Below are 288,358 nucleotides of genomic sequence, written 5' to 3' on the forward strand. Positions count from 1 at the left end.
GTTCAAACACAGCAAGCTGTTAGAACCACTCCATGCCATTCAAGCTGAAACACAGAATGCAGGATATCTGTTCGGTGCAACCATACAGATAAAGTTATGCTGATCTGTCCATTCCCATGCAATGTTCTTGGACTTTACACAATAGAAAATGTCAAACTCTGGGGCCAGTGCAGTGGCGCAGCAACCTGATCCTCTGCCCCGTCATACCTGAGTGTTATTTGGGTGCCGATCTGTGTCCTGGCTGCTCCACTTCCAACCAGCTCTCTGTTTATGGCCTGGAAATGTAACAAGGGACAGCCCAGGTCCCGGGGCTCCTACACTCACATGGGAAACCAGGAAGAAGCTCCTGGCTCCTGGCTTCAGATCAGCTCATCTCTGGCCATTGTGGCCATTCAGGGAATGGACCAGCAGATGGAAGAGCTCTCTGTATCTCTCCTCTTTCTATAAAATCTGCCTTTGAAATAAAGATAAATAAATCTTAAAAAATCATCAAAATATAATGAATTCATAGTAAAAGAGAGCAGAAGAGAAGTTTCTGGGGCTGGACACTGAAGAAATGGGAAGATGCTGATCAAAGGGTGTTGATTATAAAATAAACACTTCTTTTAAGGTTTATTTATTGACTTACTTGAAAGGCAGAGTTACAGAGACAGAGAGGAAGAGAGAGAGAGAGATCTGCTTCAATCCCCCGATGGCCACAAACAGCTTGTACTAGGCTAAGCTGAAGCCAGGAGCCTAGAACAGGTTCCCCAAGGAGGTGCCAGAGGTCCATGCACTTGGGATATTATATGCTGTTTCCGCAGCTGCATTAGCAGGAAGCTGGATCAGAAACAGAATAGCCAGAACTCAAACTGGTGTTTACATTGGATGTCAACATCTCAACAAGTGGCTTAGCCCACTGTACCGTAAGGCTGATTTTCAGAAATCTTGATTTTCAGACTACAAGAGATTAACCTTTCAGAGAGGTCACAGAAATGCCCTGACCCCTTATTTGTTCCTTTGTCTAAATCTCCACCACACTGTTTTCCTTCTTTAGTCGACTATATCAATGAACACGAAAGACCTTTATGCCCATTTAGATTGTCTATAACAGTGTCTTTTTGGCCATCTGGAACCTTTTCTTCTATCAGCACACCTCCAGGTCACTGATAATAACTAACATTGGCCAGGCTGTGTCCTTGACTGTTTGTCTGCTACTTACCTGTCCTAGCACACTTGCTGATGGCTTTAAACTCAGCCAGTTCAGGGAGCACTTCACAATCTCTTCCTCTGAAACCACAGTTTCCATGGAGAATATCTGTCAGGATTTAGTCGGAAAAAGAAAACAATTGTGTGCATTACACACCTAAAATCTCTAGGGGGATTTAGACATTTGTTGGGCATACGCTTTATTCTAAGAATGGACCCAAAACCATAAGGCGCTAATGAAGTTAGTACAAGTGTGGAAAATCAGTTGGGAGATCCAACACAAAACATCACTCAGCATATCTTCCCAAAGTTTTGCAACAGGTGCACAAATCAAGACCTGAGGGGATTGCAAGCAACAACCGTGTCCAGCCGCGACCAGGAGACACTTGGAGAGTGGTATATGGGAAGCTGCCAGCTTTACGTTAGCCACTGCCTTGGCATGTCACAGCAGCACCTAGGCCTGCTGCGTGGTCAGGGCCAGTAGCTTGGAAACTAAGCTTGGATACGGAGCAGAGCAAGCAGCAGCTGGGACCCATAAGGCACTCACGTCTCTGACATATCTGACTGATGAACTTCTGAGAGCTGATCACTGCTTCAATTTGACCTCTCAAATCCCATGCAAGTTCTTTTGGCCAACTCTAAACAGGAGAGGCCATTTGGGGAGTGAACTAACAGAGAGATAAACTCTGTGTGTATGCCTCTCCTCGCTCTGTAAATTTGCCTGCCTCTCAAATGAAACATACATAAATATTTTTAAAAAGAAAAGGTGAGAAAGCAAACACACATGCACGTGGGCCTGGGTGAGGAACGGAATGGGTTAGGAGAAAGGGAATAGGCGAGTAGAAGTAGAGAAAAGGTCCCTTCCTGGTGCCTGTCTCTTTTATGCGGTCAGAAGGGAAGTTGCAATTCATTGGGCTCCTCTTCCCAGGCCTCAAGTGAAGGAAAACATATCTGGAGTAAGGGGAAGTTTGATTGACAAGCAGGTGAATAGGATTCCATGAAGCAAGGCCTGTGGCTTGTGACCTTCAGCTATTGCATATCACTCTCTGTGAAAGCCTTGGCTGGGTGAGAACAAAGGATTTCATGGGCTGTCAGGATATTAGGGAAATGAACTAAACGACTAATGAACTAAATAACTTGCCAGGATCCCTTCCACCCCTCATTCTATAACTTTCTTCAAGACATAATGTTTCTTCTTGGCTGTTTCTTATATTTGCATGCAGGGTGATTCTGGATGATATCCACAGAGAAAGAACAAGCAGAACAATTTTGTAAAGAATTTTGAAACTTACAAAGCTACTTTCAGATGGATTTTCATATTGGCCTCTCAAGCAATGCAGTGAAGTGAGCAAGGCAAATGTCATAATTAACACGCTCCCAGATGTGGAGAGGCGGTCTCTGGGCTTTCAGATAGCTTGCTGTTCCCAGAGCTCTTTCGGTTCAGCACACAATGACGGAACTGAAGTTATGTAACTGATTACCGCTGCTGGGTCAGATGCCTTTTTTTTCCCCCCAGGAGTGATGATGCTTTGCTCTACTTCATTCATACTTCATTACTTGCCAGTTTTAATGATCAACACACATGCATTTGGAGGAACTGCTTAATGTGCATTGGTAAAAGGAAGACCTGGGCTTGAAAAAAGGCTCCATTGCTTGCTAACTTTGTGGTTATGAGCAGCTTGCTAAATCTCTCTGAGCTTGCAGTGCTTGCAGTGAAAAACTGAAATAATTTTTTGCAAGGTTGCTATGTTCTAGAGACAACATTCTATGGTGCACAGTGGTAGCATAAGGCCAAGTACAAAACAATTGCTTTACAAATGCCATTTTCATGTATAAATTCTATTTATCCCATAGGCGTGAAGTCAGTCCCTTCTCACACTTTTTTCCAGTTTAACTCTCTTGGTTTTCACATATTCAATACACATTTAAGAAGAGCAAACCACTTTCAGACATTGTATTCCACTCTGGATTCAAAGTAGTAAAGAAAGCAGATGTGCTCCTGCTATCAAGGAGCTTAAGACCATGTGGGAAGCAAACTACAAATCTCTAAACACAATATTTTTATTACAATGAAGGAACTGCGAAAGAACTGTGAAAGCAGTGGATTCTGCTATAATTCAGATTGCTAGTCATGTCTGCCTAGGTGCATCACAGTATTCTTGAGAGTGAAGAACATACTTGGTGCTTTTTCAGCACTAACCACAGCAAGGACACCAGGCTGTTTACACACGGGTACATAGTACCAATAAATAGTTGAAGGCAGGGTCTTTATTATCCAAGCTTGGCAACAGCAGCTCCCACTGCTCTCCAGGAGCCACTGTGCCACACCCCCGAAGCCAGGAGCTTTCAAACTCTCCTCCTCCAATCAGCTTGAGAGCTGTGCAGTACAAAGTTTCCATACATGCAATTAACTAAGTGTCAGGAAGTAGGAAGGGAGCTGCCAGAGCCCAAAGTTTTCCTGTAGTTGACCTAACATTGCACAATAGGAAGCAGGAGGGGCCAGGTGTGCAGAGCCTCTGGAGCCATTTCTGTAGTGTCATTTATCTTGAATGGCATGGAAATCAGGAGAGGTGGGGTGCACGTGAGGCTCCTCCGGAGCCATTTTCATGACTTTATCTAACTTGAATGGAGTGGGAGTAGGTGGGGCACGGAACCTCCATTTCCACACACTGTCCAATAACCCAGCAAGCAGGTACCAGCTAATCTACTGGCTGTACCCCATCACAAACCTAGAAGGTGCCCCAAGTTAAGTAGACAACAAAAGATCAAACTTTTTCCTGCAAAGATGTCTAGCATAACTTTCCATGAACTCAAGTGTGGCAAGGGTTATGTTAGTATCCAGGAATTAACTATAATCCAGGATATTTGTAAGAAATATTGTAGAAATAATTCAAATATCACATTAAATCAAGCTCCTTCGTATGTTAAGAGAAGCAAAAGTAATGTCAAATGCTAAGGAAACATCGATCTTGGATTCCCATCTAGACCAGACAGGGCCTAGGATTCAATCTATAGGTCTTTGAGCAAATCACTCAACCTCAGTAACCTCTAGTTTCCTAATCTGTAAAATTATCACTATAATATCTTTCTCAGAAGGCTAGTGTAAAGATTAAATATTTTCTTCTTGGTATATAACTAGCATTCAGTAAATGTTTTAATTATTATTAACATTTTTACTTTTATTCAGTTATTCCAATAGATTTTTCTGGATACAAATAAAGATTTTCTCTTAAGTTTAGGCCAGGGGTGGTTACTGTGGTGCAGTGGGTTAAGCTGTCACTTGGGACACACACCATCTCCTATCAGAATGCCTGGGGTCAGTTTCCTGCCTCCACCTCTTCTTCCAGCTCAATTTTGTCCTAATACATCCAGGACGCAGCAGGTGATGATGGCCATGTGCCGAATCCCTGCCACCCACATGGAAATCCAAATGAAGCTTCCGTATGCCTCAATTCATCCTTGCGCAGCCCCAGCTGTTGAAGGCATTTGGGATACGAATGGATGATCTCAGATCTCTCTTTTTTCTTTCTCACCTGTCACTTTGCCTTACAGACAAATGAAAATGAACAAATAAGTATTTCCAAAGAAAAAGTTCAGGGCCCCAATGTTGTAGCAAAGTAGGTAAAGACCCTGTCCTCAATGCTGGCATCCTATGTGGATGCTGATTAGTGTCCTGGTTGCTCTATTTCTGATCCAGTTGCTAGCTAGTGGCCTAGGAAAGCATCGGGTGATATCTCAAATACCTGGACCTCTGCCACCCACATGGGAGATCTGGAAGAAGCTACTGGCTGTTGGATTTGGGCTGGCCTAGTGTTGGCCATTGTGGCTCTCTGGGAAGTGAGCCAGTGAAAGATTTGTCTCTCACAAATATCTGTAATGCTTTAAAAATAAGTAAATGAATTTTAGAAATAAGAAAAACCTCAGGACAGATACACAGTCACACTTGTGTGCAAACACTTGTTTCCTCAAACCGAAACTGTTGTGAAGTGCAAGAAAAATCAAATCACACCAGACACAAGTGTAACATGTTTGGAGCAATCACTATTGGCCAAGATTTGCACCTGCTACACTCCAGCAGCCACTGCACAGGGCAGCCAAAGCTTTCATCCTCCAGTCATCTTTTGTGGTACAAAGTTTGCATGCATTTAAGTAACAAAGTGGCAGGAGGCAGAAACTGAGCTGCTGGAGCCCAAAGTCACCATGTAGTTAATTAATCTAGAGTAGCACTATAGGAAGCAGGAGGGGCAGGGTGTGCTGCAGGAGCCTAGGGAGCCAGGGTCACATATTCAATTACCTTGAATGGCATCAGAGGAGGTGGGAAGTGCGGGGTGCAGAACCTCAATTTCTGCACTGTCAGTGCCACCAATTAATCTGGCAAGCAGGTGCTAGCTAATCAACCAGCTGCACCCCATCACAAAACAAGGGAAAGAAGCATCACTTCCAATGGGCAGTGTTTCCAAGATATGGAGTGGGCATCATTTCTCACTAGGCAGACATGGACACTTCCAAAAGTGCATTCTAATGAAACTAAAACATAAGTTTAATATTGGATGTTAAAACATTTTGAAGTCCATGAATGGCCTTTTATAACGTTTTCCATGAGTTTTGGGAACACTCCTCATACACATGAAATTTGAAATTTTTGTACCATAATGAACTTAGCTTCTCACTTCAGTTTCCCACACACTCTGTGAAGCCCCGTCACAATTATAAACAGAAGCATTCAGAATGCACACTTTTTCTGCTCTAGAGAGAAGTCCTGCTCTTGTCACCACCCTCAGATCCTCTTGCTTCCTGGGAAATTCAGCTCTGTGAGGATGCAGTATCTTTATAAACAACTTTCAAGGCTGCAAAAGGGCTGACCATCTAGATGGGATTGAACCAGACAGCATCTTAGCACTCCTCTGTTCTCATTTGCATTCTCCCCTGGTTTTATTGAGATATGTTCTCTTATGGAAATTCTGGAAAATTTATAAAAGAAAAAATGGGAAAATTAAGCTCCTTAAAACCACCAAAGATGTTGGTTTTATTTATCCATGGCACTTTTAGCTGATGCTTTTAATAACCTTAGAATCAAATGCTGTCTTAATTTATCCAACCTAAAATTTTTTTAGCATCCACCTTTTCTTTTCTAAATTTTTACTTGTTTGTTTGCTTTTATTTGAAAGGCAGGAAGACAGAAACAAAAAGATCTCCCATCCTCTGGTTTACTTCCCATATGCTTTCAACAGCCAGGGCAGGGTTAGCTAAAACCAATAACCTGGAACTCCACCCAGTTGTTCTACGCAGGTGTGAGGCACCCAGTCACACGAGCCATCACCTGCTTCCCAGGGTGCACACCAGCAGGAAGCTGGAGTAAGAAGTAGAGCTAGAGGGTCGGTGTGATAGCTCAATGACTAAGTCCTCACATTGCAAGCAGGATCCCATATGGGTGCCAGTTCCTGTCCCAGCGGCTCTACCTCCCATCCAACTCCCTGCTTACTGGCCTAGGGAAGCAGTCAAGGGCAACCCAAAGCCTTTGGAACCTGCACCCACATGAGAGACCCAAAGGAACCTCCTGGTTCCTGGCTTTGTGTTGGCTCAGCTCCAGTCATTGTGGCTACTTTGAGGAGTGAACCAGCGCATGGAAGATCTTTCTCTCTGTTTCTCCTTTACTCTGTAAATCTAATCTGTACTTCCAATAAAAATAAATAAATCTTTTAAAGAAAAAGCCATTAAATTAAAAACAAAAGTGGTTCTAAGACTCAAATCTACACACTGTGACACGGGATAGGTGTGTCCCAAGCAGTATCTAAACCACCATGTCAAATGTCCCCCTTTTTCTTTCTTACTTTGACCTGTGTGAAACCAAAATTGTTGACAGGAGGAGTCACTGTTCTCTTCCTGCCAAGTGTAAGAGTTTGTCCACCTTTGTTTGCTGGTCTCTGGAAAGATTTGTCACCCCCTGTTGGTCGAAAAGAAAAGCAATACCCAGATCAAGGTCAAAGCCACACTGCCACTGAGTGCAGAGTATAGACCCCCAATTGTTCACAGACCAGCATCCAGCAGGAGCCTGTCACATGGGGAATTGCCATTTCACATAGGCTACCATCTTCCCATTGCAATTACAGCTGGGAAGGCAACCCCAATTAGCAGCTCTTATCCAAGAATCTTCTAGCCCAGCCTCTTCGGGTTGGGACCAGACATTCCTGGGAACTGTGAACAGAGAATCTAAATAAAGCTCTCAAACTCAGCAGCTGCCGGTCATGCTCATCTTACCTCATTAGTTAGAATGAATTTCAGGCGGCTTGGACAGGAACTTCTAGGAAAGCTATGGACACTTGGGGGCTTCAAATAGGCTGGGGCTGGGAGTTCATAAGTGCAGGTCGGAGTTTCTCAACTCAACATGAGACAAGATGAATAGATTACATTGGCTGGAAAAGACTTCTAGATGTCATTTGCATTTTTCCTGCTGGCAAAAAGAAAAAAAAAAAAAGGTGAGGGTAGAGAGAGGAAGCTCAAAATCATGAAGAAAAAATCTAAAACCACTCCAAGGTCCTTTAAGCACTTGGGAAATTCTTTTTTATCTCTAAGTGCAGTTTCTCCTACTGCCATTTAACCTCATCTCATGTTGACTTCTGAGAGATGAATTTTCTGAGACTAAAGAAAGGTGGTGCAAGATAGTACAATAAGCACTCAGCTACTACAATCACTTAGAGTCAGAATCTTAGATTCTTCACTCAGCTTTATGACTTTACAACTCTGCTGTGCCATTTTTTGCTTTGGATTCTCCATAAATAAAATAGGCATAATAATACATTCCTTCAGTCGGGGCGGCATCATAGTACCTTAGGTTAATGCCTCTACCTGTAACGCCATCATCCCAGATGGGCACCTGCTTGAGACCTAGCGGCTCCACTTCACATTCAGCTCCCTGCTAATGTGCCTGGGAAAGCAGCAGAAGATGCCCAAAGTGTTTAGGCCCCTCACACCGAGCTGGAAGACCTGGAAGAAAGCTCCGGGTCCTGGCTTTGGCCTAGCCTATCCCCAGCCATTGCAGTGCCTGGGAGAACGAATCAGCAGATGGAACTTTCTGTCTTTCTCCTCCTCTAACTCTACCTTTCAAATAAATAAAAATAAATAAATATTTTTTAAATAAATGATGCATATTTGGTAGTGTTGGTATGAAGATTAAATGAAATAATATATGTCATGATCCTTAATTCAGAGCTCATGTATCAATTACATATGATATGTTATAATGGCACTCTATATATTACATGTAAAATCAGTTACATTTTCATCATATATCCATCATAATGTGAATAGTAAAGTTTATTTTGACATTGCAATGTATCTGGTACTGTAATATAATTTAAACACATAGTGTAAACTAGAGCTTAGCCCTCTTTTTCAAGTTTCCCTTGTTATATATATATGGCTTTATTTTCAGACTTTTGCGGAGTTTTCTTAATTTTTTTATTATTGGACATAGAATATAAGGAAATTTAAATTCTCTTGTCAATTTGCTAAAACAAATAAACAAACAAAAACAATGTAATCTTCTACTAGAGCAGACTCAGAGGAGTGCTGGAATCATCTTAACTCTTCACTCTGGTCTTAAAGAAGACAAATGCCATGGACCATTGGTAATGAAATTTAAAGAAGCTGCAGCATCCTTACTCTTGGCTTCCACTTCAAAAATACACAAAAAGATGGCTGGTGGTTTTCCTCTTCCCTCCTATACAAAAACAAGAAGCGTTTTCTCTTCCCTCTGAGATTTGGTTCCACGCTCAAGGCCATCCTGGTCCTTTGGGACTGACAACGAGGCACGGCTGCTTATTCATCTGAGTTATGTTTACACCTCCCAAATGCCGGTCGCAGAGAACCTAGGACGTTATTGGAACTCAGCTGTGTCCTTTTACGAACAAACTTCCCCTCAGTATTGATGTTTATGTCCCTTGACTGCATTAACTAGAGTGCTGCTGCCTGCTTTCTCAAAAGCATCAAATCACTCTACTTCTTCCCCACCACCATATTCAGGCCACACTGGTATCCACCTGGCTTAGCCAGAGCTCACTTTCGGGAGTCCATAGAAAATTCTTTGAAACCCTTTGTGCATTCCCCTCAGAGTTCTACCAACTTCCTTATGACCATCCATACTGCCCAGTGACTTCACTGGAAGAATGTTTCTTTCCACTTCTCAGGCAGAGCAGAGCACCGTGAGAGGGATTGCCAATCACCTGTGCTTCTCGTGTCAATGCTTCTTAATCTAGCCTCACAGGGTCCTTCTCTTTCCTTTTGATTTCAGAGACCCACCAGGCATCCATCACCTGGCCCAGTGCAACAGAACACATACTGCGTTCATTAGAGAACGGCTACTCCCTTAGCGGCCTGAATGTAGACATTTTTCCCTTTGTCCTGCTCCTTGGAAGACTATAACTTTATTGATTTTGATTTTGCTGGTTTCACAAAAATCTGATAGTGGTATTTGCATTTTGAAAAAAATAAATTGATATAGAAGTGCCAAAATATAAAAATATACATTTAAAAATAGAAGGCACTTAACTCCAGTCACTTAGCGAGAACTCTACAAATCGTATATACTTATCCTTCAACTTGGATCCACATCAAAGAAGACTAAACACCCTCTGTGCCCTCATCTCCTGACCACGTGCAAGCCCTACACACTGTCTTCTCATTGTTATTTTTCGTCGCCACTCTGCAGTTTCCTAGTCAGCTCCATCACCTCTAATATGCTTGACACATGCTTTCCCCACCATGGAAGCCCCACACCTTAAACATCTGCTGTGCCACTCTAACAGTGTCTAGGCTTCACCAATGGTTTCCAAATGTTACTAGAGAAACCTGGGAGCCACCGAAACCGGATCCACCCAAATCCATCCCTTGATGAATCTGCTGGTACTCACACCTTCTTTCACACTCATCTTTCTCTGATCATCAAAATCCCGTTTCCCCAGGACATTCCTAACTCTCCTTTTCTATCCTTAAGGCTATGGTTTGTATAGCGCCCCACTCAAAAAAAAAATTGCTGTCTGTTCTACTGGGATATTTTCTGTCATTTGGACAAGTTTCAATTCTTTTACTCCTTCCTTAATATCTGTGTGCATCTGTCCTCCTGTCTCTTTCTCCTCATTCCACCCCTCCTCTTTTTAGAGCTTTCTCCTGCCTCCCTCCCTCTGAGACTAAGCCCTCAGCCTGTGCTCTTGGTCAAGACCCTACTTTCTCCTTGGTTCTGTGCTCTTCCACCTGCTGTCCCCTTTCTCAAACTGTCAATCTTTCCTTGGGAGGTGACATTCCAGATTTTATCTACATGAGCTTCCCTTAAAAACATTGTTGATCTCAGAGCCCCAACCATGAAGAGACTGTCAATGTCAGCCAGTGGATTCTGAATAGGCTTCATTGCAATTGGAACGGCAAGATCGGCGGCTTCTGGCTCTGCTTCTTCCTCTAGCCACCTGAATTTAGCTATTTTTGGATCTTCTATCTCTTTATAATCTTTCTTTCAACTATCAACCATGTTTATTGCTTCAGGTTATCACTATAGATGGGTGATTCTCTAATCTTGACTATCACCTCTCTGCTCTGAGGAACAGATTCAAATTTCCAGGAACTCTCAATACCTGAAATACAAAACATACAGAAAGAGGCCCAAGATGAAATATTTTTGACCCCAAAGTAACACTTTTTAAAAAAGATTTATTTGTATTTGATAGGCAGATTTACAGAGATTAAAAAAGGGGGGTGTGAAAGAAGTGGAGGATGACCCAAGTCCTTGGGCTCATCATGAGAAACCCAGAAGCTCCTGTCTCCTGGCTTCAGCCCAGTGCAGCTCTGGCTGTTGCAGTCATTAGGGGAATGAAGCTGCAGATGGAAGATATCTCTGTGTCTCTCCTCTCTCTGTAACTCTGACTACCACTCCCCCCCCCCAAAAAAAAAACAGTCTTTCTTTAGAAAAAGAGTAATGGAGAAACAGTGTGGGAAGAATTATTCTATATAGGTGATATGAAAGGAGTGATAGTTTTGATGTTGGAGGGAAGCAGAGAGTACGTTAAGTGTTGAAAGAGGTAATATTTGAAAGTGGCCCACAAGGAATGAGTAGAACTTTCCAAAGGGAATGAATGTAGACTGGGGTTTTCCTGAGAGCCCCCGCCCTGGTAGCTACAGTTGCCGTTGTTAGGATTCTGCTGTTCTCCAAAACCATGACAGAAGAGGCTCAGTGGGATGCTAGTAAGGAGTCAGTCCGGATAAACTTGTTGTCTCTAACTTTGGGGCGCCTTATTTAATTCCACTGAGTCACATTTCTACAGCCATAAGATAGGAGAGCAATGCTAACAGTGAGCGGTTCCTTACTGCCGTTGATGCAGATGCTGGTTTCTCTACATCCTCCCTACCTTAAAGTTTCCTTGCCCTGCTTTTACGCTTGCACACCAGCTTCTTTTTTAAAAGCTTTCCTTAAAAATGCATGCATATATTTATTTATTTTATTTGAAATGCAGATTTTACAAAGATAAAAAGAGACAGTGAACCTTGCATCTACTGGTTCACTCCTGAGATGGCTGCAACGGCCTGAGCTGAGCTGATCCAAAGCCATAAGCCAGGAGGCTTCTCTGGGGTCTTCCACCTGGGTGCAGGGGCCCAATGGACCTGAATCATCCTATGCTGCTTTCCCAATTCATAAGCAGGAAGCTTATAGGAGCAGCCGGGACATGAACTGGTGCCCATATGGGATGCTAGCCCTGCAATTAGAGGATTAGCCTACTATACCAGCATGCCAGCCCTACACATCAACCTCTTGCTAAAAATAACTCACTGGACTCAGGCAGCGATGCAGCCAGCACCATTCATGACATCCTTGATTTCCCTTATAGCTAGGATCTTGATGTTTAGTCTCATCTTCACAGTTTTTGTTCCCCCCAGACACTGCAGGCCCTGATAATCACCCTTTGACTGATGGAAGCCCACTTTGCCACCATCAATGTTCCCAGAACTTTATGCACCAACCAACCAAAAGAAGGTCCTAGCACTGTAGACCAACCAAGGACATGTGCATGAACTAAACATGCACATCTCAACCTCAACTGCAATATATAAGGTCTTTTATCCCAACCTCTCAATGTATCTGATAACAAAATAACTGTCCAGCTCCTGGCTCTGCACTCCACATTTGTTACACACTCTCCACTCTCTTCCCATTGTTAGCAATTGGCTTGTGTTGTGTTGGGTGAGCAGATTTGGGTTTGGGGGATTGTATGTTACTGCCCACCTCATAGCTGCTTATGAAGATTGAATCAATGACCTGGCACAGAGCCTTGGCATAAATTTAATAAATACTTTTTCCTGCTTGTTTTTTTCATAAATAAGAACTTAGCATTATTGCTATTTTCTTTATTTAGAAAATTAAATTCAGTGGGAATTAAATGACCAGACCATCCAATTTCCATGTAGCAGAATCACTGATGCTATGTTTGCATTCTGTTCTCATGGATTTTTCCAGCAGCTGAGTCAGTAGAAGAACCCCTAGCACTTATAGGAGGAAAGGGAATGGCTTTGAAACCCTTACTATCTGAAAATGATTTTTAAAAATAATTACATTTCTGTAAGTACTTGAAGCAGTGCATGACTATTCTGATGAGGTCCCATCAGCTCAGGCTCTGACACGTGCTTCCCTTCCCCCACTCCATGATCACCAAGCTCCCCATTTTCCCATATCATACACTTTCTTCTTCTTGAGCCTCAGTGTCTTAGATTCTTGGCCGTTATCTGTCTGTGGCCACTCTGGGGCAAAAATTTGCATTCAGAATTCCAACATGATGATGGGAGAACACAGTCTTGTAGAGCAGCCAGCATGTCCTCACTGTTTTTCTTCACCCTTCTGTGCTGTAGAATACTGATTAGAAACAAATACAGTGTTCATCTGGCTAAGGAAGCCTCAAGTTCTCTAGGGAAATTAGGAATAGTGTTCTACACATTTTTTAATCTTTAAAACCTAGCAAAACAATACAGATATTTCAAAATGGAGCAAAACATTTTTGAGGTCCTTGCATATAAGGAGTCTTTAAAAAGCTGGTGGAAATGCTTATCATGAGCATAGTCAGCATGGATTTCAATTTTTTGTGCACAAATACATTGATCCCTCAAATTCCATCCATGTTTCATAGACATTTGAGATACCCTCTATGAAGACACTCATATTCAACAATCAGGACAAAATCTCCATGCTGAGAAGCCTGCACATTCATAAGTGGTTATGATACAAGGCAGATCAAAAGCAAGACATATGGGGGTCAGAGGACAGGAAGGTTCCATTCCAGGCAGTGAGGCATGCTGCAATTCCTGAGTGGTCGTTAGCAGAGGCTGAACTGGAATTCAGTTACTCTTAAGGGCAAAGTTAGAGACTAGGAAGGTGCCTGGCAGAGAGTGGGTACTCAGTAAAAGTTTTGTTTTGTTTTGTTTTTGTATTTCAGTAAAAGTTTTAAGGGAAAAAAAAAAATGAAACCTGACGGTATACACGTCATTTAATTTCTCCAAATTTCAGTGTTTGTCAACTTTAAAATAGATGACTAGCATCCTATGTCACATGTATATAATGAGAACTCTATGCAAATTAACTATTACAGGGTCCAGAGTTGTGGTGTAACAACTTAAACTGCTACCTGCCATGCCAGTTCAGGTCTAACTATTGTTTCCCATCCAGCTCCCTGCTGATGCAACTGGGAAAGCAGCAGAAGGTTGTCCAAGTACTTGAGCCCCTGCTGCCCACATGGAATCCTGGTGGAGGGAGTTCTTGGCTCCTGACTTCTGCCTGGCCCACTCTCAGCATTAAGTTATTTGGAGAGTGAACCAGTAGATGGAAGGCTTATCTCTTTCTCTCACTCTCTCTCTCATCTGTCTTTCATATAAATCAAATAAGGATTTTTTTTTTAAGTTAACCGATAAAACAACAAGGCCAAGCATTTGTTTCTTTCATGAAAAACAGGTCAAGAAGGGCATTTTCATTCATGCTAATCCATGTGAACTCTGTAAATGCCATAGTAAGGTGAGAAAGGAAGGAAAGAAGGAAGGGAGGAAGAGAAAAAAGAAAGAAAACAAGACAATAAGAGGAATGAAGAACAACATTGTGGGATGTTCTCAAATTTGCTTTCTTGGATTCCAAGTTTTTCCACTGTTCTGAAAGTTCTGTCAATAAAGGCACTAACCCTACTTTTTCTCACACAAAAATATACATGTGAATACACAGAGACATCATGTGAGAATGTCACACTACACAGGAGTCATTCACTTTATGACTGACTTGCACATGGAAGTGGCTTTAGATGGTGACCATCTAGAAGGAGTTAAGTAAGCTCTTAAGGCTTTAAAGACAAGGAGTTCTGCATTTGGGTCACAGTACTGCCACAGGCAAATAGGGACTTCTTGTATTAATTTCTTCAGCAAAAATAGAGCATATCAGTCTATATATATACTAGTGTCCAGTCCTTAAGATTGAATGAGAATTAAATGAATTGATCTATATGAAGTGTGTGTCATTGTCCTAAGGTCAACCGATATGATGCTCACATATCACTAGGATGATGAAGACAATGATGCAGCTGATGGAAATGACAGTGAAAGCAATGATGGCCAGGGAACGCACGTTTGTTTTCGTCACGCTGGAGTTAACAGAGGAGTATGTTTGTGTGAGACTTGAAGAGATTAGCTAAGAAGGAGTCCAACAACTCTTGTTTCATGGGATTTAGCAAAGTCCAAGACACATCCACTTCTATGCTCTCCTTTGCATTCTCAGCAATTCTGACAGGCAAGGGATTGGAGAAAAGGAATTGTTTTGGAGAAGTGGAGAAGGCAATACCATCCCACAGTAGCTCTAGGTGAGGGACTCCGACCTCTTGTCTACCCTATGAATCTGAGTTGCGGTTTCGTTTTTTTTCCTCATCAGTGATGTTTCTGATGAGCATCAAGTTAATGCATGCTCAACTGTTGCCCCTTCCTCAACACCAGAACAACAGGATCAACAGCAAACGAAAGGATGACACCACATTTTCCCAAGATTCCTTTCTCTTCTGCCTATATCAACAGCTCCAGCCATGGGCTTTTCAGAATACATGAACAATTTTGCCCTATAGATAATATTTGAAATTTAGAGTTTTATTTTCTTCTGGAGATGGTATTTATAGCAGATTATATTTTCTTTATTCCCATTCATGTATTTGAAGTCTCAAAATACTATGAATAGTGCCCTCCCTAGGGCATAGCCATGAACTTCCGAAGAGGTTGTTCAAGCTCAGGATGACACTGGCTTCTTTTGTGCACAGGATGTTGCTTTGAGTTGGGGAGTGGATGCCTCTGAGTATCAGGAAAGCTCTGACTTCCCTAATCATTTAGGAAAAAATTCAATTCATTTTTTGGCCTCATCTCACCCACCAGGCTCTGCCATATACAAGCCCAGGAAGGGACTGCATAGCCTAATCATGCCATTGCTTCCTACTCTAATCCCAAACATCCCTTGGCTGGTCACAATACCACACAACTGGGCAACAGGATGAGGGAATAATGTGGGGGAAGCCTGATATTTCTCAGCACCATATGTGCTCTTTAGCCACAGTTAAAATAAACATGTTAATTCTCCTGGTCCCAAGGGGTATGCACCATTTTTTCAAATCCACTTAGAATAGTAAAAGCAGGTCACATCTGACTTGCCTAGTTTAGACTCTGATTTTTACATCTTGTCCCTTAGTTCAGAAACATGTTGAAGTTGAGATGCTGCCTTTGGCATCCCTCTACACTTCAACAGGGGCTCCATGGTGACTCAGCAGGTGTTTTCTGTCCCAGGTTCCTCTTGTCTCCCTATCACTTACACTGAATGGATAATACAGTTTCTTGCTTTACCCAGATCAAATCAGTAGCTGTGCTTACTGTCGCATAGTTTGTCTTTACTCACAATGTTGCTGCCATCTCAAATTCCTCCCCAATAATCCTAATGAGATGAACGTCTTTTCTTTGTTAAGCTAATGTTTCCTATCTCTCACATGCCATTCTTTCGCCAGAGTCCTCAGTCCCCTTCACCTCAACATCTCTACCTCAGGCTCAGTGCTCCGTCCTCTCTCAGTTTCTGAGCACGGTTAGCTTGGAGTACCTCAGGGTCAGAGTGTCCCTCAGTCTAGATTCTCTTTTCTTTTTCTTACTGTGGCACTGCAACTGAAAATCCTCTCCTACACTCCATTTTTCCATCCCCTGTATGGATTCTGGACTCTGCTCTTCACTCTTTCCACACTAGTATCTCCTTTCACTCAATTATTCACTTATTCATTGCTTTGGATATCTTTCTAGCACCAACTTAGGCTCAGGAGTATACCGGTGAACAAAACAAGCAAGACTTCTTTCATGTCTCCTAATGTGAGGGGACAGGAAATCAGCCAGTACATCAATCGAAAATAAAATAACATTGGGCAATGACAGAAGATACGAAAAACAAGAAGCTGAGAGACTAAGCAGAGCTAGGGAGAGGGTAATGAGAAAGAGACAGAAGGAAGGAAATGACATAAGGATAGAAGACAATGGTAAAAGACAGAATAGCTGGGCCCGGCGCGGTGGCGCAAGTGGTTAAAGGTCCTCGCCTTGCACGCCCGGGATCCCATATGGGCGCCGGTTCTAATCCCGGCAGCCCCGCTTCCCTTCCAGCTCCCTGCCTGTGGCCTGGGAAAGCAGCAGAGGACGGCCCAAAGCTTTGGGAACCTGCACCGGCGTGGGAGACCCGGAAGAGGCTCCTGGCTTCGGATCGGCATAGTATCGGCCCGTTGCGCTCACTTGGGGAGTGAATCATCGGATGGAAGATCTTCCTCTCTGTCTCTCCTCTCTGTATATCCGCCTTTCCAATTAAAAAATAATAATAAAAAATAAATCTTAAAAAAAAAAAAGACAGAATAGCTTCTGGTGAGGGAGGTGGGCAGGAAAATTTAGAAATTGTCCATAGAGTATTATTCTTAGGCAAAGTTTGTGAAAGCAAGAATATGACAAGATGGGCCCAGCATGGTCGCCTAGCAGTTAAAGTCTTTGCCTTGCATGCACCAGAATCCCATACGGACACTGGTTCTAATCCTGACAGCCCCACTTCCCATCCAGCTCCCTGCTTGTACCCTGGGGAAGTAATCAAGGCTGCCCAAGGCCTTGGAACCTTGCACCCACATGGGAGACCCAGAGGAGCTTCCTGGCTCCTGTCTTCAGATGGGTGCAGCTCTGGCCATTGCGCTCACTTGGGGAGTGAATCAGTGGACGAAGTTCTTCCTCTCTGATTCTCCTCCTCTCTGTATAACTGACTTTGCAATAAAAAATAAAATGATTCTTTTTGAAAATTAAAAAAAAAAAGACAAGAACTATAGGATAAGGAGAATGCTGGGAAGAGACACCATCAGATGCAAAAGCTACAATAATAGTAACGGGGGAAAGCAATGGTGAGGAAAATACTGAGTTTGAAAAAGTAAAGTGTGACTATGAAATTGTGGACAAGATAGGATGATAGACATGAGTGTGACGAGAGAGCCCAGCCTCAGGGACAACGTTGCTAGGGCAGGATGAACATTTTACGAGCAGTGAGATGCTACGGAAGGCTTTCAAGCAAGATAAGTACAATTAGCCCCCTGGATTCAAAAGTTCTGCATCCATAATTCCATCAGTGAGGGATAATATATACATGTTATTATATATATAATACGTATAATATATATATGAATTATACATATATGCACATATATATGGTATGTATGCTGACCAAGTACACACTTTTCTTCTTTTTTTAAAGCACATTTACTTCTTTTTATTTGAAACACAGATTTGCAGAGAGGAGAAATAGAAAAAGAAAGATCTTTCATCTGCTGGTTCACTCCCCAAATGGCTACAATGGCCAGAGGTGAGCCAATCTAAAGCCAGGATCCAGAAGCTTTTTCCAAGTCTCCCACATGGATGCAGTTTCCCAAGAACTTGGGTCATCCTCCGTTGCTTTCCCAGGCCATAAGCAAGGAGCAGGATCTGAAGTGGAACAGCCAGAACATGAATCAATACCCATATGGGATGCCAGTGCTTAAAGGTGGAGGATCAGCCTGTTGAGCCACGGTGCTGGGCTCAGACTTTTCTTCCTGTCTTTACACTCAATGCAATATAGTATAACAATTATTTAGATAGAATTAACTTTGTATTACACAACAACAGTAGCTAGAGGTGATCTGAAGATACAGGAAAATGTGCAAGGGTGATACACAATTATGCAATTTTATATAAAGATTGAGTATCTCAGGATTCTGATATCCTTGGGTGTGGGGTGAGAGAGCCTGCAACCAACTCCCCAGTTGCCTGAGGACACTGAAGGCCAGCTGGGCATGCCCTTACAGAATACAAGGATTGCTCTGTCAGCCACCTAGAGCCCAGAACTTATGGTCTCACCAATCAACTCAAAGTGAGATTGGTCATCAAACTCGAAGATGCAAAATAAATAAATAAATAGGCAGCAAGAAAGGATCAAAATCAATCAAAATGACAGATAAGGAAAGGGTGCCTTAAGCATTTTTTTAAAGCTGCTGCCTGTGATGCTGGCGTCCCATGTAGGTGCCAGTTCCAGGCTGGGCCCCTGTATCCAACTGGGAGACCTGGGCGGAGTTCCCAGCTCCTTCCTTCAGTCTGGCCCAGCTCCGGCCACAGAGGTCACTTGCAGAGTGTGTGTTTTCTCTCACTGTAACTCTGCCTTTAAATAAATAGAGAAGGAGGAGGAGGAGGAAGAGGAGGGAAGAAGGAAGAAGAAGAAGAAAACAAAAGAAAAGAGAAGGAAGGAGGCGAAGGAGGCAAGGAATGAGGGAGGGGGGAAAGGAGGAAAACAAAAAGCAAAGACAAAAGAGAAAGCAAGTGAGTAAACAGTGACTCCAATCCCTGCCAGGGTGGTTGGGGCAGTAGTTGACAGAATTATCAGACTGAAAAACAGTTCATTCCTCCTAAATGTCTCAGGCCTGCTGAGACTCTCCCTAGAACCAGAGTCTCAAACTAACACAAACTATTCCAAGTTTCTGACTTACAGAAGGATTTTTCCCCTTGAACATTCCAGTCCTTCTTTGGATAATATCCATTTAAACAGAACAAGAATAATTCATTCTACTTTGGAATAGTGTAAAATATAATACTGAAAATTTGCTTTCACGTATCTATAAATTATATACCTATATATAAATATCTTATTTCTTTTCTGTGTATTATTGTGAATCTAATTCCTCTTGCATATGTTTTATATTTTCAAATTTCAGAATGTGCCAAGTTATATGTGGATCTATGGAAATGAGACGTGTTTTAGTGCTCATGACTTAGCATTTGTAATGATAAAGTTAACTCGTTCATGTGTTTAAGTCAATGCAAGCTAAGAAGCTGCTTGCAACTCTGCCATTCCCCATCAGCTTCAGTCTCAGCTGCTTCACTTCTGATAACTCCCTGCTAATGTGTCTGGGAGAGCAGCAGCAACGGTGCAGGTCCTTGGGCCCTGCCGCCATGTGGGAGGCCTGGGTGGATTTCCTGGATCCTGGCTTTGGCCGAACCCAACACTTGCTGCTTTTGTACAGTTAGGGAACGAACCAGCTGAGAAAAGAGTGCCTTCTCTCTGTCTCATTCTCTTTCTGTTGCTCTTTGAAATAAATAAATCTTTTAACACTAGTCCAAAAACTGAAAATTCACTTCCTAGCAACATGAGAAGTTGATCAAAGACTTGAAAACAATAGCTCATGTCAAGCTACAGTGAGGGCTCTAGCAGCCTGCCACAGCATCCCTCTGTTGTTATTTTCTTCCTCTACTCTATATTGAAGCTTCCTGCTAATGCGTACCTTGGAAGGCAGCAAACCAGGGCTCCACAGCAAACTGTGTCCCTGCCCGCGTGTGGGAGACCTACATAGAGTTTATAGTGCTTGGCTTTGGCCTGGAGCAGCCTTGAATGTTGCAGGTATTTGGGAAACAGTTGGGCTGCGAATGCTTTTCTCTTTCCTCCAATAAACGGATTGATTTTAAAAAATCTATGTTTGGGCCTGGCAAGGTGGTGTGACAAGCTAATTCTTTGTGGTGCTGACATCCCATATGGGCCCTGGTTGGTTTTCCGGCTGTTTCACTTCTGGTCCAGCTTGCTGCTAAAGGCCTGGGAAAACTGCAGAGGGTGCCTGAGGTTTTGGGTCCCTGAATCATATGGGAGAACAGGTGGAAGCTACTGCCCAGCTTCAGCCCAGCCCAGCTCTGGCCATAGCAGCCATTTAGGGAGTGAACCAGAGGATGGAGGATTTCTCTCTCTCTCTCTTTTAAATAACAAAAATTTAAAAGGAAAAAAAAACTGTATTTGGATCAAGTGATTGCTAAGAGATGATGTAAGATTAAATCGATGAATGTTCGATGAATCAACTAACACATTTTAAGAGCAATCCCAAAGTTTCATAATAAAATTTCCAAAATTCCCAGCTCATTTAAACAAAGTGGTTCTTCAACAGATTGAGTGAGAAACACTTATGGTTTTTAATGATTTACGTGTGGCTGTAAATCGTTTTGAAGATGCACCCACTTAAAGCAAGCATCATAATTCTGCTGGACTCGTGCTGGTCAGACCACACATAGGACATCTGTCCCTTTGTCTGTCACTTGGAGAATCATATTAGCAAACTACAAGTCCTGAGAAAGTGACCAGACTGTCTAAAGGTTGGAAATTTCTAGGCTTCGCTAAGGAACTTGGTAAGCTGAGCCTCAGCCAAAACACCCTCCAGATGGGGCCTGGCAGAAGGATATCAGGGCCGCTCAGCAGAGTCTAGGGAGAAGGAAGGAGGGGTACAGAAATCAAGTGAGAAGAGAGAAGCTCTGCCAACTCGAAAGGAGTTCTCATTCAACAGTACGTTCTTGGGGAAGCTCCTGTGTTGGGCCAGAAGTCGATTTCAACTTTCCATCCAAGCACCGAGCAATGCATGGACTGGTCCTCACACAGCATCCAGGGCAGGGATCCTATAGGGACACCCAGTTGCTCTGTGACTTGTGAGGAGGCAGTGTTTCCTGTGCACGGTTCACTTACCGTCAGCTGTTCCTCTGCCGGTCGTTTTAGCAGCGCTTGGAAAGAGAACAGAGAGACTGGGAAACGAGGCTCTTGTATTAATCTTTCACGCCAGTCCCCGGCATTCCTGATCTGCTATGTCAATCTGAGTTTATAACTGAATTGAAAGGTTCAGGTTTCCCTTCCAGAGCTGGGGCAGGGCCTCGCCAACAGCTGCTAGCACTGAGGAATGGCTAATAATTGGAGGAGGCCAAGCCACAAACCTATCAGATTAAAATAATAAACAAATAACAAACAGATTAGAGCAAAAAAGAGGACTGCAAAGAACCAGGGAGGGGGACATGAGTCCTCTGAATCCAGCCCACAGCACCAAGCTTGGCACTAACCGTCGGATCATTCTCTCTCTGAGTGAGAGTGCGGGCGGAAACAGGTGCGCCTCAGCACTACCCCACTCGCCCTAAGCAAGGATTTTTTTTTTTTTTTTTTTCTGCGTTCGGCCGCGTCTGCCACCAATTAATCAAGGCTAGAGAGGGAAACTGGAAGAGACAGGTTCAGGGGAGTGACGCCGCGAGCCATGTCTGGGGTACATGGCAGATGACATCACTGCCTCCAACAGCCTCGGCCCTCCTCTTCCCGGAGACCAACACAGGCATGTCAGCGCGGGAGCGCCTGTGGGGTCGCCCGCAGGGTGCGCCTGGTGGCAGGAGGCGCTCGGGAGCTCCAGACCGCGGTGCAGGCGCGAGAGGGAGGCCGGGGGACCACCAGCCGGCTGGCCAGCCCAGGGCGCACGGCGGCTGGAGGTGTTTGCGCGGCCCCGGCTCCGGCTCCGCCCCCGGCCCGCGTGGCGCGCCGCCCTGGGAGGGGCACGCCGGGCTGGGGGTGGGGAGTGTGTGTGCACCAGGGGGAGGGTCCGTGGTGGCGGTGGGGCGGAGACCCGCCTGCGCAAGTCAAGGCCGACCGAGCACGCCCGGCCCCCGGCTGCAGAGAGGCTGAAGCCCTGGGCCACCCAGGGTCGGGGTCTCGTGCGCTCCGGGGGCGAGCTCGGGGAAGGGGCTACCTCCTGCACCCACCACCGCCTCCGAGATCGCCAGCCGCTCCGGCGCTTCCGCCTTCTTCTCGGAGGGGTGGAGGGGACCCTCGGCTACTCCTCGGGGAGCCGAGGGGCGGGTGTGGACCAGCCCGGAGCGGGTCTGAGTCTGTAGCCTAGACGGGCATCCCCCCCCCCCCCTTGGCTTCGAGAGTTGGGGACACGCCCAGCCAGAGACGCGGGGCAGGGCGGATGAAGCCGGAGAGCAGCAGTGTCTAGGGGCAGCGAGAGGTGAATCGCCACGGACCCCCTCCACAGCGCCGCCTCCCAGGGCCCGGCGCGCCACTCCCTGCCCTGCTGAGCTTGCCCCCGGGTGCAGACTGGAAAGGCCAGAGACTGACCGGAATCCCGAGTTCCGGGGTGGGCGGGGAGGCCCCTGTCCGTGGTGCTGAGCGCGATCCCAGCCACCGGCCCCAGGGCAGGCGCGCCGAGCTGCTGGGCCGCTGCCCGGAACGGGGGTGGTCGGCGAGGGTCGCATCCAAGCCGAGACCTAGCAGCCAGAAAGTCACCCTCTTGGGAGCATTTCGTCCCCGAGGGTTTCCTCGAAAGAAGCACAGGGCTCAGTGCCTGACCGAGGAAATCTCTCCGTTTAGCCCCGAAGCTACCTGCAGAAAAAGATGCCTGCCTTCGACAGATCGTGTGTCCTGGCTTCCCTCTTGCTCATCTACGGGGGTAAGTACCAGCACCCCGCCATGCGAGACGTGGATGGCAGTGAGAATGCTAACAAACAGGACACTTGCTGATGTTGGTGGCAAGAAGGAGCTCTGGCTGGCCTCGCTCTGTGTGCCAGTTATGGAGGTTCTGGGGCTTCCATGAGAATGGGGATTCGCAGCTTGGAAAGGCGCCTCCCCACTGCCCGTAGGCTTCATTCTCTAATCCCCCTTTCGTGTTCCTTCCCTCTCTCCCAGTATCCTGCTCATTCCAAAGACTGCCCCCACCCTTTCCCCTTGCTGAACCGGAATGTAGTCACGTTCGTTTCTATCTAAAAACAGACAAAACAGAATTTAAAAAACAACTAACAGTTTACATTTCATTTCTCAATGAGCTGTCAGGACTCCTGGGCAAGCTCCCTGAATTCTTCAAAGCCTGCCACCATATTAAAAATAAAATAAAAGCTGGATGCATGCATTCTGAGGGTGGAGATAATTTAGCTATTGACCCATTCGTTCGATTTTCCTAGGGAATAGGAGGCAGTGGACTCCAGCCATTTGCCATTTATGTATTACATTAATTGGCAACCAGGAAATGCATCTGTTTTTTTTTTCTGACATAAACACGTGCAATGAAGATGCTGTGGGTATTTGGGAAGCTGGGATTTTTTGCCTCCAGGGGTGAATGGACTTTGGTTTGTCAGCTGTGCGCCAGAGGTGACCTTCTTCCTGCAGGGACGGGGGTTTATACTTTGCCCATGCAGAGTGGTGTCGGGGTGGGCACAAGCTGGGTGCCTGAATGCATAGAAGGAACTTAAGAGCCCGAATGTATCACGGAAACAGGGTTTTCCTCTGTGTCGTGTGTGTCTCAGCATCTAATGTATGCGCTGACATATGTCTAAGCATGTTCTAATGCACATCTGAATGAGCTGGTGAGCGGCTTGTGAGGAGTGTGGTGGTGGGAGAGGGGTTCTGGGCTTCTCTGCATTGGCTGTCTGATTATTAGATCGTCTGAGCAAGTGTAGGCGCCCATGAACGGATAGGTTGCTTGACTTGATTTTAGCTGCCTTCCTCCATGCTAAAATCGGTAAACACGACTGGAGGATGTGGTCATGTCCACCTGCTTTCCTGGAGGTGTGCATGTGGGATTATGCTTCTGCGGCTGGTAGAATGGATGCTCATCCTGCCTGTGCAGGGAGACATGCTGGTGGGAATGGCCTCTCTGCTGTAGTATTACTTTGTCAGGCCTCCAGGACTAACTGTAGCTGCCAGCATTATCTGGAGTTCATGTGTTACCAGGGCCAAGCTTCCTGCTGGGGGGAAAAAATGCCTGCTGCGGTAGGCTAGGAAGGATGAGGAAGAAAGCAACAGCATCCCCAGGGTCAGAAGCACAGCCATCCTTCCCCAGGAGGGTACCCCAGGCCTGGAGACAGAGCACATAATAGGTTGCCAGTGATCTCACCTGCCTTAAGGATCAGGACTGAAGTGTTCCCAGAGGAACAGCTGGGGACATGGCTTTCTCAGGGGAAAGGCTGAGGGTGGGAGGCTCAGGAACGGTTAATCTGACTGGATAGGAGAGAGTGTGGACAAAGCTGAAGTAAAGACAGCTTGGGGTGAAACTCTAAGGAGGCCCTCTTCCCACTCCCCCTACTCTGATTTTTAGGGTTCCAGTGGAGGATCAGGGCGTGTTATCATCCAAGAATCTTTTGGCCAGGACTTGTGAGTCTCAACTCTGCCATAGTGGTGCCTTGTATGAATCCTATCTAATATCTCTTTGGCTGCACAAGTAAAGCGTAAGGCTATGTTTGCAGAAAACTGCTAGAAGTGACAGCATTTCCAGCCTTATGCCCACCCCCCCCAAAAAAAAAAAAACAAATGTGGAATAAGTGCACTGCTCTGTGCTCACTCCCAGCTCTGTTTAAGTTGAATGTTAGCTCATCAAACTGACGACCTGCAGAAGGGGAAATGGGATGGTGCAGGATGCTTGGTTGTCGAGTGAAAGAAAAAGGGCCTCATCTCACAGATGTGATTTTATTTTGTTTACGTGTGGTTCCAGTTTCAGAGCATGCTTCACTTAGATGTTCTGTCTGCCCCACACTGATTTTTCACATGAGGTCTGAATGGATGGAAGCTCCCTCCACTTATTTCCTGTGTGGATTTGAGAAAATGCCTTATTTCCTTTATGAAAGCATGTAATAATAATTTTAGAACCTATGCTTGCCTGACGCTTCACAGCTTACAAAGCAATTGTCAATCCTTTACTTCGTTGGGCCGTCCTGCCAAGTCTTTGCCATGTCAATCATTCCAATTTAAGAAAATGAGCTTAGAGAAGGAATTTGCCTGAGAACTCCTATGTTCTTATTTCAGTCTTCCAGGCTTTCTTCCAGCACCTCTGTGGTTTGCAGGGCGCACCAGCTGTCCCATTGGCTTCCTGAGCTCCTCTTTTCAGCCCTCACTCTCTCACCTTTACAAGGATCGCATACTCTCTTCAGGTCTAGTTCCTCCTCTGCTTGTCCTCTCCAGGCATGGCCTCCCAGCTGTCCCTTATGTAGGGGAATGTTCCCCTCCACTCTCCAGATCGCCTTGTGCTGATTCTGTTCCTTCAAGGCCCGACTGAGTGACCACCTAATTGGATTGCCCAAGCCATTTCAAAATGTTCACATCTAAAAATAACTTCATTATGGTGCCCTTTTGGAAATTATTTACATTCTGAACACAGCCTTCCTTATATTAGGACAAAGGAAAGTATTCCAGAGCAAGCTCAGCGGGAGTAATTTGGAAGCATGGAAAGAAAAGACTATTCAGGGTCTGTAGAGGAGTTGGTACAGTCTGAAGTTCTAAGAAGTTCTGTGGAAAATGCAATTGGAAGGTAAGTTTATTTGGGTGCAAAATTTTTGAAATTCATATATATGAGGGCTTTTCACAAAGTTCATGGAAAATGTATATTATGAGAAAACTATATATGGATTTCAAAAAAAAATTGCCCCCAAATACAATATATAAAATACAATTGTCTTGTATTATTCTCACATGTTCCTTCATAATTACTATACAGATTGAAATATATTGACAAATGTTAGTGCCAGGAACTTCTCATTTACAGTCAGCATTGTAGCTTTCTGCCATGCGCACAACCTTCTCTTGGATACCTTGAGGGTCTCAGAGGAGGGAAGGCAGTGTTGGGTTGGAGACTGCAGAGTAGAGAAGCAGACTTCACCTTCATATTGCAGAGACCAAGGAAGCAGAGGGCCCTGTGGTCATTTTGCAGGAATGGGGAAGCAGCGAGCTTGCTCCTGGGTGACCCGCTAGATGATGGTGCCGTGGAAGACAGATTTTCATCATGACCACACACATCCCATCTCCCCCGTACGTCCCATCTGCGTGCACCAAGAGCACATCACCTCTTGCCTAGGGAGGTTAGTCTAACAAACGATTCCCTTGTTCACCCCCGCAGTCCCACATCATCTTCACTGCCTGACCGATTCACTGCACCAGCCTGGTCTCTCAGCACCCACTCTTTTTTTTTTTTAAGATTTATTTATTCTTACTGAAACATCAGATATATATAGAGAAAAGAAAGAAAGATCTTCCACCTGATGATTCACTCCCCAAGCGGCCACAACAGCCAGAGATGAGGCGATCTGAATCCAGGAGCCAGGAGGTTCCTCCGGGTCTCCCACATGGGTACAGGGTCCCAAGGCTTTGGGCTGTCCTCAACGGCTTTCCCAGGCCACAAGCAGGGAGCTGGATGGGAAGCGGGGCCACTGGGATTACAACCAGCATGTGGGATCCTGGCGCATTCAAGGCGAGGACTTTAAGCCTTAGCCTATCACGCCGGGCCCTCAGCACCCACTCTTGTCCCCCTTCACCTCTCCAGTTGATTTTCAACACCGTGGACACATCATGGAATTCTGTTAAAATCACATCATGTGATGCTTCCTCATATCATACTAAGCAGAAGTGAAAGTTCCATCCAAACTGTAGCCTGCAAGATCTGCCATGCCTGTGCCTGCCTGCACACCTTCTCCGCTTGTTCCTTTCTGTCCTCACGGGTTTACTCTGTTTCACACAGAGGGTCTTTCTTTCTTTCTTTCTTTCATTCTTTCTTTCTTTCTTTTTCTTTTCTTTCTCTTTCTTTCTCTCTCTCCCTCCCTTTCTTCCTTCTTTTCTCTCTCTCTCTTTTTTTTAAAGATTGATTCATTCATTTTCAGAAAGGCAGATTTATAGAGAAGGAGAGGCAAAGAGAAAGATCTTCCATCTGCTGATTCACTCCCCAAATGACCACAAATCCTGGAGTTGAGGCGATCTGGAGCCAACCATCTTTTCTGGATCTCCCATGTGGATACAGGGTCCCAAGGCTTTGGGCCATCCTCCACTTCTTTCCCAGACCACAAGTAGGGAGCTGGATGGAAAGTGGAGCAGCAGGGACACAAACGTGTCCACATGGGATGCTGACACTTGCAGGCAGAGGATTAGCCAGTTGAACCAATGGGTTCTTTCTTGACCTTTGAGTATAATAGGAACACTCTTGGGAGCCTCGCCATTTGCTGCTCCGTGTTATTGTCTCACTGGGACCACCCCCGTGGCTTCAGGTGCCTTCCCTCTCCTCCATTTTACTCTTCCTAATTTTTCTCATTTTGCTCCCCTCCCAGACACACCCCTGCACACACCCCGAATGTGAGCTCCCTGAGAACAGGGATGGTTTGGTTCTTGTTGTGTCCCTAGCGCCTAGAACAATGCCTGCTACTTGACATTCTTGTCAAATACATGAAGTATAAAATGGCATTCCTAAGCAACATTTACATAAGTTAATATGTAGAGTTCTAATGACACATTTTCAGCATTTTGTTCATGAAAACTTGACTCTTGGAGAAGTGATGTCATAGAGTGAACCCATTTCTTCAAGCAGTGAACCACCTCCACACAGCCTCTGTTCTTGGAAGTTTCTCAGCACTTCTATTCTGCTTCTGAGGTCACCAACCAAGTGTCTCATCTTTACCATCTCTCATCCCCGACGAATGTCACGGCTGCATACCCTTGCCCCTCTGTCTACTCGCAAACCTTTGCACAAACTATACCTCCTTTCAAAAAATGTAGGTCTATGAACAAGACTTCAAACTCAGTACCTGCTGGAGATGTGTCTGATCGCTTGTCCCAATGTGGACCCTCTGTCCATGCAATGATGTCTATATGCAAAAGCAGGAGAGCCTCCTGCAGATGGCCAGATAAGACTGCTTTGAATTTCTTGAGGATTTAAAAAACAACAATATTTTGCTTTTTTAAAAAAACACTTCTTTATTTTTATTGGAAAGGCAGATACACAGAGAGGAGGCGAGACAGAGCAAAAGATCCTCTGTCTGCTGGTTCACTCCCCAAGTGGCCACAATGGCGAGAGCTGAGCCAATCTGAAGCCAGGAGCTTCTTTGGGATGTCCCAGATGAGCATAGGGTCCCAAGGCTTTGGGCTGTCCTTGACTGCTTTTCCAAGCCACAGGCAGGGAACTGGAAGGGAAATGGTGCAGCTAGTTCACGAATCAGCACTAATATGGGATTCCGGCAGTCGCAAGGCAAGGATTTAGCCACTGGGCTGTTGCGCCAGGCCTTTACTTTTGTTTTTTCAACTTTAAGTTAATTATAGGATTCTGGTTTTAACTCTGTGTTTAAAAATGAAATGTGTCTCCTTCTAGTCAAACACATTATTTAATTCTTTGATTCAAAATTAATTTACACCAATCTGGTCTAAATAAAGCATTTCTCTGTTAAAAAAAAAATGTTTATTTATTTGAAAGACAGACTGAGAAATTGTCCGTCTGCTGGTTCTCTCCCTAAATGGCTACAACAGCCAGGTTTGGGCCAGGCTGACACCAGGAGGCAGAAATTCCAACCTGGCCTCCCCCAGGAGTGCAAGAGACCCAGATAGCTGGGTCATCTTCTGCTGTCTTCCCAGAAAGACCAGCAACAAGATGGATTGAAAGTGGAGTGGCCAGGACTCAAACTGGCACTCTGAGATGTCAGCAATGCAGGTGGTTTAAGCCGCTACACCCTAAACACCAGCTCCTCCTCAGTTTTTAGAAAAAGATCCTTTGCCTTTTTCTCTTTTAAAAAAAAATTTTATTTTTATTGTAAAGGCAGATGTACAGAGAGGAGGAGAGATGGAGAGGAAGATCTTTCGTCTAATGGTTCACTCCCCAAGCTGGAGCTGAGCCAATCCAAAGCTAGGAGCCAGAAGCTTCTTCTGGGTGTTCCATGTGGGTGCAGGGTCCAAAGCATTGGGCTGTCCTCGACTGCTTTCCCAGGCCACAGGCAGGGAGCTGGATGGGAAGCAGGGCCATTGGAATTAGAACCTGTGCCCATTTGGGATCCCGGTGTGTTCAAGGCTAGGACTTTAGCCACTAGGCCACGCCACCGGGCCCGGGACTTCCATTCTTAACTCATGTGAAAGTAGCATCAGAAGCAATTTCACAGCCCCAGTAGAAAAGGGCTTGGTGGCCATCTCACCTTTGCATCTTCCAGACAAATGAGATGTGCACGCTTATCAAATAGCGTGAATAGTTGCATTGTGCATAGTTACGGCATCAGACATTTCCATCAGAAATTACTCCAAACTTGCACTTTTTCTTAGCACTGTTGAAGTTGCATTAAAAAATCAGATTAGACACAGATACATTCCATGTCAGAGCTGAGCACTCCACATCGTCACATTTGCCCGGGGACCCTCGTTGTCTTGCTCAACTCTGGGTTCCACGCATCCAACAAGTTCCTTTTGTAAAATATGGCACCCTGCACGGGGCCTAACAGCCCAGATTTGTTCTGAACAGTACAGAAGAGCACCCTTTCCCATGTGTCTCTGATAATGCAGCCCACACTGGCACTTGTTTGCTTGGCAGCTGTGTCCCACTTTGGATTCATTTTGAGTTTGCCACCTGACAGACTGCGAGTCTCCGTCTCCAAGCGCCAGGCAAGGTGTCCCACGTTCTGCCATCCCTCTGGATTTTTACCTTTGTCAATCTCCACTCCTCCCACAGCACACTGCTTCAGTCTGGGGGTCAGTGCACCAGCTTCCGCCTTGCTGCTCCGTCCTCCACCAGGCCAGAATTGCCCAGGGCTTCCAAAAGACATAGAAATTATTCCATCAACTCCTAACTTTAAAGCATTCAATAGCTCACACTACAAAGGAAACAGCCATGTTCAAAACCTGGATGCTAACCATCTGTCCATCTGGGAGGTCACATCATGCTTCTCTTCCTTTCTCTGAGCTCAACCAAGAGTGACTACCTGTCCTCCCTCTGGGAACTAGAGCATGGCATCCTAGTGCCATACCTGGTGGTCTAGCTTAATGGCAAGATCATGTGTTCCCAGCTAGATCACAAGTGTCTGGGGGGCAGGATAGTGTTTTGTTCCTCTTTGTATCTCTCAGTGAATGGCTGTTGAGTGATGCGGCAGATGGGTGGTGGCTGGAAGCCTGCCTGCTCTGGTGCCTGGTGCCTGGTGTCCTGCCTGCTTCTAAGACTTTGAGGGTAGGGGTCGAGTCTACACCTGCTGCCTCTCCACTGCTTCCAGGCTGCGTCTGGATCATCCGCATCTCCTGCGTCTCCCTCCGTACCTGTTCCCGTCATGGACACTTGGGAAGTGCAGGTGAAGGCGTAGACACATCGATATGCTGTTTTCAGATTTGTCTTACAATTCTTCTTTCTCTCTTTCCTCCTTCTCTCCTTGTTCTCCCATCCCTCTCCCCGATACCCCCTCCCCTGGTCATGCATCCACTCTGCAGTCAGCGTCTGCTTCCCTGTGTGTGTGGAAGTGCCCTCGGAGACGGAGGCTGTCCAAGGCAACCCCATGAAGCTGCGCTGCATCTCCTGCATGAAGAGGGAGGAGGTGGAGGCCAGCACCGTGGTGGAATGGTTCTATAGGCCCGAGGGCGGTAAAGATTTCCTTGTATGTCCTATGGCTTCCTCTGGCCTTTCTTTTGCTGGTCTCTGCTGTGATGTGGCTGACTCCTGTCCGTCTGGGGGATGGCAATTTGCACACTCTGGCTCTGTTTCTTCCAAGCACTGACTGTTCCTCAGTGGACACTGACTCAGCTGAAGGGGAAAGAAGGCACGTGGCCAGCTAGTAACCAGCAGTAAGAAGGATGAGGAAGAGATGAACCGTGTTTCCAGTGTAGGCACACAACTAGGCACTTTGCAGGTGTTTCTTTGTAATTTCCCACTCCATCCTGGAGAAGCCACAATCAAACCTAGCATTGTCTATGAATAGCACAGGTTAGCTCCTTCGTTTCTCACAATGCCATTGAAATAAGTCTGAAGAGAATGACCAAGGCTGACAGTCTAGTGTCTAGCCATCTCCATGGGTTGATGGGTGGTTACACAGATGTCCAGTGGATACATGCTGTGCCACGTCTACTGCGTGGCCCCACCACCAGTCCTCCCCATGTTCAAGAGACCACAGCACTCACTTCTGGCAAAGGCTCGGCTCCTGTGCCACAGCCAACGTCAGATCTGATCGGTCTACGTCAGGGATGATGTGGTTGTCATCTGTTTTTAATTCCACTTTGGAGAAGGCCATTATTTACACTTCCACTGACCCCGGGGATAAATTTCCAGGGTTGGATTCCTGCCTCCACACTTCGTGCTGTGCCCTTGAACACTTGCTTCAACCACTGTCTGCCTCAGTTTCTCATTTGCAGAATAGGAATGTACACTGTAGCTGCCTTACAGCATTGTTACCAGGACTCATGAGCCATGCATCTCTGGGTTAACAAAAAGTAGTTTCTGGAGTATGAGTAAGCATTGTTCCAAGTGTTTGCTGGAGAAATGAGATATTCCACAGAAAGGAAGAAACAGGCTGGGAGAGGTTAGGGTAGTGGACAGTGTGTATTCCACAGCAGTTACAAGGTGCGTTTCATTATGCCACACCAGCATTCTGGGGCCAGTAGCTCCTTTTAATGGAGACAGTGCAGGGTAGAAATGACTTTTGCTAACTCATTCCCTTTACTTTTCTTTTTTTCTCCAAGATTTATTTTATTTATTTGAAAGAGTGACAGAGATTTTCCATCCACTGGTTCACTCTCCAAAAAGCCACAAGGGCTGGGGTCAGGCAGAAGCCTGGAGCGCAGAACTCCATCTGGGCTTCCCATGTGGGCAACAGGGCCCCAAACACCTGACCCATCTTGTACTGCCTTCCTAGGCACGTTAGCAGGGAACTGCGACCTCAAGGGGGTGGCCTAACTTGCTGCACCATGATGCCAGTTCCACTGCCCATCTTTATTCATCTTCGTTCTTTGCTGCTCTCTTCATTTTCTCCCCGAAATTCTAGGTTTCCCAGTGTGTCCTCTGTCCTCCCTCCTACCCCCGTCTACCTGCAATTCTACCCTAGCCTGGTCCCATTTTGCTGCCCCTCTCTGTCTCTTCTTGGGCTCTATCCTCCTCCTGCTTCTCCACCTGCAGATCTACGAATACCGAAACGGCCACCAAGAGGTGGAGAGCCCCTTCCAGGGGCGCCTGCAGTGGAACGGGAGTAAGGACCTGCAGGATGTGTCCATCACTGTGCTCAACGTCACGCTCAATGACTCCGGCCTCTACACCTGTAACGTGTCCCGGGAGTTTGAGTTTGAGGCGCACCGGCCCTTTGTGAAGACCACGCGGCTGATCCCTCTCCGCGTCACGGAGGAGGGTGAGACTACGACTCAGGGTCTCTAGGGTGCCCTGCTGTCTGGGGCTGGGTTGGGGAAGTGGCAGTAGGACCATAGGTTTCCACACAGGAGAGACCCCTGAAGAATGCAAAAACTTGGGTTTCTAGTCAGCTTTCCACAAACAGCCTGATGGGTTTGTCTGGTCAAAGTCTGCCTTTCCTCAAAACTGGCAGGCTTGGAGATGGTAGTGGATTGAGCTCTTCCTGGTGCCTGGGGAGAAGGGAGTCCCGACGAAGCCTACAGGTACTGATTTAGCTCCACCTTCCTCTCAGGTCTGTGCTGAACCCCGACTCAGTGGGCTCAGAGAAATCCCATGAAGTTAGCTAAAAGTCATGGTGCTGCTGTCTAAATCACTGGCTTTCACACTTGAGCCAACCCCAACTCTCCTTACTAGGTGCCAAATTTTGCAATCGGAGCCCAAGAATGTCACACTGTCTAGCAAACACCAAGCGATGCCATCCGATGAGAGCCACTGTCCAAGACCAAAGTTCTGCAGGCTCTTTGTCACCAACCCCGCAATGCCTTCCTTCCTGATCTTTCCTTAGGTTCACACTTGCCTGGGAGACAGGAACAAGTGTTAGCTCTCTAGTTTTTAACTGAAAATTCTCACAAACTCCCACAGCAGCTGCTTGGTTGGTGAGTGGGAAGCCCTTTGCAGTCTGAGCCCAGAATCTTGAGGGCAGGCGTGGAGGATGCTCTGACGCTTGGCTGAGGTTGCTCTTGGCTCCGCTGTCAATGGGCTCAGAGCACAGAGCCCTCGGCCCCTCCCAGTGCATCCTGCTTTGGGTTTTCTTGCCTAAGCTCTCAGCTAGTTCCATTTTTATTTGAGCCCCTCTTGCTCTATTTTGAGCTTGTTCTCAGCATCATTGCTGCTTGAGATGCAGGCCGATGAGCAGGCCAGTGAATATGAAGTTAATGAAAGGAATACTAACGTCCCCCAGGCCACTAGTTTAGTTATTTATTTATGTTTTAGCATGTCCTTGGGAGACAGAAAATTACTTAAGTCTTGAGAGTGAATGATGAGAAAGATGCAACCAGTTAGAATGACTAAAATGGGGAGTAGGTCAGTTCTCAGAGGCACAAAGGTCTTTGAGCTCCTTGCATGGAGTGTCTGATGAGTCACCGCCCCCTCTGAGCCAGGCTCCTCTGGTCCAAGGCAAAGGGTGGGACTGGAAGCTCCCAGTTCGGAAGGGCTGACAGCTACTTGTTTACCCAGAGCTCCTTCCTACTTGGCGCCCTCTCCTGATCATTGTTAGGAACTGTTGACTGGTACCTGCCAGGCCTTGGAAGGAGCCCATTTTCTCCACTTGCTGTTCCCTCAGGTTTTTGCCCCCAGCTGGTTGAAAGTGTGGCAGAGCTCAGGTGGTCACCTGCCAGGCATCAGGGCGAGATGGGTAAGGAGGGAAAGGAAAGCAGCTTTTTAACAGGAGCCACAGTGCCTCGTGGATGATCTGGCTGGAATGAAGTTTGGATGTCACTTAATCCAGGGGGACCTCAGACTTGCAGGTCTGAGTTTGAGGCGAGGTCCCCTCAGGTGATGAGAAGGTGCAGCCATGATGCCTTTCAGTTCATGGCTGGGAAGACAGAGTTCTGCAGGGGAGGGAGATTGGCTTGGGATATGAAGCAGCTAGCACCAGAAGCAGGAAATCTGGAATGCAGATTTTTCTGCTAATCAGGGCGGTTCTATTCCCAATGCATCGATTCCTTCTCTGCCACTCTCCTTTCCCTTTTGGCCTCTGTGATCCTGGGATAGCCCTGCCCACCTGATGCTTACTGCCTCCCATTGTTCCTGATGAGCCCTGCCAACCTCTCCATTCCTCCGGTCCTAGTCCATTCCTGGGCCAGGCTCAAGTCAGCAGCCAGGAACTCAATCCAGGCCTTTCACATAGATGGAAGGCACCCAAGTACTTGAGCCATCACCACTACCTCCTAGGGGTGCCCTGGCGGAAAGCTAAATCAGGAGCACATACAACCCGGGCATTCGGGTGTAGAACGTAGGTCTTAACCACCACCAGGCCAAACACACACCCCAGATGTGCTGTGGGCTTTACAAGCAAGGCTGGCCTGTGCCCTAGGGATAATGCTGGACTAAGAGTCTAATTTACTGGTGGGAGCTGGCAGGAGTGGAGGTGACTGCTTGACCCTGGGGCAGCATGGAGCACCAAGTTGCAGAACCCATTCTGCACTTTAGAAACAGAGCTGCAGGGAGCAGGTGAGGTGGTGCAGCATGTCCAGCTGCTGTTTGTGACCCCGCATCCCACATGAGCTCCTATGCTTCGAATTGAGCTTCCTACTGATGTATCCTTGGAGGCAGCAGAAGATAGGAGCTGTCTACAAGGGAGACATTGATTGAGTTCTGGCCCAGCCCTGGCTGCAGTTTTCCCTTTAAGCTATGACTGGTTGAACATGTGGATGTGGAAGCCATGGAAGTGAGGGCTGTCAGCTACTTATCTTACTTAGAGTCCAGGATTCCTTCTGCTGCCAAGCTGTACCTTCCCCCCAGCACATTCCCGCACCTTTATTGCCAGAGTGGGCAGTGAAGTGAGACAGCCTACAGCAGGACAGCCAGAGGACATGAAAATCCTTTAGTATGCTCCTGATTTCCTTTTAACACTGTTCTTCCTTAGTCCATCCTTAACAATGGGCCTCACAGCTGTGTCCCCAGTGGCAGCCCTGTTTCTGGGGATCCATGCCCTGCCTGTTCTGATCCTCATTCTCGTTACAGCCGGTGAGGACTTCACCTCTGTGGTCTCAGAGATCATGATGTACATCCTACTGGTCTTCCTCACCCTGTGGTTGCTCATAGAGATGGTTTATTGCTACAGAAAGGTCTCAAAGGCCGAAGAAGCAGCGCAAGAAAACGCGTAAGTCCAACGATGCCAAGGGAATGGTGTCCCATTCGGGATGCTTGCTGTTCCAGGTGAGCTGCTTAAGCACTCACATACATCCTCATCCTCCACCTTGTCCTAACAACAACGCCCATTTTTTATAGAAGAACCCCGAGTCTGACAGTTTTCCTGAGGCCATTGGAAAAGGTAAAACGAGCTCTTCATTCAGATTTGCTGACTGTTGACCTCTGTTCAACAGGGGCAAAGACCCTCATTTGCCAGAATTCCATGAAGCTAGCATTGTTACAGCCTTTTATAAATGCTGAAGCAAGGTCACAGAGGGAAGTGGGCTGCTGAGGCCACGTGGTGAGTGGAGAGCCTGGAATCTGAATCCTTTTGATGTTACATGCAGCTGTGCATGGTGCACCAGAGCCCATCAGACCACTTGAGCCCAGCCCTTTCACAGCTGAAGAGCTCCAGGCAACGTGTTGCTCCTTGTAGAATCTGGTGGGGATTTAATACCCAGGGTATAGGCCCTGTGAATCAAGGGCCAGACAGTATTACCGCCACTGTCTCCAAGACCGGAATGAGCACATGTTAGAACTGACGGAGGCTGAGATATCACATTGAGGAAGGAAAGGCAGACACAACTCCCCCACAGATTCCTAGTCACATTCATGGGGTAAGGCTGTTACCACCTAGAAATCTTTGCTAAAGTGGACAAAGCATATGTTGCTTTAAAGATGAGGAGTATTATTCTGAGGGAGACTGAAATTGCTGGTGGTGACCTGGTGCTGCGACTTTAGGATTTGAACTGGAAGTGCCCATAGTCAGGGTCACAACAAGAAGTACAGTTGGAACTGAGGCTCTCAGCAAAGCGAGGAGCTCAGAAGGCTCCAGCTCACACCCAGGAGGACCGGGAATCATCAGTCCACTAGCCCAGGGAAACACCAAGAAATCTAACTTCGTCTGACTCCAGCCGTAAGAATGGAAGATTCTGTCAATTAGTCTCCATACCTGCTCTCACAATGTTTGGCATTTACCTTTATACCAGCTAGCCACGTAATTCAGGGACCACATAAGCCGTGGAACTCGCTAAGAACCAATTCCCAGCCAGTGATCAGCATCAGTGTTTTACAGAAGCAGATGCAGAGCCATCCTGAGGGGACCCTGCTCTCAGTTGAAGCTTAACCGGTTCTGTGGGTGCAGCACTGTTGCATCAGATTCACAATCCAGTCGCAAGCCTGTTGCATCACAGCCAACAGCCTGCAGACAGCAGGGCCCAGTCCCAGGAAGCTCAACCCCAGAAGGGCTTGATACATCCATAAAGTAAGTTTGCTTAAAACACAGCAGTAACTGGAAGAATCAAAAGCACAAGAAGAAAGTAAATTGCTACAGCAGGAGAAAAAAAAAGCACAAATTAGGAACAACAACAAAAATTCCACAAAAGTCAAAAAGATGGTCAGTATGACTTAAAACTCAGTTACTGGCTCAATAGATGATTGGCAACCAGAAGAAAAATGTGAGGAAGTTACACAGTATTAAAGTACAGATAGAAAAGGATGAGCTGTAACAAAGGACATCCATTACAATGGAATACAAAGGCACAACATCGTAAATCCAACCACATTATGTACAAAAAATCAATTGCTTTCTATAGGAACCACTAAGCAAATTTAAAGACAGATAACCAACTTGGAGAGACATGAAACCATCAAAGAAAAATCAATGAGGAAAAAAAATCTCAGAAGAAAAATTGGCATAAAAAAAAAAAAAGAGTATAGAAATAGGAGGCCAGAGAACTGCTAAACGTGAAAAGATGCTCAATGTCAGCAGAGATCAGGGAAATGAACATGAACGTTAGTGTGGAAGAGTATGTCTTACCCATCAGTTTGGCCAACCTCTTAACCTAACATATACTAAGTCCTGAAGACAATGCAAGGAGGAAGCCAGGCACTGCTGGTTGGAGTGCTCAGGCACAAAGGCAGGAGGAGGTGGTGTTGGGATATGCCGACAGGGCCTTGGACAACACAGGGGCAAGTGGCTTTTGTACACATCCTTGTTCCTGTACCCTGCTCCCCCTTTCCCAGGATCCCCTCTTTTCTCCCAACTGGATATTGAAGTACTGACACACTTCCCCCACTGTGTCCTCCTTTAGGTCTGACTATCTTGCCATCCCTTCAGAGAACAAGGAGAATGCTGCGGTCCCAGTGGAGGAGTAGAAAAGAAGCAGTTACAACATGAGGTGATGTAGAGGAGCTTGGGAAGGGAAGGTGAAGAACATGGGTAGCAGACAGCTCAAGTGGCTTGAACCTTGGTACCTTAAATTTATTCCTGCTTGGCCCATGTTCCCACACTCAAGGGTACTCCTTACACTGATGCCCAAGTCATCAAAAGGCTCTGTACAACATGAAGCCCTTCCGAGGATGAACTGCCTTGGCCTCAGTCTTGGAAAAACCTCAACTCCTTACCCCTAGTAACAGAAGCCTCATCATTCCCTCATTCGGTCAGTGAATTTTGGGGCTGGAATGGACTAGACCGGATTGGAAATTTTCAGTGTGTTGTTTTGTTGTAGGTAGGTGGCGTGAAAACTGAGAGACTGGATCTCCCAAGTTCAGTGATGTCAACAGCATCAGGAGGGTGCGGGCCCCATCACTTCCCTTCCTGTATCCATCCTCCACTTCATCCACACATCTACCTACCCCAAGCTTTCACCTCTGACCTCCCAACTCTGTCAGATCTCTACGCACCCTAAGATTTGGCCAGAACTGAGGAACCAACATTTCTACACAGACTCAACTTCTCCCTGTTCTAGCTTTCAAGCAAGAAGCTCTTCTGCCAGCTGGATTTCTGCCTTGAGCTCCAAATGACTAGAGGTATCACCTGTCTCTGGCCCTCACTGGCTGGAATGCTCATTCTCCATTGCTGCGAGAAGATGGATGTCTAAATAGAAGGAAATGGGAATGATGAGTTTGGATTAAAGCAAAACCATGTCATACACTTGGATTTCTTGACATCAGTGTTTCCAAGTTCCTGGCCCACTGGGCCAGAGTACCAGAACAAAGCATCTCTGTTCAGGTTCCCTAAATCCTTATGCACGGACTAACATGTTCTCTGCAGCTTAGTTTCCTAAGGCTGCGCCCTGCTGCATCTCTGAGACCTGGGTTAGACTCAGTCCTTCCAAGAAGACAAAGACAGGAGCCTGAGAAGGATCGAAGGCATTCAAAGTGGCTCCTAAAAGCCACACAACACGTTCCTGGTCCTATTGAGATCACGTGTCTGTGCCCTCCTGCAGGAGACACCTGGGCACTAGGGCTGAAATTCCTAAGGTCTTCCTTTACACATTTCTGTGAATCAGTATTATTCCTCATTTTATAGGAAGCAACTGAGACTTACACAGGGCTCACGTGAGTAACAGATCAACTGGAACAGAGAGAAGGGTTAGGCACTGCCCAGAGGACTCCCCAGCATGGACCATTTTGTTTTAATAAGGACTTTGATTTTGAGCATGGCTATCTATGGCTAGCTCTCTTTTACAAACCCAGAGGAGGGCAGACTGCCTGGCTGAGGTCAGCTCTGATTATATGTAGGTTATAAGAAACTGGCCAAAAAAAAAAAAAAATCACACCATGGAGAAGGACATAAGGTGGACACAAAAAATTTCCTCAGTGCAAACATTTGTGAATGGGATATACATCTGAGATGGGTGGGGGAGCAGGGGAGCCAGAGGGAGGGAGGTGGAGGAGGCTTCCAAGCACTTTGTCTCTGAAGTCATATTGTGACTTTTTCTTCCAGACTATGAGGGAGTAGACAAACAGTGGGAACCATTAGTCAACATCTCCTGTTTCATTCTAGTTGGCCCAAGTGTGATATCTTTCAGCATGTGGTCACCAGAGGAGAAGGGACTTTATGAATTACAAGAAGATAAAACGTGACTGGAGTTCAACGAAAGAGCCATTGGCCCTTTAGGTCTAGGAAGTTACAGGGAAAAGACCACTCTGCACTGACTTTGGGTCCTGGAAAGCTCATTTTTTTTTCATCTCTTCATCCCTAGGGATATATTGGACATCATATCTTTAACACATATTAGACTCTGTTCAAGAAAATATTTGTAGTAAATTCAAGACCCTTGTTGTGGGTAATTTCCTACAGAATCCCTCCTAAGTAGGGAATGAGAATATAGGACATTTTCCTTCGAGTTCATTTCCCCGTACAACCTGTGGATGCTGGGGCTCACTGCAGCAGTGGGCTACTTCTCATCCCTTCACTTCCGTCTTAGTCTCAGCGGAGCCTGCATCTAACTTACACCCATGTAGTATGCATGTCTGCCTTTTACTCTTTTCTACTAAAAAAAAAAAAAAAGTGTTTCTTGAGTGATGTTTTAATGAAGTTGAATGGTATCTATCAGGCATACATCCCTATTTTTTGGGTTTTTTTTAAAACTCTTCTTTATCCTTGATAGTTTCATTAGAGCTATATGATTTGTGAAAAATTTTTTCACTACAATTATTTAATTGTCCACAGCCAGTCCTGCAAGGTGGCATTTGTTATCCTCATGATATATGTCCAAAGTTAAATAGCTTTACTAAATCCAAGGTCACATTGATTGCCAAATCAAGCTAGAATGCAGGTCTTCAGACTCCCTGCCCAGTTCATAGCCACTCTATCCACTTAGATTATGCCCTGTTCCTTTACCTTTGACATTTCTATTCAGTCTTTGCCTTTCATACTGCTCTGATGTTATCTTCTCTCACTCTAATCCCACTCTTGCTTCCCTAATGCTGCTTCTTGGCAGATGCTAGACATGTATTTTGAAAATTAACCTTGTTTTGGTTGTCTCTCTGGTTGGTTTGTACATCCTCATTTCTCTTGAACTGCAATGCACCTCCTTCCTGGGAGACTTGATGATGGTGACTGCAGATAGAAGGTACTGTGGTCACCAGCCCACTTCAGTTTGTCCCACATCTCTGGTTCTCCGTATATTCCTTTGAAAGACCCAGACTAAATGTATGTAGCTTTTGAAACTATTTGGCATATGGTTGCTTATTAAAGGGCTTATAATAAGAAGAGTCCTCAAAGGGCTATTATCACTTTAGAAACCCCATCTGTTGTTTTGGTGCTGGATATTTCCCTTGACTGGTCTCCAATGACACAATTTACTAAAGGTTAAGTTAGATTGGGTCTGACCTTCCCTTAGTTACTGCTTCATAGCCATGAACTTGATTGATTGCTCAACTTTGTGGGTCCTGGGAGCAACTTGTGCTATTGACCTGTCCTGTCAGCTCCATCTTTTAGTTAGTTTTTAGTTAGTCTTCCAATCTTGTGTGGAAATACTTTTTCAGTTAGTGATGGTCCCTATTCCAGCCTTTAGCTTCATTCTCTTTTAACACAACTATCCCTTAGTTTGGAGTCACAAACATTGACATACCCAAACAGTCCTTCTAAGGGTCTGATCTTTAACAAAAAATGTTAGTAGGAAAGGAATTTTTCTAAGCAGAAATGTGCTGGGAAATGTGATGAGCAGTCAATGGTTAAGATAAGAAACACATCTCTCCTTTGAACCAAAAGGAGAACACCCAACTCGGAATCAGCAGGAAGAGGGAAAAGTGAGAGTTAAAAAATCAGGTGGATCTTGCTTCCCTCTTCTAGTTCATACGGACATTTATAAAAACTCAAATTCCTCCTCATCTCATGTTATGAATCAGAAAAGCCCTAACCAAATAATTGCACATATGTCCAAACAGTTCTCAGTGTGCCCGTGAGTCACTCATCCATTCATGCTGCAAATGAGCACCCATGAGTCAAGCATGAGCCTAGACCCTCCGTGTGACCTAAGGTCTTTAGGTTTGAAAAGCGGCTTTATCCAAACCTCACTTAATCTCCAGATGATCACATGGTAGATATTCGTATTTAGTTCAGCCAACTTCCTTCACTAGGAACCAGTAGATAAGCACGGCTAAGCAAGTCCAAGTCACAGATCTCCACATCAGCCAAAGCTCCGAACTGGTCATGTTCTGTCCTTGTTCCTCGTGTCACTGCTGGGCATGAGCCGCACCTAGTGGGCAGTGTGTGTGTGATGTGGAGGGAGGCTACTAAGGGATATATGCTCTCAACTTTGTAAAAATGCCTTTGAACATTAGAAAATTCCTAGTCTTGCAACAGAACCACCCCATACATTGTCACCTTCATATTTGCTTTTTTCTTGATTTTCCACAGCCAATCTTTTTCTGAACTCTAGAAATGTTCTTCCAGACCACCTGAGCCCTTGACAACCTAATGTTTGTGTGTAGCATTTTTCCAGTAAACTCCTAATTCATGTCAATAAAAATGTCTCTGAAAACCACTTGGCTGGTTTTGCTGTTCATACTCCATGTATCTGCTACACACCCCACCCTGACTCAGTCTCCATGCTCAATGAGATGATACATGCCCAGAGAATAGAGAACATATTTCACAGTCTAGAGGTATGTAGACATAGGCCGCTTATGTGATCTAGCTTCTACCCTCTGCCTTTCTCCTCTACCCAGACACAACTAAATCCAAGAGTCACTTGTGTTCCTACAAGTTTCTTAACCCAATGAAGGGAGACATTACACTGGCTCTCAGTTCCACCAGTTTAGGCAACATATATGGCAGTTAGGCAAAGCCATCTCCCAGTGTCCAACTTCCTGGATCTTACAAGGAAAAAGAAAAATCGAACAAGAAACTGTCATCAGATCATTACATCCAATAGTAATAACAGTACTAATTAAAAAGACATTGAAAAAATCATCTTAGTGTAATCCTAACCACTGTCATACTAAGCTATACGAGGGATCTCAACAAAGTTCATGGATGGGCAGCTAACTGCATGTCAACTTGAAGCATCTGGGTTTAAGCCAGATCCACTGCCAGCTTCAGCTTCTTGCTAGTGCACACCATGGGAGACAGTGGGCAAGGGCTCAAGTAGCTGGGCCTCTGCCATCAGGCTGACTCAGCTGTGGCTGTTGTGAGCACTGAGGTGTGAACCAGTGCGTGGCACATCTCCCCCTGCAACCTCTTTGCCTTGTCAGATAAATGAGTATTCTCTAAAGTTCATGCAAAATGAAACTAAAAGGTAAGTTCCTTTTTAGGGTGAAAAAAAAAAAGTGTTAAAATCCATGCACAGCTTTTTCATGATATGCATTCCCAAGAACTTTCTGAAGATCTAGAGTATGTGTGCTTTAAAAAAACAAAAACAACATCTCTAACACACTAAGTCCTGAGGTGACCGATGAGCCCAGGGTCACAGAGCTAGTGAACAGCAGGACAGCAGTCTGTGTGCAGGTCTGTCCGATTCCACGCCTCCTATCTGCCCTAGTGGCTCAGGCTGCTTCTCGAACCTCTGCAGGGAGTAGCAGGTAGACTTGTACAAACACACCTGCACACAGCACAGAGAACTCTCTGTGAACATGGCTGGGAAGACCAGAAACATCGGAGACAATGAGCACTGATGAACCAAGCAATAAATACACACAACACTTATTGTTTGTAATTCAATACTTTTTCTTTTAATTCATACTGTACTTTCATGGCTCTAGCTACTTTACATAAAGATTTGGCTGGGTCGCCTTGTATGTTTCTAGGTACTAGCAATAAGTTTTCAGACCTTGCGCACAGCGCCAGGCAAAGTACAGTTATAGATCCAAATACCGAAGGCCAGACAACTCGACTGCAATCAACCTGCATTTTTTTTCCCTAAGTGGCCCAGTGCAAGTGTCAGGGGCTCTTCCCTCTGCCTCGCTCCACTCCACTCCACCCGCTATGTCAGGTTCATCCAGTAGCCATTATGCCTTCTGACCCTTCTCTCCCCGCCTTGGAGTCTAGGTTGAGTAGGGGGGAAAAAGCACCATGGGTTTGGGAAGATGGTCTGGTCCATGCAGAGAGTGGTCTGGCCCTAGAATGCAAGGTAAGGGGATGTGGGGAGCCACACACTCCTGTTGGCAAAAGAAAAAAAAAAAAAAAAGTGGTTGTTTTTCCAATGCAATCTGAGCACACAGCACCCAAGCCCAGGGCCAGCTTCCCAGACAGAACCAATTGTCCTGCTTGAAGCAGAGGCCACTCTTTTGCTTCTGCAATGTCTTGCGTTCAGAGAAGGAAGGAGGGCCAAGGGGCAGAGATGTCAATGTCCTTCAGGCCTTCGTATGTTGGGGAGACCATCTGGCATCCACTCCTCTTGGCAGGTAAGGTGCATCTCACGAGCAGCACAGTCCAGGCTCCCAGGCCTGCTGAGGACCTCGAGTCACAAGACACCTGAGCTGTCACACAGAGAATCCAAGCAGGAAGCTGGCTGGGCCCTTCGCAGCCAAGGCTGGAGCAGGAGTGAGGTAACGATGCTGGGCAGAGAGGTGGGACTGGGAGCTCCCTATGCCGTGGGCAAGTTCCTGCTCCACACCAGAACTGTAGGCGTGGTAAGAGATGGCCTTCCAGAAACACATTCCTCTGGGACCAAAAACACATCTGGAAGAAACCACAGAGGTGGAAGGGCGTGGGGCCAGCCTGCTGGAGGTTGGGCATAATGGTCAAAGGTGTCAAGGGGGAAATGGGATGATTGTCCCACCGCCTAGAGACAAGGGGTGAGGTGGGAGAGAATTAGGAAGAGGGGCTTTTCAGAGTCCTATGAGAATGGGTGGGCAAGATCGGGGGCTGTAGGAAGGCAAATCACAGTCCTGCCACCTGAGGAACATGAGGAGGAGTGGCTGCTTTGGCTACCCTGCAGTGCCAATGAAGTGGAATGGTATGGCATTCAAAGGACCCTTCTACTAGTCCAGACAGATTCTTCCCCTAGTTCTTTCTCCCAAGATCTTATCTTAGAGATAAGAGGTGCCTACAAATGTAACAGGTGCAGTCCAAGCTTGGGTAAGGGACACGGACATGGAGAGAACCCACTTCCCCAGCAGAATGTTCCTCTTGGTGTCTCTTGGTTCTCTTTGCAATACCAGGTTTTTTGTATTGGGGATCAAAGACAACCCAAGGACTTCAGTCAAACTTTTATCTGCCCTGCAAATCCCCGGAGGGTTTTGGTGGAGACTGAGGAAAAGTGTCAGGAGCCGGAAATGGCTTCTCTACTGTGTCTGCTGCCACTGAAGGGGGACGGGTATGTGAAAGGCTCTACAATGTGCAGAGATGAAAGATGGGCTCAATCCAAGATGATGCTCTTTCACCACTGCCCTCAAAGAAAGGTCCCTTCCCTAACTTAAAACTAAAGAAACGCCCTTCCTTAATACTGAGCAATGCAGCAAGCTTGATTTCTTCTGCTACTGAGCTGCCTTAGTCCTCTCAGCCTTCTTAATTTTTAGCTCCCTTGGGTTTCCTAGGAACCCACACAGTGCTCTATTGCCCGCTGGCTACTTAGGGAAACTCTGGCCCTGCAAGCTTGCGCCTACCGTGGCAGAACACCACATAAGACTTCTGAGAACACCCAGTCTCTGGCCTAACCTCCAGCACAATGCCAAAGCTAGACCTACTCAAGAGTCATCTAACCCAGCCCCTTCCTGTTTGAGTAGGAGCCCGAATGTCCGGAGAGTGATTTGTCCAAGGCCACAGAAGTACTTAGTGGCAGAGGCAGGACCTGCGCCCAGCTCTCCCATCTCTCAGTCCAGTCCTCTGTGGACTCTACCACCAGATGACCGATCCTCTGGCCTTACATGTGGTCCCCTACACCCAGGGAGGTGCATGGGGAAAGAGGAAAATGACAGACATGGTTGGCTTCTGCAAAGCCAATCTGATCTAGTCCTCCACGCTATGTTGGAGTGAACCCTGTCACTGTTCATCTGCCTAGAAAACCTAAAATAAAATCAATGAGAGTCCAGCATTTTTATATAAAAACCCACTTTCACCCACCCTCACTCCCCACCCTACCCCCAAGGGGGGAAAAAAAAAAGATTGGCTGGAAGAAGTGAACACAGGAAGTGGTGGTTTTCACATTATCTGGCAGATACCTACCAGCCAGGCTACTCGCCAGGAGTTAAGAACTAGCACAGAAATGATTCTGTCCGGAGATGAATAGAGTTGTTGGTCTTCTTCCGGCATGACAGTCAAAATTCCATTAGAACAGAGAGAGCCCATCAGAGAGCCTCAGTTCTTAGTGGGCATTCTCAATGTGCGGGAACTGTCTCCTGGCCCCAGCATAAAAACACAGGCTCGTTGGACATGTAAGGAACGGCCTTCCCTGGGCCTATCCCTCCCTCAAAGGGGCCCGAGCAGGGAGGCACAAACAGCGCAGCTCTCTGCGGCCAGGTCGACATCCTCCACTCCATACCAGCACAGAACACCTCTCAAGGCATCCCAGAGGTACCATGGCCGCCTTAATACTGGATCACTTAAGTAAATAACCATGTAGGAAACACATTTGAAAATTCACCGGGTTCTGCTTTCAAAAAGTTTCTAGAAACAAAGGGGACATTCCTAGCAATTCCTCCTTCTCGGTGTCAAGGTCCTTTAGCCTCAATCCTTCCCCAGAATCTCCGACTCCAAGTCTTGGATGGCCAGCTGGGCTCTGGGAGCATGCGCCTTCCCAAGAATGACGTCTCTCCTTGTTTAGGTGAGGGACAGACACCAATCCCAGCTGACCTTTTCATCTTCCTCCCATGGAGGATGACCTGAGCATAATGAATTTTGCCCTAGCGAGATACCAAGGCATTTTTCTTCACAAGTCGAAAAATTTCTTTCCCTTTCTTTATTTTTGCCAAAGTGGGATGTCCTAGCCATTCTAAGAGCCATTCTTTCACTTTGGGGTAAATCAACGAGAAAACAAAACAAAAAACTACTTTCCCTCCTTTGTGCTTATTTGCTTCGGACGTCTGGGGTTCTGGGGTCCCTTCTGTCCCTTGCATCAAGATACTCAGAAGAAGCAGACATGGGAAAAGATTCTCCAAATCAAATCCACTGAGTCTTTCCTCATTGCAGAGTCTCCATGAGCTCTGCCGGGCGCCCGACAGGAGTGGTCATAATGTGAAGAAACAGTAATGAGTGTATGAAAGGGTGTGAATGTGCCTAGGCAGGCCCACTCGGTCACATAAATGCGCGGATCTCTGCAGGCCCATCCTGCAAAGGCCCTGCGTGGCTCATTCTTCTACGCAGCATCTTCTCTGGACTCTTCAGCGACCTTATGCTAGCCTGGGGCCACGAAAGGATCTCACCCAGCAACCCCTCTCCTTCCTCTGAGTCTCAGAATTCAGAACAACCCACATGGGGTCAGAAAGCCTGAACCTATCTGGTCTTTTCCTGCCTAAACCATGCACTTCTAACCAAAACCCATCTGTTCAGGATCTTCCGTGCCAAGTGCAATGCTTCTAAGATGGTTATCTCCACTGTCTGAGGTGGGCTCTTCACCAAGAAGGAGTGACACCAGCAACTAATTGCACAGCCTGACTGTGGTGCTCACTGCTCAGCGTCTAAACAAATTCAGCAATCCACATACTGGGGCACTCTCTCCTTCTCTCTCCCGCTTGCTCGCTCAGTCAGACCCTGCAGGGACTCAGACACCCAATTCATCCTGAAAATCAAATTCACAGCTCAAAGTGAAGGAATTGCAGCCACAGACCCGACTTGTTCATAACCACTACAAAGAGGTTTAACAAGCCCTGGCTCATAAACAATGTGCTCTTAGGGCACAGAGAAATAACAGGACTTTAGGCACTAAAAAAGTGACACTTCTCCCAGAACCAGCCTGGGAGAAGACCAGAGAGAAAGGGAGAGGGAAAGTCAGGAATTCCCAGCCCTTAATGGGTCCACACCCTACACAGGTCCGAGAAAGGTGCAGGGGTGATGGAGGAAAAATGCCCTTTGGAACAAGACCACAGGAGCCTGCAGCTCTTAAACCCAAAACCCACAAAGGCAGCCTCACTAGTTTATCCAACAGCCCTCTCCACCTGGCTCCCAGCGCACGGGTCTGGATCTGGGGGCGGCCTCCCGCAGAAGAGTTTAGACTAGGCACCAGCCTTTGATACTTCCGTGTTCCCAAGAGAACATCTGGGGAAGTGTGGGTTAGGGGAGGAAAAGATTCTCTTTTTATTTGGGGGAACAAATCAAAAGCGGATTAAGGAATGAAGCACCTTAAGCAATGCCCCCTTGAGATTCCAAGACCCTCGGGTTTTCACAGGCGTGACTTTGGCTCAACAACATTTCCCTTCTAAGAGCCAAGAATGGCCAGCAAGGGAAAGGGGAAGGGAACGGAGGGGAGGTCGGTGCTGAGAGGTGCTCCCTGCCCTCCTCGGCTCCTCCATCAGGGACAGCACTGCTCCAGCCGGCACAGGGGCGGGAGGGCCCGCTCCTTCTCCCTGGTACATAGGCGTCATCTCTTTTTAAAATCTGTATATAATATATATATATTTATATTCTGTATATATATATATTTATATATATATTTATATGGTCTATGTACATGTATTGCACAGGCTGCTTGCAGCCACCCCTGTTCCTGCCTTGTCAATGATAGCGGTTCCTCTTCTCTTCGCTTTCCGATGTGTAGTCACGTGACCTGATGCCATTCTGAAGATTGATGAGGGAGTCCTTCATCTGCAAGACAGGGAACCCCCACGCTAGGGTCAGGGCTGTACCCTCAGTGAATTTCCCCTCCCAGCAGCACTCGCCACACTCAGCATCCCATCCTCCACCCCCGACCCTGACCATGTCTCAGAGCAGTGATTTGCAGAGAAAGGGGACAGCCAATCCCACACTGGGACTCCCTACTCCCAACCCCCAGGAAAGGTTCACTCTATCCCTGTGACACACAACCCTGGTTACCATTGGATTCAGAGTTCTCTCAGCATGAATGCTGTAAAAAGCCCTGCTGGACTGGAATCTACTTTATTTTCTATTTATTCTTTGTGCTTTCCTCATGGACATTCAGCATACGGTATGTGTTGCCACGCTGTTAATATTTCCACTCTGCCTTACTTCAGTCTCACCTGTCTGTTAAGGCCCAGAACAAAGGTAAACATTCTCGGCTGCCGATTGTCTTTCCCTCTCTTTGCCACTCATACGCCACACAGTAGGGGTTCTGGACAGCAGTCACCCCTAACTGCTTTGTTTCTTATGCTTGGGACCAGAATGGTGTTATTCCTCCTTTGGTAGCTAACAGTACCAAGCAGAGACAGAGTAAACTTTTCACTTGTACCCAAGTCAGTGAATTAACATGTTTCAGTGGAAGGGTGGCATCTAAATAGAGGTTGTTCCAGTAGAAGGACTGCAAGATGGCCCATCACAGCATAATGCATTTCAATATTGTCTCTGGGGAAAGCTGCCCTGTGATGACACATGACCACATATCCTGGGTAAATCATTGTGAATTATGAGAACCTCTGTTCTCTCTGCGTGCTCTTCCACACTCTGCTCTGGTTATTCTACATGCTCTGCCCAAGAGGACTAAGTGGTCCATTACAGTTGCTTTGAACTCTACTTGCAAAGGGAATGGAATATAAAAATTGACATCCACTGGACTCAGCCTTAAGGAAAATTCCAGAGTTGAACAATTCCTCGATGTCACTCACCCTAAGTGCCCCTCCATTTAAACCTTAAGTTTCTCTTCCACCATCATTCCTATCACCTAGTCATTCCTTGATCAGTTTCAATCTTGGACATTGATTCTCCAAATAACTTATTACAGTGATGGACAATTCTAAACACAAGAACTGTTGTTATGTGAAGACCATCCAGTTCTCTTCAGCTCATGGTTCCCCTTTCCTAGGCACATTTAATTCCACCAACCCTGCTGCACTATGTCTCCAAGCTTCTTATTTCATTGTTTATCCTTGTACAACTTAGCGGGGGAAATGTCTTCCTTAATCATGGCTCCAAAGTCCAAACTCCAATTCCTGTTTTGTAAGTGAAGAAACTTACAAGTGAAGTTCACTATATTAGGTCCCTTGCACAAGGCCACAGAACTAGTTAATGGCAAGACTGGGACTCCACCTCAAGTCCAACTGACGACAAAGCATCACAAGGACATCACCTTAGGAACAGAAATTCAAACCCTGGGCCTGTCTGTCATCTTCTTTCAACACCACAGGGGAGGGCGCACCCACTAAAGACTAAATTTTTCTGGAGTCGGGTGGGGGAAGGGGACTCTTTCATTCAAGGAACCTAAGCTCATCATTGATTTTGCTCCAAGATGATTTTCTTAAATAGTTAGATCCATTCTTTGGGAGATTATGGGCAGATGTACCACAACACTTACATGAAATGAAGCCAGCACAATCACCCCAGCTGTCAGTGCCACACCACTGAGGAAGACCTCCAGCTCAGGGGTGGGTGTCTTTGAGGGCACTGGGGAGGAGTGGTTTGTAACAAAAAGAATTTTAAAGATTGTCCTGCCAAGAAGGTAGAGGGAGGTTCTCCATTTAATGGCCTACATTTATGAATATGACTACCTGTGTCTTCCTTTGTCTCTCTCTCTCTCCCCCGCCATCCCTCTCCCCACACACACACACGAGTTCTCTCTCCTAATCCATAGCTTCCCTGCTGTAGATCTGGTGTGTTATTTTATTGTTATTATTTCTAACAACCCATTTAGAAATGGCTGGGAGAAGATTAGATGAGAGGAGATCTGGAGGGTTGTCCAGAGAGGGTGGTTGCCTTTCTGGAAGCCCAAAGCACACCATCCTTTTCACAAAGGCTGCGGATGCAAAAGAGGCAGGCATCTCACCTGGTCAAGGAGCATCACTGAGGATTTGATGATCTCTCTCCATTTTTGGAGTTCAGTATCATGATACTTTTGTTGAGACTCTAAGAGCTGGGCCCACTCTGTCTGAGACTGGGGTAACCTGTGGGGTAGAAGAAGGGGCACCCCAGCAGCTGGAGTTATGCTCAGTGGACTGTCCTGTGCTCCCAGACCCCTAGAGGACAGAGAGTCACATCAGAGTGCTGTGTCCTCCACTCACTGCCCCTTGGGTCTCCAAGAGCCCCCCCATGGGGCTAACCCCCAAAGTGTTCCCCTGGGGCAAGGGCAATGGGGCAGCCTCGAGGAGACTGGGAGGCAGGAGCCAGGACACAGCACTGGGAGTGGGCAGAGGTGGGAACAACGGGATGAGCCCAGGATTACCTTTCTTGGAGCCTCAGACCCTGCCAGGCAGTGAGGGTCTGGGTGGTATATTCCAGCATCCAGAGCTTGTAGAAGAGCATCATGTTAAGGATGACCAGCAGCACCAGACTAGGAGGGAGATACGAGGGGGGGAAAGCAATGGCAATGAGACGGATCCTAAGCCAGGCATCTTCCCTGCCTCCAAAGCCACTGTCCCTGATCACTGGGCCATCTGAAGCATCACGGTGGGTGACTGGGTGAGCCAAAGGGATGCAGTGAGAGCACAGAGAGAAGCAAGACCAGGGAGAGCAGGTGGTGGGCAAGGCAGTAAAGACATTGGGAAAGGGAGACACACACTCACCCAGGATTTGGGTGCCTGGGGGAAGGGAAGGAAGATGGAGGGGACATAAAGAGTAATTGTAGAGCCAGTACCTGAAACAGATCCTAATGGAGCAGGGGAGAAAAATGAGGAGGAGGCAGAGATTAGAAACAGACGCGTGTGGGGAAGGGAGCATCTGCACTTGAAGTGAGCCACAAAGCAAGCAGGTGTGTGGAAGAGAAGGCAATACTAGAAGCAAAAACCAATCGGAAATCCAGAGAAAGCCACTGCAGTTGGCCTTCCCTGTCCCCGCTTCAGCCAACTACGGAACAAGTGTCTGGGAGAACAATATGCATTTACTGAATAAATGTATGCAGATTTTTACGTCCCTGCATTTCTTTTTGGTGAATATTCCTTAAACAATACAACCTAACTATCTGCAGAGCATTTACATTAGGTTCTGTGTTATCAGTAACCCAGAGAAGATTTAAAGTATATGAGAGGATGTATATGGGTTATATGCAAATACCATGCCATTTTTATCAGGGGTTGAACATCTGGCCCTACATGACATGGGGACTAAAGGGAAGGTCCAGAGGGGACTTCAAAAAGTGCATGAAAAATTGAATTATAAAAAAGTAATCTGTGCATGTGTTGCAAAATTTTCTCATCAAATTACTTCTCTTTTCATTGCATTTTCCACCAACTGCTTGAGGTGCATGTGTGTGCCTAGAATACCCTAGCCCTCCCCAAGGGGTGGTTCTGAGCGTGAGAGGAAGAGAAGCAGACAGCCAGAGTAGGGAGAAAAAAAAGGGCTGAAAACAATGGGAAAATTAAACAGACAGATGGACAGAAGGCAAGAGAACAAAGGCTTTACACTAGGCCTTTAACTTTGCAATGTATGAGAGAAACTGGTTTTGTACCCGTGTTCTGGGCTCCATGGAAGATAGTCTTCCCTAAGCTTGCAGCCCCAGATTCCCAGGGATATTCAGCTTCAGTGACTACACCTGACACTACGTCAGCACACACAGAATCAAGTGCACTCCCACCTCTACCGGTGTGCTGCATCCCATCCCAGTGCCAGCACCAGGTTTGCGCTGAGATCTTCGCTCTGCCAACTCAAGGTCAAGGGACACCCACAGAGACTCTGAGTGAAGACTCCACTGTGGTCCCAACAAAGGAGTAGGGAGGTAGGAGGCTGAGTCACTGCACAGCAGGGCCTCCCAGGCAACAATGCAGGCTGCATACACCAGCCACCGTGTCTTCCTCACACAGGCTACTGACAGGCCCTTGGCCTGGATGCTACTGCCCCGAGTCTGGGGGTCGCAACTCAACCGATGTAACAATTTTCTACTCACAAATCAGTACCAGGGCCCAGTGTGGGGGCCTAGGTGCTAAAGCCCTATCCTTGAACACACCGGGATCCCATATGGGCTCAGGTTCTAATCCTGATAGCCCCACTTCCCATCCAGCTCCCTGCTTGTGGCCTGGGAAATCAGTTAAGGACGGCCCAAAGCTTTGGGACCCTGCACCTATGTGGAAGACCTAGGAGAGGCTCTGGGCTCCTGGCTTTAGATTGGCCCAGCTCTGGCTGTGGCAGTCACTTGGGGAGTGAAACGTTGGACAGAAGTTCTTCCTCTCTGTCTCTCCTCTTTCTCTCTTTCTCTCTCTCTCTCTCTCTCTATATATATGTATGTATATGTATATATCTGACTTTTCAATAAAAATAAAATAAATCTTTTTTTTTAAATAATCCAGTACCAGAGATGGAGCTTCAGCAGAACAAGGCATGAACCGCATTTGAGGTGATGTTGCCTAATGAGAACTTTGCTAGTTTTACGTTTATCTTAGTATTAATTGGTGTCATGATGACTTGGTTTCGTCAGGACTTTGCAGCCTTTTTATGGGACACACTGAAGTAAGGTTATTGAGAGTTCTCGTTATGTTCTTCACAGACCCCACTCCAGAAGGGCTGTCCAGGGTTGTACTTGTCCCTGACCTATCACGCATGCTAACTGCCAACGGGTTGATGCTCCATTACACCTGTGACTGTGATGCTACAGATAATTAAATGTGCCTGGAGTCCACACTTGTCTCCTAAAAGCCAGGTCCACATCGACAAATAGGTGTAACCTGCACCAAGATTATGCATGACAGTACAGACACATCTAGACTCACAGACTTCTCTGATAACTTTCCACTAAATTCGACATTCCTTATCATGTCAAATCATCAACAGTCCCTCAAATCAGAAGTCCATTTTTTCTGACTACTTAACTAGATGTTAACTGTCTCCTACCTTTCTGGGGTCTCAGCTGCTGTGCCCTCTCTCAGTCTCACAGCCACCAGCACTTCATGGCCAGAGACCTCCCTGCTCCAGGATTTTCTTCAATCCGTTCCCTATATTGCCAGGACAGTGACTTGTACTGTAAAGCAAACCTGCCACTCCTGGGCTTCCCTTGGGTTTCTGAGGGCCAGGATGGGCCAACCGCACTTGGGCAGCTGCCCTGCCTTCCCTCCACCCACACTCCTACAATCTCACAGTAAAATAGGGCTGGGGTCACCAAGGAGAAGAGCTGTTCTTGGCTTTTCTAGCTGCTCACTGCTCAAAATGATTTAACAAAGTCCCTGGGAGCCAATGGTGTGGGCTTCCATTCCAAAGAACAAGCTATGTTTCCCCATCTTATGTCTTTGCTCCTGCTGATTTCCTCTCTTCCCAGCTCAATACCTGTCTATGGAAGTGGACTCCTCCTGTAGCTTAAATGTATAGCAATGATCCAGTGTCTACATTAGAACCATCCCCTTGATGTACTTACTGATTCTGTCCCCCTTCCAAAATCTGCATGGTCCTTGCACTTGGCACAGAAAGGACACCAAGATCTCCCAGAAAACAACTAAGCAGACTCCTAACATGCTCTGTAACTTTTTTCCCCAATGGTTGATTTTATTTGCTGAAAGCCAGAGTTATAAAGAAAAAAAGAAAAGGGAGAGAGCCATTGGTTCATTCCCCAAATGGCCATAAAAGCTATGGTTAGGACAGGCCAAAACCAGGAGCCAGGAGCTTCATCCAGGTCTCCAACATGAATTTAAGGGCCCAGGGACTTGGGCCATCCTTTGCGGCTTTCCCAGGAGCACTGCCAGGGAGCTGGATCAGAAATGGAGCAGCTGGGATCTCAACCAGTGACCATATGGGATGCTGGTATTGCAAGTGGTGGTCTAATCCACCATGCCACAACATCAGCCCCTTTAACTTTTCTGTGTTACCGTTCCACACAATTGCGTGGGAACTGTGCATGTCCTGTCTCTCACTCATCTGTGGGGTATCCTGTAGCATTTTCTTCTGAAACCCTAGCATACACTAAATGTTGTATATAGCAGAGAAAAGTAAGCAAACAGGCAAAAAGAAAAAAAAAAAAAAAAAAGCCAGAGCAATCAATCTAGACATCGAAAACCAGAGGACAGTGAACAAACAGAAGACTAAGCATGTTCCTGTTTCAGAGATGGGGGATGAAGCACCACGCAGAAAGGGGAAGGTGCAGGGGCCCAGGCAGGAGAAGAACCGAGAGTCCCTTACACACAGCTGATAACCAGCAGCAACTTGGACACGCTCTGTAGGTGGAAGCCATTGGGAGTATCTTCAGGGATATGTCGAGTCTGCGTGGAACCTGTGCGAGAACAAAGAGACTGTCACCAGCATAGCCCACGATAGGAATTTCAGGAAACGACAGAGAACTGTCCATGCTGCTGCCATGGCAACGACATGCTAACTATCCCCAGCCCTCTAACCAGAAGATAAGCTTCTCAAGGGCAAGGTCATGAATTGGGTTGGACATTCAGTGAACAAATGAGAAAAACAACACATCCCTGCAGCCTGCACATACAAATATGGGACAAAGTGATTTTTAGCCCCGGAAGGGGAAGCAGCACTGGAGAAGGACTGCAGGCAGCCCAGCTTCCAGCTCTTAGCTGCATTCACAGTCAGCTACCCAAGAGCTCTGGTGAAATGGTGGGCAAGGGGCACACAAGACTGGCACGCTCCTCCTCCTCCCCTCTCCCAGTCCGCTCTGAGGAACCCATGAGGATATGTAGATTTTAAAGAGCACTGCAGTCGTGGGTATAAAGCCCCATGTTTCTAGGTTCTTGAACCTGGTGTATGAATGGGCTGGCTGGGAAGAGGAAGATATATGAAACATGAGGGCAGATGTTATACCCATGGGGGAAGAAGAGGGGGTGTCCTGGACTCCCTGACCTTGTTCTTATGTTATCCTCAAGTCTAGACTTCTCCTTAGTGTATTTCTCAAGAATACAGAAAACTGCATACTTGGGTCTGCACAGGTAGTCATGGAGCTTGGACGATAGGGAGACAGAAGCTCAAAGGCAGCACTGACAGAGCAAGGGAAGAGGCAAAGAAAGGAGAGAGGGTAACAGGAGCCTTAGATTTCAACAGTTTCCTTTGAAATTACATCTAAGGTGCAAAAGGAACATGAGTGTGTGTGCGCATGGGCTGGCAGCTCCAGCAAATCCTCTTCAAATTCCACCATCCATCCCCACCTGGTACACACCTGCCACGTGCTTGATTCTATGACCCACATCTTCATCAGTGGGTGTGGTGACGGGGCTCATCACCTCTTCCAGGTGAGGCACCCGCAGGTGGGCGTGGGGACGCTTCCTCCTCCGCACCGTTGGGGGTTTGCTGGCTTTCTCTTTGGGAGACTGTCTGTGCATCTCAGCCAGGTAGGTGCTCTCTGTTTTGGTCAGTTCGCTCTCTACCAAGGACAAAAAGGCTGCATCAGAGGCCATCCTCCCATTTCTTCAACTCAACGCACTATCTTCTAAAAGAAGTTCTCCGGGGCGGGCTTGCTCCCATACTGTGTAGCCTTGGAAGTTGGCCAGGTGGGCAGGGGACACTCATGGATGCTCAGGGGACACTTCTGGGACCAAGCCCCCACTCAAACTCCTCATCTGGGTTGTTTAACATGGGATAGAGCCCCACGATCTCACCATCAGCACAGTGGTGCATACAATTTGGGACCTACACGCACTTCCTAAATGGATGCATTAACAGACTATTTGCCAAGCCTTCTCAGAACAGAACTGGCACTGGTACTGATTTATCTCTGGCTCATTTTGTTTGGAAGGAGGGTTTCATAGCTCCCTTAATGATGTCATGAAAATTACAGCTAAGAGTTTTTGGAAAAGTGCACAAGTTCACATACATGGCCAAATGTGATCTCCATTTCCAGGGCAGAGTAGGAATCTCATAAAACCCCATCATAACGTCATTGTCTCCCACCCTCCTGAAGGGTGGCAGCTGTGCAGCCCCTCAGCAGCACAGCCACAGTGCCCACCTAGATGGCGGAAGTAGTCCTCCAGTCCACTCCAGAAGTTCTTCTCGATGAAGGTTTTCACCAACCCCCAGGGCTGTTTTCGGTAGCGCAGCTCTGTGGAGACCCTGAGGAGCAAGGCAGAAACAAGGACTGTCATTGCCAAGGTGGACTGTCCACTGGTAGGAAAAGGGAAATTCAGGTCCAAGGCCAACGCAGCTTCATCTGGTGTCCCTAGTCATATCCCTGAGCCTACTGGAGCTAGTGGATTTAGCTCCATTTTACAGAGGACCAAAAGCTGCCAACTACAAGTACAGAATTCTTTCATGATCTCACACTGCCTACCTCCCAAGGGATCTATGGGTGGTGTTGGACAACCCCTTCCGGTCAGCCAAGAGAAGGTGAGTAACATCCGCTACCTGCCCTGTATCCTGTCACTCCCATGTCCCCAAGGCCTGGTCCACTCTTGCTCTGCTCCAGAATCTGGGTCCCAATCTGCTTAGCCCACTGCTCTGCCTCTCCTACTGCATCTGCTCCTGCCCACCCTTCACCTTCCCCTAGTGGTTCCCTTCCTTTTCTTTGTCTTCTCATCCTTTCCTTTCCTTTCCTCCCCTTCCCTTTCACTGTCTTGTTTCCTCCTTGGGTGCACTTGACCTGTTGATATTCTCTCTGCTTCTGCTCTCCATGTTAAGGCTGCCTGCACCCATGGCCTGTTAGCAGAATGCCCTCACTTGGAGCCACCCCTTCCCCACCCACCCCACGATTGTTTCCTGGATTGAAGAAGAGGCACTGCCTGCTAAAGGTCTGTGTGAGGTCAACCTCTGTGGGACCAAAATTAAATAGTCTGCAGAACCTGAGATTACAAAACCTAGACATTGGCTGGGCGGGGCGGGGCCAGAAGTGGGCGTCTTTGCAGAGGACAGTATAAACAGGAGGGAGATCAGAGAAGGAAGAGAAATAAAAGAAAGAGGAAGAGTACACACAAAGCCCCACAAAACTCCCCACCCACTCCCCAAGAAAAACTAACAGGGAGATGGGGCAGATCAGGCGACGCTTGGGAAGCTGGCATTCAGCGCCCCCTGATCCCAAGAGATCTCTGTGCAACCTCTGGCTAAGCATCCTCTGAACTGCCAGAACGCCTTCCTGCTCCTCCAACCAGAAGCGCTCACTCTAAGATGCAGGTATTTTGCAATGCAAGCGTAGCATGACTTTTCAATGAGACAGTAAGCCCTTAAAATACCAGGGTTTAGATTTCTTCCATCTTTCTTTTTCTACATCATTATAAAAGCTAAAAAGTAAATAAATAACCACAATAAGAACAAAAGGAGGAGGAATGATGGGAGCGTGGATGGGGTGGGAAGTCTCACTATGCTCCTAAATCCACGTACAGGAAATACATTAAATGTCTTCATCTTACATCAAAAATTGAAATTTGAGAGTGTCTAGGGGTCTGTATATATTCCTTCTCTTAAAAACTTATCTTTTAAAAAAATGATGGACTTACGACTGCTTTTGAAGGACTTTACTGTTGTAATAATATGAGGAAATAAGTTGGGAGAAGGCAATTTGCTGAGGAGGTAAGGGAAATCCCAGAGCCTATGGAATTGTATCAAAAATTAAAACAGCTAAAATAAATAAATAAATAATTTTGAAAGCGTTACAGAGATGGAGAGACACAGAGAGATCTTCCATCCACTAGTTCATTCCCCAAACAGCTGCAACAGCCAAGGCTGGGTCAGGCCAAAGCCAGAAATCTGGAACTCCTTTTGGGTCTCCCCAAACACTCGGACTATCTTTTACTGCTTTCCCAGGTACAATAGTATTCGGTATTATAAGTAATCTAGATACGATTTAAGAGTATGCAAGAGGATGCACACAGGTGCATGTAAACAATGCAAATAACAGAGCTTTGGGCATAGGTGGATTTTGGTATTCACAGTGGTTCTGGACCAACCTCATGTATACAGACAGGTGACTACTTACAAGGGGTGTGTTCTTGACAAAGTTAGTTCACTTAATGAGCCTCGGTTTTCTCATCCGACATGAGGATATGTTATATCCTATCCTTAGGGTATCCTTCCTTAGGTTATAAACATACCACAGATTGCAGGTAAGGCATGCACACAGCACTCTATAAGCCAGGTAGTCCATAAATGGCCAATAGTCATGCAAGCCTCACTAAGAAGGTGGACAGAGGGGTAACAGGTGCACATGGAGAAGTCAGAGGTCAACTCTACTAGGACAGTGAAGTGGCAGAACACAGAAAGTGTCAGCAAGCAAAGGCACCCAATCTCCCTCCTCCCAACAGCAGAGGGGTGCTCCCCTCCGTGAGGACCCCGATCCCAGCATTCTGCACCTGAGCCGGCTCTTGTTGCGAGCCACACGGGTGAGTGTGTAGCGGTTGATGGTGTAGAAGTAGTCGTGATATGGTACATCATGGGTGAGGACTTCGGCGTCAATCACATAACATTCACTCTCCTGGCTCGCCTTGTACATGGTCTGTGGTGAGGAAAGGATGGCGCTCAAGACATGTCCAGTGGAAGTCTCTGGGCTCCACCCCATCCCATAACTTCTGGATGGAAGACCCAGGGCCCCTTCAGGTGGCAGCAAGCCAAAATGTCACAGCCAGCACCCAGGACTCCTTCCTGAACCCTGTTCATAAATCCTCCAGAACAGACAAGCTTCATCCAGCCCACCTTACAATCCACCTGTGGCCTCAGTCTCTCACCTGAGTCTCTCTGACCGTGGCAGTTTTAGGAGCCAGAGGGTTGGTAAGGGTGATGGTGTAGAGAATGACGCGGCTCTGGTTTCCATTCTCTTCCTTCTTCCACGGGTGGAAGATGATATCTGCGGGCAGAGATGAACCCCAGAATGAGGGCAGGAAAGCAGTGCCCCCTTGCCCACATCCTAATTGTCCCTCCAAGTCAACTTCTCTTCATTCGGCTGGCCAAAGACGGGCCCCCAACAGGAAGCCAATAGGAGCCCAAGGACCAGGAGGAGGAGGCGGCCTCGGAGGGGGGGGAGTGGAAACAGAAAAGAAGCTCATTGTAGAACGGCCAGAATCCTACAGTAGGCTCCAGAACGCTGATTGTTCCTGAGTTGGGGCAGGAGGTCTTAGGGCCACCTACAGGGGTGCAGGCAACACTGGAGTTACTGTGGCAAGGACCTAGGATCCCTTGGGAACAAGTCGTCTCCTCCAAGACCTGACTGCCCCATGCCCTCAGCGTGCCTCTCTCGGCCTAGGGGCTTTCTGACGCCCTAATGCTTTCCTCAAGGCCTTTTCCCATATCAGTGCCGCAGCCCCTGCCGTGGGAACAGCAGGATGGAGGGGATGGACAGCAGTGTGGAAGGTCAAAGTGCAGAACTGCGAGTGCCCCAGATCTAAATTCTGGTGCGGTTCTACGATGTTCACCACGTACTGAGAACTTAAAGCTTCTTCCTCAGTCCTGGGGGATTACACGGCCTGCACACAGGGCAGCTGTACACCCTGAGTGATTAAGGAGTGCACCTGCCATACGCTCTGTGCTTCACCGGGAGTGGGTGCTGCCGCCTTGCAAAAGACACTGAGAGCCGAGAGAATGGAAGCCAGGCCATGGCGAGTACACAGCGGGGCAAGGTGTGACACTGCACAGCACAGGGCATGAAGAGGACAAGCAGGCACTGAGGTAGCTCTGGCCCTTGTATGGCAAGACAGCAGGAGCCTCAAGCATCAGGTGGCCTGAGGAAAAGGGAACCATGGGAGGGGGGCGGGAAGGGAAGGGCTCAGCCCCACAGAACACACCGGAAAAGCGCCGCTGCTCCATGAAGTCCCGCAGGAAGGGCGAGGTGGTGAAGAGAAGGTCATAGAGCTTATCCACACTGAAGTTGAAGACTTCATTCACGTACTGCCGGCCACTCAGGTCCTCATAGAAGGCCTGGACCTCCCCTGCACGGAAGAGAGGACAAAGACAGTGAGAGCAGAGAGTACAAGGAGCCCTGGGGACAGCCCTGAAACACTGATGCTAGACTCACGTGTGTGTGGGCAGGGCTGCCAGGAGTGGGGAGACCTTCGGGTCAGGGAGCTGGATGCCCTGGCTCCACTGTTCAGGACTACGCTTCAGTCTCTTCCCTTCACTGGGGTGCAAGCTGTCCACAGCAGTCAGCACTGTGTTCACTCACCCTTTACAGAGGACTTGGGACCGTGGGCTTTCTTTGCTTTCCACTTCCAAGCACAGCTATGCTGAAGGGCCAAAGCTTACCAAAAAAGCTTCTGAGGCTGCAGCTGCCCCAGTGATCTGGGATCCCTAACTGTATCATGTCTGCTCTGATGCCACAAGGCAGCTTATTTCACCCATGACTTTAGTCCCCACTCATTCTTCTAAAAACTTGCAATGATAGTGTTACAGTAGCAAAAGAAGAGAAATCAAGATGAGCCAACAAGGTTCTACACAGCAAAGGTGGGGATAGGGAGAGGGAGATAACACATCCAGAAGTATTAGCCTGCATTCTCAAGGTTGCTGTGCCCACTCAGAACACAACTCTGTGATCACATGCAGACTCCCGCCAACCTGGGGACTGCACCTGCAATGTTTTGCATGTGCTCCCTGCTACAGACGAATGTGTCTGAAGAGAGATGGTTTCTAATGACTGTGCCTGCATGAGCTGGCTTCCCACAGCCCCTACTACCTGTTCCTGCATGGGCTGGTATGTGATTGAAGCACCAGAACCCTAGCATTTCAGGCACCACTAGAACCTGAGAAGGCCAAGGAAGGAATCAGGAGCAGCCTACACAGTCAGCGTCTAGGACTGGGCATTGCATAGTCATGGTGTGAAGGATATGCACATCTTAGAATATGTAAACGGCATCAGTGGAATCAGGCAATGCCCAACCTGCCCAGCCATTTGTCCTGAATCCTGGGCAGGGGCAATCAAGACAATTGAAGACTAGAGAGCCACCAGAGGCAACCCCTGGGACAAGCTGTCCACAGATAAAGCCACTGAGCACCGTCTGTACTCACCACCAATTCAGTGAAAGAAACCAACAGCCTGATTTCAGGAACATGGAGTCTGTAGTTTTCTCTTTGCAACGTAGCAGCAGCACATATCTGAAGTGGTTCCTAGGAGCTAGCCCCGCCTAGCAGTGCAGTAAAAAGCACTACGGAGATTCACTTTAGAAGGGGAATCTCCAAATCTGTCCAACCCTACATGGCCTAAACCGTGATGTTCAGCTCACTAATGAGTTCTCCAGTGCTCTTGAGGAAGTTTCTATCATTTCCATGGCACCCTCCCTGTGGCTAAACACTGACATCACGCGGCACGTCCATGAGGGACAGAGGTGCAAAGCAAGCCAATGCCAATGGTGAGGTACATTTAGAGGCAAGACTGTGGAAGGAACAAAGCATCCATTGAGCGTAGGAGGACAAAATATAAAATAGCGAGGGTCCTGCAGTGATCATCTGAAAAGAGGGATATATAAGGATGTCTGAAAAAGTTTGCAGAAGACAGGTAAAATAATAAAAAAATAAATCAAATAAATCAAATAAATTAAATAAATAAAATAAATTTTTTTGATTCCAAAAAAAATGCTGAAATTAATTTAGTTTTTTTCCCCAACATTTTCTTTTTTTTTTTTTTAAAGATTTATTTTTATTATTTTTTTTTTATTGGAAAGGCGGATATACAGAGAGGAGAGACAGAGAGGAAGATCTTCCATCCGATGATTCACTCCCCAAGTGAGCGCAACGGCCGATACTACGCCGATCCGAAGCCAGGAGCCTCTTCCAGGTCTCCCATGCGGGTGCAGGGTCCCAAAGCTTTGGGCCGTCCTCGACTGCTTTCCCGGGCCACAGGCAGGGAGCTGGAAGGGAAGCAGGGCTGCCGGGATTAGAACCGGCGCCCATGTGGGATCCCGGGCGTGCAAGGCGAGGACCTTAACCACTGCGCCACCGCGCCGGGCCCTTCCCCAACATTTTCCATGACCTCTTAAAAGTCCCCTACAAATACACTATTAAAAAATTATTACTTGAAAGAGCTGCAGGGAAAGAGGGAGAGATAGAAAGAGAGAGGTCTTCCATCCTCTGGTTTATCTACCAAGCAGCTAGCATGACTAGGGCTGAGCCAGGTCAAAGCCAGGAGCCAGGAACGCCACCCAGGTCTCCCACACGGATGGCAAGGGCCCAAGCTCTCAGGCCATGTGCTGTTGCTTTTCCCAGGATATTAGTAGGGAGCTGGATTGGAAGTGGAGCAGTAGGAACACAAACTGGTGCCCATATGGGATTGCTGGCATCACAGGTAGCAGCCTGAGCAGCTAAAACACATTGTGGGCCCTGAAATGTACCATTTTTTTCCACACAGCTCTGTAAACAACCCTTCCATGAGGAACCTAGAGACAACCAACCGCAGTCTCTACAGAGTCACTTTAGCTGTTCTCAAACGCCCACCTTCATCGTGTGTGTCAGAAGAGTCGCTGAGCTCCGTGGGGATGTCTTCATTGTCATTGAAGTCCAACGATGGAGAGTTTACAGGTGCGATGATGTCCATCTTCTCCCCTATGATGTTGTCAATGGCGAGCTCCTTCTCCAGGGACCCATCGCCCTCTAGCACCTCTTCCTCCAAGGGCAAGCCATCGAACTGCGGTGGAGACAGCAGTCACACACCACAGGTAATGTGCTCGGGACATCTGTCTTCCAAAGAGGTTAGCGTCCTGGCCTTGGGGTTCTTCCCATGCACAGCTCAGCTACGAGCGAGTTAGTAGTCCTTTCCTGAGCCACATCCTCAGCATGCTATGACCAAGCCAGCCTGCCTCCAAAGCATTTTTGCTTTCCCTTCTCTCATCAGCCCTGGAGGCTCAATGCAATGCTTTATATCTTCACAACACCCTTAGAAGTAGGAGATTAATGCTCAAATGCATGTTTTCATACTAATGCGAGTTGGCCTGGCTCTTAACCCACTGCAATGCAAGACTCCCATTTCTGAGAACTGCTCCCACCTTCCAGCAAGCACACAAACTCCTTCCTTCATCACCATCCTTTCTCCTCGATATCTGAACTCTCGAGAACAGAGAATACTTATCTTTACGCTGTCCACAGACGCTACCATAGTAAGAAACTAAATTACGGTGTATATAGAAATATTAACCAAATGTACAGTTCTGGATTAATTCTCCACCAGATGCAGCTTGTCCAGAGCAGTCCAGCAACGAGCCAAGCTCACACAATAGGTTTGGAATGGTTTCCATCTGCTCAGAAGGCAGTCCCACATAACTAGAACCGAAACTACATCACTGGAATATAGACAGCCCCCTTGCCAGGATGTGTTGTTGAATAACCCAACCACGGTATAACCACCCTGTCCCCCGTTACTCCCCAGAACAGGGTCCCTGTGGCGTTAACTACCCTACAAGAGCCTAGCCCCTGGGTGGAAGGACTATGGGTCCATGCCCATACCGAGACAGGGGCTTCACTGCTCCCTGTGGATGTCAGAGTGCTGTTGGTGATGGATTTCTTGGGCAGCTGAGGACTTGCATCTGGCTTGGTCTCTATGCTGCTTTTGGAGGAGCTGTCATTAACTTCATTCTCTTCTACGGGGATCTCCTCGCAGTAGCTGAAGGAAGACAGCAGTGAGCCCAGGTTAACCTCAGGGATTATGATCACTGAAAGTTTTAAGAACCTCAAACATGTCCATCTCCACCCAGAGCCATGGGCCTTCCTGCCTCTTTGAGGGCAGAGATATGCATTTCTTCCCTAACCAAAAGTCTACCTCCATTACTCTCCTTAAAATACCTTCCTACCACACCCTACCCTTTGCTGCTTCCCTACAATTTCTGGCCTCAAACTCACTTTTTTCTAGACATCATCCTTAGATTTGTTCTCACCTAAACATGGTAACTACTGGTTTTAAGCTATGCTTTTTTCCACTGGTATTCATTCTGACTGCTTAAATCAAGTGTTCGGGTTCTGAGCATAATTTCATTTCCCCGTGACTAAGACAGGACTCCAGCTAAAGTGTTCCTTCACTGGTACCGCCCAAACCCTAGCTCTTAACTAGTAAACCTCTCTTCCTAAACCTAAATAGAGACCTCTTTGAGAACGTGATGTCCTTCCAAGGACATTTCAGGGACTGTAGTCTCCTCGAGCTGCGGTTATCACTGTTGTAATCGTCACAAACATCAACATCTCGCTTACTCTTTGCATATCAGGACTGACAACTCCGAGTCAATTACCTGCACTATAGCACTCGCCGACTGGGTTCTCGCAGGGATTAAATAATACCACTATTCAATATTGATACTTACACCTGAGCCCAGGTCTAGGTCCTCCTGGTTCAAAGCTCTTCCCCTGCCTTCTACTCTTCAAGCCTCTTACACTGTCACCTATTCTCCCCCTACCATCTGTGTCTCATGCAAGCTTGCTCTCAGTATTATGAGTGTGCAGCCTCTGTTTTTCCTATCAACAGTACGTGACACAGTGGGACTCCCTTCTCCTTAACTCCTTTTCCTTACCTTCCAGGATACAAAATGCCCCTGTTGTTCTTCCTACATCTGTGGGTGTTCTTCCAAGGTATGTTTTGCTGCCGCTTCCTCTTGTCGAGTGCTCTCAGGCCTAGTCCTTGAACTACATCTTACATCCATTTGGTTGGTGGAGGGCTCAGCCAGTTTCAGGGAGCTCCAGTTACCACTCTAGAGCATGTGGCCCCAGACTTCCTGTGACCTCCGCCCTCACACCTCAAGGCCTGCTGGATTGTTCCACATGGCCATCTGTCTAAAGCCACTCTTGTGCTCTTCCCTTAAAATGTGCTCTGCCTACAATGCTGTCCATCTCAGGCCGGAGCAACTTCATCTATGCAGATGGCAAGATCAACAACAACAACAAAATCTTACATACGGTTCCCTTTTGGATCCATCAATAAACATGAAAATATATCCAGGAGCTGATCACTTATCACCATTCTACAGCCACTTTCCTGGTCCGAGCCGCTGTTCTCATTCATCTGAATCATCTATTGATTCTCATTCATCTTAGTCTCCCCCGTTTCTCCCTATGCTCTTCCAAAACCCCTCCAGTATGTTTTCTGTCTAGAAGCCAGAGTGATCCTGTTCAGTCAAGACCTTATCAACGATCTACTCACAATGTTTCCATTCCGTTCTTGGTAAAACCCAGCCATTGGGGCCAACAGGCCCTTGGGTGCTTTCACAGCCCTGGCTTTGCTGTTTTCTCCACCCGGAAGACTGTTCATCCAGGTATGTCTCCCCTGACCCCTCAGATTCATTCCTTCACTTTCACTAGGGCTAAATTTCAATGCCACTCGCCCAGTGGAGGCTTTGCTGCCAATCCACCCGCAGTTTCCCAGAGCAGCCCAGCCCCAGCTCCTCACCCCATCGTGTTGAAGTCATCATCAGGGGGCACATAGTCCTCATCGTCACTGGTCAGGCCCAGCTCGTTCCCGTAGCACTGGTGAACAAAGTGCCAGAGTTCCTTGGGGCACAGAGGCTGCAGGAGAGAAAGGCAAGAAGCCTGAACACTGGTTCTTCCGAACCTCCAAATCCGCCCAGAGGAACTCTCTTCAACAGGGCTGTGCAGAATGTAACCAACTGGCGACTTGGGTATGGTAATTGCCCCACCCACGTGCCTCCTGATGAGATCCAGTATTAACAGCCATAAACTCGTGGTGCTCTAAGGTTAGGGAGCCCTTCGGATGCTGAACATTCATAAGATCCCAGACCCTGTCTCCCACACACAGCAAACATCTCCTAGTGGGCCACTTCCAAGAATGAAACTCAATGTCGAACGTGGTCCATTCCACAGACGGAGAATTCCTGTGGTCAGAAATAGTCTCACATTCTTGGAGTTTAACAGGCCATCTCATTCAACCTTCTCTTGACTATCTTAATATAGTAGAGCAGCCAGGACACAAACTGGCGCCCGTATGGGATGCTGGCACTTGCAGGTGGAAGATTAGCTTGCTGAGCCACCATGCCAGTGAACACTCTTTCTTCTTAAATAGAAGCAGCTTGCAACACCCATCAGGTCCAGCTTTGTTTGCTTAATTTCAATGTGTGCCTGTGCCGTGCACAGTCCTAGACAAGAGTATTCCAGTGTGGGTACTGTGGCATGCTGAGGTGGGCCACTCCTACAACACCTGAATCACATATGGGTGTGTGTTAGAGTTCCCACTACTCCATTTCCAATCTAGGTTCCTGCTAATAAGCCTGGAGAAGCAGCGGAAGATGCCCTGAGTGCTTGGGCCCCTGCACTCCATGGGAGACCTGAATGAAGCCAAGTCCCAGTCATTACAGGACACTAAAGCTGTCCTTAGACCATCTTTTCAGGGTATGGCTTAAGAAACCAGCAGAATACCGCAATTCAGCCTTAGTGTTCTAGTAAGGAGAACTGCCTAGATTGGTGGAGTCAGGACCTCGCTATGGGGTAGCAAGGTCTGCGGGCTCCCTGTGCCACACTGCCCAAAGAAGGAGTCTCTTTCTTCTGGATTTGAACCTCTCTGTTCTTTCTCTGGCCTTTATGGACACCATTCACCCTGCCTGGGACACAGCTGTCTCTCTCTAAGCCATGTCCCAGCCTGCCTCACCACTCAACCTTTGCCATCTGACCACAGGTTAAAAAAAAAGCACAACAAGCAAATCCTCCTCACTGGACAGAACTCCTGGAAGTCATTTTACTAGAGCACTGGGGAAGACAATGGATAACCCTGTGTACAGCTTAGAATCAAAAACAACTATGACCCGAAAACTCAGAACTGCCCATGAAGACTCAACTACTGCCACCTGGTTATTACAGGTGGCCAATTAAAGGGACAGGATCTGCAAATAAGTGACCAGGATTCATGCCACGGATACAGACTCTCAGACTAGCAGAAACTCTATTTGAGTCAGGGCAGGAATTGTGGCCCCTCTCGGTGCAACTCAGCAGTCGGCTAGTGGAGATGCGAGTGAGCATTTACACGTTTTTCTATTAGTGGTGCTCTGGCATCTAGCATCCTGTTCAGAAGCAACCTACCAAGGTTCATTAATTCCTAGCAACAAGAACAACTCACTCACATGCAACCAACCAGCGAACAGTCCCTCCACCCAGGGACGGAGCACACTCCCTTGCCCTAGCTGCTCCAAGGTCAGACGCCGGGCAAACATAGATGACCCCTATACCTTTAAGCATGCTGACTTATCAAAATCAGCCAGACCTAAAATCGCACCCAAGGCTTCCTGCAAACACCACACTAGAGGTGCTGGCTGTGCTCTCCCAAACCTGAAGCCTCCCCTATGGCCCTGAGTCTGGGCCCCCTATGACTAAGGATCTTGGAATAAAAAAGCTTCTGCTTTCCAGGACAGTTATTTCTGTGTCAACACACCAAACAAAACAACTTCTGGGACAATTTACAGTAGTGGAACTGATGATGGGCCTGTGACGGGTCCAAAATCCTCAATGCTTTACTCTGGGCAGCGTGGAAGCCATTCCCAAAGAGGACAGGCTGCTTCTAAGGACTCAGGTTAATAGTGCTGGTGCTAGCATGTGCCATTCTCCCAACCCTAGAGGAATTCTGGGACCACAAGAGACTGGGACGTCTTGGAGCTGGCTAAGGAGCAAGCTCCCATCGGGACGTCAGGGGGAGAGGACATACAGGTGGACATTCACCTGGCGGCAGAACGTACCTTATCCAGGAGAGCATTCTGCCACAGCCGGAACATCATCATGTACGTCCTATCCCGGGCTCCAAAAGACGTGAAAAAGTGCTGGATGGCAGGAGAAAATAGACAGGCATGTGCGTTAGGACTTAGAAAAGTATGACTGGAGATAGGATCCTTACTTCTTTATAATACTGACTTCATCCTCTAATACCAACGACTCTGACACTTGTGGTCATAGCCTAGGTACTTGAGCTGCGGAGGTCAGACACAAGGGGTCCAGGCTCTGGGGACTCCTGAGTGCCTTTAGGTTTACACCCACACTTGTCTCAGGGCTTTTTTCTTTGGTTTCAAGTTTTCACTTACAGTGGCAATGTGCTGTGGTACAGCACATTAAATTTCAGCCTACATTGCCGACATCCCACATTGCAACAACACTGGCTGTTCTTCCAGTCCAGGTTCCTGTTAACGTGCCCGAGAAGGCAGTGGAAGACGACCCAAGTGCTTGGGCCCCTGCCACCCATGTGGAAGTTTCAGGTGGAGTTTCAGGTGGAGTTTCAGATTCCTGGCTCCAGCCTGAACCAGACCAGGCTATTAGGGCCATATGGGAAATGATCCAGAAGATAAAAGATTTCTCTTTCTCTTTCACTAATGCCTTTTAGACAAACAATGGTAAGTGTTTAAAAAGATAAAAGTTTCACCTCCATAAAAATGTCCTGCACCCAACACACCAGAACTAGGTCAGAGGTAAGCTACGAACTGACCCAAAAGGAAGGACAAGACAAATGCCCCAATGCCCTGGCTTTTTTCATTCATTCAACAAGTATTTTAAGATCAGCCTGCACTGGCCATCAGTCTACATGCTAAGGCTCCACAAGGACAACATGGAAAGGAATCCTCTCTTCCGGGGCTTAGTTACCACTGGCATCCTTTCTAATATTCAGAAAACCACCACGCACCTACTAACTACTTCAAAGCTTTTTTAAAAACTTAAAAATTTTTTTTTTAATTGGAAAGGTGGATACACAGAAAGGAGGAGAGACAAAGAAGAAGGATCTTCCTTCCGATGGTTCACTCCCTAAGCGGCTGCAACAGCTGGACTTGAGCCAATTCAAAGCCAGGAGCCAGGAGCTCTTCTGGGTCTCCCATGCGGGTGCAGGGTTCCAAAGATTTGGGCCGTCTTCAACTACTTTCCCAGGCCACAAGCAGGGAGCCAGATAGGAAGCAGGGCTGCCGGGATTAGAACCGGTGCCCATATGGGATCCCAGGAGTGCAAGGCAAGGACTTTAACCACTATGCTATCGTGCCACGCCCTTTTTAAATTGTGGACCACCCCAAATGCCTTAGGTACTCCACAAAATTGTTAACAAGTAATAGCATGACCTTGATTTGGGCAACTTTCATCATCTCAAAACTCGCTGGGACCAGAAACAGAATCCAAGGCCAAGAGTATCAACCCCAATGTTCATGGATACAACCACTGAACTGCCCAAGTCCAAGGAAACTTTTGCACTGACATCTTCAGTAGACACCCACCCTGACCTTGACCAGGTTAGCCTTCAGGCTCTGGCTACTTGCCTTAAATCCTATCAACGTTTCCTCTATGGAAGAGGATGCTCCATTTCCTATCTGACTCTTTCTCCTCTTGATAGATCATCAGCTATGTTCTGATATACAATGATGAGTACTTCTATTTGCCTAGTGAGTGTTTCACAATAATGTTTTCAAATAGGTGATGTTATTTTAAAACTCATTTCATTTCCACATTTGAGAAAAACTAGGGCTCAGAAAGGATGCCTGCAGTCACAGGACTCCATCTCGGAGTTCTGGCTCCCAAGTCCAATGTCTGCCACTCCAATCTCCTGCCAGCTTGCCATCCCTAAAGGTTGCCACCCTCGTCACCTCTCACCAAGGTACTATTGGCCTCCACATTCATGCTATTTAAAGGCAGAAACACACCATTCATGGTTCTGGTCAGAATCAGGGGACGTCACTGTGTGTAAAGTGCCGCCTGCAGTGCTGACAACCCATATTGGCACTTCATTCTCTGCCCGCTCTATTTCTTAGCCTGGCAAAAGCAGTGAAAGACGACACAAGTGCTTGGAACCCTGCAACCCACGTGGGAGAGACAAATTGAAGTTCCTGGCTCCTGGCTTCAGCCTGACTCTGCCCTGGCTGTTCAGCCACTTGAGGAATGAACCAGTGAATAGAAGATCTCTCTATTATTCTGTCTCTCCTTCTCTAACATTTTCCAGATAAATAGATCTTTAAAAGAAAGGAAGGCAGAAAGCCAGTTCTGAATTAGACTCCACTTACCTTTTCTGAATCAGTGCAAACTTGGATGGCGTTGGGAATGAGGCGAGCTGTTTTTTCTTTAGTCATGGAGCAAATGTCTTTCAAACGAACTGTCAGCTGACAATCCACAGGCACAGGAAAAGACAAGTAAAAGGAGGTATTAGTGGACCCAGACAGAGTGTTTCAGATGGCACAAGTGCAGGTAGGGAATCCAGACCAGAGATGACACATGAACAGCCTTGGAAGGGCGGCCTTGGGAACTCTGAGTCTCACTGCCCTTCACAGGGAGGGACAGAGCCTTTGGGTAGGTTGGCTCTAGGTCCAAGAACCTTTCACACTGTTACGTGTGCCCAAGTCCTGCCGTTATTTGTCACAAATACAGAATAATGGCATCAGACAGGACCTGACATGTCAACTGGTTAATCACTGTTCACTTCTCAGGATGAGGAATCAGACTCTAAGACAGAAAGTAGCCTAAAATCACACAGCTATTCTGCTGCAAAACCCAGAGAGGGAACAATCCGCTCATGAGTTCCAAGACTAACAGTCTTTTAATTGTATTATGCTAAATGTCCAAAGGTTCACCTGCCTTTGCTTAGTCCTGTCTTCCACATCCCGAGGGGAGGAGGAGAGAAAGAGATGTGGTGCAAGAGATCTTCATACCGGGATTCAAAGTGACCTAGCCTTGCCAACTCATGCACCTGTTTCTGTTAATTCTGCCAAGGTCCAGGAAGACAACAATGCCAGCAAGAGGAAGAAAGAGCAGCTTCTCAGTCATAACCAAGGGTCCTTACCAGGGTTTCCCAGCGGAAGATGTTGCTGTAGAAGCAAATCCAATTTTCAGAGAGGTAGAGTCGGCCCTGAAGAAGAATGTCTCTTTGGAGTGCACATGAGTAATCTGCAGCAGGATGAAGAAGAGGAGCAGAGACAGGAAGCATGTTTTAGCAAACCACATGTCATCCCTCCCACCAGCACCAGTGAAGCCCACTGCCTCCCAACGACCAGGTGCACGAGCCACATGAAATAGCAGCAGGAAACACCCTGATCAGGAAACATGAAGGTGAAACAGGCTACTGCCTAGAGGCAGAGGAATGAATGGTGCAGCACCAGGGAGCCAAGAGCGACAAGTGCCAAAAGCCAGCAACAGTCAACTAACTCCCTCCCTCCGTCATCCATGACCCCTTGGCCACCTGCAGAGAGGTTAAGGACGCAGGTGACCTCCTGCAGGTGTGATGCTGGGGCGAGGGCTCAGAACATCCCCTCTTCCTGTTCCAGAAGATGTGATTATGTGGACTGCCCACAGCCTCTAGATGGGAGCAGCCAGGGTTTCTGCCAGCTCCCTCCCAGGTCACCCAGCTCACCAACGATGAGGCGCTCCGTGTCTGGAAGTTGCTTAAAGAGCTTTCTGAAGTCTTCATTTCTCTGCTTATATGTGGGACTTAACACCTGCATGACAATGGCCAAGGTTAGCAGGATGGAGCCAGGTTCACCCGGGCTAGCAAATAAGGCACAGGAGCAGCATTTGCTGCTATGGTAAGAGGGCAAGGACCAGTCTCTACCAATCACTGATCCTAGGAGACCAGGTTAGAAAAGGAGGCTTAATGCAGCCTTCAGCAAGCCAGCAGCTCCATCCCAACAGTGAAGCATGGGGGCCCCGCGGCGTGGCCTAGCAGCTAAAGTCCTCGCCTTGAGATCCCATATGGTGCTGGTTCTAATCCTGGCAGCTCCACTTCCCATCCAGCTCCCTGCTTGTGGCCTGGGAAAGCAGTCGAGGATGGCCCAAAGCTTTGGGACCCTGCACCCGTGTGGGATACCCGGAAGAAGTTCCTGGATCCTGGCTTTGGATTGGCATAGCATCGGCTGTTGAGCTCATTTGGGGAGTGAATCATTAGATGGAAGATCTTCCTCTCTGTCTCTGCTCCTCTCTGTATATCTGACTTTCCAATAAATAAATAAATCTTAAAAAAAAAAAAAAAACAGTGAAGCATGGGATCCAGCCAGGCACATGATGGGCTGGGGCCCAGTGCACCCCGCAGAAGAAGCTGTCACCATGACACAGTGAGCATTTAGCCGACCATGAAAGACGTGATTTTTTTAAATCATAAAATACTTCTAGAAGACCCATAAAACATAAGACATAAGCGAAGAATAAACACACCAAATTTCCCTCCCCAGCCTCACAAAAGGCTCCAATTGCAATCCTAACTGTACTGATGGGAAAACCAAAGCTGGCCAAAGACAGGTCCCTGGCGTGATGCTGTCCCACAGGCCATCGGGGATCAGGTCAGGTAAGGGGTGAGCATGCAGAGTGCTCTCCTTCTCTTGATGCCCAGCCCTGGCCTCTCACCCTACCGCCACCTGTGCCACCAGATGGCCCCTCTGCACACATAGCGTACAGGGTTCTCCATACACTTCCTCGGTAATTCCTCCTTGCAAACTTTGTCAGCTGTAAAACAGAATTCCTGTAGTTTCTAGGCTAACAAACTTGAGATTTAAAAAATACAAAAGGGCCCAGCACAATGGCTCAATTGGCTAATCCTCCCCTTGCAAGTGCCGGGATCCTATAAGGGTGCCAGTTTGTGTCCCGGCTGCTTCATTTCCCATGCAGCTCTCTGCTTACAGCCAGGAAAAGCAGAAGAGTAAGAGCCAAAGCCTTGGGATCTTGCACCCCTAGAGACCCAGTAAAAGCTCCTGGCTGCAGGCTTCAGATTGGTTCTGTTCCAGCCAATTGTGCCCATTTGGGGAATGAACCAATGGATGGAAGCTCTCTCTGCCTATCTCTCCTTCTCTCTGTAAATTTGTCTTTCCAAGAAAAATAAGTAAATCTTAAATAAGAATAAGTAAGTAATTTAAAACAAAAGAATGGGTGCTTGATACAGTGGTGAAGATGTGCGTGCATCCTGCTTCCTGCTCATGCACACCCTCTGAGGGAACAGGTGATGGCTCAAGGAGTTGGTTCTCTACCACCCACAGGGGAGATTCAGGCTGAGCTTCTGCTTCCTGTTGTCTGCCTGGCTGGCTCCAGCTGTTGTGGATGTTTGGGGAAGAGAACCAGTGGATGAGCATGTCTGTACATCTCTGATTCTCTGCATTTCAAATAAAACAGAAAGAAATGTGATGCTAACTCCCCTAATTGTATCATTGCACATAGCATACATGGATATAACTATTGCACCATACTGCACAAACATATGCAATTGCTACATGTCACCAAAAATACCTTGACAAAATAAATAACATGAAGATATGCACCACAGATGAAGGAAGACACCAAATGAAGATGCAAAGAACAACTACACAACCCATGAAGAGCCTCATACAGCGACAAAAGGCATATGTACCGTGTGCTGACCTATTTCTGCAGTGTACAAAGCTGCTGACCCTTGGCCAGAGGCAGGCCTGAGGACAGACTGCCCAGTTGCAGGTGACACATACTTTCTCACCCACTCCCTGGAAATCAATTGGCATGCAGTTATGGGGATGACAGAGCCGGACTTGAGCCTCTCATTGTTTTGGTGTCCATGGTGCCCAGCTGCCCACAAGGAAGCTGAAGCCATGGTCAGTATGCGTGTCCACCTGAGCTATGGCCTGGGGGGTCTCTGTGTTGGAGGGAAGAAGAGTGTTTCATAGAGAAGGCAACAGGAAGGCAAAGGAAAGGACAAAAGGTGCTTCCAAGCGCTGGGTCTGCGGCTAAGAACTGGGGTTTCAGCCTTTGATAGGTACTTATTACAGGAGTTCCACCTGCAATTGTAGCTGCCCCTCCGCATTCTGCAAAGCAAGACTGTCACAGAATCCCCCAAAATGAAGCAAAGATCATGAAATAAGACCTTGGGAGACACCCACACTACTAGTTTCAGACTAGTCCTGAGATTATCAATGTGGATGGCCCCCTGGCACCTTGGAACACAGTCCATCCTAAAACCCTTGTTTATCAGTGAATTCATAACCATGTCTAACTGGCCAATGAAAGCTGCCAGTAATCAACCGTGGAATGAGTTATTGCCAAGTACCAGCCACCGGTTCAAAACCCATCATGTCCACTCATCTCTATACCTGGCAGAAGGGTTGTTTTTAGTGTCCCAAGTTCGAGTAAACTGAGGCACACAGCAGCTACCCGATTTACTCACAGTGCCTGGCTACCGAGCAGGAGAGCAGAAGGGAAACCCAGGGCATGTGGTTCTAAGCTGGAGCATGTTCACCTGCTTTGGGCTCTCTCCCTACACACACCCCCAAACCTCCCCCACCACACACACACACCCAAACCTCCCCCACTATATATTCCTGGCCCTCTGTCAACCTGAGACGCTGTTGACCAGGTGGCCCCAAGTCCTTGCAGGTGAACTTGGACATTAGCCTTCCAATCACCTGGAACTCCAAAAGCTTCCTATTTCTAATATCCTGTCTACATGGTCATTTCTCTCCAGCTTCTCTTTTACCCCATGAGACCTCAGACACCTGCAGAGACAGAGGTGGTGGGGACGTCGAGGAGAGTCTGGCTATTGCATCCACATGGAGGAGAGGAGGCAGTCACTTCTCTGCTTGGGACAAGGTTGTAGCACTGAAGACAGGGGAGGACAAACCTCATGTCCACAGTCTCTCTAGGCCAGGGGCACACACAGACGCCTCCAGGCTGCAGAGCACTCAGTGGCAAGAAGCAGGCAAGAAGCAGAGACAAGTCAGCACACTCCACTTGCCACCCAGCACCTCCCCACACCAGAAACCCTGGCCCTCTTCCTTCTCACCCCTGCAATCCTGCTCTCCCCAGGTGAGGCACCATTCCCCTATTTGAGTTCAAAACTATCCAAGGACTCAGGTTCAAGGATTGTCACTCATCAGTTCCCAGGCCCTTGGCGAGCACAGATGCCCAGGGCATGGAAAGGCATAGAGAACCATCGCAGACAGAGAAACTGGGTCACACACTCACAGCCGGGATTTCCTCAGATCCGTGCCAGCAACAGTATTCAGCCCCGGCAGGGGTGTCAGTAAGCCTCTTCAGGTACCCCCGTAGCGCCCAGCTTTCCTGCTGCAACAGGAGGCTCCACAGGACCCCAGATTCCGTGAGAGATTCCATGGCCCCCCCAACCAGGGGAACCCAGCTCCTGCGCTCCAACTCCTGACTGTCCCAAGGGAGGAATGAAAACAATTGGCTTCACTTGGCCTGACTTCTTGGAGACCCTGCCTGAGGTTCTTTCCTCTCCTACAGATATGTTCCCAGCACGAAGGCTCACAAATTGGAGAGTGTGGTCACAGCATGGCTCTCGAGCGGGGCTGGCTGGCCAGTCTCCCACAGCCGGACTCTGCTTCGTCCTTCTCGGCTGATCTTCGGCCTGACAGCGGCCTGGGGACAGGAGGGTGGCATGTGCCTGAGGTACCCCCTCCTGGTCAGTGCAGTCACTCCCAGAGTCGGGCCAGAGCCAGAGGACTCAGAGGCCACAGCAGGTATACAAGGCCGGCTGGGGGCTCCAGGGGCAGGTCCCTGGGCGGACAGGCAAACTTCACAAGAAGAGGTGGCCCACAGCAGGAGGCGAAGGCTGAGCCCCACTGGTTACTCACACACGGTGGAGTGATTCAGAGTAGTCAGTCTAAAGCTCCGGAGAGGGACCTGCATGCTCGGCTCTGCAGTCGCAGTCTGTCCCCTCACTGGCACATTTAATCAATGTTCAATGGGCGGGCACAGGGTCACGATGACTCACAGCCCTCCCAAAGCGGAGGGGCCAGCCCTGGCCATGGCCAACAGGGCCTGATCTCATCCCCACCCCTACACACACCCCTTTATCCCTGCAGAACGTGCTCCATTGGGCTGTCCAGCAAACAAGCTCTTTGTTAGAGTCACCCGTGAAAGGAGGGAGGCAAGCAGGGCGGGTGGGCGGGCAGGGCCGAGAGCCTTGCACATGCTTCAAGTTACAGGATCTGGGTGACAGTCCTGGCCAATGTCCTCCAGTAACCCCCAGCCTAGCCAGGCCTCCCCAGCCAGATGTTTCCTGCAATGGAAAGTTGCTGGCCAGGGCTTTGGGTGGGGGAAGGGACAGGGAGGTGCCAAGGGCACTGTGTGATGATGATGAAATCTGAACGACTCCAACAGCCCGGGGACTTCTCGGAGACACTGTCTCCAGACCCTGGCCCCCAGTGGCCAACAGCAGCCAACCTGGGAGGTTCACTGATTCGGCCTCATGCGTGCCAGGTGGGGAAAGGCTGAGTGGTCACCCGGAGAAGCTAAGCTTGACAGCTGCAGGGTCTGTATGAGACACTCCATCCTGGTCCAAGGACCCTCCCCCACCCTCATCCCAGCAGCAACACAAGGGACCCAAGGCCAGCTAGATTCCCAGACAGCTAATCACATGTCGAGGGTGAAGTAGCAAGGTTAGGAGCTGAACATGCACCACACCCCCGTCCATCGGAAGGCAGCCGCCAAATCCAGAGAAGGCCTTGGGAGCCAGGCCAAGGGCAGGCATAAGGGCTGCAGACAGAGCAGCGCCCACAGGGCATGGGAAGATGTGGACTGCTGACCTTAGAAAAATGGGCCAGCTCCCCTTGCCCACCTGGGCCACCTGGCTGGGAGGGTCTCGGGGGGCCTGTGAGTCTTAGGGATCTGATTCAACAACACTCGAGATTTCCTTCAACATGAGCAGATGACTACATTAAGAAATGTCAGTTCCCAGGGTCCCTACCCAGGGATGCTAATTTAGGGCAGCCCACTGTAGCCAAAGTGGACAAAGAAGAGTCGGACTCCTGGCTCAAGCCTCTCCTAACAAGCCCTTTGTCCCCTCTTTCGAATGACCTCTGCCCTCCCAGATGCAACTCCCACCTCCATCTATCACACAGGTAGCTAATGCTACTGGACTACCACCTGCTCCAGAAATGATCTATGCCTGCCTCAGTTATCCCATCTCCTACAGTAGCGAGTCATGAGGTATTTCCAATGTCTTTATCTGCCTTGCCACCCTGTCATGGACACCTTGAAGGCACACACATCTGCGCACGGTTTTCAGAGCCCAGTCCCAGCCCATACGGCCTCAGCACAACCCCGTCCTTAGCAGCACAGAGGCCAACACAGTGGCCCCGTTCTCCAGGGTGACCAGCGCGTCATGCATAGGCAGTAGACAGGTACAGGAGGCTCTGGGACCTCTCAGGGATTCCAGGAAAGCTCTGGGCAGTCATGCAGGAGGACAGTTAGGGTGAAACAGAAGCAGGACACACCTGCCAAGATAAGGCCAGAGTGATGCCTCTCGGTGTGTGCCAACCCCAGCCTCTCCCACCCCCTCACCAAGGGCTGGGTAGGGCGGGGCAAGAGTCTGAGCCACGGGAATTGGCCCTGGGCTAAACATTAACTCTACCGCAAACACAGGGAGCTGGGACCAAGTGGTACCCCTTTCCCGGACATAGCAGGAAGGAGAGGGTGTGGAGGAGCCCGGGAGAAAAACAGATGGATTTTGTTGGAGCATTAACCCCACCTAGGAAGAAACCAATTATGATCTGCAAACCCACCAGCCCAGCCTGGGTAGGCACAAGACCGATGTGGGGCAGGGGGCAGTGGGGAGATGAGGGAAGTGAGAAAGACAGCGAGACAGGTAGGGCACAGCCAGGTGCAGATGGAGAGGGAACAGTCAGCACCGGGCTGGCTGTGAGCTAACATCTGCAGGGGAAGGGATGGCTGCCGGGGTAGGCGGGTGGAAAGACTCCCAGAGAAACAGGTAGAGAAGAGATAGAGGGAGGCAGAGAGGCAGAGCCCAGCCCTGGGGAAGTTGGCAGGAGATGGCCACCGTGGGGGCGGGGGAAGAATGTGCCCCTCTCGCTCCCCAGGCTCTGGCTCCAGGTGCACCAGAGCTGCAGCTTCAGGACTGCAGACCCAGGAGAATGAAATGGAGGGGTCGATGGAAATAGCCATGGCCAGGCCTGGTGGAGTCTCGGGGCAGCAGGAGATGCCACGACCAGCAAATCCTGAAAGCTCCTTTCTGTAACTTCCCCCCACGACACTGGAGTCCCCTCCATGTGATCCACTCTTTAGACCGAGTGGCTTGTCATCACACCGTAACAACTCCTCTTTGGCGACCCAAGTGAAAATAAGATCTCTTGTCTTGAGCAGACGAAGGGTGGGGGCACATAAATGGAGGAGGAGACTGGGGCATGGGGAGATGATGGGTGGGTTTCTACTCCCATCAGAGTCAGGGGAAACAGCAGGCCCTCACACTCTTAGGTGGGCGGGGAGTTTCTCACTGTTCCCAGACTGGGATTAAAAAGTCTTCACCTGTCCCTATCCAGAGGACTTCTGGTGCCATGGTGATGTCTCATAAGAGCTGGAGAGCTGAGCTAGCACAAGGGAGACCAAGAGTGAGGACTATCCCAATGTCTCCTGAGCTGAGAGGAGGAGGGGCGGAAGGGATCCTCCAGAAAGGGACCCAGGACAACTCAGGCCCAAGGTGGGGGACTGCGCAGGCTTGGTCACAGCAGCAGGGGCAAGACAAGGGGATTCCTGTGGGAGCCCAGGGGTGTAGTTAGTTCAACACCTGGGAGGCCTCCTGGAGAGAACCCAGCCACCCCAGGGGCTGGGCGCTAAACCAGCAGTCGTGGCCCACTGCTGCATGCACTGACTCAGGTGGGTGTCTCGTCTCGAATAAACACCCAGGTGGCAGCTTCCTGCTAAAGCCAGGAACACAGTCCACCACCCCCGCCCAGCTTCCAATGCAAGCCAGTCCCCATGAGGAGGTGCACTGGCACCGTCTCACTCTGTGCACACGTGCCAGCATTGGCATCATCTGAACCAACCTCAGCAAGGAGGCAGGGGCTCCCCTCCCAAGCTGCCCAGTCCCCTGTGCTACAACCCCACTGAGCTCTGTGCATTGGCTGACCCTGTGCACCTGCTGCCCAGAGTGTGCAAAATACATGAAGGAAACACAGAAAGGAATAAAATGATAGACAGTCGACAACACCACTCCAGGGCCAGGCTGTTGACTTCCGCTGCTCAGCAGCTAGAAGCCCCTGGCCACCTGCCTCTCTCTCCTCTCTCTCTCCTTCACCATGCCCACCTGCCACTTCTACCTCCTCTTTCTGTCCTTGTTGTGTTGGCTCTCCTGAGCCATGAGGCCCATGGTGGAGGGCAGACACACCAGGAGCAACAGAGCAAGCAGGGCTGCCAGGAAACCCCAACCTGTGCAGGTGGCTCACGGTGTGTAGCACCGGGGGGTTTCAAGAACAACATGAACCCCAGAGCATGGAAAGCCACTGGAGGCTTCCCAGCCAGCGGCCCTGTGCAATGGGCCTTTGAGAACCAGCGCTGTATGTCACGGGCTATTGGTGGCACATGTGCATGATGTACTTGTGGAAAGAGAAGAGAGAGGGGTAGGATTCCTGAAGAGGGAGTCAGGAACCCAGGTCCTAAGCCATACCCAGCTCCACCGTCATTCTCATTTGCCTGTCATTTCACGCCCTGACCTCCGGGCCACCAGAGGGCAGAGCGCCTCCCCTCCTCCTCCACCCAAGAGGCAGCACCTCTTTCTACAGCCGTCAGTGGGCCGTGGGCTCAGACACCAGCTCTCATGTGTGGGAAAAGGAACAGGAAGTGAAAACGGTGGTGGTCAGGGGGTGGCTGTGAGAATCAGAGTGGGGTCAGAAGTGACAGGATTTAGCGGGACCAGCCCAGCCCATACCGGTGATCCGGACCCACTGCCCAGCCCTGCTCTGCCCTCCTCAGCTCTGTCATGCGCTGCCACCTTCCCTGGCACTTGTACCACAACCCTGGCACCTGCCCAAGCAGGATCTGGGGTCAGAGGAGGAGGGAGCTGATTATGATCCAATCCCAAACAGGGCAGGCCCTCTTCTGTGCTCCGGCCCCGCGGCCTGGAGTCCACTGAGAGCCTCCATCCAGCTGCTCTCCAAGGAGGACGCTCCAAGGCCCACCACCCAGTCTACATGAGCGCAAGTGGCCTGTGAAGGGTCTGCTGTCCCCAGTGGACATGCTGTGGGTGTGAGGTGCCCGCGGGGTGTCCTGTGCATCGGTCCTCTGGGGCTTCACACGGGGCAGCGGCTATTTTCTGGAAGGAATTTGCTGGGTGAGAGAAGGTACCCAGGGACAGATGCCAAATCCCTTAAACGGGCCAGCTGCCCTATTGACACCAGGTCATCTGGTTTTTTTTTTTTGCCAATGGCCTTGGTGAACTGGAGGGCCCACCCCCAGACACACTCACACACACCAGGCTGCCCCAGTGGCAGGGTTGCAACCGACTTTGGACTTCACTCTCTCTCACGCCCCCTAGCCTGAGAGCCTGCTCCTTTACCAAGGGAACAGCCATGTCATCCCAGCACAGTCACCCCCAGGCTGCTGCAGAGGACAAACCACTGCAGGAACAAACCTCCCTTCCACTTCACCCTCCCTGCACTTCTCACGCCACCCCAAAGAAGAGAAAGCAATACTTACATTATACCAACTCTGGCTTTTCTGAAAAGGACAAAATAAAAGAGAAAGCAAAGTTAGTTGAGGAATGGATGTTGGAAATGGCCAGAGGACGCCTGGCTCCAGGGGGAGGGGACACAGACAGCGGAGGGTGGGGGGCAGGGAGAAGGAGCCCAAGTGCAGCCCAACACTTCCCATGTGGCTGCTCGGGAGGGGCCTCCTTTCTCAAGACAGCCCAGAAAGGAGGCCCGGGGAGAGCAGCCCATGCTGGAAGCCCCCTGTGCTCAGGGCGGTCAGGGAGGCAGGCAGCGGCAGCACCAGCCAGAGCTCAACCAGGAGGCAGTCGGAACCCCATCACAGGGGTCATCCGCTGGGGGTGAGGGACGTGCTGTGGACACCTGAAAGCCAGTTGTCCCCGAACAGACCCTGATCAGAAGCAAGGTGTGAGTGGAGGGCAGCACAGCCTCCTTTCCAAGTCAGCCCCTCTGGATTAAGCAGTGTGGGACACTGTGGTGATGCCTGAAACCTTGGACAAGGTTAACTGCTGGTTAACAGGCGAGATGGCTTCTGCTTCTGTCCCAATGCCTGGTGGGACAGCTGAGTTTAACAGCTGGAGCGTGGCTTGGGGTCTGCTGTGGGGTAGCGGTTGGGCCTCTCCAGCCAGCCCATGAGGTCTGTTTAATCTCAGCAACCCCAGACCCCAACCCAGCCTGAGAATTCAGACACTCCCCAATACCCCAGTCCCTGGAAGAATGGGATCTGGATGGGAAAGAGTGGGTAGGGGAAGGCTCAGGTGGCTGGCCTGTGTGCAGTCCTTACTGCCTTCCCCTGTGGACGGCAATGGGGTTGGGGCATTTTCAGTGAGAAGTTTGCTAAGGGGTAGATAGACATGGAGGAGAATCACTGGGTAGAGGGGAACATCACTTGCCTGTCAGCACCTCAACTGTATATCCAGGAGTGTAAGTCCCACACATACCAGGCACCCTGCATCCTCTCCCCGTACCTAGTGGAAAGGGGCCTGAGGCTCAGGACAGGTCAACATGTCTGCTGGGGTCACGTATCTCTGTCCACAGGGGGGAATGACTGTACGGCTGAGCAGGTGGTTGGAGATCTGCCCCCTCCCCTGGCTCTTCCACTCTACTCGGGATGGAGTGGAGTGAGGCTTGCGTGGGAGCTGCCTCTGAGTGACTCTATCCTCAGGCCAAGAGGAGGATGGCCAGAAGGTAGGCCAAGACTCCCAGCCCCCCTGTGGCCGCAGCTCTCCAGGGTCAATTCTCAGCCAAGACTCCAGCCGAGGACCCCCAATACAGTTTTAATCCCTCTTCCGATCCCGTGGGTCACAGCAACTGAAGAGCACAAATCCAGAGACCCCTGGATACCCGAGCAATGTGGCTAAGGCGCCCATGTGTGGAGCAGGCTGGATGGGACAACCAGCTGCCTCGGGCTCCCTCTGCACCCTCTGGCCCTAAGGGTACCCGACTTGGCTGATGAGCATCAAAACACACTCCTGCTCTGGGCCCTGTAAGCCTCATCTGGCCAGCTTCCTGGAGCTTCATGCAACCCAAACCAGGTGGCGTCCCGGTCCTGTGACACTGGCTCCTCATCTCAGTGCCCTGTCCTTCATGGCAGACTCTCACAAAAAGGGCGACAGTGGGATCTGCAGCTGACAGCCTGGGCACACCTGTCTCGGGCAGGCCTGGGCCTCGGTCTTCCTTGTTAGAGGCCTGCTACACGGACCCCGGTGTTCTCTGAATCTGGTTGCAACACAGAGCTTCGGGGCCACCAAGAGCTGCAGGCAGGGAAGCTGTACCCTACCTGGCACCAGCTCTGCGAGGACGTGGCTATCGTGTCTCCAGGATGCTCTTTTGTAAGGGGTGGGTATTCTCACTCCAGGCAAAGCAAGGCCCTTGGAGGTTTGGCTCCTCCCCAGCTAGCCCTGGAAGCTTCTCAGCCAACAGTGAGGGTGCTTCTGGGGTCTCCCAACTCCCTCGCAGCCCCCACGGAGCCCAGCAGCCTTGCAGGGGTGATGTTGGTCCTTGTGACTAGGTGTTCCTAAGCCAGAGTTCAGGTTCGGTGCGGGTCCCAGTCTCACAGGGAAAGAGAACATTCCAGAGGGCTCCCCTGACATGAGAGAGAGGATATCTGTCCTTTTCACAGTGACGCCACCCCTGGCCAGAGGATGGAGCCGGGGAAGCAAGCGCAGAACTAGGGAGCACAGCAGGGCAGTCCTTTGACAGCCTACAGATGCATCTAGCTAAAGAACGTGGACACAGGACAAAGACGAAGGTGTGGGGAACAAGGACCAAGCAGAGTCTGTTCCTAGCTGCCACTGCCTCTCCTACAAGGGGCTTTGAGAGCAAGCATATGAAGGAACACAAGACCCCCTGGAAACAGACTAAAGCCCCCATGCCCAGGACATCTCCCCAAGCGAAAGCTCAGGTAGACTGGGAGACGAGACTACGGGCAGGCCGAGTCACACCAGAACAGCACTACACTCAATAGGAAGGGAGAAAAACTCAACGTCTTACTTTGATCAGGTTAAGTCTGTTGTACTGGAAAGAAAATCATGAATTAGAATTGGCATGATGGGAAAAACGTCGACCGTGTGCCAGGGCCACCGCACGAGGGGAATGCCGCGCACGCGGGAAGGAGGCAGGGCGCAAGCGCAGGCTGACCTGCCACTTCTAGGAGGCACTACCCGCTGGCAGCAGCTGGTGAAGGCAGGAACACGGCCCCACGCTCCCTCTCGTGGCCATCATAGGCCATTACCACCAAAGAGGACACAGGCGGCACAGACCAGGTCTCAGAGGGGAAGTCGACATTTGCGCCTTGTAGCTCTGCTCTGGGCAAGGCTGCACTTAGCATGGGTCATCCTCAGCAGCCCACAGACCCAGGGGAGGGGTGCCCGAGAGATCACCTAACTCAACACTTCGAGGAGGCCCTGAGCAAGGAACAGACACAATGCACGCATCAAACCTGATTTCACCGAAGGGCCAAAGCACCCTTCAACTCACCTGGAAAACTTTGGAAGCTCACCTCTTCTAAGAGGTAGACAGGAAACTGGGGGTGAGGTGGCCCGGCTATGCTGACTGCGCTAGGGATACAGTGGTCAGGCTGAGAGGCATGCAATGAGCGAGGGCATCTTTGTACCTGGCTTGCCCTTCTCCCTGCAGCATGCCCTGAGACCCTGGCCTCTGTGGAACCTTCATCCTACACTGGTTCTCAGCTTCCTCCTTCTCAAATCTTCGCCCCAAACCAGCGTACTCCAGTTGCGACCAACTGGGGACCCGTCCTCGTGCAAGTCGGCCCGATTTTCACTGCATTCCAAGGCTGGTGGTTGGGTCAGTGGTGATGCAAATGACAGACATCAGACGGGGGCGAGGCACCTGAGGCCAGGGAACCCGGAGGGTGTGACTAACGCAAACAGGTACCACCTGATTCTGGGGGGCCTCCAAGGCAAAGGAAACCTAGGCCTGCTCCGTCACCCCTCTTGACCGCTTATGGAGGGAGCTGCGAGGAGCTGTCGGTTCCCACTCAGCTCCCTGTGCGTGCTAGGACCTCTCCCTCTTCTGAATGGGAAATCAGAAGTCCACCTGCTGCTTGCAGTGCGCCTGGCTACTCTCACGGACCAACGTGCCTGTGGTCTCTGAATTCACACAACTACTCGGGATTGGTTCACAGATCATGTATGGGACAGACTATACTGCCTGGGGGGGCGTGGCTGGAGGATGGGCAGGTGCTTGGCTTCCCCAAACAGACCCCATCACTCAGGATTCTACAAGCAGTCCTCCTTGCGGCAGAGCCAAACCTGCCTCATCCCCGAGCTAACCAGAGCACACACACCCCAAGCTGCGGCTGATAGTTAGTGGGAACCACTCCAGCCACGGGAGGAAGAAGGCAATGAAGACTGCGTGCCTCTCCCAGCACCCACACCAACCAGGCCAAAGGTACGAGGGCTCAGAAGGAAGGCAGACAACAGACATGCCAGCACCTGAACCTCAAAGACCTTCCTGCTGCCTCCGCACCCCAGGCCACTTCCTCTGCCCCTGTCCAGCGCTGGCTCCAGCTATTTTAAAAGCCTCGGCAGCAGGATGTGCTGGGAGGCTGAAGGTCACAGCCTGCGGGATTAGCCGTGTAGCTCCTTGTTCATCCCTCAGGAGAGAGAACAGTTCCTCCTCCTCCCGCTCGCTCCCCAGGCACTGTCAGAGACTCGGACTGTCATTAAGTCACCCTCGGCTTTTCTTCATGTTGTATTCCCCTCCCTCCCCTTTGGGTTTCATTCCCTGAGCCCCCAGCCCTAAAATCCCTATCGTGGACCCTTCCCATCAGGCCTGGATGTGGGGGTCAGGATGGGTGGTCCTGTGCGGAAGGTGACACCGCTCCCTGACCTGGTCTCTTTGCCCCCAGGATCTGGCAGCGGTGAGGAGTTGCCACCAGCATTGACCAACCTCTAGGGGCCGCCATGGAGCCTCCCAGCTGTGAGAAGCAGGGTCTGCACAGCTCTGGGTGGGGAGTCATACACAGAGGGAAGGGGCCTGTAGGGAGAGCTGCTGATGTTGCTGGTGTTGTACCTGCTACCTCACATCTTGCCCCTCCATCAATGCAGCTGTCCTCACTACTCCAATCACTACTGCCAGAAAATAATCACCGAGCAAAGGGGCGAGAGGCCTCCCGTCGGCCGGGGTGGGGGGCCTCCCACCTCCCAGGCGGTGACACCAACACCGCTTCCACGTGGCGCCACATAAGGAGGGAATCAGGCAGTGTGAGGGGGAGCAGCCAGACACGGGAGTGGGCCAAGGGGCTAGCGTCTGTTCCCCAACACGGGGTGCCATGGCGATGGTCCCTGAGTGGACTTCCAAGCCAGCCTGCCAGGGGGGCGGGGACAGTGGGACCGGCCCTTCTGGGAGAGGGACCAAGCAGGACATCTGGGTAGAATAGGCAGGGGCAGAGGGCGGGGATGCGGAGCACTGCAGACAGTTCCACACTAGAGGGGAGATACAAAGAGACAAAAGATGGCTTACTTTTGAGAGGCGCTTGTGACACTAAGACCATGCATGCAAAGGAGGTGTTTGGGACGTGGTGGGGAAGAAGAGGAAGAACAAGAAGTCAGGAGACAAGTTCAGGTGGGCCTCCCCAGGGGCCCCAGCCCTTTCCCACACCCTTTGAGCACAGTCTGGGCAAGGAAATACCCTGCTTTCCCAAGGACTGAGGGGCCAAGACACATCACTTGGCGTGGGGTGGGGTGTGGGCTTCTTTCACGCCCGTCCCTGGGCTGCTCAGGTGGAAATGCCAACAAGCTTGGGAGGGAGGGAACGGCCCTGCCACTGTCCCCTCTGCCTGGGGAGTGCCAGGTGGGTTAGTGCAATGGTAAGGCAGCAGGGAGATTAAAAGTAGCATTCTGGTTGTCCCTTCAACCCGAGTTCTAGGGACCAAATCTGAGCATGGCAGCAGATAGAAAAGACCACCTCCCATACCACGAAGCATCATCTCCCAGCTCAGAAGGAATCTGGAGCCTCCAGACCCCCAAGAGGAGACAGCAAGGTGGCTGCAGAATCGTTGGGGTCTCTACCACCTGCCCCACCCTGGCCTCGTGGGACAATGACCATCTCAGGCACACTGGGGTCACTGCACGGTGCAAGCTACTCTTGATCCCTCCCCCTCCCACCCCCTCTGCAAGCCAGCTTTCCTGGACGGGCCCAGCTCACCTTGGAATTCTTTCCCCCACTGCGGCCGGACTGGGAGGAGCAGCTACGCTGCACACCCTGCTCCGGGGTGGACGGGGACTTATCCGATGAGTGGTCCGAGCCCTTCTCCACCATGGCGTCTCCGTCCTGGTTCTGTGGGGTTGGCGAGCGGGACCGCTTCCGGAGGATCGGGGAGCAGGCTGGCGTGCTGCGGTTTGAGTTACTGGCAGTGCTGCAGGGGCAGATGGAGAGAGGGAGTGGGGTGGGAAGGGGAGGAGGAAAGGCAGGCAGTCAGCGATTGGAGGCTAAAGACCAGTGCAAAGGAGCCAGCTCAGGGAGCTAGGATGAGGGCCTGGGGACACACGGGAAAAAGGGGCCCTGCTATGGGTGTACCGCACCGTAATACTGCAGCTGGCCAGGAGAGGGCAGCAGTGGTGCCAATGTCAAAAGGAACAGGACCAGGGACTGGACAAGTAGGGCAGTTAGACATTTAAATTTCCATCCATTCGTCAATCCATCCAACTAGCATCTGCTACACATCAGAAACGGTCTATAGCAAACAATTTATGACCTAAAGGTCTCAGTGGAGTTTACCCATTACTACTGGCTCATTTTACGCAAGCTGTAAAATCAAAACCTCCACATTCAGTCTGAATATTTTTGTTCTCAAAAATAACAATAATCTTTTGAAAGCATTCACAAACATGGTTCCACTATGTTTTTAAAACACTTTCCTCCTAGGCATGAATGGACTAATGTGGTCTAAGATGTATTATTTATCTTTTTTTTTTTTTTTTTGGAAAGGCAGATATACAGAGTGGAAGAGAGACAGAGAGGAAGATCTTCAGTCTGATGATTCACTCCCCAAGTGACCGCAACAGCCGGTGCTGTGCTGATCTGAAGCCAGGAGCCAGGAACCTCCCCTAGGTCTCCCACATGGGTGCAGGGTCCCAAGGCTTTTGGCAGTCCTCTCCTGCTTTCCCAGGCCACAGGCAGGGAGCTGGATGGGAAGTGGAACTGCCGGGATTAGAACCGGCCACCATATGGGATCCTGGTGTGTTTTCATGGTGAAGACTTTAGCACACACACACAAAAAAAGTGTAGCCCAGCACCTGTACCTCCCCACAGCCTATTATCACCTGTTCAGCTACAGCTGGTCCTGCTTTTCTGCCCCAGAGGAAAAAGATCAACAGATCAGACAACCCATACTTCACATCTCCCTAATCCAAATGCCTTGAGGGTCCCTTAGAAAGTTGAATCTTAAAACAGGTTTACTCAGTGCCCTCCACTCCCCAAAATTAAAATCCATGGCTGCTTTCTTCCTAGTTGCACTTTTCAAGAATTTTTGAAGATCTCTTATGTGCGTAGATTATACTCTTCTTCCTTTTTTTTTTTTAAATCTGACACCAAAATAAACTTTTGGGACAAGTGTTTTGGAGCAGCAGAGTTAAGACACGCTCTGGAACGCATCCCAAACAGCAGTGCCGGTTCGAGTCCCAGTTCCTCCGCTTCCAACCCAGCTTCCTGCTAAGGATCCTGAAGGCAGCAGGAGATGGACCATGCATTTGGACTGAAGTGAGTTCCAACAGCCTGACTCAGCCTTGGCTTTGGAGGGCATCTGGGCAACCAACTCAGAAGACTCAGACTGTGTGTCCTGCTCTATCTTTCAAGACTTATAAATGAGTCTTTAAAAAAAAATGCATTCTTTAATTCAATTTTTTCATAAGCATTTGGAGTGTCCTTGTACGCAGTACCTAATCTACTTACACCAAGGCTTATGAGCTGCAAAAATATCTCTGCTTGATATGAGCTCGGGTTTTCAATGGAGTAGGAAATGAAGAAAAGAAGGGGAAGAGAAATTGAATGCAGTTAAACTCCAGTGGGAGTTCATATTGCTTCAAGAGAATGGAGATGCGCAAGAGGGAGGGTTACACTTGCAAGAGGCAGGGCAAGGGATAGGAAAAGCCAAAAAGGGGAAGAGGCAGCGGGCATGCAAAGCGAGGACCCTGCAGGCTGCTGGCGTGGGAAGCTTCCTGTAGGGCCACCTCCCATCTCTATGCAGGAAGGGACAGCATCATTTGCATGAGAGTCAGGCCAGGAGGGAGGTCATCTGTCCCTACAGACCCATTTGCAATGTAAAACACAGCCTTTTCAGCCAAATCTTCCACCTGGGCCCAGGGTAAGCCACTGCCTGTGGAACTGGCATCTCCTAAGGGGACCAGATCGAAAGTCCTACTGCTTTACCTCCAACCCAGCTCCCTGGCTGACGCACCTGGGCAAGCAGCAGGTGGCGCCACGTGGAAGGACAAGACAGAGTTCTAGGGTCACTCCAACAATATCAGATCAATCTTAGAAAGCCCAAGAAGAAACTCCCCAAAAAGGCCATTCAAGTTCATTCTCTCTCCAACCCTACTCCTCCAGGAACTCATGAGAAAGGAAGTCGGCTGTTCCTGCTTCTGTAGGAGAAGCCACGCCTTGCCAAGAGACAGGCAAGGACAAAAGAAGATGTCCCAGTGATAAAAGTTGAAAATCTGCTTCTCTCTCCAGCCTTTTGAGAAGCTGCCCAACGAGGGGGAAAGAAACCCACAACAAGGTTACATCCTGAGATACCAAAGTTAAAAATTACCTGTGTTCTTACCAGGGGTAAGATTCACAGGGTTCATCTGTGAATAGACATCCCATCCATTGTCACCAAGACAGCTTATCTGAGACAAAAATCCTTAAGAAATGACTAACTTAGGTTAAATCTTTGGGGAAACACCTGTGTAAACAAAAAGTTTCCCAAAGAACCAGCAGACCACAAAACAGGAAAGGCAACACAGCCCAAAGCCCAGGTAAGATTAAGAATCGGACAATTCACTTCCCAAGAGGGAAATCCCAACTTCGGGGAGAAGTTTCTATGGTAACCGTCCTCTGCCCCTCACCTTCGTAAGAACACAGCTCCCCAGTCTTCAGACCACAACCTGCCCCACTTCTGCACTCTCTGAGTATACTTTTCAAGGATACATTCATGTGTTTGAGAACAACACAGAAACAGAAAGAGCAATCTAACATCGGCTGGTTCACCCATCCCGCAGAGGGCCAAAGCGGCCAAGGTCTGGGACAGGCTGAAGCCAGGAAACAGGAGCTTCGTCTGGGTCGCCTACAGGGATACAGGGAACCCGAGCACTTGAACCATCTTCTGCTGCTTTTCCCAGACACATCAGCAGGAAGCGGAATTAAAGTGGAACAGCTGGCACGTGAAGCCATATGGTGCTTCCAAGCTGAAGACCAGCTGTGGAGGGAGTCACGCCAAAGTCCAAAACATAGGCCAAACATCCCAACCCGGAGGAAATGCATCCCACGTCACATGGCTCTGACTCTAAGTGATCAACCTACCCATGGGATTTCCTCATCCGTGCGTCCATAGACCCTGCTGCTCCAGCATCCACATCCCTAAGCCAGATATCATGCTCCTTTTGCTCTTCAGATACTGGTGGTCATCTGCATTATTCCTGAAAATCCCCTCTTCCTCCCCTCTGATGGCACGCCAGTGTTTTTCTGCTAGTCCATTTCCGATCTCCATCACTGCTTCCTACCTTGCTATACAAACCTTCACCTCACTGTCCATCTCCTGCTGTTCCTGGCCTCAGGCCTCTGGTCAGAGGTCCTCTGCCTGCTTCCAGGCTGCTCCTGTGGCCCACCCACCTGCTGCCAGGGTGTCTCCTCCTGAGCTGTCTCCAGGCCACCTTTCCTCCCAACCTCCACTGTTGCCATCACTAGCAGCACCATCATTTCCTAGTCTCTCAGCCCCATCTCTTCTACATGAAAATGAGTGATTCCTGGTTCAGGTCCTTGGAGTCTCTTACCTGGGTTATTCCAAGAGACTTTGCTATGGTTCAAACACCCCTGGCAAAACTTACATTAAAATCTATTGGCCAGTGTACAGGGTTAAGAGGTGTGACCCATAAGACATGATTAGTGGTCCCAGACGCAGTAGCCTAGCAGCTAAAAACTCAAACCTTGCATGCATCGAAATCCCATGTGGGTGCCAGTTCATGTCCCAGCTGCTTCACTTCCCATCCAGCTCCCTGCTTGTGGCCTGGGAAAGCAGTGCAGGACAGCCCAAGGCCTTGGTACCCTGTACCGCGTGGGAAACCTGGAAGAAGCTCCTAACTCCTGCCTTCAGATCAGCTCAGCTCTGGCCATGGTGGCTGCTTGGGGAGTGAACCCGTGGGTGAAAGAGCTTTCTCTTTGTAAATCCAACTTGCTGATAATAAATAAATAAATCTTCAAAACCTTAATCAGTGCCTTCATAAATGGACCAACATGGCGCAGGGTGGGAGCAGCAGGTAGGGATGGGCGAACACCCGAGTGGGTCCAGAGTAGGTTTAGTCCTTTCCTGCCCCATCTCTAACTTTCTGCTTACTGGCGCTGCCACCTCCTGCCATGAGATGGCCCTTCCAGAACCCCAGCTTCCAGAGTCAAACCAGTTCTATCATTCATGAATTATTCCTTATGGTGCTTTAGCACAAGAAAATAAACTAAGTGGTATCCCTCATCTCCTCCTCATTCACATTCTTGCCATTAGATTTTTCTAAAATGCAGCTATCTTTATATAAAGCTCAGTACCTCTCCCTACTAGCAACCCAATACTAACGTCCACAATCCACAGAACGGGATCTAAGATACTCAAAAGTAAATAACATGCATCTCTATTTCAAAACTTTCTATTCCTTAAATCTTCTTGAAGAGTTTCCATATTCTATTTCTACAGACCTCTCCCCAGCTTTCTTAATGTACACCCTGACTCCAGGCTTCCATGTATAACTCATTACTTATGACTGGAGTGTCATTTTTCTCCTCTTCCACCTAATGGAATTTGGTGTATTTTTTGTGACCCATCTCTCCACCTCTCCAGAACAGCTACTCTAATACTCTCTCACTTGCAGGGACTAAGGCATTGAATATGCTTGCACTGAGAGCCACACGCTCCTGGCGTCCCACACTGCCTAGCATGGTCTCTGAATTCAGCACACACTCAGTGAATGGCTATTAAGTGGAACTCCTCCGTTCTAGTGCAGATTTCCTGCTAGGGTTTTGAGTAATCCCCCGTTAACAGCACAGTTCTCAAAGCTGAACCTTCAACCTGCAAGAATTCATAAAAATAGCTCAAAGTTACCAGGCGTTGAACACTTCTGACGAGTGCTAAAGATGTATTAAGCATTACTTCATTTACTTTCCTCAACCATTCTAGTGTGAATTACTAGTCTTATCCTCAGGTAATTAACTTGAATTCCTGAGAGATCTAAGTCAACCAGGTGAGTGATGGGACAAGATTGGAAACATAGGCCTGATTATAGAGCGTGTTTGCAGAAGCATGCATTCCATGATGTTTGTTTCCAAGGAAGACCGACAGAAAAATGTTGGACGGATGGATGGGTGGGTGGATGCATAGCTGAGTGAAAACGAAGAAGAAAGAAATGAACTGCCTGCCTCCACGGAGTCTACTGTTTACTTTCCCAGCAGTGTGACCATTCTCAAAAACCACACAGTACTTTACCTTTCAAAGAAACTCTATGATGTGCTAATGATCTGATCCTGTATTATATTTAAAACTCTTTGGATATTAGAGCCCAACGAAAGCTTTGATTTGCTGTAGGGAAAACAGGATGACAACTGGTTTATGGGACTAAAGCAAGGGACCCGAGAAGGAGGGGGGTGGGAAGTGCCTGGCCATCGGGATGTGACTTTGTGGCTTCTCAAGAGTTCTACAAAGATTGGCTATCTGGCACTTGAGTTCAATTGATGAGACTTCTGCTTGGGGGGTTCGGGGGTGGATTTACAGGCAGGAAAAGCTAGACCACTAGCCCTCTCATTTCAATACCAGCAAGCAGTAGTGAGAACTGGAGCAAAATCAATCCACCCTTAAGCAGGCTCCGAGCATGGAAAGAGAGGCCACTGTTCCAGGAAAAACAAACAAACCACAGCCTCAAGTGCCAGCAAGAACAAACACGTGAAGGCACAAAACAGAACAGAACAGACCTGCACAGGAAACTGTGACCCGGAAGCATAATCTGCCGACCAGAAAACCCAAGAGATTCCAACAGTCGCCGACTCTGCAAGAGGTACATGAGGACACCCAGGAGGCACCTGTACTCACGAGAGGGCCCCAAGTCTTTCACTCATTTCCCACCTGGCTATATTTCAGAACCACAACAAAGACCATTTCATTGTCCCCCCTGCCTACCTGACCACCCGGCCAACACAAAGTCTGACTGCTCATCTCCTGCTGTGCAGGCTGTGGTCCTAACTTCTTACACTTAGGTCTGGCCCAAGTCCCCAAGAAACGGAAACACAGAAAGAGAACAAAGGCTTGGCTTGCCTTCCCGTGTGACTCCCTTTGCAGCCTGCTCCCCGCCTGCTGCCAGCAGAGCAGCCCCTGCACCACTCGGCCTGGCCCTCTGCCCCTCCTTGTCTCCAGTGTGGTTCTGCGGGCACAGGATAACCCTGTCGGCAAGCCAACTCCCTGACCAGCCACCCGTGCAACCTGGCACAGTAGTTACGTGGTGTCCCAGTGCACCTCATTCTAGTTAAACGTTTTCATCTTCACAGAAAATCCTTTTGGCAACAGATCAGGCAAAACATGTACCTGTCGCTCCGACCCTCTGCGCCTGCACCTGCTTCCACCGCAGCTTCTTCTTGCCACAAAATCCTCATTCCACTGGCCCCACAGCCCTGGCTCAGTCCCAGTCAAATCCCTGGTCCCTCCTTCCCTCACCTGGACACAGCATGTTCCCTGCATTGCTTCTTCTGAGCCCAGCCCCATTGTGACCTGGATGACCAAACATACAGTTGTAACTAGCTCAGAGCCAGGCACATTGAGATCTTATTCCTTTTAAAAACTGCTTGGTCCGTTCCAGAGCATGCCCATCCAACAGAAAGAGCATTTCATTAGAGATCAAATGCAAGACACCTTCTCATGCCAAGAGCCTGCCTGGTCAGTGCGTGGCAGAGTCTACGGAGCCACCAGACCCAGGCCTGAGTCCACACAGGCAGTATGACCCTGGCCTCTAAGCCTTCTTCTTCTTTTTTAAATACTTGTTTCATTTTTATTGGAAACTCAGATACACAGAGAGGAGGAGAAACAGAGAGGAAGATCTCCCGTCTGTTAATTTCACACCCCAAGCAACCACAACAGCCAGAGCTAAGTTGATCTGAAGCCAGGAGCTCTTCCTCCAGGTCTCCGACCTGAGTGCGGGGTCCCAAGGCTTTGGGCCATCCTTGACTGCTTTCCCAGGCCACAAGCACGGAGCTGGATGGGAATCAGGGCTTCTGGGACACGAACCTGGTGCGTGCAAGGAGAGGACTTTAGTGGCTAGGCCACAGCGCTGGGCCCTATTTCTCTTACCTATCTCACAGGACAATTGTGTTAAGTAAACGAAGACAAGTAAACTAGCACAGTGCCTGATTCTCCATACTCCATAATACTTCTGAGAATTTACTGTTCAGTGGATATTTTCTGAGCAATTATCTTAACAGCTACTCTTCCCATCTAGGAAATGAGAAATGCTCTCTAACCTCAGCAGCCCATCTGGGAATTCTTGGAGCAATTCTAAGCAATTCCATAGTGAGGGACCAGGGCCACTCAGCTGCTTTCTTACAGCACAGAAGCCAAACCTCACCCTCACCCACACACCATCCTCATCCAGTCATTGACAGGCCGGTGTGCCTGGGGAAAGCCGCTGCGCAGATTCTGAGGAGCGTCCATGGAACGCTTCCTCAAGCCTCAAGAAAGAAGCCACGCAGCTCCCTGGTGACAGAGACCGTGGAGTATAAGCAGCTGTTCAGGCTAAGCTCAGTGAGACTCGGGGGAAGAGTGGAATCATTTGAATTCACCACTGCAAGTGCCAATGAAGAGGACCGAGAGGGAGGTGACAGGGCTGAGGGCGGCAGTGCCCACTGGGCGCTCACCCTCCTTTGGAGAGGAGCGAGGGGAGGTGACGGAGCTGAGGGCGGCAGTGCCCACTGGGCGCTCACCCTCCTTGGGCAGAGGGGCTCGAGCCTCCTGAGCACCCATGGCCACATGACAAGCACCTCTTTCCTCTCTGCCCGGATCCAGCGTTTGCCTAAAGCTGACCCTCGTATGTGGTGGTCCATAACTCCTGACAGACCACTGTCACAGATCCTATCTGCAGAATGACACCCACGTTTTAGGAATATAATCCCCATCCATTCTTTTCACCATGACTGCAAATATCCAGGCAGCCAGCTTCCCTTTGAATTTTCCCACAGGCCACTGGCACATTTGCATGACACCTGCAGGACATTTATATGTATGTTATAAGGGAAAACCAAACTAGAGTATCCCAGAGGGGAAAGACCCCAATGACAAAAATCCCAGCAGAGGCCCCAATCCTCTTCCTTAAAGAGCAACATATCGACTCACTTAAAAATACCTTCTCAGGGAGCCCGGGGCAATCGCCTAGCGGCTAAAATCCTCGCCTTAAATGCACCAGGATACTATATGGACACCGGTTCATGTCCCAAAAACCCTGCTTTCCATCCAACTCCCTGCTTGTGGCCTGGGAAAGCAGTCAAGGATGGTCTAAAGCCTTGGGACCCTGCACTCGTGTGGGAGACCCAGCAGAGGCTCCAGGCTCCTGACTTCAGCTCAGCTCAGCTTCAGTCATTGCAGCCACTTGGGGTGTGAAATTAATGGACGGGAGATCTTCCTCTGTCTCTCCTCCTCTGTGTATATCTGATTTTCCAATAAAAACAAATAAGTCTTAAAAAAAAAAATCTCAGGTCAGCTTCACTCCTTGTCCTTATCTCCCGCAGCTGCTGTTCTCAACCTTTTTCACCTACCAAAATACAACTGCAGGAAGAAAACTGGTTCAGATAAAGAGTTCAAAGGACCTTTCAAGTTGAAAGGCAGGAAGAACAGAGGTATAGAGAAATGGGATGATTGTACAGCAAGAAGTCTTATGTCCAGACTTCTGCTCAACTTTTGCCGTAACAGATACTGTTTAAGATACTAGATGGGATAGGCCCAAGCAGAATGGCTCAATTAGCTAATCCTCTCCCTGAAAGTGCTAGGATCCCAAACAGGCAGCAATACATATTCCAACTACTTTACTCCTAATTTAAACAACAAAACAAACAAGACTGGGGGACTTCCACAGTGGTTCAGTAGGCTAATCCTCCACCTGCAAGTGCTGGCATGCCATGTTGGTGCTGAATTGAGTCTTGGCTGCCCCACTTCCCATCCAGCTCCCTCCTTGTGGCCTGAGCAAAGCACTGGAGGATGGTCCAAAGGCTTGGGACCATGCATCCACTTGGGAGACCCGGAGGAAGCTCCTGGCTCCTGATCAGCTCAGCTCTGGCCATTGCCAACATTTGGGAAGCTGACCAAAGGATGGAAGATCTTTCTATCCTCTTTGTAAATCTACCATTCCAATAAAAATATTTTTCTTAAAAAAGAGATACTACAGGGCCCGGCACGATAGCATAACAATTAAGGTCCTCGCCTTGAAAGTGCCGAGATCCCACATGGACGCCAGTTCTAATCCCGGAAGCCCCGCTTCCCATCCAGCTCCCTGCCTGTGGCCTAGGAATGCAATCGAGGATGGGCCAAGACTTTGGGACCCTGCACCCGTGTGGGAGACACGGAGGAAGTTCCTGGCTTCGGATTGGCGCAACACCGACCATTGCAGTCATTTGGGGAGTGAAACATCGGGTAGAAGATTTTCCTCTCTGTCTCTCTTCTCTGTATATCTGTATTTCCAACAAAAATAAATAAATGAACAAATTTTTTTTTAAAAAAGAGAGATACTACATACATATTACAATATGGTATATAATAGAGTCACTTATTTTTTTCCCTCTCAATATGATACATATGCTATAATCCGTCTCCTTTCTCTCCCTCTGTCCCCTCCCTGTATTCCACTCATTATTTAAATGCACTGCTGATTCCCTTGGTCATGGAAGGAACCTGCTCCATGTGTGGAATCTACATTTGCTAACTCTCCCACGGGATCCACTTCCCTGTGAGGAAGCAAACAAAATGTCATGTGTGTCAAACAGGGATTACCTGGTTGAAGAAAGGGACCACATATGTGAAAGTAATGAGTTCTCTGCCTGGCAAGGCTCTGAGATTCTCTCCTCCAACCTCAAGTGCCAAGTGCGCCTCAACACTCGGCTTGGATTGAGCAGCACTTTGCACTTCAGCAAAGGGTGGGAAGGGACAGCGCCTTTGGCCCATCAAAGCTCACAAGTGCCCACTGCAGGCGCTGACCCAGCACAGGTCTCCCTCAAAGGTTCCAGGATGACTTGGACAGAGGAAGCATTATTTTGTTCCCACTTCTCTGGGCAATCTGATGAGATTCTCTGCAGTCCTTTTTACGGAAGGCTCTGTTGGAAATCCGGAACTAAAGGTAGCAAAGAGCTACTGCTAGGTCCAGACCATTGGCTGCAGCAACAGCATCCAAAGGAACGAGCCAGCCATCAGTCATGCAAACATCCCTCACTCCCCAAGCTCCTGGTCTCCCTGCACCCCATTCCTCTGTGGTCTCCAGCAACGTAGAGTCGGGACAGACAACTCCAGGCACTGCCAAGGCACCAAGCTCCACTCACCCGTTGCTCTTTCGCTATCCTAAGTATCTAAGGAAAATGTTTTTAAATTTACAAAGCGATTCAAAGGAGGAGGAGTTCATCCAAAACATTTGCAACCAGCCTACGATCTGAATATCTAGACATCAACATAAACCTGGGAGGAATTACTTGCTGTGAGGGTAGGGCCTAGCACTCACTTTGGTTCTTCGTACAGACTGGCCAACAACATAAGGTCTCTGGGGAGTGGCCAGGTAGAAAAAAGAGCTTCAGTTACCCTTCCACTGATGTTCTCACTCCAGAGACGTGATAAGGAGACGGAGGGCTGGGAGTGGGCCAAAGTTGGCCTTTTCTGCTCAGGTCAAGGAGAAGGGCTCGCTCTTCACGGTGGCTGGAGCCTCGATCCATCCCACTCCCCTGCTGCCTGGCTTTCCCGCAGCTTCTGTTCAGCGCAGAGTTTGGAATTCAGTCCAGGAACAGGCATGACAAACACTATTTTTCATTTCCATGGAGACGAGGGCTCGCAATAGAACTGGGACTCCATGCCTAAAATGCCAAAACAGCCTGACCCACTTTTTCCCCCTTTCCTACACAAACAAAATAAGTTTGTTTGGGTCCTGCCAGAGCTAAGGGAAAAGCCAGAGCTTCTGTTATCAACCTCTGTGGAATGCTTGAAGAGGAACACACCAGGGCCACCTCTGAAGACACCGATGATGCCATGGGGCCACTGGCAGAAAGTCAAACATGAACTGTCTTACTGGAAGAGCTTCGAGGCTGCACAGAGGCAGTTCTGCCGCTGGGCCCTACCCTTCAGGAGAGAAAGCTGCATGCCTCTCACTGAACCACTCCTGGATTCCTCCATCTCCCGCACTTCTTGCGCCACTTCCTCCCTCATTCCCTCCCAGCCCTCCGCTCAGTGTTTATCACATCAAGTTCATCCCTGGTCTAGTACATTTGGACTTACTGATCATTTTGCCATCAACATTTCCTCTAAAGTTTCGACCGCTTCTTCCTTGTCAGCCTTCCAATGTCACCTGCTCTGAACAGCCCTTATCACTACCCTGCGGACAGCTTCTCATTCCCCAAGCCATCTCCACCACGGCACCTTGTGTCTCATCTCCCTGCACTTACAGAAGCTGAGATCTTGCTTTTTGCTGCTGTGTGCTTGTTCATCACAAGACTGAACACTCTTGGCTGCCTGCATGTGTTCTGTGGTGTCCCAGTATCTCTGGCAAGATGACTGACAGCTCTCTGCAAGTGGAGATACGCATAACTGCCTGAATAAAGCAATGAGCTCTTTTTAAAGTCTTTCATCTCACTCTAATAGACTTATCTATCTTAAGCTGACTCCAAATCTCCCTTCTTTATTACACCAGCCCATTAATCCTTACTCCAACTCTAACAGGACATCACTGGCAGCCTCTTGCATGCCCTGGTCACTTTGTCTAGACAGAACCCAAGTTGAAGATCTGAAAGCATTCCGTGCCCTTGAGGAGAATCACTTTCTCTTTCTGAGTGCCTGTTCTAGGCTGCTGAAGGATCACAACCCACCTTCCCAGAGCAACAATCTTAAAAAAGAATAAACCTAATTAGACGGTGAATCCCAGAAGAAAAGAGCTTCCGATAATTGCTCATGGCGTAAAAATGGGTTAGATGTAGGATGTCAGTTCCCACCGATAAAAGTGAATCCTGTCCCCAGTGATGCTGCCTGTTTGCTATGACCATGGGAATATAGCCTATCACGATTGGCATCTGCAGCTGGTCCCTGTGAGCTCAGGGCTGGGATGAAGCAGAAGGCACTGGAGTCAAGCAGGGCAACTTACTCGTGTTGTACAATTTCTGTTTCTGTGGCTGTTCGCAGCACCTAACATCTGGAGGACAGTCTTGCTGGTCTTGACAGCTGGGTGTTGACTGAGCCGATGCACAATACTCTGCGGTGAGGAAGGGGTCTTCTGGGAGTCACAGAGCCCTCCCACTGGCACCCCCATGCCTTCAGATTCCCACTGATGTGGCACCACGGGGTGTTTGCATGCCAGGGCACACAGCTCTAAAAGCGATACTTAAATGCCACAGTCTTTCCTTCTCCTTGGCTCTTGGAGACCATCATCTATCCAGCCCTTTCTGGGCTCAGCTGGGCAGTACACACAGCCTTTGGAGATTAGCTAAGCTGGTTAGTGGTCAATGTCACTAACAAGCACTTCTAAGCACCTTCAACTTCGCCAGACAGTTTCTCTCCCTGAGGGCCCGATCAGACGGCCACCATTCTCTGTATCACACAATAAGCGACATGATATTGGGCTATCTGTAGGGAGGGACCCAATATTTCTGGACTCATTCAGATTTAAATACAACCCTACCGCCTCAGTGCTCAGGGAGATGGGACCCTGTAAGACAGAAAAGATGCTAAGCTATCCCAGGAAACCCATCTTGGAAAGAGATTTCCAATCGATTGGAAGGCCACAAACCTCCAGAATAAGGCAAGGAGGAGTTCAACTGAATAGAACTTCTGGGCCCGTGGAGGTATGCCACCCGAGGGCCCCTCCCCCATCTTCATGAAGGTGCAGGTTGCGACTAAATCTCAGAGACATCCTGTGTAGGATCCACCCCTTCCTCGCCGGTCAAACAGCTAATGAGGACCAGATTCCATACCAGGTCATGCTGCAGAAGTTAGGAGATCTAGTCTCTGCCTAAATCATGAATGGAAGAGACAGGTACGTGATTAACACCATGTGACAGGAGTGATCACGTCCAGGGAGATAGAGTGAGGCAGGCAGGAACAGCTGCCCAGGGAGAACCTGCCTTGCAGACTCAGCCTCCTTCCACTCCTGTCTGCGCTGCAGCTCCTGTTAGGCAAGAATCAGCGCGGACACCACCTGACTGGCACAGGGCCACGAGAAGAGGACAGTTGTCGGATCTCTGTCGCCCTGTGGGGACCTGGCTGACTGGCCCAGCCCCGGCTGGTGTAGGCATGTGCAGAGTTAGCAAGCAGAGCAAATGGAAGGTACTGTCCCCCGATACACACTCGTCACTCTGCCTTCCAAATAAATAACTCCCCCCCCCCCCCGCAAAAAAAAATCAACAAGCATTCACTGTGGAGTACTGAGCGCAGGAAGATCTCTGAGACAGAAGGGCTCAGTCTTGAGCTTGGCAAAACATTCCAGAAACAAGATCCAGGCTTCAGCTCAGGGTCACATCCCCTCAGGCACTATGGTACCTACTCTCAGGTGAGGGAGCTCAGCTCAAGCCAGACCAAGGAGTGCACAGGTGCAGGAATGAGTCACAGTGTTAGGTGAGCTCTTCCCCTCCTAGCAGGAGTCTTGAAAACAGCTCATGGAGGGTGCCAGTGTAGTGCTGTCGCACGTTAATCCTCCACTGGCAATTGCCTGCATCCCACATGGGCACTGCTTCGTGTCCAGCTATTCCACTTCTGCTCCAGCTTTCCGCTTATGGTGTGAGAAAGCAGCGCAGGATGGGCCAAGTGCCTCGTGACCCTGCACCCATTGGGAGGCCCAGAAGAAGCTCCTGGCTCTCAGCTTCAGATCAGCTCATCTCTGGCCATTGCAGCCATTTGAGGAGTAAACCAGTAAAAGTCTGCCTTTTCCTTTATATAAAAAAAAAATAATAAAAGAAAAAGCTCATAGAAACATGTACCATGAAAAAGCTACACTTGTATTTCAAAAGTGCTTGGTGCTGAAATAAACCTACCTTTTTAACCCAGCTTCCTATGAGCTCTCTGAAGTACCCTCATATCACTCCCCCTGCTGGCCTCACTGGCAGAGCCCACCTGGGCGGCTAATCGCTTCTTGACTCCTGCGATTCAAACCCAGTCCTGGCGTGTTTTTCTGCTAAAGATAAAATAAACACAGGCCAAAGAATGACTGGCAGATTCAGTCCCAGAAGTGCACCCGTGTGGAGGACGGTTGGGCGACTCCCCAGCTTCAGGGAGATGCCCACGTCATCCACCGGAAGCTTTATCGAAAGTAAATGCGAGACACAAAATTCAGGATTTTCTTTTTGTGGTCCTTCTCATTGTCTCCTGCAACCACTGCAAACATCTGCTTGGTGGTTTTGTTGTTTTTAGCCGCTACATGACAATTAGCACCATTCTCTTCTATTCCAGGTGTCCCAGGCTTCAGGTTAGTTCAAGAGCCACAACCCTTTCCTTTGCCTCTCTCCCCTTCTGCAGGTGGATGAAGTGAATCCTTTAAACCTAATCTCAGAAGTCAAAGTCATCTCGCCAACATCTCCAACCAATCTTTGTTTCACTTGAGCTCTTACACCTCAAGGGACTTGAAGTCAATAACTGTTACGTAATTCACTTTCCCTTTGGACAACCCCGGTAGATTTTTGTTGTAGGCATAAGCTGCTTCCTACCATAAGGTCCTACGCTGCCACCTTGGGAGCTATAGGACAAATCTGATTCCTTTTCTGCTTGGCATCACCCAGGGCTGTCCTGTGACCTGCCCCAGATCTGGAGGTCCCTCACACGGCCACGAACAGGGATAATTCTTTTTGTATACATTCCAGGTAATTCCCAACGCCTACCACCACCCTTGACAAGAGAAAAAGGAAAACAACCAGGCACGGCTGTAATTATACAGGAGGATAAGCCATCTGACCAGCTCAGAGCGGCGCAGGTGATCACCCTCGTGCCTTGGAAAGCAGGGTGCAAACATATTTTTGGAGTCATCCTGTGATTCGGGGGAATCTGGGATTACTCATCGTTCTGAGACTTTGGGTACAAGTTTCAGACTTAGCCTGCACGTGCAACGAGTGCACGTGCGTCCTTGCTGGGCACACCTACACTTCCTCCAATCGGACAAGCCCGAGTTTCAGGGTGGGACTGGGGGAGGGCAAGCTGACAAATCCATCCAATTCTGGACCCAGCTCAGGTGGCTATACCACAGCTCTGAACACTAAAAGGGGTAACTCGGCCAGATGCAGACCACTCTAGACATCAGGTTGTCTTAACTGGACACACACACTTATGCATAAATGTTTTTCACATTTTCGAAAGGTAAGAAGAATCCAAAGAATCTCTCGTGACAGGTGCAAGTTATATGTGAAATTCACAATTTGGAGTTTATAAGTAAATTTTGGCAAGTAAGTACAGTCATGCTTATTCATTCATTAATTCTTCACAGTCTCTCGTACTGACATCCAGTGACAGACAGAGCATCGCCCGCAGTCTACAGGATGTCCTATCTGGCCCTTCAGAACAAGTTTGGCGATCCCTGGCCTCATAGGGTTTGCCCTTCCAAAGATCATCTGTGCAGATCTGTCAGGGGGACAGAATCTGCACCCTAAGACATGGAACTTGCATTCCCAAGCAACACTCAACAGAGGAGCGAGGTGGAAGCTAGCTCCCGTCAGCAGAGCAAACCTGAAAAACCAGGAAAGGAAATTCTTTTTTCTTTTTTTAAGGTATGATGATAAAAGATCTTGCCCTTCACTGGCTCCTCAACGATGGTTTGTAAGTTGCTGAAATACCTAACAAGTTCAGCCAACCAAGGACCTCACCACCCGGGGCCACTCCCGCACTCCGTCAGGCACTTGCTTTCTAGTCCCGTCCTTGACAGTGTCACTCTTCCGCTCCCAGGAAACTGACAAACATCCCATGCCTGTTCTTTCCTTCCAAGGCCTGCTTTCCCCATCTCAGCTGCAAACTGTTCTGACCTGTGGAGCGTCGTCCATATCAAAGGCTAAAAATGTGCTTAAGCATACAAGGTCAGCTGCGGAGAGAGGTGTGAGGAGGCAAGAGAGGTGTCCACATAGCAGAGTTCACTGGGAAATGTCAGAAGAGGCAAAGATCACTCCCCCCAGCCCTGGTTAAGCTGAGGCCCCAGGGAGACAAGGCGTTCAAGTCCTCCCCCACCCGTGCACTTCCCCAACTCAGGCAAATAACTAACAATGTAAGGAGGTGTGGGGGAGTAAGGCTCAGTCACTGGGTGTCTATTTTCTCAAAACACATGGCAACTCTCTGAGCCAAGGGCAGGCCAAGTCAAAGAATAAACAAACCCCTTTATTTTCCTGATTCGGGAGCTAGTTATGGACTTCCCCTCTCTGCCTCTCGGGCTGCTGGCCAGCCCCAGCCCCCCAACAACTCCTTGCCTTATGGAAGCAGTGGGATCTATCCCTGTCTTTCTGACCATTGCTGTGGTCACCTCCTGCCCACAGGGGCACAGCGTAGCGAAGCCACCGGCAGATGGGAACACATGGCTGGTCCACACCTCCCCTAGGAGTTCTCGGCCCCCTGTCTGTGACGCACTGCTAATTCAGCCCTGGGCTCTCCAGGTCAGAGGGTCCTGAGCACGAAGACCCCATGAGCTCCTCTTCTCCAGCCCACCCCAGTCTTAGAGGGACCCCACCCTTCAGTGCTCCAAACTGGGCTCTGGCAGTGCTACTGGAGGAGGTAGAGGAGGGCTGAGGAGATGCGCAAAAAGGCTGGAGAGGCAAAAGAATGTGGCATCTCTGCAGCGTGATGTCACGCTGGCTGCTTCCAGATCCCCTGAACAGAGAACAGAAGCAAACAACATGGACTCCGGAATGACTGCCTTGAAAGGTTTGTGTTCTTAGCAGCCCGCACCAGCTGGAAAAAGCACACAATCAGAGGACAGGTCCACGTTCCAGACCCGGGGGGCCCAACCCAATCCAATCCGGGGACATGCCCACCCCTGCCAAAAACACATCCCACGAAGAAACAAAGATAGACTCACACACACACACACAGCGTCAGCACGAGTTAGCACTAACCTGGAAGCCATTAGGGAACGGTAGCAGAGCGCAGTGCAGAGAGGAACTCATTCATTCATGCATTGGGCAGTGGGGGGGGCGGGGGCGGGGAGAGGGGGCCCTGAGGAGCTTGGAGGCCACTCACCTCCATGCCCATCCCAAAGCCCTGGGTCTATCGGGGGAGGGGACGGAGGCAGGGCTCGCTGTGCCGCGTCCCACCGCTCTGGAATTTTAAGCGTGACCTCCCATCATTTTCTCCCCCCACCTCCCGCTGTGGCTGTGATTTGGTGTGGTCGTGCAGTGCAGCCGTATACAGCCCCCTCGCCCTTGCTCGCTCCCTTTTCTCGCGCTCAGACAGCTGCTCGGAGCTCAGGCACGCACGCGCACAGGCGCACCGACACACTCAGACAGGCACCCTCCTGCGCGCAGACACACGCGCGCGCGCGCACACCCGCGCTCGCCCGTCGCCGCCGCCTGCCGGTTTACATAATGCAACTCTGGTGCAGCCAGCTTGCCAGCTCTCAATTATTCATGCCGGCTTGGAGAGAAGGAGCCGCGGGGGCTGCGGGCGTTATTTCCTCTTCACCCCCTCCCCCACCAGCAATCTGACAAAACACGAGATGCTTCACCCGGGAGGCAGTGCTCCCTCCGTGGCCACCAATTATGTCCCAGGTGCTGCCTATTAGCTAGACCTGTATTGCCGAGGTGACACTAAATACAGGCACAGGCGCCTGGCTCTAAATTAAGCTTTGAAGCCTTGTGAGGACAGCTGCTCTCCCTGCCAGAGCCCTGGGAACAAGAGGAAGAGAAAGGCAGTTCTGGAGACCATAACCTAATGCTGAGGGCCTCGTCAGGCCAGTGCCGCCCAAGGTTCCTGTGATGCTCATGGCATCTTGAGCTGGACAGATTTAAGGGAAAGAACGGCAGTGATGTTCTGCATTTTCAAATCTCACACTGCACTTTTTCTCCTCCTCTTCTGTGCATTCTCTGATATATGGCATGGGTACAAAGCACTTGTGCCTACTTGACTTTGCATCCTCTTCTGAACATCCTCTTTCTGGCCCATCCAACAGATAGGAAATCCTGGTAAGGGATCTAGAGCACCCAGCATGCCACCCATGCCTGCAACCCCACCCCGCCCCACTCCAGGTGTGAATGTGGAGGGCCAATGTCCACTGTTGATAGGAGTAGGAGAAACCCGAATGGAAGCCACAGTCAGCAACCATCACCAATCGGATGCTTGGTGCTTATGAAGAACCTAGATGTCTTCTGCCTTTTGTGATTCTGCCTTAATGGCTTGGCTGGGGGTTGTGTAAACTCCAGGCCCGAATAGTCTACGTGACACCTGGCAGGTGGCGTAGGCTGACCACTCCTCAGAAAGGAGGTCCCTGGTGTCTGATAAGATCCACTGCCCTATAGCTCATTGTTTTATACTTTTTAAAAGTTGCTTGCTTCAAACCCATCAATAGAAGCCTGCTAAATCATGACTGTATAATTAATAGCCTAAAATGTATAAGAACACTGGGCTATTCAACTGGGGGGGGGGGGGGGTTTAGCTTGCTAGCTCTCCTTCTCTTTTGCCCTCCCTGCTGTTCCTGCAGCAGCCCGGGCTGCGGCTGCCCCTTCCCCTCTGGCCCTGCTGGGCTGGGGGAGGTGGCTGGGAGACCTAGGCTAACCTGAATAAACCACCTTCATGCCTCAGCACTGACTTCAGACTTGATGATTTTCTGGGGATTTCCAAATCCGGCACAACATTTATCGCATTTGATCACTCAAGAATCTTGTTAACCCGTAACTTGTGATGCAGTAGCTTAGATCACCCCAAGAGTTTATCTAAGAAACTCCCAGTGAATGTGCACAATGAAACTTTGTAGGTCAACTGAGTAGCTCATCCTGCTTGCTTTTTGGCTTTTGCTGAAGGAAGTGTTTGGTCCATCAGCTGCAGGCACACGGGAAATGCACTTCAGGTGACTACAGGCGACAACTCCCCTCCATGGCTTTCATCTGTGTCCTGCTCTCCACCCCAAGGGGAAAGAGGAATGTTCCTGGGCAACTGCTGCCAAGTCCTATAGCTCCCCATGAAGTCTTTCCAAGAGGACGTCACCCTGCAGCCTGCTAACAGAGCAGCTGCCTTGCTATCCCACTGGGTTGTCTGATTCCATCTCAGTTATCTACTGGAATCCCAACTCCCAGCAAAGCTGGATGGACACACTCCACACTCTACCTATTGTCCTTGTGAGATCAAGCCCCTCTGCTGAAATGCCTTCCTCATTTACAAGAACCTACCTGCCTCTTTTATCTTAACATATATATTTTTTAAAAATTGCAAAGGCAGATTTACACAGAGAAGGAGAGGTACATCTTCAGTCCGCTGTTTCTCTCCCCAGGTGGTTGCAAAGGCCAGAGCTGAGCTGATCTGAAGCCAGGAGCCTGGAGCCTCTTCCTAGTGCATCGTCCCAAGGCTTTACGCTGTCTTTTACTGCCTTCCCAGGCCACAAGCAGAGAGCTCAATGGAAAGTGGAGCAGCTGGGACATGAACAGGCATCCATATGGGATCCTGGTGGTTGCAAGGTGAGGATTTAGTCATTAGACAACCACACTTTCTTCTTTTACTCCAAGAAACTGTTTTGGCCTTGAATCATATCTGTATCCAAAACTAAGTTTTGTTCCTTTCTCACTCTATGACTCTCAGAAGGTCCCTCTCCACCTCCATCTCAGACTCGAAAGCTTCACTGGAGGAACTCTATTATATGTACTTCCTCCTCTCCACTGTTGGATGGCTGATAAGATAAAGGCATATGAAAGCACCCGGGTCAAGGTGAGCACCTCCCTAGGCTGCTGCTCTAAGAGGGTGCATACTGAACCTGACTGCAATTGTTGTTCCCTCTGTTGGATCTGCCTCCCTAAGAAGACCACAGGCTGTTGCTTGCATGTATGTGATCAAAAGCAGTAGCTAGGGCCTAGCATGAAGGCCCAGTGGCTGGGTCCTCATCTTGCATCCCCCAAGATCCCATGTGGGTGCTGGTTCATGTCCCGGATGCTCCACTTCGGTTCTAGCTCCCTGTTTGTGGCCTGGGAAGGCAGCTGAAAATGGTTCAAAGCCTTGGGATCCTGCACCGGTGTGGGAGACCTGGGGGAAGCTCCGGGCTTCAGAGCAGCTCAGCTCCGGCTGTTGCGGCTACTTGGGGAGTGGAGAGAAGATGTTTCTCTCTATGTATTTACCTTTCCAATTAAAAAAAAAAAAAGGGACAGTAGCTAGAGGGGAAAGACAAAATGGAAGTTCTCTTCTACTGGGGAGTCCATTATTGAGAAGCCTTGGAAAGTGGGTTGAAGAGAGCCCTCGTTTCCTCAGAACACCTCAGGAATATGTTTGGTATTTTGTCACCAAAATGTTCTTTGCGGGCCCGGCGGCATGACCTAGCGGTTAAAGTCCTCACCTTTAACACGCCAGGATCCCATATGGGCACCAGTTCTAATCCCGGTGGCCCCACTTCCCATCTAGCTCCCTGCTTGTGGCCTGGGAAAGCAGTCGAGGACGGCCCAAAGCCTTGGGACCCTGCACCCGTGTGGGAGACCTGGAAGAAGTTCCTGACTCCTGGCTTCGGATCAGCATAGCATCGGCCATTGCGCTCACTTGGGGAGTGAATCATTGGATGGAAGATCTTCCTCTCTGTCTCTCCTCCTCTCTGTATATCTGACTTTCCAATAAATAAATAAATCTTTTTTTAAAAAATGTTCTTTGTTAGTTCCATCCCAGGTTGGACCTCATGGAATAATAATAAAGTGACAGAAAGAACAAATCGGAGAATCTGGACTGTGTTACAGAATGGGAGCCTTTCTTTAAATGGTTAGAGGCTCCTCCCTTGAGTTACAATAAAACCAAATTTACCTTGAGTGTAGAAAAAGAGGACTTTCTATGTGCAAGGCAATCTGCTATGTCTTTGACACATTTTTTATTATGTATATATATATATTGATATCAGTTGTTATTGAGACGAACAAAGAGACAGAGAGAGAGAGGAGAAAGCGCCTATCCACTCCAAATGCTCCGGATGGCTTTGAAGCCAGAGTTGGAAATTCAATCGAGCTCTCCCCCAGGTGAGGACCACTCCTGTCACCTCCAGTGTGCACTGACGGCAAGTTGGAATCAGGAATCAAATCCAGGCACTCCGATATGAGGCATGCTGTCTAATGCTGTGTGTCTTATCCAGTAAGCTAAATACCACCCACAAGTGATGTCATTTAATCCGAACAACAATAAAAACGGGTACTTACAACCCTTCATTTATCAGATGATGAAACTCAGATATAAGAGATTCAATAACTTCCGCACAGAATATAAGGGGCCATGAGACATTCATGAAAATATTTATTGCAAAAAGCATACGTGCATTTATTTATATTTTTTTTGTACCAAACTAAACTGTTGGCATTTTTCATGAGCTGTCTGGAGTCCCCTGTATGCTTACTCAACAGCAGAGCACCCAAAGAAATCTGTTGTGCTTTACTTGAATCCACCTTTTAACCAGTGCTTTGTATATGAAAAGGAGGATCCTACCAGCCTGTCATCAAGAGGGCTCAAGCCTTTTCCTGGCAATGTTTATCCATCTGCATTGTGTCATCTCCACTTACTGCTGGTCCCGCTTCAACGTGGCACACAAATTCCAGCTAAATCCCAAATTGCTAAGAAGTACAGGAGCCCACTCACCCCCAGGCTCCTGCAACTTGCTCTCCACACTCTCACACTAAGATCTTGGGTGCCTGAATCTTCATCTGCTTTTCTGTAGATGAACTGAGGAGACTAGGGAGAAAGCAGGTTCCTTTTTCTAAACTAAGCCTTTCCTTTAGAGATATGGAAAACTGACATAGGCTTCTACTTCTAGAAGGTAAAGAGTTTTCTGAGAGTCCTGTGTGGTATCAAAAGCACCTTGCAGAGAGCATTGCAAGGTGGGTGCTGAGGAGAGAAGTTCGGTACTTCTGCAAATCCGACTGAATGAACAGTCCTCTCCAGTGCAGCCCTGTTCAGTTCTACCGTATGTAAAGAAGGGCAGTAACTATGCAGTTTCCCATTCACCCCAAGTGCCTAACAATTGTTGACAAGAATGAAAAACGGTGACAAGAAAGGGGATACGGTCTTACTTTTTCTTGGAATCTTTCTTGTAACACAGTTAAAACACAGGGATTTTCACAGGGGAAGCCCTGCAAACATTGTAATTGAAACGGACTTTGCTGAATTATGGTGAATGGCAGGCAAACTGTGAAACTGACTGTCTTAATATGATCATAGCCACTTACCTAAACTGTGGTACACTGGTACACGTCAAAAAAGGGACAGAAACAGGAACTAGTATTGATTGAGACGCTTACTGGTATAAGAACAAAAATAGGTGCTTTCACATTCCTTATTCGTTTATAAAGAATAAAACTTACGGGAAAAAACTGGGTATGAAAAGCCTATGCTTAACTCTGTATATCTGACTTTCCAATAAAAATAAATAAATCTTTACTCCAAAATCACAATTATTTCTAAGATCCTTGTTGTTGCCATACCACGCTATTTGCAGAAATTAAAAATTACTAAGGAAAAGACACAGGAAAGACTACTGCATTTAATCAGGACCTACTAGAAATCACCCTTCTTTGTCCTACCTGGCATACTGCAGCTGTACCCTATAAACATTTCTCTTTTGCTGTGTCAGTACAATGTTCTATCTGATCAGTAGAAGGCACTGCAGAGGCACTGGAACTTATTTATTTTTATTGGAAAGGTAGATACACAGAGAGGAGGAGAGACAGAGAGGAAGTTCTTCCATCCTCACTCCCCAAATGACAGCAACAGCCGGTGCTATGCCTTCCTGGCCCTTTTCCCCTCCTGGCCCTGGTACTTTACAAGGTCATGAGACTCAGCCTCCATAGCACCCACAATGGGAGGTCTCCAATTTTTGTGCCCCACCCCAAGGCACCTCAAGAGCCTTCTCTGCCATACCCTGGGCAAGCAGCCATTTCTTCACTAAAGTACTTATGACTCAGCCTTACAAGTTGCTCACCCTCCCACCCCTCACTTCCCCGACTGAATGATGTGTCTCAATCCAGCAGGTAGTAGCTGTGTACTTGATCTATCATTCTTGCATTATTTTGAGACCATTATAGGCTTTCACTTACTAATGATTCCTAATATTTAATTTTCCCTTATCAAATCATTGATGCCATTTCTATCTGCTGCCTGAACTCTCACTGATACACTACTATGCAGATGAGGCAAGAAAGCATAGATGAGTCAGACAGGATCCACCTCGGTGAGTTAGTCAGTAAGAAATTGAAATGGCTAAAAGCACACGGAGCACTGTGACCATTTTGTTCAATACATACACATACATGCGTGTTGAATATGGATTCCCTCATTTACTCTTCACATCATACCTAGAATGATGAAATGGGCACCTAGGAAATAGAATCATAACAGACAAAAGACACAGTGGGATTTGTCCCCCAGCTCTCTGACTCCAGAGTCTGTTTGAATTCATTCTTGCAATGTTTCTTCCATTAGCAGCTGCAAAAACAAAATGGAGGAAGGCAGCAGAGGTTGGGCCTATAAAGATAGCCTTGAAATGTCTACAAGGGTGAAAATGTTAAGTTAGCCAGAGGGCCCACATATGTGCAAAGAATTCAAGAAATGCGAAGGGGTTATTAGAGCCCATTCTTGCAGAGTGAAAGAGCTGGTGTGCACTGGCTGTCAGGTACTCTGGAGACCCTATTAAATAACTCTTTCCTGAATTAATGCTTAGCATATTGTCCATGTTTTATGAACCATTAATGCAAGAGAACTAATGTTCTGTCGATTCTACTCAGCCACCTAAGTTCTCCAATCCATGGAAGCTGAGTCAGGGGTGTCCGAATGGGTATATTGATTGCCTCTGACCCAGCTGTAACTCAAGACCTCTCATTAATACTGCATCTCTTGCATGAGGAACAGTAATGTCTACATAATTAAAACCTGAAGCAAGAAATGGACAGAGGGTGGAGAGGAAGCTGAGGATTCAGACGGCTTCGGTGGAACCCTGTTGCACAGCCACGCTGACACACCATCAGAGTCCCACATTTTAGTTCCAAATTTATTATATATGCAAAGAACTGGAAGTTTAAGTGCTTCCTCTAAGGTCAAATGCAGCTAAGCAAGGAAAGAAAAAGTGTAGCTCCTGGCCCACTGGAGACCTAGCATGCAAGAGTCAGGGCTCTGTGGACACATTAGTTAATTCTCATGTGACCAAGCTTGTCAACTCTCACAATTTTCTTGAAACTGCATCCAAATACTGTTTCTAAGTGTTTCCAACCAGGAACTCTGGATTTTCAGCAAGGATCAACCACAAATCCACTGAATAGTCCAGTGGTTCTCAAATTCTGCTTCATTTTTAGTGTTTTCATCTCCCAGTGCTAAACTGCACCCAACCCAATGAAGCCGGCACATGCGTGGTGGGGGCTTTCTTAAGGAGACTGCATTCAGTGGCAAGGTATTGCGTTATTGGTTTATACAATCTTAGCCTAATTCTCTAGTAATATTATACAGAATTACTGTATAAAGCACAGTGACACCGTGATCTGCATTTCTGAGGTTTTTCTTTAACCCAAAACACTTTTCCTCTCTTTCCTCTCTCTAACTTCCTATTTAATGAGATAAAACTCACTGAGAACTTAGCAGATCAGACTTATTCCAGATACTTTATGAAGGGCACATTGGATGACAGCTCATTTAATCTTGTTATTCCAATTTCATATAAGAGAAAATTGAGTCTAAAGATTATGAGCACATGTGTAAGCTTATTCAGCACACCAAGATACCAACCAGGGATTAGGGACTTTAACAAATTTAAAAGTCAAATCCTTTCATGTTACCTTTCCCATGACTTCAGTGGTTTTTCTCATTCTATTTGAAAGAGACAGCGAAACAGAAACAGAAAGAGAGAGAGAGAGGAAAGAGGAAGAGAAAAGAGTTTCCATCTGCTGACTTATTCCACAAATGACTCCAACATCCAACATCCAAGAAGTAGACCAGACTGAAGGTAGGAATAGAAACTTCCAACACAGGTAGCAGGGACCATGTATTGAGCCATCACTTTTTTGCCTCCCAGGCTTTACATTAGCAGAAAGATGGAATAGGAGTAGAAGTAGGATTCAGGGCCCAGCACGACAGCGTAGCAGCTAAAATCCTCGCCTTGAACGCGCCAGGATCCCATATGGGCACCGGTTCTAATCCTGGCAGCCCAGCTTCCCATCCAGCTCCCTGCCTGTGGCCTGGGAAAGCAGTCGAGGACGGCCCAAAGCCTTGGGACCCTGAACCGCGTGGGAAACCTGGAAGAAGCTCCTGGCTCCTGTCTTTGAACTGGCTCAGCTCCAGCCTTTGCAGCCACTTGGGGAGTGAAGCATTGGAAGGAAGATCTTCCTCTCTGTCTCTCCTCCTCTCTGTATATCCAATAAAAACAAAAATAAATAAATAAAAATAAAACTAAATAAATCTTAAAAAAAGACATAGGATTCAAAACCTGCATGGCATACAAGGAAGCAGGTGTCTTAAATCACTGTGCCAACCAAATGCCTACCTCTAATCTTTGAGGTATTTTTTAAAGTATTTTTAATATTTAAATATTTTTTCCTTTTCAAAAAAAGAAAATTTTTTATTTGAAAGCAAAAGATAGAGAAACAGAAACAAAGAGAGATTTTTCATCTGCTGGTTCACTCCCAGATTGCTACAACGGCTAGGGCTGAGAAAGGCCGTATCCAGAAGAACTCCACCTGCGTTCCCAAGGGTAGAAGGGCTACTCTATTCAAAGATTTCTGAGGCTAATTTGATGAAGTTCTGAAATTGTTTGAAAAAGATCTTCAAACTAGAGTGGGTGCTCAGTGGCCACAGGCAAGAATCCACTTACGGCATCAGATAGAAAGCATGGGGCTCCGTACTTGGCAGAACATGAGGCCCTCCAACTGAAAGGTACTACAAGGAATTCAAGCAGATTCCTGGAAAGTGAAAAATGTGACTGGGAGAAACAGAGAGGAATTAAATCATCCTGTGATCATGATTCTATAGGAAACACGTGGCAGCAGGAATGTACATTGAGCTTAGGAGATGCAGAGTGGCCATGATCAATTAAAGAAAAAAGAAAAGATGAGAAGGACGATGGACAGGACTGGAAACGAGAGGTTCAGTCTCAAAGTCTTGCACATTAGCAGATGCATAAAGGACAGTTGCTCTCCTTGCAATCAATTAAAACTTCAGAAACAGGATGGCCATGACCCAAGATACTGCTAGAAGTGGCTACAAACATGGCTGCAGATATTTGAACCCCAGGCATAATTAGCCAAATTGAAGTACTTAAAATTGCTCACACTGCCAAATTGACATGGAAAGTGGTAAAATAATAATATAAACAACTCTGTCCGATGTTCTTTCCACCACCTACACAGTCACTAAGCTGTGGACGTCTCCTGACACCACCTGTGACATTCAACACATGGCCCTGCCTCAATAGGAATCTGTGTTGCCATGGAGACAGGACACCTGCTTTATAAGGAGGGGACTGTAAGGAAGAAAGGGTGCAAGGCAAAGTACACCATCCTGGATCAGTGTAGGAATGGTGTAATGCTTCGCAGGAACGTGCTACTTCTGTCTGGAATGAGACACTTATTCCCACAACTCCTGTGGAGGGATAGCTGCTGGTGGCTCACAAGCAAGTTCCTCTTTGGAAATGCATCTCAAACACACACAGCATCCCCCAAAGAATATGCCTGTCTCTCAGAGGATAGGAAACATCCAAGGAGGAGTCCTAGACAGGATGTAAAAAGCTACCCTTTTGCAGGGTTGCAGCCCTGCAGGACCATGCTAGAATCCAGGGACTTCTTTCAGGTGCATCCAAGTTTAACATCTCCCCAGTCCAAAGTTAGTTGCTCCCCAATAGCTGTGGGCTTCAGTTTAAGTCAGCTGCTGTCCAAACTGTGAAGCCTCCCTGCAGCTAATGCCCAGGTAAGAGCACCAGCCAGTGACGCTCAGCATGAGCAAGCAGACATCTAACATACCATGAGAAATGGCTTTCAAATGAGAGCCATGGAGGGCATGTGATGAACGGCCTTGCGGTGGGCCGCTTGCCGCACAGAGATAACAGACCTAGCTGACATGCATACAGCACATCCTGCTCTTCCAACCAGCAATCAAGTCAGGTAACTATCAACAGGTGCTTCTGCACTTTCATTCACAAAATTCTTTCATTTAGAACATAGTCTTTGGGTCAGGCGCAGCAGCCTAGTGACTAACAATCTTGCCTTGCATGTGCTGGGATCCCAAATGGGCGCTTGTTCATATTCCAGCTGCTCCACTTCCCATCCAGCTCCCTGCCTGTGACCTGAGAAAGTAGTAGAGGATGGCCTGAATCCTTGGAACTCTGCAACTACATGGGAGACCCAGAAGGAGCTCCTGATTTCTGGCTACGGATCGGGGAAGCTCTGGCCATTGTGGTCACTAGGGGAGTAAACCAGCAGATGGAAGATCTTTGTCTCTGCTTTTCTCTGTAAATCTGGCTTTCCAATAAAAACAAAATAAATCTTTAAAAAGAAATTTGTACTTAAAAAGATATTCTTCTATTGCCAATGTGATAGGTAACTACACATACATGTGTAGTGTTTAAACCTAACTCAATACTCATCCTATAAGAAAAGTAGAGAACCTGAAACCAAAATCTGCCTCAAGGAACAGCCAACTCCAGCCACTGATTGGCTGTTTCCGGGTTTAAATCCTCAGCTTAACCAGTTAAATATACTTTAACTTTGATTTCTTTTTCCCAACCAGATTTTTTTAAAAAGATTTTTAAATTTTTATTGGAAAGGCATATTTACAGAGAGGAGAGACAGAAAGATCTTTTTTCTACTGGTTCACTCCCAAGTCGCTTCAGTGGGTGGAGCTGAGCCTATCTGAACCCAGGAGCTTTTTCTGGGCCTCCCATGCAGGTGCAGGGTACCAAGGCTTTGGATCATCCTCTCCTGCTTTCCCAGGCAACAAGCAGAGAGCTGGAAGGGAAGTGGAGCAGCTGAGACGTGAACTGGCACCCATATGGTATATCCTGGTGCATACAAGACAAGGGTTTAGCCACTAGGCTATCACACCAGGCCCTCCAACCAGATTCTGATTATTTGTCAATACAAAACTTTCTAATAAGTGTCCTGCAGGGAAAAATCTGTCTCCAAGCCTTTTCCAAGGTCTCTTTCCAATTTAACACATTCACTAATTATCATCATGAAAAGGGTGTGGATAAAGAGCAGACAAAACACTCTGCTAGAAATGAAGGGAAAAGACCAATTCTCAGGCTCATGGAATTTCTGGACAATCCTCGCAAGTTGACCATGCAATGGTTGCTGCCCTTCTGTCCAAATCAGGATATTGGGGAGACTAACCCTTCTCCAAATCACCTCTCTGCAGAGGTGACTGGCCTCCTTAATCCTGGATTAAGGTCTTAAAGAGGAAAGTCTGCTTGCTGGGTGCCCCAGTTAAGATGCTGACATGCTGTCCTTAGGAACGGACACTGAATCCCACCTGCTACTGGAACAAGACTTGACTTACACGACCATCCACCTCAGCCTCCTCTACCCCAAGCCCACTCTCATTTTGAACTAGAGAGAAGCAGCCAGTTATGAAAGTATCATTGTTAAGTCTTTACACTGCACTTCTGTGAATAACATGCTGTGCCTGTGTGTGTATACGTGTCAACTTATTACAAAGGAATGCAAGCCGAAGAAATGGCCCTATCCTCAAGTGGACAACCACTATGTGCCAAAGAGACTACAGCTGCCTTCCGGCCACACCATAGGTGGCTGGTCAGTGGAGTCAGGAAGCAGGACTCAGGTGGAAAGCAGAGACAGATCTGTTTCAAGCGCCCCGGTCCGGCTCCCCTTGAATGCAGTGGGCAAGGAAAGGGCACCTAATGCAGTCACTGAGAGGACTTCCACAATTTCTCTGTCCAGCCCTGTGATGGCAGAGGGCTGGAACTCTGGAAGCATCCCCCCACCTCCAGCACTCAAGCTGCTGCAGGAGGCCGCCAGACTCTGCTGGGTTTACCCATCAGGTAAAATCTTCCTAACTACGGACACTTTTCTTGGAGGTCATTTTCCCCACTCATGACCAAGCTGTGACAGCTCAGCCACCCCTCCCCGTGGCCTAGACCTGGCCTCCTCAAGTTATTTCTTTTTTTATATATATATATTTTAATTTCATTTTATGACACAATTCCATAGGCTCTGGGATTCCCCCTAACCCCTCCCCAAGCCCTCCCCCATACTGATTTCCTCCATATTGTTACAGTAGAAAAGCCACTGTACAAATTCAAAAACAGGAAGAAAAATGGAAATTGACAACAGCATGAAGCTAACTGATATGCTACTGAATGACCAACGTGTTAGAAAATGCAGGTTCATAACCACATCCTGTAACTTCTTCACTGACATCTCAATTTTAGTTTAAACATAACTGATTGCTATAACCTGGTTGTAGGGTACTATTCAGCTCTCTCGTGCCATGTTTTTTTTCATTTTTATATTTAGCAGCTTATAGTATTCCAGCGAGATTTTACTGAACTTTGTGAATTTTAGGATAATTCAAACAGGTCTGTAACTCTAACAAGCTGTATATTAACAATTGAGGAGCAGGACAGTTTTAGGAAGGGTGCGCAGAGAAATCTTCAATAACTTAGTAAGGAATAACTGATCTTTGTGTCCTACCTAGTGAGGTATACGAGAGTCCAAACTGACTTTTTCTTGTCTGTTCTAAGCTTTCTTATTGGTTGGTCTCTGTCTATCTGATCTAATTTGGGGGGAGGGGGCTCCAGATTGACCCTGATGGCCATTGCAAGAGAGGATGGGGAGCCAAAGTTGGAACTAAGTAAGGACCAGAGAAAGTTCCTCTCCTGAGTCTATAAGGAAGTTTACTATTCTTCTGCTTCTGAGGACTGCTCCGGGCTCCTGGCTGTTGTTCCGATGACATTGGATCCTGTGAGGAGGGTTCTGGGTTTCTTCCATCCCGTGTTGGAGATCCAATAGGAAATGGGTGACCTCAGAGTTCTTGGCCTACGAGGGCACTCCCTCCAATTCCCTGTGATCTCCTTGACAATTGGGATATGGTCCTTGGTGCCTGTACTGATAGTCTGTGATGAGGTATCCACTGCTTCTGTGAGGGGCTACTGGGGGTTTCTGGGACTAGGATATAAGCTTCCTCCTGTCCTCCTGTTCCACTCTGGTGTCCCCTCTTGCTCTGTGCTTTTATGACCTTCCTCATGTTATTTCAAAGGCAGGCCTCCTCTTAGCTAGAGATGCAACACATATTTGTCACTTAAGGAGGAAGGTTCAGGCAGAGGGAGGGGTCACAGACACGTACATTCCAGATCTCACATTTTAAGCAACACCCACTGCTGTGGGCCACGGACACCTGGAAGATATGAGTGTGTGACATTTGATGTATTTCACCCTTCCTTTAGACCTCTGTGTGCTCCTCAGATATAAGATGGGGTTGGTAGAGATGACCCCTTACGTCATGCCCCATTCTAAGTGCCCTACATCATCCTTGGTCTCACTGCAAGGTCAAAGAGGAAGCAGTCAAGATGAGCTCTGTGGCCACAGAACAAAAAGCAGAAAAAAGCAGTGATGCTGACCAAGGCAGAGGAGACCGGTGACCACACAGCTGTTGAGCCCTGCCCTGCCCTGCCCTGCTCCACCTCCTCTGCTGAACATACCCTGCCTCACTCCCAGCTGTCTGCCTCTCTCTTCCTTTCTATGCAAAGAACAGTTACAATGTTCTTGGGGTGGCCCTCTCTCTATGCAAACACTAAGCAAATCCTTATTAGAAGGTTTGGTTCAGCCTGAGTCTTCCAGTGAAAACCTAACGAGGACAAGTAGGGATGAAAGAGATCTGACTAAAGACCAAGTGGCAAGCTGGGGACACTGACTCACCCACCACCCTGGGCTGTGACAAGCTGCTAGCAGCTCAGCCTCCATTCCATGTCCTCTCACAGCAAACAATGGGGCTCTAACCAACATCAAATTCTCCTTGCACAGTCCCTGGGCTTCAGCCTTGCATGTGAGATGTTAATGATCTGTCTGGAGCAAGTGATCCTGCAGAAAAGACCCCTGACCCTTGGCAGGACCTTTCTTCTACAAACGTGGCAGGAGATTTCCATGAATGAGTCAAGTTTCCAAAGTGGACCAAAACAACAGGGCTAATATATTCGGACTTCAGCAACGGAAGCACGGGAGAGAGCTTCAACGTTCCACCACAAACAATGTCCTGGAAGTTGTCACACTCTCAAGGTCAGACAGTGTGGGTCTGGGGACTTCACAGAATGCCCTGTAGAAAGGTATAAGGAACTAGGGTTGTGAGATGGTTTCATATCAACAACACAGCAAATATTTGAGAGAAGGAGCAAGAGAACATCAACCGACGGAAGAAATCTGTTTTTTATTTCTCCAGAGGGAGTTAAATTTGAAACAAGGAACATTTTAAGAGTGTAGGTAGTCACATACTTCAGAATCTCGAGTAAGGGACTAGTGTCACATCTTGGTCCAGTCAATCTTACACACCCTCCCCCGCTCCATCGCATCACCTGTGGCTGATCAGAGTCCAGCATGGGATACCTGGGGCAGCTCCAGAAATCGATGAGCAGAGGGCCTGTCTTCACATTGAAAGCGACCATCTTTACCTGCTCTGGTCGTAGACCCTTCCTCTCCAGACTCAGAAGTCAAGAGCTGATTAATGGGCTCTGCACAATAACCTAGCAGTAAAGTCCTCGCCTTGAACGCAGCAGGATCCCTTATGGGCGCCAGTTCTAATCCCAGCGGCTCCACTTCCCATCCCGCTCCCTGCTTGTGGCCTGGGAAAGCAGTGAAGGACAGCCCAAAGCCTTGGGACCCTGCACCCGCGTGGGAGATCTGAAAGAAGCTCCTGGCTCCTGGCTCCAGATTGGCTCAGCTCCAGCCGTTGCAGCCACTTGGGGAGTGAATCACTGAATGGGAGATCTTCCTCTCTGTCTCTCCTCCTCTCTGTATATCTGCCTTTGCAACATAAATAAATACATCTTTAAAAAAAAAAAAGAGCTGATCCATAAAATCACAGAGTCTCTAGCACACAAAGGCCTTTCCATCTGGCTTGGCCCAATGTATTTCTCTTTTCCGCAGTTGTCTCCAAAGAAAGTGAAAGAAACAGAAAAGAGAAACCATGGGACTTTTTCCATTAGCCTCTGAAGTCGGAAAATCAATATTCCTAACTAATGTGGCAATAGGGAGCCAAACACCTTTCTGGAGGCAGACAGAAAGTGTGTCACTGCACTGAAGCTCTGCTTCTCTCATCCCTGTGGGTCTCAGGGTGGCCAATGCTATCCACTCCCTACCACTCTCTCCCCAAGAATACAACTGGCCCTGGGCAGCTTCCTGGAAGTCTTGTAAAATATGTTCAAGTGGGAGGGAGTGGATGCTAAGAAAACTCTGCCCACTGCTGGATCCCTGTATGCTGACATTTGTCATCAAGATGGAAAATATCTACAAGGCATGCCCTGGATGACTGGTTGGTCTTATTCTAAATAATCTAGCATTTTCCCACTGACAGCTCTTTTATCAGGTTCTATAAAGTACAAGTCAGTGTGTTTTATAGAAATGCTTTGGACAGAACATGTTTTGAATTTTTCAGGGGGAGGAGGAGATTGGAATAGTTGCATGTACATAATTAAATATCTGGGGAATAAAATCCAAACACAAAGTTTATGTTTCATAAATATGAGTCTGTCTTCTACACAGTCTAGAGTTTGCGGGTTTTGATCGCAAACCATCACATGAGGTCAGGTGTGGAATGTTCCACTTGTGGTGTCACACCAGCGCTCACACTTGAGGGCATACCTCTCCGATTTAGGAGTTGGGGATTTACAATGCTCAGCCTGTACAAAAACTAAGCATTCCCATCCTCCGAGGCTTCCCGGTCTCTCCCAGCCTCCTCCACCTCATGCTGCTCCCACAGGCAGCTAGACAAATGTGACTCCTGAGCTGTGGATGCAAAGAGAAATCAGAGAGCATGGGGGGAGAGGGGGAGAGGCAGCCAGACACGGCAAAGTGTAATCCAACAGGATCATTTTCAGAAAAGTTATGCTTGAGCAAAACCAAGACATAATAGAAATCTGAACCTTAGCACCCCTGAGGGCAATGCCGCTCAGGTCCCCAGCATTACACAGCCCCAAGCGCCTCGGACACTTCTCTCCAACTCCCTCCCCTGAGGTCGGCAAGACTGTGAGGAGGGCTAAACTTAGCTCAGGGGATTGAGCTGGGTGTGGGCAGTCATTATGATGCCTTGTATTTATGCCTCGCTATTTCTGGTCTGCAGCTTGCTTTCTCTGCTTCAGCTCCCCCCAAGGAGGTCAGTGAGCCTTACAGATGTGGTTCCTGAGAATTCCTGGGACAGCCTTCCCCAAGCTGGCCACAGCTCCTGGAGGTGGGAATCAGATCGGCACCTTGTCCTCTCCGTTACAGACCAGGAGACAGGGCAGGAAATGCAAGAGCCACCTTCGCAGAACACGTCACACGGACTGATGGACCTCAGGGCTGGCTCGCACATGTGAAACAACTGCCAGTCATTTATTAAGGCATATAAAGCTTCCCCAACCAAAGCCAGCTTAGCCTGGGAGCTCTTGCTGGTCAAAGATGATTCAAATTGTGATCTGAATCTGGATGATTTCATTTCTGAGTCTGGATGATCTGAATCTAAATCTGGATGATTTCATTTCTATCATATGCGGTGTGCCAGCGCTGTCTAAGAACCTTACAAGTCCAGGCTCAGCATCGTTACCCTAGAGATCTGAACCCAACATACTCCAAAATCCACCATTTGTGAACACTGACATGATGCCACCTGACCTCAAGGGACAGGTCTTGGTTAAAATACAGCACCCTAAAAATAATGTATATAATTTCCTCTGGGTCATATGTATAATTTTGTTCTTAAACCTGGATTCCACCCAAGAAATCCTATTATAAATACGCAATTATTCCAAAATCCCTCCAAATCCCAAGCAGTCAGGATCCTGAGAAATCCATCCAGCTGCGTGAAACCTCACAGTTGGTTATATGCCTATTTCACAGGTGGGTACACAAAGGTATCAATGGGTTGAGAGCCTTACCCAAGATCAGACGGAAGGTTGCTGGGGGGCCAGCATTCAAATCCCGGGACCAGACGGGACACCTGTTCTCAGCCATTCTAGAGAGGTTGCTTTGCTCAAGTTCACAGACACTCTGACCCACTCCCAGGTCCCCACATGAGTCTCATGATGGAACCATTTAGTCAGCAGTTCTCAAACTTGACTTTGCTTATTGATATTCAGATTCCTGGGGCGCACAAGTTCTGGAACCAGAACAAGCACCCGAGGTTAACACAGCAGATGGTACAAAGGAGACAAGTGAAGAATCGACACCTTTCTCCCTAGCCCCTGCCTCACCCATTCACCTGGGCCAAGCAGTGGCCCCCACTGGAGTCTGCACACACCACTCTCTCTCCTGATGGAGAAGACACACTGGGGGAAAGGAGACGGTGGCCTATGAAGGCTGTTCTGTTCTTCGGCTTTGGTGATAAAGTTGCCTGCAAAAAGTGCAAGTGGAGGCAAGGGTGTGCAGTTTAAGGCAGCTCACCGGCCCTCCACACTTGATCTGCTGCACATCAGAGGGGGACACACAGTTGAGAAAAAAAAGAGAGAGAGAGACTGGGCGGTCTGGGCCCCCGTCTGCACTGCCAGAACAATAAGCTCTTCAAATCCTTGGCATCTGAACTGGCAGTCAGCCACCAGGAAAGAAAAGAGCTTGCTGTCCCTTTAAGAACGCCTTCTCTCCACAAAGGTCAGAGATGCCAGCTTGGCCTGCCTTTTTGGCCAAGTAGGAGCCCTGGGGGCCTGGACTGTGTTTCTCCTTCCAGGGAGTTCTACGGGCATCTGCTGACTTCTACAGGAGGCTGAGCATCTACCTAGGTGGCAGCTGCTGTTCCAAATGCAGTGAGAACCAATCAGGAACCCAAGAGACCAACAAACCACCCTCCCAGGGAGCACCAGCAAGGGACAGGGGCCCCGGAGGACATCTGCAGCAGGAGGGGCTTGGCGTGCAGAGAACAGGTGGTCAAGCAATGGAGGCTCCAGGGAACCACATTTCAATCTGAAGAGCTAAGGCCGCCAGTGTGACTCAGCCAGAAACTGCAAAGAGGGGGTGGGGAACAAAAAGGAGGCTTGAGAGCCCAGCAAAAATGCAGTGGAGTGGTTCGCTGACACTTTGTGTGTCTGTGGGCACCTTTCCAACTTTCTCTGAGCTCGGTTAAACCTATAACATACACGAGGGGGTCTTCAGACAGGGCACAGAAAATGCATATCATCAACAGATTATGCAGAGGTTCCAAAAACGTTCATCAGAATGAACTTTTTTTTTCATTTTATTTTCCCATAAATTTCTTAAAGTACCCTTGCCACAGTACAGTAAACAGAAAGTAAATATTAAAACTAATTATAGGGCACGGCTGTTAGGGTATGAGCTGCTCTGTGTGGGTCTTGCAGGCGGCTCAGATGGTCAGAGTGTGCCCTCAAGGGACCTAATCCACAGACTCCACCCTCCCGGTTCCAGCACGTCATCTTGCAAATACAAGTGGCCAAGAAGGGGGCACTCAACAAGAAAACAACTTGAGAAGGGGCAATCCCTGGCTCTCATGCAAAAACTAAGCATCTATTGATAATGCAAAGTAGGAGTGGGTACACTGTTCCACAAAGGGTCGGATGACGGCAAGTACTTTAGGCTGAGGCATCCCATCCAGCCTGTATCATTAACTACTGAACTCTGTTGTTAGAAGCCGCAGGCAGCATGCAAAAGAGAACATGAGGCTGCTCCCAGCAAAATGGACAGAAACTGTCAGGAGGTTCAAGTGTGTTGCCCTCTGCAACAGAGAATGGCACTGATGGAGGCAAGTGATGAAGATGTGATAAAAGGCATGGATGACGACCACCTGACCCCAGTCCACAGCAGTGACTTCCTCAAGCTCTCTTTATAGCGTCTCTGCCCACAGTTTGCTTCCCTAAGGATTTCTTTTCCTTGCTCTTTGGAACACCCAGGGGTCAAGGTTTCCTTCAGCTGAAGAGCCACCCCTCGAAGCACTCGTCCCATCAAGAGGTCCACTCCCCACTTCACACCCCCACCCATACCCTGTCCCCCAGTGCCAGGTTCCCAAGCCTATTTTTTACTTATTCACCGATTCATTGAAATGTAGCATTTCTGTTACATCTTAGAGAATAGACTTGACTTCCACCTTGAACAGAGCTGGAAGGTCAGAGAGGAGCTGGAAGGTTTCTGTGGCTGCTGGGAACCTGTCAGGTCTCTCCAGGAGGGCTTTGCTTCACCCCAGGCCTCAGTGTTTTCCCACTCAACAGCACAAAGCGCTGAGAAAAAAGACTTTCTCAACTGTACTCTCAACTTTCCTCCTGATAATTTTGAAACGGCACAAGAAGCAGGAAGGCTACAAAAAGCTGAGAGGGAGGCAAAAATGACAGCAAAAGCAATGGAGGTGGGAAGGGAAGTAAGAAAAAAAAAAATCACTTCCAAACATTTAAAACAACTCCCTCCCTACATCACTGTCTCCGCAGAGAATGATGTCATTGCACACATCCCGGCTCTGTGTTCCCAGCTCTGCGCCAGGCATCTGCTCTCAGGGCACCTTCCCCAAGGAGACTTCCCTGACGGACTCAACCACCCCAGCTCCCCCACCTCCCCCAAACACTGCTCCAAGAGCTCCAACTCTCCAAAACGCCTTGCCATTCTCCAGCACAGTGTGCACCTGCTCCTGAACGCTGGGTATGAGCCAGAAGCACTTACAGGCTCCGACAGTCCTATTCCCTTAGACTGGGACCATCTCAACACCCGCACCAACAATCTTATTTTTTCCATATTCCCTCTGGGGCCCTGGAGTAAGCAAAGTGCACTCCACAGACTGCTGCCTGTCCAAGGGCCTACTTCAGAGCCAGAGCCGCTGCTGTCTTACAATATCCCCAGGGACCTGCCATCACCCATCAGGCCACCATTGGTTCATTCACTTAGTCATTCAAGCAAGCAGACACAGAAAGCTCACGAGCCGTGCAGTGGTCTGTTGATGATCATCTATCTCATTTACAAACCCACTTAATTCTCAAGTCACCCAGCAGATAACAGGCACCACAAAGGCAACCAAAGAGGTGATTTAATCCAGACTGGCAGAGGAGGTGGGGTACTGGAGATGGTTAACCACCACGTTCTGCTAGCTGGTACTCTAACCCTCCCCCGTCTCCACAGTTTCTCTTTCCAAGGCTTCCGTTAGCTGCAGTCAATCATAGCCCAAAAACACTGAAAGGAAAATTCCAGGGTTAACTTATAAATTTTAAACTAATTTTAATTTCCATATATTTTTGTTAACTATTCTGTTTTATTACTAGTTATTATTGCTCATCTCTTACTGTGGCTAATTAACACTTTTATCATAGGTATATATGTATACAAAAAACGCACATAGGTTATATGCATGTAATACTATGCATGGTTTCAGGCATTCATTGGGGAGAGAAGGTGGTTCTCAGAACTCCCCTGTAGATAAGGTGAAACCACATATTAATTCACCCATACCAGTACTTGATGCTAGGAAAATGAACGAAGATTATCACAGAAGTTTTATAAAAGCATTTTATATCAAATTAGGCCAATGTATTAAATTTTAAAAACCAAATAACAGGACTCAAAGACAGGCTGGTGAATGCGTATACTGTGAAGGTTCAGAAGCAATTTTCCATGAATAATTCCAAACACAAAACCCATAAAGGAAAGGAGTGACTGACAGATTCAAACTACAGATTGAAAATCATCCTGAAATCAAGCACACAGGAAACTCTGGCAAGACACTACTTGCAGGACCCCGGGTTAGTAATTTTATTATCTTAAAGCATTTTGAGATTTGAAATAGACCAACAGGAAACAGCTCAACAGGAAGGTAAGCAAAGGACAAATAGGCAACTTGCACTAGGAAAATAAATGGGTAACAAGGAAATTAAAAGCATACTAACCCTGATTGATCAAAGTCATGTAAATGAATGCAACTCTGAGATACTCTGGACTATCAGATGGGCACCAACTGAAAGGAATGGTAACACCAAGGCCACCCAGGGCGAGGGGAGAGGGCAGCATCTCTCAGAACTGGCTGCAGGTGTCCATTGTCCATCGGAACCGCCATGGAAAAGGCAGCTGGGACCAGGAATCAAAGACTCTTCGTCCAGAAACCTTACCTTACTATCAGAAGAATGCTACTCATGATCTTATTTTTAAATTGAAAGGTTAGAAATAATCTCAATGTAAAAGCCTGGCAGATTAGACTGAAAAGTGATGTATTGCTGAAGTTCTATCCTTAAAATCAATCAGGAAAACCAATACTTTTGACAGGTACCAGAAAGTTTTTTATTATGAAATTAATATTATTATGGATTATAATAATGAGTTATGATTTATAAATGTATAACCATATCTGTAACATAAACAGAAAAATAGTTCATAATACAAAATGATAGGTATCCCTAGGGGATGTTATCATGACTAATTTTTTTGAGTCTCTATTTCAACTTTTCTATATCCTTGGATAAACTGTGCTGCAAAAATAATTTTTAAAAACTGGTAACTTTTGCTTCCAAATCTCCTTTAGTTCTGATTTTTCAAAAATAAACTATGCAAAATAATTGTGGAGGACAAAAATGAGTATACTAATGTAAAAGTGTTACTAATCATCCAGAAAATATTTTTTGAGCACCAAATAAGTATAAAGTCTCACAGAAAGTATAATAACATCAAGACGGTAAGCGTGAGAGCTAGAACTGGGGGCAGACCAGGCTGGGCAGGGCTACAACACCTATTGGCCTACATGTGAACTGGGTTAAGGGGAAAGCCAGCTGGGGTAGCCAATTGTATCCACAGGTGCAGGCATGAGCCAGAAGAAAGGCAGGCTGGTTGGGCTTTTCAAAGCATCAGCTGGCAAGTGCTGGGACTAGGGGCAAGTCCTGTCAAGCTAGACTGCAAAACCACCTGGAGAGAGCGAGATCCAGGGCCGGGGAGTAGGTCCAGCGGGGAGGTTATGGGCTCCTCTCTAATTGGCTGCAACTCCCAGTGGTGAGCATGAGAACCAGGAGTGGGGGTTGGCTGGCTGGACAGGTGGTGGCACCTGGAGGCCTGATGGAGGGTGCTAGGGGAGAGTCGGTTGGGTTGAGTTAGGTTTCAATGCCAAATGACGTATACAAACTCTCAATGGGATATGGAGCAGACCGGACCAGTCCACTGCACTTGGTGGCAGACACAGGAACCAGACTGGGGGAGAGTGGGGGGATGGTCTAGCTGGGGCTATTGGAGGTCGCTTTGACTGGGCTGCAGCTCCTCATGGTACGTGAGGATGGTGAGTATGTTAGACAGGGCTGGGACGGGCTGCAGCATCCATTGGTTTACTAAAGATGGAGGACAGAACAAATCGATCAACTACCCCAGTGAAAAGCTTGATAAAAAATTTCTAGGCCAATAGAGACTCAGAGGTAGATTATGACCGTCAATTGACCTTGGGAGGATTTCCTCACCCTTGGAGCAGCATTATCAGCAGCATCTCAGAAACATGGGAACAGAACCCTCAGAAAATGCTCCATGAGGGGGAACCCAGGATGACTGTGGTAGTTCCCCATCGCCCGTGTAATGTGGCGGTGGGGAGGCTGGGTGTGGTTTCTCCTCTTGTATCCCCTTCTTCCCCCATACACAGGAAGAAGAAAATGTGTAAACAATGGTCTCATCCACTATCCCCTGATCCTCGACCCTTCCCACCCTGACCAACTATGTAAACATCATTAATAACAAAACTACAGTAACAAAACGTAAATTAGGGTAATTCCTCACTCTCAGAGAAGATATAATATGCTAGGAAAGATAAAATGACTTTAAATCCACAACAATGAATTCTTAGCAAGCATAGAGTGATACGAGCTTCTTTGCATGCACAGAAAATCACCAAATTATATACTTTAAGTAAGCACATTGTGGGGTGTGTGAATTATACTTCAAAAAAGCAGTTTAGGGCCCGGCGCGGTGGCGCAAGTGGTTAAAGGTCCTCGCCTTGTACGCCCGGGATCCCATATGGGCACCGGTTCTAATCCCGGCAGCCCCGCTTCCCTTCCAGCTCCCTGCCTGTGGCCTGGGAAAGCAGTTGAGGACAGCCCAAAGCTCTGGGACCCTGCACCCGCGTGGGAGACCCGGAAGAGGCTCCTGGCTTCGGATTGGCATAGTATCGGCCCGTTGCGCTCACTTGGGGAGTGAATCATCGGACGGAAGATCTTCCTCTCTGTCTCTCCTCTCTGTATATCCGCCTTTCCAATAAAAAAAATAATAATAAAAATAAATCTTTAAAAAAAAAAAAGCAGTTTATAAAAATCAGTCAGGTGGCTGTTGCATACGGTAAGCAAGAATCTAAAGGCCATGAATTAGGAGGACAATGGTCACAGTCACGGGACAGGAAGGACAGGTCAGACACTCAGAGAACCAACCTCATGGGGAGAAAAGAAGGCAAAAGGAAAATGGTGCAGACATGCCCGTGCAGGTGACTGAGAAGTCAAGGTTGTCAGGGACACTACTAAAACTTTTTTTTCATGCAGTGGCTTTGAGAGCTTTAGCACGTCCAAGGAAGAAACACAGAAAAGAGCTGCATTTTTGGAGTCAATAGTCCTTTTCCTGGCAATGGTAGCTAAGGGTATCTTGTGACTGGTGGTGACAATTATTCATTACATTCAGCACTAGCGGTCATAACGTAGGCATAAAAACAAACTGAAGAAAATTTAGTTACAGAAACAAATTAGGAGTGCAGCAAGCCAAGCAAACCACTTCTAGAAGCTTCACGTACAACACGCTCAGCATTTCCTATCAGTGACTATTTATTTCTCCAAGTACAGATTTTTCTAAAAAAAAAAGGGGGGGGGAGGGGATACTGTCAACTGCTGCTATAAAGATAATTATGCAAAGACTACTCCGAAGCTAAATGGCAGTGGCCGCCTCCAATTACTAATGGAACTCATTACAGTACACATTTCCTTCAGTTGATTAATAAAATCAGAGGGTTAAAAGGAATTATTTGCATATGCTATAGTTAACAGGTGCAAAATTAATGCATTAAAAGGTGTATCTTGGATCAAAGGGACGAGGGAAACACTGTGCAACCAGCACGGCAGAGTACAGTCAATGGTCAGTTCCTCAAATTTGTATCCTGAGGTTTGGCAAGTTGAAATTCTGGAAAACAAAGGAGTTTTGCCTGTCAGGTCATAATGCCCAGAATGTAAACTATGACCCATTCATTCAGGGTAAAAAGTTGAGGTCGCTGCAGGGAAGCTATTATGAAACAAAGAGGCTCGCAGTCTCCAGAGAAAGGGTCCAAAAAAAGATGTGAACCAAAAGATAAATCTATTAACACTACAGCAGGAGAGGCATGAGTCCATCAAGTGGAATTTTCCTGTAAGATCCTACCTAAAACCAAGGACCCATTTCTGACTCAATCTCCCCCCTCCACCACCACCACATACACAAGCAGGCACCCAAGAGATGGTCCTTGAATAAACAAATGAATCCAACACAGAACAGAAAGAATGCAATGGAACCCTGAGAAGAATATTAAGGATGTTCAGATGCTTAGTCTGAACTTCGCATGGGGTACAAAGAAAGAAAAGCCTGCCCTCCCACCCCCAGCCTGTCTGTCTGAGCGCCACGCCAAGGGCAAGCTCCTAGGGGGTGACAGGCCAAACTCCAACCTGCAGCCAAGCGGTCAAGCGACCTGGGACAAGAGATGGATGTACCAGTTCCAGTCACGAGACAAGGACACATGACTTCAGAGGGTGTACACTTGAAAGGAAGATAAAGCTGACCAAGAAAAGTGCTACAGCACAAAACAATACAAAATGAAGCGCTCTGACTTGTTCATGTAATGCCAGCCCTCCTGCGTGTGTTAATTACCACATAGTCCTGACAGTCCTTATATCAATCAGTTGGGCTAGGTCAGTCATTCCCATTTTATAGATGAGAGAACCAAGGCTTGAGGAAACTGAGTAACTTGCCCTCAGTCATACAACTAGTAAGCAGTAGATCCCCGTGGAACTGTCACAGGGGTTCATTCCACAGCTAAAGAGGGGAGCCCAGGAAATGAAGCAGGCCTGTACACCAGTGTCAGAGGCACAGGCTACCAAGCATCACCTGCAAGCCCTCGCTGAGAGCCCAGGAGATGCTCAGTTCCCAAGAATGGCAGGTTCCAGGGCTTGTCTTCAAAATATATATATATATACAGATAAAAATACGACTTTGTTAGGGACCTCATGTTCTCATCCTTAACTGGACAGTGAGTGCTGCTGGTTCATTTTTAAGTTCCAGATTTTGAGGAGATATGTACAATTCCTGCTCTTTCAAGGACTGATGAGGGTTAAGGCACCAACTGAAGGGCTCAATATGTTCATTTCCATCCCAATCCTGCCATTTCCTATGTGCTTTTGGGTCAGTTAAAATCTCTTTCAAGATTCTATTTCCTTACCTGTCAAATGAGTGAAAAGCTACCTTTCTGTAGGGTTGTGGGTGGGCTGTATGAAGTTTACAGAGAGACGCTCTCAGAAGCATTGCTGCTTTTGCTCTTCCTAAAGCTCTGCTTCACCAGTGTGCTTCGCACATCCAGTCCTCGCCCCCAGCGCCTCGCCCACTGAACCAACAAGGACAACGTCATGCCTCTGGTCAGCTTGAGCCTCAGGGCTTCTCCTACTGCGGCAGGCTTGTTCACAGGCCTAGGACTAGCTTTTCAAGCCCTGCAGGCAAGTCCCGCTTTGTCATTTTCAACTTCTATCCCAGCATTCCCACATAGCCCTCCTTTGGTTGCCCAGTTGTTTTCCTTACATAAGGCCTTCGTTTCTGTGATGTGACCCTTTTTTTTTTCTTCTTTGTTTTAACTTGAGAGGCAGAGAGACCTCCCATCTATTGGGTCACTCCAAAACCCCACGACAACCCCAGCTGTGCAGAGGCTTAAGTCTAGAGTCAGGAACTCAGTGCAGCTCTCGCATGTGGGTAGCGGGGGTCCGATCCCTTGAGCCATCAACCCCATCTCCCATAGTGTGCACCAGCAGAGAGCTGAAGCCAGCTGGCAGAGCTGGGAACTGAACCAGTGTGGGAGGTCCATGTCTCAACCAGCGGGCCACACACCAAGGTAACCCAGACTTGCTTGTCCCCTACTGGGGAACAAAAAACACTGAATATAGCATTGAAAATAGATCTGTCATATAGAAGTTGATCATTCCTTTCCTGAAATCCTTGGGTACAGAAGTGTTTTAGATTTCAGAATTCTTTTGATCTTAAGAATATTTGCTTATACATATAGTTGTGTCAAGAATGGAACCTAAACGTAAACATAAAATTGACTTATGCTCACATACATCTTATTACACCACCTGAAGGGAAGTTCCTACAATACCTTTAGTGTGTCTGCGTTTGAACTGTGATCCCTCACACAGGCAGAAGAACTGCCCATTTGTGACATGCTGTTTGATTATCTAACACAGTGAACTTGGGATCATTACCTGTAATCGTAAATTGTTATGTAAACATTAGCCCTCTGTTACCAGCTCCTGTTCCTACCCCTGCAACCAGCAGCCCCATTAACCAGTCTCCCTTAGTCAGACAAGACCACATGACTAGCTCTGGTCAATGACCAGGTATTCACCTTCAAGAAACAGATTTGAGATCTTGTTCCTGTTCCAGGGACTGTGACGAAGAGGCCAGGAGATGCCACAGCCTGGAGCCTGGAGCTACCACTGAAAGCTAAAATTTTCAAGGCTGGGTTCCCTGAAAGTTTTCCAGAGCCTCAGAGAACCTGGAGCCATTAAAAACACCTCTATGAGGAGTCCAGCTACAGGGGGTGCTCATCACGGCATAACCTAGCCTACCCAGCGTCATCCAACATCCTCCTGCAAACAAAAACCAAACAAAGGCCTCAGCAATGAATAAGGCAAACAATACCTGGCAATGTCTAGTTGAGCCACATCCTGCCTCCCAAGCAACTGCGAGCAAAGGTGCAGCTTCTGGGCAATTCAGCCAGGGACCTTTCTGTCTTCAAATCCCATGAGAAACTCTAAATCATCCCTCCCAACAATAAAGGTGGTGATGAGAAGGCTGGGAGCAAGGGGTCCCAGCCAGCAGCCTTGAGGAACCTCAGGTCTGCAGAACCAGATTTCACACGGGTCTGCGCCTCTCCCCCCCAAGCCTGCAATGTATGAGAGTAAACGTCCTTTCTCTTCCACAATGATGATGATGATGATAGCAAAGCAAAGGATGTTCACAGCTTCTCAAGTAAAACCAGGTATAGTTTCCCAAAGTTGGATACCTGGATGAGAGGTAGGGAAGGGTTTCCTTGGAGGTGCAAAGAGATGTGGTTGTTGCATTGAGCTGCTCTGCTGGTTTCTGGGACATTTCCTGGACCATAGGAAAACTCCAATCCCATCCCATCAAGTGATAATGTAAACCCTGCGCTGTTCACAGGAGAGAGAGCCTGCTGTGCCTTGTTTGTAAATGAACACTTCATATTTTCAGATGAAGGTTTATTTTCAGTGTCCCCTGCTGGCTCAAGAAGGGCACCAACAGCCCACATCACACCCAAAGCAAAGTGCTCCACTAGCTCTGGCCATTTACACACCCTGGGCACAAAGGAAGCTGAGAGAACCATTGCCCTGCCTGGCACTGTTATTTAATCCCATTTTCAAAGCCACCAGCAACCAAAGGGAACAGCAGTCACCTATCAAGGCCCAAAAAATGGTTACAAGAGTCCCATTCAGGTAACAGTTCTCCACAACCCTACTGCAGCCCACTCGGAAAACTGGGAAGCCTGACACTGATGAAGGGATGCAGAGGCCACATTCACAGCTCCCTCTTCCTTCAGAATAAATTTCAAGCCTCTTTACCTACACAAGGGCATGTCAAAAAGGTCGCGGAAGGGCCCAGTGCAGCAGCCTAGCAGTTAAAGCCCTCGCCTCGCACCCGCCGACTCTAACCCCATTTCCCATCCTGCTCCCTGCTTGCGGCCTGGGAAACTGTTGAGGACGGCCCAAAGCCTTGGGACCCTGCACCCATGTTGGATACCCAAAAGAGGCTTCGGGCTCCTGGCTTTGAATCGGCTCAGTTCCAGCCGCTGCAGCCACGTGGGGAATGAATCATCAGATGGAAGATGTTCCTCTCTGTCTCTTCTCCTCTATATATATCTGACTTTACAATAAATTTTTTTTTTTAAAAAAGAAAGAAAAAAAAATACATATGTTTTTAAAAGTTGTGGGAAAATGTAATGAAAAGATCAGTTTAGGCATGGCATTGAGATGCAGCCGATCGAGCTGTCACATGGGACATCCGCGTCCCTCAGCAGAGGCCCCGGGTTTGGGTCTCAGCTCTTTCCAGCTTTCTGTTAACCAACACCCTGGGATGCAGTGACGATGGCTTCAACATCTGGATGTCTGCCAGCCATGTGGGAGACCCAGTCTGAGTTCTGGGCTCTTAGCTCCAGCCGGCCCAGCCCCAGCTGTTCTGAGCATTTGGGGAGGGAACCAACAGATGGAAGATTACTCCTCGTACTCCCTCTGTCTCTCTCCATTTTTCCCTTTCAAAACAAATAAACAAACAAATTATTTTTAAGTAAACAAAGACAAAATGAATACAACTTTTAAGGAAGGTAGGCTTACTTTGGTCTAAAAAGTTTTAAAGTCCATGCACAGTCTTCTTATAGACTTTTAGAATAAAAGAAAAAGTTTTATTGCATAGATCTAGTCTTTCTAAATTAACAGAGGGAAAGCAGCACAGACCTTACTTCACCCACTGACACACAGATAGAGGCTCCCAACTTTTCTCATCGCAGGTCTGAGACCTCACCACAGAAACGCTTCATCTGCTACGTGTCAAAAGCTACTCCCTCTCTGAGTTCTTGCTTTTCAAGAATCAGATTCTTCCAGCACACTGGCTTTCCTGAAGGTCTGTCACATCCCCAGGCTGTGGACACTGCACCACCAAGCAAATGTGGCAACCAGGGACACAAGAGGCAAGAAGACTCCAGGCAGATGTCATGACAGCTGCCAAGTCCCACAGGAGCCAATACAGCCCAGAGAGGGAGGGATGGGAGAGCTTTCTGAGTGGCTGAGATTCAGAAGCTCTGCATGAATGAGTAATAGCTGTGTACCACCAAAAAGAAAAAAGAATAGCCATGTGGGAACAAAGATTGATGCCTTGCAGAAAAATCCCTCAGCTTCTAAATTGCTGTGTGACCCACAGTTCTGCGTCAGCCACAACCTGACCTGATTGCCCAGGCTACCTCCCATACCTCAGCCTCCTCTATCACCACCTATACCTTGTTCACCAAGTTACCAGCAGACGGAACACACAGGCACCTTTTAGCATGGCTTAGAACTCCTATCATAACAACGGAGTGGGTTGCTTGGGGGAAGATTTCTGTCTCATAATCCAGCCTTTGTCAGTCACAGACATCCTTCCCAATCATCTTTACCCAAAAGCAACCCTACCAAAACTTCATTACTCTGTAAGTAAGGCACTATGACAATTTTGTGCAAAATACAGCCTTTGTTGTCCAGCCTTTAAACCCATCATGCACCAATTTCCCTAAGAAGCCTTCTTTGCAAGGCCAAGCAAAATCAGTTTCCAGAGTGTTTGTGGTTACTCTACCTGCCTTTACCTCAGCACTGAACTGACTCTTGTGCAAATGTGCTATGGATTCTCATTCCATCTGTGAGACTACCAGCTCCCAGGTGTCCAAGTCAATGGCCCTCATATTCTCCAATCTCCACAATGGCCCTACACAAAGGGCTAGTCAAATGCTTCATTGGCCTTTGTAGGAGGAAGGGAAACGGATGAGTAAAGTACAGACCATGAGTCTACTCTTGGGAAAAGCAGGTCTGACGCAGACACACCTTAATGTTGTAGTGGTAGTCCTCATCCTGAAATCACTGCCGAGCAATAAGAGCTTGCACCCTGGATAAATTTAATGTTGACCTCATTGTACCCGTAGCTATCTAAGAGGACAAGCCAGCCGTGCCACGATGTAAGAGTGAGAACCAAATGAGAGATGGCATTTCTATACTCTTAGAAAAGTCTAGATAATTGACCTAATGAGTAAGACAAAGACAAGGCAGAGCAAGGGAAAAGCAAGTACAGAGTACAACCTGATCTACGGGCAAAAGCACACTGCAACCAGGACCGGGCGAACCAGCTACAAACTCCGACTCGGCTCACATCAGTTTTTCTATGTGTCAGTTTCCCCGCAAGTAAAACAAGGACCTTCATCACAACGGTGGGAGCCTCTTACTAAGCTGTTACTCAACACACAGTAAGTATCAATAAATGTTAGTTTGCTGCTGTTCTGTGATGAGCATTATCATATGATGAACATCCAGTGGGCACCTCAGAATGGCTTTTAGAAATGACTCAAGCCATAGCCCATTAATGCCATCCTCTCCTGCACGCAGACAGAGCCTATCCAGAATAAGGGAGCCAACAGGTAGAGTTATTTTTTTGTTTGTTTTTGTTTTTGTTTTTTTATTGGAAAGGTGGATATACAGAGAGGAGAGACAGAGAGGAAGATCTTCCATCCGATGATTCACTCCCCAAGTGAGCGCAACGGCCGATGCTATGCCAATCCAAAGCCAGGAGCCTCTTCCGGGTCTCCCACGCGGGTGCAGGGTCCCAAGCCTCTGGGCTGTCCTTGACTGCTTTCCCGGGCCACAGGCAGGGAGCTGGAAGGGAAGCAGGGCTGCCGGGATAGAACCGGCGCCCATATGGGATCCCGGGCGTGCAAGGTGAGAACCTTAACCACTTGCGCCACCGCGCCGGGCCCAGGTAGAGTTATTTTGCTTCTGGAAAGCCTGTTGGAAGGATGTGAAGTGCCCTGATGTGAGAGACCACCAAGAGGTCCTTCACAAAACAAAACAGCCACGGCACAACCAGAAGGTTTGGTCCCTGGGCCAACACGGACCAACAGATCTGAATTTAAAAAGAGGATGGCTTACAGGCTCCAGCAGGATCCAAGAGGTATAAACAGGGAAATGTTCCTAACCTCGCACAATTTTGTGTGGCTGAAGGAGACAAGGTTAGCCCAATTACGTTTGCCATCTATACACTGCCATTTTTGTTGAAATTCATTAAGAGATACCCAGAGCACGCTTTTTTAAGGCAAAATAGCTAGCATCTATGCAGTCCCTGAAGGACCCCCTGCCCACCCCCACCTCCAGGGGCTGAGGGCTAGAAGCCTTCTGTGTTAGGGTGATGTCTCGTTCTGAGCGACAGCCAAGCTACTCCTGGGTGTGCTGAGAGCAGGGACACAGGAGGATGCTGAAGTAGTTTCTGATGAAGAGCTCAATACCTCTGCTCTGCAAGCAGCCCCTGACATCTCCTTGCAGGCCTCATCCTGGCTACGGACCTGGGTCTAAGGAGGAACAAAGGGAGCAGTTCCCAGTGGACAACAGGCTCGGCCAACAGCTTGCAACCCAGAAGGACAGGGCACCTGGCTCAAGTGGTCAAGGGCAAAGACGGCTGCAGCAGCTCTCTCTCAAAGCCAGAGGATGAAAAGGCAGATCCTGGCTCCCCTCCGGGGCTCCCCAGTTTAGCTTGCACAAGAACTAGTCTTCAAGTGCGTTTTCATGACCGGTTAAAAGCTCTTCCTATCTGAGCGAGGAGGGCTGAACTGGGAGAGTTTGTCCAGGTTTAATCTAGAGTTAAGGGTTGGGAAAGTCAGACGTGGCCTTGAATCATGCCTTAAACAGATGAACACCCAGCCTGGCCTCAGAGAGCCAAACTCCCACCCACTGAGATTCCCCATGATGACCAGCTCCAGCCCAACCCAGCCCAGCCTAGCCCACCGCAGTGAGCCTGCAGGGAGCTCTCCCAGGCAGGCTCAGCCTCCTCCTCCCACTCTCCACCCTCCGCAAGGAGAAACACCTCCTTCCGCACCCCAGGAGCCTGTCTCCTCTGAGAAGGCCTCCTAGGCAGCTGCTGCGGAAGTAGCAGGTCCCCGGTAGGACAAAGTTTTGCAAGCAAAATCTGCAGTCCTTCCACCAGTTAACAAAGCCAACCCACCCACCCATTGGATCCTCTGCAGATCTAGGGAAAAGTAGAGGAGAAAAAGCTTGGATTCTATTAGTGCACACAGCTACAATGATGCCACACATGCACCCACATTAAACTCAGGAGAGCCATTTGCCAGGACTCAAGGATACATGCTTGTGTAGGGCATGGAACACAGCTCACTCATTTGGACACCAGGAGCCTGTGTATTCTCCTGGTCCTTAGGAAAGCCTCTAGGAAATCAGAGCTGCCTGGGTGGGTGTCCCCTGCCCAGGATGTCACCCAAGGGTGAGGGAGAGCAGCCGCTCCCCCAGCCACCCGCAGAGGCGCCAGTGCTGACAGTTACTGCTCTCTGCAAAGTTCCAGGGACAGCAGCCCTCAAGCCCCTCCAAGTTGCAGACTCGCCTCAGTTGCAGTTGCCACATCCCCCAGCTTCCACACAACCTCCGCCCCTGAAGAAGATGCTGCCATGGGCTACTGCAGCAGAGCAAGCATTGGATGAGCCATAAAGAGTACCCCAACTTTGTAGAATGTATAGCCCCCATCTGAGCCCCTTGATACCAGGCTCGCAAGGAAGGCCTCCCTGGAGGAGACTTCAGTGGGATGCGGGGGCAGCTGAAAGACACAGGAGGAAAGACTCAACCCCCCCACCTCCACTTACCAGGAGAGCTTGAATCCTTTCATTAGTACAGTCACGACAGCCCACCGACTGTGTCCTTAGCATCCCTGTGACAGCTCCGCAGGTCCCAGGACATATTGGAAAAGATGACGGAGTCCCAAAAGAACAAAATCCCATGTAATGTGACTTGAACACAGAAAGAGAAAGGGACAGAGAGAAGGAGAGGGACCCGGGAGATGGGCTGCAAGTGGTCCCCTCTTTTCCCCTCTCCCAGCCGGGAGCAGGGCTCCAAGGCCAAGGGCAGCGCCTGCAGATCCAGCCCTGGGCTGGAGCCGCCCGTCTGAGCTGTCGCTGCCGCTGCCAGTTTCTGATGAGGATGGGTAAGGCTGGCGGGGTTGCGCACAGCAAGTCCTGGAGTTGCCGTCCTCAGGCAGGCAGGCTGGCCACCCACCCACCCTCACCTCGCTCCAGGCAGCTTTGGGGAGGGAAACCAAGCAGCGCCCGGGAGGACGAGAGCGCACGCCAAGCAGAACCTGCACCTCTCTTCCCCCAGGCGGCAGCTCCCGCAGCTCCATATAATCTCCTAATCAATGCAGTACCCAAGCAAAGCACTGCCAGCCACTTCCGCCCATTTAAAGACACAGCACATGTTTTGTCCCAGGATGGGACAGAATGTCAGGGAGAGGGAAGGGAGGGAAAGGGTAGGTGTGGGACACCGGGGAAGGAAGAGGAGAGCGGCGGAAATCTCTGAAGATGAGCACTTCCTGGGCACCCACCACGAAACGCCCCACCCCTGGGGGCCGTGGGGTGGGGGACGTCAGTGGTCAGCGTGGGGAGTGGGGTAAGCCTTGGTCGCAGGTCTGGGAATCCTAACCTGAGAGACCCTGAGCGGCTCGCGGGAAGTATCCAGTCAGGTGTGCCCCTGCAGACCACCTTAAATAGGATCCTCACGGGCTCCCCGCGCGGCGGGGCGGGGCCTGCCGGGCAGTGAGCTCCCCGGCCCCTCACTGCACACCGGACGCTCAGTTCCCTTCCCCTGCAGGGGAAATTGCTGCGACTACCGACTACCAGAGCGCGCAGTGAGGTGGCAACTTGGGTAGCTCAAGGCGCCTTCAGTCACCTGGGCTGGGATCCTTTTAAGGGGCAACAAAGGCCTGGCTGGGAGAGAGGGGGGTGCCGTGGGAATCCACCTTATCCAGCAGGACAGACAGGAAGGTTAGGAAACCCAGGGATTTTCAACCTTATCAGGGGCATAACAAATCTCTACAACACTGAAGTTGGCTGATCCTGCATCACCTCCCACCAGGCCTGGGGGGCAGACCCAAGGTCCCAGCACTAAAGATTTCCCTTCCTGGGTTATGTGGTTCCTTTTGTCCTTCCCTGCAGTACTATCTGGGTCAGTAACGCGGATGAGTGAAGATGAACAAAGAGGAGATTAATTATGAAATAGCAACCTTCAACTGAACCATAATAAGCATTTACAGTGAAACTGGTCCCCAAACAACCGAGAGACATCCATGTATCGTGTGCACCTTGTGTATACTTGACCCTCCCGGGTGGCACCTGGAGCGCAGCATGGCTCTCGGACTTGTTACTGCTCCACTCTCTGCCTTTCTCTTCCCAGAGGACATGAGAGCTAAGACCCTGAGGTCTGGGTCCTGTCATGCAGGACTTCCCCAGGGCAGGGGTGCTGTAATAATCAAGTTTTAAAATTGCTGTACCCTGATTCAAGTGCAGCTGAAGCAGGAGCAGTCTCTCCCTTTGGGTGTCCAAATGGTCCAAATACTCACTAAGGTGGCTGCCGAAGTCCTCCCAGAGCCACCCTCAGATTCGGGATTTTGCTCCATGCAGAGTCCCACATCAATGTTTCCAAGACTTCTGAACCCACCTGCCGTTATGTCGTTAAAGTTCCTGAATGGGGCTAGCGTGGTGGCACAGCGAGCTAATTTTCTCTGCCTGCAGAACCAGCAGCCCATATAGGTGCTGATCCAATTTCTGCTCATTCCTCTACTGATCCCAGGAAAGCAGTCCAAGATGACCTAAGTCCATTGGTCCCTGCGCCCATGTGAGAGACCAGGAAGAGGCTCCTGGCTTCAGCCTGGCCCATTTCTGACCACTGTGATCATTCTGGGGAGTGAATCGGCAGATGGATGATTTCTTTGGTTCTCCCTCTTTCTCTGTAACTCTGCCTTTCAAGTAAAAAAAATAACTGTTTTTTTAAAGATTTACTGATTTTTTTTTTTTAATTGGAGAGACAAATTTACAGAAGAGAGAAAAAGATCTTCCATCTATTGGTTCACTCCCCAAGCAGCTGCAACAGCCAGAGCTGAGCTGATCTGAAGCCAGGAGCCAGGAGAATCTTCTGCTGCATATTCCCACTTTGGGTGCAGGGTCCCAAGGCTTTAGGTCATCCTCCACTGCATTCTCAGGTCACAAGCAGGACACCAGATGAGAAGTGGAACAGCAGGAACACAAATTGGCACCCATATGGAATCCTGGCACTTTGAAGGGTCGAGGGTTTGCCAATCACGTCATTGCGTCAGGCCCAGTAAACCAATCTTTAACACAAAAAGGAAAGCTTCTAGAACCTGTGCCCAGGCCATACTGAAGGCACAGGTACAAAATGGAGCACAGAGTCTAGAATCACACTGAGGGGTCCCTTAGGGTACAAAACCCAGGTCCCAGAAGTCAGCACTTAGCCCGGCAACAGGGGTCCTTCATTCTGCCGGGATCTAATTGGGGGTATTTACACATGATTCCTACAACATGCAAAATGATCAACATAAAAATTCACCTGCTATAATTTTACTGAATTACAAGTACTGCCTGTTGTTGTTTTGGCAGTGCCACAACAAATGATTTTTCAGGTTGTCCACCTCTGCCCTGGACAAACGTCACTGTCCCCCAGCTGGATGTAAACATGCTCATCCTGCTCACCAACAGCTCAAGCACAGACAGCACACACAGCCTGGACCACAGCTCTGCAAGCTTCGCAAGTGGTTACTGTGAATGTCAGAACTCGCCGGTGTTGATATTTTAACTATTTCTATAAACTCTCTTTACCCAAAACTCCTCCACAACTATTAATAAGAATGCATTGAAAGCTGTTATCACACTAAGTATGTCACACACATTCTCATTTAATTCGGACGTCCCCATGACACAGCAGTACCAAACTGGATTTCCCAGTTAACGTAGCCAAAGATTACACAGAGTGCAGTTCTTGTCTAAACAGACGCATGTAAAACTCCAAAACCCATTCTGTCTCTCTCACTTTTTTTTTTTTAGTTGAAGATTTATTTGGCCCAGTGTTGTGGTGCCGCACATGGGTGTTAGTTCAAGTCACAGATGCTCCACTTCGGCTCCAGCTCTCAGCTAATGCTCCTGGGAAAGCAGTGGAAGAAGGCCCAAGTGCTTCGGCCCCAGCATCCCCGTGGAAGACAGATATGAAGCTCCTGTCTTTTCTCTAGCAACTGTGCCTTTCAAATAATCTTTTGTTTTTATTCATTTATTGTTTACAAAGAGGAGGAGAGAGAGAGAAAGATCTTCAATACGATGATTCACTCCCAACCAGCCACAACAGCCACAGATGAGCCAATCCAAAGTCAGAAGCCCAGAGCCTCTTCCGGGTCTCCCCCACATGTACAGGATCCCAAGGCTTTGGGCCGTCCTCCACTGCCTTCCTAGGCCACAAACAGGGAAATGGATGGGAAGCAGGGCTGCCGGGATTAGAATCAGCATCTATATGGGATCCAGGCATGTACAAGGCAAGGACTTTAGCTGACAGGCTAACGCACCTGGCTCTCAAATAAATTTGTAAAAATTACTTCGTTGAAAGGCAGAGTGACAAAGGCACAGACAGATCTTCCACCTGCTGGTTTGCACCATAATGTCCAGGTGAGGAGCCTGGAATGCTGTATTATCTCTCATTTGGGTAGTACTTGGGCCAAATTCCACTGCTCTCCATGGCACATCAGCAGAGAGCTAGATCAGAAATGGAGCAACGAGGACTCAAACCAACATTCAACATGGAAGCTGGCAAGCATGCAGCACGTTAACCCTCTAGATGGCAACGTTAGCTATTCAGCCCATTCTTTTCATCATTATGCATATTTAAAAACAACAGTTCAGGGCTCAACGCAACAGCCTAGTGGCTAAATCCTCACCTTGCATCCAATGAGATCCCATATGGGTGCTGGTTGTGTCCCATCCAGCTCTCTGCTTGTGGTCTGGGAGGGCAGCAGAGAATAACAAAAAAGCCTTGGGACCCTGCACCTGCATGGGAGGCCGAGAAGAAGCTCCTGGCTCTTGGCCACTTGGGGATTGCCAATTGGGGATCAAACCAGCACAGGAAAGATCTTTCTCTCTGTGTCTCCTTCTTTCTGTATATCTACCTTTCCAAAGAAAGAAAGAAAGTTCACATTCTCCTAGAATAAAGAGTATCCAGGTAATAGATTTAAAAAGAGAGAGAAGGCCCGGCACGGTGGCCTAGCGGCTAAAGTCCTCACCTTGAACATGCCGGGATACCATTTGGGCGCTGGTTCTAATCCCAGCCGCCCTGTTTCCCATCCATCTTCCTGCTTGTGGCCTGGGAAAGCAGTCGAGGACGGCCCAAGGTCTTGGGCATCTCACAGCTGTGTGGGAGACCTGGGAGAAGCTCCTAGCTGCTAGCTTTGGATCGGCTCAGCTCCGGTGGTTGCCGTCATTTAGGGAGTGAATCATCAGACGGAAAATCTTCCTCTCTGTCTCTCCTCTTTTCTGTATATCTGACTTTGCAATAAAAAAAACCAAATATATCTTTTAAAAAGAGAGAGAGAGACTAAATGCAGTGACTGCTTCTACTCCTGCCATGCATGCTGGCTTCAGTGACAATGAGTGACGCTGGAACAGAGAGGGGAGCCTGGGGGTGGCAGCACAGTGCCAAGCACTTTGCTTCTTACAGGAGGACTTCATTTTTACAGTTCAAAAAAACTCATCAACTACCATTCACCTATGGCTTTCAAGAAACACAGTCTGCGGGGGCCATCTTTCTCTGAGCAAAATAGTGAAACAAAAATCCTCATTTTGTGGATCTTAATTTTTCCGCTCCTGAACAGCAACGTGTGTGGTTTGAAAAACTCCCTGAGCAGTGGACACAGACACAACCCGTGGCAGCGACCCCCCTAGACTCTCCCGCCTCTGCCGGGATCTGTGTGATCCACCGTGCAGACAGCAGTGAGTCAGGGAGAGAAGGGCCCTTCCTGGCAGGACCAGATCCCAGCGTCTCCTGAGTCAGGCCGGGTGTCAGTGAGACAGAAGACACAAAGTTCTGTTTCAACGCTTGATGAACTACGAACAAAGTAAAAAGGAAAAAAAAAAAAAAAAAAAACCCAAAAAGTTAGAGGTCAAAAATGCAGCGGAGGCGGAAATCAATGAGTCTGGGTTTTGGTTTCCGGGCCTCTCAGAGGCACAGGTGCATGCGAAAGCCCACTCGTGGTAAGTGGTTGACAAAGACTTCCTCTCATAAAAGGGCCTCTCTGGGTCTCACATCAGTGAACAAGGGCAAACTTGAGAGAGCCAAACACTGCCCAGGAACTCAAGGAAAACAGCCCTCCTAGGCCTTGACAGTGAACAAAACCATCTCAGAAAGTATCTTCATGGCAAATGGCCCTCACACTTACTGCAGCCTGAGACTACACGGCAACAATTCACAGACAGCCATAAAGTAAAAGGAATGGTACATCTACCACAGGAAAAGAAAAGGCTGATCCCCTGCATCAAGGGGAAAGACAAGGCCTTCTGGGAGAGAATACTGGTAGTCTACTTCATGGGGGCCTGGCACAGTGGCCTAGTGGCTAATGTCTTCGCCTTGATTGCACTGGGATCCCATATGGGCACTGGTTCTAATCCCAGCAGCCCTGCTTCCCATCCTGCTCCCTGCTTGTGGTCTGGGAAAGCAGTGAAGGACGGCCCAAAGCCTTGGGACCCTGCAGCTACGTGGAAGCCTGGAAGTGGCTCTGGGCTACTTGCTTTGGATTGGCTCAGCTGCAGCCATTTCAGCCACTTGGGGAGTGACTCAGCAGATAGAATATCTTCCTCGCTGTCTCTCCTCCTCTATATATCTGACTTTCCAATAAAAATAAATAAACCTTTAAAAAAAAATAAAGAGGGCCTGGCGCATGGCCTAGCAGCTAAAATCCTCACCTTGAACACGCCAGGATCCCACATGGGTGCCAGTTCTAATCCCAGCTGCTCCACTTCCCATCCAGCTCCCTGCCTGTGGCCTGGGAAAGCAGTGAAGGAAGGCCCAAAGCCTTGGGACCCTGTACCCACGTGAGAGATCCGGAAGAGGCACCAGGCTCCTGGCTTCAAATGGGCTCAGCTCCAGCCATGGTGGCCACTTGGAGAGTGAATCATTGGCCAGAAGGTCTTCCTCTTTATCTCTCCTTCTGAGTATCTGACTTTCCAATAAAAATAAATAAATCATACAAAATTCCCACAACAAAATAAATAAAAAGATTGAAAAAAAAAAAAAAGTTACAACCCTGCAAGGAAAATACAATTAGAAAAACAGATCAATGATTTGAACAAGTACTTTCAGCGAGGAAGCAATATGTAAATATATTAAAAGATGCCCATTCTTACTATATAACAACAACAACAACAACCACAACCAAAAACTTGAACTCCAAAGTTACGCCATTCCCTGTCTACCTGATTTGCAAAAACTGAAAAGTCTGACAACATCAAGTGTTGGAAAGAAGCTATCTAGATTTGACTGCCTAGGAAATTTATTTGGTATCATGCAATAAAATTGAACAAGTGCACCCCAATACTTGATGTTGCCACACCATGAGTATGGCAACTCACATGAGAAGGCTTGGACAGCAATCGCCACACACTGTTCTATACAATAGCATGAAAAAAACAAAAGCTACAAAACAACCAAACAGATGTTAACCAAAAGGATAAGCTCCTGGCCGTGGTGAAGTAACACAGTGTACAACAGGCCGAACTGCTGCACGCAGAGGGGATGAACCTGAGAAATGCAATGTCAGACCCAAAGCGGGGACGGACTAGGGTGCAGTAGGTGAAGTTCCTGCTTGCAATACCAGCATCTGCCAGTGATCAGCAGTTCAAGCCCCAGTTGCTACACTAATACACCTGGGAAGGTGGTGCTTGGGCTCCTTCCACTCCTGTGGGAGACTGAGCTGGAATTCCAGCTTCATTGCCAGGAGGTCAAATGAAGGGTGAATCCAGGGACTGGGCGATAACCTCTGGTTCATTCTGTCACTCTACCTTTCAAGTTAAAAAGAAAAAAAAATATATATATATATACATATTTGTAATGAACACATACACCATGATAGTATTATTCCATATATATATGATACACAAATAAAACACAAATATTCTACATTTGTAAACTAAAAAGTGAAGAAATGATACATTCAACCCTCCTCCGAAGGGCGGGAAGCTAATAAAGCCGGCAGAACCACTAAGAGAGCTGTCCTTTCTTCTTTATATTTCATACAAACTTTTTTTTAACACTTATTTTTATTGGACAGTCAGATATACAGACAGGAGGAGAGACAGGAAAATCTTCTGTCCGTTGATTCACTCCCCAAGTGTCCAGAATGGCTGGATTTGAGCCAGTCTGAAGCCAGGAGCCTGGAGCCTCTTCCAGGTCTCCCACAGAGGTGCAGGGTCCCAAGGCTTTGGGCCATCCTCGACGGTCTCCCAGGTCACAAGCAGGGAGCTGGATGGGAAGTGGGGCTGCTGGGATTAGAACTGGCATCCGTATGGGATCCTGGTACTTGCGAGGCAAGGACTTTAGCCGCTAGGCTACCATGCCTGGCTTTCACACAAACTTTTTAAACATTATCTTGCAAAGGTTCGGTATTTGATGAAACAATTTAAAAATAAACAGTCATTAAGAATTTTAAAAATTAAAATAAAATAAACAGTGATTAGAAAATAACACCACCAACCTCCCTTAGGTTTATGAGCAAATTTAATTTGGGGGGTGGGGGGTGAGGAGGTGTTGGGGGTCTGATCATGACAATGTTTCTACTATCTGTTTATATAAAAAAAAAGTTATCAAAAAACTGGCTTTTCCAGACTCATTGGCAGAATAGCCAATCCACTTGCTGTCGTGGTTGAACTGCTCCAGCCTTTACTGAGCTTAGAACAAAGGTTGGGAAAATCCCTTTACAATTAAAAAAAATTTTTTTTTGGTCTCCTATAAACCTTCATGTTGTAAATCAAAATGCAGTCATCAACCTTTCAAGGAAAATGATTTATTACGGAGCAGGGTGGCAGCTTTCGCACAGGACAGCGCACCAAGGGGAAGGCAAAGCAGGATTTTCACAGTTAAGTGAACATACAGAAAGTTTTGCCATGTGCAAGGCAACAGGATGTCACTGGGAGCAATCTGTTGATTCTAAGACCTATAACATCTCAAGCAAACAAAGCGAAAGTTACCGAGGTCAGCATGCCCTCAAACAGACAATCACATCAAACAGGCCAGGGGCTGTCAGCCTTCCAAGAGCCTCACCGGAACTGGCACCTTTACAGAGTCCACGCTTGGTCCAGTCAGAGTTGTTGTCTGTTTCAGCTGATCCATGTCACCTCAGGCCTCACCCATCCTGGTATCACTCCTCTGCTAACCCAGTAGAAGCAACATCTGCTTTCTCCACTCCATTCATAGATAGGGACTGAAATGGTGCGGGGAGGTTACTGTTTTACTTGGAGACTGCAGCCGGTGACCTTGCCCGCAGACCTTCAAAGCCCCCAGGCCGACGGAAACCCTCCAACTTTGAACCCTGAGGTCAGCTCTCGTGTAAGGCTTCAGTTAACTAGGGGCAGAGCCCAAGGGAACTCAGCACTCCAGAATCTTCCACCTCTGCCACCCCCCACAAGCCTGTGCTCTTTTTCACCAGCAACTCAGGGCACCTAAGTCCCTCCAACCCTCTGGCTCCTGATCGGAGCAGAAAACAGACCGGCATGATGGGAGACCCCCTGGCAGCTCACGTCCGGAACAGAGGGCAGCTGCAGTAAGGGGGTGAAACTGCATGTTTCTAGTTGCTGGCAAAACTGGGGCAGAGCAGTGCTGCAGTCACACGCTGGGGAATCAAAGCTCCAAGCTCAGGCAGGGGAGTCATCAGGCGCTGAGAGTGTTATATTTAAGGAGCATTTTTGGAGGTCAGGAAGCTAGTGAGAGAAGAGCAGCGGGGGAGGGCGCAGCCTCCCATAAACACCATTTCAACAACAAGCCTCTGGCCTCCTCTAGCCAGGAGCCTCTTCCAAACTCCCCATTGCACTCAATAGAGCCAGTGTGAGAGGACCGGCAGATGGCCAGGGCTGCACCGGTCAGGTGCTCCCCACCACTTCCCTGTTCCCTCCCTTCCTCCTCCCTGGGCACGCTCCTCTCCCCACCCTCTGCCACTATTAGTCACTGGCTCTGGGGTGACAGTGTGGGCTGCAGGCATTGGCCTCGCCTTCTGGTCTGCTCATCTGTGTCAGCTCCCAGCTTGCAGCCTCCAGAGACAGCCCTCCCCTCCTGTCCTTCCAACCATCACGCACACCCCTCTCCTCCAGCCCTACCAGCCAAAGTGACAAGAGGCTCAGAGTCCGGCCATAGGGCTGGCAGAGTTTGACAGGCCTGTGGGTAGAGCTAGAGAGACTGTTTCGAGAATGCCTCCAGGACACTCAAAGAGAAAATGAAACAAACAAAAAGGGACAGAATCACCTTCACTAGCCTTCCTGACTCCTCCCTCACAATCTGCTAAGCCCTTCAGGCAACAACACAAAGCACCAAGTCAAGAGCACACTTCTGGGCAGCTTCATCCTGCCCCAGGGGAGGTCTGAGGGCAGGACCCAGGCAGCCAAAGCGTCCATCCATGGGGTGCAGATCCAGGCACTCTGGAAAGTGGCTGCGTGGATGTGATGTCCTGCAGTGCACCTGGCACCCTGCTGAGGCATTAAACCACGTGTAACAGGGACAATGGTTCCAGGACTCCTGTGGTTTGTTCCCTATATATGACAAACCAGCACTTGGGCACTTGCTGTCATGTAAGTTGCTACTCAATAGTTGTCATTTTAAAAAGTTTTGATCTGTAGTTGGTCCAGCCCACCCATGTGGAGGTCACAGGTCCAGGGTGCCAAATAACACAACTGTATCAGGTATTTATTTGAAAGGCAGAATTACACAAAGAAAGAGTCAGGGAGAAAAAGAGAGTGCCGCCGCTGGTTCACTCCTGAAATAGCCACAATGGTCAGGGCTGGGGCAGGCAAAGCTGGGAGCTTCAGCTAGGTCACCCACTGAGTGGCAGGGGCCCAGGGACTTGGCTCATTCTCTGCTGTGCTCGCAGCATGGCAGCCAGCTACTTATCCACTACGCTCAACAATGGCTCCCTCTATAAGTACCTGCAGTGCAAGAGTTGGGCTAAGCACCTGGCCCAGTGACTGCGACTCTGCTGCAGGTGCCCCAGTCCTGCGGCAGAGTGCCTCAACTCCGCTCCTGATCTCAGCTTCCTGGCAGGCAGTGGGGATGGCTCAGGTGGTCAGGCTCCGGCCACCCTTGGGGGAAGAATGGCCGGAATTCTGGACCCTCAGCTATGTGCCAGGCCATCTGTGAAGTCAATCAGGGAACGGAAGCTCCCTTTTTGTGAATTTGCCTCTTTGTCTGCTCTAATTCATTGGCAGACCTGTTTTGTTTTTGCCTTTGTTTTTTAAGATTTATTGATTTTATTTGAAATGCAGAGTTCTAGAGGCAGGAGGTAGGAGGGACAGAATAACCATGTACTGGTTTGCCCCCAACACCCAAATCAGAGCCAGGAACTCCCTTGTGGTCTCCCCCACTGGTGGAAGAAGATCAAGCATTTATTCGGTCTAGGTCTTCAGGTCTCCCCAGGTAGGTTCTCAGAAAGCTGGATCGGAAGCAGTGCAGCTGGGACTCAAACATGCACTCTGATGTAGGATGCTGGAGCCAAGGAGTAGCTTAACCCACTGTACCACCAATACTGGCCACCTCTCCCCAAAATTGTGTTTTGAGAGGATGTGCCCAAGTTCCATGGCAAGTACTGTACTGTTGTACAGAAGGGACTAGATCATCCATAGACTCTGATACTTACGGGGTCCCTGGAATAAACCCCCCCTAACACCCAGAGTTGACAAATGTAAACAATACACAGCACACAGCTGGGGCCACACCAGCCCCTCATCTCTCAGCTGGGACCCTCCCTCTTCCTGCAGCCACTGTCTCCGTGTGTAGGGCCCAGGATATCTGCAGACAAGTCGCCTTAGCGCGCTCGCTAGGGCTGTGAATATAATCCCCAAAGCAGCTCCCTTTTCTATACCACCATTCCCTTTGCTTCCAAAACGCTTGACTGCCTGACCCCAGGGCGGGTTGGACTGCATGACCTGTTCAGTGAATGCTGCAGGGTCACATGACTTTGCTGGTTGACAGAAGGGCAGACCCTAGGAGGCAAGAGCCCCACTGTCAAGAAAGATAACACACAGCTCAGAAAAACCCCAGCAGCCAGGAGGGAGCCCGCTGTGGATTCCGTTCATTGTTCTAATTACAAGCACAGAAAAGGAAACACCTCTCGCGCCAGATGGGAGGAACAAGGCAGATTTCTAATGACCGCCCTGGCCCTCCTGGTTTAGTCTCGGGAGAAATTCAGGGTGCGTGATGGTGCTAGCGGCTGCTTGTAAGCTCAGAGTCTGCCAGGGAAGGGCACCCATTCCCCCATAGCCAACCGCCTCTTGCTCTCCTTGCACCCAATGGGGATTTCTCCTTTTCCACACTATGACATATGAGTATTGTGTATGGGGAAGTGGAAGATAGAGATGAATTGAGTGTTGCTCATTTCACAGTGGCCATCTCCCGGCCAAGGGCATGACAAGCATCTACTGTTGGCAGAGAAATTGCTTGCTGATATGACAAGCGCAGAGAAACCGCATTCTTCACTGACCTGGCCTTGACATCAGTCCCAGAGGTCTGTGTTGTGGTTGAGTGTGGAGGTACTGGAATTAGACTTAGGTGCAAAAAACAGACTGAACAGCAACCCTGAGCAAATTATGTCTTTCTCTTAAGCCTTAGCTCCTTCCTCTAGGAAAAAGTCAGGGATGAGAACCAGCCTCTGGATGCTGGGAGGAGGCAGTGATGTCCGAGGTGACGCAGCGTGGAAGTCCTCACTGCTGTAACCAGCCAGCGTTGGGGACACTTGCACGACATAAACACCATCCACCTGTCTCCTTCATGCACACAAGGCTTCCACTTCATTTTCCTCCCATTTCACTAGTACTAGTATTTATTATTTGAAGGAAAGAGTTACGGGGGGGGGGGGGTGTTTAGAGTCAGGAATAGGGAGGGAGAGAGAGAGAGAGAGAGAGAGAGACCTTCCATTCACTGATTCACCTCCAAGTAGCCACAACAACCAGAGTTAGGCCTGGCTAAGGCAGGAGCCTGGATCTTCGTCCCGGTCTCCCATGTGGGTGCAGGGGCCCAAGCTCTTGGGCCATCTTCTGCTCTATCCCAGACACAGCACCTGCAAAGAATGTCAGCATCACAAGTGACGACCTAACTCACTGTGCCATAATGCAAGTCCCACTGATTCTTTTTTTAAAATATTTTATTTTATTGGTTTTTTTTTTTATTCTTAAAAAATTATTTTTACTGGAAAATAGGGATATACAGAGAAGAGGAGAGACAGAGAGGAAGATCTCCTGTTTGATGATTCACTCTCCAAGTGACCACAAGAGCTGGTGCTGCACCGATCCAAAGCCAGGAACCATGAACTTCCTCCAGGTATCCCACGTGGGTGCAGGGTCCCAAGGTTTTGGGCTTTCCTTGACTGCCTTCCCAGGCTACAAGCAGGGAGCTGGATGGGAAGTGGAGCCCATATGGTATCCTGGTGCATTCAAGGCGAGGACTTTAGCTACCAGGCTATCACTCAGGGCCCCCCACTGCTTCTATTTGCATCTTACATATGCAAGATTCCTGGTGGGCCAGTCGACTATTGTGGCTATCATATTCATGACCCAGAAAAAACACATTTCATAGAAAAATCTGTTGTGCTAGAATCTTAAAAAACAATAAGGAATATAAGACACGGGTGTGAAATAATCAAATCACATAAAGTGTAATGTAATTAATCCCATTTTTTTAAAAAAGGGAACATATCAAATCAGGACATACCACCCGTTTTCCAAAAATGAGTACAAGTTGGTAACCATTGTGTCATTTTTAAAAATCCATCCACTCATATTGGTGAATATGCTCAACTAACCTAAGTATGTCTGTGATAATTATTTCTTGATTAGTCTGTTCTTAGTGCAAGAGCTGGCCAGGAAAAAGATCCGATTTGTCATCATCTTTTACGGAGACAAGAACTTCCTATTTGCATGACAGGTGTCCAGAAATAGCGCCTTCAGAACATACTGCTGTTATTGCTGCCAAGAAACACAGGTTTATACGGATGGAACAGACGGCATCTAATGGGCTGCATTTTGAAATGTTTCCTTTCCTATCATCAGGGCATTTTCTCGTCAGTATCTTCAGGCTCGGGGTTAAAAATGCTTTAATTTCACAGCAGATATGAAAATGCTATAATACATTTCTTTTGGTACAAAAATTGACTCAAACACATGCAGATTTATTTCTGATGAAAGAAATATATATTGGGGGAAAAAAGCTAAGCAAAAATGTCACAATTTTTTTTTACCAGAATTAATATTTTTTTTAGAGATTTATTTATTTTTATTGGAAAGGCAGATCAGATTTACAGAGAGACGGAGAAACAGAAAGACCTTGCATCCACTGGTTCATTTTCTCAATGTCCACAATAGCAGAAGCTGAGCTGATCTGAAGCCAGGAACCAGGAGCCTCTTCCAGGTCTCCTATGCAGATGCAAGGTCCCAAGGTTTAGGGCCATTCTCTACTGCTTTCCCATGCCACGCAGAGAGGACTGGATGGGAAGTGGAGTAGCCTGGACATGAAACAGCACCCATATGGGATTACAGCACGTGCAAAGCAAGGATTCAGCCACTGAGCCATTGCGCCAGTCCCATGGAAGTTCTTTAATAAAAATTTCCGACAACTTTTTGAAGTGCCCTCATATACATTGAGCAAACCAGAGTTCAGCTTCCATCTGTCTGTGACTAGGACTGCATGGAAATGCACCTGTGCCCTTCCACATAAAACAACCGGGGGCCCAATGTGATAGCTCATTCAGCTATATCCCCCTTGCAAGCTCCAGGACCCCACATGGGCGCAGGTTCATGCCCTGGCTGTTCTGCTTTCCATCCTGTTTCCCGCTTATGGTTTGGGAAAGTAGCAGAGAACAGCCCAAAGCCTTGGGATCATACATCCACGTGGGAGACCCAGAAGAAGCTCACTGCTCCTGACTTCGGATCTGCTCATCCCTGGCCATGGTGGCCATTTGGGGAGTGAACCGTGGATGGAAGATCTTTATTTCTGTCTCTCCTTCTGTGTAAATTTGCCTTCCCAATTTAAAAAAAAAAATCTTGAAAAACAAAAAAGAAAAACACTAATTAGCTTTGACAACCCAGAGGCACCCTGTCATTGACGGGCACCCCAAAACTTCTACATAGATCCATGCTGAACTGCAAAAGATTAGGACAACACGCTAAGTTTTAAAAAGTTCAAATACATTGGACTTTTTAACATCAAAGCATATATTTTTAAATTTTGTGCTAAAAAATACTTTTTAATATAAACAATACCGGTGCAGCTATATATCTCAGTATAGTTTGGTGATTGCTTCTAGGCAAAATACCTGGCAAAATTCTGTGCCAAGTCCAGCGTTCTTCAGATTCTCCGCAAAATCCAGATGTCCAGACCCCCGCCAGGAGGGCAGCTTTCTCGGTTCTGACACCCAGCATTCAACTGTGGGAGAAGCCTCCTACTCTGCTGCTCCCGAGGCAACCAGCCCCCGTTGCTAGGTTGTTGGCACACAGAGCCCCCTCATCTAGCTTTTCATTTTCCAGGTTCACTAATCTGAAGGGAAAAGAAACAGAGACCTTGTGTCTGCTGGTTCACCGGCAACTGCAACTGCCCACAATAGCCAGGAATGGGCCGGGTCTAAACCAATACTACTCTGTGGATAGCAAGGACCCCATGTACTTGGGCCATCACCTGCTGCCTCTCCACTTCCCCATAAGAGCTGGACTCAGAAAGGGAACTAGGACTTGATCCCAGATAGTTTTACAGGAGTTGCAGATATCTGAACAGTTCCCAGTCACCTAGGGGAGACAACCAACATGGTGCACCATGGTATGCTGCTATGCCAGGACTTCAGCAGGCGATGCATATTACATTCATTTTCCACTAACATCTTCAGCTTATGATGGGTTTATTGAGACACACGTCCACCAGAAACAAAAGAGCATCTATCACAGTGTTAACAACTTCACTACAACTTCCTTACCCAGAGACATAAATGTCCAACTAAACTACTTCTCCTCCCAGCATGAATAAATACTGTCTTCCTTGACCCTACACATGTCCTTCTCACTCTGACCTCTTGTACCCATCAACAAATGAGACCAGAAACTGAAACATCACCTGACCTCAGTGATTTCCCTTCCATGGTTCTAAGTCAGGTCAATTGTAGCTCTTGAGATATGACAGAGTTAATCTCTGCTATTATCTGCCTGTCAAGTGTCATTTGTCAATTCACAGTTGTACAACCCTCTCTTCTTTGCTAATTCAGATATTTATTGAGTATCTAACACATGCCACATAAAATGTTTGATGCTCGCCAAAATTCCCACAGATTAAAAAAGACACAACTCCCGTGTTCAAAAATCACAAACATATGAGAAAATTACCAAGACAGAGTGAAAGGAGGAAATGAACTCCACTGTCCTCCTTGGACCCAGAAAATGCCTTATCTTTCTTTGCTTTTTCCTAAGATCCATGTTATTTTTTCTTTTTGAAAGGCAGAGTTACACAGAGAGATTTCCCATCTGCTGGTTTACTCTCCAGATACCCCCAAAAGCTGGGTTACACCAGGCTGAAACCAGGAGCTTCGTCAAGATTGCCCACATGGATGCAGAGTCCCACAGATTCGGGTCATCCTCTGCTGCTTTCCCAGGTGTATTAGCAGGAAGCTGAATCATAAGCAGAGTAGCCAAGACTCAAACTGGCAAACATTAGGAATGCCAGTGTTACAGGTAGTGGCTTAACTTGTTTGGTTAAGCTGGCACCCAAAGAGTACTTTTTTTTTTTAAGCAAATATAGTAATATATTAAATTCCTTCAATTACTTCCCAGAATCTAACTAATTTCAGTCACATACAAAGCTTTCATGGGATTTCCACCCGCAGCTATGCTTCTAGTCTCATCTGCCTCCCGTGGTCCACATGTATCCTAAGTACCAGCCACATGATCCCGACTCCATCTTGTTCCTGCTGTCCCTTGCCACTAGCAGCTACTCAGTGACCATGTAAAAAATGCTTGCCATAACCCTGCAGTTTTGGTGGTATCTTTACTCATCAATCAGGAAATTAAGACCACGAAAGTCAAGCTCACTCACTCGAGTTCACAGAGCCAGAGCATTTCAATGTACACACCTTATTCAGAATCATAGCTGGGTCACTTTGCTCTTGTCCACCTGCTGAATTCCCACCCACACATAAAATATCAGATCCAATGTCACTTCCTTGACAAAGCCCTGTGTGGCCTGCCTATTCAAATAATTCTTTTATGCATCCCTAGTGACTTGCATTTCTATTATGATCCTATTATCTGGCACTGCTCTAATTTGTTTATTCATCTGTCTCACCCAAGAACCCGTGTGCACCTGCTCACTGCGATGGTGTGTTATCCGCCTCTAGAGCCTCCCTTCTGAACTCTCCACTGGCATAAAATTGGCATTTAATAAACATTTGTTGAATGAATAGATTAATAAGTGTTTTTGATCCTCTTAAGTTCAATTTGAGATGGAACTGCTCAGCATACAATTTGTCATCCACATATCTTAACACAGGCAGATGAGAGCATCAGACAGCTCCAGACTGAAAGTTCAACCTTAAGAAGGAGGCTGGGAGGTGTGCTAGGGATATGCAATAATACAGCTTCCAAATGCAGATTTCAAGAAATGAAGTCACACAGCCGAAAGCCCTCCTCCAGGAACTAAGCACAGGAAGTGCTGTCATCAGGTCTTACCACGCCTCCATCCAATGCTCTCTCACTCCAGGATAATTTAATCTAGAACACTGGGACCAAGGGGAAATTTGGGAGCATCCTCTCGGAAATAGAAAAGGAAATGCATGATAAGGGGTGTGTGGTTAGGTATCCAAATCATGCAAGGATTCAGCTGCTTTTTCTTATCATCAGGGATTTGGTATACCAGCTCAAACATAGATTCTCTTGTACGCGGCATCTTAATCAGTTCAAGTAAGAGTTGTAAGCCTTCCAGAGAACTGATGGCAGCCAAAATATTCTCCCCAGATAAAAGCAAATTCGGCTTGCCAATGGAGGAGGCCCCAGGACCCTCCCCAGTGTCTATCCAGGAATAATGGAACTAAGCTCCTTCCAGTGGTTTGTATGAGAACAGGTTAAAAAAAATCATAGTGTTGGGGCTAGCTGGCATCTCTTGCTGACTACATCTGCCTTGTAGTCAAGGTCCTGGAAGCAGCTTCTAACCTCAGGAATGACAGAGCCCCAAGGTCAGATTCCCTACCTGATTAGATACCCAGTGGATCTGGATTAAGGGATAGCAAAGGAATCCGAGTGTGTTCTTGCCTTCTTATGCAAATGCAAGCATAAACACAGCTTTCAAACTAACTGCAAAATAGCTCCCCAGTGCTTCTAGCCCACACCTTTCCCATAACACTCCCCACCAGCACCCCGGAGAGCCTGGCTCAGAACAAACCACTTAGAGCTTCAAGAACTAGCCTACCAGCAGGACTGCAAGGCCTTAGCACAAGACATCACACACGACAGCATTCCAGCCCCCACAGCAAACCACTTGCAGCAAACTGAATCCTAACACAGTGGAAGGTATCTTTTCCCACAGCTGCCACCTCACTCTGTCAAAGGGTCACTGTACCTCGCGCCACCTCTGGTTCAAGATAGGTTCCAAGGTGTTTGTGGAAGAAATGGAGAGAGAGGAAGAAAGGGAGACACAAGAAGGCAGGCCCAGGGAGATGTGTTCTCACTCACTTGTGCTCTCCCTAGCACCTGGGGGTGGAATGAAGGAGCTTACAGCACAGTGCCCAGTCCTGACCACTGTTCCACACTGCTGCCTGCTACGTGGTCCCCTAGCTCATGCTCTTTGCCACCTACAACAGTACAGGGCACCCAACCTGCTCCAGACGTCTGAACCTGGTCCAGTCTTCCATCTCTGGGAGAAAGCAGACCCTGCCATTTGGTCAGGAAGCAAGGCCCCCCCAAACAAGAGCTGAGATTTTTCTGGATTGATTACAGGTAGAGACCTGCACACAGGGGCTGAGGTTGGGGTAGCAAAGGCTCAGCCTCCATACACTCCCAGGAGCTCAACCTCCTTGCTTGGAAAAACACAGAAAAACAAATTTCAAACTGCAAGTCAGATCCAGGAGAGCGGAAAGCTGCCTCAGGAACGCCCTCTAGTGTGCTCACAGGGTTCGTGCACCCCAGCCCCCAGACATCAGCACCTTGAGGTACCCATATCCGCACTGCCACTGGGGCACCGATGGCATTAAGAGGGGACAGCAGCAGCATTTACCACTCAGACAGCAACTTCTCATCACACCTAGACCCACACGTGCTGCTGGATGAGACCAGCACTGCTTTGAGATTGTCCAATGCCGTCCCTCCCAGCCCCCTTCCCCTCCTTATACAACAACAGGAAGAGGGTCAGAGAAGCCCAGGGAAGGTTACACGTGTGGCAATAACAACAATGGATTCAAGAAGCATCCTCATCAGGCAGGGCACAAGCAGAGAGGGAATTCAGAGGGCAGAGGAGAGAGCTGGCTAAAGAGACACAGAATAAAGCTCAATAAAAACAAGGTCAACTTACAGGAAAAAAGACAACACCAAAATGAGTCCGGAGGAAACTCAGGCCACCTCTGCCCCACCCTACCCTGCCCTGACTGCTCAGACCCCAGGCCCAACCCACAAGGGTGTGTGCTGCAGGGCCAGGCTCCTCCTCCCCTCTCCAAGGTCTCTATATACTCCAAGCTTTTCCCTCCACTCGGACCCAGCCCCTGGGTGCTCAGCAGTGATGGCTGAGGGGGAGGAGGGAGGGGAGCAAAGTGAACTAAAGGCAGAACTTGGCAAGCGAAGCCACTTACGCACAGTGCGGCCGGCAGCATTTCCATCCTACCTTTGCTGTCGCCATATCAGCCGGCTCCATGGTCTCTGCTTGGCCTACGGAGCGGCACCACCAGAGAGAAAAAGAAGAGTCACAAACATCCACCAGAGAACACGAACCGCCCCTCTGAAGGCTGAAGGCCAGGCCGCAGAGACCTCCTTCTGTTCTCTGGCCCCATGGGGCCTGGGTAGGGGAAAGAAAGAGTGTGGGGGTACCCAGCGCAGCCGGACAGTCGTGGTGGGAGGGCTGCCTGTATTTCCATAGAAGCCCTTGAGGCTGAGTCAGGGGGGGCCCCCTATATGCTGCTTCCTCCTCTTCCCAAGAGGCAAGTGTGGGTCACAGCAGGCTCCCCCTGCTGGGGACAGGGCACAGAGATGGGATCCGGCCCTCCCATCACTGTCCAACTGGTACCCAGGGGGTCGGGGAGAGGGGAGGCTGTGGGTGATAGCCAGCTGATGGGTGCTGGGCAAGAGCTGGGGGGAGCAGCGAGGGAGGCGGCTGAGGGCTCGTGGGGGCAGGTGTGGGGACCTCCCAAAGGTACAGGTACTCAAACGGAAACAGGAGGGTGCTGTGCGAGGAAATGCCAGAGGCCAGCACGGCAGGTGGAGGGTGCAGAGGGAGAAGAATTCGCCCGGCGAAGCCACTCACCTTGCAGTAACATTCAGACTGACTGAGGCCTACCCAGGAGCCGGGAGCGGGCGGTTCACACCCTCCCACTCCACTCCCAGAGACTCGCAGCCTCTGTCTAAAGGTACATGAGAGCAGCCGGCAGCCTGCCTGATCTGCAGAGGCCCCTGGCTGGCTCCGAGCAGCCTGATTGGAGGAGCGGGATGACTTCATCCAGCCCCATTCATCACTCTAGGTTTCCTGCCCAGCAGGGACAGGCCGCTTGGCGTGCCGTGACTACAGCTTCCTCTCAGGCGCACTCCACTCAGGCGACCTGGGAGGAAAACGGGGACGGGAGTGCCCCCCACTCTCCAGGGGAGAGGGGAACAGCTGTTCAAGTTTCTGAGCAAGCACGAGGATTCTCCTTCAGTCACACTGCATGCATTCACTGAGTGCACCTGCTGGTGCCAAGGCCAGCACTTACACATACAAGACAGAAAGCAGCAAGGAAACAAAGTTGCATGCTCTGGGAGCAGCTGATCTCTCCCTGACACGGAAATGAACTACAAAGACAGATGCCTCCTAATCAGAATAACCTAAGGGAAAAACACACCCCTGCGGGACTGAGGACCACCTCCCAACACCTTCTCTTTGGCAGCTCAGTTTCCACCAGTCCTCCAACAAACCCACCTGGGCTCACTGGTCAGAACATGAATTCCTTCCTGCCTGTGGTTTTAGAGCAATGTAGACAGCACCTGATTAATTCAGTTGTTTCCCCACCCCCCAGAAGAGAAAACTAAACACAAAAAAAAGCCAAAGGGTAAAAGCAAGAACACTGTCTCCTGGGACCTGTTTCCATACAGACTTAAGAAATGACTCCTTTGCATTTTCCTCTTCCCCTGTGCTCCTTTCCAACCCAGCCCATGGCCCACAAAGATACCCAGCAAAGCAAACGCTCAATTCAGATTACAGAGGAAGAGCACGAAGAAGGCAGCATGGATCTGGGGGCCGCTCCTCCATTCCCACCCCCACTTCCCGCATTCTGGTAGCCAACTTCTGCAAAACCTGTCTTCACAGCCACCCTTCCCCCACCTGCCCAGGGCTCTGTAGCTCACTGCTTGCTTCCAAATTCATTCCCTCCTTGGATGTTCATAGGTAGATCTCGTTTTCTTGCGCTTAAAACATTATTAAACTGGGATTCAGAGACTTATTCAAGGTCGCAAAGTGAGCAGAACCAACAGGGACTCAACTTCTTCCTCACACTGAATCCAGATGACTCATCATCACTCTTCTCAATTTGCTCCCAACTCTTGCACCCTGGGAACATAAAACCTTAGTGTCCCCCTCCTTTGAGACCCTGCACGTAAGATGGTAAATGAGGCTCCAACCAATGGCTCTGGGCTAAGTCTTCCCCTTGGGTGCTCCAGGATCCCATATGAGTACCGGGTCCTGTCTCTACTTCCACTTCCCATCAACTCCCTGCTTATGTTGGGAAAGCAGTAGTGGATAGCCCAAAGCCTTGAGACCTATAGGAAGCTCCTGGCTTTGGATTGGCTCAGCCCCTTCCATTGTGGCCACTTGGAGAATGAACCAGCAGATGAAGATCCTTCTCTCTGTATCTCCTCCTCTCTGTAAATCTGCCTTTCCACCTTTCCAATAAAAATAGATCTTTAAAAAAAATGTATTAAGAAAAAAAATGGCAACTGATAAGAGAATGCATGATCAAATTTGAGGGACAAAAACCTTAGAATATTCAAGGGTTATAACATGGAACAAATCTATATGCAGTGAAAATTGCTTTCAGATTCCAAGGCAGAGTTTGCTCACATTCACTCTGGGCAGAGAAGTAGACCCAACACCTCACCAGATTTGAGGAGTCATCTTTGAAGCCATCATAAACACAGAAGTCACAACTTCTCCTTCTGCTAATCCATCTCAAGCCGATCAAAAGGGCACACACAAGAGTACAGGCTGCATCTCTCTCGTTCCAAGCGCTTAGGATATAAGATACATTTCAGCTTTTCAATTCTTTTGGATTCGGGAATATCTGCATGGATTTTACCAGTGAAGCATACCTAATCTGAGAACATGAAAGCTAAAAATGCTCTGAAATCTGAAACGGAAGTAGAATTTAGGTCAGTGAATGGCTGTCCTTAACACTGCCTGATTTTTATAAACCCTAAGCTATGGGCATGGAGTACTGGGGTAAGAGGCCTTCCACACACCACACAGCTTCCATGGTGTTGTGGCTGAGCCATTGCCCCCAAGCCTTCGTCTCTGCCCAGAACCTGTGCTGTTCCTTCTGGCCATAACTGTGGCCTGCGGTCCTGCCTGTTCCTGGGCTGACTGTCAAATGTTCTAACAGATGGACAGCAGAAGGCAAGCACCCAAGAAGGAGGATGTTCCATTTCGCCACATCATGCAGAAATCAGACCATGTTCATTTAAGGGGTTCAGTCAGTCTCCCCAGATGACCACAAGCACTGACCTACTAGGTTCTTCTTCTTTTCACTCCCCAAGTGGCTGCAATGGTCAGAGCTGAGCTGATCCAAAGCCAGGAGCCAGGAGCCTCTTCTGGGTCTCCCACATGTGTGCAGGGTCCCAAGGTTTTGGGCTGTCCTTCACTGCTTTCCCAGGCCACAAGCAGGGAGCTGGATGGGAAGCAGGGCTGCCAGGATTAGAACCGCAGTCTGTATGGGATCCCAGCATATGCAAGGCAAGGACTTTAGCCACTAGACCACTGGGCCAACCTGCTGGGTCCTTAAAGAGCCACCATACAGCCCTAGATGGCGAACACTCACCAGCAATGTTTAGGACAGCTGCTCAGCCAGAAGCATCTGTGTGTATCTTACAAAGCAAGTCATCTGTCTTAAACTCAAAACAGCAGGGAGGGTGCTGTGCGACGTAGGAGAACAACCTGGGAGACCAGGTCGGGAAGAGGAAGGACAGTGCTGAATAATACGAAAATGGGGAAGAGCAATGGTAAAGAAAGAGATACCAAAAGGGAAAATAAAGCAACCCCACGCAGGAGTTCTTTAATTAAATCACTGAATTTACACTTCTGCTGCTTACCAGAAAGGATGGGATCTAAATAATTTCTCCTAAGATGGTTAACCCATCTGGTTCAGTACATTTGTTTTCTGATTTCTGAACTAAAGACCAGAACTCTTCCTCTTCTGTAACTTCAGCCCTTTTTCCCTATTATTTAATGAAAAAGTAAGAAATGCCCCCTTGTAATATCATCTCCCTCCAGGGCAATTATTTGTACTGATTACTTTATAGTTACTGCTTTGCCAACTCCTCAAACATTATGCTTAAGCACTAAGTTAACTTGAAGGAAAAACAACAAAAACACTTTGCTTCTGAAAAGAGGTTGAGCAATTTGGGCAAGGCAGTAGGGGTAAGCGTACAGGGCACCCAGTCCCATGAGCTCAGATCCTAAACTGGACCGTGCACCTGCCTCCTCTTGGGAGGAGGTGGAGCTTTCTCAGGCTCTGGTCAGAACAACTTGTCCTGCTGCACTCTGGGAGATGTAGTTCTCAGCAGAAGCTGCGGGTATGCAGCCATGTTCGCAGTGCTTACCCAGCGTTTAATCTGAAGCGCTCTGCCTTGGCTGAGACTACACAGTCGCATCTGATGCCTCCGCCAAAAGGGTGAACTGATTTCTCTCTGACGTCTGGGTGTGGAGCATAACAGAAAAGAAGGTGGAGAAACAGGAAATGGTTCACAAGATCACAGGGAACTTAAGGCAGACCTTGAGAGGTCACGGACGTAACTGTCCCTGACGTGGAAGAGGCCAATAAATGAAGAGAGAGAGGGAGAAAGAAGAGGGACTGTACGTGCTTTGCTGCGAGTGTGTGTGTCTGCGGGAGTGGTTTCTCGTTCTCTCCTTAGCCAGCAACTCTTTTAAAAGGCAGCTGCTCTGAGAGCTTCAGCTCAGATTCTGACTCAACACTCACCATCTGGTTAGCCTTGGATAAGTTACTTAACCTCTCTGTGCCTTCATTTGCAAAACAAGGATCATAATACACATTATCAGACTGTTATTTGTGACTGACAGTAAATGATGTTGGACATTTCATTTTTTTTCCTTTGGTGTCTTCTATCTTTTCCTGGGTGAGTGACCCTGGAGAAGTTTTAAGCCCTTCATCCCCCACCATCACCAGAGCTGTTGATGGTAGACGTGGACTGGGTAGTACATGAGCCACCTTGCTGTCCAGGTGTATAATGTCACCGCAAGACAGACACGGTCACTAAAATGAGGAAAAGACAGAAAAGGAACCAGGCAGAACAGTGAGAGAAACTTTGCAGAAATATGGTCCTGGCAAGGATCCACTGGCTAATCCTCCCCTTGCAAACTCCAGGATCCCATGTGTCCCAACTGCGCTGCTTCCCATCTAGCTCCCTGCTTATGGCCTGGGAAAGCAGCAGAGGACAGCCCAAAACCTTGGGACCCTGCACCCATATGGGAGACACAGAAGAAGCCCCTGGCTCCTAGCTTCAGATCATTTCAGCTCTGGCCATTGTGGCCACTTGGGGAGTGAACCAAGATCTTTCTGTGTCTCCTTCTCTCTGTAAATCTGCCTTTCCAAGAGAGAGAGAGAGAGAGAGAGAGAGATTTTACAGAAATACTAAATGGGGCAGGAACTGAGGGAGGGGTGTGTAGGGATGGGGTGGAACCCAAGAGAAAGAAACAGCATAAAGAAAACCAGGGAAACTGACTGTGTCCTGAGGAGGGGAGGGGGGGCTGGGGGGGGGGGGAGGAAGTAGAACAGACAAGCCAAGAGTCAGAATGGAGCAGTCAGTGCAGGGTGAAGCTAGGGGCTGCAGAAGGCCCCTGGGCTGAGGCCTGAGCGCAACTACAGAGGCCGAGCTGGCCTTGCAATGCTCAACTGTTCTCTGGAGAAAGTCAGGGTTGTGAGGTGAGTTTCTGAAGTGCTCAAGGTAAGGCAGAAGGGGCACAGAAAGTTCTAGTAGAAAAGGAAATGGCCCAGGGGCAGGGGTGAGTCTCCATCAATTAAGAAGATGGCAAGAGCAACGGTTCAAGGGGAAGAGCTGACTGTCAGAGGAAGGAGGAGCCCAGTCCCTCGGAGCAACCTGCTTAGAGCGCCTGACTTGCTGCAAACTCAATAGGTGATGGTCTCAACAGGACTTAATGCCCCAACTCACGCAGACACCTAAACCCCCAAATCTCCATTAGCAGTTGATGGATTTAGACTAGCATTGTGGGGGTAGCAAGCAATGCCTACCGCCTGTAATGCTGAGACCCCACAGGGTGCAGGTCTGCGTGCGGGCTGCTCCACTTTCATGGTCTGGGAAAAGTATTGGAAGATCGCCCCTGCTACCCATGTGGTAGACCAGTTTCTGAGTTCTGGCTTCAACCTGGTCCAGCCCTGGCCATGGTAGACATCTGGGGAGTGAATGAGTAAATGGAAGATTTCTCTCATTGTCTCTTCCTCTGTGTGTGTGTGTGTGTGTGTGTGTGTGTGTGTGTGTGTGTGTGTGTAACTATGACTTTCAAATAAATCTATCTTTACAGAACAGTTAGTGGATTAAGGGGGTATATCTCACTGCTTCAAGGCAGGGCCTCTGGGAGTAACTGGATTAGGTTGCCAGGGTAGACCCAAGGATCAGGCCTCATAAAGTGTTTGTCTTCCTGGAGTCGGCTTGCTGGCTCACCGTGTGACTGTCCCTCCATGCGTGACCCTCTCTCCACACCTATGCCCATCAGGTGCCAGACTAACAGCTGCCCATTCTTGAAACCTGAACTTCCCGAATTGTAAGCCAAAAGAAAAAACAAAACCTCCACCGCTCCTAACATGTTCCTCTCAGGTATTTCACAATAATGGAAAGCTAGCCTAACAAAGAGGAGACCTGCCACCCTGAACTGCTAGCAACTCCTGGGACCCCCACAGGCACCAGCCTGTGGACCCTGGCCTCTACAACTGGGAAGGAAAGTTAGCACAAGCATCAAAATCCAAGAGTTCAATGGCCTGGCTCAAAGTCTAACCTGTTATTTATTAAATTCTTAGCTGTGTGCCTTATGCAAGCTAGGAGACACCTCTATGACTCCACTTTCTTAACCTGTAAAATGCAAGTCTTAATATTTCATAAAAAAAAAGTGCTGAAATTAAAATGACACCGGTGTCTGATGCACAAGAGATACACCCATGAAATGTTAACTGAATGATGTCTTGTGATTACAATCTTAGCAGCACTTGGGGCTGCAAGAGTACATTCTCCCCAATTTCCCCCAAAACTGTTAGCCATGAGCACTCAGAGCTACTACAAAGCCAGCCGTGGTTGTGCAACTTCCCCTACCTGCCGTCTCCAGGCACCATCACACCACCTCCAGCAGGCATCTGGTCCCCACACCGCACATTGAGATGACACATTTGTGCAAGTGCTTCCAAAATGGAAAAGACCATAATGCATTTAAGGCCACCACTCCCCTGCCCTGAGGTTTGAGCCAGTGCTTGTACTGATGTTTACCTACAAAGGATTTCAGCACCTGTCTCACCAGGGCTCTGAAGGAGAATATCCGAGAAACCACAGGATTAACGGACCATTGGTCACATGGGGAGGGGCTAAAGAAACAGCCGACTGACACTTCCTTCATCCAGTGCATGGGGTGCAGGAGCCACCCACTCTTCAGCACTCCTGCAGCCTACCCAGACCTGTCTGCTGTGGTCATTTGGGAATGACCAAGCTGATGGAAAATCTCTCTCCCTCACTTAATCTTTCAAATAAATCTAAAAAGAAAGACAACATCCAAAAGAAGTGCCAGAACTTCCTAGGTATATCTGATTCCGGCATTTTTCAAAAACAGTGTATGTGAAACATACACAAAAGAGATTAAAAAGGAAAAAAGAAATCACCCATTTGGTCCTGGGGCATATTCAACTGGATCATTCAGAATCACTTGGAGGTGTCTATTCTCTCGTGCTTATTTGTTTTTTGTGGTCCTATTTGGTTTCTAAGGAACAACCTTCAGTGCTGGGGTCCGTGTGGTGGGTGTGGAAGACAGGAAAGTGTGAAGAGTATTGTTTCATTGCAGGCAGGGCCTCAAGGAATTTCCCACTGCTGGGCAGGGCCCAGATGTCTCTACAATCACCTGAATGCAGCTCCACCTCCCTTTGCATGGAAACCAGACAATCCCGCTAGGATTTCTGTAATCTAGTTAGCCATTGGCTGCCACTGCGGAGTTGGTCTTTACTATCAATGTGAGCTTGGAAGCTAATGTTGTTGATAATGTCTTGGTAAGAGGGCCTTTTACAATTCATGCAGTTTCTGCTGCCCCCATTGACCATCCTTGATCTTTAGGTCCCTCCTTCTGTGATGCATTTCCTCCCTTAACCAATTAAACATTAAGTTGTAGAATGAGGATTGTAGTAGGAATGTGTTACTGATTGATATGCACCATCTATTGAGAACTTCCTGACCACAGAGTCAGGATGGATAACATCCTGCTTTAAGGTGAAACAAAGGTCAGAATTATCCTTGGAAACAACCACTTGACCATGACGTAAAAAGTCTGTGCCAGAGTCTGACCACTTCTGTATAAATAAAACAGACAGCTTTCCCGCATTGTCCATTATGATCATGAAATTGTAGTGCCTCATCCATGCACCCTTCGCGAGTTCCAACCTCAGCTGGAGCTGGCCTTCGGCAGTTCGGTAAGACTTGCTCAGTAAACACCACCACCCTGGAAGCTGGTAAACAAAGATCCAGCAGAGGCAGGCACTTGGCACCACTGGAATACCTACAACCCATAATGCCTGGGTTCAACTCTGGGCTCTGTTCCAGGTTCCAGCTTCCTGTTAAAGTACCCGCTAGTAGGCAGCAGGTGATGGCCCAAGTCCTTGGATCCCCAACATGCCGAGGGGAGACTCAGGCTAAGTTTGTGGCTCCCAGTTCAGCTTAGGTACAGCCCTAGTCCCAGCTGTTATGCATAGCTGGAAGACTGAACCAGCAGATGGAGCTTCCTGTCTCCAGCTCGGTGAGTTTTCTTAAAGGAAGATTCTGGAAGCTCAAGGAAAAGCAGATTCTACACAAGGTCCCAAGTGCTCCACTCACAACTTTGTTCAAGGAAAAGTCATAACGTTGCAGGGAGAGCTATAACTCTGAAATTGAATCCCAGTTCTGCCACCAACAAGCTGAGTCAGAGCACAAGCTAAGTGTCTTCTAGAAAATGAGCATTACTAGTAACAGGACTTTATACGGCTGTTTCAGCACCCTGAGAGCTCACAGTGCTGAGGACCCAACAAGTCCTCAGAACGGGAGATCTCTCAGTCTGACACAGGTGGAGTCTCCCTTGCCTGAAGCACTTGAGCATCATGGTGTTTCAGATTTGGGGATTTTTACATTAACGTACTGGTTGGATGCTCAGATTCTGAGATGGCCTAAATCTGAAACTGTTCAAGCAGCGTATTAGCTCTCAGAAAGTTTCAAAACAGGGAGATGCATTTCTGACTTTCACATTAGAGAAGCTCAACTGTAACAACAACAAATAGGGCCTGTGAATTTACATTCTGTTCTCTCGAACCAGGCACACAGACACTTTGTTTTGTCTTGTCTTCTTCTATAGATCCATACTCTCACCAGAGAATCCACTCAGCATTTAAGACACCCAGAAAATGCAGGCTAAAGATCTGTCTCACTTTGAGAGGGAAAGAAGCTGAGCACACAAAATTGTTCTAGCTGACTCGACGGTACAATGGCCAGAGCTCGGCCAGGCTGAAGCCCAGAACTTCATCCAGGTCTCCCACATGGCAAGGGACCCAAGTAATTGGATCATCTTATGCTGATCTCCTAGGCACATCAGCAGGAAGATGGGTTGCAAATGGAGCAGCCAGCATCGGAACCAGTGCTCAGATGGGACACTGTTATTACATCAGGGCGTTTCAAAAGTTAATCAATAAACTAGGGATTTCCCAAGTCCTTCCTGAATGCAAGTCATTAACCCACCAGTCCTGCTCACAGACAGGGCTACCCCAGCGTGTGGAAGTAGGGTGCAGGGAGTGCCCACAAACCTACCCCCCCTTCTAGCCCCTCTCCCTACCCACACAGGTTATTTTGCGTAAGGGTTGCAATGGGGTTTCTCTGCATCTCTGTGGAAGAATTTCACCTTCAAACTGAAAAGGAATGTCAAAGAGAGAGTAGAGTGCCCAGAGTAAATTCCTGCGGCTCACATGCCTTGAGGATTAAAAGAACAGAAGCATTGAGTAACCCTGAAAGTTGGTGACAGATGAGATGCAATGATTAAGTTAATTACAAGCTCTCACCATGCTCACCTTTCTCCTTGCCACAGAAAGGTGAGTGTTGGGCTAAAGAGAAAGCAGACAGAAGCTGTGTCCCTAGGCTGTGTGTAAAACGGCTCAGTCCACCCTGTAAAACTGCATATTGACCCCAGCTAGAGCAGCGTCAAGGCCGGAGTTGTGGGAGGGTGCAAGCACATGTTTTTCAGTGATGCCCCAAGACAACCTGCATCAGTATTACTTGGATTTTGACTCAGTTTCAGATACACAGGGACAAATTTTCCACCTGCTTGGTTCATTCCCCAAATGGCTCCAATAGCCAGGGCTAGGACAGGCTGAAGCCAGCAGTCTGGAACTCCATCAGGTATTCCACGTGGGTGTAAGGGCCCACTTACACACCATCTTCTGCTCCTCTGTCAGGCACATCTGCAAGCAGCTTATCAGGATGGGAGCAGCTAGGACTTGAACTGGTGCGTATCTGATAGCAGCTCAATCCACTATGCCACAATGCTAGCCCTTACAAGGCCAAGGAGCCTTGCCTTAGATTCCTGGCTTCCTAAATGATTGCTGATTATCAAGGGCACATGAATTCTTACAGAGCAAGGTGAAATTAGAAATTACAGATTTGGGGACTGGCAAGGTGGCTCAATAGGATAATCCTCTCCCTGTTAGTGCCAGCATCCCCAAAATGGCTGTCGGTTCATGCCCCGGATGCTCCACTTCCAAATCAGCTCCCTGCTTATGGCCTAAGAAAGCAACAGAGGTTGGCTCAAGTCCTTAGGTCCCTGCGCCCATGCGGGAGACCTGGAAGAAGCTCCTGGCTCCAGGCTTCAGCTCAGCTCTGACCACTGTTATCATTTGGTGAGTAAAACAGCAGATAGAAACTCTGACAAAAAAAAGGTTATATATTTACTTTTGATCTCATTCTTTTAAATTTCATTGTTATATGTAAAATATTTAGTGCATAAATCCTTATGTGTAACTCATACATATGTGTCAATGGTACAAACTCAGAAAATTTTTACTGGTAGCTGTTCATAACCAAGTGGAGGATCAATCTGCTGACAATGACACAGTTTTGTTGTTTTTGTTTTTAATATGTTTGATTTTTTTTTATTCGTTTGAAAAGCAGAGTTACAAAGAAAGAGCTATTTTCCTGCTGCTTCACTCTCCAAATGGCCACAACGGCCAGGGCTGAGCTAGACTGAAACCAGGAACCTCCTCCAGGTCCACCCTGTGGGTACAGGGGCTCAAGCACTGGAACCATTTCCCAGGCGCACCAGCAGCAAGTTGCATCAGAAGAGGAATAACTGGGTCCCAGCCTGCACCCATACAGAATGCCAGCATCGACCCCCCAGTTACTTCCTCCATACCTAAGTGTGATGTGAGGCATGTCCCCTGTGCCAAGTGCTAAGAACTTACACTGTTCATCAGTGAGTGGCAGAAGAGAAGCCTGAAGCTGTGTCCCTTCCAGCGAGCGAGCAGCACAGAGCAGGGCAAACCTGAGTCAGCCTTCTCAGCCTCCAGCCCGCCCCCTCAGGTTCCTTCTGTGCTGTGGCTGGTGGGAGGAGGGGCTTCCTCCCAGCAGGAGGCAAGGAAGCTTGGGTAGGAAATTTACCACCCCTCTGCCAGTTGTCCAAACCTAAATCCCAGTATGGCATTCACTCGCAGGGACAGAAGAGTTTGCTGAGCTATAATTAACACGTCCCCCTCCTTCCTCAGGCAGCACAGCAGAAGTGCTGGAGTAGGAGAAAGAGCGAGCAGGTGACGGTTCCACCTGCAGACAGTTCTGCTGACAGCAACAGAAGCAGCCAGGCGCACCGCACCGGAGAAGGGCTGGGAATGCGGGGAGACAGGAGCACCCGCTTACTTTTCTGCCCTGTCCTCCAATGGCAGAGCCTTGTCCAGATCTAGACAGACAGGCTTCTGTTCTCTATCCAAAGGCCGCTTGTGCCACATGATGCCTTAAGCATGAGGACCAGAAAAAGGGAAAAAAGCCCAGCAGGTCCTCTCCAGTCACAGACCCAACTTCTTATGCGACCAGGAGAATTTCTGCTCAGTGGTTCACCATGGATGTTCAAGGGTGAGGCTTCAGCCCTCACCTGGGGCCACAGTCGCACAATCCCATGTTCATAAAATGTCAGGGTCATGAAAGCTTTAGATGGTTCTCCATTGGTTCCGTTATTCATTTAACAAATATTTGTTGAGTACTAGTCCTGTGTCAGGCACCACACTAAGTGTTGAATACACATGAAATAAAACAAGAGATAGCCCTTGCTCTGAGAGGTTTAGGAGCTAGCAGGAAAAGCAATGAGAAACCAACAAATAAAACAAAGTCGCAGCTACATGTGAAAATAAATCAGGGTGGTGATGTGAGGGATGGAGAGAGAGAAACTTGAGGGTGCTTAAGAGGGTAGCCACTACAGTTTGCAGATGACTGAGTGTGTCCATGGGCTCATGAACATTGACCTTGGACTCCAGAGAAGCTTTCAGAGGTGAGGTCTAGTGGCACCACCCCATCCTCAAAAAGAGATGAAGCATGTCTTGAGGATGAATCCGCTGTCCATAGAGGAGGCTCTTGTACGGAGAAGTCTCCCCTGCACGTGGCCCACTCTTTATGTGGCTGTTGTCCCTTCTGCTTCTCTGCTGTATTGTACCACAGCCAGGTACCCTCACCAGGATGCTGACAGCGGTCTGGACTCTCTAGTAACCAGAACTGTGAGCCGAATCTATTTATTTATTAGAAAGGCAGAAAAAGAGGAGAGACGGATCTTTTATATCTGTTGGTTCACTCACCAAACAGCCACAACAGCCTGAGCTGGACCAGTCTGAAGCCAGGAGCAAAAAAGGTTCTTGTAGGTCTTTCACATGGGTTACAGAGGCACATCTGCAGGGAGCTGGATCAAGAAGTGCAGTAGCCAGGATCTGAAGCAGCACCAATATGGGATGCCAGGTGTTACCTACAGAGCTTAACTCACTACACCACAGGACAAGCCAAATATACCTTTGTTCTTTTCTAAAAAAGTTACCCTACCCTGAGTTACTTTTTTCATAATAACACTTTCAGAAAGGCCTAAGACAGCAGGGTCTCTGAGAAGGCCACAGTCCCCACACCAGGAAACTGGAGCTGAGGGAGGAGGCAGAGCTCAAGTCTTCTCCACCCATGCTCTCTCCTAGCCCATACTACCCCTCCTGGGATCTAAACAAGAATGTCAGGGACACCCTGAAGACACTCACGGAGGCCATGAGATTAGCGGCACCTGGCACAAGGGAGTCTGCTAAACCAGCTAGCTGAGATGGTTCCTTTATGGGTCCCACAGGGCCCCAGCTGGCCACTGTGTCGGGAGGCCAGTCCACACGCCTGCTGCTCCGGGCACCTCATCCCCTCTCAAGGGGGCAATGTGCACCCGAAGGAGGAAGTGTCTGGCAGTCTAGAAGATCGACCTCCTCCCAGGGTCATCTGGAACTGGTCTTAACTGTGGGCTCCTATGGAAAGCTCATGGGAACTGGGATGAAAAGATACACTGATTCTGGTGCAAGGAATTTCTGGACCTTATTCAGTCAAGGGTCTTTAAAATCTACCCATCCAAGCACCTTCAAAGAGTTCATGGAAAATGTATATTATGAAAAACTCGGCATGGATCTCAGCACTAATATAAACTTATTTCCTAATTATCTCAAATCGCCAAGTTCTGGCTCGAAATCTACCTTTTACAGACCACACAGGCTTAGCCTGAGTCTACTGCCTGCCAAAAATAACCCTAAGTAAAACTCAAACAATAAAAATGATTTTGCAAAAGTACCACTATCGGTAAGAAACAAAAAGATAATTGAGTGTAAGGTCTTGCAGTCTTTAAAGCATTCCTGAGTCCCATACAATCACTGATGAGAAAATCTTGTCCCCGCTGCCTGAATCGTGTCGTAGGAACAGAGACACTCCTATGTTGTCGTTATCTGTCAAGCACCCCTGCAAAGCCTTTGGCTCCAGGTTCAGGTCTAACCAGTGACATGAGCACAGCCAACCCAGAACTGTATCATCCCAGGCACCACGTCCTGCCTCCCCTGGACAGGGACCTGTCCTCAATCAATGGGAACAGAATGATGGCCAGCTATGCCAGTGACCTTGTGTGTGTGTGTGTGTGTGGCAGAGGGAGAGACAGAGAGAGCCAAAGTTCTCTCTAGCACCCGCTTGCCTTTGAAATCCAGTAGGCCCTTTCCACCTTTCTTCTTTCCTCTCCCCACTTCGCAAGCCCCAACTTTCATTTTCCTTACTGTTGTGTTTCCCTTTATTCCCAAAACAACACTTCTCATTCAGTTCTCCCCACCTCCTCTCCATGCCTCCATATTTCTGAATGTAACTCTCTCCTAGGCACCGGACACTCTTCCCCCTCCTCCCCTTCCTCCCCCCTCCTCCCCCTCCTCCCAGTAGTCCCCCTCCTCTACTTGATAGCAGTCAGGCATAGTGCAGTCAGCAGGAAGCCAGAGTGGCACAGGGAGAGGGGCCCATGCAAGGCATTCTACAGCCACACTGTGCTCCTGTGTTGGGGCTGTCTGCCCAACAGCTCAGAGCCCCTCAGAAACAATCAATCACACCACGGTAACACTCCAAATCCCTCTCTTGAGCATCTGTCAGTGGGAACTAGCAACACCCGAGGGACACCATGCTGCTGGGGACTCTAACCTGGGGACACATTGTTCTCTGCAGCTCTTTTCATCAACAGCCCCTGGCCTGATCTGATGAAGGACCCAGACAGCCAAGTCATCTCTTTTATGAGGCACACAGTGGCCCCAGGCTCCCAGCCAACAGCCCACCCATCTGCCCTCTTCGCCCTTCCCTTGAGCCTCTTGCACCATTTCCGTCTCTGTCTTGGGCTCCTGTCACTTGGTACAAGACCTAGAATGCCTGTAAGCAAAGTACTACTACCTGCCTCAGGGGTAGAGCCCATGGATGATCCCAGACTTGCTCTCCAGGGCCCTCTGCCACCTACTTGGTTCGTAGAAAGGCCAGTTTCTTCCTCAGGGAGGAGACGCGGTAGTGACACGCCTGCCTGACAGCTGTGCTGCATGAGACAGTCTCGGGGCGCACACTCTGCACCATGCTGGGTTCAGGCCACGGCTGGCCACATGGCAACTGGCACCTCAAGGGCTGGAGACTCCTTCCAGGGCTGCACGCACTCGCAACCTCTGCAGCTACCCCAGCTGTCAACGACAGTGCCCTCCAGATTGGAAGTTCTGGCCGTGTTGCTGTTCCACACAAGAGGCAGGTGCAGGGCCCGGGATGGGAGAGCCTGCTGTTCCGAATCACCAGGATCCCCTCTGCCTTCAGCCCAAGCCACAGCTCCAAACAGAGTCCTCCTCCATCTTGCCACATCTGGCAGCGCTCTGAGAACGGGGGAAGCTTCCTCTCGTTTGTCCTGAACCGGAGAGGATGGAGCTGTACCTGCATGTGATGTCAGCTGCTGGCTCTGGAGGCAGGGGGCGGGCTGGCGGGCAGTGCTCCCAGAGGGTTTGCTGCTGGCTCCTTCCTGGCAGAGCGGGATCACCTGAGTGCCTGCTGGATGGACCTTGGGGAATTCAGCAGGCAGGCAGGTAGATGGGGCTAGAGCGCTATTTGGGACACTTGCTGGGATAGAACAACCAGCCACGACAAGGCCTCTCACATCCCAAGGGCTGGACGACAGCCAACCAGAACGCCTTGAGTCTAGCCCGGTTTCAGCTGCTGAGGCTTGCTTTTACATTCCACACGCCACTCCCTTGGTTTCACTGTTTGCTCCTTCTTGAATCTCACAAGCACCAGACACCGACAAAAAAAGGAAGCAAAGGAGCCCCACAATGTGGCAGGACAGTTCACTCTAATAACCAGAACACAGGCACGCTTCCAGGCGCAGCTCTGCTCTAAATCCCAGTGTGCAGCCCACATGTACCCTGGGAGGGAGCAGGGATGACCCACGTATTTGCATCCCTGTTCCCCCTGCCCCCGTGAGAGACCTGGTTGGCGATTTGGGCTCCTGGTTTTAGCCCAGCTCACCTTTAGCTGTTGCAGTTATTTGCAGAATAAACCAGAAGATGGGGAGGGGGTGGGGCGGATTCACTCTTTCTACCTTTCAAAATCATTTCAAAAAACACGATAGGATTGCTCTCTCTACCTAACCCCCGCCCCCATTGGAAGAAATAAAACTGCAGTCAAGTAAGGCATGGACATTTTCTCACAAAAAATCATAACAAAACTTTTCCCCAATTAACTATATCCAAGCTTCAGACCATTCCCATTCCTCTCTCCTGGATCTTGGGAAATGGTCTCACTTCCTATGACTCGGAAAATAGCTTGAGCTGCTGCTTAACCTTCTCGCCTGCCTACTGTCACCTATCGGTTCTCCTGCACACACTCATCTCTGTCTCCTCTTCACGAGTGTGCTCTCCTCTCCCTGGGGCTACCTGCCCTTTCTAGTTCTTTTAAGATAGAGCTTATACTTTTTTTTTAAAAGAAGATTCTTTTTGTTTTAAAGATTTATTTTTATTTTTATTGGAAAGGCGGATATACAGAGAGGAGAGACAGAGAGGAAGATCTTCCATCTGATAATTCACTCCCCAGGCAGCCACAAGGGCTGGAGCTGAGCTGATCTGAAGCCAGGAGCCCCTTCTGGGTCTCCCACACGGGTGCAGGGTCCCAAGGCTTTGGGCCGTCCTCGACTGCTTTCCCGGGCCACAGGCAGGGAGCTGGATGGGAAGCGGGGCTGCCGGGATTAGAACTGGCAGCTATATGGGATCCCGGGCGTGCAAGGCGAGGACCTTAACCACCTGCGCCATCGTGCCGGCCCCAGAGCTTAAACTTTTTAAAAGATTTATTAATTTTTATTTCAAAGCCAGATTTACAGAGAGACCTTCTACCTGCTGGTTCACTACCCAGTTGCTCACCGTGGCTACAGCTGGATAAATCCAAAGTTGGGAGCCAGGAGCTTATTTCAGGTCCCATGTCAGTGTAGCGGTTGAAGGCCTTAAGCCATCCTCCACCACTCTCCCAAGCTATAAGCAGGACACTGGATCCGAAGTAGAGCAGCCAGCACCATGATCAGAACCCCTACAGGGAAGCCAGCACCGTAGCAGGAGGATTACCTTGCCATACCATGGCACTAGCTCCTATCATATCTACCTTATTTATTTTTAAATTTATTTATCTTTATTGCAAAGTCAGATATACAGAGAGGAGGAGAGACAGAGAGGAAGATCTTCTGCCCAATGGTTCACTCCCCAAGTGAGCGCAACAGCCGGTGCTATGCCAATCCAAAGCCAGGAGCCAGGACCCTCCTTCAGGTCTCCCATGTTGGTGCAGGGTCCCAAGGCTTCGGACCGTCCTCGACTGCTTTCCCAGGCCACAAGCAGGGAGCTGGATGGGAAATGGAGCTGCCAGGATTAGAACCAGCACCCATATGGGATCACAGCATGTTGAAGGTTAGGACTTTAGCTGCTAGGCCACTGCGCCAGGCCCCAAACACTCCATTTTAATACAAGTGTGCTTTAAAATGTGCATGGAAGAGCTAGAATCAAAATGTACCTTTTTACTGGCATCATTGTGGTGCAGCTGGTTAAGCTACCACTTGCGATGCCAGCGTCCCGTTTTGGAGTGTGGTGTTGAGTCCCAGCTCCTCCACTTCCTACCTAGTTCCCTGCTAATGTGCCTGAAAAAGCAGAAGATGGTTCCTGCTGCCCACGTGAGAGACCAGGGTGGAGTTCCTAGCTCTTGGTCTCAGCCTGGTCCAGCCCGGGCTGGTGCAGCCAACGCTTTTATGGTGTGTACACTGGGCTGTTTTCTCCTGTGGAGCAGAAAGCCTTTTAGGGGTAAGAAAGTTGAGACCAGGAGACGGAATCTACGTATGTGAATGCCGAGGCTGGGCTGCGGTGGGTGGGACCTGGATGTGCACTCGTGTCTCATTCCTCACGCGAGCAGGGAAGCCTGCCAGATTCTGGTCACGGGAAAAACAGGCTCAGCTGCCTCCTGGTGGGCACACTGCACTGTCAGAGCAAATGTTTTCCAGACAGACTTGAGTCGATAGGAGGCAGCAGATGAGAAACATGGGCAGAGAGCTCTCATGCACTGGTTCACTCCCTAAATGACTGCAACAGCTGGGGCTGGCCCAGAGGGCATGCAGGGAGACTGGAAATCCACCCTCATCTCCCATACAGGCGGCTGGCTCCTGGGGCTGCATGCCCCACCTGCATTTTTAAAGCAAGTTACCAGAACTTTATTTTCTTTTTGCAAGTTACCAGTTCTACTCAACCTTAATTCTTTTTCTTTTCTTAAAGATTTACTTTTATTAGAAACTCAGAAATACAGAGAGGAGGAGAGACAGAGAGGAAAATATTCCGTCCAATGATTCACTCCCCAAGCAGCCACAAAGGCTGGACCTGATGCGATCCAAAGCCAGGAGCCAGGAGCTTCTTCTGGGTCGCCTACATGGGTGCAGGGTCCCAAGGCTTTGGGCTTTCCTTGACTGCCTTCCCAGGCCACAAGTAGGGAGCTGAATGGGAAGCGGGGAAGCCAGGGTTAGAATTGGTGCCCATGTAGGATCCTGGCATGTTCAAGGCGAGGGTTTAGCTGCAAGGCTAATGCGCCAGGCCCTCAACCTTAAATCTTATTTGAACTGTTTTATCCATCACAATATTTCATAAGGAATAAATAAGGTAAAATATGGGATGCCTGATGCTTAATAGTTTCAAGGGCCATTTTAACTATTGCCTACAATCTATCCTTGATGAAGCATTGGTAGAGATAACCCATAGCAGGTTGAGAATTTGGGGATGTCAGATGTAGACACTAAGGTTAAACAGATGTGATATTTCCCTTCAAGAATCCTGCCATCCCAGGCAGACAGGAAGAGGCTTGTATCCCAACCCTGAAGACTCCTAGATCCTCACCAAGGACTATAGTGTGAGCTCCAAGGACTACATCCCAACCGCCAAGGAGACCACGGGGAATAGGAGTGCCTTCGGAGGCCGAGAACTCTGAGGTCACCCACCTCCATTTGGATCTCCCACATTGGATGGAAGAAGCCCATACCCCGCTTTGTAGGATCCAAGGTCATCGGAACGACAACCAGGAGCACTGAGCGGTCCGCAGAAACAAAGAGTAAACTTCCTTCGGGACTAGGGAGAGGAGCTTTCTCTGGTTCTTGCCTGGTGCCAACTTTGGGTCCCCACTCTCTCTCGTAATGACCATCAGGATCACTCCAGAAACCCCTCAAAACAAATACAGGTAACAAATAAACAAATAAACAAACAAAAAAAACCTAGAATAGATGGAGAACAGCAAGGAAAGCTTAGAAACAGGAAACGGGCAGTGGGGATGCACTTATAACTCACTGGGTAGGACACGAAGATTAGTTACTCCTCACTAGGGTATTGAAGATTTCTCTGCACACCCCTCCTAAAACTGTTCACCGAAACTGTTGACATATGTCTTGCTACAGTTATAGAGTTAGACTACCCGAAAAACAGCCAGGTTCTGCAAAATCATGCTTCAACGCTATGAACTGCTAAATATTAAAATTAAAATAGACATGAGACAGCTGAATAGTAATCTATAGCCATTTTAAGGTGTATAGAACCCAGCTGTATATAAACTAATAATTGTAATGTCAATGTAGAAGTCATAGGATGTGGTTCAGAACTTGCACTCTTCTCTCTCTCTCTCTCTTTCTCTCTCTCTCTCTCTCTTTTAACATGCTGGTTACACAATACCATGTCAACTGATTCCATTATGTTATAAATTGTTACTGATGTAATGTTGGGGCTTTTAATTGATTGGGCTGATACTCGGTTGGCTCTACCTTCAGACCAGAGACGGTCTTCCCATGAAACTGTTGAACTTATCTGGACAATAAGATGCTGGACTTTATGCTTTGTAGATGCTTGTAAGGAAATAACCTCAACTGAATTTGACCTGTGGTAATGCAACAAGATGGAAGAATCCACCATGGGAGGGAGCGGGTTTTGGGGAAGGGAGGGGGGAATCCCAGTGCCTGTAAAACTCTGTCACATAATGCAATGTAATCAATAAAAAAATAAATTAATTAATAAAAAAAAGAATCCTGCCATCCCACGGTAAGATACACTTTCAGATGAAAAGTGATGCAATATAATAATTGACTTATGGAGCTATCTGTAAGGAAATGAAACTACTAAGAAGGTTACATCATATGTGTAGGCATGTTCAAGGAATCCTGCAGACATTCCTTGAAAAGATTAATTTGAAAGAGTAAAGGAGTGTGTGAACTTTTCCATCTGCTGGTGGAATCCCCAAATGGCTATAACATCCAGGTTTGAGCTGGGCCACTGCCAGGGGCCAGGAACCCTATCCCACCCAGTCTTACGCCTGGGTAGCAAGGGCCTACGCACTTGGGCCATCTTCTGCCTTCCACGTTGGCATTAGTGGGAAGCTGCCGTGGAAGCATAGAAGTCAAGACTTGAACCAGTTCTCTGGGATGCCAGCATCGAGGGTGTTGGCTTAATGCGCTAAGCCACAATGCCTGCCAGTCGCTGACATTGTTAATATCATCCCCTCAACAGTTCTAAGTCAAGCAGGTGCTATAATCTCCATCTTGGCAAAGAGGGAGCTGAAAATCAGTGCAGTTGAGGCCAGCAGTAACACAGTCACCCTGCTTGTGGAGAGGACAGAGCTGGGATGGCATTGAGAAAGTCTCCCCGGAGAGCATGCAGGAGCTGAGAGCCGGCGGATGAGTAGGTGTCTGTCACAGGCACAGCTTTGCCGGCAAGGAACAAGCTGTGCATCAGCACGGAGGCGTGAGAAAGCCGGGCCTGTTTAGGAGCCACAAATACCTCAGAGTTGCTGCAGCATCCTGTCCTGGCTAAGGGCACGCCAGCAAGGGGCTGGATCTGTGCTTGGGACAAGTGGGCAGATGCCTGGTCGTGCCAAATCCTGCCACGGTTAGGGTGTTCTTTCTTGATGGGAGGAAACCGCAGACATTTTGGGAAAGGGTGTTTTAGGTCGGGTAACTGTAGTAGGTATCAGATACTGGGTAGCCTATCAGGATCTCATCATTTTGGAGGCTAGGAAACTGAACATCACGGTGTGGACAGATTTGCAGTGTGGTGAGGGTCTGTTTTCTCCATAGACAGACATCTTGTTTCTGTGTCCTTCCGTAGTGAAAACAAAAACTCCTCAGCTCCCTCCAGGGTCATGAATCCCATGCTTGGGAAGGATGTCCTCATGACTTCCTCAGCTCCCAAATCCAACTCCTATGACAACTGAACTGGGGATTAGAAATTCAACATATGGCGGCCCGGCGATGTGGTCTAGTGGCTGAAGTCCTCGCCTTGAATGAGTCAGGATCCCATATGGGTGCTGGTTCTAATCCCAGTGGCCCCATTTCCTATCTAGCTCCCTGCCTGTGGCCTGGGAAAGCAGTTGAGGACGGCCCAAAACCTTGGGACCCTGCACCAACGTGGGAAACCTGGAAGAGGCTCCAGGCTCCTGGCTTTGGATTGGCTCAGCTGCAGCAAGTTACAGCAGCTTGGGGAGTGAATCATTGGACAGAAGATCTTCTTTGTCTCTCCTCCTCTCTATATACCTGACTTGGAAATAAATACATAAATAAATCTTAAAAAAAACAGTTCAACATATGAATTTCAGGGTGGAATATAAGCATTCATTCCATGTTGGTACATCACTGTCACGTAACCCTTATAAGAAGTCACTTTGGTCCCAGTGAGAGATACGGAATATATATATATTTTTTTAAGTTTTATTTTAGGTTCGGTGCTACAGTGTGGTGGACAAAGCTGCTGCCTGCAGTGTTGACATCCCATTTGGGTGCTGGTTTGAGTGCTAGTTGTTCCACTTCCAATCTGTCTCCCTGCTAGTGACCTGGGAAAGCATAGAGGATGCCCACGGTCCTTTGGACCCTGCACCCGCGCTGGAGATTTGGAAGAGGTTCCTGGCTTCGAACCGGTTAGCTTTGGCTATTGTGGCCATCAGCAGAGTGAGCCAATGGATGGAAGATCTCTCTCTGTCTCCCCCTCTATCTATACTATAACTCTGTCTTTCAAATGAATGACTAGATCTTCAAGAATAGTTATTCTACTTGCAATACAGAGTGAAAGAGAGGGAAGAACACACAAATACAGACAAATCATGATCTTCCATTTGCTGATTTACTCCAAGTGGCCTCAATGGTCAGGAACGAGCCAGGCAAAGGAAGGAGCTGAGAATTCCACCTGATTCTCCTACATGTGTAGCAGGGGGCCCAAGCACATGATGAATCTTCTGCTGGATTCGGAGAAATACTAGCAGGAAGCCAGCTTGGAAGTAGAGCAACCAGGACCCTGACCAATGCTCATGAGATGCTTGTGGCACTGCACCACAATGGCAGCCCTGGGACATGCAAGCAGAGGGCAATGAAGAAAAGTAGTAGTACTTAATCCTCTTGTTTAACAGCTGCTTATTAAGAACATACAGGTTGAGCACTCATAATTCAATATCCAGATTGATTTGGGCTGTAAATGTTACAGATTTGACACCTAGATTTGTTATTTTTTGTATTCCTGAATACATGCATACATACACAGTGAAGTATGTTTGGGATGGGACCTAAGTCTAAACACGAGGTTCACTTCTGTCTCATGTATACCTCACACACAGACTGAAAGTGATTTTAGACAATATTTTTAGTGTGTCTGTTTCACTGTGACTCATCCCTTGAGCCAAGGTGCGACACTTTCCACTCGGGGTGGCAGGTTGTGGCCAAGAGTGAGCCAGCTGATAGAACCTGTTTATGTCTCTCCTTCTCTCTGTAAGTCTGTCTTTCTAGAAAAAAATAAATAAATCTTTTTTAAAAATGTGATTCTTTCACATTTCACGCAGTTTACTGATAAGAATGGCAGAGAGATAGATAAAACAAGACTGAGACCTCCTCCCAGTTAACATCAACACAGTCAACTGTCTTTAGGCATTTAACCTAGTATCTTTCCACCATTCCTGGCAGCACCAAGAGCAGAACCCTGCTTAACCATTAGTTGTACCTCAAATCCACCACCAAGTATGCACAAGTCACAGAAGGCTACCCAGGGCACTGGAGGCAAGGGGCTGGATCTGTTCCAGACCCAGCATGTCTTCCAGGAATCAGCCCGGAACAGGAGGGGCTCCAGGAGCCAGTTAAGCCACTGGCCTTGCAGGATTCCAGCTGACCAATGATATACCTGAACGGACATTTCTTATCTAATTAGGGCATAGACAGCCCCTTTGCCAGCCCACGTGTCTAGAGGAGTGTAAGAGTCCTTAATACATATTTCAACCGCTCCTTTTCGCCTCCATCTTCCTTCTACTCTGTGCGAAGGGGGCCCAGGAGCGGATTTTCCAATAAAGCTTCCGTTACAACTACGAACAGCTTGCTGATATTATTCCACCAGCGGGCAGTTGGCGGTCATCACCTGATAGTCACCACGTTCCCACAGGCGATCTCTCCACTTGGTCTCATTTGCCATTGATCTCCTAACACATATACTCCACTCCAAACTAGCCAGGCTCTTGGTCCGCTGTCTCTTGATGGCTTCACATGTTACTGCAGGCCACACAATTTCCTTTGGCACTAACTATGAACCCCTCTCCGCCCCATCCCAGACCCAAGTCTAGAGACTGGACCCGAGACACATTTTGCCACACATTAACTTCTCCCCATTGCTGAGCACCAAAAGCCCAAAGAACAAGCCCCTGACACCTTTCTAATCTGTCTTCCAACCCAGAGGTCTGGCTTGTTAGCTTCACCATTTCTAGTTGTGTATAGCCAGTTCACCCAGGCTATCAGTTGCCGGTATCGTTGGAGCGCTCCACATGGTCCCCTGCAGCCCCTGCTCCCTCCCCTCCTTCAGTCTGACCTTACCTTTCTTCCCGTGTTGGAGGGCTCAGGAATCTGCTTGCATCCTCCTCGTGGCTGCTCTGCAGGCTACTCTGCTGGCTGCTGAGGAAAGACAGAGGATGGGAGCCATTAACGTTCACTCATTTCTCAACCCAGAGGGGGAAGGATATTTAGACTCCAATTAAGACAATGCAATGGGATTACAACATTTTAAAGACGCAAGTTCCCCCACACACATTTGGTGTGGACAGAGGGCCAAAGCCAACGGATCAGACACAAGGTACAAACCTGGCGAGAACTCCTTTCATCATGCTTAGGATCTGTCTGCTGTTAGCCAGAATGGAAGACCCGTCTGGTGACTCTGCCCCTTCCTGGCTAAATACACTCCCACCTGCCTCTGTAAGCAGAGCCTCCAGCCATCTCCACACCCACCCCCCACCCGTCCCACCCGTCCCAGCCCATTCTGTTAGAACAAAAATCCCATTTTCCCTCACTCTCCTGGGGGAGGGTCTCTAGGAAGTGGTAAAGACTTGGAGAAGGAAGGGTCTGGAAGGGTATGGCAGGTGGGGAATTCCAACACATCCAAAGGCTTTTTGCAGAGTCATAGATTCCATCTGATGTGGGATACAAATTTCAGTAGCCACAAGCGAGTTTTTAAAACTCAATTACACCCATTGTCTACATGTTATTTTCAGTCATGTCCACAAGGTGAGAGCTGGGTGAAGAAGGCAGAGTTGAGTGGCTTAGTGCAGTAGTGGCACCACTGAGCCTACGATGTTCACTACCTGGCCCTTGGCAGAAAATGCTAGTCAACTTCTGCTCTAAACAGGCCTTAATAATACATTTCCAGGGCTGGCATAACAAGCTAATCCTCCGCCTGTGGCACCAGCATCCCATATGGGTTCCAGTTTGTGTTCTGGCTGCTCTGCTTCCCAACTCTGCCGCCATACATGGTGGCAGAGACTCAGCCACCTGAGGCATCACCCTTAACAGCAAGTTGGAGTGGAAAACGGAGTCAGGACCCTGAGCCACAGGGACTGGGAGTTGTGAAACAGGTTTAGCCCCTGCCTGAAAGCATCCCTATGGGCGCAGTTTCAAGATTCGCAGCTCCACTTCTTATCCAACTCCCTGCTAATGTGCCCAAGAAAGAGGAAGTCGGCTCAAGTGATTCAGTCCCTGCACCCCTGTGGGAGAACTTGAGGAAGCTTCTGGCTCCTGGCTTTGGCTTGGCCTAGCCCTGCCTAGTGAGGCCATTTCAGGAGTCAACCAACAGACAGAAGATCTCTCTGTCTCTCAGTGTGTAACTCTGCCTGCCAAATACACCTTTAAAAAAAATAAAGAGGGAGGGAGGGAGGGAAGGAAGGAAGGAAGGAAGGAAGGAAGGAAGGAAGGAAGGAAGGAAGGAAGGAAGGAAAGAAGGAAGGAAGGAAAGAAGGAAGGAAGGAAAGAAGGAAGGAAGAAAAAAGAGAAGAGAAGAGAAAAAAAAAGGCAAAAAAGGAGTTTCTATTGTCACAAATTTCACTGTAACCAAGGCAACAATATAAATAGAACTGTGTCTTTGCTCTGGCGTATTTATCTCTATAGACTCTAGACACTTTCCTGGACCAGACTAGGATACACAACTCGAAACGCTGAGTGGCCCAGTACAGCAGGTGCTTGCTCCTGGGTGTGTACACTCTCAATCCAAAGAACATGTGGCTTTCTGCAGTTACACTCCTAACCATGCCTTTGACATTTTGTCCTACCAGCAGCAAGTAAATGACTTTAGAAGCAGACATCCAGTCTTCACACACACACACCAAGGAAGCCACACATATACCCGTTAGAAACAGGAACAACACCCCCTCCCACACACACACACACAGCTCCCACCGCCTGGCAGAACTGTGTACACCCAATCCCTTACACTCTGCTTGACACAAAGCACTGTGTTACAGCTCATCCTCACTTCCATTTCACCAGCTCTGGTGCACTGAAAACTTTTCACCGCTATATTTTGCTATAATGTCATCAGCCATGGGATTCTATCATGGGACTTAGTATCAAGTACCACCAAACCAGGATGAGTGCTGTTCCACAGTGGATATCCCACAGACAGGTGGAATTCGAACTCCAAGCAGATGCATCTAGAGAAGAGAACTCCAAGCAGATGCTCTAAGCCATGGAGAGCACACCTGAGCAAAGGAAGCAGACAAGATGGTAGGACATCCAGAGCCCAGACTTTCTTTTTTTTATAATTTTTTTATATATGTATAACGATTACATGGTGGATCAGGGTGGGAAGGATAGAGGTTTGGGGAAAATTGGGTGTACTCATTGTTTCCAAATTTGCTTTTCTTCTTGTTTCTAGAGGAAGAGGAGAGACAGAAGGAAACCGCTAATGACTTTCCACACATCCCAGTACTCAGGGATGAGGAACTACCACCTCATATCAACCCAGAGTTTCAATGTGTGAATACTCTGAGGGTTCTGTCCCAGTGGTTTGGATAGTTCTGAAATGCTGCTGTTTTCATCGATCCAAGGATGATGTCACCCTCCCAATGTCCTTTGGCTCCATTCACCAGGATTTCTTGAGGTGACTGTTTGTTTGGGGTAGTTGTCCAGTTAGTTCTGTTCTTTTGCTGCCCCGAATGAGATGCCACATTCTTCTTTTACAATAGGGCCTGTGTCTATCGCTCCACCTTTTTCATTGAGTAGGACATGTTCCTGCAGGCGAGTCCAAGGACCCAGACCAGTCATCCCTAGCATCGCTGGATCACGCGCCCCCAGGGATCAAGAACCTGCCACCCACCACACAGGCAGGCCCCAACACCTGGGCTAGGAGACATGAGTCAACCAGCCCAAAGTCCCAAGCAGCTTTACTGTCCCTTCAAGGAAGAGGTCAAACTTGACCTCATACACTGGTTCTTCCTATTCCCCTTGCCCTCCTCCTGATAATCAGAAAATTAAGCCACCAGGAGCAGGCATGTAGCCTAGAGGTGAAAATCCCCATACTCCCCATGAAAGTGTTGGGTTCAATACCCAGTTCCTGCTCCTAACTCCAACTTTCTGCCAATGCAGGAAGATGGGATTGGCGGCTCACGTGGTGGGAATCCTGTCACCCACGTAAGACATCTGTATTGCATCTGCTTCTGGATTTGGGCCTGCCCTGGCCCTGGTCACAGCAGACATTTGGAATGTGAGGCTTGGGATGGGAGTTTTATCTTTCTGTTCTTCTCTAGATCTCTGCCTTTCAAGTAAGTAAGCAGTTTTTAAAAAGTAAGCTACTAGGGGAGATCCCTAGAACTGCCATAGTACAGGAGCCTCAAATATCCTGACTAGGTATTAGCAAATCATCCACTAGATGGCAATATTGACTTCCAAACAAGAAACACAAGCAGGCTAACCAATCAAGTAAACAGAATTAAAGCCAATTTTCATCCCTCTTTAGTCTTCACCATGGCTTAGAAAGCAGTTCTGATAAAGGAAACTACAGCAACATTACGTTACCTTCATATGGTCTTTTTTTCCCCCCCAAACCATGAAGAAACACCAATCAGCATGCATTTGACAAGTACTTGCATAATGCTCTCTGTGCACATACTCCAGGAAGAGGCATCTGCAATAGTGAAGGAGTTACAGCCTGGGTATGTGCTGCTTGGGATTATATGTAGGCTCCTCCACATCCCATCTATGTGACCTGGAGCAGGTTAGCTCCTGGGACTGTCCTTACTGAAGAAATGGAGACAGATGGTAACAATCACTCTTGGGCCCAGCTCGTTAGCCTAGTAGCTAACTTCTTCACCTTGCACACGCCAAGATCCCCTATGGGTGCCAGTTTTAATCCCAGCAGCACTGCTTCCTATCCAGCTCCCTGCTTGTGGCCTGGGAAAGCAGTCAAACACAGCCCAAAACCTTGGGACCCTGCACTTGCGTGGGAGACTTGGAGGAAGTTCCTGGCTCCTGGTTTCAGATCAGCACAGTTCTGGCCATTGCAGCTCCCTGGAGAGTGAACCAGTGGATTTAAGATCTTTCTCCCTGTATCTCCTCTCTGTATATCTGCCTTCCTAATAAAAATACATAAATCTTTTTTTTTTTTCAAAGAAAAAGATTCAGCTCTAGTACTTAAAACTGAGATTCAAAAGAAGCAAAATGAGAAGGGAAGGCACCACTTTTCCCGCACCAGGCACTGTTACACTGGATGGAGCTGACTGTCGCTGGGTCTCTCCAGCAAAGAGCTCCTATTCTGGTGGGATCCGGAGCCAGAAGCCCCATCAAGGTGTCCCATGCAGCTGTATGGTCCTAAGGCTTGAATCATCCTATGCCGCTTTCCCAGGTTGCAAGCAGAAAACTGGATGATAAGTGGAGCAGCCAGGACATGAACTGGTGCCCATATGGGATGCCAGCACTTGCAAACAGAGGATTAGCCAATTGAACCATTGCTCTAGCCCCTGTAGCAGAACTGGCTCTTTGCCATGTTACACTCAGGGGTCACAGCCTCTAAGCCTAGAAGAGGTTTTGAGAGATGCAGGTGCCCCCAAATAATCACAGGTTTGTGTAAGACAGAATTTAATCATTTCTAGAGCTTGATCGAAATGGCACATTTACCCACACTGAGGCCACACAAATTCTCATACAGCGTCTCTTTGGCTTTGAGCAATGTAGTGTAACAGGACCAATTATCTCATGAGAATTGGAAACTTCAAAGGGCTCTTGGTAGCAGTAGATGCCTTCGATCAACAAAAATGAGGAGATAAAATTCTTTTAGGTGGTGGATTTAGTAAAGATAGCATGAAGACCTCCGTGGGTTTGTTTCTGATGGCCACGCATCCTTGGCAATAATTAATTTTCTCCTAGTCCGTTTCCTTGAAAAGTAAGAATTCAGTGATAACTCAGCTTCATCTGCAACTACAGATCTATGTTGAGAAGGAAGTTGTGAGTAACCCACTCACAATATCCAAGTTCTAGTCATTTTCATATTTAAAAACGAGATTTATTTATTTATTTACTTACTTACTTGAAAGGCAGAGTAAGGGGTTGACACCATGGCATAGTGCTCTAAGCTTCAACCTGCTGTGTCAGCATCCCATATGGGCACTGGTTCATGTTCCAGTTGCTCCATTTCCTATCCAGCTCTCTGCTTGTGGCTGGGGAATGCAGCAGAGGATGGCTCAAAGCTTTGGGATCCTGCCATCCATGTGGGAGGCCATAAGGAAGCTCCTGGCTCCTAGCTTTGGATCAGCTCAGCTCTGGCTATGTAGCCTTTGGGGAGTAAAACAGTGGATGAAAGATCTCCGTTTCTCCTCTCTGTAACTCTGCCTTTCAGATCCACGTCAAAGTAATTTCTTTTAAGGCAAAAGGATACAGAAAGAGATTTTCCTTCTGCTGGTTTACTTTGCAGTTGGACCAGCCTGATACCAGGAGCCTGGCACTTCATTTGGGTCGCCCACATGGGTGGTGGCAGCTCAAGGACTTGGGCCACCTTTTGCTGCCTTCTCAGACATACTAGCTGAGAGGCGAATCGGAATCAAAAGCAGCTGTGACTCAATCCGATGTACCTAGACGAGATGCTAATGTCTCCGGTGGGCAGCTCAGCCTGCTACATCCACAACACCAGCCCCAGTATTCTAGGCCTGTCTCTGTACTTCGCATGGGGACACTGGACAAATCATTTCGCTTGGAATTCTAAGCTTCTGATGAACGTGTAATGTTTTACAAGACATGCAAGAGAATTTGAAACAGAAGCCATACTACCAATCATCCAGGGCAATGTTCGACCCTTGGCATGTGAACCACATAAGCGCCAACTCTACTCAACAGTTACATTTTAGTTTGGGAGATGGATCACAGAACAGACGTTCCATGGTGAAAATGTTGAGAACTACTGCCCTAGAAAGTAGGGCCACACATCTCAGACAGACAGCTGCGTTTTCTAGTTGAAGTGCTCCCACGGATACTAGCATTGTGACATTTAGTTTCAGATGGAGTAGGAGACGTGCGTCGAGGGGAGAGGAGGCAGGTCACAAAGCAGTGGGGAAGGAAGGGGAACAGTTTGTTTTTCACCTGGCAAGCAGGTGTGGGAAAGTCTAAGAATAGAACTTAAGTAAACAGATGTGATTGGGGCACAGGGAACGCCTGCCCACTTCTTACACAACATACCTTAACATTCTCAAACACCACTCAGAAACAACACATTCTGGGTGAAAATCAGTAATTTATCCACCGAGTTAGCCAGACTGCTTCTGCTTAATGGCTCCCATGGGAACCCGAAGGGAACCGGGAGCTGCTCAAATGCCCAAGGATTCGCAATCCAGCTGAACAGCTAGCTCACCACAACTCACAAACTCTTCCCTAACAGTTCTTTCACCTCTCAGCATGCTTGTGTCTGTCTCAAAAACTCAACTCCTATATTTCTTTCTCCTCGTAGCCATTTCATTTAAACGATATAATACCTGGTGATTGTCCGACTGACATCAAAACAACAACACATTAGGAACTGGAGTTATGGTGGAGTGGATTATTAAGCCACTGCTGGCAAAAGCTGCATCCCATAGAACACCTATTCAAGCCCTGGACACGTCAACTCCAACCCAGTTCCCCGCTTACGTGCTGGAAAAGCAGAGAAGATGCTTGGGCCCCCACCACCAACACGGGCAACTTGGGTAGAGTTCTGGGCTCCTGGCTTTAGCCTGCCCAAGCCCTGACCATTTAGTCATTTGCGGAGTAAACCAGCAAATGAAAACTCTCTTTCTCTTCCCCTCAGTGTGTAACTTTGCCTTTCAAATAAGTAATTTTTTTTTTAATCACAACAAACGCAGGAGCTTTGCTATGCAGATTCCTTGAGGTTTCCCCAGACTTACACCGAGGCTGAACCTGCCCAGGAGTATTGATTTATTTTCATTTTATTTGAAAGGCAGAGAGCTCTGCTCTCCATTGGTTCACTCCTCAAATGCCCATTATAGGCAGGAATGGGGCAGCCAGAGCCAGGAGGCTGGAACTCAATCTTGGTGCTCCCGGTAGGCAGAGCGACCCAAGTACTTGAGCTACCAATCAGCTGCCTCCCAGGATGTGCATTACACAGAGAGGAGGAGAGACAGAAAGGAAGATCTTCCATCTGCTGGTTCACTCCCCAAGTGGCTGTAACGGCTTGAGCTGAGCCAATCCAAAGCCAGGAGCTTCCTCTGGGTCTCCCACATGGATGCAGGGTCCCAAGGCTTTGGGCTGTCCTCGACTGCTTTCCCAGGTCACAAGCAGGGAACTGGATGGGGAGCGGAGCCATTGGGAATAGGACTGGAGACTACATAAAATTTCAGCATGTGCAAGACAAGGGCTAGCCACGAAGCTATCACACCGGAACCTTCCCTATACCTTCTACCAATTATTAAACAAAAACAAAAATAAAAAACATTTGTTACTTCTCTCAAAGTCCAGTGCCCCAATCTGTTGTGTGGTAAATGCATTAGATATCTATCCCTGTCTTGTCTTATTCTCTTCCCCTGGGCATTCTCTGTGGAACTTAAGGTCAGGGACAGAGTCCGGAGTGTCAAGATGTCCACTGTTCAGTTGAAATTCCTGATGTGGCACTCATCCACATAGGTTTTCAATGACTGTGTTCACAGGCATTAGTGCTCAGCTTTGGAGACATCTATTAGGAGTAGGCAAATGGAGACTTTTGAAATGAAGAAGGCGGTGTAACACAACCCACCGGTCTCTTGCAAATAGCAGCACTTTCCTCCCCAGCGCTGCGCCGACGTTGTGGCCCGACTCTAGCAACTCAGCTTGGGGAAGCTCCGTCTGCTGCTCATCGGAGCCTCCATCACAAAGCAGCCTGCAAAGACTGTGGCTCTGCCAACAAACACTGCTGATGAAAGTAGAAAAAGCAGCACACGGCTGTGACTGTCAAAAGCCTGGACTGTGCAGCCTCAAGGCCAGCCTGGACCGTGGAGTCTCAAGGCCAGCCTGAACCGTGGAGTCTCAAGGCCAGCCTGGACCGTGGAGTCTCATGGCCAGCCTGGACCGTGGAGTCTCAAGGCCAGCCTGAACCGTGGAGTCTCAAGGCCAGCCTGGACTGTGGAGTCTCGAGGCCAGCCTGGACCATGGAGTCTCGAGGCCAGCCTGGACCGTGGAGTCTCATGGCCAGCCTGGACCGTGGAGTCTCATGGCTAGCCTGAACCGTGGAGTCTCAAGGCCAGCCTGGACCGTGGAGTCTCGAGGCCAGCCTGGACCGTGGAGTTTCATGGCCAGCCTGGACCGTGGAATCTCAAGGCCAGCCTGGACCGTGGAGTCTCATGGCCAGCCTGGACCGTGGAGTCTCATGGCCAGCCTGGACCGTGGAGTCTCAAGGCCAGCCTGGACCGTGGAGTCTCATGGTCAGCCTGGACTGTGGAGTCTCATGGCCAGCCTGGACCGTGGAGTCTCATGATCAGCCCTGGACTCCCTCGGCCCATGCCACCCTTTCCTTTGTTCACAGACCCCCCGCCCCAGCCCCACAATCAGAAAATCCTTTGCTTCCCAACCCAGAGAGTCACACTGGAGTGGGGGAAAAAAAGGCAGTGCTTACTAGAGAATTTTTTTAATTTAATCTATTTAGTTTATCATTTTATGATACAATTCCATAGGCTCTGGGATTTCCCGAGCACCCCCCCAAGGGCCCCCAATGATTTCCCCTATATCATTACAATAGCATAGTCCTTTGTAATCAGTCATAAATCCATCACTCTGCTATTTAAGTGTATCCTGACATTATACAGTTACTATATATCCCCTTAAATGAGAAGCCACAAAATAAAGTCAACAACAGGAAGAAAAAATAGAAAATTGACAACATGAAGCTAAGCAACATGCCACTGAATGACTAACGTGTCACTGAAGAAATGAAAAAGAAAGTAAAAAACCTTAAAGTAAATGATGCCACTGCGTGACCTATGAGTCAGTGAGGAAATAAATAAGGGAAAAAAAAAACTTTTCTGAATGAATGAAAATTAAAACAAAAATATCAAACCACCAGCAAGCCAGAAGGCACTTGATGCACAGATACCTCCACACCCTATTGGACAATGTGATGGATCGGCTGAACTCCTCAAGATAAGAGGTTCAAGTTCCTTCTCCATCCACTGGATCCTTCCCACGAGGGCGCCCGGACGTCATTATTGCAAAGTCAGATGTACAGAGAGGAGGAGAGACAGAAAGGAAGATCTGTCCATTGATTCACTCCCCAAGTGAATGCAACAGCCAGTGCTGCAACATCCGAAGCCAGGAGCCGGGAACTTCCTCTAGGTCTCCCACGTGAGTGCAGAGTCCCAAAGCTTTGGGCCGTCCTCGACTGCTTTCCCAGGCCACAAGCAGGGAGCTGGATGGGAAGTGGAGCTGCCAAGATTAGAACCAGCACCCATATGGGATCCTGGGGCGTTAAAGGCGAGGACTTTAGCTGGTAGGCCACCGCGCTGGGCCCAATACTTCTGTTTTCTCACAACATCCCAACATCCTCTCCACTGAACTAAATCCCCAGCTGTCATGCTTCAGAAGATACAACTGATGCCCAGCACAACAGCCTAGCTGCAAAGTCCTTGCCTCGCACACACCGGTATCCCCCATATGGGTGCTGGTTCTAGTCCCGGCAGCCCCACTTCCTATCCAGCTCTCTGCTTGTGGAAAGCAGTCGAGGACAGCCAAAAGCTTCAGGACCCTGCATCCGTGTGGGAGACCTGGAAGAGCTCCTGGCTCCTGGCTTTGGATTGGCTCAGCTCCAGCTGTTGCAGCCACTGGGCAGTGAATCATTGGAGGGAAGATCTTGCTCTCTCTTTCCACCTCTCTGTATATCTGACTGTCCAATAAAAATAAATATTAAAAACAAAAGAAGTTACAACTGACTATGCATTACTTGTCTCCTAGTGAATTTGTGTCTGTGTCTACCACACAATTCAAGCCAAACAAACAACATTTCGGGCTGTGTTGTACAGTAAAAATCATGTGTTTGTACGCAATCAGCGTACAAACTGCTATGGCGTTGGGCTGGGCAAAAGTGCCACCCATTTTAGATGTCCTATCAAAATGTGTTTTTCGCATACTGGATTCAAATTGGTTGGCCATAAAATAGAAACCCTTGCAGCCGTCTCAAAGAATTTGTGGATGATCCCAGTTCCTTAACTATGGCAAAGGCTTGCCTGCTTTTCTTCATGGTTTTGCAAGTTGCAGTATCAACCATATGCGAAGACAGGGCATATAGGGATGTCTTCAATACTTTCTTTTGATTTTATCATGCATATTATTTATATAAATTGTATGATTGGGTCTGATAGCCCTGTTTGGATTAAAGTGCTCAAATAGCTGAGACTTACGTCATCTCCTGTATTATAAGCAAGTTACTAACCACACCTGAAAAAAACAATCTACATCTGTGCCTGGCGCGGTGGAGCAGTGGTTAAAGTCCTCGCCTTGCACACCTGGGATCCCACATGGGCGCCGGTTCTAATCCCGGCAGCCCCGCTTCCCATCCAGCTCCCTGCCTGTGGCTTAGGAAGGCAGTCGAGGACAGCCCAAAGCCCAGAAGAGTCTCCCGGCTTTGGATCGGCATAGCATCGGCCATTGCGGCCACCTGGGGAGTGAATCATCAGATGGAAGATCTTCCTCTCTGTCTCTCCTCTTTGTATATCCGCCTTTCCAATAAAAATAAAATAAATCTTAAAAAAAAAAAAAATCTACATCTGAGATCCAAAACAACAGCCAGCACAAAAAAAACACAGGCAAGCCAACTCAGGTGGCCCCCTGTACCAGGACAGAGGGCACAACAACCTCCTGGGCCACCATCAGGGCAACCACCCTGCAGCCCAGGGTCAGTGCGTGGGGACCAGAGAGGTCAGCACCTTCATGTCACATGGGAGGCTGGACTCAGGCTCAGCCAGCCCCCGAGCAGAAAGGCTAGCGCACCAAGGACTGTGCCCAGCAGCAGGGCGGGGAGAGTCCTCCCACAGCCACGACATGGTTGCCTGGCTCAGCAGCTAACCTGGAGGAAACCAGAGCAGAGACCCCAGAAGCAGCCACCAAACTCCAACAAGAACATTCTGGAAGCCCAAGTAAAAGGAACGCTGACCCATGCACAACTGATTAAAATCAAATTCTATTCGGAACAAACACGTTTTCAAGACTCTCATGACTATGTTTTCCCAACTGGTAATTAATTTTATAACCACCTGCTTCTTTCCCTCTAATTAACAGGAATCAAATCTCTCACAAAGCTGAAAACATCTCCAGCTTCTGCTATTGCAGACCTGGGAGAAGCACGTGAACCCATGAGTGGGAGCTTTCCTTCCCTGTGTATATGTGTTTGTGTGTGTGTGGGGGGGGGGGGGTGGTATGCCTCTCAAATACATCAATAAAATTTGTAATAAAATGGCTGAAAAGGTGAGGGGGCTTAATGGAAAGTTCATACTATTTTTTGTTTTAAAATTTTTTATTTGAAATGCAGAGTTACAAAAAGAGAAAGGGAGACACACACACATAGAGCCACTTGCTGCTTCACTCACAAAAGCCAGGGCGGGGCCAGGCTGAAGCCTAGAGACAAGAGTTTCAGCCAGGTCTCCTCGGTGGGGGCAGGAGCCTAAACGTGGTATTGTCTTCCACTGCAATCCAAGGTGCATCAGCAGGGAGCTGAGTCAGGTGGAGCAACAGGGTTTTGATCATGCACCCATGTGGGATGCCAGCCTCCACAGGCAGGCATCAGGGGCTCCACCGCAATGCCAGCCTCCAGACTCTTTTTGTTCCATTTCCTATGAGCCCTTTGCTGTCCTCCGTTCACAAGTCCTGAGAAGTCTGCCGGAAAGACACAGGCAGCCTTACGTTTTGCTGACGGCGGGGGTCAAGCAGGCAGGCACCCAAAAAGAGCAAATGCTGAGCCCACTGGAAAAGGATGAATGTTGGGGTTCTAAAGCATAAGAGAAAAGGGAGTGGCAGCTTCATGCAGAAACCCTACCACAGGGAACTGCACCAGTGACCATGGAGTTCAAGGACAAAGGGGCTGGAGGCTGTGCTGTTTTCCAGAAAGAATCTGCTCAGCTTCCAGCATCCCCTTAGCAGGCCCCACTCCCATCCCCGGCCCTACCCCCATCCCATGTCATTTTCCCTTAGCCCCAGGAAAAACTGGCTTATGGTCAAACTATTATCTTGTTGTTTTTCCAATTGGAAGAAATAAAAACACTCCTACCCAAGAATTCTTGTCATCTAAACTCACAGAGAGGCCCTCGGGGGGCTGGGAGAAACAACAGCGGTGACCGGAGTGGGCCGGGTATGCAAGGATAATATCCAATCTATGTCACAAGACCATTTTCTACATGGAATTAAACTCTGTGTTCTCTGCCAAACAGCAGAGCATTGGGCAGCATTCATTCATTCATTCATTGGGCAGCATTCCCATGAAGTCTGTATATCACATATACTCACATTTTGTTGCTATGAAGGCAGCAAAGAACTGGGTAACTCAGAATATTGTACAACAGAAAACAGTAGTTGAAAACACAATGTTTTAGGATGTTTGAGATTTAATAACACACGCACACATACAGTCCTATGCTACTTCCAATTAACCTTCAAGTTCAGTTCTGGGACCCATCGAGACAGACAAGGACATAGAAGGGATTTTGATGATCCACAAAGTAGATCATTAATTCGTTTTTCTGTTTTTGTTTTTGTTTTTAACCCACACACACTTATTGACTGCCCACCTGTAACATGGAAAACATGCAAAGCCAATCTGAGGTAGGCCCAGACATGAGCTAGAAAGGGGACAGACACAAAACACACTAGATGCTTTATTTTTGTTTATATGGTAACTAACGTCCCAGTAACCCTTATCAGCATTTTCTGTCTTTAACTTCTTTAAATTTACTGAATGTATTTCAAAGAGAAACAACAGATACTGAGACAGAGAGCTCCCACCCTCCAATCTGCTTCCCAAGTGTCTGCAACAGTGCCTGGTAGAGACAGGCTAGGCGTCACGGCTCGAGCCAGTCTCCCTGGTGGGCAGCAGCAGCCACCCTGTCGCTGAGCCGTCGGCACTGTCTCCCAGGCTGTTCACGAGCAGGACACTGCAGTCAGCAGCCAGAACCGGCAGGCCAACCCGGGTCCTCGGATAGGCGGTGTGACAATCCCAATCTCTAGGCCAAATATCTTCCCCACTCTTTTTCTGTTTCTCTCAAGCTTTATTCTGCTCTTTGCGATTTCTTTATAACAAGGATAGGAGTGTCCCACGTTTCTCGGTCACCCAATCTTCACTGACTCCAAGGGCTCATCGTTATAACTACAAATCATCCATGATGTGCTGTTCCTCCTGAACAACACACCCTCCCCTAAGGCAGCTCCTAGAATGTTTTTCCAAATTCATGAGAAGGCAGGCAACAACATTGGTGTTGCCCAACCTCCAGAAGCTGTTGTTTGAATACTTCATGTTAATGCTGCTGTGCAGGTCGTATTGAGTGACTGACACCGGCCCAGCAGCTCTCCCAATCAGATGAAAATCACAGAGGCACCAGGCACAAGCCCGGAAGAACTGCCCCCCCCCACACACACACACCCTGCTGTCCCGATGCCATCACCTAAAGGAACTACCCACCTGCAGAGTATCCAACCTGTGTAAGGAGTTAGGTGGGCAAGCAGGTACTTAGAGTCATATCTATGTTGGAATGAAAAAAGGGGGAGGTTGGTTGGAATACATACAAGACGTTTGGGACAGCACTGTGGTAAGCTTCTGCCTACACCATCAGCATTTCATATGGGCACCGGTTTGCATTTTGGCTACTCCACTTCTGATCCAGGTCCCTGCTAATGGCCTGAGAAAGCAGCAGTGGATGGCTCAAGTCCTGGGGTCCTTGCACTCATATGGAAGGCACAGAAGAAGCTCCTGGCTCCTGACTTTGCATCAGTTCAGCTCTGGTCACGGCAGCCATTTGGGGAACGAACCAGTAGATGAAAAATCTTTCCCTCACTCTCTGTAACTCTGCCTTTCCAGGAGCCAGCACGGTGGCCTAGTGGCTAAAGTCCTTGCCTTGAACTCACTGGGATCCCATATGGGTGCCGGTTCTAATCCCAGCGGCCCCACTTCCCATCCAGCTTCCCACTTGTGGCCTGGGAAAGCAGTCGAGGACAGCCCAAAGCCTTGGGACTCTGTAGCCATGTGGGAGACCTGGAAGAAGTTCCTGGCTCCTGGCTTCGGATCACCATAGCACCGGCCATTGCGGTCACTTGGGGAGTGAATCACAAGACAGAAAAACAAAAAAACAAAAACAAAAACAAAACCCAACTCCACCTTTCCAATACAATGGTTTTTTAAATTTTTCATTTTTTAAAGATTTACTTATTTTTAATTGAAAATTCAGATTTAGAGAGAGAAGGACAGACAGAGAGAAAGATCTTCCATCTGCTGGTCCACTCCCTAAGTGGCCGCTACAACCGGAGCTGAGCCAATCCGAAGCCAGGAGTCTCTTTCGGGTGTTCCATGTGGAAGCAGGGTCCTAAGACTCCAGGCTGTCCTTGACTGCTTTCCCAGGCCACAAACAGGGAGCTGGAAGGGAAGCAGAGCAGCCAAGACATGAACTGGAGCCCAAATGCGATCCCAGCACATGCAAGGCAAGGACTCCAGCCACCAGGCTACTACTGCACAAGGCCCAGAACTTTTTTTTTTGAAGTGTACAGGATGTTTACTTTAGACAAGAAGGGTCTTTCAACATGAGAAAAGTACATTCCTACCCATTCAGTTTCTAGTTCCATCAGGAGAATGGAAAAAGTTATCATCACACTCTTCTGATGGCTTTTTGTTTTTATAAAGATTTGTTTATTTTTATTGGAAAGGCAGATCAGATTTACAGAGAGAAGGAGAGACAGAGAGAAAGATCTTCCAACCACCAGTTCACTCCCCAAACGGACACCAAGGCTAGAACTGAACTGATCAAATCCAGGAGATCCCTCTGGGTCTCCTGTGGGGTACAAGGTTCCAAGGCTTCCTCAAATGGTCTCAACGCCAGATTGAGTAGATCCAAATCCAGGAATTTCCTTGGGTCTCCCACGGAGGTGCAGGATCCCAAGGCTTTGGACCATCCTCTCTACTGCTTTCCCAGGCCACAAGCTGCGAGCTGGATGGGAAGTGGAGCAGTCAGGTCATGGATCAGAGCCCATATGAGATTCTATCGAGGATTTAGCCACTGAGCCATTGCACCCAGCAAAGCCCAAGTTCTTTTACTATTGCTGCACATGTGAAAGACCTGGATAAAATTTCAGGCTCCTGGGCCCTGTGCCATGGTCTAGCAGCTAAAGTCCTCACCTTGAACATGCCGGGATCCCATATGAGCATCAGTTCTAATCCTGGAGGCCCCACTTCCCATCCAGTTCCCTGCTTGTGGCCTGGGAAGGCAGTCAGGAACTGCCCAAGGCCTTGGAACCCTGCACTCATGTGGGAGACCTGGAGGAGGTTCCTAGCTCTTGGATTGGCTCCTCCTTGGGCCTTGTGGTCACTTGGGGAGTGAATCAGCGGGTGGAGGATCTTCCTCTCTGTATATCTGCCTTTGCAATAAATAAATAAATAAATCTTAAAACAAAAAATTTCAGGCTCCTGGGCTTTAGCCCCAGCTGCTACAGTATTTGAAAAATGTACCAAGTGAATCAGTGGATGGAAGATCTTTCTCTCTGCCTCTCCTGTGTCTGTAAATCTGACTTTCCAATAAAAATAAACAAATCTCAAAACAAAAAAAAAAAAAAAAAAAAAAAGAAAGAAAGAAAGAAAGTGAACCAGCAGGTGCAAGATTTTCTCTACTCTCCCTCTGTCATTCTGTCTGGCCAGTAAGTAGAATCAATCTTTAAAAATCAATTTAAAATTTGGTTAAAAAGAAAAACCCCTAAGCCATTTGCTTCAAACTCTTCCCTCGGTCTGCTCTCTTTTCAGGGTAATTTTAGCAAGATGATGAAGGACATTGTGATGGGTGGGCTCCATATACAAGTCGGGGGAGAATGTCACATAGATGAGACAAGTTGTCTTCTCTTCTCAGGGGACCCCAAAAGAGGAAGTGTTCACCCTACATGGGCTCATACTAGGTTTGGTTCCATCATACTTCCAGTGAACACTGTTTTGAACTTCCTGTCACTGCCTCAGAGGGAAGCCCAGGGTCCCCAGCTGTGGCCACTGCCTTTCAGCTCCCACCATCCATGCAGTGCTTCACTCAAGGCACTGACCTGCCAGAGCAGATGGCCTCGTGGCCTTTTGTCTATCTCACTCTTTTCCACATTTCTTCAGCCCTTCCTTCTTGAGGGAAAAAAAAAAGTGTTCCGCCCTAGGCTTCCTTTGCAGAACTCCTTAAGGAAAACACAACAAGCATGTATGCGGCACTTACTGTATGCCAAGCTCCATTTGAGGGAACACAAATATGTTAACAGGGAGAATAAGAGACATTCTGCCCTCAAGGAAGTAACTCTCAAGGGAAGAGCCATGTCTGGGAAGGAGGGTATTACACAGAGCAACTCAGCTGCTTCCTGCAACCCATCACACCTGTGCATCAAGCCAACACGCGGCATAAACGGTCCAGGACATCTGCATTGGTACCCAACATATACAGACTTGCTTCCTTTGCCATGACTCTAAATAATACAGTGAGACAACTTAAAGTCAGCACCAGGGCCAGAGCTGGAGCCAGCACCTACATTATTTTAGGTAGCAGGCATCTAGAGATTTTAAATATATAGGAGGAATGTTGTGATCTTGAGCAGCTAGCTCAGGGTCAAGGGCTTTCAAGTCATGCCTTCCCCACCCACATAATTCTCTTTGTCCACCTGTTACGTTCACCTGTCATCACCTGGAACCTCAGAGCAACAGTATTATGCTGTTCCATAAACATCCCCCTCACAAGCTGCCATAAAGGTCCATGATAGAAAGATGTTCTCTCTCGATCCCCTGTTTCTGTCGCTCTAGCATTCCAACTCTTGGCCTCCCCAGTAACTGCTTGTTCTCTGGCTTTCTGCAGACAGACTCTGAGTACAGAGAGCCCTGCACATGACCCCTGTGTGTCTGTATTCCTCAACCTCTGTTCACTGCTTGGGAGGGACAGATGTTAATGTTAAGATGCTTTGTATTTCTAATTTGTGTACTTTTAAGAGTTCTGAGAAAGGTGAGGCATAGCAGTAAAGGAATGTGGGCAGAGAAGCCAGAGACTGAATTGCTACATGGACATCTCATTTGCTACGTTCTAGTGGGCCCTGTTATCACCAAGCTTGGTTAATAAAGACTCCTTAATACAATCTAGTCCCATCTGGCATGATCTTTCTCACACCTCGAGACAGGATGTACATAGATTACCTGTAAAGTTTATTTAAGGGGCTTCAGCATCCTTAGATGTCAGTATGCTGCCAGTATCTTTCTACTAATTCCCTGTGGACATGGAAAATCAACATTTTTTTTTTTTTAAAAAAACGGCAGTTAGTTACTTAAAAGACAGAGTGAGAGAGAATTGGGGGAAGTGGAAGGGTTGATCTTCCATTTGCTCATTCTCTCCCTAAGAGGCTCCAATGCTGGGGCTCAGCAGGCCAGAGCCAGGGGCCTGGAACTTCCACTGGATCTCCCACACATGTGGCAGGTGTCAAGGCACTTAGGCCATCAGCTGCTGCTCTTCCAAGCACATTAGCAGGAAGCTGGATCGGAAGCAGCACAGTTGAGACATGAGCTGGCACTCGCATATGGGATGCTCCCGTACCAAGCAGCAGTTTACCCTGAGGCGCCACAACACTAGCCACTCTTTTTTTTTTTTCTTCCTTCCTTCCTTATTTATTTTGGGAAGTTAGATTTACAGAGAGAAGCAGAAAGATATACTCTTCTATCTTCTGTTCACTCCCCAAATGGCCTGAGTGGCTGGAACCAAGGAAATCTGAAGCCAGTAGCCTGCACCTTCTTCTTGGTCTCCCATGTAGGTTTCAGAGGCCCAAGGACCTGAGCCATCCTCGGCTGCTTTGGTAGGCCATAAATAAGGAGTTAGATTGAAAATGGAGCTGCCGGGACATGAACCAGTACCCATATGGAATGCTGGCTCTAGCAGATGAAGGATTAGCATGTTCAGCCACAGCACCTGCCCCTTCAAGGGACCACTTTCCATTCAACCTACAGCGCTCATAAAGCATAAGGAACAGTTGGAGACACATAGGAAATCAGACAGAACTTCACAAAAAGGGGAGCACTTGAACTGTTATATGAAAAAGAGTAGAATTTTATGAGGTAAACCACATACCAACAGAGAACCATGCACAGGGCAAAACACAGAAGCTAGAAAGAATGGTTTAGGTGCAGCTGGTAGCCACCAGCTCCCTATCGCTGGAGTGGAAGTGAATACAGACAATTATGCAACATCTGTGATCACGAGGGGCCTCAGAGACACGACTCAAGTTCATCCCTGGGACAGCACAAAAGAGCTGAGGAATTCAGGGTAGTGACCTGCCTGTCAGAAGGGATGACACAGGGAAGAGGCAGGCCTGTGGGGCAGCCCGCACAAAGCAGAGCGGATGCAGGCCCAGGTGAAGAGGGTACCATGAGGATGGAGAGGAACAACTGGACACATTCAGGATAGGGGATGGGAGATGGTGAGGCAGAAAGCTCAGGGTCCTGTTTTCCTTTGCTTGCCAGCTTCTGAAAGCAGTTCCATCTTCTTTGGCATTCACACCATAATTTCACAGGACAAAGCAAATGCTATACAAGCAAGAAATACCTGCAGATCAGTTAGTACCATCTTCATCACTGCCTGCTAGGTAAGTTCACTGAAAATCTTCAGGGAGCGGAGAACCTTGGGGTAAGGGAAGGTAAAGTGGGTTATGAAAACATTCCAAGGGACTCCAAGTGAGTTCTTTGTAGTACACATATATACTCACATTGCAGTCATGAAATAGCCTGTTAACCTGTTAACAATCACACAAGCATGGCAGAGCAATCACAAGGGGTCGGGCTCAGGAGCCTGGGCCCAGCTCTGATTCCACAGAACTTGGAGCAAGTGGCACCAGCATTCCGACCCCAGCGTGCTCACCTATAAACAAAGTGTGCTAGATAGCACACAAGCCCCACCCAGCCTTCAAAATGCCAGGAAGCTAAACAGTCTTTCAGGAAGTCAGTTTGCAAGCTGTGGAAGGCCCACAGATGGGTAGGGAAGGAACTTGCCAGTTGCCCATGATGTGTGTGTGTGAGCTGACCCAGGAGACAAGGACACAACAGGAGAGCAGTGGGGAGCTGAGAATGGCAATCTGAGAATTAAGACACCTAGGAAAGCAATGCCCAGGCAAGAGACATGGAAATGTGACTTTCTGGATCTTTCTATAAACTGTTATTTAATTCCCATTTCCTTTAAAACTTATTCTGTATCCAATGTATCATTCTATAACTATCATTGAATTAATGGAATCACAGACCAACACTCACCAGCAGGAAGGGGCTCGAAGGATGACCTCACCTAATGCTCGCCATTTCCAAACAAGAAGTCAATGGTCACAGATGTGAGGAGACAGAGGGTTTTCACGGCACTGGGAAGAATCTAACTCAACCTGCTGACTCAAGGCTTTTCCCACATGGCCATGCGGCCATGGGGATGCAAGAATGAAAGTCCCAGAGGGAAGAGAAAGGATCTTAAACTTTTTCTTTTTAAATACTTGGAAAGGCAGATACACAGAGAGAAGAAGAGACAGAGAAAGATCTTCCATCCACTGCTCCAATCCTCCAGTAGTCCCAAGGTCTGGAGCTGAGCCGATCTGAAGTCAGGAATGAGGAGCTTCCTCCAGGGGTCTCCCACGCAGATGCAGGGTCCCAAGGCCTTGGGCTGTCTTCCACTGCTTTCCCAGGCCACAAGCAGGAAAGCAGAGCAACTACAATTAGAGCTGGCACCCTAAGAGATCCCAGGCGTGCAAGGCGAGGACTTTATCCACTAGGCTAATTCACCGGGCTCTTAAACGTTTTTCTTACGCCCCTTGGTGCTACTGCTCAGAATGAGAGTAAATTTTAATAAGTATTTGTTACCACAAATTAATGTGGCATGAGCTGTTTATACCAGGCTGTTTTTGTTTTGTGTTGTGTTTTTTCCTAAATCAGGCTGCTTTTCAGCAACATAAAGAAGATAGTTGTGGGGTCCAGCACAGTAGCCTAGTAGGTAAAATCCTTGCCTCGCACCTGCTGGGATCCTATATGGGCACCAGTTTGTATCCCAGCTGTTCCACTTCCCATCCAGCTCCCTGCTCGTGGCCTAGGAAAGCAGTAGAGAAAGACCCAAAGCCCTGGGACCTGGGAGACTTGGAAGATGGACTCAGCCTCAGCTGTAGTGGCCATTTGGGGAATGAACCAGCAGATGGAAGATCTTTCTCTCTCTAACCAGCCTTTCCAATAAAAATAAGTCTTTTTAAAAAAGTGGTGGGGCCCGGCACGGTGGCGCAAGTGGTTAAGGTCCTCACCTTGCACGCCCGGGATCCCATATGGGCAGCCCCGCTTCCCTTCCAGCTCCCTGCCTGTAGCCCAGGAGAGCAGTCGAGGACGGCCCAAAGCCTTAGGACCCTGCACTCGCATGGGAGACCCGGAAGAGCTCCTGGCTCCCGGCTTCAGATCGGCATAGCATCGGCTGTTGCACTCACTTGGGGAGTGAATCATCGGACAGAAGATCTTCCTCTCTGTCTCTCCTCTCTGTATATCCGCCTTTCCAATAAAAAAAAAATAATAAATCTTAAAAAAAAAGTGGTGGCAGGAGTCCTCAGTAGTGTGGAGACCGTGGGGGATACTTGAGCCAGGTTGGACTCAGTGCTTAGGACTGTGGCCAGGGGCACCACTGCCTAAAGACGAGCTTTAGCGTATTGGGGATATGTAATTGCTGTTAAGGGAAATCCACGGATAAGGCCAACGTGCATGTAGGTGAGGAATGAATCATGTTTGATTCCCAGCGACGGGGTCACTGAAATTGCAGGGAAGTGTGGGAATTGAGACCTGGTGGTGTGGAGGGGACAGTCCATAAGATATGTTTGGGTCAGACTGACTTACTAGCCTACATGGGAACCCAAGATGGGCTGTTAGCGCAGAACATAGCTGACTGCCCCACACCAGCCCACATGAAAGCTATGGCTGGGGGCCTGTCTGGCAGGGGTAAATCCCAGTACCTGACTGAGTGTCAAAACAGGGGATGGGTCACATTAGGTAGGGTCATGACACTAACCAGCACATCAGAGAACCAGGTCTGGTGGTAGATTCTGCGGGGCATAAGTGGACCCAACCCTGTGGAAATACAAGTCCTGCTGGTTAGCTTAAGAGTTGGGGTGGTGGAGGGTTGAGCTACGAGTAACCACAGAACCCAAACACTCAGGGGTGCTGGGGTTGGAAACAGGCTAAGCAGGTCCAGGCTGCAGCATCCACATGTGCATCCTAAAATAGGATGTGAGGTAGGCTGGGCTTCAACATCCTCCAGCTCATACAAAGGCTAAGATGGAGTGACAGACTATGCTGGGCACGGGCCTAGCACCTAGCTGAAGCATGTGACATCTGAGTCAGAGATGAGGCCAAGTGGGGAAACTCCACTATTGGGGGACACAACTCCCGCTGGTGAGCTGTGTTCCAGGCCTGGGTGTTGGGCAGCCTGAGCAGGTTAATGTGTGGGTTGGTTTTGGATGGGGGTGGACGACACAGGGCCAAGCAAACCTTACCTCACTAGCAAGTGCAGAGATCAGGCTGAAGCACAGGTCAGGCCCAACTAGGCTGTCACACCTACCAGTTTGCATGAGCCTGGGATATGAGCAGTCAGAACAGGTTCCAGCATCTACCAGGCAAGTGGTGGGACTTGGTGTAGGCTGGGTCAGGTCAGGCTACTGCATCCAAAAGCAAATACCAAGACAGGTGAGGGACCAGCCCAAGCTGGGTCAGAGCAACCACTTCTAGGTGCAAGATCTACAGCTGAGAACAGACCTGGTTGGGGAGATAAGGGGACACCCTGTCTAGGCTGTGGTTCCCACTGGTAAGCACAGGGCTGGAATGGGAGGGATGTTCTGGTTTGGATACGGCTGCAGCATACCCTGGGGACAAATGTGGACTGGGGCTGAGTGCACCAGACTGGGCTAGACCCCAGTAACCACTGGTGCTCTGGAGGTCCAGGGTAGGTGTAGGACAAGCTAGGTTAGGTTTTCGTCCTTGCTGAGCCAGGTGAGAGCTGTGTCTGCGTGTGGACCAGGCTAGCCTGGGCTGTAACACCAACAATAATAAACGGAATGGGTTGAAGGCCAGTCAGGAAAGGCCATTGTTCCTGGTAGGTCAGGAGGTGGACTGAGTAGGCCTGGCCCACGAACCCACCCATGTGTGCGAGATCTGGCATTGGGGGAGGTTCTGAAGAAGCAGCTTGGGAAACTTCTCTGTCAGGACGCAATCCATGCAGGTGAGCGCAAGAACCACAATAGAGAGCACCCCAGACCAGGCCAGGGAATGGTACCCACCGGCATACATATGGGCCAGTTTGGGGGCAAAACAGGCAGGGCCAGTTCACATCACCCGCTGGTGAATCTGAGCACCAGAATGGAGTGTGGTTCGGGCCAAATTCAGTTGCAACACACACTACTACACAAGAGGACTTGATCTGGGTGCCAGCTGGGCTGGGATAGGCTATAAGACCCCACCTGTGTGAGCTGGAATTGGGGGTGGGTCAGGCCAGGCCAGGCCAGGCCACGCCAGGCTACACACCCACTGGCAAAAGCCGAGGTGAGGCAGGCCATGCCAGATCAAGCCACAGCACCACACCAGCACATGCAAGACCTGGGAGGGAGGGGGCACAGCTGGTAGGCGGAATGTGGAAGGCTCCCCCTGCTGGATCACCTTTCCCACTGGAGGGAATGAGTTGGGATGGGGGCAGACCAAACCTGGCAGAGCTACAACACCTATTGGCCTCATGTGAGCTGGCCCAGGGAAAAGGCAGGCTAGGTTGATTGTTCCTACTGGTGCAAGTATAAGTCAGAGTGGGTGTGGGTTAGCTGAACTCTTTCATAGCATCAGCTAGCAGATGCTGGCACAGGGGGCCAATTGTGTCAAGTCAAACCACAGAACTACCTGGAGAGTGCCTGATCTGGGAATGGGAGTGGGCCCATTAGGGAAACAAGTGGGCACCTCCCTCTTGGGTCGCCACTCTGCCTGGTGAGCATGAGAACCAGGACTGTGGTAAGCATGGCTAGACAGAAAGCGGCACCCGCAGGCAGGTGAGTGGGATGGATAGTGGGTACTGGTTGGGATGAAACAGGTTTCAATGCCCATTGACATGTATATGAGCTGATGGGATGTGGGACAGACTGGACCAGTCTGATGTTCATACTGGCAAGCGTGGGAACCAGGGCAGTAAGTGGGCCTGGTGAGGGTTATTGGGAGTCGCCCAACTAGGTTGCAGCTGCCACTGGTTTATGTGGCCAAGTCTTTGGTGGGCAGGACTAGGATGGGCTCCAACACCCGTTGGTTTGTGTAGCAGATGGGGCTGGAGGCAGACCTGACCCAGCAACTGCATAGTAACCTCCAGCATATGCATGGGCTGATTCGGGCAATTGACTGTGCCGGACCCCAAGCACACACAAGAATCAGGTTTGGGATCACTTCAGACAAAGTTTCTTTGGGGATTCCCCCAAATCAAATGCCGGACTCAGAACCCTAACCATGAAGAAAATTGCAAGTTCCATGGTCTAACCATGGAATGCATCTGTCAAAGCTGAGCCTCCTCAGTGGCTCAGACCGAGCTGTGGACAGCACATCCAGGTGTACATGGAGGATATGGCAGCCCGTTGGGACCTGCAGAAGACACCTGGCACCAAAACAGAGGGCAGAACAAACTGATCAACTACTCCAGCTAAGTGTTGGCAGTGAAAATCTGGACAAGAGGAGACGCTAAGGTGGACTATGTCAGCTGGGGGATTCTGGAGATTCGTTGTGTTTGGAATGGCAAGACTGGCAGCAATTCAGAACAGTTGAATTATCGAAATCACTTGAGCACTGCCCTCAGAGCATGCCCCACAACTCTGGGATGCTTGGGAAGGTGGGTATGTCTTCCCCCTTTGTCTCTTCCCTTCCCCCAGATAGAGGAAGGAAGAAAGAGAATGTGGTAACAATTGTCTTACCTACTTTCCTGTAGCCCTTGACCCTTTGAGCCTTAATCAACTGTGTGAAGATCATACACACGCGCGTACACACACACACACACACACACAAAACCAAAACCAACTAGACAGTTATGAAGACAGTAAAACAGGAGCCATAGAGGGAGGTAGGGGTGGGAGTCTCAAAGAAACAAAACAGGTCATGCCAATTAAAAAAAAAAAGCCCAGAACTTTTGAAGCATGCAGATCATTCCTTACAGAGAGCTTGGCAAAGAACTCAGCACTGCTGGCCTAGCGCAACGATTTACAAAGCCGACACAGCATGTATATAGAGTGACTGCAGGAGGATGCCTGTCACCAGCAGGGTTCTCAGGCTGCTGTGGCTGGGAAGTGAATCCAGAGGCTGATCATAGAGAAGCCTGTTGTGATGTTACTTCAGCAGAGATGATAGTTTAATCTAGTATTTTCCCCTCTCTGTTCCATGTCACCAACTACTGGGAGAAAACTGGACTTCAACGATTGCTTTCTGGTTTCCCTAAATGTTACACAGAGCTGTTACACATTATAGTTATTGGTGATGGTAATGAGGATAAAACAGACCACAAAGCTAGTGAAAGACTGGGTGCTCACACGCAATCAATCAGACACATGGGATTAAGGTGTTTCTCAAGGACTTTCAAGTGACAAGTGCCTCCTCCAATAAACAGTCTCAGAAAAGAAGGCATAAACATTCTAGGGCCACACAAAACCCATTCCCATTTCACAAATACATCACGGCTATCTCTTAAACACGAGTTTTAACCTTTACCTTGGTTGTTTTTGACAACTTCTCCACATTTTCCTAAAAGATTTCATTCTTCATCCTCTCCCTACCATGAAGAACTTCTCCCCCTGTTATACTTCATCCACTTCCAAGAATATCCCACTCATTCCAAACTCATTTATTGAGGGTCCTCGGCACAGTCTTAATTGCACAGCTAACACCAAAACTGCTTACGCTGACACCAAGCATTCATGAAGCTCTGCTACAGGAAATTCAGCACCAGGCAAGAGGACACAAACACACAGTGTCTCCATGGCTACCTTCCTTGTCCCCACCCTTTAATCCTTAAGTAGGAATCAGGTTCCGGAAGTGCTCCAGCAAACATTTTGCAGCCCTACCCAACCTTTGGACTGTCACTTCCACCAGGTCTAACAACCCCAGACAACAGCACAAGTGCCCAGCAATGACAAACAACCTCAGGGCACAGGCCTGTCCTTCGGCTCAAATGGGGCCGGAATGACACCTTTCTGAAAACATCGCCCATTCTGAAGTTAAAGAGAACAGGAAGGAGAAAGTGAGCATTGCCATGACAGCAGCCGGGAGGCCTCCCTTTCCCACCCCACCTTCCCGCTCATCCATGAAGTAGGTATGATATCCTATGTACACGATGCAAACAGCCTGAGGGAATACACTCTGTTCCTAGCTGGAATCGTGTTCCATCAAAGCAGGCTGGAAGCTGTCACAGCACCAGAAGTCTCTGTAGTTGCAGAGACGTCATCTCTAGTGGCCTCACTGGAGTCAGTAATGGTGTGATCATGGGTCATTATCAACGGTTCTAAGCAAAGATGAAGGGCCTAGGAAGAAACACAAACAACCTAAGCAGTTCTCACTCTCAAGTTCATCATTAGGAGCAACTGATCACCTTAGATGTTCCCCATTGTGAATCCCATTTGGGTTCAGCTGAGTTCACTTGCAATAAAGCAGGCATGATCAATAAACCTCCCGGAGGTAGATGGGTAGAAGCCAACTGGTTTCACCAAGACAAGGATTATATCCAATAGACAAATTAAAATTTATGGCTAATAAGGGTTCGAGTCACTGCTCTATGACCCAAAACCACCTAGGGTGCCAAGGCTGACCTAAGCAAGTTCCAGTTTTGAAAAGTGTATACCTATGAGCCCGACTTGGTAGCCTGTCAGCTGAAATTCTCACCTTGCACGCACCGGGATTCCTTATGGGCGCAAGTTCTAAACCCGGCAGCCCCGCTTCCCATCCAGCTCCCTGCTTGTGGCCTGGGAAAGCAGCAGAGAATGGCCCAAAGCTTTGGGATCCTGTACCCAAATGGGAGACATAAAAGAAGCTCCTGGCTCTTGGCTTCAGATAGGCTCAGCTCCAGCTGTTGCAACCACTTGGGGGGTGACTCCTCAGACGGAAGATCTTCCTCTCTGTCTCTCCTCCTCTCTGTATATCTGACTTCCCAATAAAAATAAATAAAATCTTAAAAAAAAAAAAGAACCAGCACCCATGTGAGATCCTAGCATTTGCAAGGCAAGGACTTTAGCCACTAGGCTACCATTCCAGGCCCTTATTATTTTTTAAAATTTTTAATTAGGAAGGCAGATTTAAAGAGAGGAGAGACAGACAGAAAGACACTCCACCTACAGGTTCATTGCCCAAATGGCTAGAATGGCCAGAGCTGAGCTGATCCAAAGCCAGGAGCCAGGAGCTTCTTCCAGGTCTCCCACACAGGTGCAGGGTCCCAAGGCTTTGGGCTGTCCTCCACTGCTTTCCCAGTCCACAACAAAAACCTGGATGGGAAGTGGAGCAGCTCCAACACAAACGGGTTGCCTGTATGGGATGCTGGGACTTGTAGCTGGAGGATTAGTCATTTGAGTCATCGTGCTGCCCAATCTTGTTAGCTTTCATCAATGGCCAGGGCTCCCCAGCCATCTTTGCCCATACTGTGAAATGAATGAACAGGTGCCATGCCCAGACTGAGCCCAAACCTCCATCCAAGTCTTCTGTCTAGGGTAGGTCTTCCACCAGTGTAACAGTTGCTGCTGTCCTCAGAGGCGTCACCTGTCACATTTTAAAAAGCCCCATTGCTTCAGAATGCTTTGCACTGAGTACTTAACAGGTGCTTGACAAAAATCTACTGTTGAACAGATGAGTGAATGAATAATAAACAAACTAAACTAAATCCTTCAAGAGCAGAGGCAGCCAAAGCTTGGCAGCCAGTTCACAGCAGCCAGGCAACAAGTGTTGGTGGAAGTTGGACTCTCCTCTCCCTGACAGACTGGATATTTAATAAATCTCTCCTAACGCCTGCAGGGTACTCTGGAGCAGCCAATATTCAACCAAAAATTTTCCCAGAAACTGCAGCTTAGGAGTTTCTAGGCGCTGGGAAGCATCTGAGTATGAAGTTGAGTCCTTACACTCCATTTTCTCCAGATTTTCACTGTCCCATTGTATATGTGAGCCACTGTATAAGGTCAGATCCATACATGTATTATACACTATAGACAAAATGTTCAGTGATGTGGCACAGTGAATTAAGCTGCTACCTGCAATGCTATATGAGTCCAGTTCAAGTCCAAGCCAGCTCCTGGCTTCAGCCTGGCCCAATCATTGCAGATTGCAGACTTTGAAGAACAAATCAGTAGATGGAAAGGAAATTCTCTCTCTCTCTTTCTCTGTCTCTCTCTCTCTCTCTCAAATAAATCTTTTAAAAAAGGAGAAGAAGAGGAAAATGAAGAGAAAAGGAAGAAAATAAAAAGACCAAATTAGAAGTGATCTGACATTAACTCTTTTTGAGCCTGGTTTCTATCATTACTTCATGGAGGTAGACATTTTTACAACTCCAATTTGCTTAAGAGGGGCTGAATTTGTGGTGTAGTGGCAAATTAGGCCTCCCCCCATCTGCAGTGTTGGCATCTCCTATGTGCAGCAGTTTAAGTCCTGGCTGCTCCACTTCCAATCCAGCACCATACTAATAGGGAAACAATATAAGATGTCCCAAATCCTTGGTCACTGAAACCACACGGGAGACCTGAGAGAAGCTCCAGGACTCTGGCTTTGATCTGGCCCAGCCTGGCTGTTGAAGCCATTTGAAAGGTCAATCAGCAAATGAAGGTAATCTTTTTCCTCCTCCTTCTCATCTCCCAACTTTCCCTTTCAAATATAGATATATAAATTTGATTTTATATCTATATATATAAATATATATATATATATAAATTTTCCTTAAATGCCAAGTTCGGCATACACATTGCATCTAGCACATAGGAAGGAGAGTATATGAGGCCATGGCTTGTCAGACCATAAGGTCTGATGTGTACCAGCATTGTTGGTTACACACTGGAGCAAACTCAAAGGGTAATTACATTCAGCTCTTACTTTTCTGGAACCCTCGGCCTGGTAAACTCCTTTGAAAACAATAAAATGCCTCCCAAATCAAGAGATTATGGCCCATTGATTGTGTCCACGGTGCTTACATTTGTGTCCATGCAGGTACCATCCTTCGCGCCGACAGGAAGAGCCCAACAGCAGGAGTCTGTCTCTTCCCGGGAAGCCCAGTTCAGGGCTCCACACTCCATGATGGCTCAACACATTTCATTCACTGCCTGCCTGTAGGGCTGTTGTTGGATAATGAAAAGCATTTCTACTGGCAGCCCTTTACTGTTGGCTTCACAGGGCCAGCAGGCTTTCACACACACACCAGGAGAGCAACTGCTTTTGGCATATGACAGCTGCAGAGAGGCAGCCAGTTTAAGCCCATCACCACCCAAAGTCTTGGACAATGTCAGTGCAACAAATGTGTCTGCATTCCACAATGCCCATGGTAATTCAAATTCAGCTGCCCTACCAATGCAAGGAGAGGCAGCTGCCAGCTTCTCCTGCTGTCCAGGCTCTCTTCAAAGCAGGTTGGAAGACATGACTTTCAAAACCCTGATTTCTGAATTTTAGAGAACAAACCTGCTTTTAGAAATATTCACAACTCATTTGCTTTTAAGCAAACAGGGAGCAGTGTTGCACTGTTCATTTCTTGACATCTCTCTAGTGACATCACATTTAGTAGGGGGTAAGTTGTACAAAAGCTAAATCTTCAATTAGGGCAGAATCTGTTTGGCTCACTATTGTTTCTGGTGTCAAGAACAGTATCTGCCATGTAGTTTGTATTGAATAAAAGGGTACTTAAACATTTATTTTATTCATTTAAAAGGCAGAATAACAGAGAGAGAAAGAAGGCAAGACAAAGAGATTTTCCATCCACTGGTTCACTACAATAGGTTTGGCCAGCTTGGGCCAGGCCAAAGGCAGGAATCAAGAACTCCATCTGAGTCACTCACACCAGCAGCAGAGGCCCAAAGCATTCGGGTCATCTTCTGCTGCCTTTCCAGGCACACTAGAAAGAGTTGGATCAGCAGTGGGGCAGCCAGAACTCCAACCTTCGCCCCTAATATGTGATGCTGGAGGCAGAGGAAGCAGTTTAACCCCCAGCACCACAGCACCAGCCTTTGAATCATTATTTGTTAGATTAATTGGGGTGGGAGGAAGGAGACATAGAAAGGATATATCTATTTCAAAATCCTCTTTTGCATGAGGAACAACCGTTGTCCTGACCTAGAAGCCCAAGAGGAGAAATGATGATGCTACCATGGCAACAGGCTTCAAAGCTGTCACAGGACTTTGGTAGGGGAAAACTTAACCAGGATTTGCACATCATACCAGGGCCCTGGGTCAACATCAGACAAAACATTGCCCAATGTGCTCTTATTCGCCTGGAGCCTCTTTTTGGAAAAGGTCAATTCCTTTCCACTTAACTTTGCCAAATCTGGCTTCCTTGGTTAGAGGCCACCCAGAGAAGGACAGCCATCTCTGTCCCCTTACAGTGTGATGAGGATACAAAGGGCAAACGAAAAACAGAGAAACAAAACTCAAAGGCTTACAGCAAACAAACCAACAGCAATCCAGACTTACATGAACAGCACATGGTGGCAGGAGAGGGGGTCATTACCCCGCATCCAGGGGACTTCTCACTTTGCAAAAGGATTTACAATGACTTCTCAGAAATCAAACTTCCCTCCAGTTTTCATCATTAAATTGTGTAGTCATTCCCTAACTCCATGCTTACTGAGCTCCAAGTATGTCCCTGTGAACAGCTTAGCAAACCAGAAAGGAAAACAAGAAGCTCTGCCTTCACATTGCAGGATGTAATAAAGGACAGCCAGTAAGCTCACACTCACACTTCCATGCAGAATGCTCCAGGAATACGGAATAATAAATACCCAGGAAAGACAAGAAACACTCCTAGAGCACAAGCCAAAGAGTTCTAAGGCCTTAGACCTGCAAAGTGAGTCAATGCTACGAAAGAGAAAGCTTCTTTGCAGGAACCACATCAACAAAGAGCTGGAAATGAGAGCACAGCCCATTCAAGGGACTGAGGGGGTCCCACTAGCTGGAGGCAGAGAGTACAAGGAGCAGCAGGGAGAAAAGGAAGTGCTGAGGAAGACCTCTCAGGCTCAACAATGGGGAGTTAACTGTGTCAATATTGGGAGGAAACTTAAGGATTACGTGGGGAGATGATGACAGAAGTGTAAAGGACATGCTTGGGCTACTATTGTTAGTGCATCGGGTCAAGCTGCAGCCTATGACACAGAATCCCATATGAACACCGGTTTGAATCCCAGCTGCTCTGCTTCAGATCCAGCTCCCTGCTGACACACCTAGGAAAGCAAAGGAAGATGATCCAACTGCTTGGGCCCTGGTACCCACGTGGAGAATCTGCATGCAGTTTCTGGCTCCTGGCTTCAGTCTCCAGCCCTGGCCACTGTCGCCATGTTGGGAATGAATCAGCAGATGGAAGACTAATCTCTCTGTCTATCTCTTTGTCTCTCTCCTTCTCCATAACTGTCAATCAAATAAATAAATAAACAAAACTTTAAAAACCAATCCTCTTCCACAGGAGAACAACCTTGAGAAAGGAGCGGTGCCTATCTGCGGTGGAAGGACATTCTGGGAGGAATCAGTCTGGAGGGAAAGAGGAGGAGCTTGGTTATGGGTAGACTCACTAATTTCTGAAAAACATCCCAACAAAGATGCCCACTAGTTAACTGCAAGCACGAGACTAAGGCTCAACAACAAGAGGAGGTCTGAGATATAGGAATAATGACAGGCAAGAGAGTGGACAAAATAGTCCGAATATGGTGTGCAGTCATAAGGAACAGGGCAGGGAAAGGAAGACGGCAAAGGGGGAATCAATGAGCCAGGAGTCAACCTTCAGGCATCCAATGGCAAAAGCGGCAGCCAGAAAATCATTAAAACATCAGGAAGGTTTATGTGCAGCTGTTCAGCACCCATCAACAGAACTCAAAAATGTCATCTCACAAAAAGAAAAAACATCAAACAAGCCACAAGCCACTGCCTCAGCTTGCCGCTATGAGAGGGGCAAACCCCAAGAAGCATCACAGACACCACACATTTCTTCCCTTTTATAAACTAATAGAAATATGAGCATCAACTCCTCAAGCACATGAACTTAATTTTCTATCACTAGACGCAACAGGAAATGCATACTTTCCATTTTATAATCAATCTCCCCGAGACCCAGAGAGACTGAGTCACCTGCCCGGGACCACAGAGTCAGACCATCTTCACCATCAGGGCTTCCGCTCTGTACTTCCTCTGCTGTTTTCTAGGAAGGGAGGGGCAACCATGGGGCTTCTGTCCCAGAAAAAACCACCACCCCTCCTGTAGAGACAGACAACACACATGAAGGAAGATGTGTCTCTGTGTCCAGGGAAAAGATGGGATCCCTGAGCAAGAGAGAATGGCACACTTAGGTTAATGGAGATCTGCTTTCCAGATCCACACATGCCACTGACCTGCTTCAGGAAGTTGAAATGACCCCCAAGGTCTGTCCTGCGGGGAAATGTAATCCTCTGCCAGGTGGCACTGAGGGTGAGATCAGGCTGTGTGGTAAAGCCAGGCTCTGGGAACCTCCCCCTTCCTCCCACCTACAAATACTTTCTGCACACCTATTGCTTTCGCACTGTGCTCTGGACGCCTGAGTCCGCTGAAACGATCTTTCACATGTTCATCTCCTGTGAGCATCTCAATGGAAGGGCTGTGTGCATCCAGGCATCCCTCCTTTCCTTTCTTCTTTCCTTCCTTCTTTCATTCCTTCTTTCCTTCCTTCCTATTTTTTTAAGACTTATTTAATTTGATTGGAAAGGCAGCTTTACAGAGAGAAGGAGGGAGCTGGATGGGAAGTAGAGCAGCCAGGACAGGCACCCAGGACCACGTGCTTCCAGGGGAGGCTTAGCCAATTGAGCCATTGCTCCAGCCTGAAGATCCAGGTTTCTAACCCAAGGATATAGTACGCATCCCAGACTGGAAAAATTACCTCCCAAATTATTCTTGATTTCAGCTGAATCTCTCTCACAGTAAAACAAAAGGTGTCATGGTCTCCAATAGAAGCATTCTGGAACGCAATAAGGAGCAATCCAGGCATGGAGGAGGCACGTGGAGGAGGAGAGAGCTAGACAGCGCTGTCTTTAGGATTCCTAAGGACTTCCTAAATGTGTGTGCCACTTTCCACTTGGCTCACCTGTCAGACTGTTCAGTCTCCTCACACTCATGGCTTATCACAGCTGGAAAGTTCCTCCAAAGTCTGCAGGAGCCACAGTCCCTACCAGAGACCTGAGACACTGGCGTCTGCTAGGGGCACCAATTTGAGTCCCAGATGCTCCACTTCTGATCCCACTCTCTGTTGATGTGCCTAGAAAAGCAAGGGAAGATAGCCCAAAGGCTTGGGAATCTGCAACCATGTGCAACACTCAGATGATGCTGACAGTTCCCAGTTTTAGCCTGGCCCAGACTGAGCCATTTGGGGAATGAATTAGCAGATCTCACACCCTCTGTATTTCTGCCTCTCAAATACATAAAAATGAATCACATATATATGCACATGCATACATATACATATATACATATATATATGAAAGAAAAAAAGACAGTGATAAAATCATTATCTACCATCTTCAGCAAGGATAAAACAAGAGAAAATGAGTCTGAATTGTACCGTGGGGATTTCCGTGAGAGTTTAGCCACAATTATCTCAATAGTGGGCTGGTTGGGTTGAACTAGGCTTCAATGTCCACTAACACGAATGAGAGCTGAAAAGGATGTGGGACAGACAGGACCAGTCTGCTGTACATGCTGTACATACTGGCAAGCACTGGGACCAGGGCAGGAGGCGGGCCTGGTGGGGGCTATTGTAGGTCATTCTGACTAGGCTACAGCTCCCACTGGTTTGCATGGGGGCTGAATGTGTGGTGGGCAGGATCAGGCTGGACACCCATTGGTTGGTGTAGAAGACAGAGCTAGAGACAACTGACCCAGCAATTGCAACTAGCAGTGTGCGCGTAGGTCAATCTGAGTGACAGACTGTGCCGGATCCTGTATTGGCATGCACACACAAGAATCAGATCTGGGATGACCTCAGGTGAAGTTTCTTTGGGAATATCTCCAACTGAACTGCTAGGCTCAGAACTCCATCCATGGAGAGAATTTCAGGTTCCATGGTCTAACTATGGAATGCATGGGTCATAGCTGGGTATCCTCAGTGGCTTCAATGGAGCAGTGGACAGCATATCCAGATGCAAATGGAGGATTTGGCAGTACACTGGAGCCTGCAGAGGACACCTGGTGCCATGACAGAGGATGGAGAACAGAACAAATCGATCAATTACCCCAGCAAAGAGTTGGCACTGAATACCTAGGCAAAGAGATACTCTAAGGTGTGCTATGTCAGCTGGTGGATTCTGGAAAGATTTCATCTTGCTTGGAATGGCAAGATCGGCAGCAATTCAAAACTGTTGAACTGTCAAAACCATTTGAGCAGGACCCTCAGAGCATGCCCCACATCGGGGATCTGGGATGGTTGGGTGGCTGGGTGTGACTTCTCCCTTTATCTCTCTCCTACCCCCAGATAGAGGAAGGAAAAAAAGAGAATGTGGAAACAATGGTCTTACCCACTCTCCTATAGCCCTTGACCCTTCGCACCTAATCAAATATGTAAAAAGTATCAAAAATAAAATTTATAAAAATGAATAAAATAAAATAAAAAGTTTAAAAAAAAAAAACAACCCCAGTGTGGCTTGCAGACACAGAAAGAAATGATCAAGACAGGCCAAACAATCCTATTGACTAGGTTTTGCTTTTAGTTTTGCTTTTAATGAGATTTGCTCTAGTCAGGAAGACCGGGTTCAGGCTGTCCCCCACACGAATGAAAACTGTTTCAGGCAAGGTCCCAACCAATTCCCAGTAAGCTTTACTGTCCCCGCACAGGCCAGCCCCCTCAGACTCCACAAAAAGGTCAGGAAGAGCTTCGGAGTAAAGTGAACCAGCCAGAAAGCAAAGCTCCCTGTGACAGCAGGAAAAGGATCTCATCTTGGCCACTTCTCCAGAAATAGTGCTTCAGAAATCTGGTTCTTCCTTATTTCCTGTGGTATCATACAAAGTGTATTTGGTCTTGGTCCTTGATTCTGGAACCAGAGTTGTGAAAACTCTGGGAATTTTTTTAAGTGATCAGAATGTCTTTACTCAGCCCCTCTGATGGTACTTGAGTTATTGCTGTTGCCAGGTGTTTAGTCTAGCACCTTGAATGCCTTAGGATGGGGCCAGTCACCCAAAGGACCCAGGACTAAAGAACAGAGTTAAAAATGTCAGCCCCACTCACCAGCCTCCAAGAAAACGGAAGTGGGAGGAGTAGGGCCCGGAGATCAAATTGCAAAAACTAGCAGACCACAGAATTTGCTGAGTTCCTGGTTTGCTGAACTCATACAAGTGCTGGAAAGGTAAAGAGAAAGGGACTGTGGAAGATGACCACCCATCAATCCTTTCCTAATCCATGTACCTCGCCATCTGGCTGACCAAGTACATTCTTCACAATAAGCCAGGAAGCCCAAGTGCCGGGGACCGGTCTGCAAAACTAACTTAAGGCCAACATGGGGGTCAGGCATCCTGGCTTGTAGGCAATCAGTCAGAAGTACAGGTGCCTGAGATTGCAACTGGTATCTGACGTGGAGCTTCTTTGTGCAGCAGAGCTTTTAACCTTTGAATCTGACAGTCTCAAGACAGACAGCTTCAGAACTGAACTGAATTACAGTATGCCCAGCTGGATACTACTCTATGCATGTGACCACACAGCTGGCAGCACATATGTCCTGGATTGACTTGTGTGAGTCGAGTGAAAAAACAGTTCACTCCATTCAGTATTGGAGTCAGAATAGGGAGTTGTTAGAATGGCCCTAAGGGACAGAAGAATCTGGTTGGGGAAGAGAAGCGTGGAAAGGCAGGGAACAAGGCAGCTCTGATTCCTGGGTATCTGCATGGTCATTAGTGGTGTATAACAGCACTTGTGCTAGGATTAGGTGAACATTACCAATGGTACTGGAGATGGCCTCAGCTGCAGGCTGCCCACTCCCGGCTCACTGGATGCCTGCGGTGCGGTCAAGGAGGCTTCTCTAACTCCCTGTAACCCCAGTCTCCACAACCAAGCAACAGTCCAAGCAGCCTTACAGGATTGGCTGCTTCAGCTTTCCCTTATGGATCTTGCAGATGCTAATAAAAACAGGTCAGTCCACCAACAGGTAAGGCAGTGGGTTAAAGGATTTCTTAACTAGGTAGAATTGTTTAAAGAAAGAAAGTGAACTAAGAGAAACAAAGGCACAAAAGAAAGTAGAGTCCTAGGAACTATCCCAACAGGGTGGAAATCTTTAGAAACGTATTTTAAAATGGGTTAAGTCAAATGGACATGGATGGGATTAAAGCAAATCTTAACATAAAACCCTCAAGGGTCCAGTGGGTCTAAGAAAGCCCCTGCTAAGTCTCCCAACATTACAGGGCTCCAAAACTGTCTGCTGCATTATCTGCAGTTGGAGAAAAAAAATTAAGAGTTATTTTTTTTTTAATTAGAAATGCAGATTTACAAAAAGAAGGTGAGACAGAGAGAGTTATCTTTCTTTTGCTGGTTCACTCCCTAAATAGCCACAGTGCCCAAAGCAAAGCCAATCTGAAGCCAGGAGTCAGGAGCTTCTTCTAGGTCTTCCACATGGGTGCAGGGTCCCAAGGCTTTGGGCTGTCCTTGACTGCTTTCTCAGGCCACAAGCAGGGGAGCTGAATGGGAAGTGGAGCAGCTGGGACAAGAATTGATGTCTGGCGCAGTTAAAGCAAGGATTTAGCGCTGAGCCATTGCACTGGGGCTTGGAAAAAAACAAAAAATTAAAAGACAAGGGTCTAGCATTGTGACAAACATACAAAAAAGGGAGGAGGTTTTCTTTGGATTCTCAGCCTTACTAACGCAGCAGTTTGCTTCTGTAAACATGAATCGAACTGCCCTCCACTTCGGCTGATTGGAAAGCCTTTCTGCCTGCGCCGTTATTAGCTTAGCTGATTGGATAGCCCTCGGCACAAGTGCCAATATCAGCTTCGCTGACTGGATAGTTATTTACACTTCCCAGAGCTCAAAAACCCCTGATATTGAACATGTGATTCTACTCCCCTCTTTCCTTTTTCCACAGCATGTCTGTTGGCCATTGGATGGACTCCTAAGCTTCTAAGAGCCTGCCTGCATTCTTAGGATAGAACCATTCAGCTTGCAACAGCATTGCGGCACATTGCTGCCACTGATGACACTGGCACCCCATGTCAGAGCGGCCAATTCAAGTCGTGTCTGTTCCAGTTCTTATTTAACTCCCCGGCTGCTATTTCTGGGAAAGCAACAGAAGATGGCCCAAATGTGTGGGTGTCTGCCCCTCAGGTGGGAGACTCAGATGGACTTCCAGGCTTCTGGTTTTGCCCTGGTTCAGTCCCATCTGTTGTGGCTTTTTGGAGAGTGAACCAGCAGATGAGAGATTTTTTCAATCTCTCTCTCCTATTCTGCCTTTCAAATAAATTATATTATAAAATATAATTATAATTATATTATATGTAACATATATTATATAATTATAATTATATAATAAAATATATTATTTATTTGCTTTTTTTTTTAAATCAGGAGACAGGGCCTGGCACAATGGCTCAACTGGCTAATCCTCCACCTGCAGGTGCCAGGATCCCATATAGGCACCAGTTTGTGTCCCGGCTGCTCCACTTCCCATCCAGTTCCTGCTTGTGGCTTTGGAAAGCAGCAAATAGTAGCCCAAGTCATTGAGATGCTGTCCCTGTGTAGGAGACCTGGAAGAAGCTCCTGGATCCTGGCTTCAGACTGGTTCAGCTTCAGCCATTGTGGCCATTTGGGAAGTAAACCAGCAGATGAAAGAACTTTTCCTCTTTGTCTCTTCTCTCTATAAATCTGTCTTTCCAATAAAAATAAGTAATTCTATTTTTTATTCTTTGTTGTATTTTTCATATTGTTTAATAGCTGAGACAGATGAACACAGACGTAGGTCTCTAATTAGGGTGGAGAAGGTCGAGGCATAGAGGAAGGTGGATAATATTTTTTCTTCTGTAATATAATATTTTATTCCATGTAGAATAAAGGGGAAGCGGGGATGACCACTCCTTGCTGTCAAACTACATCAGCACCTGGGGATGGGGGGAAGTCATGCGATGATCCTTAGAGACCCCAGCATTGGGAAGAACATTCCAAGGGTGTTATTTGAGTGGTTTTGATAGTTCTGAGACATTGTCAGCTTCGTTGCACTTGGGTTGAGAAAGTCTTTCTAAGGTCCATTGGCTGTCTGAGTCCACCTTACTGTATCCACAAAATAAAATATAGGCCTAGACACCTGCTACAATGTTTGGTCAGGAGAGTGATCCTATCTCTTCTGCTTTCCATACTCTCACAAGGTACTTGTCATCCTCTGCTGGCTTAGATGAACTGACTGTCTTGTCCTCTGTAGTATCTGGACATGCTGTCCACTGCACAGGCACCAGCAACTGAGGAGACCCAGTCCTGATAAATGCACTCCAAGGACAGATACCTATCTTGTGATTTTCCTTGTGACCAGACATTGAGTCTAGCCATGTAGCTAGGGAGTTCCCCCAAAAAGCCTCGTCTGGGGTGACCACAGACTTGATTCTTAGGTGCGTCAGCCAGTGCTAGATTAAGTTCGGTTTGACACCTGCACCCCATACCGGTAGGTCCAAATGTCTGATCCATTTTGCCCTCAGCCACATATCTCATGTGAACTGACATGTGCTTTGGCCTAGCCCAGCCAAGCACCCAGGTTGCCACAGGCCTGGCCCTCATGCACATCAGCACGTGCCTTGGTCTAGTCGGGGTGACCTCCAATAACCACCCACCAGGCCTGCCTCTAGTCCTGCATCCCACCTGGCTCTCGTGGATACCCAAGGGTGCTGTGGCTTAGCTCAGCCCAACCCACTCCAAGACCCAGACCACATGTATGCCAGTGGGTGCTGCTGCCTTGTCCAACCTGGCCTGGCTCCAGCCCTGGCTGTCATGTTCAGCAGCAGGTACTGCAGCCCAGTATGGGAGTGCTCACAGTTCCCATATCAGACCAGCTCCCAACTCTGGATCTTGCACCTTCCAAAGAATACTGCAGTTCAGCTTGACATGACTCCCTCCCAGTCCCAGCACTTGCCAGTGAGTACAGCAGCCTAACCCATCCTGGCCCACCCCCAATCCCAGCTCTCATATTCAACAATGGAAGCAGAAGCCCTGTGCGGGAGTCCCACCCCCAGGCTTTGTGCATGCCAGTGGGTGCTTCTGCCCAGTTTGAGATGTCCTGCCCCCCAATCTTGGCATTTGCCAGCAGGTGCTACAGCCTGGCTCATCCTGGCCTGCCCCCAGTTCTAGCTCTCATTAGTAGATGCAGCAACCTGACCCAGTCAGGCTCACACCTAGCACCAACCCTTGTGTGAACTGGAGGGTACTGCACACTAGTATGTACTGTGGACTGGTCCTGCCTGACCTACCCCCAGACCCTGCTCACATATATGTGAACCAACAGGTGCTGTAGTGTAGCCTGGCCTGTCTCACACCCCTTCTGGCTCTTGTGAGCACCAGCAGGTGTTAGAGCCTAGCCCAGTCCGGCTGCCCCCAAACCCAATCCATAGGCATGCTAGTGGGTACTGCATCCTTGCTCAACCTGGTCTGCTCCCAGCCCTGGCTCTCGTACTCACCAGCGGGAGCTGCAGTCCATTAAGGGAGTTCCCCAAGTTTCCCTAATCTCATTTCCCTGATCTCATGCTCACAAGTGGGTGTTGAAGACTGATCCAATATGGCCTTCTCCCAGTCCGGACTCCCATGAATGTCAGGTGAGTTCCTTAGTGCAACTTGGCTCAGTCCATTATCACCGAAACTCTCCACACAAACCTGCAGGTGCTGCAGTCCCACAGAGGTGAGCCAAAAAGTTTCCTACAGAATCTTCCCCTAGATCCAGTTCTCTTGCATTATGAGGAGTACTGCAGCCCAGCCTGACATGGTCCACCGCTGCTTCAACATACACACATGCACAAAAGTCAGGAGACAACAGTTATAATGGGGAAACTGATCTCAAAATAATGAAGGCAATAGGTAGATCAATCAAGACAAAGACTAAGAAACGGGCAGGGATCTCTTGGCACCATCTCCTGCTGGAAAGGTCAGAAGGTGGGAAAAGGCCATAAGGATCCACAGGTACTGTGGGACAAAACTCATGGATAAGGTCTGGACATGAGCCACAATTAGACTGAAAGCACTTATATGTGTGCAGGTAGATAACACTATGCAAGCTGGGATGTTTAAATATGCTCTATGGGGCCAACATTTTGAAACAGCAGTAAAGTTGCAACCCGAGATGCTGGCATTCGATATAGGTGTCAGTTGAAATATTGCCTTACTCCTGATCCACGTCCCTAATTTTGGCCTGGGAAAAGCAGAAGATGATCTAAGGGCCCAGTGGCGTGGCCTAGCGGCTAAAGACCTTGCCTTGAACGTGCCGGGATCCCATATGGGCACCGGTTCTAATCCCAGCAGCTTCACTTCACATCCAGCTCCCTGCTTGTGGCCTGAGAAAGCAGTCAAGGACAGCCCAAAGTCTTGGGACCCTGCATCCGGAAGAAGTTCCTGGATCCTGGCTTCGGATCAGCACAGCATCGGCCATTGCGCTCACTTGGGGACTGAATCATCGGACGGAAGCTCTTCCTCTCTGTCTCTCCTCCTCTCTGTATATCTGAGTTTCCAATAAATAAATACATCTTTAAAAAAATAATTAAAAAAAAAAAAAGAAGATGATCTAAGTGCTTCTGACCATGCCACCCCTGTGGGAAACCTAGAAAATGCTACTGGTTCTTGGCTTCAGCCTGGCCCGAACCCAAACCCAGTTGTCAATGTGGCCATCTGGAGAGTGAACCAGCAGGTGCAAGATCACACATTCTCTCTGTAACTCTGACTTTCAAATAAATAGTAAATTATGCAAAGCTGTATCTCCTTCACATGTCTGATGGGGATTATGTCAGGTTGGGGCACACATTCCCTACCTCCTATAAACCCAGAACTTGCTAGGAATCTAATGCAGGCTACAGTTAGGAAGCAAGGGTTAAAGAAATGAAGATTAAATCTAGAGGATAACTCAGCACTCCACTTTCCTTTCTGTGGCCTGGGCCACCCACCTTTTAGGTCCTAACCCAAACTGCAGCCATTAAATATTTATTTAAAGTGACCAAAAAAAAAAACCAAAGGATAATGACAATGTTTAGGTAGGCTTAAGGTGAAGTGGCTGCCATTTTTTATCCCTGGTGGTGTTATGGAGATGGACTCTGCCTGGGAAAATGTTGCCTGTGCCTAGTGCTATAACAGAAGGCATGTAAATCTATCCCTCAAGTGACACAAATTGGGTACCCAGTGTGGGAACCTACAAGCCTCCCGAAGTTCTCAGTACAGCTCAGGGTTGTGGTGATGGCAGGGAGAAGTTCTCTTTGAGGCAGTCCTGTGTGGAACCAAAAGCCTGCCAGCAGCTCCTGCAATGGCTACTGGGGCGACTACGGGCTAGAAGATGAACATGGTTTCCACAGGCCATCCTGCCTGGGGAATGCAAGCAGCAGACACTTACAGTACAAGCCTCTCTCCCCCAGAACTGAAGGGGAACTGTGTGAAGGCGTGCTGGATTTCCTCATCTCCTGGACGGTACCCTACACAAACAGCTATCCACTGGCTGGCAAAGAACTGCTTGCTGTATAAATGACAACTCCAAAGAGAACAAAAAATATCCTGCTTGGAAGGACGCCACTCTGACAGCAGAAGGTTAAATCAAATCAGTGCAGTGGGCTAACCCACACTCTGTTTTAGTGACAGAAGAACTGAACAGCACTGAAAGCTCCGGCTTGGTTTTTTTACTGACTCATGGGCAGGAATCAGTAGCCTGGACACATGGTCAGGCAAAAGGCCACAGAAACTGTGGAAATCACTGGTACTTAAAGTGGGACGTGTCAATGCCCATCAGAGGAACTCCTTTCAGCCTGGCACGGTAGCATAGGCTAAAGTTCTTGCCTTGCATGCACTGGAATCCCATAGGGCACTGGTTCTAATCCCGGCAGTTCTGCCTCCCTTCCAGCTCCCTGCTTGTGGTCTGGGAAAGCAGTCGAGGATGGCCCAAGGCCTGGGGACCCTGCAATCCACATGGGAGACCTGGAAGAAGCTCCTGGCTCCTGGCTTCAGATCGGCTCAGCTCCAGCTGTCACAGCCACTTGGGGAGTGAATGAATCATTGGACGAAGATCTTCCTCTCTGTCTCTCTTCCTCTTATCTGACTTTCCAATAAATAAGAAATAATTCTTACAAAGAAATCCTTTCTGGGTTTAGAGGTGTCTGCAATCAACAAGCAGACAGCCCCGTGAACTCACTAAAAGTGGCCAGCTGCATGTAGCAAGGGAGTGAACACGAAGCTGGCTGCAGCATGGTGTGCTGGAATGAATCAGGACAGTTTCTTGCATCTGTGAGGCATACAGTAACAATAAGAACTGTTTCTGCCAACAACAGATGGAACTGTACAGTGCTCTGTGGCAGATTTCCCCCAGGGGGCACACCCTGCACAGAGCTGGCTCATAGACTGAGGTGGCTGCTTCTGGAAAGTCAGAAATGAGTCTCGACAGGAGGAGACAGTTTCTCTGGACAGCTTACCCACTGAAAGACGCAAGGCTCAGAAGGCTGGAACAGAACTGGTACACAAGATACTGCACCGATTTTGGCATTCAACCATCATTTCCTCAGAGCAAGGAACTCACTTCATGGTCCCCACCTTCTCACATTGAGCTCAGAGTCCTCTCACTTAGAGTTAGAGTTGGATAGAGAAATGGGATCAGAAGTGTGTACTATCCTGTTCATACAAGCGCATGCCGTAGCCTGTTTTTCTGGAAGATCTTGGGAAGACAGTGTAGGAAAGGATGCTTTCAGGAGAATCATTTTAGTCTGCCTCCTGTTGCCAAAGCAAAATGCAACACCAGGTGACTTATCAGAGTAGCATTTTGTTTTTTAAACTCAAAGTCCTGGGGGTGCAGGAGGGACGTATAACAGCATGGGAACAGTATCTAATCGGGGTCTTTTGCTGCATCTTAGGATGGTAAAGGGCATCACACAGACAGAAGGAGCAAGTGCACTCACTCAGATGTTTCTATCCCTTCTTATAGAGTCACTGCTGCCACCATGGACAACTCCCTCACCATCTCATCTAATGCTCCAATCTCCAAACACCACGAACACAAGAATGTGGGGCTTAGCTATCAGGCATCTGAACTTTGCGCAGGATACAATGTGAACCACAGCAGATGACTACACTGTTTTTGCATTTCTTTCTTCCCCGCATCACCACCATTTTCATTTTTCTTATTTGATACAGTAATCACAGGACCTGAGCTGCAACAAGTGCAAGAAACAGGGACGATTCCTAAGCAAAAGACTATGACTGCATTTCTTAAGCCCATGTGTCAAAATTCCTCCTTGCATCCAGCAAAACTAGGGTTAGGAGTAAATGCAGGGGCCAATTCAGTGGATCAACAGGATCAATCCCACACCTACAAGCACCAGAAGCCCATATGGTGCCAGTTCTTGTCCCAGCTGCTCCACTTCCCATCCAGCTCCCTGCCTGTGGCCTGGGAAAGCAGTCAAGGACGGCCCTAGGCCCGGGGACCCAGCATCCACGTGGGAAACCTGAAACTCCTGGCTCCTGGCCTCAGATCAGCTCAGGTTTGGCAACTGAACCAGCAGATGGAAGATCTTTCTTTCTTTATTTCTCTTTTTCTCTGCAAATCTTACTTTCAAGTAAAAATAAATAAATCTTAAAAACAAAAAAGAATAAATGCAGCTTGGAGCCAGGTATCTGCTGTAGTCGTCAAGATACCAGCTAACACCTGTGTGTCTCATCTCAGTGTGCCTGGGCTTGATGCTCAGTCCTGACCTCTGTCCCCAGCTTCCTAATACAGAGCCTGGCAGGCAGTGATGATGGTGCAAGGTGGGTGGGGTCTTTGCCACCACATGGGAGGCTGGGACTGAGTTCCTGACTCCCAGTTTCAGCTTGACCTAGTTCCAGGTGTTGTAGGCATTTGGAGAATGAGATCATGGTTAATAACTGTTTATCTGTTTCTCAAATAAATGAAAAGATTAAAAAAAAAAAATGTAACCAGCCTACTGGTCCAGACAGCCCACGGGTTCTTTATCTACAGCAGCCTATCCTGGACAGATGGAAGGGGACCAAGGGGGAACGCCTTTCTGGGCCAGTACTGCTGCCTACAACTCAGACCAGCATAATGGATAAGCATAAAATATTCCTTCCAAAAGTAACAAAGTTTAGACATATATGGAGAAGAAGGAAGAGTAATGAAAGGTAAACAAAATAGTGTAATGTGATGAAAGGAATCCAATTTACATCAGCACCCTAAAAGAGACCTCAGCTTCACCTAACACTCAAAAACATGCGGTTTGGGACCCGGAGTGACAGCTTAGCAGCTAAAGTTCTCACCTTGCATGCGTTGGGATCTGGGATCCTATATGGGCACCGGTTTATGTCTTGGTGGCCCTGTTTCCCATCCAGCTCCCTGCTCGAGGCCTAGGAAAGCAGTCAAGGATGACCCAAAACCTTGGGACCCTGCAACTGCATGTGAGACCTGGAGGAAGCTCCTGGCTCCTGGCTCCTGGCTCCTGGCTTCAGATTGGCTCAGCTCCAGCTGTTGTGGCCATTTAGAGAGTGAACCATTGGATAGAAGATCTTCCTCTCTGTCTCTTCTCTTCTCTGTATATCTGAATTTCCAATCAAAATAAATAAATCAAGAAGAAAAAAAAGTGAGGTCTTAAAGTGCTAAGGCCACTACTGCTTTATTATTTTTTTAAACTAGTTATTCATTCACTTGAGAGACAGAGATTAAGACAGACAGGAAGACTGAGAAAGACAGAAAGAGAGAAAGCTTTTATCTATTGGTTCACTCAAACACCCACAAAAGCTTGAGCCAGTAACTAGGGACTTAATCCAGGTCCCAAGGTAGGTGGCAGGGACTCACCTGTTGCTGCCTCCTGAGGTCTGCACGGACAGGAATGGGAACAAGGCATCAAGTTCAGTTGCTCTGATACGGGATGCAAGCATCCTAAACAGCCTCTTAGCCACTAGGCCAAACACTGCCTTGCCCTACTGCAAGACAAGATCAAATGGGGAAAAAAAAGCTATAAACTGGAGTGGTATCACACTGGAAGAATCCTGTTATTTTTTCTTTTTATTTTTTTAAAATATTCATTTGTTTTTATTGGAAAGGCAGATTTACAGAGAGAAAGAGAGACAAAGATCGTCCATCGCTGGTTCATGCCCCTAATGGCCACAATGACTGGCGCTAAGCTGATCCAAAGTCAGAAGCCAGGAACCTTTCTGGGTCTCCCATGCAGGTGCAGGATTCCAAGGCTTTGGGCTTTCCTCCACTGCTTTCCCAGGCCACAAACAGGGAGCTGGATGGGAAGAAGAACAGCCAAGACATGAACTGGTACCCATATGGGATCCCAGCAAGTGCAAGGCGAGGATTTAGCCACTAGGCCATGGTGCTGGGTCTGGGAGATATTTTCATATGATACTATAACAGACAAGACTAACAACGATGCTGAATGGGATTCTATAATATGCCAGTATCCTGCAATTGTTAGATCCCTGTAAAAAATTGTATTGCTGGAAAAAATACATTTACAGAGGAGAGAAAGAAAGCCCTTCCATCTGCTGGCTGAATCCCCAAATGGCCACAAAGGTTGGAGCTGAGCTAAACTGAAGCTAGGAGTCAGGAGCTTCTTCCGGGTCTCCCATGTGGGTGGAGGGTCCCAAAGCTTCAGATCATCCTCTGCTGCTTACCCAGGCCACTTGCAGGGAGCTGGATGGGAAGTGGAAGTGCCGGATACGAACCAGAGTCCTTGTGGGATCCCAGCACTTCTGAAAGGTGGGTGTATGCAAATTAGACATTTGGGCCATCGCACCAGGCCCTGTTAGATGTTGTAAGGGATCCTGGATCCAAGATGAGGGACTGACCTGTGGTATAATACGGAATATATGGCCTTTATCCCTTTAACATCGAGTTCCCAAACCGTTAGAAATTTCCATGTGTTTTCCTAACAGGTCTCTTGGCGACACCTGGATTTACACTAATGAGGACTGCATCAGGAGGACAGCCAGTTCCCAGGAAGCCCCACCCACCAGCCTCCAGCCTCCAGCCTCCAGCCTCCAGGAAGGCGGATAAGAGTGCCAGGTGGGGGTGGCTTGAGACCCAACTCAAAAAATTCCTGGACAAGGAGATATGCTGAGCTTCTAGGTTGCTGACTCCTGACAGTGCTGCAAGGGCAGGGAGTCCCAAAAGAACACGGATGGCCCCCTTTCCCTTCTACATCCTAGTGTGTATTCTCCTCCACCTGGCCATTCATCTGTTCCCCTCTAAGCAACAAGTGTTTTCCTGAGAGAGCCACCCTGGTGAGTAAGTTAAACCCAAGTAGGGAATTAGGATCAGAACTGGTCGCTGGATGGGTGGTTCAGAAATACAGGTAGCCCAGAACTCTGAGTGCTGATTGATGTGGGAGCAGTCCTGTGGGGTTGATTCCTCAATCTGTGGGATCTGACACTACCTTGAGGCAAATGGGGTCAATATTAAGCTGAATTATAGTATATGCATCTGTGTCAACGGAAAAATGCGTGGACATAGGAAAAGCTCCCATGTGTTTTGTCCCAGGAGTGGTGCATGTTGAGTATTCGAGAACAGGGAAAAAAGTTTATTCTTTTTGCAGATTTCCCTACCCTTAAGCAATGGATAAATGTTCTGTTTCACATTCTATAGCTACAAGGTACAGATGAATAGATAGAAAAGAAGCTTTTCAGCTAGAAAGGAAATTCAAATGAGAAAAACTATTGGAAGATAACACCCCAATGTCAATAATAAACAAATTACCATGGTAAAATTATATTATTTCCTCTTCCCTAATACCCCCAAAATTTACAATTATCTAGCTCTTGTATTAGACATGCAATATTCATTGACTTACACATAAAATGACTTATTTTAAGACACATCTCAGAGTTTGAAGGGTTTCTAAATATCTTACTAGATTCACCCTCCTTTCTTGCTTTCCTTTAGCTTTATTTGTTTTTATTGGAAAGTCAAGATTTACAAAGAGAAGGAGAGACAGGGAGAAAGATCTTCCATCTACTGGTTCACTCCCCAAGTGGCCACAATGGCGAGAACTTAGCTGATCTGAAGCCAGGAGCTGGGAGCTTCTTCCAGGTCTCCTATATGGGTGTGTAGGATCCACTGCTTTTCCAGGCCACAAATAAGTGAGAAGTGGAGTTAACTGGGACCCAAACCAGTGCCCATGTGGAATCCTGGTGCTAGCAAGCAGGAGGATTACTCAACTAAGCCATCACAGTGGACTTCCCTCCTGCACCTCTTTCCAGTTGCCTTCCACATCTGTTTAACTACCATGTAAATATTGCAAAGGTTATATGTGGAAATTGGGCCCTGAGGCAATTGGGGTTTTTTTTTTCTTTAGTTGCAAAAGCGAGGGGGAAAACCAAGGCAGTTTTTAACTGATTTTCTATTCCTTCCCCCAGCCCCATCATTTCCTGGCCAAAGTCACCAACCGGAAGCATCAAGACCAAACCTCTGTGGTCAAACCGTGGAGGCACAGGCACTAGACTGAGATGGAGACAACTGACGACGAATGAGAAGGCTGCAGAAGCGTGCTAGGCTAGTGAGAACAGGCCAAGACTGTAGGTTAGAGGTCTGAATGCCAGCCTGTAACCCAGCTCTGCGAACGGGACATGCGCGGCCACCTGTGCCTTCATCTCATCTACAGATCAGCGTTTCAGCCCATGAAAGTGATTCACCCCCACCTCCCTCAAACTGCTGTCAGTCTCAATTGGAAACGGTTTTTCTTACCCCTCTCCACTTTCACCATAGTTAAAACAGAGCTGTATCTTCCTTAAACTACACTTGCATTTGCTGAATTGAAAACCCAGACAAATGGTCTGAAAAGAGACTTTCTGGGATCAAGACCACTTGTGGGAGTGACAGGCAGATGCCTACAGAGGTGTGCGGGTGCCAGTCACAGCTTCACGTCTCTTCTCAGCAGCTCAAAGCATCTCCATCCAGTCTTCCCTGTCCTCCAAACACATTCCGATGGGATTTTCCAGATCTGTTCTCTGATAGAAGCTTGACCTTTGAGAGAAGGCATTTTCCTCCAGGCTCCAAGGTCACCAAGGAAGAGCTCACAGAAGTGTCTTCCTTGTCACTGCATCCTACACCCCTCAACAAGTCACCACACTGATGTAGATCTTAGAGATAAGAATCCCTTCCCCCCCCCCCGCCCGCAAAAAAAATAAGCAACAACAACAACAACAACAACAAAACCCCAGGCAAAGCCCTCAGCCCAAAGCCCTTCCATCAAGCTCTCACAGGCCTGGGCTATGGGTCCAGACACCTGCTCTGGGGCTGGCAGCTCGCCCTTTGAGGTCAGAAAGATAATTCCCCACAGGCTGCTTAGCCTCTCAGATGACTTAATGAAAAGTGAGTGGCCCTAGAAGCGGCTATCAGTGACCAGCAGCAGCAGCTGGAGAAGCACACGGGACCTAGGAGGGCAGATTATCACCCGCTCACCTGTCCCACGTTCATTCTCTTGCCTGATACATCACTGGCACCCCTGGGAGAGTATATAACCACCACGGAAACTCTCAAAATACCCACTCCCACAGAGGAATCTGCCAAGCGTGAATCAGTCCACAGGCCTCCATCTCCACCATCTCAGTTTCCATAAATTGTTTTCAATTTGAAAACCATACCAGCCAAAGGCGACTACTACTCCCTGGGGGGACAGCCCCCCTGTGCCATCAGCATCATCCACACACACACCGTGCATCCCACAAGTCCGTGTCTCCACTTGGCAATCTTCCCATTTCAAGAGTGTCATGTCAGGGCTGCCTGCTCTCAGGTTCCCCAGGGAGCCAGAGCAGTGGAACTGCAAAAAGCTCACCCAAGATTTGAGATAAGAAGAACGCGGTTCAAATCTCAGCCTTGCTTCTGTTAAATCAGAAGTAAATCTATCTCCAAACTCCAGGCTCCCTAGAGGTCAAACTTGGGGATTTGTTGTAAACTTGGGGATTTGTTGTAAGAATTAAATATGACAAAGTAGTTAAAATGCTTAAGCAGAAAACCTGGTACAAAGTAAGACTTAGTCTCTGCCTTTAAGGAACGGTGGGCCTCCTCGTGGATTTACTGGTTGACGTGATCCAGCACTGATCACTTTTCTAATCTGCTGCTACATCACACGTTCCCTCTGGATTTTGTTGCTTCGTGTTGAGAACACAGGGGTCAGCACTGTGCAGCGATTGGCAATGGCTGCACCCCAGATCAGAGTGCCAGTGTGAGTCCTGGCCGCTCCACTTCCCAGCCAGCCCCCCACTAACGTGCTCAGAGAGGCAGCAGAACATGGCCCAAGCACCTGAGACCTGTCACCCACAGGCGAGACTCAGATGGAGTCCTAGGCTCCAGGATTCAGCTTGACACAGCCCCAGCCCTTGCAGCCACTTGGGGAGTGAATAAGCAGGTGAAAGAGCTCTCTCTCTCTCTCTCTCTCTCTCTCTCTCTCCTCCCCCCCCTCAAATTTACTCATTTTTATTGGACAGACAGATTTATAAAGAATAGGAGAGACAAACAGCTTCCATTGCTGGTTTACTCTCCAAATGGCCGCAACCACCAGAGCTTGGCCAACCCGAAGCCAGGAGCCAGGATCTTCTTCTGGATCTTCCACATAGGTGCAGGGTTCCAAGACTTTGGGTTATCCTCTACTGCTTTCCCAGGACACAAGCAGGGAGCTGGATGGGAAGTGGAGTAGCCAGGACTTGAACTGCCATCCATATGGGATCCCAGGAATGCAAGATGAGGATTTAGTCACTAGGCTGTCGCACTGTGCCCTCAAATATATATGCTTAAAGTCAAAAGCTTTCCCTCTCCCGTATTCCAATAACCTCTTCAATCTGGTGTCCAAATAGTGACTGGATGATGAACATAACATTTGGATACACAAAATCACCCTTTCCTCTTGTACATGCATTAGAAACAAGTTTCCCTCCAACAATTACAGGAAAAGGGCGGAGATTCAAGTCACATACTTGGGGCTAGTGGGATGGCTCAACTAGTTAATCTTCCACCTACAAGCAATAGCATCTCATATGAGCGCTGGTTCAAATCTTGGTTATTCCACTTCCCATGCAGCTCTCTGCTTATGGCCTGGGAAAGCAGTGGAGGACGGTCCAAAGCCTTGGGATCCTGCACTCACACGGGAGACTCAGAAGAAGCTCCTGGCTCCTGGCTTCGGATCAGCTCGGCTCCAGCTGTTGTGGTCATCTGGAGATTGAACCAGTGGATGGAAGATCTTTCTGCCCTTTCTCTCCATAATCCTGACTTTCCATTAAAAATAAATAAATCTTAAAGAAAAAAACGCATATGCTTATGATGTGCACTCATTAATGGCTAGCCTCAGCAGGCTGGGAAGACTCAGGAAAAAGTACTACCAATGGACAAATGTGGAACCAAGGAGAAGCCCTGAGATAGCAGGGTGGAAATTCCGTCACCTTCCTTTATTCATGGTTTCATTTCCCATAGTTATTTACAGTCACTTGGGGTCAATACAAAGGGTGTATGCAGTACAGTAAGATATTTTCACAGAAGGAGAGAGCAACTGTATCTGTTTTTACCATCTTGTAATAGCTGTTTTATTATTACGCATTGTTTGTCTCCACAAATTAAACTTTATTAAAGGTCTGTGTTTATGAATAGATAGAGAAGAACACAGCACATGTATGCTGCAGAACCACAGTCGACTTCCATTCTCTGAGGGTCTGGGAAGGCATCCCTTGGGGGTAAGACAGGGTCTGGCTGTACTCTTCTGTTTTGAGTCCAGTGATCCAATTGTGAAAGGGATTTCCCAAGAAACCTTACCTGAGCTGACCCCAGACCTGACGCCTGTGTGTCAGCCAGTATGGGGTGTGGCTCGGCCGCCTGCCTCAGCCTACACACACACTGGTGGTTACAGTGGCCCAACAGTTGTGTCCCCAGCTCCACCTTATACATAAACCAACAGATGCTGTGGCCCAACCCAACCCTGCCTACCACAGACTTGGCCCTCACGCATACCAGCAGGAACTACAGCCAAATCAGATCAATCCTCCAAACACCCACCAGTTTCACCCCCAGCCCTGGTTCCTGCACATGCCAGTATGTGCAGTAGACTGGTCTAGTCCATCCTGTATCCCACTGGATTATTATACACACCAATGGGTGCTGCAGTCTAGCTCAGCCCAACCAACCCTACTATCCAGCCCACACTGGATAGTACACTGGCCAGTGCTACCACCTGTCCAGCCATGATGCCTGCCCCCAGCCATGACTCCCATGTTTACCAGTGGGAGCTACAGCCAATCAGAGGAGTGCCCACAGTTCCTTGTTAGGCCATTCCCAGCCCTGGATCTTGCACTTTCCAGGTGGTACCAGGTTCAACCTGACAGCACCTGACCCAGCTTGTCCTGCAATCATGGTTCTCACATCTGCCAGTGGATGTTATGAACTGGACCTGACTGGCCTGGACCCAGACCTGAGCTACATGTATGCTAGCAGGTACTGTAACCTGGCCTCATCTCAGTTACTCCCAGTCCTGGTTCTTGCACTCACCTGCCCAAGTACTTGAGACCCTACCATCTAAAGAGGAGACTCAGATGGAGTCCTAGGCTCCTGGATCCAGCATGACACAGCTCGAGCCCCTGCAGGCATTTGGGGAGTGAACAAGCAGGTGAAAAGATTTCTCTCTCTTCTCAAATTTATTCATTTTTATTGGAAAGACAGATTTATAGAGAATAGGAGTACATTCTAACAGAGAAGTTCCCCAAATTCCTCTTTCAAGTCCCCTCCCAGTGGCAGATCTCTCACACACCAGTGAGTTCCTGGACCAGCCTGACTCGGCCCACCTTTTGTCCTGGTAGGTACAGTGGCTTTGCCCAATCCTGCTCTTACTGTTGGGTACACTACAGTCCCACCTGACCCACTCCCACATCCAGCTCCTAAGTGGTTCAGCAGCGCTGTAAACTAACCCAGCCTGTCCTATACCCACTCTGGCTCTTGCAAGCACCCCTAGGGGCTGGGACCTAACTTAATCTGGCACATCCCAGACCCAATCCATACTGCAGCCACATGCAGCCCACTTTGACACCCCCACTCCTGCTCTCTCACTCAGCAGTAAGAACTGCAGCCCAGCCGAGGCATACCCATAACTCCCCAACTAGGCCCACTCCCTGCCACAGATCCTCATGTCTCAACGCTTGCTCTGATCCAGCCCGACATAGCCCATCCCCCAGATGTTGCAGCCTGGCTTAGCCTGGCCTGCCCCAGCCCAGACTCTCACTGGTAGGTGCCGCAGGTTATTCCTGCAGAGCCTGCCCCCATCCCTGGCTTTCATGCAAACTGGTAGGTATGATAACCTAGCTCGGCAGTGCCCACATCCCATCCTAGCTCCAGTGCATGCCAGTGTGCTGCAGCTTGAGCTGCCCCACCTGATCTGTCCCCCAGAGCCAACCCACACGCCTGCCCACAAGCGCAGCAGCATTGCCCAATCTGGCCAACACCTAGCCCTGACTCATATGTGCATCAGTGCGAGCTATAGCCCACCAGGAGAGTTCCTCAAGCTCCCCCATCAGGCCCATGCCCAGACCCCAATCTCATGCGCACCAGCGAGTGCTAGGCCCTCACCTGGCACAGTCTGCCCCCCAGTTTCAACCCTTGTGTGTGCTGCCGAATATTGTAGCCCGGCCTGCCTCACACCAAATTCTCGGATGCGCCTGTGGCTGTTGCAGCTTGGACCAGCCCAGCCTGTTCCCAACTCCAGTACCCATGCATGCTGGCGAGTTCCATGGTCATGCCTGGTTTACCATCATCACCTTCCAGTTCTTAAGCAAATCAGCAGACATTGTAGTCCCACAGGGGTGATCCCACATACTCCCCCACAGAACTTGCCCTCAGATCCAGTTCTCTCGTATGTTGGTTAGTGTCATGGCCCAGCCTAACGTGACCCATTCCCTGTTCTGACACTCACTGGCGGGTACTGTGATCTAACCCTGCCAGGTAGGCCTCAGTATACAGTTTTAGTGTGCACTGGTGGGTGGTGGCCAGCAGTGGTCAATGCTCACTAGCCCAGTTCAGGTCTCCCATGTGAATGAGTGCATTGGTCTGACCCAGAACAGTCCTGCAGCTTCCCTCCTCGAAAATGCTCAGTCTCAGCCCCCTTGCTTACCTGCAAGTACAGTGGCTTGTCAGTAGAAGACCCCCAGAAGCAATTCCTCATCTACGATGTACTCTCTCAGTGGTCCCCCCTCCCATATATTCCTATACCTTCTGTGAACAATCCAGGCACAGGGAGCACATTGGCTCCCCCAGTCCCGGTCTGCCAGCAGCGTGGTAGAACCCAGAACCCAAGCTCATGCACATGTCGCCAGACCCAGTTCTCTGGCACATGTGCCAGCCTAGAACCTTACCCCTCCGCCTACCTGGAACCCTAGCACATGTGTGATCCCTAGGCCCGGTCCACCAGCCACTGAAAAAATCAGACTGATAATTTATGAAATTCTGTTTTTTCTTTTAAAGATTTATTTCTTCTTATTGGAAAGGCAGATTTACAGAAAGAAGGAAAGACAGAGAGAAACATCTTCTGTCTGCTGGCTCACTCCTCAAGGGGTCACAACAGAGTTAAGCCAACCTGAAGCCAGGAGCCAGGAGCTTCTTCCCGGTCTCCAATGTGGGTACAGGGTCCTCTACTACTTTGGGCGTCCTCTACTACTTTCTTACGGCACAAGCAGGGAGCTGGATGGGAAATGGAACAGCTGCGATATGAACCGGTATCCATATTGGATCCTAGTGCATGCAAGGCGAGGATTTAGTTACTAAGCAATCACATTTGGCCCTCCACATCTTTTCTTTACATTTGCAGCATTCCCACTTTTCTCTTTCAGTTCTTTATCAAATATATAAAGGTCACTATGAAACATATCACCTTACTGTGCTAGAAACTTACTCCTCCTAATTGGGTTTTGGTGTCCACTATCCAACCCCTCTCCATCCCCACTGCCCATGTTTGTCAAGCTCTAGGGTAGATTATTCTAACCCCCAATTTATATGCTGGTGGCTTTTGGAGCTGGGACCTTTGGGAGATGGAATCAACAGAGGTCTGGAGCATGAGACCCCCATGGTGGCATCAGTGGGCTTGCAGGAGCAAGAGAGACCCAAGTCAGCACAGCTGCTTGCTCTACCTCAAGATGTACTCCACCATGTAACAAGGAGGTGACAAGGCCCTCAGCAGACGCAAAAGACGCAAGGACTGTGTTGCTGGGCTGCACAGCCTTCACAAGGGACGCCTCAGTAAATGCCCATTCCAAGTTAGCCACACCTAGATAGACTGCTTCCACCAAGAGGCGTTGGTCTCCCTCTGGCACTTAGCTCTCCCTGGCAAGTAGGTTAACGGTAGTAGCCTAAGACTGGGGAATAGGAAATGTAGGGACTGAAGGTGCTAGTGAAAGGGCACACAGCTTGTTTGTGGGTCACAAAAGTCTTTTAAAATTGACCGTAGTGGGGCTAGCATGGGGATGTAACAGGCTAATTCTCTGCATCACATCCCACAGGGACCACGGTTCGTATCCCAGCTGCTCCACTACCCATCCAGCTCCCTGCTTATGATCCGGGAAAGGTTCAGCTCTAGCCATTGTGGCTATCTGGGAAGTCATCTAGCAGCTAGGAAATCTCACTCTGTAAAAATCTGCCTTTCAAACAAAAATAAATAAATTTTAAAAATAAAATTGACTAGGGTATGAGTGTACGTATCAGAGAAGATAGTAAAAACAACAGTGAATCTTATACTTTAAATATGTACATTATAGGATATGTAAATTTCCTCTAAATTACTGCTGTTCTTAAAAGCTTAGTTCTGGAGTTACCTCCAGGAAATTTCTCTAGACTCATGAATGAGGAAAATTCCACTTCAAACAGTACCAAAAAAGGAAACATCCATTCCCTCACAACTGATTCAGCAACGAACACCTGTGCACCCCTTTGAGAGGCAAGGTACCGTTCAGTGGTGGGCAGTGAGGATGTAAGGTGTATCACAGTGGATGTGGTGAGTCCTTGCACTGTACCTCTGGTTCTCTGGATCCCCAAACCCTGCTAACTCTACCACTTTCTCCATTTCTTCCTTCCCTGGGCTTGAGAACATGAAAGGGCTTTCACACCCGCTTTCTGTGTTCAACTTTGTACAAAGTCTAAGAATTAACACCCTCACGGCCTTTCCATTGGATTCCATGGCAAACCTGAATGGTGTGCTTTTTCTTACAGAAAGCAGATTTGGCGTGGGAAATTCAACTATGAAAGGCTCCATACTGGGCCTGGTATGCTAATCCTCCCTAATCCAAACCGGAGCAGAGTCACATCCAATCATTATGTCCAAGGCACGTACAAGTGGAAGAAGACCAGGTACGGCTCCAGGACAGGTGAGCCTGTGACCTCCCAGGGGCCCAAGCACACACATCCACAGGATGTTGCCAATAAGCTTTCACCCAGCAGCAGGAAGAGCAAGTTCACAAACAGCATCATCACACACGTTGCCCCTTTCAACCCACAGGGAGCACCATCTTCACCGATGCTGAAAGCGAACGCTCAGAGGCTAAGAGGTGTCCAAGTTAACCAGTGACAGAGCTGAAATGCAAAGCCAGGTCTCCTGACCTGAAGCCTGCCGTTCTTCGCCCTGTGTTGCCTGTAAATGCAAATTCCTTCCCAGACAATCCCCACAGGTATCCATAAGCATCTGCTTCACCTGACTTAGTTCTCTTTCCAGTATACCTTCCATTTTCAAGGGCTTAAAAAATTGTCTTTGTTTTAGACAATGCACATAGCTCCCAACAGAACAACAGTTGAGAATAGAGATTTCAGTCAAAAACAATTGGGTTTGAACTCTGTGTATGCAATCCTTTTTCTGTCCACACAATCTGTATCCATAGCCATGGGCTGTACAGCTCCAAAAAAGACTTAGGAAAAAAAAATTACACCTGAACTGAATGTGCACAGACATTTTCCCTGGATCCACAGGGAGCACCACATCCAGCCTGAAAACAGAAAAGAAAAACCCCGGGATGTGGATCTGAGCCTTCCGGGACAAGGAGCACAGTGTGAGGATTTGCTGCGAGTTTGGAATCCTCGAAAAGCGTAGTTTTTAAGGGTCTGATTTCCAGTTTTACATTAATGGATTAAGGAGAGGACTCAACTGAAGGGTAAGATCTGAAGTTGGGAATCCTGGAAAGCGATCGGGTTGTGAATCATGGTAGGCCACACGGAGGACCCAGCCTGCCCCAGTCTCCACTTCCCAGCTCGCCATGTGATCCTCCTTCCACACACACAGTGCCATTGCCAGCCCATATCCTCACCGGCCCAACGGGGACCTCCAGTCTCCAACTGTAAATCTCCCAAACTATAAGTCTTCCCGAGTAACCTCTCCTAAGGAGAAAGACCATGAGAAGCTGCCACACACACACATACCGTGGAAGGCTCAGACTGTCCCTCTTGCGCCTAACCCTTCCCTGGGTCTCCAAATCCCCTCAGAGACATGTGGCAGCCTGTATCTTTCACCGTCCCCCACGTTTTTCCTCTTGATTGGTCTTACGCACCTGACCTCACAGTCTTCCTAACTTATACCACCTAGCTGTATTGTTGTGGTTTGAGCCTCTTTCTGCATCTACTTCTCCCAGGTTCTCCTTTTTCTCAACTATGTAGGAATAACATATGTCTTCCAGTGGCACCCCACTCAACATGAGCGAGGTTTACATGCCTCCATTTCTTATACAAATGTCCCATGTCCTCGCTTCCCCCCTTCCCCCATCCGCAGACCTCTGCCACACGCTATCCCACTATGCAGCTGCTCTGCTACATCCTCATCATCTCCACTAGCTGGCCACAGACTGAGTTCACAAGAGCCTCCAATAAAAACTTATTCACTGAAATAAATGAAACTGAGCCGACTGTGAGGAGTCTCCAGGAAAGTGGTTGGTGATTCAGTGACCCCACACAAGGCCACAATCCCCAAGTGAAAAGATAGGGCTCCATGACTAAAAGCGAGGGTTGGCAGAGGCAGGCATTTAGCCTAGTGACAAAGACACTGGTTAGGACACCAGCATTTCATGTCAAAGAACTTGGGTTCAAACTCCCTGCTAATGGCCTGGGCAAGTCAGCAAAAGATGACCCAGTCACTCGGCCCCTGCTATCTATGTGGTAGAGTTGCAAGAGGTTCCTGACGCCTGGCTCTTTGGGAAGTAGCTAGTGCATGAAAGACCTCTCTCTCTCTCTCCTCTTCCCTCTGTTTGTAACTCCATAAATCTTTTTTTTTAAAGATTTATTTATTTTTATTACAAAGTCAGATATACAGAGAGGAGGAGAGACAGAGAGGAAGATCTTGCATCCACTGATTCACTCCCCTAGTGGCCACAATAGCCAGAGCTGAGTCAATCTGAAGCCAGGAACCAGAAGCCTCTTCTAGGTCTCCCACATGGGTGCAGGGTCCCAAGGCCTTTGTTCATCCTTGACTGCTTTCCCAGGCCACAGGCAGGAAGCTAGAAGGGAAGCGGGGTGACTGGGACACAAATCAGTGTCCATATGAGATCCCGGTTGCAATACTAGGACTTTAGCCACTAAGCTACTGCACCAAGCCCTGTAACTCCATAAATCTTAAAAAATAAAATAAACAAATAAAAATTTTAAATAAATTAAAAAGTACTTGGATGCAATTGATTCCTGCTGCTAGCTCCTAACTCTAGCATCCTTTGGGAAGCAGTGATGGCTCAAATGATGGCTCATGTGGGAAACCTGTATTGAATTCCAACTTGACACTTCACTGTTCCAATCACTGTAGACATCTGGGGAGTGTTCCAATAAATGGGAATTCTCTGTCTCTCTCTCTCGTTCTCTGTTTCAAATTTAAAAATAACAGGGAGCAGTGCCATGGGGGAGCACCTTATGCTTCCAATTGCAGCACCAGTATTTAAAATGGACTCTGGTTCGAGTCCCAGTTGCTCTACTTCCGATCCAGCTCTCTACAAATGATCTGGAAAGGCAGCAGAGGATGGCCCAAGTTCTATGGTTCCTGTATACTCACATAGGAGACCCAGAACAAGCTCCTGGTTCCCAGCTTCCAACCAGCCCAGCTCTGGCCATTCCAGGCATCTGGGGAGTGAATCAGCAGATGAAAGATCATGCTCTTGAAACTGAGAAAGATCTCTTTCTCTTTGTCTGCCTCTCCTATCCTCTAATACTGCCTTTAAAATTTAAAAACATGGAAAAATATTTTTGAAAGATTTATTCATTTGTATTGGAGAGGCAGATTTATAGAGAGAAGGAGAGATAGAGAGAGGTCTTTCACCTGCTGGTTCACTCCCCAAATGACTGCAACGGCCAGTGTTGAGCTGATCTGAAGCCAGGAGCCAGGAACCTTTTCTGAGGTCTCCTATGTAGGTGCAGGTCCCAACGACAGGGCCATTCTCTGCTGTTTTCCCAGACCATAATCAGAGAGCTGGATTGGAAGTGGAGCACTTATGACATGAATCAGTGCCCATATAGGACGCGGGCACCACAAGGTGGAGAATCAGCCTGTGCAGCCAGGGCACCAGTCCCCAAATAATTTTTTTTTAATTTAAAATACCTGCATACCATGCAATGTCTCCCACCCTTAAACTTCCAATCTACCTCTCTCTTAAACAAACAAATAAATTAGCAAGCACATATAGTAGAGGGCATCAATGGACACATGAGAACTCCCAGCAGCCACCAGCCTGACTCCAACACAACTCCTGGAAGTACCTCTCCTGAGCAAGGCTGCACAGCACAGCCTCCAGGTACTCTACCCCAGGAAAGTCTGAACTTTCCCTCTATTCAGATGTCACATTTACCTAACAAAAAAGGAGCTGGCACAAGCCACAGTGGTGTGGAAGTGTGACTCATTCAACATGAACACTCCACCTCTACCGGTATGGGCCGCTTCAGACAACCTAGTGCAGTCAAACATAAAATAATAAAAACTGAAACTCAGAAATCCAAGTCCAAGTGGTAACACCTCTTAACCCCCGCCGTCTCCTCTCTGGCTAGCTGTACCTGTAAGGTGGCAATGACTGTAGTATCTACCTCGGAGTGCTGGTGCTGGGAAGACGCATCTGGAGCACTCCACATAGCTACCCACATAAAGAATAAATACTAGCTGCCATTACTGTTACCGTTTGCTTGACTGGGAGGTTCAAGCCAGATGGTATGCTGCCTGAAGCCCAGGTCTCCTGCCATCTAACCCGAGGCCGCACAGGGAAGTGGCAGGTGGGGAAGGAAAGAAATCACTAATCCAGACAACGTGCACAGCGTTCTGGGAAGTTTCCATCAGGATGCCCTGGGGCCCTGGCAGCTCTGGGGAGGGGCCGGAGGCCAAGGGAAGACGGCCAAGGCGAACAGGAACCTACCTGCTTTCACTGCACTCCTTCCTCTCCCTGACCCTCAGCCACTTGCGGAGGAGGAAGCGTTTGCGGCGTGGAGAAGCGCTGGGTGTGGAACAGTTGGACCACGGGGTGTCCTCGTCGCTGGAGGGCGTGATCTCGATGGACGGCAGCTGCAAGAACTCCTTGCCAGGGGCCAAAACGCTGGGTAGGTCTTGGGTCAGCCCGGCCTCCAGGCTCTGCTCCTGCACGTTCTTCATGCGGCGCATCTTGAAGCGCCGGCGACGAAGCGTAGGGGTCGACGAGCTGGACCAGACCGGGCTGCCTTCGGGCGCGCCTTGGGATTCGGGCACCTGCAGGGCGGGCAGCTGCAGGTTCTCCATCATGTTGGCTGCCGGCATGGGGACCCGGCACCTCCGCGTGCCCTGGGCCAGCTGCCGCACTCTCTCGCTCTCCGGCTCGCGGCTCTCCACCCCTTGGCCCGCGGTGGCACTCGGTCCCCGCTCACCGCAGCAATCGCTCGCGGCTGGAGCGGCGAGAAGAACAAGTTCTTTTTTTCTGGAGCGCCGTGCGAGGAAGGGACGTGAGTGGACGCGGCGCACGGCCGATAGGAGTCTAACTTTTCGGAGCGCCCTTCCTCCCGGCTGTCCGTGGCCAAAGCGAGGCGACCCAGGAACAGCAGAGGCAGCCGCCTGCCAGCCAGCACACGGCCGCCCTCCTGGGGCTCCCCTTGCGCGCCCGTTTGTTTTTCTTCCGCTGCGCTAGCTTGCGTCTTTGCCTGAGCGGGACTCGGCAGCCCCGGGGCCCAGGGGACGGCGAAACAAACTCTCAGTGGTTTGCGTTCAGCAGATCAGGTCGGGGAGCCGGCTTGGCGCTGCAGGCGGGCAGAGAGGAGGAGGAAGAGGCAGTGGTAGGAAAGAGAGAGAGAGAGAGAGGAAGCGAGACACAGGATAAAAACCAAACAGGAGGAAAAGCAGGGGGTGCCTATCCCGAAAGGGCACGCACGGGCAGCGACAGCGGTGTAACTGTACGCGGAGTCCCTGGGGAGGGGCTCAGCCTCCAGCCGAGCTGCTCCAATCAGCCCAGGGACAGAGCAGCACACACCAAACTTTCTCAAAGCAGCGATTGGTCGTCTGCTCTCATTAGCCCAATTCTCTGCCTTATTTTTTTTTCCCCTGGGAGCGGGGCGGGGAGAGGGGTAGGGGTAGCCAGCCGGGTAAAGGAAGGGAAGAGAAGCAATGAATTCGAACCCGCCAGGATACAACAGTGAGGAAGGGGGGGGGGGGCAGGGGTTGCGGCGCACTAGCTTTTCCCGAGAAAGAGGCTCTCTTTGGATGATGTGGGGGTGAAGGAGACCTGGGTACACTCAAATGGAGAGGCTAGGTGTCTGGAGGCTGCTTCCAAAATGACAAGCTGAGATGAGAGGACAGCTGTGTGGCATGACCTGAAGACACCAGACACGACACACCAAGGAGAGATACACGATGGGTGCTGAGAGACACAGGACACAAAGGACCAGGAAGGAAGAGGGTCTGGCAGGCCCCTGGCCAATACCTTAGTTGCTCCCAAGCAAGGAAGGATAGGAGAAGCAGATGAGCACCTGCAAAACAGTGCCTCCAGTTGGGCACCCAGGGAGCTGAAGAGATCCCTTTCTGATCCTGGGAAAGATTTTAACTCTGCTTCATCCTGCTAGGAGCATGGACTGGGTCACACAGTCAAGTCAGTCCCCAGGTTACAGATCCTAGACAGTCTGGGTCACGCCTGATAGAGTTGTAGGATGTGCTGAGCCACTGGCTCTCTAGCTCGAGGTCCTGGCCCTGCATTAGAAAGCAGCCCTGGATCTACTGCACCCTGCTGTGTGCTCTGCTGGCCCTGGGGCCAGGTCTAAGCAGCATGATTTCCACAGCAGTGTTGGCCTGCACACTGCCTTTCCCCAGCTTAGAGCATCTATCCCTTCACTAAGCCACGACCAAGGACAGAGAGAGGAGCGCCCCCGTGAATACACCATGAAGTCCTCAGTCTGAGCCCCTGGCTCTTCTCTATCCCTCTCCGGGCATCTAGTTTGCATTTGAGAGCTGATGCCAAACCTCCATGCCAGAATGAAGGTTCACATTTCATGAGTCCCAAGAGATGGGGGGAAAAGATCACATCTCCCCCAAACCATAAGAATTCACGTTGAGAAAAATATACCCTTGCACTTCAGCAAGACAACAATGTTGACAACCTGGCACCACTGTGCCCTGCAATGACGCATGTGGAAGAGCTTGAGGCATCCTGAGATTGCCTAACCTCCGAGAGGCCCGAGGCCGAGGGAGAGCTTGTGTCAGAAGAGCCAGGGCCAGGCCCGCTCATCAGTGACTCTCCGGAACACTGACCCCAATCTGTGGCTCCTCGCATCCGGCACTGGTTCTCTTTGGAGTGATTTGGTATCAGTCTATTTTAACTCACGGAAGGATGTGGCACTGAAGGGAGAATCCCTCCCCACTAGGTGTGAAGACTGGGGTGGAGGGGAAGGGCACCCCTTCCGGCTCCAGCTCTTGGATGCCAACAGGGAGGGGGGCGGTCACTCCAAACTCCAAAAGTGGGGAGCAAAGTCAAGGTTCCCTGGGCACTGATCTCTGCCTTGGATCCCCTTCAAGGATGAGCACTTTGCTGTGGCATCTGAGAACTTCAGAGTACAAGGAACCCAGCTGTCCAGTGGGGGAGGGGTGCTGTTGGAGTAAGAGACTGGGGTCTTGGGTTTTTCCATAAAGAAAGGAAGCTGGGAGGGCAACAAAATGAAATGTCCATAGTTAGGGTCCAGAGCCTTAAAAATAAGTAATATGGAGAAAGCATCAACAGGGCAGCCCACTTTATCCTGAACATCCTAAAGTTAAAGGTATGCTTCTCAAAAAGGAGAAAACCTATTACCCTCCAGATCCACACTTCAGCCGCTTTTCCACTGGCAATAGATTCAGGAACTGAAATCCCAGGAGATGCAATGCAACCCTGAGGCAGGACAGGGCAGGGCAGGGGATGTGAGTGCCTGCCTACTGCTTCACCACCTGGTCTGAAGACCAATCCCCTCCTAGCTAAATCTGAAATGGCTTCACGTGGTTCAAAAGCACATAGCCAGAGCACCTTGCGTCTTCATACTGTCCTCCCTCACAGCCACCTGGACTGCCTTCTTTCCTGCACGCTTTATTTTTTCAACCATTAAAACCCTGCTCAAAAGCCCCCTCCTACAGCTTCTGGGTCCCCATAGTACCGTAAGTACCCAAATAATGAGGCTCTGCTTTAAGGCTGTAACACCAGACAGCTGTGAGTCTGACTGCTCTTAACAGCACTAGCTTGCTGAGTGAAGAACCAAGTTCCTCCTCCCTCTGATCCCTCCCGTATCCTGTACTTCTCATTTATTTATGGTCCTTTGCTGTAAGTATGCCCTTTACACATTTTAAAAGGGCTTTCCACAGGTGGAGCACAGGTTATTACGCTCATGCTACAATTGATGAAAGCATAACCGAGAGATATGCTCATTTATCTAAGGTCGTAGATAAAATGGTGACTAACAGATGGCAAGGTCAGACCTTGAAGCCCAGCCTTCTGCAACCGGGTTCAAGACTACTCAAGTCTCTCCAAATGTGTCCACTCTGGAAAGCAGGACCCACTGTAGCTCGAGAATGTTACCAGCCCTGGTTTGTGTTGGAGCCATCCTGAAATTACAAGGAAATATTTAACTCCACCTGCTGTTTCACAGGCAGGGAAATGGAAGCACCATGTGTAGAAACAGTTTCCTAAAGCAGCTGGCGTTGGGCTGTCAGGCCCCGAGATTCCACAAGCCCCTTTAGAAACACCGAGTCAAGGCATCCATTTCCCAAATCTGCCCCTTCCCCACTTTCCTCTCTCCCATGCCAGGATCTCAGTGACTCCACTTCTCTCAGGAAAACTGACTTCACCCCTCCACATCCCTTCTTTCCCCTCCCCCTACAAACAGGTGGTGGCAAGAATCCCCTGCCCCTTCCCCCAGCCCACTGCAGCCAGGCCTCTAACTTTAAATGAAAGGAGCTCCGATTACCAAGCAACTGTTGTTCGCTGTTGCCCGGGCAGGATCTCCTTTCCTACAGACCCAAGACACCCAACACCTTTCTATTGCTTCTGGAGCCCCAGAAACTGCCCGTTCCATTATTCAGCCACAACTTCCAGGAGGGAACACCAGGGGGAAAGGACAGCTTCGCAGTTAAATTTCTCCTGGGTGCACACCCATGAGCGCAAGGTGGGAGACGCAGGCATCTACAGACCCACCAATTCTCACCCTTCTCTGCCCCAGGATATCAAGGGCAGGCAACTCTTGAGAACACAGGACTCTTGCACTGTTGCTGCCAGAGACAACCCACACCTTCAAGGCTGAAACATGGAGTCCCTCTCCCTGCACAAAGTACTCAGGAAGGCCAACCCCAATGAGCCATGTACGTGGCCCAACAAAACGAAACAAAAACCCCACACTGGACACATGTGAAGTGGAGCATGTGGAGCTCAGGAAAGCTGGGAATGAGGAAGGGAGCGTGGAAGGTGCTGTGAGAGCAGTGGCTCACTAGGACCCTCCAACTCTTCCTGTCACCAGCACGGTGTGGAGGGTTCAGGGCACCTGGTATACTTTTACCTAGGGTAAGGGTGGGTAGGGACAGGAGTCCAAGGGTGGCTTTCTCCTGGATCTTTAAAGGTAACTGGAGCTTAGTCAGAGGCAGCAGCAGGAAAGGGATGATCTCTTAAAGGCCCAGTCCTCACTTACCACTATGACTCTATCTTTCAAATAAAAAGGATTTTGCTTCTGCCTCAAAGTCCATTTACATTAAGTCATTATTGGCTGTAGGCATTTTTTAATCACTGAATGCTCAACATCAATCAATGCTCAACACCAATCAGAGAATACAAATCAGCAAGAAATACAAAGACCAAAGAGTCAACCAGGGGTGGGGACCTGAAGACTAGCAAAAGAATCAGAACTTACTGTCTCCCACGATACCTGCTTTGGTTTCTTTCAGTAATCCTCTCTTCACTTCCCCCAGGCAGGAAGAGCTAGCTACTTCAGGATCAGAGGACACTGCACAGAATCTGTGTGGTTAGAGGAAAACAGGTGGAGCAAGACCCATGCTGGCTGAACACAATCAACATATAACCACAGCTGACCAGCCAGCACGCCCAGTGTCTCCTTCTGACCAACAGGAGGAAAACGCTTGGAGACTGATGGCGAGTCAGTTCCCAAGAACGGAGTGCTGGGCAAGTGCTCTCAGCCCTGGGGAATGCACAAGGTCGGCAGAGACTTGCTCCTGCTAGCCTGTGCAGGGGCCAGGGTGAGCCATGACGTCACCCAGCAGAAGGGCTGTCGCCAGATAAGCCTGCCTGATTTCATCGCTCTCAAAAGGCTTAGGAGTCAATGAATGTTTCTACAACATTTGGTTGCCCCTGTTCTTGACACGCAGATACCAAAGCACGGACCAAAGACATCCTCTCCTGCCCTCTGCACGTCACAAGGACGGTATTTATGCAAACCAGGCTTGGCAGACTTCTTGAGGTCACCCATTTAGATCTCCATCCCAAGGAAGGCAGGTGCGTGCTCTGAGTATTGAGCAGCTGTTCTCAGAAACATCATGAACCCCCAGTGACCTTCAAAAAGTGATTCAGTCACGGGCCACAGTCACACTGTCTGAACTCCAGACCCTTTCCGACTACTTTCTATTGGTTTGATTTCAGATAAGTCATTTGACTTCTCTAAGAAGACCAGGAATAACCAGCATCTCCCTCCCAGGGTAACTGTGAGCATTAGCATTGGGCACAGAAAACTGACTTGGCACAAAGTAAGTATAAACAGTAAACTTTGTTAGATCTAATTACATTTCCTTTCTAGCGCCTTTGTCAAGAGATGGGCCCTTTCATGTGGATTTTCAGTTGAAACTTGATTCTACCAGTAGTGTTAAGCTACAAAACTGTGGAGGCCTACTAAGTAAGCACTGGGGCTACAGCAAAATAAGTAAGATCTATGCATCTGAGAATACCACCCAGCAAAAAGAATTAAGTATAAAATATAAGTGTGAATGAGTAGAAAACAAGGGCACTTCAAAAAGTTGATGGAAACAAAAAAAGATAAATTTAGTTTTGGAACTCCCAACTTTGAAATTCGTGCATATAAGAGGTCTTCAAAAAGTTTAGTATACTACTGAAAAAAGTAGATTTCAAATCTTTTTTTATTTTACACCAAAACAAACTTACCTTCTAATTCCATTTCTCCAGGGACCTCTTATAGCAATAATTTACTTATTTCATTCAAAAGTCAGAGTGCCAGAAAGTGAGGCAGGGAGAGAGCTCCCATTCTCTGGTGTCTTGGTCAGGACAAAGCAAGGAGCCAGGAACTCCATCTGGGTCTCCCACATGGGTGGCAGGGTTCCAAACACTTGCACCATCATGTGCTGCCTCTAGGGGGAAGTTGAAGTTGCAAGCAAGCCAGAATTTTACCCCAAGCACTCAACTGTGGAACAGGGCTGTGGCAAAGATAAATGGCTGCCACGTGGACTCTTTAGTACACTCGTGTTAATGAATTTTAACAAGACAGAAAGAGGAGGTCTAGCCAGGCCCTACAGAGCAGCTGATATTTTAGAACTAAAATCTACATTTTAATAGCACAGAAGAATAAGGCATCAACAATGTATAAAAAGACACTGAGAAAGGAGAATTTCTGAAGCTAAGTCAGGGCACTGGAAGGACATACAAGAAACTGGGACCAGATAAGCTTGAGCATCAGCTCATGGTATTATCGAAGCTTACAGTTTCTTCTTAAAGAAAAGCATTCAAATTGGTTGGGAGGTTCCTTGCAGGGGAGGCGACATTATTGATCTGTGCTTGAGGAACATCAACTCTGTGCCAGTGTGAAACATCATGAAGAAGCCAAAGCCAGGAAGTACATAGGCTAATCAAGAGACTGTTACGCAGAGTCCATCAATACTTTTGGGATGCTGACCGTGTGAATGGCAAATTATTCTGTAAGAGATGGAAAAAATCTAAAGCAGGACAGCAGAAAAACATGGACTGAGAGTGGAGAGGCAAGAAAAAGGAGAGTCCTCAACAGGTCTGTTCAAAGTCATGGAGGACTCTGAGATTGAATAATGGCCTGGGAATCAAGGGAAGAAACGAGCCAACAATGATTGCATGGCCATGGCGTGTCAGACATTGTGATCAGGACTTCACCCTCAAAATCCCATTTGAGCTTTGTGACACTTCTAAGAAACACACATCAAAAGCCCCTAATATCTTAGGAGAGACTTTTTACAAGGTGACTTGTCCAAGTTCACATAATTAGTCAGTGAAAGGTGAACACAAATTGAAATAGGGTCTCACTACTTTAAAACATGCTTCATTCAATTAGATCACATTTCTAAAAAATAAATGATGCCAACTACTACAATGAAGCTGGGCAGGAGGAAGACTGAGATAATTCCATTAGATTTTGTAATTAGGTCATTCGTAACCTTTGAGACACCAAAGTTGGAATGGCAAGAGAAGAAATGAGACTGCAATAGGCTGAAGGCTAGGCAGGGAGTGCAAATGTGTAGGCACAGTGTCAGGTTGCCCTTTGCAGAAATGATGAGGCAATAACAGTGAAGGGTATCTAAACCTTCTCAAAGTTTTGTGCACCCAGTAGGTGCTAAGCACTCTCCCAGAGTCTGGCTTTGAGTTGTGAGAATCTGACAAGCAGGGGAAAAAGATGGGGGAGTCAGGAAGGAGGAACAAGGGAAGGGGATGGGAAGAGGAGAAAGAGGTAGAAGAAGGAGTGGGAGTAGGGAGGAAGGCTAGAGAAAGGAAAGGGAAAGGGGAAAAGGACGCAAAGGCTAGTTCAGTCGAGGGAACGTCTGGGGGATGAAAGGATGGGTTTTCTCCTTCACTTTCTGTGCTTTATTATCGGTGGCTGTTAGATTTCTGAAGCACAAAATGTGACTGCATGATTATGCCAATTTAAAATGAAGTTCTACTTATATCTGCTAAGAAAATTGAAGCTTGGTGGTGTACTTGGTAATCTAGCAAATCAATCAAAAAGTATTTAATATTCCCAGACTCCAAGTACACCATCCTACTGGGTACCGTGAAGAGTTCCTGAAAAATTTATGCAAAACGATTCATTTCTTCCTAAAAATATTTTTGAATGCCTATCAAAGATGGCTCTGGTCTCAGCTGTTTCAAACTGAAGAGAGGGGAGGAAGGAGCAGAAAACCAATCCAAGGACGGCAAGTGGGCATGAAATTCACTCCCATAGAAGCAAGTATGGAATGCACTGTGAACACAGCAGGGGAAGCTCCTGACCCAGAGCACGCCACACAGGAGACTCCTGTTCCTAATGCAGATGTTAAGGCTGACAGAGGAGTTTTCCAGGGAGATCAACAGGCTTGTTTCCAGTGAAGCAGGCACATGTGCAAAGGCACCGAAGCATGGAGTGGTATTAGGATTACAGAATCAATGGTCTGCCTGGATGGAGTACAAAGAACTTCAGGTGGGTGAGGGGTGAACAGAGGAGATTCTGTCCACAATTAACCTTCCTTCATTCGCCCACATGTTTATGGAGAACACATTGTTCCAGCTGCCAGAAAACATGGGTTCAGCAAGGTAAATCTGGGCCCTGGATGGATTTTTTTTTCCTCTCTCTTAATGATCACAATCCCAGAACGGTGGGACACAGACTTCTTACAGGTCAGAAAACTCAAGCGCAAGGAAATGACTTGCCAAAAAGAAAAAGCTTCCCAGTTTATGAAGAACTGTGCAGCAGAGACCAAGACAGAACAAGTGGGAAGTTTAGCTCACTCAGAGAAGGGCTCTCCAGGTCTAGAACACAGATTTCTCTTAAACGTCAAAGTGACTGCATGGGCTTTACTTCCTGACAGGCTCTCAGACCCTTCCCCTGCTTCTGGAGACAAGCACTGCAGAGAGCCAGGAGGTGTTTGCACGGTGGGAACTACCCCAACACTTAACTTGGATCACTTAGTACCCTGAGCCATGATGCAGAAAGCAGCAAGATTATACCAGTCTCAGCTGCCTGGCTTGTTCTAATGGGATACAGCAGTACATGTGCCAGGCACCCATGGGGATACTAGTCTTTATGTCAAGCCCAAAATATGTAAATGAAATAAAAACCAGAATAGCTCTGTGATGATACAGAAAGAAGTTTATAATGCTGGCCTCTGCTGGCTGTGAACAAGCATCCTGCTGCGTTCCTTTATCATTCATTTGGGAAGAGTGACAGTCAATAATTCATTTCCATACAGCGCACTGGGTATGAGTTCCTGCCCCAGTGAAAGTCAATCGGGAGGATGTCCCCACCTTTCAGGAAGAATCCACGATGCCTCCACCTGGGCTGCACCCAGGCTCACTGCGTTCCCAGTTAGCTTCAGTTCAATGACTGCACCATATTTTAAATACCTTGAAATCAAGACTTGGGAATCGGTGACACTAGATGATCCTTACATTCTCTCGTCATGCTCAGAGTCTAGGAACTAGAAATGTCTACTTCACTTCAAGCAACCCTAAAGAATGCAAATACCAATTTTAAAAATATATGCGTCTGAAATAATGCTTTATATAACACAAATTATTCATCTCACAGAAGGGATTTGGTGAAATAGTGTCTCTGCATATATGAAATGTTTGTTGCATTAATAAACTTAAATCAGGCACAGTTTACAAGGAAGCCATCTGTTGAATAACCTGGAGTGCCTAAACAGCCATGAAATAAATATGTCACAGGGTGCACAGTGACCTTGCTTCTTTCTATTTCCAGGAAAAGAAACAATTCCGTTCCCTGGGACCACAGTCCCTCCCTGGAAAGGAGTAGGTACCTGTGGAGAATGTATTTATTCTGTCTGACAGTTGGAAATTCTTATGAGAAATGGAGCTTCCATAGGTAATACAATCATAGACCTGGGAGAAACAGAGATTTCGTTCACTGCCCATTCATCTTCCACCATGACTCATCCAGAATTACAGAAGAGAAACTGAGGTACTGGTGACACAGATCCTGGGCCAAACTCACAGAGTCGGAGCTGAAATTGCTTTATGTTAATCAAGCAGCTTTCAAATTCCACCCTCATGACTTCCTGGTATTATTTTGGAGGATTATTAAAAAAAAAAAACAGCAGGTAAGCAGCTGCTTGGCAAGACTGTATTCCACATCAGAGAGCTAGTTGGAAGCTCAGCTACTCTGCTTTTGATCCAGCAGCTTCCGAATGATGCATCCTGGAAGGCAGCAGACGATGGCTCAGGTGCGTGGGCCCCTGCTACTCCCAGGGGAGACCCTGATGGAATTGTGGGCTCCTGGTTTCAGCTTGGCTCAGCCATAGTTATTGCAGACATTTGGAATTAAACCAGCAACTGAAAGCTCTGTCCGTTTGTTTCTCTGCCTTTCAAAGAACATATTATAAACACTTTATAGAAATTGCACCAAGGAATCAACACATTCAGATTTGGTAGATACACATTCTTGAGCACCTGATGTTCCCCTAGGCCCCACAGGGCAGGACGTTTATCACACATAAATATCTTCCTAGAATGAACCCAAGATGAGAAGAAGGAGACTTGCACAAGATAATGCCATCGTTATTTGCTTTCAAAGGAGCCTTTCTGTTTTACATAAACAGAATTCTTTGTATGAGGAATCCCCCCAAAGCATTTGAGAGTTCACATGATTGACACACAGTTTTACAAGCATGCCATTACTCAGTTACAATTCATCTATGAATGATCAACTTTAGTCTTATCCCCTTTAGCTTAAAAGCAAACATAGGATAACTAGGACTTAGTCAAATGAAGAATCTACTCCAATCAGCTATAGACTAGAAATGGTGGGGCTAGCACGGTGGTATAGCAGGCCAATTATCTGCATATGGCACCAGCATCCCTTATGTGTACCTGGTTCCAAGTCCTGGCTGATCCTTCTTTATAGCCTGGGAAGGCAGTGGAGGATGGCCCAAGTCCTGGCGCTCTTGCACCCATGTGGGAGACCTGGAAGGAGCTCTTGCTTTCCAGCTGTGAATCAGCCCATCTTTAGCAGTTATAATCACTGGGAGAGTAAACCAGCACATGGAAGATGTCTCTATCCATCTATGTTATTCTCTCACTTTTCTTTCTTTGTAACTCTTTCAGGTAAAATAAATAAATCTTTAAAAGCAAGAGAGAGGAAGAGGGAGGGAGAGAGAGAGAGAGAGAAAGAGAATGTTTCTCTGTTCTAAACATTTTCAGATTCACCTCAGATTTTGGGTAAAGCATCTGCATTTTCTTTCTTTCTTTTTTTTAAAAGATTTATTTTTATTATTTTCTTATTGGAAAGGCGGATATACAGACAGGAGAGACAGAGAGGAAGATCTTCCGTCCGATGATTCACTCCCCAAGTGAGCACAACGGCCGATGCTATGCCAATCCGAAGCCAGGAGCCTCTTCCGGGTCTCCCACACGGGTGTGCAGGGTCCCAAAGCCTTGGGCCATCCTCGACTGCTTTCCTGGGCCACAGACAGGGAGCTGGAAGGGAAGCGGGGCTGCTGGGATTAGAACCGGCGCCCATATGGGATCCTGGTCGTGCAAGGCGAGGACTTTAACCACTTGCGCCACCGCGCCGGGCCCAGCATCTGCATTTTCTTACTTAAATCTCATAATCCTATGCATGAAATGTCACTCCCATTGGCCCATTTTACAAAGACACCAAGACTCAGAGAAATGACAAATTTTAGATGTCAAAATGTGACCCAAACTGAGGCATTCTCTCTACTGCACTACTAGTTTATTTCAACTTTCTATCAGTTATCATTTTAATTTCCATTCACTGATTAACTTTGCCATTTTTTATAAAGACTTTCATTTGATTTTCAATTTGACAAAATTAGTATTGGGGATGGTTCCGCAAATAGATATCCTTTGTGTTCCTATTTAATTTGATCAGTTTCTGTTTGTACTCTAACTAAAACATACCACAAAGTTTACATCGATTTCTTTGAGAGATCCTACTGAATTTAAAATATTTTTATCAGCGACAGTATCCCAAGTATTTGACAGAATTCCAGAAAGACTAGCAACAAACATTAGTAATGCCCACAGGTTTTGATCACACATACAGGGTTTTTATTTTTAATTTTTTAGTTTTATTTATTTATTTTTTATTGCAAAAGTCAGATATACAAACAGGAGGAAAGACAAAGAGGAAAATCTTCCATCCGATGATTCACTCCCCAAGTGAGCTCAACGGCCGATGCTACGCCAATCCGAAGCCAGGGAGCCAGGAGCTGTTCCAGGTCTCCCACGCGAGTACAGGGTCCCAAGGCTTTGGGCCATCCTCCACTGCCTTCCCAGGCCACAAGCAGGGAGCTGGATGGGAAGTGGGTCGCCGGGATTAGAACCAGCGCCCATATGGGATCCCGGCGCGTTCAAGGCAAGGACTTCAGCCACTAAGGCCACCGTGCCGGGCCCACACATGCAGTTTTGCTTTATCATTAATAATGTAAGCCGTAGCACCAATTCGTATTTTTTACCCTTGTGTCTCCACAACCTCTTACCTGTAAAATGTCTACCTGCAGATCTGAAGTGACTCGGTGACCTCTTCCAGGCTCCTGTTACCAAGGGTTGCAGACACACAGCTCCAAGCCGACTTCACACATAGCAAGGAGAACACGGCAGGACACCCCAGTGCAGCCCAAGGCTAAGTTGACTTGCTTAACAGGAGGCTTGTCATCCTCGGCTGCAACTGGTAAACCTTACAAACAAGTTTCCCTGCAGTCTCAAGGTTCTCCGTTAGCTTCCATGGGACAATCTGCCTTGGTTCCAGATATAACTAGGCAATGGCTTAAATCTGGCTGGCCAGGGCAAAGTCTCACTCCTTGAAGATCTGCTCACAAGACCTCCTCCTGTGCAAGTCATCCCCCACCCCTAGCAGGTTCTTGGACCTTGGAACCCTACCACAATAAAATCTCCCCAGCTTGACACAAAAACAACCAGGTGGCACTCAACAGTCCTGGTTGTCCTTCAATCAGAGAGCCACTAGGACAACGAAAATCCAGGCTACTTCTCTGTTCTCCCTTTTTTAGCTCTCACTCTCGAAAATTCCCTTATTCCCTTAGGAACAGACAACCGGAATCTAGAAATAAATCGCAAGTTGCCATCCCCAGTGGCAGTTCTGCATAGAGTAAACCTGGTGGGGACAATCTCACTGGCGGTGGAAGAGGAAGGCAGCAGACAGCCTCTGCACTTCACAGGCTCCAAAGTCCTAATAGTATGGGGGCAGTGTTGTGGTACAACATGTTAAGCCAAAGCCTACAGTGCCAGCATCCTGTATGGGCACTGCTTGGAACCCTGGCTGTTCCACTTCCAATACAGCTCTCTGCAGATGTGCCTAGGAAAGCACCAGATGGTCCAAGGCTTTGGACCCTGCACCCACTTGGGAGAGAGACATAGGTGATACTCCTGTCTCCAACTTCAGCTGGGCTCAGCTTTGGCTGTTGCAGCCATTTGGAGAGTAAACTAGTGGATGGAAGATCTCTCTGTTTCTTTCCCTCTCTGTGTAACTCTTTCAAATAAAATAAATACTTCTTTTTAAAAAGATTTATTTTATTATTATTTTTTAGCTGGAAACACAAATATACAAAGAGGAGATACAGAGAGAAAGATCTTCCATTCACGGTTCACTCTCCAAATGGCTGCAACAACTAAAGTTGAACTGATCCAAAGCCAGGAGTCAGGAACTTGTTCCAAGTCTCCCATGTGGTTGCAGGGTCCCAAGGCTTTGGGCCGTGCTTGACTGCTTTCCCAGGCCACAAGCAGGGAGCTGGATGCAAAGTGGAGCTGCCAGAATTAGAACCAGTCCCCATAATGGGTTCCCAGCACTTGCAGGGAGAGGATCAGGGAATTACGCAGGCCCAAATAAAACAAACACATGTATTTTCCAATTCTGGTAGAAAACACACTCGTGCTTGTGCTTCTCCAGCTGTCCTTCCTGAGATCTCCACTTTCTTTTGTCCTTTGAGAGCGTCCTCAATAGTCACTGAAGAAAATCTTGGGAAAAATCACGCACAGCTCTCTTCAAACACACCTCTTCCCGCCTTGTACCATTATTGATGTGCATGTTCCACCTCCCCTCAGACTGTAACTGCCGCCAAGGGAGGATTTACACCCCATTCATCGCTGTCATCACTGAACGGAGCTCTCAAAGCTATGCTAAGTAAATGTTCCGCATGGACAAAGGCGGAGGAGGCAGGAGGCGTGGGCGATGAGAGCACAGGGTTGGGAGAGCCACAACAGCCCATGGGATACCCTGTGCAGTTTGTTTCCCGGCCTCCGACTCCAGGGCACGGTCTGTCTGCTCTGGAGACATAAAACCTCAAGCAGTCCATCCATCCGGCCCTGCAGTTTCCCCAGGGGCAGCTCCAGCAACCAGCCCATTACCATGCGCCAGCCCCTCCCATTCAGCCCCACCACACAGGAAGGCTCAGAAGAAGCCACCTGGGACCACCGTGCTCAGGTTACCAACACTGCTTCCTCGTGAACTGAGTGCTAGGGTTTCTTAGGCCGTGGTGCTCACATAGACATCTGAGGGTCCACGGCAGGAGGAAATGAACATGCACTTGGGAACAGTAACTTATCCTTCGGCTCCCAAGAAAATATCCCACACTGGGGTTTAATCAACTCTGTCTTAATGTAAGGCCCTCAGCTTGACCATTCTGCAGGAAGGAAACAGCACCTGCCTCTCCAAACATTTCCAGATAGGCAGGCCTCCCAACTTCCACCTGGGAATCGAAAGACACGAATGCTAGAGCCACCCAGCGCCAGTGCCAAGGCGCTGGTAGGCACTCCTAAATGCCTCTTCCCGCTGTTTGAATTGCAAAACAGAAAAACATCTCCGAAGGAGCAATCTCTGCTTTCTATGAAGCAGTTGAAAAATGGTAGGGAGTGCCAAATTAGGGCTACCTTTGTGACTATGTTTACCATTAATTACAAAAGAATAACCAGATTTTTAAAACAGACATATTTCGGTCCAAGTGCAGTAGCCTAGCGGCTGAAGTCCTCACCTTACATGCGCTAGGATCCCATATGGGTGCTGGTTCGTACCCCGACTGCTTCATTTCCCTTCCAGCTCCCTGTGTGTGGCCTTGAAAAGCAGTCAAGGATGGACAATGCCTGGAACCCTGCACCCACATGGGAGACCCAGAAGAGGCTCCTAGCTTTGGACTGGCTAAGCTCTGGCCATTGAAGCTATTTAGGGAGTGAACCAGCACACACAGATCTTCTCTGTCTCTCCTCCTCTCTGTCAATCTGACTTTCCTATAGAAATAAATATATATTTTTAAATATTTGTTTGTTTTTATTGGAACAGATTTTACAAAACCAAGGAAAGACAGAGAGATCTTTCATCCACTGGTCCACTCTCCAAATGCCTGAAATGGCCAGAGCTGAGCAAACATAAAGCCAGGACCCACAAGCTCCTTCTGGGTCTTCCATGTGGGTGCAGGGTCCCAAGGAATTGGGCCATTCTCTGCTGCTTTCCCAGGCCACAAGCAGGGAGCTAAATGAGAAGTGGAGCATCGTGGACACAAACCTGTGTCCATATGGGATGCAGGTACCTGGTGGTGGAGGATTAACCTGTTAAGCCATAGTGCAGGTCTCCCACCAGGTCTTCTTCTTCTTTTTCTTCTTTTTTTTTTTTTTTTTTTAATTACAGACTTATAGAGAAGGGGAGAGAGAGGCAAAAGTTTTCTATCTACTGGCTGGTTCACTCACCAAAAAGGCCACAACAGCTGGAGCTGTTAGGTCTCCACACCCAGATGCAGGGTCCCAAGGACTTGAGCCATACTGTATTGCTTTCCCAGGCCACAAGCAGGCAGCTGGAAGGGAAGTGGAGCAGCCAGAACATGAGCAGGCACTCATGTGGGATCCTGCCGGTTGCAAGGTGCGCACTGAACCACTGAGCAGTTGTGCTGGGCCCAATCAGGTCATATTTTTTAGGTCCATTTTAAAACAATTTCAGGTGTATGGAAGTTATCATGAGCCAGATTGTTTCATCCTTCCTGCTACAGTTTCATTAATAAAACACGTCTCTCATGTCCTAACCCAGGGCTACAGCACAACTTCAATTTTTTTTTTTTTTTACCATGTCCTAACCCAGGGCTACAGCACAACTTCAATTTTTTTTTTTTTTTTACTTTGTTTTGCCTATAATAGGTAAGCATTTGGCCCAGATTCCAGGAACAATCTGTTTGTTTTCTGAAGGGAAATATCACATAGAAGAACATGTACAAAGTTCCTAAGGGGAGGGTGAGAAGATAAGTTTTCCTAAATTAAATGATAAACAGTCTGAGACTAGCTGACATTTACTATCAATCAGGTATCATCTCAACTCATCTTCAACAAACCCAGTGCTATTCCCATTTTCAAAGGAAGAAAAATGAGGCTTGGGAAGACAAATGGCTCATGAGAAGTAGGCCGGGGCTCAACTGGGCAGGAGACCCAGTCTCCTTCAGCTGGGGTGATCCGGAATTTAACATCAACATCACAGCCCCAGATTGGTATCTGACTTTATGACTCCTCTTACAAGAGTGGTTTTCCCATGCAATGATCATTTCTATCACATTCAACAGAAGTAAAAACATGGGATTTGGGTCTTCCATTGAGAGACTCTGTCTATGAGCAATACTACTCAAACTCAACCATGTGACGTTTTAAAGTCCATCACAGCTTGTTTAAAGTAAATGCAAATATATAGGCGTGTATGTATAACTTATATACATATGTAACACACACACACAGATCCCTAATATGCATCTTGAACACCTGAATTTTCAAGGGCACCACACATGTTGCCATTTCTTGAACACTTTCATCACATTTTCCATTTATATTACACTTATACTACATTTATTTGATGGCACACAAGTTGACTAGTAAGAATTCAATAGCTAGAACATCCAAGTTCACATCCTGAACCCACTACTTATTAGCAAATATTTCTTAGTGCCTCAGTTATCCCATGTGGAAAATTAAATGCATAATAATAGTAACTGTCTCAAGGATTTCTTGTGAGAGATAAGAAAATTTATCCAAGGGACTTCAAAAAGTTCATGGAAATGCTTGTTATTAAAAAAAAAAAAAAACTACATAGATTACAGAAGATTTTGCATCAAAATCCTCTTGGGACTGGTATCCTGCTGTGGTGCGACACCCCATATGGGCAACTGGGTTCGGCTAGCTGGGATGGAACATCTTTCTTTGTCTCTCCCGTCTCTGCAACTCTAGCTTTCAAAATAAGTCTTTTAGGAGGCCAGCACTAAGATGTAGTAGGCTAAGCTTGCACCTGTCATGTCAGCATCCCACATGAATACCAGTTCATATTCTGGCGGTTCTACTTTCTGCTTATGGCCTGAAAGGGCAGCAGGCGGGGAGGGGAGGGTTCAAGTCTTTGGGCCCCTGTACTTATGTGGGAGTCCTAGAAGAAGCCCCAGGCTTCTGGCTGCAGGTTGGCTCAGCTCTGGCTATAGTTGTCATTTGGGGAATGCACCGGTGGATAGAAGATCACTCTCTCTGTTTCTTTCCCTCTGTAATTTTGCCTTTCAAGCAAAAATAAAATAAGATCATCCTTTAATTTCCTTTTCCCAAGATTTTTTGAAATATTGTTGTTTTGTGTGTCATCAAGGTATGCCCAGTTACAGGAGACACCCACAGCAGGATCACTCCAGATATAGGCACATACACATATAAACAAATGTATCTCACCTCTTCTACACAGTACCCCACAGCCTGCATATACGAAAGTGTTCCCCCACTCACAAAAACCAACGCGGAAAGCCTGAGGCTAACTTAGTAGTTTGAAGTACAAGTTTGTTTATTTTAGGTCTTGTGGAAAAGATAAAGATGAAAAAAAAAATGCCACAACTGGTACAATGACGATCGTTATCATGATTATCACCAGCATGAATAGAACCTCGGCTTGTCAGAATCTCAGATTTCCGTCCTTGCCTTTTCCAAAGGAACCAGAGAATGCTTCACTGCCCCCTCACAAAGGGACTGGTCTAGCCATTCAACATCATCTCCATCACACTCAATAGAAGTTAAAAGATGCAGTTTGGCCTTCTGTTGAAACGGGTGATCTCTCTATGCCTTTCATTACAGAAGCAGCAACTGGTAAAGCTAATGCAATGTACTGTAACTAATGCCTCGGAAATGCTCAAAGCACAACAACCTTAATCCACTTTGAAGACTAACTGTATTCAGTACGCCAGGTTTTGTATTAAGCTATATATTACAGTAAAATCAGCTCCACAAGAAAATCTTCTTTGAACCAGAACTAAACCATTTGTATTTATTTCCAAAACTTCTAAGAGCCTAACCCAATAGAACAAAGCAACAGGCCTCAATGGTAAGAGATCAATGGAATCTTTGGCGAAGTCAGGGTCTTGTGCAAACATTATACACAGGGGGTTTTCAAAATTTCATAGAAAATATGTGTTGTTTTTGTTTTAAAAATGCATCAGTTTCATTTTTTTGCCAACAAAATAAAAACATATTTCTATTTAATCTCACCCAAATTTTAGGAAGTACTCATGTACATGCGTTTGTGTGGTATGTGCGTATGTGTATGCAATCTTGAAGCCTTTTTTTTTTCATTTTTTCCTTTTAAAATTAAAAAAATTTGCATTTTATTATTATTATTATTATTATTAGCATTTTATGATACAGTTCCATAGGCTCCTGGCATTTCCCTTATCCCAGCCCCAATTTCCCCCCTCCTAGTTCCTCTATATCATTACTAAAATATAGTTCTTCATACACAGTCGTATGTCCATCATTGCAGGCATGGACAATGGCAGAGAGTCCAGCCTCCTATTGTCAAGATATAGTAAACAACTTCATTGTAAGTGCATCTTTTTCTGGAAGTAGAAATACATACTACATTGTATCCTCACATCTGGATCTGTTAGTTTCCATTTCAAAGCTACTGTACATCCCCTCAAATGAAAAGTCATAATACAAAATCAACAATAAAAAGAAAAATAGAAATTTACAATGCCATGAAGTTGAATAACATGTTACTAGATATGACAGTCTCCATTACACAGCTACTATACATCCCCTTAAATGAAGAGCCACAAAACAAAATCAACATCAGGCAGTACTCATGTACATGCATTGTTCTTGTGTGTGTGTAATCTTGAATTCTTTTTTTTTTTAAGATTTATTTATTTTTATTGGAAAGGCAGATATACAGAGAGGAGGAGAGACAAAGAGGAAGATCTTCCATCTGATGGCTCATTCCCCAAATGCAGGGTCCCAAGGTTTTGGATCATTCTTGACTGCTTTCTCAGGTTTTGAGCCGGGAGATAAATGGAAAGTAGGGCCACCAGGACACAAACCAGCGGTCATATGGGATCCCAACATGTGAAGGCAAGGACTAGCTGCTAGGCTATCACACTGGGGCCAAAGGAACTATTTTGAAAGTAAACATGGAAAGCAAGCTTCAAAGTTATTATTTTTCCAAGGAAGCATAATAATAGCAAAAGTTAGTCAATTGAACACTTATTAACTGAAAAGCCACTAAACCTCTTTAATTGTACAGAGAAGTATAGAAAGAAGAAATGATAGGCTTAGTACAGTGTCTGAGAATCTCATGATGTTTATTCACCCCAAAAGAATCCTGACAAAAGAATAAATGGCCAGAGAAGTACATCCCATCCAGACAGCAAAGACTTGAAAGATAAAAGGACCAAGACCCACTCGGCTCTGCATGACACCAACACAGGGCTGCAACCCCCGCCCTGGCAGGTCCTGGCTCTTCTACACCCTGCCTCAGAAGACAGCAGAGGTAGGCAGGAGACCCCACAGCCTATGGAACCTCCAAACAATGGTGTTCCCAAACTGGGCATCCTTGGGTACTTTTCATCCAAACACACTCCTTGAGACTCTAGCAAATGATCAATGGGTTTTGAGTGAACAGAGCAACTTTAGAAGGTTGTGTGCACATGGAAGAGAATATCCTCTGAGGACCAAGCACAATGGCTCTATAAGCTAATTCTCCTTGCAGCACCGACATCCCATATGGGCACCAATTCGTGTCCCAGCTGCTCCGCTTCTGCTCCATCTCCCTGATTATGGCACGGCAAGGCAATGAAGGGATGGCTCAAAGCCTTGGGACCCTGCACCCATGTGGGAGATCTGGCAGAAGCTCCTGGCTGCTGGCTTTGAATCAGCTCAACTCCAGCTGATGCAACCGTCTGGGGAGTGAGCCAGTGGGTAGAAGATCTTTCTCTCTGTCTTTCTCTATATAAATCTCTCTTTGCAATATAAATAATAAACTAAGTAAGTCTTTTTTAACAAAAGAGTATCCTTTGAATGAGCAGCCCAAATGTAATAAATAATGCTAGTACTATCTCAGAAGATTGTCAAAGAATTAAGTGAGAGATGGTGCTGAGAATAACAGGCATCCAGTAGGCATCCAATCAATGCTAGTTATAATAATATGGACAAAGGCGATGGTGATAGTGCTAGATTTCCAGTACCACTGACAGCTTCTTCCAAGCCTGCTAAGGCCATCCACTGCAGAAACTGTGTTGTGCCTCTTAGATGTTTTTTGTTTGTTTGTTTGTTTAATCAAATGACTCTGAAGATGAGCCATCTTCTTGAATAATCACTTCTTTGGGACAAGGTTGTGCAGCCACAGTGCTATCTGTGTACTGGCCACCCACGCTTATTTGCACACAAAGAATACCAAAGGCACAAACGCACAGCACTGAGTCAGAGGTCCGAGAGGTGCTTTCATCAGCACACTCACTGGGTGCAGCCTCTCTTCCTGGAAGCTGGGGTGCAGTGGCGCCAGGGTGCTGGGTGACCTCTGAGTGTTAATGTCTGCAGGACCGGCCTCTTCTGCACTTGAAGATGGACAGGCTGAAGAATCGCAATTATACTCATTCACTCTGCATGCTCTGCAGCTCTTCACAGAGGGACAAAGGGGACCCCGCGTCATCTCACTGATCCCTTTTCATTTTCTCAATAGGATATGAAAACCATGCGTTCATTTCAAAAGGAAGACAAGGAATCAGGAAGTGCTCCCTGAGCTCTTGTGGAAGTTTCCCATTGCACCTCTTTCCTCTCTCATTACTGATCATGGCGGGTTATGTGTCCTACGCACCTTACCCAGACTGTCATTAAGGCAATGACAGAAATGGGAAAGATGATGAAAGGAACCCATTCCCCTAATTCCACATTTGGAAATAATATGCTTCGCCACATTCTTCAGACAGGAAGAGAATGATACAGAGGCAGGTGAGTAAAGATATTTCTCTCCATTACTGCCGAGATGAGCAGTAAATCTCGGGTATCCCACATTCAGGTGTGCACCTAGGACTTGGTGAGCTCAGGGCAAACTGTGACACAATCAAGATGCTAGTCCAGTGCGGTAATACTCAAGTTTAAGAAGGATTCGGCTCCAGAAACGACTGTGAGGCAACAGAGTGTATGTGTGTGCACCTTAGCTTCAAAGAATCAAGTCAAGCAAAACCATGAGAAAACAGTATGCTGGAGGAGCTGGGCTTTCTAGATACACAGATTGTGGAAGGCAACATGGAAAAAGACAGAACGGTACAGCTGGGGCCCAACATGGCAGCCCAGTGGCTAATGTCTTTGCCTTGCATGTGCTGAGATCCCATATGAGCACCAATTCCAATCCTAGCAACCCTACTTCCCATCCAGATCCCTAAATTGTGGCCCGGGAAAGCAGTCGAGGACAACCCAAAGCCTTGGGACCCTGCACTCACGTGGGAGACCTGAAGAAGCTCCTGGCTCCCTGGCTTCCGATTGGCTCGGCTCTGGCCATTATGGCTACTCGGGGAGTGAATCAGCAGTCAGAAGATCTTCCTCTCTGTCCTTTTCGTCTCTGTAAATCTGCCTGTCCAATAAAAATAAATTTTTTAAAAAACAACTGTACAGCTGGCAGCACCACCAGGTCTTCCGACCCTGCTCCTAAGGAGGGCTTGGTCTGCGGGAGCAGGGGCTCCTGGGGGAGCTAAGCCTGGCTCTGTACACACTGCCGGTGACATATGCAACCGACTGACTCTTCTAGGCTCCATCTCCTTCTGGGCGAAAACAGAAACACAACCCATACTTCATGGGCTCTGAAATTAATGCACCCTCCCCATGAAATGCCCATAGTAAGCCCTTCACTGCTTTAGCTTTTCTTTAGCAACAATTATTGTTTATTATGTAAGAGAGAATGTCCAACTGTGAAAAGGCATAATTAAACAAAATAACAAACAGCAAAGTCATTAGGGAAATCACCGCAATTCCATTCAAAGGAGAAAATGCCGGTATTTAAAACTATAAACAAGATCCAGTACAGTGGATTAACAAGCTAATCTTATGCCTGCAATCTGGTACCCCCATGTGGGTATCAGTTCAAGTCCCAGCTACTTCGCTTTTGATCCAGCTCTATGATTATTAAAGTACTGAATGGCTCAGGTCCTTGGGTCCCTGCACCCACACGGGAGACCTGAAAGAAGCTCCTGGCTCCTGGCTATGGATCAGCTCAGCTCTGACCATTGAGGACATTTGGAAAGTAAACCAGATCATAAATGCCCACTCTCTCTGTCTCTCCTTGTTCTGCAAATCTGCCTTCCAGATAAAAATTTAAAAATCTTTAAAAATAAATATTAGCATACATTTACTCTGTATTTAAGCAGTTTCTGGTTACTTTTGTATAAACTAGCATAAATTTAGAAAAATTAAATATATTGTATGGACACTGTGTATCTGTGTATGTATGTAACATACACATCATATGGATATATAAAACATTTATATACCTATAAATACAGCAAATAATATTCTTCACTAAGTAGCACATATATCACAAGTTCAAAATTAATCTAGAAATGTCTACATTACATTCATTCCTTAATTGAAAATAAAAAGTATTCAGGATGCAGGATGTGCGAATGGTCCCAGGATATTTCTGATCTCTTAGAGAATATAACTTCAGCTGTAACATCAAGCCCACCCTTGCCACAACAAACCTAACCAACAGCAGATTGGTGCTGGAGCTGACATGATTTCTAGAGAGCTACCTACCAAGACTACTCTAAGCCATCGTCTTCCTCGTGAATTACATCATGAGAAATCCACTGCAGAAATGTGCTGTCCTGTCTACGTGCCATGCCCCACGTTAAATTTGTCACCGTTGGACCTTGAATAAGTATAAAACCTACTCAAGAAAATAAACCCTTGAAATGTATCTGGGAAAGGCCCACAAGTGCACAAAGTGCCTCGGGTGTTTTGCTGTTTTCTCACTAAGCCAGGAGATGGGCCTGAAGACAGAGGTGAGTCTCACAGATTATTCAAATGTATGGGAGTGGAGGTGGGCTGGGACTTGGGCTCACATTTTCCACTGACACCTGCTCTGCTTTCCTTGTTCTATCACAGCTTTTCCCTAAACAGAGGATGTGGAAGTTTTCTTTGCCAGGAGCTTCTTTCTAGGTCTTCCTGGCCCCTACCTCACAGCCAGTGCAAGCTCTCTAGAGGAGGAGGTGCTTGGGGCTGCAGGCTGCCCTTTCCAGCTGGAGCAGGGACTCCCGGTGGGCACTCCCAACCTAGCCTCACGGTCAGGTGCTGCAGCTGCAGGCTTCTCTGCTGGCAGTATCAGAGCCCCCCGAAGCAGCATCTGGAACAGCTGCTCTGGTCCAGGAATGCTTACTTCTGCGCTGTCTCACTAGGGAAGAGGTGAGGCAAAGAAGCTTTCTCCTGCTGTCCCCCCTTCTGCCTCATTCTGATGCACCCACTCCCTGTTCCTCCTCCATTTCTTCCTCTTCTCAGTGACATTTCTCCAACTCTCTTTTTATCCCGTCACTTTTTCTGTTCTATAAATGCCTTTCTTCTTTTCCCCAAACTTGCTGTCCTCTGGGTCTCCAGGTCTTGTAATTATAACCCCATCAGCCTACCAAATATTTGGTGTGTTCAAGCAGATTAGCATTAGATATGTTGGGGCCTGGCTCAGTGGCGTGGCAAGTTAATCCTCCACTTGCTAGTGCCAGCATTCCATATAGGCAGTGGTTTGTGTCCCCACTACTCCACTTCCTGCCTATGGCCTTGGAAAGCAGCGGAGGATGGTTCATGTCCTTGGGTTCCTGTTTCCATGTGAGAGACCTGGAGGAAGCTCCTGGCTCCCAGCTTTTTATCAGCTCAGCTCTGGCTGTTGCGGCTGTTTGGAGAGTGAGCCAGTGGATGCAGAATCTCTCTCTGTCTCTTCATCCCTGTAAATCCTAACTCCCAAAGGGACGGAAAAATCAGACGTATTTAGTAGCAGATGAGGAAGCCAGAACTATGGCATGGAAGTGCAGAACCTATGTCTAAAATCTCATCTTGTGACTCAACAATTGGAACGCAGTACGAGTAAAGCACAGATCAATTCTCAGCCCAAAAGTCCACTGTGAAGATAATGTTTACTGCCATCGTGGCAAGGAAATGTGCCCGTTGTAAAGCTCTTGTTCGTGACCGTGACGTAGATAAGTAAGCAGCAATTTAAAGCTAGGACTCACATATTTCTGTGAAACAACGCTGTCTCTTTAACAGCTGCCGTGCTCATCTTCCCAAGGGGCACCTGTTCCATTTGGAAGCCAACGTGCTGGCTAAGACCTCGACCCACTGGCAGATCCAACTGGAGTATCACCCCTTGTTAAAAAGAGGTGGAAGAGTGAGAGAGCCCTCATTTCTGCTATAGACCCTGTTTAGATGTACCCTCTTTTTTTTTTAAGTACTTTATTTATTTTTATTTAAAAGAAAGACTTACAGAGAGAAGGAGAGATAGAAGGATCTTCTATTCTCTGGTTCACTCCCCAAATGACTGCAATGGCAGGAGCTAAGTCAATCCAAAGCCAGGAGCCAGGAGATTCTTTTGGGTCTTCCACTAAGGCGCAAGATCCCAGAAATTAGGGCCATCCTCTGCTGCTTTTCTAAGCCACAAACAGGGAGCTATATGGGAAGTGGAGCAGCTAGGCACAAACTGGCACTCAGTATTCAGTTGCGATGCCAGGGCTGAGCCATTACACAACTGAGCCATTACACAGGTCCTAGATATACCCTTCTTACCTACTACTGCTGTTCTCACTCTTTCCTCATGGAATATTCTAGGACGTTCTGCTCTCATGTATTTTCTTCCGTAGGAGGGTTCTCACAGACATTCCCAATTATAGGCCCCACTGATAGCTTTTTTTTTCCTTTCTCTAGTTTATGGGCAATTCTTTGGCCCATTCCCACTGGATATATCTCTGTGTCAGGCAGTCCACACTCACCCTCACCACCAAATGAACACTGTTCCTATTTCCATCAGTCTCCACTTAGACTACCTCTGTGAGAAACATTCATTACCTGCATCATTCGGACCCAGTTGGTTTCATAATCGTTGCTAGTCTGTTTTTTTTTTTTTTCGTTTGTTTGTTTTGTTTTGTTCTTGGTAAATGACATTTTCAGACACTGAAGTCACCAACTTTGAAAGCAGAAATAAAGCCTTATTTCTTTTTCTTTTTTATTTTTATTGGAAAGGCGGATATACAGAGAGGAGAGACAGAGAGGAAGATCTTCCGTCCGATGATTCACTCCCCAAGTGACCGCAACGGCTGATGCTATGCCGATCCGAAGCCAGGAGCCTCTTCCGGGTCTCCCACGCGGGTGCAGGGTCCCAAAGCTTTGGGCCGTCCTGGACTGCTTTTCTGGGCCACAGGCAGGGAGCTGGAAGGAAAGCAGGGCTGCCGGGGATAGAACCGGCGCCCATATGGGATCCCAGGCGTGCAAGGCAAGGACCTTAACCACTGTGCCACCGTGCCGGGCCCTATTTCTTAAAGGACTTTTGTGAGAAGGCATGCTAACAACTACAAGTCAAGACCCAGCTCCTCTTGGATGTCTACTATCAGGTCATTAGTCAGGCATAGGCAGGGTGCCTGGCTACCAGCAGTCCCGGCAATGGAAAAGCCAAAGATGACCAACTGACAACAGCAGTCTCATTTGTGGAAACTCCCACCCAGGTGTCAGTCAAGGAAAGACATGCAAAAAGAGATAAAATGCGGAGTGCTCCATCAGAGATAGGCAGGTGCTCACCAGTGTCACGGGGGCAAGAACAGGGAATTCCAGGATCAGATGGGATGACTGAGGTGAAGCTACCAAAATCAACGCCCCCTGGAAACAGCATGTGACTGCGCGCTAACAACATGATTTTTTTTTTTAAGATTTATTTTTATTATTTTTTCATTGGAAAGGCAGATATACAGAGAGGAGAGACAGAGAGGAAGATCTTTCGTCCGATGATTCACTCCCCAAGTGAGTGCAACGGCCGATGCTATGCCGATCCGAAGCCAGGAGCCTCTTCCGGGTCTCCCACGCGGGTGCAGGTTCCCAAAGCTTTGGGCTGTCCTGGACTGCTTTACCAGGCCACAGGCAGGGAGCTGGACGGGAAGTGGGGCTGCCGGGATTAGAACCGGCGCCCATATGGGATCCCGGGTGTGCAAGGCGAGGACCTTAACCACTTGCACCACCGCGCCGGGCCCACTAACAACATGGTTTTTACAGCCCTCCAACCAGGGCTGTAGGAGAGTGTGGCGGGTCTTGAGAACACGGAATCAGAGAAAGCAGGCAACTTGGCTTGAGTACCAGAGTAAGAGGCAAGGGTAGGATTTCCAGCCAGGTGTGCCCTTCCCAAATCACCCTAATTATGGCAAGCACTTGCCCAGCAGTCCTGTGGTAAGACAATCACAGCGTTCAGAACTCAGATCTTTTTAATTCTAGTTCAAAGGTCATTTTTCTAGACCTAGGGAAAAAAAATGCCTAGGTAAACAAACTGTAATCAGATTTCTTTTCCTCTGGCTCTGGGTAGAATTGCTCTAACCTGCTGCCTCTGGGCATGAACCAATGAAATCAAGGAGGGCAAGCATGATAAACAAACTCAGTCTTTGCACCTTATATACAGTTTTCCAAAAACAGTCAGTCCTGCACCTTTTCTGAAACCTAATAGGCTTTGAGACGCAGGGTGGGGCTTGGTCTTCAGATGCCTCACTTAGGAAAATCCAAGGAGCCAACCTTGGACAGATTGGATAAGCACTAGTGTTTAGGAGGCAGGGTTATCCTAGAAGAATTCCATCTCCATACAGTTTAAAAACAGCCGGAATCACCTTGCCAGAGTTCCTGAGCATCCGGGTGGAGCCCACTTAGTTCTCAGGGCTCGTCACCATCAGCACCTTGGCTGGTTCGCCACATTTTCTGGCCTGCCCCAAACGGGACACCCTCTAGCTTAGAGGCTCTAGGGAGGGGTATGGACACACCCCAATTTTTTTGCCTTGGGTCATTCTGCTTTTTAGAAAGCACTTGTGGGGGCGTGGAGTGTGGAGGACACCGTGCATGGCCTCAAGTGGCTAATCCTCCCCCTCCAAGCTCAGGTCTCCCACATGGGCCCAGTTTGTGCTATAGCTGCTCTACTTCCCATCCAGCTCCCTGCTTGTGGCCTGAGAAAGCAGTGGAGGTCAGCCTAAAGCCTTAGGACTCTGCACCCGTGTGGGAGACTCAGAAGAAGCTCCTGGCTCCTACATTCAGATCAGCTCTTTCGGATACTGCGGTCATTTGGGAAGTGAGCCAGTGGACAGATCTCTCTGCCTTTCCAATGAAAATAAATACATCTTAAAAAAAACAAACATGAAATGAAAGAAAGCATTGTCCATTTTTTTTTTTTTGTACTCAACTTATTCAGGTCACTGAAAATGCAAAAGAGAATTCTGATCCCTTGACTGGACAATTATTCACTTCTGTGGTCCAACACTAATTTTAACAAAACCTGGACTATGTGTCAACATAAGATGAAAGAGAGGGTGGGGCTCTCAATTCTGCAAGCAAACCACCAGCTGGAAAGACAGGACAAAGTGGATGGCAGTACCTCAAATGGTTTTCTGTACCAGTACAACAGCCCATATGGGAATTTCCTTCCATTTCCCTGTGTTTTCTATTATATAACATTTTCAAAGCAGCTGGAAAAATCTGCATCATGAAACACTAAATAATTCCTCTCATTACACAGAACAGCGTCTCCAGGCTTAGATAGCAATCACTCACTCTGGGCCATGCACTCAGCCCTGCACTGAAAGCTCTAAACTCTACCGCGTACTATGAAAGGCAGCCAAGGGTCCACCTTTCTGAGTCCCACTCACAGAGATCTACAAACTCTCACTTGAAATGATCAAGACTCTGATCTTAATCCCTTGGGCCTGAATGTCACTGCAGATAAACAGCATCATCATGCTGGATTCACCACCATGTAGAACGTGCAGAACCAAGAAACGCATTCCACTGAAGCAGTGAATGCACCTGCATATTTAACCCTGGGACAAGGGAGAGATGTGCGTAAGGCCGATGACTTACTTTTTGTCCTGGCAGACCCTGAGTCAGCCCAGCATGCTTGAAAAGGTCAATAAACCCACCCTTTTTAAAATTCTTCAAGCAAAGTCCAGCAAGCAGGAAGGGCAAGTCAGCTGGTGCTGTGGAACAACAGGTTTTTAATGCCCCCTCGTGGCCAGGAAGGTTTCAGAGGGCAAAGTCCCCTGCACCCTCCTAAGATTTTCAATTAAAGCAGCCAAGAGGCCCAGCAAATCAGCACTTTCTTGTAACCCATCCCTTCCTTGGGATAATGCCATTTTTGATCCGAAAGCTGCCACCTCATTCCCAAGATCTTCTCCTTTTCCTGACAGCAGATGAGGACGGCACAAACTAGAAACCGAACCTTTAAAAGTGAAATGCCGGTAGCCTAGGGGCTAAAGTCCTCATCTTGCACGCACCAGGATACCATATGGGCATCGGTTCTATTCCCAGCAGCCCCACTTCCCATCCAGCTCCATGCTTGTGGCCTGGGAAAGCCGCCAAGCACAGCCCAAAGCCTTGAGACCCTGCACCCATGTGGGAGACCCAGAAGAAGCTCCTGGCTTCAGATCAGCTCAGCTCCAGCCACTGTGGCCACTTGGGGAGAGAACCAGCAGATGGAAGATCTTTCTATCTCTCTGTTACCTGTCTTTCCAATAAAGATTAATAAATCTTTTAAAAAAAACAAATCTTTAAAAACAAGCAGAATCTCAGAAATTACCAGTCTGATCTTTTCAGTAGCTTCAACCCTTAACTAAACAGAGAAGGAAAATGAAGCTCCCGGAGCCTTCTCCCCTAGCGCTGTCCAAGACGTGCCCAGGGTTGTTGGCTGTGATTTTGTACACTGCACACTCACAGACACGCACAATGCCAAGAAGAGTTTGACGAAACAATGCTCTCATGCAAAGTACTCTGCACTGTTACGTATCCTATTCGAGTTCATTATTTATGATGCTTTGGTCAAAACTCACAAATTTAAAAAGTAAAAGTGCTCTACCACAGCACCTGGACTACGACACCCTCTTCTCTCGTACCAGGCTAACGTCCTGCAGAATCTTCTGGCTACAAAAAGAACTAGAACGATGAGCTTCTTGGGACCTCTTGGCCAAGACAGATCCTAATTTCGCGACTTGGTACAGGCGGCATTTCCCACTGTCAAATTCCTCCTGTGAATTTGGTCCAAGCAGCCTTCCTTTGCAGCCAGGGTTGCCACAACAGTGTGTCTCCAACACAGACCACAGTCAGCAGCAGTCTCGCCCCGCCTTGCCAGCTCTCTAACTCACAAGGTGGTGGAGATTTGAGCATGTCCTTGTCTCCCACTGACTGCTCTCTGCGGCTGTCACTCTTCCCCGCCCCCTGCGAACAGAAGCCAGGAAGAGGGGAGCATGATGGCAGCTGGAAGCAGAGAAGGGTCAGAGCAGGACACTGGATGGGTCCGCGAAGGTCATCAGCCACATAAGTGAGTGTGAACAGACGCACTGCTGGACAGTATCAGGGTGACAGGCAGCCCCCACCTCCTCTCACAGGGCTACAATATACTCTTCCATCATTCTAATCCTGTTTGATCCACCATCTCATCCCCTGACCTCACCGACCTCTCCTGGCTGATCCATTCACTCACTATCTCGTGTTGAGATGGCACGGTGGAGGAGACAACTTCTCAGCCATTTTCCCTTAGAACTGACAGGATGGAGCTTTCTCCTCTGACTTCCCATCTTCCTGCTGCAAATCACCAAGATAGGATTTGGTAAGTGGCCACTTCGCAGGAGCCAGTGCTCAGGACTCCCCCACAGTAACCTGGGCACATTCCCACGGTTCTGTGGCAGGCACAGTTTCCAGGGCTGGCAACTCATCCCCTCCCAGGAACAGTGTGAAAGCCACAGGCTGCCCACCCCCATCTCCTGTGCCAACGGGCCCTAACCTGACCACAGGCTCAATGGGGAAGTCCACAAGCCAGGAAAGCAGGTGGGAAATGAAGACCTGGAATACGGATTCTCCATTTCAGATTTTCTCAAGAGCAGTGTTTGAGATTAGGGTTCCAGGGTTTGAGGTCTGTTTCTGAAAGATAAAAAGCAGAAGAAATCTAGGAGGCAGCGTAATGTAGTCTACCAATGTGTTGTGTGAGCTTGGGTCAGTCACTTAACCTCTCTACTTCTCAGCCCCCTCACTTTTTCTCTTTTTTAAACATGTATTTACTTTTTTTTTTTTTTTTCAAAGGCAGGTCAGATTTACAGAGAGGAGGAAAGACAGAGAGATCTTCCATTCACTGGTTCACTCCCCAAATGGCTGCAACAGTCAGAGCTGAGCCAACTCCAAGCCAGGAGAGTCTTCCAGGTCTCCCATGCAGTCTCCTATGCCATGGACAAGAACCAAGGCAGCAACACCTGAGTGTCGAGGAAGAGCACCTCAGCGCAGTATGGGGAACAGTGGGAACACAATCAGATGCTAAGACAAGGCACAGCAACGCAGAGAGGAACAAGGACAAGCACAGAGGTAACTCAATCCCAGCCCCGAGCCAGGGCATCCTCTGTTGCAGGGGAGCCAGGTAAGCAGAAGCCACCCAGAACAGCCCCTTTGCAGGAGCACCTGACAACCCAGAACCCTTCACAGAATGCAATCCCCTGAGCTGTCCCTGGGAAAATCGTGCTACCCCCTATCCCGAGCCCTCGGTGCCAGGGCAGCAGCCTGGAGGCACCATCTGTGCCGACACAAACCATTCCACGAGGGGAGACAGACACTCTTGCAATTCTCCCCCTCCCAGGGGGTTCCACGGGCATTCCTGAAAAGACTGAACCCATCTGTCAAGTTAAACTGCAGAACCACCTGGAGAGTGCATGACGTGGGAGTGGGTCCAGTAGGGAAATAGTGGGCACCTCCCTCTGAGGTTCACTCCCACTGGAGAGCATGAAAACCAGGACTGGGGAAGCGGTGGCTAAACAGATGGTGGCACCCGCCAGCATGTGAGTGGCTGGATAGTGGGGCTGGTTGGGTTGAATTAGGCTTCATGCCCATCAACATGTATGAGAGTTGAATGGGATGTGGGACAGACTAGACAAGTCTGCTGTACATACTGGCAAGCATGGGAACCAGGGAAGGGGGCAGGCCTGGTGGGGGTTATTGCGGGTCATTCTGACTAAGCTGCAGCTCTCACTGGTTTGTGTGAGGGCCAAGTGTGTCCTGGGCAGAAGAAGCAGGCTGTTCTGCAATATCCATTGGTTTGTGTAGAAGATGGGGCTGGAGGCAGAACTGACTGAGCAACTGCAACCACCAGCATATGCATAGGCTGATTGGGATGAGGGACTAAGCTTGACCCTGTACTGGCATGCACACACAAGAATCTGATCCGGGATGGTCTCAGATGAAGTTTCTTTGGGAATCCCTCCAACTAACTGCTGATCTCAGAACCCCAACCACGAAGAGAATTGCAGGTTCCATGGTCTGACTATGGAATGTGTGTCAAAGCTGAGCCTCCTCAGAGGCTCAGAATGAGCAGTGGACAGCATATCCAGATGCACATGGAGGATATGGCAGTGCACTGGAGCCTGCAGAGGACACCTGATACCACAACAGAGGATAGAGGACAGAACAAATCAACTACCCCAGCAAGGAGTTGGCAGTGAATACCTAGGCAAACAGATATTCTACGGTGTACTATGTCAACTGGTGAATTCTGGAAAGATTTCATCTTGCTTGGAATGGCAACATTGGCAGCAATTCAGAAACGTTGAACTATCAAAACCATTTGAGCAGGACCCTCAGAGCATGCCCCACATCGGGGACCTGGGATGGGTAGGAGACTGAGTAGGGTTTCTCCCTTTATTCTCCCTTACCCCAAATACAGAAGAAGATAACAGTAATAATGTAGAACTTGGAGCGTCAGCACCCAGGACTAGAGAAGTAGGCAGGCCTGTCTGCCACTTTCCCTTCCCCACGACCTCCCCTACCCCGACCTACAAGTGTTGTGGGTTGCTGCTGGCGACTTCAACCTGGACTCGGGGTGCACACACACTAGCATAGAGCTCCCAGTACAGTAGGTGACACTGCAGCGGGTCGACACGCACCTCAGTGAGTGTGCCCAGGCTCTAGAGGGTTCCCAGGTCTGCCAGCCACAGCTTCCGTGTGTCCCACTCATCCTGGGACTTCCAGGCTGATTGCAGCCCTGTACACAATCGCAAAGATATGGAGTCAACTTAGAGGATCATCAACTGATGACTGGAAAAAGAAAATGTAGTAAATATACACAATGGAATATTACACAGCCATGAAAAGAATGAAATGCTGACAATTCACAACAAAATGGCCAGAACTAGAGATCACCACACTATGAAATAAGTCAGACATAGAGAGACACACTCCATGTTTCCTCTTATCTATGGAACCTAATACACACAGCTCAAAAATGTGTGGCTGCCATGTCATTTGGCAGTTACTTATATGTGTTATCTTCAATGAATTACCTACCTTACATACAATAATGTTCCCCATTTTTCAATCCTTTACATGAATCCATACTATAGATTAATTTTCCTGTTTTCAAAAAAAGCAATGTGTATAAGTTTACACAAAATTTACATATGAAGCAAATGTGACAATATAAAAAAAAACTGCTAAAAAAAACTGCTAAATGCATGTGTGCTCATTGGATTCATCTTTATATTGTTCCATATTGTTTGAAATGTTAAAATAAAACTATTTTTAAGACTTTTTACTTTTTTACTGGAAAGACAGATATACAGAGAGAAGGAGATACACAGAGAAAGATCTTCCATCCTCTGGTTCACTCCCCAAGTGGCCACAACAGCCAAAGAGTCAATCCGAAGCCTCTTCCTGGTCTCCCCCGCGGATGCAGGGTTCCAAGGCTTTGGGTTGTCCTCGACTGCTGTCCCAGGCCACAGACAGGGAGCTGGACGGGAAGTGGAGCAGCTGAGTTATGAACCAGCGCACACATAAGATCCCAGTAGATGCAAGGCAGGGATTTAGCCACTAGGCTATCATGTCGGGCGCTAAAATAAAAAGCAGTTATTTTCAACAGTTCGGAGGAACTGATTATCTATCCTGGAAACTCTCAAAGAAAGAAAATTAACTACACCGTTACCTTTGCTTTCCTACATCACCTTCAACACAATGTGATCAGGCATTTGTGGAAGTGAAGAACCTCCTCCTAAAATAAGACCAACACATAAATGAAAAAAAACACTGGGATGTCATTCTTTTTGTGACATCCAATGAAATGGAGAATCTAGACACTGACAATAAACGACTCCTGGGGCCTGGTGGCGTGGCCTAGCGGCTAAAGTCCTCACACTGAACGCGGCGGGATCCCGTATGGGCGCCAGTTCTACTCCTGGCAGCTCTACTTCCCATCCAGCTCCCTGCTTGTGGCCTGGAAAAGCAGTCAAGGACGACCCAAAGCTTTTGCACCCTGCACCCGTGTGGGAGACCCGGAAGAAGTTCCTGGATCCTGGCTTCAGATCAGCATAGCATCGGCCGTTGTGCTCACTTGGGGAGTGAATCATCGGACGGAAGATCTTCATCTCTGTCTCTTCTCCTGTCTGTATATCTAACTTTCCAATAAATAAATAAATCTTTAAAAAAAAATGACTCCTCATATCACAGACATCCGACCATCTTTGTAGTTCCTGAAGAGAAAGTGTAACAGCACCCACAACCTTGCCAGTCAAATCAAACTTCTGGATAAAGGGAACAAAGAACCTGTTGAATCACACAGCACATGTGCAATGAGCCAAATCCAAAGTGTGACAGGTTCTACATGTCAAGTATCTTGGGTTCTGCAAAAAAAAATAAAGCTTACCAAAGAGTAAGAAATACAAGTAGAAACTGTAGAATGGAGATTTACAAGACACATCAGTTTTGTTAAATGAGGAAAACTAGACGAGGCTGCCAAGAGTCCCAGTTGGAGGATAAAATGAAGAAAGCACAAGGAAATGATGGCTGTAAGAGTCAGGAGAGCAATTACTTCTGGGAAGGGAAGAATCTGTGCTGGCAGCAGGTGCATTCAAGGGCTTCTGCGATGATGGCAGAGCTCTATTTCATGTCTATCACTTCCTGTATCTGTGCTTTATTTTATAATAACATGATTTTCTTTTTAATGAGAAAATAATCATCATTTTTTCCCTCAAAGCATTAGAACATAGGGATTAGAGGATTCTAAATCCGGAAAGCTCCCAGGGTTGTAATCCTGAGATCAACCATGAGACAAGCAGGAGGTGGGAGAGCTAAAAGCCTAGGACGTTCTGGATATAGAGCTAGGCAGATCAGGCCAACAATCTTGACTCTGTGATACTGGGAAAGTTATCTAACTCATAGCCCATCATTTTCCCCTTAGAGAAAACAGCAGTCCCTGCCTTGTGATTTTGACATCTGAATGAGACAACTTGTTGAAAGTCAAACTGTAGTACCTGACACACAATATTCAATTCAGGTTGTCTGGCCTTAATAGGTATTGTTATTGTTATTGTTATTCTTATCCTTATTCTTATTCTTACTCTTATTCTTGGGTTACTAGGTCACCCCCCATCACAGGAGGACCAGAGGCAGTTTTCTTCCATTCGAGGACATATGAGAGCACGGCCTTATTGGGTCGATGAGGTGGTTGTCGGGTGTCATTTCACAAGGCTTCAGGCTGGTTCTCCCCAGTGTGACGCCCACTGGACACGTGGCCTTCTCAGTGCATTCCTCTTCCTCCCCATTAATCAATAAACCTGACCTCTATCTTCAACTACTCTCGTCAAAAACCAGTCTGATCAAATTAATCCGGTGGCCTGCCTGTCCCAGTTGGGAGATTCTGAGGGCACCACCTGTTACTTCCACCAAGCACTGGAACCATTCTGGGTAAGGGAAGCCATCAAGGGAGTGCCTGTGCGGGGCAGGAGAGTCCAAGGTTCACAGTGTGAACTCTGCAGAGCTCCACCTGCCTCCTGGTGTGACTGTGAGCATCAAGTCCAGAGGGGACACAACAGACTTTGGAATCTAGGAAGCTCACACTGCATTCCTGTGATTTCTATGGCAAAATGGCCAACCAGCACCTGTCTTTCTTTCTTCAGCTTCTTGGGAGGGAGAGGGCAACGCGGGAGAATCTAATGCCAGTTGGGGGTTTCAACTATTTCAGTCCTCTTTCAAGATCAATGATTCCATTATCCTGTGTGATGATCTAAGAGCTACTAAACCTTAATGTGCGTTTCTTTCTTCATCTAAAAAGAAGGGTAAGATGAACCTACTACAGATGATTTTGGAGGAGGGGCAAATGAATTTAAAAATAGAAATTGCTTTCATGAATGACCCACATTTTGTTTTCTGGAGAGGAAGACTGCAAACTTATAGAGTTCAAGTTTTTTGGGTTTTTTTTTTTGAGACTTAATTATTTTTTAATTGGAAGGTCAGATTGACAGAGAGAAGAGACAGAGAAGAAGATCTTTCATCCAATGAGTCACTCCTTAAGTTGCCACAACAGCTGAAGCTGAGCCAATCCAAACCCAGGAGTCAGGAGCTTCTTCTAGGTCTCACATGCAGGTGCAGGGTCCCAAGGCTTTGGGCCATCCTCAACTGCTTTCCCAGGCCACAAGCATGGAGCTGGATAGGAAGTGGGCCCACCAGAATTAAAATCGGCACCTATATGGGATTCTGGTACATTCAACCACTAGGCTACCACGCCGCGCCCAGTTCAAGTTCTTAAATAAATTTTTCACCCCTCTAAATCTCTTACATTTTTATCTATAAATTGAGGGCAATAGTAGTATCCAAACTTCTGCACAGCAAAAAAAAAAAAGTTAACAAAAAGAAAAAATAACACACGAAAAGGAAGAAAAACAGACAAATCATATGATATAGACAGAATGTCTGTCTCCGCATAACTCATGCTGAATCCCTGACCCCAATACATGCTTGTATGGAGGAGGGCATCTTTCAGGTCACAGGGCAGAGCTCTCATGAGAGACATTAGTGCTCTTGCCCTAGAGAGCCCAGGGAGCTCCCAACCCACGGGCACCATGCGAGGACACAGTGAAAGATGGCCATCTAGGAACCAGGACACAGACCTCACAGCACTCCCTAAACCTGCTGGTTGACTTGATCTTAGATATTCCAACTTGCAGAAGACAAGCAATGCATTTCTACTGTGTATAAGCCACCCGGTCTATGATACGCTGTTACAATAGTCTGAACAAAGACATTAGATATCCAATAGCATCCAACCTACATAAGGAAGGTCTCGGTCTCAATAGAAAATAACAACTAGGATAATAATAAGTGAGCAAAAAATTCAAATAGACATTTCTCCAAAGAAGACATACAAATGAAAAGATGCTCAATAGAACTAATCATCAAGGTGATACAAATCAAAACCACATTGAGATCATCAGGCATGGTGGCTTATTAAGGAAACACGGAAGAGATACCAAGCCCTGGGGAGGATGTGAAAGGGCGCCCTTGTACACAGCAGGGCTGCAAATCAGTGCAATCTCTGTGAGAAAAATTATGGAAGTCTTTCAAAAGTTAAAAATAGAACTGTCATATGATCCCACCTACTGGGTATTTATCCAAAATTAGGAGTTCAAAGAGACTGTGCATTCCTGTTCACTGCAGTATTATTCACAACAGTCAAGACAGGAAGGCAAACTATATGCCCATTGATGAACAGACATTTTTAAATGTATATATACATACAATGAAATACCTGCTGTGAAAGGCAGGACTGGGGTAAGCCATGTCAGGCTGAGCTGAGCATCTATCAGTGAATGCAAGATCTGTGACACCACAGGTACTTGGGGAATGCCCTTGTTAGGTCATAGCTCCTACTGATGAGCATGAGAGCTGGGGATGAGAACAGTTCAGGCCAAGCCTGGCTAGAATACCCCTCAGTATATGTGTGGGGTGGGTCTTGTGGCAGGCCAGGTTGGACCAGTCTATAGAATCCACCGGCGCGTGCAAGAGATAGGATAGGGTGCAGCTCAGGCTGGGTGAGGTAACAACACCCACCAATTTACATGAGGGCTAGGACTCGAGGCTGTACAGGATGGGCAAGGCTGCAACACCCACCAGTGTGAGCTGAGACTGGGGGCAGGCCAGGCATAATCAGGATCTAGTACCCACTGGCATATGCTGAGATGGTGTGGAGCTAGGAGTGGGCCTGACAGGGGAACTTCAGAGACTTCCCTGGTTGGATGCTGCTCCCACTGGTGAGTGTGAGAGCCTGAGCTAAGGCAGACTGGGCCAGCAGGGTTACAACACCTGTCAGCCTGCTTGTGGGCTGGATCTGGGGTAGGGTCAGCCTGCACTAGGTCAACATACTTGCTGGAACACACCAGAGTCAGAACAACTGTGGGTCAGTTAGGCTTTACTACAGCATTCACTGGCAAGAGCCAGGACTGGATGAAAGTCATGTCAGGCTGGACAGCAATACTCCTGGCAAGTGCAGGATTCAGGCCTGGGGGTGGAACTGTGGGCACTCCCTTGCTGTGCTGCAGCTCCTGGTGGTGAGCATGACAGCCAGGGCTGGAAGTAGAACAGGCTGGACAAGGCAGGAGTACCCACTGGTTTACGCATGGGTAAGGTCTGGGAACAAATCAGGCTGAGCTAAGCTGCAGCAATCATGGCTGTGTACAAGAGCTGGATGGAATGCAGGACAGATAGGGTTAGACTGCAGCACTTGTTACAACACACAAAAACTGGAAGTGGGGACAGGACTGGTAAGGCTTATTTAGTATCACCCTGACTAGGCCATGGCACCCAAAGGTACGTGTGAGGATTGGACTCACGATGGGCTGGGCTGGGCTGGGCTAAATCGCAGCACCTAACAGTTCATCTAAGAGACAGGGCTGGGGGAAGAACTGCATCCAATGGAATGTGTGTTGGCTGGTGTAGGTGATAGACTAAACCTGACCCTGCCCTAGCTGGTACACAGAAGAGTCAGGTCTGAGGTTATCCCAGGAAAGCATAACCCTATCTAGACCTCTTGATTCAAACTCCAGCCACAGTAAAAATCAAAAGATATGTGGTCCAACTTTGGAGGACACATATCAGTTCTGGACCTCCTTAGCTATAGTGGAGAGCATACACAAATGCACAAGGAAAACTCAGCAACCAGCTCATCTAGGCCAGTAGAGAATACCAAATGCCTCATCAGAGGACAGAAAGTGGAACAAAATGGACAGCACTCCTGACTAAGTTTTGCAGGGCCAGTGGATGTATTAAGATGGACAACTGGACTGGGCACGATGGCTCAACAGCTAAATTTTCACCTTGTAAGTGCAGGATCCCATATGAATGCTCATTCGTACCTTGGTTGCTCCAATTCCCATCCAGCCCCTGCTTGTGACCTGAAAAAGCAGTAGAGGATGCACAAAAGTCTTGGGACCCTGCTCTCTCATGGGAGACCTGGAAGAAGCTCCTGGCTCCTGGCTCCTGGCTTTGGATAAGCTCAGTTCTGACAATTTCAACCATTTGGGGAGTGAACCAGCAGATGAAAGATCTTTCTCTCTGTCTCTCCTTCTTTCTGTAAATCCGATCTGCCTTTCCTACAAAAATAAATACATCTTTAAAAAAGAGAGAGACAGAGAGAGAAACTGACAGCCTCTCAGAACTACTCAAATCCACTCCAGAAATACTCCCAGAACACGCTCCCCCACATCAGGGTCTCTAAGACATCATCAAACACCATTCGCCATCCCACATGCCTATGTACTTTGATAGCAAGGAGTAACCCTCTCTGCTTTCCCTGCCCCTTGCAGATACAAGAAAAAAACAAAAAAACAGAAACATTTGTTCCAACTACTTTACTCCACACCTCCATCCTTCACAACCTAATCTGAAGCCCACATGGGTATACATCCCTCTCAACTATGTAAACAATATTAAACATAAAATAAAAAATTAAATTCAAGTAGGGTGCTGACACTGCAGTGTGGCAGGTGAGTAAAGCCACCACCAGCAACGTTGGCATCCCACCTGGGCACCTATCTGAGCATCAGTTGTTCTACTTCTGATCCAGCTCCCTGCTTATGTGCCTCAAAAAGCAACAGAAGACGTTCCAGGTCCTCAGGCTCCTGCAGCTACATAGGAGAACAGATGAAGCCCCTGGTTCCTGGCTTCTGCCTGGCCCAGCCCTGGGCACTCCAGACATTTGGAGTGAACCAGAGGAAAAAAGATCTTTTTCTCTGTCCCTTCCTCTCTTTCTGTAACTCTGAAATGAAGCAAATTACTCTTAAAAAAATAAATTCAAGTAAAAGAAGAAAACATACCAGTGGCCAGTAAATATGTGAAAGAAGTTTAATGACCTGAGTCATCAGGGAAATGCAAACTAAATCACAATGAGATGCTATTACACAGCTATTAGATTATTAAAACAGCTATTGAATTCTTAAAATATTAAAATGGAAAAGCCTGACAATAAAAAACGCTGAGAAGGAAATGGAACACGTGAAATTCTCATACATTACCGATGGAAATATAAATTGGAGAGTTGACAGTTTTTTTAAGCATATATTTACTTCATAGGTGAGAAATTTCATCTTCTTAGATTTATTTTTATTTGAAAGGCAGATTTATAGAAAAAACACAGAAAGGGGGAATCTTCTATCCTCTCATTCACTCCCCAAATGGTCACAATGGCCAGAGCTGAGCCTATGTGAAGTCAGTAGTCAGGAGACTCTTCCAGGTCTCCCTTGTGAGTGCAGGTGTCCAAGGACTTCAGCCATTCTCCACTGCTTCCCCAGGTAATAAGCATGTAGCTGTGCTGCAGGTGACGCAGCCGTTACATGAACCGTCATTAATATGGATGCCTGCACTACGGGCAAGTGATTAGCTAGCTATGCCACTGTACCGGCTCCTGATTGAAAAAAATTCACTCTTAGGAATTTGCCCCGGAGAGGTAAAACCAGGTCCATCAAAGATTTGTATCTGAATATTCAGAGCAACATAATTTGTAAAAGTGTGACATTTTGAAAGAAATCCAAAAGTCAATTGACAAGTGACAAGACAAATCATGCCCCAAACAATGTGATTTATCAATAATAAAAAGGAAAGAATTTGCAGCAACTGAAGGAATCTCAAAACATTAAATAGACTAAGGATAGAAGATCAGACATGAAAATAGTTGTTGAATACACTTGACACTACATGAAATTCTAGAACAGATAGTTAATCTACAATGACAGCAGATCAACAGTTGCCCGTGTCAGTTTAGTTTTTATTTGCTTATAAGCCGAATGCAGACGGTCACAAAAGGACTTTTAATGTAATGACAATATTCTACATTCTTATTTTAATAATGTCGATACAATTTATTCATTTGTGAAAACGTATACATTCATCAAACTGCATTTTATCCAAATCATATCTCAATTAAGATGATTTAAATAGAAAAGAATGTTCAGGCTGCTCAATAAGATGATGCAAATAAACCCCTTTTCTCACAGCAAATCTTCAATGCAAATCAGCTAATAGTGTCCCCATAATGTCAGATAATGAACAAAATTTCTCTTTTATTTTTCCTATCTACAGGAGAGAAAAATGCACAAACTCCTCCAGCAGGAAACTGCGAAGACACCCTCTGCAGCCACATCCTTGCTTGAGGCACTGAGGTATTCTTGGGAACCTGGAACATCACCCCTGGGGTCAAGGCAAGGCAGGTGTTTCTGGATCTTTCACACTTGGCAGGCAACAGGCTAGTAGGACACAGGGCACAGCACTTCTAAGTCATAAAAAAAAAAAAAGGACATAAAGAAAGGAGAAGCTGCAAGCTGACTTCCCCAGAGAATGAGGAAGTTTCGTGAGGAAAACAGGCAGGATGCGAAGGCAGAGACAAGCTTCCCTCTCCTCAAAAATCAAGTCTGTCATCAGTTGCAGTCCCACTTTTCCAAAGCACAACCAAGTTATTACTACCGAGAACTAGCAGCAAAGTCAGCTGGGAGACCAGGCGTCCAAAGTTTCTATTTTTAGTGGCTTCTTTTCTCTACTTCATTTGGTTCCCAACAGTTCAGCAGGACAGGAAAAATATCTGAATGACCAATCATCTTCCATTGTTGGACACAGAGCCAGAGAAGCTAAACAAAGTTACTGGAGGTAACTGAGCAGCTTGGCTCCCTTTAGATAAGGGCTGTTTGTTGATTGAGAATATAAGATGTCACTCAAGAGAAGACCTTCAAAAACCACTGATGCCTGGATCTCACCCACCTAATGTACTTGATCTGGGATGCAGCCTCGACATTGGAGTTTTTTGTTCTTATCATCATCATCAACATTTTAATGATACAGTTTTATAAGTGTTCTTGGAGTTTCCAAACACTCTTCTAGCAGTTCTAATACACAGCCAAGATTGAAAACCATTCTTGGGCATACTTGACTCCTTGGATGGCAAGTAAAACCCATGCGTCACCCAGAGAAGTTCTTTATTTGTTTTGCCTTTGTGGGGGAGACAGGTAAACGGAGAAAAGAAATAAACTTCACAACTTCACCGCCTGGTTGAGAATTGAGGACAGGCATCATTTGGCTATATACCAAGAAAGACACGTTTGAAGGCCTCCAAGGATGTGTATCTGAATATTCAGATTAACATAATTTGTAAAAGTCTGAAATCTTGAAAAAAGGGCTCTGATGAAGGGATAAGACAGACACACAAATAAGAAAGAGTTGACACTAAGTGCATGAGTCTACTTAGAATGGTGCCCAGCCCAGTGTGAGTGTGTTCATGCTAGGGAACCATTACCAAAGATGTCAAGTTCCTTCATTTACATGACTTTGCCATCCTGAAATCAAGTGTATTGCAGCAATATATTGCCGTGCACAAATTAGCACTGGTTTGCCAAGAGTAAACTTGAAGTGCAACGCCATTCCCAGCCAGCGGAGAGGAAAGGGTTTGTGTGAGGCAGTATTGTTCAGGGATCACTTGTTGAGGGGCAGCAGGGATGTGAATTAAGTTGTTTCTTGATCCCACCATCCCACCATCATGTTGGCATAAATGTAATTCTTATTAAGGAAAGATGCACTACCAGGCTCTTAGCCCTATGAGCTGTTCATTCTCTATGTGGCAGATTATAATGCAAACATTTTTATACTTGCATTTATAATCTTTTAGAAGATTTTGGATATATTTTTCACAATTGAAAGATTTTTTTACCTGCCTATAACTTGGATGTTTAGCATGCAATGGAAGGAAGCTCGAGAAATACCGTTCTATTAGCATCAATCCAACTCCAAATACAGGATGTTTTCTGGGCAATATTCTTATGTGTATGTTCTGGCTCAGTTTTGTTTTGCACCAGTGTGGCCCCAAGTTATTGTTGCTTGCATTTAGTTTATGAATAGAAGCCCATAAGTGTTAACAAACGTAATACTCATACAGGACATGGGAAACTTCATTAAGTCTTAAAGTTAATTTAAATTATTTTATCTACATTCTCTAAGAAATATTTATCATAAAAATGTGTATTTTCACTTTAGTTATAAAACTTGGGAAAGTATATACAAGCTCAGCTGCACTGATGTGAATTTTCTAGATGTCTTAATGAGATTTGTTTGCTTTAGAGAGCAACATGTCAAAAGCACCAAATTCTGTCTTCCATAATGGTCAGCAGCCTCTTACAGATGTGCTTGTTATGTCATCTGTGGTCTGTTGTTCAGTTAGAGAAAGAGGTTGACCTAAGTACTCCTTGTTTAAAACTTCTGTATTTGGAATGAAGCTGCAAAGATATGGTAAAGTACTGTACTGTAAGAAAATATGATACTGCACATGAGGCTTAACACTTGAGGGTCATCAGCTTGCAAACTGTAGTGTTGACTACCATGGAACCACATCAGCCAGCGGCACCACCATCAAGCTTGCGTTCATCAGTCTGCGTTGCTTTTTGGTATTAACAGCTCTAACCGTACTAGAGACCAGAGTGAACCCTGATTTCTACGTCTTTAACATGATATTTTATCTAGTGTTTTAAAATTATCCTGTGCAGTATTTAATTACCTCATTGTCCATTTTTTACTTGTGCTGTTTACAAGTAAAAAAAAAAAATTTTTTTTTTAAATTGAGCTGTGTTTTTTTAAAGAACAAGAAAGGGGAGCAGATGTGTGAAGTGGCATCTCACTAGTGCACAGTCACCTCAGCAGTCTATGGCACTATCGCCTTTCTGTGGACCATGGAGTGTATCCTCTCATTTCATCCTTATTGTCTTATTCTATCAATTATGGATATTTTGTGGCTTATAAAGAATTATTTGATAAAAAATAAAACATATAACGCTGGCATTAAAAATAATAGTACCAGCAGACAGAAGATGCTCAAAGAGTATTGGAGAAAAGAACACGAAAGGAAAGAAGAGAGGTAGGGAGAGTGGAGGGTAGGAAAGCTAAGAAATATTACAGGGCTCAAGATAAAAGATCGCACCATGTTACAGTCGCATCCTTGGGAGAGAAGGCTGCATGGCATGAAGGGGAGTGACCCTACAGAGTGGAGGAACAGTAAACATGAAACAGCAGTATACAAGAAGGCCACGTTTGAAAAACGCAAAATGGCAGCTCCAGATGGAGTAGAAGAAATACCAAAACTGATAGTAGGAGAGAAAAGTATAAAGAAAAAACATTATCAGTATTAAACAAAAAAAACAAACAGAGCAATGTCCTTATTCTTAATTGGCAGCAAAGCATAATTCCTCGTTTTCTCACAATACTAGTAATTTACATCTCTGGTTCATGCATAATTGCTAACAACATCCTGTTCCGTTCTCAAAATTGTTCTGGTTTTGGATAATAAATTACATGATCATCACAGCAACAAGAAACCTTTAAGTTCTTTCTAAAAAAAAACTCCAAGGGCAAAAGGGTGGAATAAGGATAATCTTCAGAGAGCTGCTTTAACAAGGCTCATCAAGCAGTGGTGTGGGCTCTATACTACAAAGGGACAGAAATGGGTGGAGATGAGAAGGTCATCCACAGGTTATAGGGTTATTCTAAGCAAATATAAAAGCCTAAGATGAAGGTGCTGGCCAAATATAGGTAGGTAGGAAGACAGCCAGAGTTCCCCGCCTGCTGGCATTGAACTCATATGTATATTGAAGGCCAACATACCCAACCAACAGAACATTAACGAAATGAGGGAGTATGAGCTCTGAGTATGAGTATCAGTTTCTGATTCCTCTCTCTTCTGATTCCTTTCTCTTTCTCTTTATCTCTATGATCACTCGGTCTAAGAGAAACTCCAGTTGCTCTATAAAGCTTTAGCACTGTGGGCTTATTGTATTCAAATGCAGTCTAATGGAAAATGAAAATGAAATCCTCCCCTTCCTCAACTCCAGTCATTCAATCAATGTGGCCTAACAGTCCTGATGCTGAGTCCAGGACTTGTGTGATGGTTGAATAAGCTCATGAATCCAATAAATCAAAGACAAGAATCCACTGCCATGTTATCAGGACCCTCAAACAGCCTGTGCAAGGACTCTGTGTCAAAGTATGAAGACTCGTCATTGCCAACACAGATGTGCCAGGTTCACGAGGCAGCCATACTGGTAACGCATTTGGATGACTGCAGGTGACACTGTCACAGTCCCAGGAGAGACCCCAAGCTAGAAAAGTGAGGGGAAATCAAGCTGCTTCTGAAATCTTAGGTTTTCCTCCAGGTTTCTCCTCAATGCTACTGTATATCACTTGGGTAAAATACTTAATGTCTTTTGTTTTGATTGCCTCAGCTTAAAAATACACAAGCTTGACTGATGATCTTCATGTCCTTCTAGCAACCAGATTACATGATTCCATTATTTTAAAAGCACACATTAGTCACAGAGCAGGATTTAGGAATTACCATATTATCTGGAGGGCTCTCCGTGTCTCTGGCCTTATCTTGTTCAAATAATATTATCAATAACTGAGCTGAAGATGCAAAAGGCATCCTTGTCCAAATCAAAGATGACATGAAACTCAGAAAGAAAGCTATCAGAAAGACTGAAGCAAAATGTCTCCAGGTTTCAAAATCCTGAACCAGTGAGCCAAATATAAGAAGGATAAACGGAATACTCATAATCGGCCTATGAAGTTATAAAAATCCATCTTTGAAACCCAAGAGTATGATAGCTGTAATAATGGTCAATGGTATGACTATGAGCATAACTAATAATTGCCAACGAATTTGATTTCTTGTCTTTGATTTATTAGCTTCATGAATTTATTCAACAATCACCCAAGAAGTGCACTAAGCATTAGGGCTGATGACTAAGATGTATACTTGGGCCACATTATTGAAATGCTTGAACCTAGAGTTAAGGGAGTAGAGAATCTAATTTTTCTTTTCCCTTGATCAGCCCATATTTGTCTACCAGGCCACAATGTCCTAGCTTTACAGACAAACCCGAGTTTGGTTTGAGTTTGATATGAAACTAAAAATAGTTGAAGTCAACTATCCTTCATTGAATGGTTTCCCTGGGCCCTTTCCAGAAATGGGATGTCCAGGGAGAAGAGAACACCTCAGAAAGGCATCTTGCCGAGCACCACTGCATAAAGGACAAGCAGAGCAAGAAGAGACTGCAAAGGGGGACGAGAAGGAGCATCATGAGAAGCAAAATAAAAACGTCAAGGTTGAAGCGGCAGTGTGTTTCAAAGGCTTCTAGTCTCTCTTTTCAATCTTCTCTTTGACCTCTTCAAACTTGCTCAGATCCAACCACATGGGTCATCTGGTTGTGCCTAACATATACCATACTCCCCCTTGACTGCAGGCCATTATCTTTGCTTATCTGGGGATTGGCATGCTTGGCCTCTAGACCCACGAGTGGTCCAGTCCCTCACTTGGTTTGGACCTCACCTCAAATACTGAGAAAGGACATCACTGTCCACCTGATTCATTTCTCTTATCCTGATTCATTTCTCTTTTCAGCATTTATCACTAATGCCTGGACAGTTTATAAATGTACTTGCTCCTTTACTCATTTTCCTTGCCCCATATACACATGCTGTGCCTTGCTTTTGTTTTTTTTTTTTAAGATGTATTTATTTTTATTGGAAAGGCAGATATACAGACAGAAAGATCGTCTGTCTGATTATTCACTCCCCAGGTGGCCATAATGGCCAGATCTGAGTTGATCTGAAGCCAGGAGCCAGGAGCTTCTCCTGGGTCTTCCACGTGGGTACAGGGTCCCAAGGCTTTGGGCCACCCTTGACTGCCTTCCCAGGCCACAGGCAGGGAGCTGGAAGGGAAATAAAGCAGCCAGGCTACAAACCGGCACCCATGTGGGATCCCAGTGTGTCTAAGGTGGTCATTAGGCTACCTCACTGGGCCCACATGCTATGACTTGTAAGAGCAGTGATTTTTCACCTGTCTTCTTTCACTGCACAGTACCATGTCAGGTTCAATATAAGTGCTCAAATACTCAATGAGAGAACTGATTAAATAAAATCAGGGTACCAAGTGGGGCTTTAGCAGTTGTGACAAAGACAGAACGTCAGCTGTAGAAGCAGATGTTTATCTGGGTAACTGGAACTCTGGAGTGGCCAGAGATCCACACCAAAGCACTGGGGTCAATTCCTAGCTCCAGTTCTTCATTCCTGGCTCTGACTCATGAGTCCAGCTTCTGGTCAGTGCAGATCCCAGGAGGCAGCTGTGATGGCGGAAGTGACTGAATCCCTAACACCCACGTCGGAGACCTGGATTGAATTTCCAGCTGCTGACTGTGACCTGGACGAGCCCCGGCCATTTCAGGCATTTAGGGGAGTCCAACAGTGGTTGGGATTCTCTCTTTCTACCTACTAAATAGTTGATATATTAAAATCATGAATGCAAGGCCAATAGATTAAACAAAATCTAAAAAAGAACACAAAGAATGGGGAATGAGATCCACAACACTCCTGGTGAGAGAAAATGATGGGGGAAACTGCAGGAGACCTCCTAAGTATGGGGTTAAGGAGAAGAAGGACCCCCATCTTGGGATTTCAACCTAATTTTTAACAAGATAAAGGTCTTCTCAACTGAAATGAAACAGGGCAAGTGTGATGTGATCGTGGGCTTGAAGAAAGCGGGGTACTGGAGATTCGGTGTGCGGCAAGAAGATTGATGTATAACAAAGGAGGATCAAGGATAGCTCAGAAATCACAGGCTTCACATTTTTTATTATTATTCTTTTTATTTGAAAGACAGTTCGCAGAGAGAAAGGAGAGTCACTGGTTCACTTTCCAAAAGGCTGCAAAAGCTGGAGCTGAGTTGATTCAAAGCTGGGAGCTAGGATCCTCTTCTCGGTCTCCCAGAAGTCCTTGGGCCCCTTGTCCCAAGGATATTAGCCATCTTGCACTGCTTTCTCAAGTCACAAGATGAAGCTAGATCAGAAGTAGAGCAGCACAGACACGAACCAGGCCCCATAGTATATTGCCAGTGCTAGCAAGCAGAGGCTTAGCCTACTATGTCACAGTGCTTGCCCCTAAAAGATTTATTTATTTTGAAAACCAGCATTACAGAGAGGGAGACAGAGAGATCTTCCAGTCTCTAGATTACTCTGCAAATAGCCACAATGGTCAAGGACAAACACAGGAACTAAGAGTTTCTTCTGTGGTCTCCCACCTGGATGCAGGGGTCTAAGCACTTCAGGAGTGTGACAGAAAGTAGAGGAGCCACGACAACAACCAGCACCCACATGGAATGCCAGTGTCCCCAGCGGCAATTTAACCAGCTACACCACAGCGACAGCCCCAGAAACAGCAAGCATGTTGGTAGCCAGCACAGGGATCTAAGACTCCTTGCAGAGTGAACCCAACAAAAGGACAAAGAGCACGCGTGTTCAGAGTAACGGGAAGAAATCAGCGAAGTGAAGGATTGTGACATCAAGTGGTGTGGGCCAGAAGGGAAGGGAAGAGGGAGGCTACACATGGAGTCCTGCAGAGCTGTCATGAGCCAGGCCTACCCACAGAGCCAGCATAGTGGGGGACCTCTCTGCAGAGAAAACGAAGGTAAGAATAAGGAAAAAAAATTTGTTTTCATAAATATTATCACGGAATACCTGTATCTGACACTCAGTTTACATGAACCTAAAGCCAATCAATAGAAATTATCAATAGACTTGACCCAACTTTTAAAAAAAGATTCATAGCAGCAACAAAAATTCATAAACAGAGGGACACCATTGTTTAGGGATGTTCAAGTTCAGACTGAGGCATCATGGGAGGGGCGGGTGGTACCTCCAGGCCACCAGGCCTTCCTCAGACACAGGTGGCAGATGAGGAAAGGGCCCTTCCCCCACATTAGCCACAGTAAATCTACATTTATTTAACTTATATAACTGGGCTCCTGCCAAGTATTGTTGCACTTGAATCTTTTAAACACCCCTGGACTAGGTGATTCTTAAGATTCTCTCTAAGTCAGAGGGCCTTTTTTTTTTTTTTAATTAATTTGAACATACTGTAGCTATTTTTCTTTAATTGGTTAATTAATGCTTTATTTGTAAGGCAGAATTACAGAGAGGAGAGATGGAGAGACCGGTCTTCTATCCTCTGGTTCACTCCCCAAACGGATGTAATGGGCAGAGTTGAGCCCATCTGAAGCCAGAAGCCAAGAACTTCTTTTGGGTCTCCCAATTGGGTTCAGGGACCAAGGGCTTTGGGCCATCTTCCACTGCTTTCCCAGACCATAAGCAGGGAGCTGGAAGGGAAGTAGAGCAGTCGGGACATGAGCCAGGGCCCATATGGGATTGTTGCAGAGGTGTGAGCAAGATCACACCAAAAATTTCTAGGTTATAATAAGGAGTCTTTATTAACCAAGCTTGGTGGTAACAGTGCCTACTAGAAATTAGTAAATGACAATAGCAATTAATAAATGACTGCATAGCAATCCAATTTGAATTGAAACCCTGAGAGGAACAAATGGTCATTACCATGAAGTCCATTTATTAAACTGAAGACTATGTCGCAGCTTCACCAGCAATATAAACTACCCTAAGAGACATGCAATGAATAATCAGTACAGACTTACAAAGCTGCAGACATTCACCTTCCCCTGGCTTCTCTGCCTACATTCCATTACTGCTAGACCTAACCTCTCCTGGAACCCAGGAAAGTACAAACATTAGAAATACAAAGCATCTTAGCATTGCTATCTTTACTGTCCAGCCCAAGCAGTGAATAGAGGGTGAGGAATACAGACCCACAGGGGCACGCGCAGGGGATACCTGTCCTAGGAGGCTGTCTGTGGGAAGCCAGAAAGCACACAGGAACTGGGGAGGCCAAGAGTCGGAGTGATAGGGCGACAAAGCAAGAGAGAGCCACTCTCTACATGAGCCTTTATGGGGGCTTGCGAGCAGAGAGGTTATGCAACAACCCAATTCCACCTCATCTCAGGTTCTAGGTGATGATAGGTGAGCATCACAGGTGGGCAAAGGGACCACATGGGTAAGGGATAGGGAGAAATGACTTCCAAACTCCTGATCCTGAACTAGCTGCCTACGCCCCAACAGGATACTGACATTACAGGTGGAAGCTTAGCCAATACACCATGGCACTGACCTCATACTGCAGCTAATTTAAAATAAACATTTTTTCCTAACTTCTAAAAAGTTCTAAAATTCACAGAAAAATTGTAACATTAGTACATAGAGTTTGTACATACTCTACATCTGTTGTTTCCTAATGTTAACATCCTGTCTTAGTCTGGTATGTTTGTCATAGTAATTGGACCACTATTAATACATTTTAAAAATGCCATACTTGGAGAAGGTGTTTGGTCTAATGGTCAACACATCCCACGTTGAAATGCCTGGGTTCGACTCCCAGCTCAGGTTTCTGATCCTACCTACCTGCTAACACAGACCTA

At 47.8% G+C, this 288,358-nt stretch overlaps 2 protein-coding genes across 9 annotated transcripts; one reads left to right on the forward strand and one right to left on the reverse strand.

The window, feature by feature from the left end:
- The first annotated feature begins 22,817 nt into the window (after window positions 1-22,817).
- Window positions 22,818-38,789, forward strand: SCN3B (sodium voltage-gated channel beta subunit 3). Its single transcript, XM_040976785.1, has 6 exons — window positions 22,818-22,991; window positions 30,740-30,903; window positions 32,415-32,640; window positions 35,385-35,523; window positions 37,646-37,732; window positions 38,067-38,789. The coding sequence occupies exons 1-5, from the start codon at window positions 22,937-22,939 to the stop codon at window positions 37,707-37,709; spliced, it is 648 nt and encodes a 215-aa protein (XP_040832719.1). The 5' UTR covers window positions 22,818-22,936; the 3' UTR covers window positions 37,710-37,732; window positions 38,067-38,789.
- Window positions 38,790-47,528: 8,739 nt separating this feature from the next.
- Window positions 47,529-239,101, reverse strand: GRAMD1B (GRAM domain containing 1B). 8 transcript variants are annotated; one of them, XM_040976788.1, is made up of 22 exons: window positions 238,186-239,078; window positions 179,345-179,422; window positions 86,172-86,382; window positions 85,488-85,508; window positions 80,491-80,511; window positions 71,441-71,525; window positions 70,874-70,977; window positions 70,101-70,196; window positions 67,812-67,892; window positions 65,522-65,637; window positions 63,595-63,751; window positions 62,590-62,779; window positions 59,952-60,095; window positions 58,899-59,017; window positions 58,527-58,669; window positions 56,195-56,298; window positions 55,409-55,612; window positions 54,421-54,511; window positions 50,960-50,971; window positions 50,549-50,656; window positions 50,153-50,270; window positions 47,529-48,024 (listed from the first exon to the last, which is right to left on the reverse strand). In XM_040976788.1, the coding sequence occupies exons 1-22, from the start codon at window positions 238,557-238,559 to the stop codon at window positions 47,935-47,937; spliced, it is 2,667 nt and encodes an 888-aa protein (XP_040832722.1). In that variant the 5' UTR covers window positions 238,560-239,078; the 3' UTR covers window positions 47,529-47,934. The 8 variants fall into 8 exon arrangements, with proteins under 8 accessions (XP_040832722.1, XP_040832726.1, XP_040832725.1 ...); XM_040976792.1 differs by lacking the exons at window positions 179,345-179,422; window positions 238,186-239,078 and adding an exon at window positions 136,330-137,089; XM_040976791.1 differs by lacking the exons at window positions 50,960-50,971; window positions 179,345-179,422; window positions 238,186-239,078 and adding exons at window positions 82,995-83,018; window positions 136,330-137,088.
- Window positions 239,102-288,358: the final 49,257 nt, after the last annotated feature.

The sequence above is a fragment of the Ochotona curzoniae genome, unplaced genomic scaffold (genome assembly GCF_017591425.1).
Source record: "Ochotona curzoniae isolate NIBS_2020 unplaced genomic scaffold, NIBS_Ocur_1.0 contig_2723, whole genome shotgun sequence".
NCBI lineage: Eukaryota > Metazoa > Chordata > Mammalia > Lagomorpha > Ochotonidae > Ochotona > Ochotona curzoniae.

Bases quoted from the DNA above. Each gene is read 5' to 3' on its own strand.
- SCN3B (XM_040976785.1), top strand. From the start codon at position 22,937: ATGCCTGCCTTCGACAGATCGTGTGTCCTGGCTTCCCTCTTGCTCATC. The intron at 22,992-30,739 runs GTAAGTACCAGC...TCCACTCTGCAG, and splicing joins CCTCTTGCTCATCTACGGGG to TCAGCGTCTGCTTCCCTGTG. The intron at 35,524-37,645 runs GTAAGTCCAACG...GTCCTCCTTTAG, and splicing joins GAAGCAGCGCAAGAAAACGC to GTCTGACTATCTTGCCATCC.
- GRAMD1B (XM_040976787.1), bottom strand. From the start codon at position 238,559: ATGCCGGCAGCCAACATGATGGAGAACCTGCAGCTGCCCGCCCTGCAG. The intron at 179,423-238,185 runs GTAGGTTCCTGT...GTCTTTCCTCAG, and splicing joins AAGGAGTGCAGTGAAAGCAG to CAGCCAGCAGAGTAGCCTGC. The intron at 50,657-54,420 runs GTAAGGGACTCT...TCTCCCTCCTAG, and splicing joins CTGCTGGTTATCAGCTGTGT to TCTGGTGCTGCTGGTCATCC.